Consider the following 288,358-nt stretch of genomic DNA (forward strand, 5'->3'; position numbering starts at 1 on the left):
ATCCAGGGTGTGGCATGGTTGTTAAGAGTGTTTAATGCCCCCAGGTGATAGTGATGGGCAGTTAATGGGGAGACCCAGAGTCTTAGAAGAGTGGCATCAGAAGGCCCTGGGGAGCTTGTGGGTAAAAGGAATATGAGGCCCTACCCTGAGAGATCTGATTTTAAATGACGTTTACAAACAACTGCACTACTAGGTAGGAAATGAAAGGTGAGTCCAGAGCTATAACAAATGCCATCACACAGACATGTTCAACTTGGTACAGGACCTTCTGAGAGTGGGGTCATCTGTCCGTCGCAGTTGTGACCAGAAAAAATAGAAAATGACCAATGCCAAGAGAAGACTCTGTTCTCTTCAGCTGGGATTCACTATCCATCTGCCTTTAAGTCCTATGAATGCCCATAGCATACAGAGGGGGCCCAGAGGGGGTGGAAGAGGTGTGCCCACAGCGAGCTGTGACTTCTTTTCACTGTCCCTAGCTTTTTATCCCGTGGAGCTAATTATCAGTAAGGAAAAGCAATATTGATGAGCACCTGCTATGTGCTTGGAGTGGGGCCTTCCCGTACTTCACATATTCATCTCATTTGTTCCTCCGAAGAGCCCTTTGAGATGGGTATTTTTATCCCATTTACAGGGGAGAAAATGGTGCTCAGACTATGTACTTCCACAGAAGTGAGAAAGTGCAAACCATGGAACGTGAGCCAAGTTGATCTGAATCCCAGTGCTGGGATGAATTCTCTTGGCATAAGCGCAACTGGCTAAACACAGCCAATCACATGAAAACTCCTGAGTCCCCAGGAACTCCGATGCAAGCCTTCCTACACATTCTCCGTGCCCAGACAAGTCTGGGTTTCCTCTCTCCTGATCCAGGCTCCAACAGATCTCCTCAAAACTTAACTTTCTACACTGCCTTCCAAGATTCACACTCCAGGAAAAAATTCCCTAATACTTTCCCTCTCCCTTTGCAGAGGGCTTTCTCTTGTCCAAGGGGACGCTGTTCCCAGGGCAACAGCAATGGCCTCAGTCCTCCATACCCCACATACGTCACAGTTGGGAGGAAAGTTGGGGTCTTTCTCCTGCTGTTCTCTTGCTTCCAGACCACTGCCCTTGCGTGGAACCCACTGCTGTGCATTTCCGCCCATGAGGCCCAACTGGCCCCAGTCTCTACTCTCTGCCCTCACAGACTGCTCCCCCCCCCGCCCCATTCTCCTGTGGCCCTGGAGAGCTTGGCCTCGCCATGTTCCTTTTCTTAGACTGCCTACCATCCTTAGGAGCTCCAGGATCCACAAAGACTGATCCAAAGGCCTGACTTTTAGGTTCCTCTTTTGTTACCAATAATCTTGTCCACTTAACGAAATCCTCCACTCCTGAGATCACACCCTCCCGCCTGTCCTTAGCCTTGTTGCCTACCTCCCTGAGGCGAGATGCGGGCTGCAGTCCCTTTCTCAGTTGCTGCTAATAGGCAGGCCACCTCAACCCCAGTAGTGTTCTCTGTGCCAGGACCTAGTTTCTCTCAACCCACCAGCTTAAAGTGCCTCCACTTTAATCCCTTCCCGACTCTGGGCCACTTCAGCCATCTCCCGGATGTCGGCAGGCCACGTTCTGCATGATCCATGGTTGCACATGCCCGAAAACCCTCAACCCTGAATGAATCCATCTGTTGTGGTCTCCAAGCCTACATTTTGGGAGCTGACAGAAACTACACAGAAAGGCGGCCCTATGACTTTGTACTGAGAGCTAATCTTCAGTAGCGGCCGAGTGCTGACTTTACACGCGACGCACGGATTATTTCATCCTCAGAAGCGCTCCATGCATCAGATGCTATAATATTATCCACCTCTTCAAGGAACAGAAATGGGGTCTTTGAGAAGTGAACACAGGCCTACTGTCGCACAACTGAGCGGATGAGAGACACTAAGCCACACAGTTGGTCTCATCAGCGAACTGGGCCCTCGGGGCCGCCCATAACCATCTGGGCTATAATTTTCCACAGTGCAATTTTAAACTGTCTCACTTCTCCCAGACCACTGACTTCCCTACCTTTCCTCTCACTCTCAACAGATGACTAATTACAGAAAAAATAGAAGCCATCAGACCATTTCTCCTGCTCTCCCGCCCCAAACATACAAACTTACCTGCGTCGCTCTCTTTCATGGCTGCCTTCCTGCCTGTTCCAAATGTGATATTTTCAAAGACAGAAAAAAGGCACAACTATAAGATAACAGACATGTTCTTTCCAAGGGGAGAAAGAAACCATTTTATTTCGGGGAATGTTAAAACAAAGCCATATACAATTTGTAACAAATACAACTGTTTGTTCCCTAGTCCTGAATAATTACAGTATATACAAATTCAATAAGGCACTGGTTCCCCAAAAGAACACAAATGAATCTTCTTTTGAAACAGACAACAAAACCCCTTATATATTGCCAACTTTTCTCCCAAAAATATGGCATTGTGTTTTGTTTTGTTTTACAAGAGGAATCATAATTGCTAAATTAAATCACTTCTGATGCCATGTCTTTCATTCCCACTGCTGTGTGACTGGGTTTTCTAAGGAGCTATAACTACAGAACTATTCAAGTTTAAAAAATTCGGCTTCTTTCAGTGCCTTTCTGCTCACAAAGAAGAACCAGAACAGACCAACAACGTAAACCACCGTAACTTCTAATGAGTATGCATGACTCTTAGGAACATGAAATTCTGTCATTATTCAGTATTTCCTATACCTGACTATACAACAACTGAAATGTGTCAAAGGATTTCCTGTACATAAAATCGTGGCATGTTTTCTAAGAAGCTTTATGTTTAAAGAATAAAAAGAATGATCACGAGTGACTTGAGAGTGGTGCTGTCCGGCAGTCAAAGGCCTGTCTCCTCCTGCGCAATGTTCATAGCACTGTCCCTTGTGACTTAACCAACTACACACTTTCATAAATAAATATTATGTTTCATTTAGTACTTTATCATCCATAATATTTTACTCTCTAATCCACATAATGGAGTTGTGCCAGACTCCAAACTGAGCATAGTATTTATATATACATATATATTTATATAATATATACACACATACATAAACTCTAAACCTGAACATCTTAGCATACCAAACTTATATTAGCTAACAACTAATATTTTAAGATTCCCCTGAAGGGGAGGGAGTGATTAGGAGAAAAATCTTAGTCTTTGAAAGAGTCCTGAAAGGAGGCAATCAACTATATTAATTTCCAGGTTCCCCCTTATTCTATTGAAAGACAAAACAAAAAAATAAAAAATAAAATAAAATTCACTTCTGAGCTACTAAAAATTTAAAAACCAAAAAGGATTATTTGGAAGTGAGTAGGTAGTCTCTTTAAATTTAGTATTCCCTAAGTAAGGTGGATTTTGGTAAGACACAAAGAAAAATCTACTCATAAATAAATTCCTATCTCATTGAAAGACTCTAATAACTAAATGGATCTTTTTAAATATCTCAAGAATACTTTTTAAATGTTCATAGTGAGTAAATCAGGTTGAGAATTAGAAAGTAAGCTCTAGATTTTTCCAAAACAACTAAACGAATAATATAGAAGAAATTTGTATGCTGTTTTAATTTCTTCCCATCCTTCATTGGAACCAATGCCTCTCTAAGAATCTAGTTTACTTTCAAATCATCGCCTCCCCACAAAATATTTTGATTTGAAGTTATCTATGTATAAAAATTTGCCAAAAAGAACACAAATTTTTATCTAAGAGGTAAGCAAACCCAACCTCACTTAAATTGAGGGAAAACCAAGAAACACAAACGTGACCCCACTTAACGGGCATCTGTGTTTACTCATTTGTTTGTAGATTATCAAATTAGAGGCACTGAAGCGTCTCTCCACGGTTCAGATGATTATCACACGTAGTTCTAGGTACGTATTCCTTCCAAGCTATAACAAAGAATACAATTTGACACAAGGGAAAGGAACATTTGTTTACATTGCTGTTCAGGTGATTTTAATATCACTACAAGCAGCATTCTGATTACAATTATATTTGGAAACAACTGTGATTTTTGAAACACAGAAATTTTGTTCCTTTTCAAGGGTTAAGAAGTCTTTCTTTGTTACAAACAAAATGCAGGTATGAAGCACTGGGAAGTGAATGCTTAGAGTGGAGAACACCAATTCTCCTTCTGTTCTCCCAAACTTAGGCAGGGCTCACAACCACTCTGTGCTCTAAGAGGTTTTCAGGATGAACAAGTCACCAGCTGCAAGCCTCCTTCAGAAGTGAGGAGAATATTTTTTCATTTTTCTTGCAGCTGTCAATTTTTCAAAAACCCTCCATCCTTCAGGCACCAAGTGGTGAAAATGTGTTATAAAACAGCGCCCCCTGGAGTATTCTGGAAGGAACGTCGTTTTTAAAAAGACCAAGGAGAAGCACTTCCCAATTCTTTACTGAACACTGCAGAATTTTCGAGGAAACAAAAGAAAACCAAAGAAAAGTAAGGCAATTAAATGAACACGGTTGAGAGGGGTGCGCACAATTCTGAGCTTTATGTTCCTGTTGCTAAGGAATATTGGCCCTGTCAATGATTTGACTCAACGTTCCTCGGAAGTTTAAAACCTCAAAGAATTGAGTAGATGAGGAGATGTTTTGCACAAGTGCCACAGAGAAGAAAAAAATACATAAATAAATTAAAAAGTGAACTGAGCATCGCGAGAATAAAATAAACTGAGTCAGCACTCCTCTAAGATGCAAACTTATCATGTAAGATGTACATGCTCGATCTAGATCTCTTTTAGAATAATAAGTCACAGCAGCTACAATATTTTGTAGTTCTTTCTGGTGTTCCATCTGGAGGTTATATTTCTATTTTAAATTACAATTAGTTAAATTAACCTGACATACTTTTCTCTCCTTCCCTTCACTCAGACACAAAAGAGACAATTACAGAAAGAAACCGTCTTTATCTATACGCAATAAGGTGTGCGTCCTTTTCCCTTGTGCTTCTAGGACGGGCTTGTCTGCATAGGTAAGAAACAGGGCATTTGCACCCCCACCCTCATCCTCTATCCGACTGACACACTTTTCTTACAACGCAGGAGCAAATTATTTTAAAGAGCCTTGTTTTCAACCCAACTGCTGGCAATTTTATTTCATATTGATCTCTTCATTTGAGAGATCAAAACCAGGTGTGGGTCAATTCTCTGCATATAAAAAAAAAAAACCACCTTTGTTTGTGTTTAATGAAAAGGAAAGGATTTTACCATGACAGAAATGCCTTAAAAGAATCAGAAACACAAAGTGGTTCTGAAGAATGACATCGACACTTAACTACTACTAACGGAGTCACAGAAAAACTTCATTTGTTCCATATCGTCTGAAGCTACAAAAGGGCACCCGCAGGAATCCCAAAACTTGGCCCCAGACAGGTGGTATTTATGCCCAGGTGCATTCACATTGCTGCAGCGGCCCCTAAAGGCAGGGCTGGCCAAAGTGGTCTGAGGAGGCAGAAGCGGGAAGACTTTCAGATGAGTTCCATTCTATGTTCTCCAACTCCACAGACTGTCTTTTGGTGTGCAGAGTGCAACAAAATTTCACTAATGGAAAAAGATATTTTAAAATTTACCTTCCAGCAGAATTTCCGGGAAGAACTTCCATTGTTGTTATTTAAACTGTAACAGTATAAACCTTAAAACATCTACATTATTTGTTCTATTTTGGCAAAATTAAAGCATCTTTTGGAAAAAGAAGAAAAGGCAATCCCAAAATACAGGGCTTTCTTAGAAAGCAACATGCATCATACATCTTGAACGAGTTACCCAAGCGGTTTTCCCTCCTACAAACAGACATGATGAGAACATGTTTCTGGGAACTTCTCTTTGTCCAGGCTGCTCCGAGAGGTGAGGCTGAACCCACTGGGAAGCAGGATGATGTTCAAGGCTCGTACTGTGGATGCTTCTGGAACATCTTTTGCTCTGCCCACAAACAGAAGAATATCTACTGGCTTTCTCCAGAGATGCTTATTTCTTCCCCTCACATCAGAGTTTAATGTCCTGGGACTCTGACATTTTGGCTAGTGTTTTCTTAACACGCAGGGCTGTCAGTCTTGACGCAGGATTGTGAGCCCAGCATTCCATCATGAGTTTTCCCATCTGCCTTAGACACTGTAGGGAGGGAAAGGAAAACAGGAGTAACACTAGAGAAATGTATTATCTACAAGGTTGCCATTCGATATGTGGCCTTTAGTGTACGGTTTCTGAAGTTCGGATAATATTTTTCAAAGATACTCCTAAAACCATGTAGACAAAACTCCATAAAAATTCTTTGGTCATGCAAATTCTAAACGACTAAAACATTTTCTTGTCTTCCCCATGACAGCAGCAAGCAGGTGGTTTTGCTGATTGTAGAAGAGTGTCTTTGAAGTCAGTCTTAACCAAATACAAAAATACCCAGGGAGTCTGTATTCCTCTCCACACTCCTACATTGTTTATAATACTTGATAAGCTTAAATCTTTTATCTAATTCCATACTATTCAAACAAACATGGTTATTCCTAAATCACAGCTGTCTGCTACAATAATAGCATTGCACTGTACCATTTAACAAGATTAATAACCTGTGCACAGCCTCGCTAAAACTTTCTCCTGTGTTCTCCTGTGCTACATCAATTATTGGTCTTCCTGTGGAAAAGCACAATTTCACTTCATTAGAACTCCTCAGAGAAGGGATTCTGAGTAATACCAATGCCCATAACCACCCTCAAAATAATGTAACTCCAGCACCTCATAAAGTTTTCTGCATAGCTCATTGGAAAACATAGGCATTATTTAGCATTTCAGTAACGAGACACAAAACCAATGAACCAGAGGTTGTTTTTAAATGCATTTAACATTAAAGAATTAGCTTATCAACAGTGCTCTTTCCATGTGTTTGCATTGGCTTTGGTATATGTTTGATGAGGTGGGTTTTGCGGGGGTTGTGTTTTATCCCGGGGACGCTTCAAACTCATCTCTGAATGTCCCCACCTGCCAGAGGGCTCCGGGAGTTGGTGAGTTTATAAGCTTGGAGGATGGATGGGCAAGATGTGGAGGACGACAGGAGACAGGAAAGGCAAGGCCCACCCAACTCATTTCCCCCTTCTGAACAGCACTTTTTCGGCCCTGTTTAGGTTTCATCACTGTCTCCTGAGAGCCAAGCTGAATATGGATTTCTTCAAAGCGCATCACATCATCCCTACTAACAAAGATCCACGGCGCAGTCAGGCAACTCAACTACAGGCTCGTATCCCTTCTGTGTAAAGAAAACTAGATTCTGGGGGCACCTGGGTGGCTCAGTTGGTTAAGTGACTGCCTTCGGCTCAGGTCATGATCCTGGAGTCCCGGGATCGAGTCCCGCATCGGGCTCCCTGCTCAGCGGGGAGTCTGCTTCTCCCTCTAACCCTCCTCCCTCTCATGCTCTCTGTCTCTCATTCTCTCTCTCTCAAATAAATAAATAAAATCTTTAAAAAAAAAAAAAAGAAAACTAGATTCTGCAGATGCCTATCTTTTCTCTCATCAAGATGAGAGAATGGTGTATGCTCGTCTGTCATGGAGAAAATTCAAGGTGCTTTAAAGACACACACAGAGAAATAACATCCTTTATGCAAATGTCAGGACATCACAAATAAATGGAATAGTGTTACCTATTGTACAGGCTAAGTGGTAACCCACCCAATATACTCTAGAAGTAGCAAACTCAAATTGGCAAAAAGAAACAGATAATTTAACATACGACACTTAGCTCCGTATCAATGACTGCGCAAAGCACCACCACCATCATCATGAAAACAAAGAAGGAGGATTCCTGTAATGAGTATCCTCCAGGATTTGGGCAAAAAAGAGTAAAGTCTGTTTAGAAGTTGGTCATAGCCACATGGTTACTTCAAGCCTTACCTCATCACTACTCCACCGGTTGGGGAATGAGGGACGGAGCTTTTTGATGCAAACAATCTCTCGCATGTCCTCGTAAGAAGGGTCACTGGGCACCAGATCATGATACGGAAGCTGGTATTCTTCCACTATACCTGAAAATATGGGTTGTTTCTAAATTATTATTACTATTAATATCTTATGGGAGGTGGAAATAAAAGTCTAACATACAAACTGTTCTCAAAGCAAAGTTCTGTCAAGTACTCAAGCCAAGTTCAGGCTAAAAAAACTGCAAAATAAGTCTTGAAAAAAAAATGTGCCCAAATGACACCTAATCGAATTAAAAAACATAAATAGAAAACCTAATGAAACATATTATTATAGGGTTTCAAGCCTTTTTTTTCTAATTTCCCAAAGCTAAGTAAAACAAGCCATCTCAAATTTATTTCCAATTTTATAAAGGGTCTTGTATGCCAAATTTTAAAAAGTCTACATTAAATCTCAATGCAAATTTGGCAGACACATCCCAAACTCATACTGCATAATATGGGACTGTTTCTATTACTGCAATATGAGATTATGAATCTCATAACAAATTGGGCAGTGTATCATACTTGAACAAAACGTGAGATTTACATTTTCTTTCTGCTTAATCATAATAGTGCATTTTTCCACATTTACATTTTTAAAAATTATACACACCTAAAAATATTAACCATGATTTTTTTTAGGTGCAAGTACTGTCTGATTTTTATTGTTTTTTTCTTTAAATTTTCTGTATTTCACAAAACTTTCTACAAAAAAATACATTATCAGAAAAAAATTGGTTCTGTTGAAAGAAGGGTTAAGAAATATAAGCCTGTCATCTTCGGAAAATGGCCCTTATCATGACAAATTCCATCTCATATCCTAGTATCTACTTTCTACCTGATTCCCTTTGTCCTTTAGAAAAGTAGGCTACTTCTATCTTCTTTTCAACCCTATCTGATTAACTCCTCACAATAATTATAAGCAGCCTCAGTCCTTAAAGGATGCCACTCTGAGTGAGCAATCTATCCGGAGCACATTGCCTCCCTTTCCTAAAATCATCTATTATAGAAATGTCCTTGCTTTGTATCTGAACAAGATGATACTACCAAGTTGGTTGATTTTATCCAATGCATCATTAAATTTGCTGGGGTTTACTGGGACAAAATCTGGAGTCTGTATTATGCCCTTTCTTGCAAACTCAAACCCATATACAAAGGACCAGAAGGTTCAAAAGTTTCCTCAGACCATTCCCACTCACCATTTATTCTGTCCCTCACCGAGTCCACACAGCATAATTATATGTATCTATGTGAATAGTTCCTTCCATTGTGTTTCAATTCTAGAGGAAATACTAAAAGCCCAGGCCCTAACACAAGGGGTTGCTCACTTCATTTGAGTTCTTCCTCCCTTGCTAATTCTCAAGACAATGGTTCTGGAAACACCGTGAGGGCAAAGACCAAGTCTGTCTGATTCCTCTCATATTTCCCTCTGTGTCTAATGCTGGTGCTATCACCTGGCTGGAATGATGGACCATGGTGGGGTACATACTACAACAGACACAGAGCCAACCACATACAGTTAGGAAGTAATCAAAGTCCATCTTGGAACTATAGGCCTTACCTCTTTCTCCTTCTTATGCAAGTAAGCTATCAAAATGTCCATACTGGCTGCCATTTAATTGTGTCTGAAACCTCAAAAATTCTCTTTTTCTTCCAAAGTTCAGAAGATCTACATCCAGACTCTACTTCACCCAAAAGTATCTAGACTAGAAAGACAAGCCCAAATCTTCCAACATCTTCATAAAGGAAAGTGTTGGAGAATAGAATTTTGTGTGTTTTGCCTTTCTGGAAAGAGAAGACAAACTTGCTTGCTAGGAGCCTACTGTATACCAGGCAAGTATGCTATATACTACGGTACACACTACACCAAGTATACAATACACTAGGGTACACACTACACCAAGTATGGTGTATACTAGGGTACACACTGCACCAAGTATGGTATACACTAGGGTACACACTACACCAAGTATGGTATACACTAGGGTACACACTACACCAAGTATGGTATATACTAGGGTACACACTACACCAAGTATGCTATATACTAGGGTACACACTACACCAAGTATGGTATACTATATACCAGCAAGTATGCTGTATAATTTATCTTGCTAAATTCTTAGAAACACGTTTATGAGAGAGCATTATTATCCATATTATCCAGATGAGAAAACTTGGTTTTGAGCGATTCAGTAACTTGCCCAAGGCCATAGAGTTGATATGGCGCAGAGCCTAGAATCTAACATCTCTGGTAAACACAGACCAATCTCTTAAAGAGATAAGGCAACACCTTAGTACCTCTCAAAAATGCGCAGGCAAAGACAGACCTAGTAAAGCAATTAACATCCTGCTGTTTTTTAAAAGGCTAGCTTGTTTTTAAGCAGATTGTTTCTTCTGTATTCTGACCCAGAGGCTTCTAAATATAGGTTCTTGTGGCCCTACTTGCTTTACATGTTCAGGAAAACATAATTAGAAGGTAATCTTGTACTCTACTACTCCTTCAACTTCTATAAACCAATCCTGAGTGTAAGTATGTTATCCAAAAATAGGCTCATCTACTCTTTATAAAACATGAAGCAAGGCACAGACAATTAGTTAACTTATATTTTGCTTAGCTCTTTCCTTCTTCATAGATGACGGGGGATTTATTCACTATCTGGTTAGGAAACATTTCCCATGTTAACTTTCTTTTTGGAGGTCTCTCACTTGAGAGGAAATGTGTTCTATTTTAAATTAAGCTCAGAAGAGACTCAGAGCTCCCCGAGTGATTAGAAGGCATGGTGGCACTGCATCACGATCTGTCTCCCAAAGTATAAATGCCTGTTGATTAACTGTCTCTCCTCTGTATTTAAGTGTGAATCTAAATATAAGTTAAGCCTCTACTAACCAAAAGGAAAATATTAAATAAGAGCTAAGATATACTGAATGCTACTTATGTACCAGGCAGTTTTACTTCTCTTTAATTCACTTCCTTCTTAAGATGAAAGAACTGGAACAAAGCTGAGTAACTTGTCAGAGGTTCACGGATAATAAATGGCAGGTCCAAGAACGAATCCCAGTATCATTAAGTGTTCACTGGACTTTCAGAACCTTGGGCAAGCTCAAGGTCTCACAAAAGTGAGCTCAAACTGGCCATGATCATCAGCAGCAGCATGGTTTCTAACCGAGCATGGCCATGAGTATAACCATAAACACGATACTGCCACTTCATGAAGCGCCTACGATTCAGCTTCTCACCTAAAAAGTGTTGGAATCTATTTAAAGACAGATGACGCAACAGTGAACTAAATACAACAAGCAATAATAATGCCTCTGAATATTTAAAAATGCCTTCTGACATCATCTTACTAGGGAATCCTTGTTTGCAGAAAAATTATCATGACCAATAGTAACATTCTTATGCTTTAATTTTCTTTTGATAAAAACTTTTGATAAAAAATTTGATATTTTCAAATTGCTTTTTGAAGAACTATATAGAAAGTCAAGTGGGGGGAGGGGTAAAGAATGGGTGTCTCACCCCACATCCCTGTCTCTACCTTAATCTGTGGAGAGGAAACCACAGGGAACGGGGCCTTGGAGCGGGTTGGTGAGAAGAAGCTGGAAGGAGGAGGTCAAACAGAATTCTAAGATGTTAAATATCACTTCCTGGGAGGATTGTGACTGCACCAGCAGAAATAAGGTGGAAAATAAAAGAAAATCTGACTTGGGGGACAATATGATAACTCTGATTTCTGATCAGAAAGCAAGGATCTGTAGTAGATCCAACGTTATCACTGTTACTTACCTCCCGATACACATCTCCTAGCAACCTCCCAGAGGATGAGTCCAAAACTGTACATGTCAGCCATAATGTAAGACTGAAAGTGATTTCTATTTAAGGTCTCATCCAACACTTCGGGAGGCATGTAGCGTTTGGTGCCAACTCGGGTGTTGGGTGGGATGTCAACTTCATTCGTATCACTGAGGAAAAAGTAAAGCAAAGCGCTATGAGCACTGAAAAGGACCAACACGTGACAAATCAAAGTGATTCCTGAACCAGGCTTTCACGCAAAGGTGGGAAGGGATACCTTTTCGAGGAATAACATTTCCCTGAAAAATATTTCTTGTCAAGAGTTTTATTAAATATCCACAGGTAAAAACCCAGTGAAGAGGACAATCAAAGGGAAGCTGTACCATACAAGGCTGCATCGCCCCTAGATCAAATATAAACTCGAAATAATTGCTAAGTATCTATTAAATGTCTACAAAATATCTTCTTCCCCTTCCTATTTTCATAGGTTGGCTCTTAAAATTGGCATGAGTACCTGCCGAGGGGGTTTGTTTGAGACAGTGTTTTTTAAACCAAGTGTTGCAAGGTTTTTCGATGTACAAACAAGGGAAAACAGTGGGGAAGGAAGAGGGTCAACAAAGACCTGAAAATGTTTTACTTTGATAAGGAGGACCCTTAACAAAGCTTTCTTTTTCTTTTTTTTTTTTTAAAGGTTTTATTTATTTGAGAGAGAGAGAGAATGAGAGAGAGAGCATGTGGGGGGGAGGGTCAGAGGGAGAAGCAGACTCCCCGCCGAGCAGGGAGCCCGATGTGGGACTCGATCCCGGGACTCCAGAATCGTGACCTGAGCCGAAGGCAGTCGCTTAACCAACTGAGCCACCCAGGCGCCCTTAACAAAGCTTTCTATGGGGCGCCTGGGTGGCTCAGTTGGTTAAGCGACTGCCTTCGGCTCAGGTCACGATCCTGGAGCCCCGGGATCGAGTCCCACATCGGGCTCCCTGCTCGGCAGGGAGTCCGCTTCTCCCTCTGACCCTCCCCACTCTCATGTGCTCTCTCTCATTCTCTCTCTCTCAAATAAATAAATAAAATCTTTAAAAAAAAAAAAAAAAAAAGCTTTCTATGATCATCATGATTTCATCAACCAGATAACACGTATTTTTTTAATAAAAGGAGGAAAGGAAACAAATGATCCAATCAAGAAATGGGCAGAAGACATGAACAGACATTTTTTCCAAAGAAGACATCCAAATGGCCAACAGACACATGAAAAAGTGCTCAACATTGCTCGGCATCATGGAAATCCAAATCAAAACCTCAATGAGATATCACCTCACACCAGTCAGAATGGCTAAGATTAACAAGTCAGGAAATGACAGATGTTGGCGGGGATGCGGACAAAGGGGAACCCTCCTACACTGTTGGTGGGAATGCAAGCTGGTGCAGCCACTCTGGAAAACAGTATGGAGGTTCCTCAAAAAGTTGAAAATAGAGCTACCGTATGATCTAGCAATTGCGCTACTAGGTATTTACCCCAAAGATACAAATGTAGGGACCCGAAGGGGTATGTGCACCCCGATGTTTATAGCAGCAATGTCCACAATAGCCAACTGTGGAAAGAGCCTAGATGTCCATCGACAGATGAATGGATTAAGAAGATGTGGTACACACACACACACACACACACACACACACACACACAGGAATATTATGCAGCTATCAAAAATGAAATCTTGCCGTTTGCAATGACATGGATGGAACTGGAGTGTATTATGCTGAGCGAAATAAGTCAATCAGAGAAAGACATGTATAATATGTCCTCACTGATATGAGGAACTCTTAATCTCAGGAAACAAACTGAAGGTTGCTGGTGTGGTGGGGGGTGGGAGGGATGGAGTGGCTGGGTGATAGACACTGGGGAGGGTATGTGCTATGGTGAGCACTGTGAATTGTGTAAGACTGTTGAACCACAGACCTGTACCTCTGAAATGAATAATACATTATATGTTAAAAAAAAAAAAGAAGATAGCAGGAGGGGAAGAATGAAGTCGGGGAAATCGGAGGGGGAGACGAACCATGAGAGACTATGGACTCTGAGAAACAAACTGAGGGTTCTAGAGGGGAGGGGGTTGGGGGGATAGGTTAGCCTGGTGACGGGTATTAAAGAGGGCATTTTCTGCATGGAGCACTGGGTGTTATGCACAAACAATGAATCATGGAACACTACATCAAAAACTAATGATGTAATGTATGGTGATTAACATAACATAATAAAAAAAACGGCCATTGTGGAAAAAAAAAAAAAAAGGAGGAAAGGAATAACTGAATATAATACCAGCAGCTCCGTGAAAGTTTCAGAACGTGACCCACTGATTACCATTTCCCATAGCCTGGGAGAACATCTGTGGCATCGGGTGCACCCCAACCTGCAGGATGGCCCTTGCGAACCACTGCTCGGCACAGTGAAGCTGGAGCCAGAGTTCGGCACGAGATGACTGAAGTGGGGAACTACCGTCGCTCAGCTGGATGACGATTAAGCAAGATGAGGCGTGTGAATGTGCAGCCAGCACAGTGTGAAGCTTGTCTCAGAGATATACTGAGACACCCTCAAGAGAAACCAGCAGCACTAAGAAGAGCAAGAAACCCCAGTTTTGATGAAGAAACTATCAAACAGAAAAGGGACAAAAGGTTGGGGTGCCTGGGTGGCTCAGTCGTTAAGCATCAGCCTTCAGCTCAGGTCATGATCCCAGGGTCCTGGGATCGAGCCCCGCATCGGGCTCCCTGCTCAGTGGGGAGCCTGCTTCTCCCTCTCCCTCTGCGATCTCTCTATCTCTCTCTGTCAAATAAATAAATACAATCTTAAAAAAAAAGAAAAGGGACCAAAAAGTCATTATTAACCAAAGTTTGTGGGGAATTGTGGATAAACCTTGCTATCTCCTGATTCCTGAGAAATTTTTTTTTCTTTTCATCACACTCATTGACTCTCATGCATTTACATGTTTTTTCTCCTCAACGAGGAAGTTACATATATCATATATCACATTTAGCAGGCTGTGTCACAGGCAATACCAAACTTTCCTAAACACTAGTGGCTTTTGGAAAGAATCTCTGGGTTTGATCTTTTTGCCTCAATTTCTAGTTTCTGAAGCATAAAATGTGTAGTGTCACTTGGGAAAATTTAAAGGATGGCAGATGTCTCTCTGCAGATCTCCAAACTGTTAACATTTACTAAAACGTAGAAAGCTTTATTCTTAGAACCATCTTAAATTCATTTCCAACTAAAATCCTCAGTCTAAAGCCATTGCAACAGACGGGCCACCAGTCTTCTTATTAGGCCCCTCAGGATCTTCCAGGAGCAACTACTCTGAAGAAGCCCGTTTTTTTTTGTTGGTTGGTTTGTTTTTAAATAAAACTTAAAGTGTAAATTTTTAAAAATGAAAATAAATAAGCCTTAATCTATAAATGTAGGTCCTAATGTTCTGGGCTCTAAGAGGCTCATTTTCTAGAAAAAAAAAGTGAAATCCTAGTATTTACCAGTACAATATAACAGAAAAATGTAATTTGCATACCTAAATAGTAAATGATAAGGGAAGAAAGTGAGCCAAGAAGCAGCTTAATGATAAAATGGAAAATATCAGATTTAAAAGATGCCATAAAAATTCCACCTTTAATTATCCTGCCATCTCTTCTGTAAGCACACAGTAGGCATTTCATTCATGTGTTATAATTTATGACTTTGAATCATTAGAGGAAGACCGCAGTAGGCCTAGGCAGAGAATTCTGGGTTCCATGCCAAGAAACAAACATGGGGTGTCTTGCAGATGGAAAGAAACTGGTAGAGGGCCTAAATTATATTCCAGAACATGGACTGGGAAAGGAAACCATGAATAGTCTTAGCATGGGCCCCACAAGAGTATATTTAGGCCAAAGATATACTCTGACAACACTTGATAAAGATTTTAGGTGATTGCTTCCCATTCTTATTCTTAGCTCCTTTTGCTTTATTTGAATTTGGAAGGTCAGGAAGGGCTAACAGAATGTGTGACATGGAAACATCTATTGGAAACTGAAAGGTAATTGTTACCTGACGATACAATAAGATCTGTGATGGCCAGACTGGATAGAGTTCATCTCTAAACTTTCATGCCCTCAAACATTGAACAAACACACAATCAAGAATTTTGTTGGTCCTTCAGTTTCCCAAAAACCAGTTTCTTATACAGGCCATGAAGCTTGGCACTACTGTCCCTCCTCTTCCTCCCTCTGCCCACCCTTGGTATTGCCCTAGTAGTGTGTGAATAAACACCTGTCTTCCCACCTGCAAGTGTAAACTCCTTGAGTCCTGAATAGCTGCTATAATCATTTGTTACAGCCCTAAATATTATCATCCCAATCCATCTACATTTATAATGCGTTCTGCACATAGTAGGTAAATAATATACTTTAAATGAAAGAAAGAAAAGGCTTGTTTACAGTAAACTTTGCTATGAATACTTGGAAGAGAAATATAAAAATCTCTGTTGTATATAGACCATAAAATGAGACATTACCAATATCTAAAAGGATAAATAGAATTTTGTTAAGCAAATTTTGTAAAAGATTACTATTAACCTAATGGCAAATGCCTTCAGTACTACATTTAAATGACAAACATGCTAATTATAAGTAATTCATATCTGATGTTATTAAGGGTCAGATCCTCCAAGACATACAGCGCCATCCCTTCTTCTCTCAGGAGGGTTTCTATACTGCAAAGTAATTAAACTGCATTTCTCTCTCAGGTTTTCAGTAACATTATCTTACCTGTTCCCAAATTAGGGCGGAGAAAAACTGAGCTTGTTCATCTTCAAGAGCAAAAATAGAAACCAGAGATATCGAACACTGGGGCACCAAGAATAAACAAAGAAAAAGAGGCTGTAAGTAGAGTCTGATGGTGCAGAGCACATAGAAGAGGGTAGAAAGTAACCGAAGGAAAGGGTCAAGGAGGAAGAAGGAAGCAGGAAAGGTCAGGGCGCCTTCAGCTTTTCCTTGTTTCCTTTTCCACGAAGGGGCCAGAGGGGTGAGACACGAGGTTCATAAGAAAAGACGGATATTGCACAAGGAGGGCAGAGTCAGAGAAATGAACTCAAAATGCACCCAATGACCCTTGGTGCTGCAGTGGCTACACATACATGTGGTCAAATCATAAAGTCCCATAGAGCAAAGATGAATATCAACTTCAGGATACTGGCTACTTCTGGGAGGGATAAAGGGGAATAAAATGAGGAGGAGAATGCAAAGGGTTATCTTCAACATTGTATTTCTTCAAAAAAAAAGACCAGATAAAAATAAAGCAAATTGTTAACTTCGTTCCCATTATAATTGTTACACCAGTGCCTTATTATTTGTTATATTTTTATGTAAATATATTTTAATTAAATATACTACAAAGAAGAACTCAGCAGGATCAGGAACAAGAAAAATGTACATTTCAAGGTTAAGGGATAGGTTGGTAGCCTAAACTTTGAAGAACAAAAGGCATCTAAAGAAAGTGGAGAAAAGTACAGAGAAGATGGGGGTTCTACTAAGGAGAAGTGAAAACATTCCATCAAAAATATGGGTGCCATATTCACCACAGAGGAAACATGATCTCTCTCCTCCCGTCCCTTGAAGAAGGATTGGAAATATTTGTGCAAAGGGCTCATGACTGAAAAACTGGGTTTAGAGAACTATGGGGGTAGGTACTTTTGCCTACTTAATACCTCTACTAGATCCCATATGGCTTTTGTCCCTGTTAATGTGAGCAGCAGTGTGATAAAGACTTAAGTAGAATTGGAAAAACATAAAAATATAATTTGAACAAAATAAACTAAATTAAGGGATGTCAGGCAAACTCCTCTCCAGAAAAAAAAAAAAATTATTTTAGAATCTTATATTAATGGGTATTTTTCTTTATGAATTTAGGGACAGTGGGCTGGGAAAGGATTAAATAAAAATACCTATAATTTTCTGAGTAAAAAATAAACAGTAATTTGGAAGAATCAGGGAATAGGGGCAAGTCAACTAGGGAGAAAACGAGTTCTCCCTTCTGGCCTAGGATCATGACAAGACATTAAGCTCCTGTAGGAAACAAAAATCAGGAAAATGTTCTGGTAGCATAAATTTTATGACTAAACATACCCGAGTAATGCTCTCTTCAACCCTGAGTTGATGGTGTTTGTGGAACACAATGTAAGTTTGCAACTACACCACGTGGAAAAGGTACAACACATATCGAAGGTGTCAGGCAGAGAGGAACACAGCCCCTTGGGGTCCCCAGATACGCTGTGAATGACACTGAGTTCCCTCCTGGATTAGGCAGGATTAGGGGTGATAAAGTGTCATTTTATTTGAATCTCAAAATGCAGGGTGCCCTCAGCTAGGATTATCTAAAGAGGCATGAAAACAAACTCCGCATTTCGGACCAGAGTCACTCGGACGACAGTGGCATGATGAAGAAAATGCCAGCATGGTGGCATGAGGGGTCAACAGCCATGAACGAAGGGCCTTCGAGTGTACACAAGGCACACACGTCAGTGGCTCTTCCCCCCGAACAGGGACACAAAGGGAGTGAGAGTTCTCAAGGCAATGGCCGTAGGCAGGGGGAGGGCAGCGAGGAAGACTGGACAGTGTGAGACAAAGAGAGCCAGAGAAGAGGAGAAGGAAATGAAAATTATACAAAGCTAAGACTTTCCTCCTCTGAAGGAGACAAGGAGGGCTTACAAAGTAGGGGATGGCAGAAGCAACGGAACCTGCTAGGAGATGGATGTTATCATGGACAGGGTTTAGAACTTGGGCACACGGTGATCATTTTAGTTTATTGTCTATAGACCGTGCAACTCCCTACCGCCTACACTCAGGTGGGCTTCCTGCAGCGTCCGCCTGGGTCTGGCTGGCCCTGGTGCCCAGAGTGGCCCGTGTGCCTTGCAGGTGTTAAAGTAACCAACAGAGGGCAGCGCAGAGCTCCTATGAATACAGAAAGGGGGAAAGCAGAGCCTCCAGCCAGAAGCCCGAGAGGCCTGGAGCATGAACCTGGGCAAAAGCATGAGACTGGAGCACAAGGCATGCCTCACACTCTCAGCCGTGATGCACCAGATGAAGCGCAGGCAAAAGATGTTTATTTTGGTGGCAGAGTATAATAAAGTGGATTTTTAAAAATACAGTCTTTGTCTTAAATTGGTTTTGAGTTCGATCTTTCATGTCAATTAAACCTCCTACTTATAAATGCATAGCAGGAGTTCTTGCAAGATGTATTATGTAAAGGAAAGAGCCACTGGCTCAGCACAGCGCACTTCCCCACTGTACCATCAGCTTCAGGGAGAGTTTCATGAAAGTCACACGCAGAGCCCACCGTGGCCATGAGCAACCAGCTGGGGATTCAGGGTGTCAGCTCCAACGAGGTGGCTCTACCTCATTGAGCCTTGGGAGCACATGCAGGTAGTCTTGTGCTGGGTGTTGCTGGTTGTCTAAAACAGAAAGAGGAGAAGGGGAGAGAGGGAGAAGGAAGATAAAAAGGTAATAGAGAAAGAAGAAAAACAAACACCATACACCTTTAATACTCTACAAAGCTTTTTCAAAAATAAGAACTGAACTTTAAAGAACAATGAAAGAAGGGCAGGGGACAGAAGACAGGTGAAGGAGGCCACTGGTTTGTGGGAGGCTTGAAACTGATCTCTGAAATTAACTCCCCGTGAAATATACCAGGGACTACTGAACCTTCTCTTAGGCAGACTGGAGTAACCATGAGAGACTGTCATGAGCCTCCAGGAGAAGGGACTGTGTATACCCCTTGGCGTTTCCGGGAGCACCTAGTAAGTGGCTGTGGAGCTGATTTGCTGCACTCGATTCTGCCCAGTCAGATGCTAACCAATGAGGAGGGTTTTCTGCTGCTCTTTCGAAAGGATTCAATGCTTCAATGATTTCTGAGAAATGGAACTCCAGAACTAAAGACCCTTCAAAAGAAGGTGCATATGGCTGCAGAAATCTTGACTGAAAGTGCTGACCCTGCCACTAATTCGCTTAGTTCTCGGACTCTGGGGAGTCCTTTAGGCATGTCACTTTTTAAAAACACCACTAAGTACACAAACGGGAAGCAGGCCTAGTAGCCAGGGCCTGAGAAAGAGAGAAATGCAGTGCCCTCTGTGCTAGGCCTCCCCACCTCCTCTGCATTTGGACAACCCAACAATCATCATCTGGGAGATCTCTGTTGCAGATCAGTCTTTGCTGTAGTTTTTCTATTTAAAATTTAATAATGGAGAAGCCCTAAACCAGGACTTAAGTTCCCCGTAAGAAAATATATGACTCTAACACTGAAGAACCAGAAGGGTTGCTTGATGCTCCAAAGTAAAAAGTGAAAAGATCTCTAAATTCCTTTAAGGGATTTCACGGGTCATTGTTTTCTCCTTCCCAGAGCGATTTGGGGTTATGGTGGTGTCTGCTATAGCATCACCTGGATTAAATCTCTGTTGGGCAGGAAATATATCAGCACTTACATCATTTTCAAGAGAGTGCATGAAAAAATCCATACGGGATTAAAAAAGTTATATAAGCAGGAAATCTCTAAAGTATAGTCCGCTCTCTCTGTGGCTCTCAACTTCTCTGGGAACCTCCCAGAAATTACTTAAAAGCCTAAGAGAACACTTACCATGTAGAGACCATGGTAAAGATTCAATTCTCACAGGAAGTTCACTTACGAAGCCTGAGAACTCCACACTGGGTTAGCTTTGACCCCACTTGTAATAAGATCTCTAACTATCTCTGTGTGTGCAGTGCCCCCAAACAGGAAAATCAGGAAAAAAGCAAAAACCAAAGAAACATAAAAAGCAAGGTTTAAAAGTGAGGCTCAAAATCAAGAAGAGCAAAGTTCCTTTGAAACACAGAAAATAAAATGTGAAAAGGACCTCTGAAATTATCAAAGGCAACCTCCATTTAATGGAAGGAAACTGAGCCCCAGAATAGTAAAGTGGCCCCACAGCTACTCTTTAGCCATATGAGATCTGTGCCTCCAACAGCCACGGTTTCCCATCCGAGACAGTATCCTCAAGCTTTCCTCTCTTGATGAATGAGTCAATATATGCCAAACTGATTCTGAATTATCCTTTAAAAAATTCCCCTCCACTTCCTAGAATCAGGGTTTGCATGAAATTTGAGAGGTCATTTAGTTCATCCTCTTTACATTAAGCAGAGCTGAGTTTCAGAAATATAACACTCACTTCCTTGTTTGTTTTAAGGTCTATAGAGAAGAAAGTTCTCAATTACTTTGATATTGCCAAGATGTATCAATTCGAAACAATGCTGAAATACCTATAATGGATAATTCACTATGTCATGTCAAATGGGAAATACATTAATTAATCTGGCCTGGATCCTGCTCTCAAGATACCCAATGACGAGCAGGCAAGAGGAGGCTTGCACTAAATACTTATAATATCAGGCAGACTAGGGCCAGGAAATTACTACAGGAGTAGAGAAGATGATGTCTTTATTCCTAGCTGGGGGATGGGTAAAGGGACTTAAAGGCAGCTTTGAGACTGGATTAGGGTTCAGGGAGAAGCAAGGGCATTCTAAACTAGAGACTGTTCAATCAAATGAAAGGCAGTAGCATACAAGGGGTACATATGGAGAAAACACAGATACTTCAGTTTTGCAAAAGAAAGCATCTAAGTTGGAGGGTTATAGGATATAAAACTAGGAAGGTGGGTTTAATCCAGACTGCGTAGGACCTCTGGAGCTAGGAAAAGATGCTTTTTTTCCTTCATTCTGTAGTTCACAGGGTATCATTCATCTGTCCATTATACATACTTTTGTAGCAATGCTTAAGTAATGGGCACCAAGGAAAGGCACTAGGGATGTACATTTGAGAAAAAACATGGTACCCACCTTCATGGAGCTTAGTCTTCATTGGGAATAACAGATACGTAGGCAATGATTACTGGACAAGAGTGTGAGAAACATCATGGCAGTATGCACAGGGTCACAGGGGAGGGCAGAATTCTAACCAAAAGTCAGACTCGGAAGGGAACAATAAGAGGTATCCCAAAGGAATAAACTGTGAAGATAAGTAGTAGTTTACCTAAACAGAAGAGGAGATGCTGGGTATTCGGGTAAAGTTAAAAGCATGTTAAACATACTTAAAGGTGTGTTTAGAATATAAACTCTATTTGAACCCCAAGCTATAGGAAACTATGAAATTATTATGCTATCCAAAATAGCAAGACAAATCTGGCAGCAGCATGGAGGGGGAAAAAATGAAAATACGAAAAACAAAGAGCAAGTAACTACAAAATGCTTTACTCCAGAATCTAGAAAAACGACAGAGGACCCAAACTGAACCCAGTTCAAATGGGAATGTCACAGAGACAGAATTCATTCAACTGAGCAAACCAAAAACTTAAGGAACAAACGAAATGTCAGGCACCATTTTAGAATGGATCGACCCAAACTGGGCACTAGAAAGAAAAAAAGCAGACCCAGCAGGAAATCTAGCAGTGAGGAAATATGTAAGAGGTACACAGAGAACAGAACCCACAGAGAAAGAAAGTGAACCTGGAATAAAGGCACATCAAGAAAACAGCAGGAAGAAAGGTTTGTGTGCTGTGGACCCTGGAATGACAAAAAGAAAGCCTTCTGGTGACAAAGACCAACGGTATCCCTCAAAAAAGCAACTCAGGAGAGAAGGGAGCAAAAGACACAAAATCACAAGATTGTGAAAGCTGATTACTCTTCGGAACTCTCAAGAACTTTAACGGAGGACAGAAGAGAGGCTGGTTGTGTGAGAAGCATCATGGGGAATTTTTTTTTTTTTTTTTTTTTTTGGTAGAGGAGACTTGAAAAAGGCTGTAGGTCAGAAAAAAGAATTCAGAAGAGAGAAAGGATTTATTCATCTTACTGGCAGGCGGTTCTTATTTCTAACCCAAATCTATAACCCAGGTCATTTGATTTTAAAGATGAGAACGTCAAATTTACCATCCTCTAAATGGTGGAGACCTTCCTGTGTCTGGGGCCTATTATTAAAGCACATCTCAGTCTTCACTTCTGGGTAAAAATGCCAATCTATTAGTCCTTTATCATGAGTTTTATTTTCCAAACGTTTAATCATCTCCATGGCTTTTCCTCTCCATATTCTATCAAGTCTTCTCTGGTGGGGGGGGGGAAAACCCACAAGAGGATGCAACAATTTAATAAAGGCTAAGCCTAGATTGAGTTTTTAAAAAGGCAGTTATAGGATGATCCCTCTATGCCAGTAGCTTGCAAACTCTTTTTGTTTTGTCTTCAAAGCAAAGGAATCACTTTTTCTAATCAAGTCCTCTGCAAGATAAAACGGGCTTTTCTCATTAGAGGGAGGGTGGGCAAAAGAGAGCCCCACTCACTGGGCGTTCCCGGCGTTCCCCTCCCCACTCTGCAGAAACTACTGCCGTCACTCCAAGCAGCCCCTGGGCTCTGAAACCCCTGTTTTGTGACATACGCTGGTGTATGTGTCCAGGTGTCACACTCGCTGTGTAAGTCACAGTACACTAGTGCTGAACGCTGAGTGTGCTGTTTGTTAGTTTCTAGCATTTCGCATAGAATATCTATGCAAGTTATCTTTCTTATATCATGTAAAAAAACACGGCCTTGGGGCGCCTGGGTGGCTCAGTCGTTAAGCGTCTGCCTTCGGCTCAGGTCGCGATACCAGGGTCCTGGGATCGAGCCCCGCATCGGGCTCCCTGCTCGGCGGGAAGCCTGCTTCTCCCTCTCCCACTCCCCCTGCTTGTGTTCCCTCTCTCGCTGTGTCTCTCTCTTCAAATAAATAAATAAAATCTTAAAAAAAAAAAAAAAACACGGCCTTTATCACTACATAACATGTAGATCGTTACTAAAACCTCTTCCTACTTGACAAATGCTATGCAGAATGCTCACCAAATCATCCGAGACATGAGGTACATCTTTTCTAAAGAGCTGCGTGAGAGCTGCAACCTAATGTAAACTCTGCAAGCCAAGTCACTGATGAGCATAGACACCATAGGACACAAACACATGTTTCTTCAAATAAACATTTTTCTTCTTTTTCCCCTCCCAAGAAATATCATAATTAATAAAATTCCTTCTCTACAACCTTAGTAGCACTGCACTCCAGAACGTACAATCTATAAAAAGTGAGAGAAAAGAATCATACAAAGTATATTTGTTCACTTTGATACTAACCTAATAAATTTAACAGCCAGGCCCAGGTCAGCTATACAACAAGTTCCATTTTTCTTCACCAGGATGTTCTTACTTTTCAGATCTCGGTGGGCAATTGCTGGTTTGCCTTGGGTACTAAAGATTTCTGTATGTAAATGACATAAGCCACTGACAGAAGAATAGGCTAACTTCAGCATCGATTTTGTATCTAGGGTGGTGGACTTCAGGTAATCATAGAGGGAACCATTTTCATGATAGTCTGTGATTAGGTACAACTGGGTCCAGGACCCTGTCCCTTTGATATCTGCAGCAATGAACCCTAAAAGGAAGAAAGACAAAAAGGTTTGAAGCCAAGCGTGTTCTGAACACTATCAAGAATTAATTCATATTCCCAAATATCATTCTTTGTCACAGGCGTCTTTGTTTGGCACTTCATTCAGCTTTATGATTATGCCCATGACAGTATTAGATTATTAAAACCAATCAGAGGCAATCAAAACAGTAGAGGTAGAGAAACACTGAGAGTCTGTACCTGAAAACATGATCCCTTTCTTTGTAGTTGATATTTAAGTTATTTTTAAGGTCCCAGTAAATAGTTCATGGCATCGTGGTTAGACATAACACACTGTTTACGAAACAGGCTCTGGAATCAGGGCATACACTCTTTCCATTTGAATGATTCAGCTACATCATTGCTAACTTGAGAAAATTTTTTTTTTTTTTAAAAAGACTCAACCCTGCAGAGAAAACTTTTAGAACTTTTCACAACATTGAACCATGTGTTCCTTCAAATCCCTAAGAAACCCTAAGAAATGCTGGTGTTACATGTGCATTTCCTGTCCCTGAAGAAAAAAACTGTTCGGAGAGTATTCCACTTCCAGCCCACGATCCATTCACAGAAGTGCCTTAGTCATTCCTCCTGTGAGGTCTCCCATCAGGAGCCAGTGACGTTCTTGGGCTCAGGCCAAGGAGCAAACGTCTATATATTTCATAACAGGTCTAGACAGATGAGTTCATAGGCAGATGTGAACAGAAGCTGGAGGAAAGCTAGGGAACCCTGAACACTGCCGGACCAACTCACCCAGAATGTTCTCATGCCTCATCAACACTGTCTGATATATTTCTGTCTCTCGGAACCAGCTGGCTTCCTCTGTGGTGAAGAACACTTTCACAGCTACCTTTTCGCCACGCCACTTTCCCATCCAAACTTCCCCATAGCGACCTTTTCCAATCTGTTTCACCATCTGAATCTGCTTAGCTATAGTCCTTTGGACCTGTTAAATCCCAAAACACACTGTTAGTGTATTCACAGCACTACAGATTTGTTTAATCTTTCTTTTTTTTCCTCCAGAGAAGACACAATTACTGCATGCAAAATATATTTAGCCAGTAGTTTTCCTTTATATAGACACGTTACTTGTATTTATTTATTCATTTATGCTGTCCCCTTTTAAACGTATTTGAGGCTGTGGGTTCTGAATGTTTGAATTATTGTTTCCACATTAAATATTTCCTTCTACCTATTATCATTTTCGTAGGAGGCGGGGAACAAAACAAAACCCTGAATGGGTTCACAGTAATTGGCAAAACAGAATACTTTTCACTTCCATTTCTGCAGTGGGATACTGGACATTCTGAAGGGACTCATCCACTATACATTTGATTGTGGGTAAACTACAATGAAACAAAATTGTAATGCATTGTTGGATGCACAAAGAAATAAAGGGAATCTCCCAGTTAGGAAGGGGAGGATGGAAGGAGAAGGGTGGGGAGAGGGAGGGAGGGAAGAGCTGAGACCAGAGCAGGGAACAGTAAGCATTAAAAACACACAAAAGCCAGGCTGCTATCTGGGAGAAGAAGAACACCAGCACTGGGATCCAGAATCGAAACCCTGACTTCCTTAAAAGTAGAGAAACTGAACCTGGGCTTAGCATGAAGCTGGGACCACGGAAGGATGCTAAATTTGTCCGAGATTGGTAGCATACCACGGCTCCCAGCAAAAACAAATACAAATCCTCTCCTGGGAAAATCACTGGCAGAATACTTTTCATTCCACCACTGCGGCCAGCTGCTAGATACCTTGAAGCAACTCTTGCCACCACACTAATCATGGTAAAATATAAGAAATAAAAAGCTGTAATGAATTATTGGCCTCACAAAGAAATACAGGAAATTCCCCCAAAGCAGGGAGGGAAGGGGAGGGAAGAACATGGAGGGAAAGAAGGAAGGGAGAGAGGAAAAGAAGATCCCACGGAATAAATTCCTTAAACCAAAAGGAGACAGCCACCATAAGTGAGAGTCAAGAAAAAACAATCCAAGGAGATCGACCCCTGTCAGAATACAGATACTGGGATTCTCAGCTCTAGAATGCCAAGGGACACTATGTGAAATATGTAAAGAAACCGAAGATGAAATGAAAAGAAGGAAGCAGCAAGAAATTCTTGAAAATTAAACTATGAAGTAGAACGGTTACTTGCCACAGTCAAGAAGGTAAACTGGACAGGTCGAGGGAAAAGAGCAGGTTAGATTTGGAGAGGAAGTTAAGCTGAAAGAGCTCTCTGAAGAATTAGAGAGAGAGCAGCAGAACAAAGAGAGAGAAAATAGGAGTGGAAGTGGCCTCCAGGTTAAATGTCTCTTCGTATACGATCTGCAGCCCATCTGCACTCACAGCAAAGTATCTGAAGAACTCCATGACTGAAATGGCTAATACCAATGACAACTGACATAACTTGGGAAGTATATATAAAGAACCTAGCACAGAACTCTTACAAGATCGGTTCAGAAAACTGGAATGTACTCTTTGCAGAGATATGATTTGCATCAAGTAAAGTTGCAGTGTTTCTTTCTGTTTTTACACTTTTAAGGGCCATGTAATTACACTGAGTCCACCCAGATAAACCACAGTAATCTCTTCTTAAGGTGAGCGAGCTGATTGGCAACCGAAAGTCCCTTTTGCCAGGTAAAATAGCAAATTCCGGGGATTAGACCGTTTTAGGGGGCCATTATTATGCCTACCACAGATGTCTACCAGCAATGGTGGGTTCTGTATTTGCATAATGGATGATTTTATTAATTCAAGAGGTAATACTAACCATTGCCAGAGCTATTAACAGCACCAATATCAGACTGAAAGCTTTTTGGGAAAAGATAAAATCTTTTTTTTTTTTTTAATGTTATTTTCTAAAAAGAGGGATTGAAAAATCAAAACATTGCTGACATGCAAATAAGCCACTTAGTCCGAAGGAAGTAAGGAACAATTTAGGAGTCAAACATGCCATACAAGGAAATGTTCAGTATATTTCCATTTCCACATGGGGGAACAGAAGCCTCAACAGCACTAAGCAGTGGAGAGCCAAATCCCCTAGTAGTTAAATCACGGAATGGAGAGGAAACTTCCCACATTTATTACAGAGATATTATATTTAATTTACAGATGTTACAAAGCATTGCTTATGTAAATCTACGGAACATTTCCTAACACAAACAGTTTTGCATTGGCTTCTTTTCTAACAATAATATATCTTCTTGTAATTTAATGAACGTACTAATGGAACTGGCAATGCTTGAAAGAATAGGAACTTAATTAATCCAAAGATAAAAAGTGTCACTAAATTATATTCAGAAATTTAAAGTGTACTTTTTTTTGAGATTTATCGTAACATCTAAGGAGGAAAACACTGGCAAACAAGTAGGTTTCTGTTCCAAGAGCATAATAATAAAAGGGATTTTTCATATTTGTACTTTACTTTTTTAAAAAAATATTACAATACAGGTTTTTAAATATGAGAACTATATCTGCTGCATATTGAATTCTAAGAATTAAAAAACAATCTGATAATAAAAACTTCTATATTTAAAAAAATCTATATCCTGAGTAGTATCAGTTTGCTCATAATGACTTGTTTTCTGTCTGGTCTATCACCTGGCGAGGACATATTAATCAAAGAGAACAATGTTCCAGTTATGCAAGATGAGTAAGTCTTAGAGATCTGCTGCACAGCCCAGTGCCTACAATTAACAGCAGCATATTCTTAAAATTTTGCTGAAAGAGTAGATCTTACATATGTTATGTGTTCTTACACATAAAATAAAAAAATAACAAAAAATAAAATGGGCAGTAGGAAACTCTTGGAGATTATGGATATGCTTATGGCATAAATTGTGGGTATGGTTTCATGGATGTATACTTATCCCCAAACTCTTCAAGTTGTACACATCAAATATACACTTTTATACATTAAATATATATAGGTCTCCTATCTCAAAAAAGTTCTAATTCTTGACTTGAGATTTAAAAAAACAAACAAACAAACACTTTTGGTACTAAAATAAAAGGTCACCAAAACAATCAAGTAAACACGATATCCAAAGTCAGAAGCAGACAATAAAGATTAGGAAACTCAATCTTAAGCGTTTATGAAGGAAAATATTTCTCACTAAAATTGTTATTTTCCATCCCATCAATCTTTTTGCATGGTCTATAAAGGAACCAAATGTTTTTTTCATTAAAACAAGTGCCTTGGATGCGTTACATGTTTTCTTCATGGTTGGCAGCACTGGCCATCAGAAAATTAAACCTCTCATAAATGGAAAAGCCAGGACTTCGCCCTGAAACATAAGCTCTCCAGCTGAAATGCAGTCTTCTTCCCCTGTAGAAATACTCAGATCCCAGTTTGTTGTAATACTTTTGTCTTCAAATGCCAGGCCAAGTTCGGTAACGCTATACTTACTGAAAACAGAGGGAAGATGGTCCCACGTTTACTGTTTTCTAATCTGCTTCTTATCAGAATGTCTAAGGATCTGGATTGTAACCATACACTTACATTAAAAAACAATCACCTTACCCCCAATATGTCAAAATGTTATCAGGAAGCCCTGCATCTGAGATCTGATGTCTAACCCACTGTGTAGAGCTTCTCTTTGTCCGCTAACCTATCTCTTTCAGTAATATGAAACCCTGTAGTTTATTGACATTTCCTCTCAGAAGGCATTTCCTTTAAATTCGAGATATGTTCTTCTCATACCAGCAGAGGGAGGCCTGATCCACTTCCTGAGCTTTGAGACTGCTCAATTAAGTCTCTCAGGGATTCTCCAGGAGGAATATATGTTTCATCCTGTTCTAACCCAATGCTGTACCGAGGTCTGGTTTCTTGTCTTTTATACCTAAAGATGAATAGAAGAAGATAATTCAAGATACTGAGTGGCAACAATAGGGGTAAAACACTGCAGATAAAACAGTGATCACAGCAGATTTCATTTTAGCACAAAAGAAGATAAATTTTTAGTATTTATTATCCTTAGTTATGATTTCTAAAATACAAATCATAAGTATTTTGCTAACCTATTTTTAAGTCAACTACATGTTTTTACTTGGTCTCAACCATCTATAATTCTTCTCCGTTCAATTGCCTATTTCCCAGCAGGGATTCCAATAAGATTTCCATATAACTTCAATATTCATTCCCTAAAATTTTTCCCCTTAAGGTCCCTAATTAAAGATGAAAATGTGGGATTTACAAAAGACATAACAGCTAATTCTCTCATCTCAGGTAATGTATAAAGCTATAATACAGATAAATGAAATAAATTTCAACTTAGGAACATTTTATCAATAATTATGCTTCCAATTAGAAATGAATTCACTTGAATCAACTCTTTCTTGCAGGACAGTATCATAAATGAATGCTACAAAAGGCAAATGATAAAAATTTAAAGGTCCTTGATATCTCACAAAGTAGAAAGTAAGTTCTTAGGTGAACAAAAATAATTTGTAACTGTCACAACTTCAACAGTCAAGCTTATTTTATTTGAATAACTAATCTATAAATTATGTTGAAGATTTTTCCATATTAAGAGGAAACTGTTAGCTTAGGAAATAAGGGATTACTAGAGTGATTCTGGGTTCAACATGGCCATTTTTCCACTCAGAATCAAACCTTAGTAACAACTAGTTCCTGAATTCCCTAATTACCCTAAACTCCCTAAGGGTGAAGTTTACCTGGGTGACTTTGATGTCTGAAGCAGAAATGAGATAGCTATCTATTAACAAGCTTCATTAAGACAAATATTTATCAATAGTCACTGATATTATCAGGGAAATCTAAGATTTGATTAAGTCAAAGAAAGCTGTGATGAAAAACATCAACAGGTAGAATAGTCATATGAGGCAGATATTTTAAACCCAAAATTCTACATCTACACGTTGGAAACTTACCTGAAGTAACAGAATAAAATAATAAGGACCAATAGCAAACTACAGACAGTTACAGATATAAGTAAGGCCTTGTGGTGTATAGGTCCGTCAACAAAATCTGAAATTAAAAAGAAAAGGAGCCATAATATGGAGGATATTTTCACTTAAAAATTAGGAAGCAACTCTTTCCCAAAAGTGTTGGCTAAGCCCCATATGCGAGATGTCCCAGGTCCTTTTAATCTGCCCACAGAGAAGAATATGGCATATTGCACGGTAAATATGTACACATACATTCAAAATTACAGAAGTTCAACTAGTGTGAATCATAATTCTCCTAGGCACTGTTTCAAGAGTGTGCATTTCTTCCCCTCTGTAAGGAACAGGCTTGACAAAGAATAAAAGTACAAAGTATGAACAAATGTAAATGGATCAAGGCCCCCAAAATTTAAGTAGGTGGTTCATCTTATTTCCGACCCAGTTGATGGGTTTACAGGTTTTTCTCATGTGGTTTCTGAAGTGTTCCATATCATGAGTTTGGATAAAAGCCTGATCTATAGTCTTTGTACATAAAACACACAGTCATCTTATGATGGATACAAAGGAACAGGATTCCTCAAATGTTGCCAAATATAGAATATATGGATGGTGCACCATTTCAAACAAAGATGCCTTTCAAAACCACATAGCTAACTTTTCCATAAACTGCATCATGTTTTAAAACAATGGGTATGTTCTACTCAAAGAATTGTTGTATGATCCTTTTTAAAATAAATTATTAAATATTATTCATGTTGTTTTAACTCCACTTCTTGACAAAGCAGATTTATTTACAGCATGACTTCTCAAACTTCATATAAATAAGAGTAACTTGGAGAGCTTTATACAAATGCATATTTGCTGAATTCAGCCTCAGAGATTTTTATTCCAAGTATTTTATTTTTTACAATCATCCCAGGTGATTTATATGCAAAGAGTCTCTGAAACATATTTTGAGAAAACTGACCTAAAACCAGGTGCACTTATGTAGTAACAGAATTAGCAGTGTTCTTTCTTATGGGCATCATAAACCCTCAAGAAAGTGATTACTGTTATTTAATTTTTAAAGGTATTACTGTAATTTATGACTTTGGTTACTATGAACAAGAAGTTTTCCAACTGTGCTGTATACTTTTAACTGCATGGCTACCTAAACATTTTGGCTGGGAACCTTATCCTACTCAGTGTAACATTTTTTTTTCACTCAAAAGTATTATATATCCCATGAATAAAAACTAAAAAGCACCAACTAATGAAATAAATAAAATCGCCACCATCTCGCTACTTAGGAAAATCACTACTAACATTTTAACATATGCCTTTGTAGTATCATTTCAATGAACAGAAAAAAAAAAGTTTATGAGCAAAATATCTCACAAGAAGGCCTTATATACACCCATGTCCATAGCAGCATTATTCACAATTTCACAATAGCTAAAACATGGAGAAAACCCAACTATCCACTGACAGGTGAATGGATAAGCGAAATGTGGTATATGTATATACATACCTGGAATATTATTCAACCTTAAAAAGGAAGAAAATTCTGACATATGCTACAACACGATGAATCTGAGCACATTATATCAGGTGAAATAAGCCAGTAATAAAAAGACAAATATTGTGTATGATTCCACTTCTATGAGATATTTAGAGTAGTCAAAATCAAAAGACAAAAAGTAGAATGGTGGTTGCCAGGAGCCGAGGGAAATTAATGTTTAATGGGTATAGTTACAGACTGCAAGATGAACAGACCTACGGAGATGGAGGAGGGTGATGGTTGTATCACTGGACTTTACACTGAAAAGTGGTTAAGATGGTAAATTTTATGGTATGTGTATTTTACCACAATAAAAAAAAAAAGTTGCTCTATAACTAGATTATTTTCATTGATAATATCGTGAATATTTTCCAAAACAATAAATTTTTTCCCTACAACGTGAGTTTTAAAGACCACATAGTATATACACAGACACGTCCTAATTAGAAAGTGAGTCTTCTGATAATGTATATTTAGAAGATTGTAAGGATTTTTCTGTGATACATCCTTGCCGAAATACATAAAATTCTGTGAACACTCTTAAACGTACATCACTGCACATGTCAGTGATTATTTCCTTAACCTAGATTCTTAGAAGTAGAACTATTAGTTCAAAGAATATATATTTTAAGGCTTTTCATACATTTTGTCAAAATATCCTTTTAAAAAGATTACAACAGGGGCACCCAGGTGGCTCAGTCGTTAAGCGTCTGCCTTCAGCTCAGGTCATGATCCCAGAGTCCTGGGATCGAGCCCCACATTGGGCTCCCCGCTCAGCCAAGAGCCTGCTTCTCCCTCTCCCACTCCCCTTGCTTGTGTTCCCTCTCTCACTGTGTCTCTCTCTGTCAAATAAATAAATAAAATCTTAAAAAAAAAAAAGATCACAACAGTTTCTATTTCACCATCAGTGTGAACATATGTTTTAATTATGTTGAAATAATTTCAGTCTTATAGAAAACCTGTAAGGATAAAGAGCTCTAATGTGCCCTTCCCAGAGATTTCCCATTTTTAAATGTTTACCATATTTGCTTTATAATTCTCTTGCTCTCTCGGTATGGATGTCTTTGTGTCTGTCCATATATATTTGTATTCATATTCATATTTATATTTATTTATATGTATGATTTGTAGATCATTTGAAGTTACAAATATAATGTCCCTACCCATAAACACTTCAGAATGCACTTCCTAAGAACAAGGACATTGTTTTTACAAAATGGTAATAAAACTATCAAAATGAGGAAATTAACATGAACATATAAATGGAAAATAAATCTTACTTTGAAATATTTGCATTTTTGTTATAAATTAAAATCCACAGATCTTCATACTAATTTCTTGTCCAAATCCTGTTATGATTAATGTGATGATTTACTCACATTTATACATTTTACATTAAAACGTATGTTTAACCATTATTTATGATCTACAGTACTTGCAAGATATTAATGGAAGTAATCTGCATCCGAAAAGACTAAATAAGAGACCATTAAAGAAAAGCAGTTTTATATAAACCACCTCAGAAACACTGCGAATGGTCCAGATAAAAAGGAGTTCAGGAACTTGACCCACGACAGGACAGGTCCAAAAAGCCCTCAGGCTTCAGTGCTCACAGAGATCATATAAAGTAGCACATGCGTGTCTGAAAAGTGTTACTTAGGAAATCTGGAAAATAATCTGCAGACTCTTAAAGAGGCCAAGATTTTTACATAATGAATTGTTTCGCAAAATTTCCCTCCATTAGGCTATAGGCAATAAAGCCCAGGTGAGCACAATCCCTCGGCCGGTGAGAGCCCAATTCACTGTGTCTATACACATGCAGGTGCACACATGCCATGGTGCATATACATGCAAACACCGTCCCTGGAAACTTCGCGTAAAACAGCTTTCCAATTTTAAGGATAACAAAGGCAAAAAGCCTGAGTCTGCAAAAAAAAATGCTGGATACTCAATTAAAATTACAAGAGCTAACTACTGAAGCACAACGGATGATCAGTATATGCATACAGAACACTTTTTCATTCAAGTGATTAATTGTATTAAACCTCTCAGGCTCACTGCCTCTTTCCATTAAGTGCAGAATACACTCTGAATTGTTAGAACACTGTATTTATTACCCATCTTATTCGATGTCTGATTTATGAGAGCAACGAGACTAAAAAGGATCTAAGGGATTCTTTCCTCAACCCTCAAGCTCTTTTTTCTTAAGGCTAGCATTACCTCCCATTTTCCTTTTCTTTGCCCCTAATCCCTGCAACCTCATCTACTGCCTCCTTGTCTTCTGTCATGAATAGGCGATCCTTATCAATAAACCCTTTGTTTCTGTTGGTCATGCTGGTCGTGTTTTAATCTGCCATTACCTGTGCTCGGAGCATTAACAATGTAAACATTCAAGTCACTGCCAGAGTCTCAGAAAGCGAACCCTTCCCGATTCCTATCAGGAAAAGAACAGCGCGCACAGTTCTGTCCTAGGGCAGCAGATTTTTACCTGCACTGTCGCTCGAGCTGCTCAAGGAAGTAGAACGGAGAACCCTCCGGGCAAGTCTGGGGCACTCTTAGAAGCAAGTAAGAATCACCGGTGGTTTCTTAACAAAATAGCATTCTGTCACTACTTGTCTCTTCTCTGATCAGTAAGCAGTTTCTAACTGTTTAAAATGGCAGGGCCTGTTTGGTTTTTTTGTTTTGTTTTGTTTTGTTTTTAGTAAGGCCATAAGATGGTTCCTAATTGCAATAAGAAATGGAAGAAAAAAATCGTGTAGCTAGAAAGAATCTTGGAAATAAGATTGCCCAAAGACATCTCTGCATGTGCTCTCAATATTATAATCATGGATAAATTAGAGATATCTTTCAACTAATAGAGCACAAAGCACCTGAAAAGCATATTTTTATCAGAGGATTTTAGTCAGCAAAGAATACTGTAAAAGTAACTTACTTCCATCTTATATTGGGTTCTCTCTTATAGTAACATCTAGAAGTAAATTGACTGTAACAACAAAGACATAATTTTCTAGTTATTTTCCTGCATAAAAATATTTAGGATTATATTTCTTGGTAACACAGTTGGTTAAGACAGATTTCGTTAATGGTAATTTTATTATTTACTTATTTTTATTTTTACATACAGTTGACATATTAGTTTCATTCAACAGTTCTAGACAATAAACTGTGCTCACCAGGAGAAGTGTAGTTACCATCCGCACCATACGATATTATTACAGTATTACTGACTAAATTTCCCATGCTATATTTTTCATAACCATGACTTATTTATTTTATAACTGGAAGTTTGTGCCTCTTAATCCCATTCAGCTATTTTGCACATCCTCCCAATCTCCTCCCCTTTGGCAACCATCAGTTTGTTCTCTGTATTTATGATTCTGAGGACAGAATTTTTATATCCAGATTATTTTGTTCAGTGAGAAGAAAAAGACTAATTATTTCTAAATTACTTTCATCTGTCTCAAATACAAAGTTACCTAGAAATAGTTAGGAGCTAAACATTCCAAGAGATGCTAGAGCTACTCTCTGGCAAGTAATTTAAGCTTAGACTCAGGCATTGGTTCATACTGCCAAGGGCATAATATATGTATCAGAAGGAAAATTCTGAAACTCATCTTCGTATTCTGGACACTATTATATATTCAATCTATCTGTGTTGTGGAGAACAAGGGAGAGGTTTCATTGGTTAAATAACTGTTCCCTACAGATTTTGATTTCTAATTGGTAATATCTAAGCTAAAGAATAACATTTTGAAGCAAATCTGTAAATCCTCTGAATATATTTTTTAACGGAGTAGGAAAATAAGATAAATTTTAACTTTGCAAGTTCTGTACTATAATTTGACTTAAACTACACTGAGATTACCATATTTCAAAACAGAATGTTATTTCTTTTTTTTTTAAATTTTTTTAAAGGATTTTCTTTTTTTTTTAATTTTATTTATTTATTTGAGAGAGAGAGAATGAGAGACAGACAGCATGAGAGGGAGGAGGGTCAGAGGGAGAAGCAGACTCCCTGCCGAGCAGGGAGCCCGATGCGGGACTCGATCCCGGGACTCCAGGATCATGACCTGAGCCGAAGGCAGCCGCCCAACCAACTGAGCCACCCAGGCGCCCCACAGCTTCTCAGTTTTTTTTTTTTTTAAGATTTTATTTATTTACTTATTTGAGAGAGACAGAATGAGAGAGAGAGAGCACATGAGAGGGGGGAGGGTCAGAGGGAGAAGCAGACCCCCTGCCGAGCAGGGAGCCCGATGCGGGACTCGATCCAGGGACTCCAGGATCATGACCTGAGCCGAAGGCAGTCGCTTAACCAACTGAGCCACCCAGGCGCCCCCAGAATGTTATTTCTGATACATTTTCTACGAAGTACACATTTGACATATATGAGGAAATACTATATTTTAACACATAAATATATCTATTTCAAAAAATCATATAAACTTTCTCTGATTTTATAAAAGCCAAATTAGAGGATCCCATTTAATAAAGCAACAGCTTCTGTTCATTTCAACGCCATTCACTTCTTTAAGTGCTCATTTAAAAAATTAAACAAAAATAAGTCATGGCGGGGGAGATCTCATCAATTTCTCCTGCTTACACACAACTTCAAGAGAGCGTTTGACTCACAGTATCTTGGTCAAACCATCTGATGCTGAAGGTCCAGACATACATCATTCCTCCCAGCATTCTGGTGCCCTGAGCACTCTGCAGGCAAGGAGCCAGACGCCAGGGCACCACCACTTCTCCCTATAAGCCTCTCCATCAAAACAGACATCTCGGGCGCCTGGGTGGCTCAGACGGTTAAGCGTCTGCCTTCGGCTCAGGTCATGATCCCGGGGTCCTGGGATCGAGTCCCGCATCGGGCTCCCTGCTCCTTGGGAGCCTGCTTCTCCCTCTGCTGCTCTCTCTCTCTCTCTCTCTGTCTCTCATGAATAAATTAAAAAAAACAAAAACAGACATCTCTTCCGACTCTTAGCACCAGCTGCAATGTTACTGAGGCTTCCCAGATCATATTTTACTGTTTATGTGAAGGTGCTGCATTTGATCCAGTAACTTTCCATATTTCCTCCTTCGAGAGAAAAAATGTTATCCTAGGATGTTCTGCTTTTCTGGTGCTGAAGGGGATAAGCAAAAGCAAAAGGAAGACCAGTATTCATCAAAGAATTTAAATGGTATTCTGGCTGCCCTTCATCTTTTTTTCAAAACAGAAGATGACAAATAAAATTTCAAGGCATAAATAAACGATGATAAATACTTGTTGCATGGGATTGTATATCTCTAATTTCCTGCTAAATGTACCTAAGTTTAAAAAAAAAAGTCAGAAAATTCCGAATTAGTAGAAAAGATTTTCTTGTTTGTTTTTAATAAGGACAAATTATTTGCAGGTTTTTACCCATATACTTAGTACTTCTCTGAGCTCTAGCAATGAAACCTCACCTAAGCTATTATGGAGCATCTAGTAATACAGATGTTTTGCGATATGGTTATTCATTTACCTTTTTTTGGAAGAGCAATTATATAAGGAACAAGAACAACAACAACCAAAATGGTGAGCTGGATATTTCAGCCTGCTAGTCGTCTGAAAACATACTCTCTGCTTTCTAGTCATCTGACATACAGATTTATAATGGATCTGCTATAATAATACATAATCTACTAGGCAATGCGGAGTACAGGGGTTCTCAAAGTGTGGTTTCTGAACCAACAGCATCAGCAACACCTGGGAACACTTGAGAAATGCAAATGACTGGGGCCCGCTCAGATATACTGAATCAAACTCTGGGTGGAGCCAGTAATCTGTGTTTTAACAAGCCCTCCTGGTGAATTCTGTTGCACCTAAAGTTTGAGAACCACTGGCTACTACAGAAGTGGGACGTAGTAAATGTTAATTTAGAAGGAAGGGAGGGGGCAGAGTGAGCCAGCGCGTACCAGCACACAGGAGTGAGGGAGCAACCCTCCAATATCATAAGAGAGAAAATGCTAATTTAATAAATAAAGCAAAGCAAATATAATAAACAGAAGGCTTTAAGGTAATGTTGCTTATCGATTAACTAAGTGCCATGGCTAACCGTTATTTTACTGAGAGTTTCCTAACTCTTACATAAGGAAAACCATTTTTTTTTTTTTTTGGCGGGGGGGATGTCATTCAGAGCTCTCTGTGGAAGATGCCATGAGATGACAATATTGGCCCATTTCTATCTCTACTACTTTAGCTAGGTAACCTTCACACAGTACTTAACCTCACTGTTCCTCAGCCTGCCTGTCTGTGAAATGGAGATAATAACCACAATGCCTTCCTCATCAGGTGATGAGGATTGAGTAAGTTAGTATACGTAAAGTACTTAGAAAAGAGCCACAGTAAGTAAGCACCCCATTCTCATTAGCAAATATCACAATTATGAGGATGATTTCCACGGCCCCCAGGCCAGAAAATCAGCCTGGGCTCTGAGCTTTAGAGGGTTCCCCTCTGGCTCCCTCCAACCATGCCCCTTCCCATTAAGCAGTGGGTCTGCAGCACCCAGGGGATGTGTCCACCCAGAACTTCTCCCATCCCACTCTCCTCTTAAGCCACTGGCCATGGCCGGTGCATATGGTGGAGGTTAAAGGAAAAAAAAAATTTTAAAAAGCAGTTTTGTGGTAGACCTGTGTTAAAAAAATGCCCGCATTCTCAGACTGCAGCCTACAGTGACTTTTACTGGACCCCAAAATGACTGCGCCAGAAGGGTGAGGTGGAATCTGCAGAGAACTCACCTAGGCACCGAAGTTCAAAGCAGTAAACCTTAATGCCACTAAATTCCACCCAAGCCTACTACCTTGTATAATTTTCAGTATTTTGCACCAACCATTCCTACGTCCTCCTTCCCATACTTCTCTAAAACAAGGATTATGCTGCTGTCTTTTTAGTCAAAGCCTTTTCACTCCATTCCCTAGAGACTTATTCTACTATATTTCAAAGTCCCTACATTCTCAACCTCCTCAGAGAACATTCCCTCAGCTGTCTAGTACTAACTAGAATATGGCTCCATCTACAGGACAATATGTGCACTACAGCCCTTTCAGCAATAGGAAGAGTCCGCATTTTCCTAAATCCTATACAACTTCTAGGACACAGCACTTTCACTTGCATGTAAGCAACCTTTTCTCCTTGAGGGAAGAGTTCCTAAAATCTAGCACTTCTACCTTCACGTCCAATCATTTCTCACCCTCCTCCCTCCCCCATCCCCAATACATAAGCCCCTATATCAGTGCTCTTCAAAATAGTGTCTATAAACAGCCAACTTTCTGCAACTGGTTCACAAGGAAATGCTTACAAAACCTGAAAGTAAACATTTAGAAGTTTACAGCAATTTGACATTAGCAGACTTCTCTTTGAACAAAGTGTTATCAGACTCACATGGTGAGGCCCAAGTGTGCTAGCTATACCCACATAAAGGTCATTTTTCTACAGGAAGTATTACCCAAACTGTAATGTGCCTACAAATCACTTGAGGAATACTGTTAAAAAATAAGTTTAGTAGTCTGGGGCGGGGCCAGAGATTCCACACTTATTTAATTTTTAGTTATTTATTATTTATTTGAGAGAGCGCAAGTGAGCTGGGGGGAGCAGGAGAGGGACGGGGAGAATCTTAGGCAGGCTCCACTCCCAGCATGGAGCTCCACGCCGCACTCTATCTCAAACCCTGAGATCGTGACCTGAGCCAAAATCAAGTGTCACCTTAACTGAGCCATTCAGGCGCCCTGAGATTCCACATTTCTAATGAGTTCCAAGTGATACTAATGAGCAGATCTACGGACCTACTTTAAATAATGAGGCTTTTAGACAACTTAATTGAGATTTTCTCCAACCAGCCATGCTGTTTGCTATGCCTGTATGTTGCAAATGCTTCTCAAGTCCTGCAAACCAAATCTCTGCATTTACTACTGCCTCTGTTAAGAGTCACTGCTACCAAGAGGCTGTGCAACTTTGGGAAAATTAGGTAACCTTTCTGTGCCGCAATTTCCTCACCTTTAAACAAGGAATAATTCTAAGTACCTCTTAGGATTGTGGTGGGACTCAAATGAGTTAATTAATGTGATACTGAACATAATACTTGGCTTATGTTACCCATTATAATTTTTAAAAATTTTTATTCCTGTCTTAGCCACTTAGGGAATTCCTGTTCATCCTTCAAGTCTTGTTCAAGTGTCACTTCTATGAAGCTCTTTTGACATCCTCCCACTTCAGGCAGAGTAAACCGCTGACCCATTTATGTCCTTACTACACTTATAATTTAACTCTACTAAGATATTCCTGACCAAATATAATTTAAATATTTACATATTTCTCACATCCCAGTGGGCATGTCTTGAGAGCAGGAATTTTCTTCATCCATTTCTGTATCCCTAATGCCTACCATGCTGACTGAAAATAAAAAAGCTGTCTGTGAATGTTTTATGTGAATTATTATGAATCAATCCTTTAAAGCTTTCTGGGCTTCAGCAGAAACAAGTGTTATAAAATGTTATCATCAAAACCATGAAATGTCATATTTTGTTAGGAAGATTTTCTCAAGAAATAAAATCAATCATGAGAAATCATTTTAAACCACTTACATAAGACTTAAGCTTTAGGACTCTGTGACAATTCCAGTCATTTATCTTATGGTGAGAGCAAGGAAAAGAAAGGAAACATGGGAGCAGTTTTTAACAAAAAGTCTTTCAGGTTGCAGTATTTGTCTTTTTTTCCATGAGCAACACTTAAATGTATAAGTTTTGAAATTAAATTCTCTAGACATCTTTCCCATTCTATCAATACACTGACATATGATTTGACTAAAATGTAGTTGCTCCAACACAGACAAAAAGAAATACATCCGGCAAATAATCCAATTCAGTCCTTTATTTTTTTAATGCATGTTAGCCTAACTGGCAGTTTTTGAGAGAAGTGCAACTTCTGAGTAACACTTAGAGGTAAGCATAAAACACTGTCTCCCTCCTCTATGCTCCTGAAACATACTACAAGCTCCAGGACCTCCAGGTTTTACAGGGAAGTGGGGAGAAGTTTAAGAAAAGATTCTCCAGCATGAAGCCACATATGACTACTTTTCCAAGAACGACTTGAATGATGGCATCTGGCTTCGGTCCCCTGCCCCAGCAGTGGAAAATGATACAGGTACATCATTTAGGAAAGAAAGAGCAATTCTGGTTTTTATTTTCTTTGTGCCCAAAGCTCTTCCAGCCCCAAAGCTTCCCCCTCCTTACCTCTATTTTTCAGTGGAGGCAATGTAGGGTGTAGATCTTTATTACATTCATTCCGTTCTGTGCAGCACTCAATTGATCTTCTTTGATGAGGAATGGGGGTGTCCTAAAGTTGAACCCAAAAGCTATTAGTGGGTTCCCCTAAATTTCAAAGTCACATAATCTAAAACTTTTTAAAGAACACTATTTAGAGAGCTCACTTAAAATTCTGATAATTTTTTCTCAAACATCCTGAAAATGTTATTTTCTTTTTTTTTTAAATATTTTATTAATTTATTTGACAGAGAGAGACACAGCGAGAGAGGGAATACAAGCAGGAGGAGTGGGAGAGGGAGAAGCAGGCTTCCCGCGGAGCAGGGAGCCCGATGCGGGGCTCGATCCCAGGACCCTGGGATCACGACCTGAGCCGAAGGCAGACGCTTAACGACTGAGCCACCCAGGCGCCCCAAAATGTTATTTTCTATTAGAAAATTTCTCTTAAATTCCCATGTATTATCTTACCACAGCTTCTGCATTTCAACAAGACTACTATTACATTTGTAATAACCAGGGCACATAGTTATACACTGAGGAAGAAGGCTTGGATTAATGCAATTAACTAAACTGGAATCTGAGCAAGATGACGCAATGAGTCACTAAGCAAGAAATTAACATTTGATTTTGAAATGAAGGCAGAATTGGCCCAATGAGAGAATCTTCAAATTATTTTCCAACTTACTAAAAAAAGCAGGCTAGTCAAGAAAAGCAATTGTTTTATCTAACTTGAAACCTGTTTGAAAGCTAGCAATGAAAGGTTACAAAGTAGAATCAACTCATCTTCCTTACCCGACACTGAAAATCTGAGCCTTCTAGTCCTAAACATCCAGAAGTGACCACAGGCATCCCAGAATCATCTTCTTCTATCATTGTGAAACAATATCCATCTGTGCTAAAGACCAAACAGGCAAGGTAAGTGTGTGTGTGTGTGTGTGTACGGGGAAAGGAACATGTTTATCATTTGTTTTATTACACATAAGGACAAAGCCGATGATCATTACAGGTTACAATCTGTTAAGAGAATTCCAAAATTTCCTTTTATGAAATTTGATTTAATAACCATAAAACATTTGGTAATATTTTCTCTGTCTAGAAACTTGTGAGAAAGAAGGAGCCAAACTTACCATGTAACATACGCCATTAATAATCACATATACCAATTACTAAACACCTGCTTTGGCCCTCCATAGGCATCACCTCCACAAATCCAGAAAAATGACCCTGTGAGGAAGGCAGTATTGTTCTCACCTTCAAATGAGGCTCAGAGAGCTTGAGCAATTTTTCAAGGGCCTTACAGCAAATAAGAGGCCCAGGAGGAGTTTGCCCCCATGCAGGTGAACATTTATGCTGGTTCTATTTGCTCCAAATGAAATAAACTTATCTCTTACTAAGGCACCAAAAGAAAGACAGGTAGGAGCTGGGATCAGCACAGCATCACCAACCTAATATTCTGCCATTTGGTCCCTCTACTTTGGGGCTGATCTGTCATATGGAAACATCAAGCTTTGTTGTAAGCACCGGGGGGGGGGGGGCGGAGGTGAGGATGAAGAACAGAAAGAAGGGGTCTTAACAAGACCACGGAAAGCAAAGAAACAAAATTCTAAATTTCTGTACGGCTTTCTAGATTTAAACAAAAAAAATTACTTATTCTATCTCATTTAATCCTCTCAACAACAATGGAAAGAAAGTGGTATTATTTCTATTTTACAGATGAGGAAATTAAAGTTAGGGAGTCTAATAAATGTATACAAGGTCACAGAACAAACGGTAACAGAATGAGACCTTGAGTCAATGACCTCTTGCTTCCTTCATCCCCACATTTTGCACTCTCCTCTCCTGGGGCCAAATCTGGAAAACAAGAACTCTGACATACAGAACTATTTATAAACAGACTTTACTGTCTTCACAAGTTAGGGTGATGAATGCCAGCAGACTCCTGATGTTAGTCACCAACCACCACTGCGTGTGCTAAGAAATAAAATACTAAATTATATCTCCATCTTTTTCTCATACATATGCTTGCTCAGCATCCAAGACAGATACGGCAACGTCGCCCTGGAAGGTCAAGGGAGGAAAGCTCTGAGCACGGCCGGCATTAGCCGTGATTTGTGGGCTTGTCTATTCGGTATCAGTGGTAGCAGTATTCTGCCATACATTAGCCCTCCAGTTAGCATCAACACCCTTAGAATTGTTTACTCAGTTTGTAACCCTCAAGTGATCCAGAATGCCTCAGTTTATAAGAACTAGACCGGCAAAGTTCAAATATACTAACGAATGACTAAGAAGGGCCAATGATAAATCTCTTTGTTAGACTAAGGTCAAATGCATGAATATTGTCATGGAAGAAAGACTGCCTCTGAACAGCCCTTGCTCTGAATTCTTTGGGGGCTTTTTAGCCAATTTACTGAAATTGCTATGAAAATCTAAAGCATGTAAACACTGAAGGCAATAAATAAAAGAGCTGTCCCTTAGAAATTTAAACAATAAGGGCAAATAATACCCATGTGATTTTTTTTTATTCCTTTCCTTCCCATTTAGACCATATGTGCAACTTCTATTTCTCATCAAAAATAAAATTCAGGAATTATCAGAAATAAAGTCACCTCAATTTTCTGACATTAGGACTTCACAGCTAGAAAAAGTGATACAATATGTTAAATCTAAAAAGATTAATTTCTCCTTATTTATGAGTTTCCCTTACTGAAAATCTGAATATATGGAAAGACACTCATAAAGATCAAAAAAGAGAATTAAAAAAGTTGGTTAAGGTGTTAGCAAGTTACTCTGACAATGTCCTGGGAAACATAAAGAAATCAGGGAGAGTAAATTCAAGCCTTAAAAATACACTCCCTTGTGGAGCTAAAAATACAAAGAGGGTGTGGAGGAGGAGAGAAGTCCTGGAGAAAAGTCAGTGTCCCCTAAGTCATCAACTGGGACAGACACCAAATATGGAGCTGGAGGATAAGCCGAAAGGTTAGAGAACCATTTCAAGTGCATACTATCTGCAGCAAAGCAAAAATACTATTTTTTAAGACTTTATTTGTTCATGAGAGAGAAAGAGAGTGCAAGAGGGAGTAGTGAGAGGCAGAAGCAGGCTCCCCCGCTGAGCAGGGAACCCAATGGGGGGCTTGATCTCAGGGCCCCGGGATCATGACCTGAGCTGAAGGCAGACGCTTAACCGACTGAGCCACCCAGGTGCAAAACAAAGCAATGCAAAAATAATTTATAAGCTTCTCATTGAAATTACTAGCTAGCAAGGGACACGAACTGCAAAGGAGCAGTGCAATTATAGAAGCTTAAGAATCACTTGAGAACTTTCAATTCTTGAGCAAACACAAATGTAAACCAAGCTGTGCTCCTGAGTCAGAGCTGTTCAACTCCCTCCACTGAGAGACGGCTGCTGACTGTCACAAAACGCAATCAAGTCTTGGCACTGGCTTATTTGAATATTCTGCTGCCTGGCTGCCATGTTTAAGCTTAGTTTTTAAAAGTTTTATATTGATTATTATTACCCCAGTATTCCCACGGTGTTGAAAGTGGTAACAAGAAGAAATGAAGCCTCATGAAGAAAACACAAGTAGAAATCATTTTTAAAAAAACTGAAAGCAGTGAGATGTATATACAGGGATGCCATCTGGTTACAGTAGTGATAATGAATTTTTAAAAAAAAGGAAATTGATGTAACATTTCGAAAATGCTGTCCCTGTATTACAGGTAAAGACAAATCATGAACAAAATAGAACAGCTGCATACCAAGGGGATCAGTCATCATCACTGACTGCCTCTCAACATTATGTTAATTTATGAAAAAGCAAAGCATTTGAGAATTTATAGGTCATGTGAAGTCAAAGCACTGATGATGAACTTTTGTTAAAACCATCGGATGGTGCCACAGGTTTCTGGCTCCTTGAATCTGCCCAAAACTCCAAAAGCAAAGAAGTGTCTAGAACATCTAGAGAGATCATTCGGGAATTAACTTCCTCAAGAGATTTTCAGTAAGAAGCAAGTAAGCGAGTAAGAAATGGATATACGAGGCCCAAAGTTTTGGACGGATGTGCATCCAGAGCCTGCACTCCTCTCATTTGTAGTCGAATTGGGTTTATAAACTGCCTCTTGGACTCCAATTCCTTCATGAGTTCTTGTAGAATAGTCAGAAACCAATTCCATAAATGTCTAAAGTTGCACTGCCAGCATCTTTATCTAAGGTGCTCTCTTTATTGTTTTGTTTTAGTGAATCAAGTGTTTGTAAGGTTTACTCAGGATGTGGTCCCTTTACCTCTATTCTTCCACTAAGATGTTATGTTTCCCTGTTGCAGATGCTAGGGTTTTTCAAATACATGACCACCACGGTTGAGGAGGGACTATTGTAGAAGTTTTTTCTAACTAGTTTAGATCTTGATAAAGATTAATGTAACTATAAAATAATTTTTAGGCATTGGTTAAGAGTTGTTTATCTGTTCTGCTCAATCAGGGTGACAGGAAGTCTTAAAGCATTATTAAAATATTTTTTAAATTATCAAATAAATTAATTACTGAGTAGTTTAAAATTTGCTCTTGACAAAAATTAATTATATATATGGATACCTGCTGAAATGGATCTCTCTGCCCATAAGGATTATAGCTCTCTTGACTGATCAATATTTATTCCAGTTTTATTTCAGTATGCGAGAAATACTAGAATTCCTAAATTTCTTTCAAATTTCTTTTAGGTTTCAGCCAGAATTGATTGGAAAGACTGTTTGATTTTAAGTAGATTTTAAAATCAGTCCTTGAGAACCTTTTGTCTTCTAAAATACCTATTTCACATTCAAGGGAATAAAGAAAGTTTTTGAAGTTTTCTGTCACAGATAAACTCAAAAATCCATACAAACTTTAGAGCCGTTATTTAAATCATGTAAATTTTAACTAACTAAAACAGTAAAAGCTGCTTAGATCTTTGTTAACAGTAGTTCATTTGACAAACATTTATTGAGCACATGATTCCGGCAGAGTTAGATGCCCAGACACAAGCTGAGGAAGATGCAGCCTTAGCTCTGAGTGAGCTCATAGTCTATGAATGCCACAGTCCTAGGAGAAACCAAGTCATTCAACTTCTAGCAGTAAGGATAGAAATCATAAGCTAGTCAAGGTGTTTTCTACAGACTTGGGAAAAAAGCAAAGAATAATATTGAAAGTGGTAGTTATCAAAGTAATAGAATCCTAAAGTGTATATGTTTTTTTCCTTATCATCTTAGATGGGTAGATTCCCATAGTAGTGAGGGAAAGAGGGTAAAACATATATGGCTACTACTGCGCCCCATCTCTGGTTTTTCCTCTGAGACGTCATATCTCTACAGGAAGGTGAAGTTAAATTACTGATAAAGTTCCAACGTGAGAGATGCCTTTTACTTTATCTTCAAGAATGTGTAACTATCTTACGCTCTTCTCTAGCAGCCATTCCAAGTGATTTGGCATTTTGTTCATTTTTTTCTATGAGCTACAAGATCTTTTGACTTTGTCTCCATTTTTATATGAATTGAGCATTTGTATATTCTCATCTCACCACCCTGTGCAGATGCTCTCTGTCTCTCACTTAGATTGCTCCAAGAGCCTTCTAGCAGCCCTCCCTGTCCCCTCTCACTGGACTTGGAATGACTGTGTACAGCACTTCCTGAGAAACCTCACATCTTCCTTCTCTGCTCGAAAATCTTCAATGGTTCTTTAAAAGATCATAAAGCTCAATATTCAGATGGTCTGAGCAACAATGGAATAAAATGGATGCAATGGAAGATGTATAAACAGAGGAGAACAATGTGCATTTTAAACATTCTGAGATCTTAGGTCAGGAGCACCTGTCTGAAAACTCACATCATCACATTCAGCAAGAGGTTTAAAAGTCTTGGGTTAATGCAAACACTATAAAAAGGCTCACGGCCCCTAAGCTTTCCCTTTTTTGCCCCTGTGACTCTTCAAGGTACAGTCGGGAAACTTATCTAATTCTTCATTTAGACAGCCTGGTGTCATATGCACATCCTTCGTGCAAACATCCGATGTGATTTATTACACCTGTAAGCCCGGAAAACTGTCCAGGCAGAATTCTTGGTCAAACCCAGTAAGATAAACGGTAATGTATTTAAAATCATCTCTGAAAAAGAGTAAAAAATAATTTTTAGAAATGGATAGACTTGTGCGAGGGTCTGGGCGAACTTGAGAGAGGTGGTGAGTAGTAACAAAAAATGACTATCACAGGGCAAGTCAAGTAAAACAGGGAAGGATATATAAAGCAGGACCAGATTATACAGAGACAAAAAAATAGACAAACAAGGCTTGAAAATAAGACAAAACACTGGCATGGTGAAAGTCATGTAAAGAGTTATTGCAGGAGACTTTGAAGCATTCAAGGTGTGTAGTGATAGTCTCAGGTCCAAGGAATAAATCTAGAAAAGGAATGGGAAGGATTCACAAATGTAACAGCTGGAAAGATATTTAGAAGATAGATATTATCTTGAGAGAGAGAAAATAATGGCTTCACCCCTTATTTTGAGTTATGAATATTAAAAAAGATTCTAATACTTTCTTCAGCATCCTTGCACTGCATCCTCTAACATGTATGCCATGAGGCAATGGAAACAGCATGGGTTTGGGAAGCAGACACACCTGCCCCGGATAGGAATCAAGGCCAAGAATGAGTCTGGCCCTGGTGTTGGCTGGCTGGTAACGTGAGTGATGCTACTTATGAAGAGTTTAAAAACCCTCTAAACTTTACACATATTTTCTGAATTATCAGGTGGGATTCCAGAATCTCTTTTAAGTAGGATATAGTCCTGATTCAGGCCACTTTTTTAGAGTATTCTGTCCAGGAATATGGGAGTGGTAATGTACCTGAGACCTACCTAGGATACCCAGATTGGCTAAGAACTGCCTACTACAAGGTCTCAGGCCACACAGCTTGAACAAGCCCTCATCTAAGCTTCAACAAAGCATGCCCAGGGCTTTAGAACTGGTTTACCTAGGAGTGCAAGACTGAATGCAATATTACCCCAAGTGTGTTCCCTTGCAGGTCAGCAAACTGCTTGTTACTGGTCTGTGAGGAGTTAATACAGAAATGGAAACTTGCCTAGCAATAAATTTAGCTCTAATGAATCTCAATAATAGAAAAATATAAAAATTTGAACATATAATTTATAAGTTTTTAAAATTTATTTTCTAGTAATTCATTTTTATTGTACTTTATAAAAGTATCAGTGCAACTGATGGGGTGGGGGAGTATCTTTCACCAGAAATAGCATGAGAAGTACTGATTGTTGGAAGTCAAAACAGTAGATCGTGGGCTTACAAGAATGGAGGCCTGAATTTATTCTAAGGTCTTGGGGCCCAGGAACAAAAGCAGCCCCTGTGATTCACACGACTGATCTCAGCTCACAGGAAACTCAAATGGAGTTAACATCTTGTTAGCAAAAACGATGTGCATTTTACCCAAGAGTGAATATTCACTCCTTTGATATCTAGGTTCAGGGGATGGCTGACAGTCAAGAATTCAGGACTTTGGAATACATAGTTCTAAACTGCACTTACCAAGGTCAATAAATCTGACCGCCAGGTTTTGGTTCTTATCCGACTTGACCTCTAACAGCTTCTAACACAGCTGACCTTACTTCCTCCCTCTGTAAACCTGGCTTCAATGATTACCATACTCACTGCTTTTTGTTCATTCTGAATCTTCTGAGAAGAGCCTCTTTGACCCAGGCATTAAATGTATCAAGGCTCAGTCCTACTCTGGTCTACCAGATTGTTCTATTACTGTACTCAATTTTTCATGCCCCGCCCTAGCCATGGCTTCTCTCCAAAGCTGAGCTTGACCATATCACTTGATTTGGTAAGTGGAATGTTAGAGGACATGCCACAAGTACAAGAGGTTGCTCCCTCCCAGTCAAGTGAGAAAGAACATGCCCTGGTTATCTTCTGGTTCAAGAAGGATGAACAAACATGTGGAGCAGGCTGATGCCAAGCCCACCCAATCCAGCAGGACCGAGCACAGCTGCAGCCGATATGTAGACCCAGGAGTGAAAAAATAAATGTCTTTAGTTGTAAGTCATTTGTTTCACAGCAAAAACTGACTCATGTTCTACTCACTCTAGACTCTCCCCGCAAACCCTTCATCTCAGCTCCAGATCCACATCCCATGGCCAACTCTTTGGTATCTCCACTTGCAGGTGTCAAAAACCTTAGGCTCAGCATGTCCAGATTGGAACTTAAATATTCCCCTCTGTCCTCTTTCATTAAAAGCCTACACTGCACATCTAAACGTACCTCCAACAACCTGTGAAGCCCCTCTGGGCCCCTCGCACATCCAGTTCATCAACATAAAACTTTCCTTCTAAATAGCTCCCCAACACATGCACCTCCCTCTTGTGCCAGCAACACCCGAGTCCACGATCATGGCCTTCCGAAATCCACAGTAATACTACTGCTACTCCTGCTTAAACAAAGCCCCCTCCATGGCCTCCTAATGCTTCCAGGAATAAGACGAACATTCTTTTTAAAGATTATTTATTTATTTATTTATTTGAGAGAGAGAGAATGAGAGCAAGCACATGAGAGGGGGGAGGGTCAGAGGGAGAAGCAGACTCCCCGCCGAGCAGGGAGCCCAATGCGGGACTCGATCCAGGGACTCCAGGATCATGACCTGAGCCGAAGGCAGTCGCTCAACCGACTGAGCCACCCAGGCGCCCAAGACGAACATTCTTAATAGAGCCGACCAGGCCATGGGTAACCCTTCCTGGCTCCAGGCTCAACTGCAGCCACACCTCCTCCTGCTCGCTGCATGTTAGGAAAACCAGCCTTCTTTGAACATGCCAACCTTCTCCTTCCCACACAGAGCATCTGCACTGCAGTGAGCCCTGTCTGATCACTTTCCTCTGAGTTAACGTAGGACACTCTAATGGCCTACAGGGAGAAGAGGACAAAATATTTAAAGTTGGGATAATTTCGGAAGGCCTACACATATGACCACCGGAAATAGCTCAAATGACACACCTAGATTTATTCTTAATTACTACACACTCAGGAAAAACAGTAAAATATCTCCCTAATGTTTTCTCCTGATAATTTTTTCTTCAGAAAACTTTGACATTTTCCTGATACTTTTGCCATTTACTACAAACAGGTAGTGTTTCCCAGGAAATACGTCTGAGCTCTGGAATCATTTTACCATGGCCCAAGTCTCAGCGATCCCAACTTTGTTCTATCATATAAAAGCCGAGTTACTAGACTTCTCCGGGCCGTGAATTCCTTACATCTAATGAATGGTAAGAAATAAGCATGCCCTACCATGCTGAGTCGTTTTGCTGATTAAAGGAGATATGTATTTATGAATATACCTAACGTTCTTCCCGGTCATTCAGTTAATATATGTTTCTTGAGCTATCTATCTCAGGATATGCTTTCTCAGGAAGAAAAAAAAAAAAGCATTCACCTCAGCTTCATGCTCCTTCCTGGGTAAAGAGGCTCCAAATGATTGCTCAGATATTCTGCCTGGACTTCAAACCTAGCAGCCCATCTTCCCATTTAGTTCTATTGCCCTTCTTGAGGGAGATTCTGCTTTTCTGCCACTTTAACTCTTGAGATCTGCACTTGTCTGTTTATTCTGCCATGTCTCCCTGGGCACATTGGCCTCATGATGCTATACCTCTTTACCCACTGCTGTCCCCATGGGGGGGGGGTGTAAATGCAGGTTATAGTGCCTAGAAAAATGGATGTAGCTGCATAAGATGTGTAAGAAAGAAAGTGGTAAACAGTCCAGTTTCAAATAAAGTTTTGATACAGATATGATTATCCACTAAGGAGTTTATTCTCTAATACTCTGGCAATGTCTTTCCTAACATCTGGTAGACTCATCACGTGAGCTCTATCACTTTACTGTTTCCCAGAGCCAGTGAATATTCCTAACAACTCAGGTGTTCTTTCCAAAATATTAACCACCATTGACATGATGAATTGTTAAAACAAATAAAAATTATCCTCACACATATGACACCCCCTACTATTGAATTTATTTTGGGGACAAGGTTTTTTGAAATAAAACAATTGATTTTCGCTCCTTGACACTTGTCCCAAGCCTGGGACTTGTGTTCTATGTTTATGTACATGTGTGATATTTGCAGCAAGGAAGAAGAATATCAGAACACCATGTCAGGCCAAAATGCAATTTAATATTTTTCTAAACACAGGCACAGCTCTAAGAGTTAATGGAGTTAAGCACTATTCCCCAAAATGTGTTCTTGGAAAACATCAGCCTACAATTCCGTAGTCAAAAAAGCATGACTTTTTGTTAAAATGAGGTTTAAATAATTTATATGACCAACCTGCAAATATTGTTGACTGAGTCTTCTGGACAATGGTGGTGGCATTTGCAACGCAAGATCTTTGGACGAGGGGTGGGGGCTGTACTCTCACCATCCTCTTTCTTGGTGCCCACATTTACTTTTCCTGAACTTCGCAAAAGCATGTTATCAAGTAAGTTTGCTGAAAAGAACAAACAGTAAGAGTTTAAGTATCTGTGGGATAGCCCAGCCAAAGTCTTCTACCCAAAGAACAATGAGATTAAACAAAATATTAAGTATTCGTGATACTTAAAGACATTATGTAATATATGTCTCATATAAAATACAGAAATTCTCATCACCCTTTCAGGATAGCATCCTATACATTAAATTATAATAGTTGTATGTGATTGAGTACAACGAGCTCAATGAGCACTAATATATAGATCATCCCTACTCTGTATGGTAACGGTATGGGTAAATATCATTCCCATTTGCAGATGAGAAAATTAAGACTCAAAGTTTAAGTGATCTGCACACAGCTAATAAATCATGAAGCCAGCACTTAAACCCAGATTGTTTGGACCCTAAAACTGTCTTCCTATTAGTCTCTTTACTTTAGATGTATCATATATTTTTAAAGAAATTATTAGAAATATTTAATATGCAAAATTGGTGGGAAGATGAAAACTTAGTTATCACTAAGATACATCAAATGATACATCTTCCCCAACAGCATTTACATGAAAAGTGCCTTCCCATTATAGCAGCAATGGTTCTACAACTTGAATGCAAGACATGATACAACAGTAGATGTGATCTCTAGAGACAGATTTTCTGAGTTCATAATTAGATTTTACTATTTACCAGTTGGTTGACCTTGGGTAACTTTATAAATAATCTCACTGTGCTTCACTTATCATTAAAGTAGAGATAATTATAAGCACCTACATCATGCCAACAGCTTAGAATGTGTATGTTACGTAGTAATACTGGATAGATGTCAGCTAATAGTATTGGAAAGATCTAATCTTTTTTTACTTTTTAAACAGTAAGATTTCGGGGTGCCTGGGTGACTCGGTTGAGTGACTGCCTTCTGCTCAGGTTATGATCCTGGAGTCCCAGGATCGAGTCCCGCCTCCGGCTCCCTGCTCAGCAGGGAGTCTGCTTCTCCCTCTGACCCTCCCCCTCTCATGCTCTCTCTCTCTCAAATGAATAAATAAAATCTTTAAAATAAATAAATAAATAGTAAGATTTCATTCGTATAGGGTGACTTATCACTGAGATGGTTTTCATACTTTCCCTCTTTACTACCACCTTTGGAAAGTAATGATGCCCACCAGGGGGACATGCATTATCTGATACCTATTATGTTCCAGGCATTGGGGCAGGAGTTCTCATACATGCTACATCACTGAATAAACTGTCAACCTGAGCAATGTTTGATTTAAGATCTCTCTCACAACACATTGAGCTTGCCTATAATTAAAACAAATCTTAACAAAAAATATGATTGAAAACACGTTGGATTAAAAAATTGAAATTCTAGGCCAGAGATGCAATATACTCAATAGATGTATTATACAATATGCATGTGTTCATTTCTTAAACCACAAATTAATGCCTCTAGCCACTGGTCACATCAGAGAATGAGAAGTTTAAAAAGAAGATATATTTTTTTCTGACTTTCTGTATGGTAAGCTAATTAGGTGAATTCTTAGAGAGTAATAATTGATGGGGAAAGCAAATAAAATGTATTAAATCAATTTACCAGAATTTCCCCAATCATTAATTCTAAATTCATTAGATTTTTCAAATTTATATAAGATGTGTACCTAACTTTCTCAAAGTTTCTTAAATTTTAGTCTAGAGAAGACATGAAGATTGTAAATGTGCATATGCAGAGTTTGTTATATGCAGAATCTCGGGCGACTCAAAGTGATTCTGATTCCATAGGTCTCAGGCGAGCCAAGGAAAGTGAATATTCAAGATCCCATGTGATTGTGAGACTGATCATGTGCAGACTCCACTTTGAGAAACTCAGGACTAGATTAAGCAAATAATATATATTTAATCCAACCATATAATTCATTGCAATAGATGTATATTATCTCTATACAATAGGAGGCTTATCCTTAAATTCCAAAATAAACATATTATATGTTACTCTCTTGTATTTAAAACATTTGTTACAAGTTTGCCTGCATAAACACCTCAGCACCGCTTGCTCTCCAGGTGCAGTGCATGTCGGTAAGCCTATAGATCACCCTGCCATGTTGGCTTCCTTCTTTTTAAATCTGGTTCTCAATCTTACCAACTTTATGACCTGAGTAACATCGAAGTAACTCTAAGTGATGAAAATAAGTTATTTAAAATTTATTACATCCTGCTTCCTTCATACCAGACTGCTTCTCTTTTAAGTTTTAAAGCAAAATAATTAAAATTCATTTATTATGCATATATCTCATTAGCAAATATGTATCAGGTGCCTCTCCTGTTCCAGGCACAGCCTGATTATGTAGGATGAACTGAACATACACAGGATTTCCCATCTGGTGGGAAAAGTGGTTAAATGGAATGTTTACACTGAAAGGTCTCCATTAGAAAAGGAAGCATATCTTCATACTATCGGAAATAAGATGTCATTTAGTAAGAAACATTTTTAGAAAGGATTCATAATTTTCTCACATTTTAAATTTATTTAAAGACTGATATAAATTCTAGCTAGAAGGAGGTTCTTTGCAATACTGCTTCTAACAACCCACATTTACAACAGGGGATAAGTCAGATCTCTAAAAAGAGATTCCTATATAGTCATTAAAATGTTGGTGTGGAAATATATTTATTGGTAAGAAAAATATTAAAATATATTTTTTGTTGGAAAGGGTAGATTACAAAGTATTTTAATTATGAATCCCACTAGAATAACAGGAAAAAAAGGCTTAAAAAAATGAACCTACAATATAAAAGAGAGCAATAAAAAACCTGGTAAGCAGAAGGAAAGCAGTTAACTGATTTAACTAAGCCAAAGATGCTGATTCCTAGGCCAAAGGTAGAGAAAAGTCAAGAAGCAAAACAATTTTACCACTTAACTCCAAAAAGACCCCAAAGTGGTACCACAAGTTGCTTTTAGAAGTAGAGTTCAGCTGCCCTCTCCCATCCCCAAATGCTGGTAACATCACCTGCACCCTCCCCACCCCCACATCCCCACAGAAGACTGGAAGAGTAAATCTGATATGCATATCACTGAGATGCCTTCCTTATGTTCCTGTTTTACCATCAAGGTGAGGGGCTGTAGAAAACTAAGCACAGGGGAGGGTGGGGGGTACAACCTTACTGCAAACATTCAGTGACCATTTACACTGGCTGTTGACTCCTCCTGTCCTCTCCCTCTACATGGCTTCCAGAACTTGATGCAGCCTGACTTATCTCTTCTTTACTCAGGAATTTGACCAGGTCAAGAACAAACAAAATACCTAAAGACAGAGATATTAGAGGTTTCTCAGCGAAACAGCCCTGCAGTATTATCTTATGGTAAAGCCCGCTGATGACAAGATCTACCCAATGAACAGAGCTTCCAATCTGCTTTTACAGTGATCCATTCTCTTATGCACAAACCACTAATTCAGGGTCACTAGATATATGAAGAAAGCCTCAAACATCAAATATTGAGAACAAAACACACACACACACAAAAGAAATCCACTTGGAAGAAACATACAATGGGAAAAAAAACCTTAAAAAACAATTAATACTGTCATTTTTATTAAAAAAAATACATCAATGAAACAGAACGTGTTGCTACAAAAAGGGAGTAACAAATAAGGAACTCTAAAAATATGATTGCATAAATTAAAATCTCAATAGGTGAGTTGAGATAAAGATCAGGAAATCTCCCACAATGTAGGGCAGAACACAGAGATGGAAGAGTTCAGTAAATTAGAACATCAATCTAGGAAATTCAAAACGTGAATAATAATATCATCTCCAAAAAGAAAGACTTGAGAAAATAGAGGGGAGGAAATCATCAAATAAATAGTGTACAATTCCCATAACTGAAAATCATGATTTTCTAGTTTGAAAGGATTCATAGAGTATACGAATAGACCTACAACAAGGTATGTTATAAAATTTTATAACACTACAAACAAAGGGAGATCTTATATAACATATATTTTATATATTTAAAGATAAAAATAAAAGATTAAAAGTAAGTATGGCACTGAATTGGGGCGCCTGGGTGGCTCAGTTGGTTGAGCGACTGCCTTCGGCTCAGGTCATGATCCCGGAGTCCCGGGATCGAGTCCCGCGTCGGGCTCCCTGCTCGGCAGGGAGTCTGCTTCTCCCTCTGACCCTCCTCCCTCTCATGCTCTCTGTCTCTCATTCTCTCTGTCTCAAATAAATAAATAAAATCTTTAAAAAAAAAAAAAAAAAAAGTAAGTATGGCACTGAATTTTCTACAGCAAAAGTGGAAACTAGAATAAAATAGTGTCTTCAAAATTCTGAGGGAAAGTGTTTCAAATCCAGAAATCAATACCTGGGCAAATTACAAATCAAATATAACATGAAAAAAATTTTTGAAAATTTTTAAGGTGTCAAAAATTTATCTCCCCTACACCTTTCTCAGGAAGCTATTGGAGGAGATGTTCTGCCCGAATGAAACAAGAAAACAGAAGAAATGAGTTTCTGCTATGGGAGATCCAACCCAAGAGAAAAGTGAAGCATCCTCTCAAGATAATGGTAAACATGGATAGTAAGATGAAAACTATGACTGGACCGAAAGAACGACCAGACCTGACTGAAGGCAGGTCAAAAAATTCTGGGAGACAGAAGTCCAAAAAGTTAAAATTAATAAAATCACTCAGGTATTTTAAATTTAAACTGATTAAGAGTTAGGAAATTAATTTGTGATGGAAATATAGGAATCTAAGGAAACAGATAAGGTTTTAACTTCTGTACATATAGCACAGCGGATGGAGATATGTATATAGTGGGGGAGAGAGTGGTAAAGCTTCAAAAGTGGAAAGTCAAAGGTAATGCCTAAAATTGAATAATCAAGAGGTAGCCATACAATTACCTGTTTAGAGAAACGGAGAAAAATACAAAAAGAAAGAATGTAAAAAGGAACAGGTATACTTGCTAGTAAACAGGAGAAATTGGAAGGATACTTTAAGAAAAAATAAGCCAGCCTCTTTATGTTAAAAAAAAAAATAGGTTTTGAAATAAGGTATCTCATGATAAATCCTCTGTAGTCTGTGCGTGTGTGATAAAAATGAAAGATTCACATCTATATGGATATTGAGGAAATGTATGAAGATCTTAGTTCTTGTGGAAAATTTAATTACCTCTGTCAAGAACTACTAATTTTGCATCACAAAATTTTTCATAGCTTGCATTCAAATGAACCATGATATGTGTTTTTACATCAGCATGGATCTATGGCGTAGCTATAGATAGTAGTTGGAGCTATTTAAATGCATTTGCAGATTGCTTCTCACTTCAAAACAGGAAGTAATTAGTCTCATATCCTGATGTGGAATAAAGAACATCAGTGAACAAGGAAAACTCAGGCAATCAAAAAAGAAAATCCAGCAAGGAAGAAGAAACTTCCCTAGATAATCTTCATTATGGGATACACCACCAAACCAATGAACGTTGGCTTGGCGGTAACACTAAATCCACTATGGTTTCCCATATTTTATGTGTTTGTATGTGTGTGTGCCTCAGTTTATATGGCAAGTAATCAACAATCTATTTTGAGGTATTCTGTAGAACATTCTAAGTTAACTATTTCAGTTATTAATATGGAAAGATACCTGAGTCTACTAGCTCCAAGCAAGTTTTAGTCAACTCCTGGCTCTCAAACACTGGACAAATCAGTTAAAAACCATACTTTCTATATAAATACTGATGAAATAGTGCTGCATAATCTTTCTAAAATACTTAACATACTAACATGTAGTCACAATGTATGTCATTTTACCAGAAACATTCCTCAAGAACAAAAAAAAGGAGAAAAAAAATATTGCTAGCTCATAATAGAGATACCATTTCTATAAAGTGAGTTAACAGATCAGATCCTGAATAAGCATGTAAGGTTGCATTCATACAATGTAACCTATACACGTAAAAGTGGTGAGATCATAAAATGATTTCTTTAATTAGCATTATTAAAGAAATGAATGGTTAAATGCAAATGAGACAAGGGGACACTTCTTCACTTGCTTTTGCCAAAATAATCAAATCAAGAGAGTAATTTATATAAAAGCATGCAACTGCTACTTAGGAGTCAATTAATCTATATGTGTTTAACTCCCCGTGAAATGAAATTCATTATCACACAATATTTCTCGTCGTGAGATAAAATAATTGAGTGATAATTTGGAGGTTAATAGAAGCATCAGCAGCAAAATGATGAAATGATTAGCAGAATGATCTGATTAGACTCATCTTAAAATCTAAGAACACTGTTAAAAAGAAAAATTATAAGATCTTTTTCTTATTGAGATATAACTGACATTCAACATTATATAAGTTCCAGGTGGACAATATGATGATTCGCTATGTGTGTATATTGCAACAGATCATCACAATAAGCCTAATTAACATCCATCACCATGCATTGTTTTTTTTTTCTTATGATGAGAACTTTTAAGATCTCTCTTAGCGGGCGCCTGGGTGCCTCAGTTGGTTAAGCGACTGCCTTCGGCTCAGGTCATGATCCTGGAGTCCCGGGATCGAGTCCCGCATCATCGGGCTCCCTGCTCAGCAGGGAGTCTGCTTCTCCCTCTGACCCTCCCCCCTCTCATGCTCTCTCTCTATCTCATTCTCTCTCTCAAATAAATAAATAAAATCTAAAAAAAAAAAAAAGATCTCTCTTAGCAATTTTCAAAATGCAAGATAGTATTGTTAACTGTATTACATATTAACTGTATAACGATATCATAGTGTCATGCTGCACATTAAATTCCCATGACTAATTTTATAAGTGGAAGTTTATACCTTTTGACTCTCTTCAGCCATTTCGCCCACTCCCCTCCCCTGCCTCTAGCAACCAACAATCTGTTTTATCAATGAGCCTGACTTCTTTGTTTTGTATTGTTTTGTAAGCCTCCACATATAAGTGAGACCATATGGTATTTGTCTTTCTCTGTCTTATTTCACGTTAACATAATGGCCTCAAGGTCCATCTATGCTGCCACAAATGGCAAGATTTCCTTCTTTTTATGACTAATACTATTTCAGTGTGTATTTATATACCACATTTTTTATCCATTCATCCACTTATGGGACGCTTAAGTTGTTTCCATATCTCGGCTATTATAAATAATGCAGCAATGAAGATGGGGTGCATATATCTTTTCAAGTTAAGTATTTTCATTTTTCTTTGGGTAAATATCCAGAAGTGAAATTGCTGGATAATATGGTAGGGTTTTTTAATGTTGAGGAACCTCCATACTGTTTTCCATAGCAGTTGCACCAATTTAGATTCCCAACAATAGGGCCCAAGGGTTCCCCTTTCCCCACATCCTTGCCAGCATTTATACATTGTTTGTTTCTTTCTTTGATAATAACCATTCTAACGGGTGTGATGTAAAATCTCATTTTGTGTTGTATTTCCCTGATGATTAATAAAGTTGAGCATCTTTCCATGTACCTGTTTGGCATCTCTATGTCTTCTTTGGAAAAGCATCAATTCAGATCCTCTGCCCATTTTCAAATCATTTATTTTTACTATTGATTTGTATGAGTTCTTTATACATTCTGATATATAAAGATATATCCCTTATCAGATGTATGATCTGCAAATATTTTCTCCTACTTAGTAGGTTGTCTTTTTAATTTTATCAATTATTTCCTTTTGGGTGCAGAAGCTTTTCAGTTTGAGATATAGTCCCACTTGTTTATTTTTTTGCTTTAGTTGCCTTTGTTTTGGGGGTCAGATCCAAAAAATCATCACCAAGACTAATATCAAGGAGCCTATGCCTATGTTTTCTCCTAGGAGTTTTACAGTTACCAGTCTTAAGATCAAGGTTTTAATCCATTTTGAGTAAATTTTTGTGTATGGTAGAAGACAGTGGCTGAGTTTTCCCAACACCATTAACTGAAGAAACTGTCCTTTTCCTACTTTATATATTCTTGGCTCCTTTGTCATAAGTTAATTGACCATGTATGCATGAGTTTATTTCTAGGCTCTCTGTTCTATCAATCTATGTGTCTGTTTTTATGCCAATACCATACTGTTATGATTACTATAGTTTTGTAATATATAGTTGAACAATAGTGGTATGAACTGTGCAGATTTTATAGGTAGGTCCTTTTCGATAAATACAGTACAGCACTGTAAATGTATTTTCTCTTCCTTATGATTTTTTTAAATAACATTTTCTTTTTCTAGCTTATTTTATTGTAAGATTACAGTATATAATACATATAACATACAAATATGTGTTAATCAACTGTTTATGTTATCAGTAAGGCTTCCAGTCAACAGTAGGTTATTAGTTTAGGGGGAGTAAAAAGTTATAAGTGAATTGTTGACTTCATGGGGGACAAGCATCCCTAAACCCCACATTGTTAAAGGGTCAACTATAGTTTAAAATCAGGGAGCATGATGCCTCCAGCTTTGTTCTTCTTTCTCAAGACTACTTTGGCTATTTGGTGTCTTTCATGGCTCCATAAAAATTTTAGAATTGTATGCCACCGGAATTTTGATGGGGTTTGCACTAAATCTGTAGATTGCTTTGGGTGGTATGAACATTTTAACAATATTAATTCTTACAATTTGTGACCATGAAATATTTTTCCATTTATTTGTGCCAATTCTTTCATCCAATGTCTTATAGTTTTTAGTGCATAGATCTTTCATCTCCTTGGTTAAATTTATTCCTAGGTATCTTATTCTTTTTGATACACTTGTAAATTAGACTATTTTCTTAATTTTTCTTTTTGATATTTCATTACTAGTATATAGAAATGCAACAGATTTCTATATATTGATTTTATATCCTGCAACTTTACTGGATTTAATTTACCAGTTCTAATGTTTTTTGGTGGAGTCCTTAGCCTCTGTAAACTGTAGTATCTTTACTTCTTTCTTTCCAGTATGGATCTCTTTTATTTCTTTTTCTTATCTAATTGTTCTGGCTAGGATTTCCAATACCATGTTGAATAAAAGTGGTGAGAGTGGGCATCCCTGTCTTATTCTGATCTTAGAAGAAAAGCTACCAGCTTTTCACTACTGAATCTAATGTTAGCTGTGGGCTTCTTGTAGATGGTCTTTATTATTTTGAGGTGAATTTCCTCTATACCTTCTTTGTCAAGAGTTTTTTATTATAAATGGATGTTGATTTTTGTCAAGTGCTTTTTCTGTATCCATTGAGTTGATCATATGATTTTTATCCTTCCTTTTGTTAATATGGTATATCACATTGATTAATTTGTGGATGTTGAACCATCCTTATATCCCTGGAATAAATTCCACTTCATCATGGTGAATGATACTTTTAATGTGTTGTATTCAGTCTGCAAATATTTTGCTGAGGATTTTTGCATCTGTGTTCATCAGGGATATTTATTCATAATTTTCTTTTCTTCTGGTTTCCTTGTCTGGTTTTGGTATCAGGGTACTGCTGGTCTCATAAAATGAGTTTGAATGTGTTCCCTCCTCTTCTGTTTTTTGGAAGAGTTTGAGAAGAATTGGTATTAATTCTTCTTTGATTGTTTGGTAGAATTCACCAGTGAAGTTATCTAGTCCTGGGCTTCTGTTTGTTGGGGGGTTTTTAATTACTGATTAAGATCTTCTTCATAGCCAGTTCCCATTTGAGAAAAAGAGACAGTAAGAAACTGGACTGTTTTATCTACTGTTATCATTATGAAAAGGGATTTATTTTTTAAAAAGTAACTTTCATATAAAGCCATACTAAATTCGTGCAAAATCAAGCCAGCCTCAAAAACAAAAGCCAGGCATTTTGGAACAAAAACAAAACAGAACACATCAACTAAGGCATAAGAAGCACAATTACATGAATACACAAAGAATGATTTTATAAAAACATGAATTTAGCCAGATAATAATGATGCTGAAATAAGAATTAGAAGAAAAGACAAAGATACATATTTATGATAAATGTGAACATCCAGATAAACAACAGAATAGCAATCACGAAGATTTATCCCAAATATTAGATGTCTGATTAAGACAATTATAAAATTGTATTTTTTTATATTTCATTATATTTATTATATTTCTAGTATCCCTCCATTTGAAACAGGAAAAAGGTAGACTTCAAGAGATAATAAAGTTTGATTAGTCAGCTCATTCAAATAATGTAAGATCTTTATTAATTAGATCCTCACTTTGATTTTGTACTAAATTTTATATAAGATAATCATTGAAAGCAATTGAAAGATAACTAACCATTAAAGAAACATCAAGTATAACTTAATACATCGTATTTTCTAAATCAACAGGTTAAATCTGTAAAAAAAAATTTCTACTAAGGAAAGCTAAATAGTTAACAGCTTCTACTTAAGTTGAATAGAATTTCAACAAAAGTGATCATTTCTTACCAATAGCTTTCCAGCCAATTATCGTGTTTGTTTTTTTTATATATTTAGTAACAATTATAAATAAACCTGACAGAAAATGTAAGGGGAAAAATGGAAAAAGTCCGACTTCGAGAAATTTCTTAGAACACTTCACTGAATAAATCACTCTTTAGAAGCTCATTCCATTTTTCACTTTCCTTTCTCCCTCCTACCCTCCCCTTTCCTCTGTCTCTGTCTCTCTAATACCAATCTTGAGCTTAACAGTGTGAATCCAGACACTTCAAATGCTGTCTGCTTGGCATAGCTGGTTCCATTATAGTTAACTCAAGTAGTTAACTATCGAAATTACCATGATAATAAATACTAGGACTGTGGAAGCCAATCTAAAATTTGTTTTCATTTTTTTCAGAAGATCATGAGATTTTTAGGGAGCAAATGAACCACAAGATGACTTCAAAACATATGTTTGCATGTTTGTGTGTTCTTAATGAATCACAACTAAATTATATTTATATTCCTTATGACTTTCAGACCTAAGAGACAGATTTATAGATTTTCAGGCAAATTAATCAAACTTCATGAAATAACCTAATGATCATCATGCAATAGTATGTGACTTCCATTCAATTACAAAGCTTAAATAGGAAGTTATTTTTCTTGAATATCTTGAATATCTTTAACTTGGATATATGTTCTAGTTATATGCATGTTTTCAGCTATTTTGTATATTTGTATATAGTTATATATAAGTTTTCTGTGATATTCTCTCCACTATGACGTATGAAACAGTCTTTTATATTACAAACTTAAAATGTTTTATTTGTGCTATTTTTGAAATGATAAGAACGTTACTGAGAAAAAAATTTTTAAAAAAAGTTTTCTGTGGCATCTCTTCTTGCATAATTTAGGAAATAAGGCAGTGTTACGAAGAGTTTCTTTAAAGTACTTGTTTGGGATCAGCTGGTAACTTGGTATAAACACCTCACAATAACTCATTTTTTTACGTATATGTTTAGTAATTCAATTATTTTTAAAATATTTCTATATTATTTTATATTACTGTATGCTCTTACGATTTTTACAGAAAAACAAAACAAGATTTTTACAAAAAAATCAGAAAACACAGAACAAAAGTAAATGTAAAAAAAAAAAAGAATTTACAATAGTACAACTCTCCAACAGATAAATTTTAACTTCCATATTCATCCATTGTATCCTGAAGTATATTTTAACTACATTTGGTTTAAATTTTTTTCTCAGTAACGTTCTTATCATTTCAAAAATAGCACAAATAAAACATTTTAAGTTTGTAATATAAAAGACTGTTACATACGTCATAGTGAAGAGAATATCAGAATTCACTGTCACATTAAAACACAAAACAATCTTTATGAACAATAGAGATCTAATCAAGGAAACTTAAATTGTAATACACATCACAATGAGAATTGGATTTGACTCTTCAAAACTCCTTGAAAGATGACATATGATTATTTTGTGCCACAGGACCTACTAGTAATCTTTCTCCTTATTTTCTTTTTTATTTTATTTTTTTAGCTCTCTGAATGTCTCAAAAATTAACAAAATTTTAAGTGTCATCCCTGTTCTACTCCATCTTCACCAGAGGACAGGAGGAGCAAGAAGAGACATTGAAATTCCTATCACACAAGTGTGTACTTTCAGTATCTTGGATAAAAAGATTAATGAAGAAACGAAAGTACTGAACTAGTGAGCAGTGCTTTGGGAATGATCTATCCTACTCCTATCCACGTTGTTATGATAATAAATAATGTGACTCAATGCCCATTGCCTTTCTCAAACAAAACTGGTTTAAACACATTGGTTAAAACAAAAGTTTATGATACATAGGAATAAATCTTGAATCAGAGCTTAAAAACAATATTAATCTTTAAAATAACTTCTGGTGATCTCAAATAATGTGTTTAAATAGATAACTAATTTTTATTTTCATCATTTAAACCTTGAATCCTTTAACTCAGTTCAGTGATTTAATTTACTGTCTAGTAAGTTTATTGAGTTCAAAGGCCTGACCTCAATTTTCACTGCCTAACCATCTTTTCTTCTATGAAGCCATTTTCAGATAAATTGTCTAAGTTGCCTGCAAAAAAACTTAGAAAAAATATATATGAACAAAATGAAACCCAGTCATTAATAAAAAGTTGGACTACGTGCCTAAATTCTTAAAAAGTAACAAAATACAAATACAAGTCTGATTCAAAAATGCAAAGCAAAATCACATATATTTTATGGGAAGAGTAAACTTTCTCTTATTAACTGTAATGTTACCTGCACATGAATCTTTCTGCTTCAAGAGTCTCCGAGGTCAGAGGACAGAGGGACAAAGGTAAGATTCTGTGGTAAGTTCCTGGGCATGCTATGGTGGGGGGGTGGGGGCGGGGCGGGGCGGTGTAGGGAATGAAATGTCAGGTGAGAAACCAGTATCAGGTATGGTCACCAAAGCAGTGGGCCCAGACTTGACCAAGACAGAGGATAAAACAGACAAAATAGCTCAAGGCCCAGCTCAGCTGTTCCCTTGCTCTGGGCCCTTTGCCAATCCCTGCACCTTCCCACACAAGATGCAGGGAGCAGCTGCCTCACCAGTTTGCTGTGAGGACTGGATGAGGTGTTCCAAGCAAAGACTTGTCATAGTTCCTTGCAAGCAGAAGGAGTGATATTAGTAAATCGCTGTCATGTGCTGTGCTGCTTAAGCTTACTATTCAATTTTTGTGTGTTCATTCTTCAGATTTTTCTCTCCCTATCTCAAATTTTTTCATTCCTTTCCCCTACTTCTTCATCTCCTATGCTATTTTTCTTTTCCTTCTCGCCCCATCCTCTTTCTCTCACTCTGACTCTCTATCCCTCTTCAATTCCCCTTTCCTTTGCTTCATTTTACTTACTTTTAGTTTCTCTTTCTTTCTAGATTCATCACTGCGAGCAAAAAGTCTATAAAATATAGTTAGGGATTTAAGAAACATTGAAAATTTGTGTAAGGCCAACTAATACACTGTTATTAATTTTTCTTTTTCTTGTTGCACATTAATTTATTTAGCAAATAATCACTAAATCCATTCCATTCACAAAACACAATGGCCCAGAGCACCTGAAGTGCCACCAGTAAAATAACAATCTTGCTGGTGAGACAAATCAACTACACGTGGAACATGGTAAGACAAATCAACCACATATGGAAAACCAAAAAACAGTATATGAAAACAATCAAATAGATGTCATAATGCCACATGTAACTGTCAAATATAAGTCAGTCCTAGGTAGGAGTGCACAGGAGGGAAGATGACTATGGGTGGCAGTAATGAACCAATATCTTTTACAGAAAACGTAAGCACTAAAATCAGGGACACTGAGAGGTTTTCATTTCTGTGGTTTATTGTTGACACTATTGAGTAGGTTAAGAAAACACATTAGTTTATTTTTTTTAAATGTTTTATTTATTTATTCATGAGAGTCAGAGAGAGAGAGAGAGAGGCAGAGGCAGTGGGAGAAGCAGGCTCCCCGCCTAGCAGGGAGCCCGATGCGGGACTCGATCCCAGGAACCCGGGATCATGACCTGAGCCGAAGGCAGACGCTTAACCATCTGAGCCACCCAGGCGCCCAAGAAAACACATTAGTTTAAAAATGTTAGAGATGTGCTGGCTCTCTACAGAAGCTAGGGCTTTTATCATAAAATATTTCTACATGTTTCCAGTTACTGGCAGTTGTTTCTCTTTTCACCACACTCACACATCCACATTACCACATCACTCAGGCTCTGTAGGATAATCATGTTTTCAACATTTTACATCATAAAAGCCCTGCCAAGAGATCCCAAAACATCTGGATTAAAAAGTGAAAGCTTCAATCATTCAAGTATTTTATTTTATGGGATGTTAGATTATGACTTCAGCTAATCATGAAAGGATTAAATATTATATAAATGTGAACAGACCACATATCCATTTATATTTATTTGTTTGGTAGGTAATTAACGCAGAGTTATGAGCCTGAGTAAACACAATAAGTGATTATGATTGAGTTTAGTTCTTTGGACATCACATATATACTCTTTAAGGGTAAAACGGCAGTGGGCCTTTCTCTCAGGTCTTAAGAGGCTTTTGAATTTAGAGAAACTCAAACAACATGTTCAAATAAATTAAAAATCTTTGAATATACTCAAAACTATAACATGGTTAAAGGTATCTTAATAAAAGTATCAATACAAGAAGTGATGAACATGACAAGCAAGTAACCACTATGTTTAAAAATAATTTAACATCAAACAATCTATATCCATAAAATAGCATAATCACAGCTGATAGTATGGTTTAAAAATTAAAAGTATCTGTGTATTTTATCTCTGTTTAGATCCATATTGTTGGCTAAGAAACTGAATCACAGTCCCCGTGGCAACAATGTCAGAGAGTCAACCTGAACTTGGCAGATTTCCACACCAGGAGTTATGGTTTTATTCAGTGACTCCTACAAATGCTCTGCTCCACAGAATTCTGAGGCTAATCAAAGTCGATGTTCGACTTGCCACCACACCAACACTTACTCTGCATAAGCACTCCCAAGACAGCTTGATGTGTAAAACTACTTTGAACAGACTTATATAGGTAAAGAAGAAAAGTCACAATGAAGGCTTTAGAAAGAAACCAAATCACCATGTTCATGCTATTCTTTCTCCCCAAAGAAAAAAAACCTGGAAAGCATTTAGGATCTCTTTGTTTCTAATCCTTTCTGTAACCTCTAATTGAATAATTAGGTGCATATTGACCTAAAAATACAAATACATCGCTATTTCAAATGTTTAAATATTTGAGGCATAAAACATAGAGACTCCACATATTTATATTTTTAAATCTTAACTTAGAATGCACTATTACCAGCTACTATCATCAGCAATAACTATAAAGGTTTACCTCTGGTGGAACAATATGGAATGATGGTGCCAACAACAAAATGTATTAAAACAAAATCTGAATACTAGAAAGCCCTCCTAGTTTTAAGAGTAAAACTGTGAAGAAACAACACGGTTCAAACGCTGCAGTGCTATGTACATAGCTTTGTTTACATTGATGCGTATGCTTCGTAACAATGTCTTCTGAGATAGATAACAAAACTGACACGAATTACTAAAATATCCTTGCCTTTGTTTCTGAATGTCTACCTTGCTACAAGAATTTATAACATTCCTGATCAAAAGTAAGTGACTCAGTAACGACACTTACAAAACATTCATGTGTGCTAATATTTAAATGCATAATTAATACTTTTAACATAGTTTTGGCATTTTTTCAAAAACCCTCTTTGGAAGAAAGCAACCTTGACTTTTATAACCTACGAATTCAGAGTTACATGTCAGAGAGAACAGAAGAATTCCCGGTGTCAAAACTACGAACAATTAAATTACACCACAAGGACTTTCCACAACCCCAACACTTGATTCTAACCATGACAAGTGTTGGAAAACATGTAAGGGTAAACACACACACACCCCACTCCAACACATATACCGCACAAGACACATGTAAAATTTTTCATAGTTAAAAGTAACCTAAATTATACACTCCTGGGAGGGCTAAGCTAAACTGCATTTTCTTGACATGTGATTTTTGTGCAGAAAATTTTTGAACCCCCTGAACTGCTCTATTCTAGACACCCTCTGTGCCAAGAACGATTAAGTTCTGTCATCTTTTCTTGTGCTGGAATAGGCTTCACTGGTCTTGCAAACAATTTTTGGAGGGCAACAACAGGCTCCGAGACATAAAGCTTCTCCCACTACTCACTTCTGATTTCTGTACGCTTGATAGATGGTTGCCAGGTTCCCCGGGATGAGACATGAGGAGGCGGCACAGAATTGCTAGGGGTTTCCACTAAAAAGACCAGCACCGCAGGCAGCACTAATCCTGCACCTGTGATGTGTTATTCAGCAGTTAAGAAATGCAGTCCAGACTGTGGTTGCCTAATACAGCTCAGCTGTTTTTTCAGTCCTCCCTTTGATTATAAGCTGGCAAGAGAGATTATTCCAGTCAGGCATTGAGCTATGCTCAGGATACATGGCATATGACAGTGGAAAGGTAAAAGAGAAAGGAAACCTCAGAATCAAAAAAAAATAAATAAAAAGAAAGAAAAGAAAAAAAGTCACTGACCACAGTGTATTACATATCATTTCCAGATGGTTAAAAGCTGCCTCTGATTATAAGCAAGGCAGAAAAATATAGGACACTTAAATATCTAGAAATCTATTTTTGATATTTCCCTTCTGCCATTCTGAATGGTACTTAAATGTGCAATTCTTAAGTTTATTTTAAAATAAGCACAACTTCACAAACTGATCAGGTACGTAAACATTTTTACATCTTTCTTTAAAGAGGTTTACCAAACCTAGAAGTCAAAGTCCTCTTATAGTTGGGAACCTTCCAAAATGTTGGGAAACCTGAAAACCAAATGATTGCCATGAATTTTTTCTTTTTATTAAATCCACCATATCGTTTGACGTATTAACATTTTTTGATATAAAATCTGTATTTAAGACATAACTATCCTATTCACCATGTATGGTTAAAGCAGCACAAAATATTTATTTTACCCAGCATAAAATTACTAGCAAGTCCAAACTGATTTAAGAGACACATGTCACTCACAAGGCTGTCTACATGGCACTGTGGCTTCACAGAGATGAAGAAAAAATGGCCACGATGCTCAGGAGCCATAAAATCTAGTAGCGGACAGTGGAACAGAAGTTACTTTCTGTTGTTGTTCTTTAGTCATAAAAGGGCTGCTGACCGTTTCCTCACACCAACGCCTGCACTCCATTTCCTTTTACACTCTATATAAGCACAAAACCATCTGGCTCCCAGGCTAGTATCTGTGCCATTTTAAATAAATAATCTAAAACCTTACCCCCAAAAAACAGATACCCTTTTTTAATAGCAGATGGCTAAAAAATAAAAACAGAAAATTCATTTATAGGCACAAGAAGAGATGAAGAAAATATATCCATTTCAAAAAAATTAAAATTTAAATATATACATTAAAGACAATGTTTAATGTTTTATTTTTTTCACTGACTACATACTAATTACCTCCTAAGCCAAGCAGTTTACAAAAAATATTAGAAAAACTCCCTATGATATATGTTAGGAACAACAGAGTAAAAAAAAAAAATTCCTGTGTCCATAAAAACATTCTCTCTAATCAGAATTTGACAAGTCGTATGACTTATATTCAGACTTTGGGGTTAGAGATAATACTGCATTTAGAGTTCCAAGTAACACTCTCAGGCCAGCTGAAGGAGGACCAAAATCTAGGAGGTATGCCACAACATGTTATATTCACCTTCTCCTGACTATTCCCATAATCCAGTTTGTGCATCCGAAATAAAACAAGATGGTAGACTTGGGTCCTGGGTAGGTATATGACTAGCAACATACAGACTTTTGATATTTTAAGATGAAAAAATTTTTTCTTCTGAATTAATTGGCCATTAAAATAAGGCTGAGATTTTGAACCACATCTGCTCTGTTTGATTTATAGGAATAAGGTTGCCAAAGGAAAATCTTGTTGACTTTTGGGCAGAAACACTGAGGAAAGATCTGAACTGAGGCTATGTTATTATAATGATTGTGTTATCTTAAATCTGAGTATGGCACACATTGGAACATTCTGGCCTGATACTGCTCAAGCTGTCCCTCTTTTGATAAACAAATGGCTTCAGTTTTCAAAACATTCTCCAAAAGCAATTTTATTATTTTTAATTTTTAATTGCATAAATTGTATAAAGACTCAGTGGCCCAGACTTTGAAAAGTGCACCTTTAAATTTGCTTCCTTTGTATTTCTTTATCCAATTTGTATCTCCTCATTTATGCTAATAATATACATACCCACACACTATATTCTAAGGCCAAAATGCTTCCTTCCTCCTCCTTCAAATAGTTATCAGTATGGGGTCTCATGACACACAAAAAGCCAAAAAAGAACAAAAAACCTGAATCCAAGGAGGCTACAAGAAAAATAATTACCTCTAAACCCTTTCTTCAGATAATTCTGTCTTTTAAATCACATCGACATAAGGTATCTGTGTGTGTTATATTTTTTGCCTGAAATATTTTGATAAGCTGGGTATATGATTTTAAAGTTCAGAACCAGTATAAGAAGGTAAGAAATCTATACCTGCTTATGTTCTATTTAAATTACCAAAGTGCTCCCCAAGACGATTCACACTGGTATGGGAGCAAAGAACAGTGGCTCTCTTAATAAGTTTAGTTAGAAAGTTGTCCACATTCACATAGAGCATATGAGATCAAACAAAATATTTTACCAAAATGTAAGAGTTGATATTTCAGCTATTAAGAAACCGTTCTCTATGTTTACCTACAGAATGTCCTATTCTCCACCTAAAAACCCAGGAAATAATTCAGTAGAGAAGGCAAGACTTCTTATGATTTAATGAGTTAGAGATTGGTAAAACTTATCAACTCTAACAATTATGGTCATCAGACCTGTTGATCCTCACTAGGAGCAAAGTCTCATACTGGTTCATTGTTTTGTTCTGTCTTTTCCCTAAGGAAAAAGCATGATGATCTTTCAGAATGAATAGGCCCCACTTACAATAAATGATTACTTAACAATTAAAGTTATTTCTTTTCTTTCCATCTTTCTTGGAGGACAAAAAATATTTGCTTTCATCACTAAAACCACAGTAGCTACTTGATAGTAATGTGAAAATTTGCTGGTGACTCCCATTCTCTATCATCAAGTCAAATAGCCTGACCAGAAAAGTATTAAACTTGTGCTAATTATTAATTAGATAGAGGATCTGAAATAAAACACAGCCCTCTAATAGCAACTTCCTAAAATAGTTTCACCCCAGCTTTTGGAATACAGCACTTTGTGCACGCTAAAATTGTGGTAAAGGTAACATTGCTCTTCCAATTTCATACCAATAAGGGGGAAAGAAAGCCTTACCCAGGAGGCGCCATCCCAAACAGTCCACCCAGCCCCAACTGTGCCAGGCTCTTGCCTTTGTGGAATTCAGTGTCTCCTCACTCGCAAGAAAGTCTAAGCAGAGAGATCATTAGTTATGACATGTAGACGCTAGCAGATAATGTTGACTCACTTCAGGAACTATTAAACTATAAACAGTGTGCTGAAAGCCATTTATCTGCATTTTAGGATAAACAGCAGAAGCTACTCAATTAAATAGACTGCAACGAATAAGCTGCTGAGGCCAAATGAAGTGAGGCTTAATTTTGAGAAGAAAAACCTGTGAATTTAATAAAAATCAATCCAGGATCCCATTTTATTTTATACTATAAATATAAAAGATATAACATATTTTAAAAGGCCAACTGATTCAGTTACCCAAGTTATTGCAGTTTCGTTCCAGTTGAAAGTAAATTTACTGATACTCGATAGATATTTTCCCTTAAGTGACAGCATTTATGGTAATACTTATGTTGAACAAATGTATGTTTATTAAGGAGCGCTTTACCTATCACTGTATAAAAGGGAAAGCTGAATTAGGTCAGTTTTCTTTGTCAGCCGTCTCCCCACTCACAAGCAATTTAACTATTTGGAGAGAGAATTTCTGAACGACTCTTCCTGAGGAAAAGAAACACAACCTGAGTGCTATTTTACATTTATTTTCATTTTTATGTAAATAAATATACATATTTCTACCCCCAGCATGTTAAAATGCTTCAAGAAAGACCCTAATCTATCATGGAACCTTGGATTCCACAGTTGACGAGGACAGCAGGTAAATCAAGGCCCTTAACTGCAAGTACCATACGCAGGTAAAATGCTGCATTTAGAACTTATTTTTCCTACTTGTCAGAAAACAAATCGAAACCTGCTCTCTTTCACACTCCCAGATGTCAGAAGCTTTTCAAAACAATTCTGAGGTCAGGGAAGAGAACACACAGGTGTGTGTTATGTCAACTTCTGAAAGCAACTGAAGGTCAGCCTGGCATCTGATCCCTCCACCAACACATTCTTGTGGGCATTACAAACGCTCCCGGAAGGAACACCACACTAATGCTGACTAATTTTAAAAAAACATCCCAAACCTCATTAGATCTACTCCTTAGCAGTATTGTTCGAAAGCATCTCTGCTAGTAACAGCAAACTCTCCACCACCTCTCAGCGAACCTTTAATCTCTTCTCCAACGTCACTTCTTCTGTTCTACTTTCACTGACAATACAACAGGATCGGCAACAATTAAATAGTCAACCTCAACACACAGGTTTCCGTCATATCATGAAAACGATGACAACCCGCAAGAAACTTAAATGTTGGGATATCAGTGACGAATGCTTAAGAGTAACTGGCTCACATGAATGGCCCCTGGGCCTTGGGAGAACCATTCTACATTTTGACCGTTGGATGTAACCAGCCTGAAACAGAAAGATGGCGGTAGCATTTCGGACCTGCAACTACCAGTGCTTATGCTAAAAAGCCTCTATTCAACGCAAACAGCAACCTAAACAGGACACGTTCTTCATTTTAATAAAAGAAGTGATCAGAAGAGTATTCTTGCCATTGAATGACTAGGTTCCAATCGAGGTTGGAAAAGTTCTGCCTGCCAGTAAAATGACCCAATAGTCACAGATTTCTGATTATGTTTATTAATGCTCCAGAATAATCACATCAATTTTGACCTTAATAATTCACTGTCAATCATATTCAAAAGATTTAGTATTTATATAACCCTTCCTCTTCTCTCTCTCTCTCTCTCACACACACACACACACACACATATCCAGAGTGAGGATCCACAAGTAACAAATCATTGCCACAAAACCTGTCTCCTCCTGCCAAAGGTTTCTAGTATTTTCCAAACCTCAAAAATGTCTCACTACTGAATAACTGCCCCTCCAGCTAACAATGAAAAAAACAGAAACATTTAAAACATTTTTTTCCCTTTTTCTTCTTCTCAGTCCATCATCAAGTGCCTCAACAGTCATGGCCTGAACAAGAGCTCATGCTCAGCGGGGTGCACCGTAGCACTCTCAACTTCTGCTGCGGTATTGGTAGCAGCTGGCACATTTACTTATAGATTTCTTATCTACATCCACCAAGTTCCTTAAGCTTTACTTTTCTTCTTAGTAGCAGCAAACACAGAGGCCTTCACCAATGAGATTCCACAATACACAGGGAAAACAGGAGCAGGGCTCGCTCTCTACTCGAGTATATGCGCAGAATATGCTTTTTGATTCGAGATCCTTTTCTGCTTTCCTTTCTCATTTTTTGTCTCCCAATCCCCAATGGCTTCTCAAAAACTTCAATATTCTTAAAGGCCCAGATGTCTCCTTTCTTCTTTCCCACTCCCACTGAGAAGATAGGAAACACCAGGTGTGAAATATCCCTGTTTACCCCCCTCCACCCAACACATCCCCCTCCCTGCTTGTGAGCTTTCATCCTTGCTTGTCATCTCAGGAGAGTTCCTCCCATTTGTCTGTTGGACCTCAATCTCTTCTCCCACACCCAGATGCACCCCCAGGACCACAGTCTCTTTCACAGAGAATGATGTGCCTTCATACTTTCCTTCCCAGGTTATGAGCAAAGAGTAGTTTTCCCAGCCTAGATCAGCCCGGCTGAAGAAAGGTCTTAGGACAAAGAGAAAATGAGTGTACTGGAAAGACAGGGAAAAAAAAAACTGAAAGGAAAATTTGACATGTTTATCTTGTGCCTTTATATCAAAATGTAGTAACTTATATACAAAACATGTAACCAAGCACCAACTCTTACAATAGGCCAAGTTACATGTGTAACAGGATAACTAGGCTCCAAACAGGTGTAAGAATCATGATTTCTAACCTTAGCTATGCTACTAACTCGAAATCTCCAAACTATCCAGAATGGTTTATTTTAAAAAACCAGCACAGCGATGATTTACCAATAAGACTTAAACAGTAAACACAGGTTCTCAGGACATGTTTGTGTAAGGAATACCGATGAATGAATTAGATCACTAGAAAAGACTCAGCCAAACATAGCTGTCTAGATTAGAAATTTAGTGTGAAGCAAATGACCCTGAGTCAACACCATAATATAGCAGTGCCGCACAGTGACTGCTTTTCCCATGACTGCATTCCCTGGATGGGCAACAAAGAGTGATTGCAGGTGTTTCTAGAGAAAAGAATCATGTGCAGCAAGATGCCATGGTTGCTCTGGTAACCAAAATATTGCAAACCCTGTAACATGTTACACCTCTAACTATTTCCAACTCTATTCTTACCTAATAAAAGAATTTGGGAAAAGGACATATCAGGCAAAGGTCCCATTGCCTAAGATCATAACTAGTCATGGACAAGAGGAATAAAAATAAATCCGAGCCTGCCTGACTAACAAACACAGGAAACCATTCACAACTAAGTACATATATTTTTTATATATTGGCTATGGATGTAAATATGGACATTCCTGACTTCACTCACCTAATTTCAGGCAGATTTTAAGGCTGACATTTACCTCTACATATTGAGGGACTATTATATAAATGTTATTTATGCTTGTGAGGCTGCATTACTGAGTTTACTGAGAAAGGGACTGGAGTAGACTGCAAAGAGACCATGCTACATTAGAGAAAGGGGAGCAATGACAGGACAAATGGCCAAAAATGAACAGCAGTTGTGAATTCCCAAAACTAAACTAACAGAGTAGTCCAGAAATAACTTTCATTTCCCTTGAGCTTATTATTTACATAAACTATATTTAAATAAAGTTTGAATTTTATGTTGACACAGTATAGTAACTCAATCGACTAAGCTTGTTTTAATTTTTTTTTTAGATTTTATTTATTTATTTGACAGAGAGAGACACAGGGAGAGAGGGAACACAAGCAGGGGGAGTGGGAGAGGGAGAAGCAGGCTTCCCGCTGAGCAAGGAGCCTGATGCAGGGCTCGATCCCAGGACCCTGGGATCATGACCTGAGCTGAAGGCAGATGCTTAATGACTGAGCCACCCAGGCACCCCTTGTTTTAATTTTTTTTAACGATTTTATTTATTTGAGAGAGAGAGAGAGAGCAGAGCAAGCCAGAGAGAGCATGAGCAGGGGGGAGGGGCAGAGGGAGAGGGAGAAGCAGACTCCCTGCTGAGCAGGGACCTTGAGATCATGACCTGAGCCAAAGTCAGACCCTTAACCAACTGAGCCACCCAGGTGCCCCACTTGTTTTAAATTCTACTTAGTAATAATAAAATGCAAACAAACTAGGAAGAAAGGCAAAAAGGAATAAATAGAGTGATGGTACCAAACCTTAATTCCATCCTCCATAGGGTATCTTTGGGTTATAGGTGAAGAGAGGAAGCCTCAGCACACACTGTATAGTAAGTACTATGCCCTCCTCTCTAGCAATTACCAAAAACATGAGTGTTATCCTGAAATCTTATTAGTCTGCTCTGAGGAGATGGGTTGTCTGACCTTGACTATCATAAGCACTTTCCTGTTCCAAACACCTCCAGTTCCTTCTGCTTTAACACGGTATTAGTCTCCCCTCATTCACCTGTTTTAAATCACTTCAGCTAAATTTCTAACATGTACTAAGTTCCTATGGACCGAATAAAATCTATTGGTAATTTTGTTACCAACAGAAGTCAGGAGTATCTGTCAGTAGTCGTATAAGGCTATGGCTATTTTACCATAACCTTGTGTCTTTCTCATTTGTTTTTGTTTTCATTAGCAACTATGTGAGATAAGTTAAGTATAATTCTTGCCAAAGATACTGCAGTTCTTTTCATCTGGCCAAACAAAGAGGAATAAAGGGAGGCTAAGTAAGAATAAGAACAATTATGTTAAAAATGCTGCCAAGTTCGGGGCGCCTGGGTAGCTCAGTCAGTTAAGTGCCTGCCTTCGGCTCAGGTCATGATCCCAGGGTCCTGGAATTGAGCCTGGAGCCTCATGTCAGGCTCCCTGCTCAGCGGGGTCCTGCTTCTCCCTCTCCCTCTCCCTCTGCAGGTCCCCCTGCTTGTGTACTCTCTCTCTCAAAGAAATAAATAAATAAAAATACTGCCAGGTTCAAAGCAATTTAGGGATCACAATACTATATACTTGTGCACCCTGAATTACTTTATCAGTAAAATAAGATGGTAGCAAGAGGGGGGCCTGGCTGGCTCAGCCAGAGGAACGTGTGACTTTTGATCTTGGGGTTGTGAGTTTAATCCCCACACTGGGTGTAGAGATTACTTAAAAGTAAAATCTTAAAAAAAAAGATGGTAGCAAGATATGTTCTCTAACCTCCCTTCTACTTCAAACACATTATGGTCCTACATAACTTTACTTTGCTGGTATCCATTCTTTTTTTGTATCTATAGCATGAAAAGAGGGTATTAAACATTAAATTATAAAATGCAAGAATTTCTGTTCTGCCATTTATTAGTTGTGACCTTAGGCAAATTCTTAATTTCCTTTAGTCTCAAACACTCCCTAATAATAATATCTACACTTCAAGGAGTTTTTGAGAGGATTAAATGAGATATAATCATTTATCTATACCCTATTATGTATTTATAAATCTCATATAATATACTCCTCAAAATGCTCATTTTATAAATGGGAGACCTAGAGCTGAGAGAGGTGACCCACCTGAAAACAAATGAGTGAGAAGCAGGCCAATGTAAGAGGTAAGCTCTGGTCTCTGTTTAAGAACAAGTACTCCTCCTGATGGCGGTTCTCAGATGTCTTGTTCTCAGGACCCTTTTCATTATTAAAAATTATTGAAGACACCAAATTTTTTGTTTGTGCAATTATAGTTATCAACATTTACCATATTAGAAATCAGAAGTGAATACTTTTTATTTTTTTTATTTATTTATTTTTTTATTTTTTTTAAAGATTTTATTTATTTATTTGAGAGAGAGAGAATGAGAGACAGAGCATGAGAGGGAGGAGGGTCAGAGGGAGAAGCAGACTCCCCGCCGAGCAGGGAGCCCGATGCGGGACTCGATCCCGGGACTCCAGGATCATGACCTGAGCCGAAGGCAGTCGCTTAACCAACTGAGCCACCCAGGCGCCCCGAGAAGTGAATAGTTTTTAAATATGTGTAATTCATTTAAAAATAATAATGAACCCATTTTATTTTACAAGAGTCAAGATATGGAAGCAACCTAAGTGTCCATTAATTGGCGAATGGATAAAAAAGATGTGGGCTGTGTGTGTGTGTATACATGTAATGGAATATTAGTTATAAAAAAGAATGAGAACTTCCTATTTGTGACATGGATGGACCAAGGCAGTATTATGCTAAGTAATGTAAGTCAGACAGAGAAAGACAAATACCATATGCTTTCACTTGTAAGTGGAATCTAAAAACCAAATGAACGAATTTTAAAAAGTAGAAATAGACGCACAAATACAGAGAACAAACTGATGGTTGCGAGAGAGGAGGGGGTGGGGATGGGAAATATGGGTGAAGGGGAGTGGAAGGTACAAATCTCCAGTTATAGAATGAATAAGTCACGGTGATGAAAGGTACAGTATAGGGAATATAGTCAATGGTACTGTAATAGTGTCGTATGGTGGCAGGTGGGCGCTCCACTTACGGAGGCCATGGCACAACCTACAGGGCTGTCGAATCACTCTGTTGTACACTTGGAACTAATGTAACATTCACATCACTACACTTCAATTAAAAAAAATTTTAATAATGAATCCATCTTAACATATTTTTTAAACAGTGAGAAAAGTGGAGCAGTTTTACATTTTCTCAAATCTCTTTAATGTTTAACTTCAAAGAAGAAATTGGATTATCTGCTTCTGCATTAAATCCAGCACAGTGTGTTGTTGGGGCTGACATATATGAAGTATAAGTGGCCAAAAATACATAGCTGGAAAAGGAGGGATATTTTAATAGCCTTCCGTAATAATGGTTATTCTTTGATACTACACAAAAACTGGACAAGTAGGAGTCTCCTAAAAGTTAGATGCAATGTGGAATCTGAAACCCTACTGATGAAATTTTCATATTCTGATAAATTAAAATCTACTGTCGGTTGCATAGTTTGAATGGATTTTTTTACACATACATGAATATGAAACATGGGCAAAGGTTGAAGCAAAAAATATTGATTCACTCAGCTAGGCAGATCAGTTCTGTAGATACAGGCTTTCCAAGAGCCTAATTTGTCTTTGAAAGTTTGAGTTTTATCATTCGGAATAAATACTGTCATTTGTTTTCCTTGAAGTAACAGGCTCACTTCATTCATTTTTGAGAATATGCCTGCAAATCCAAATAACCATGGTTTGTCATTGTTTCTAGTAAAAATTGTGTTTCATGAAGAGTCTTGAAGTAACCACTAATCTTCAGTATGCTGAAGAATTTCATTACATATGCTTCATATTTTGTCACCCAGAATATAAAAAGACATTGACTCTGAGGTTGGAATTTAATAAAATTATTAATTTTTACTACTTCATTCAGGATATTATTAGATGAAGCTAGCTTCCTTTGTTTGGTGTTTGGTTGGTTGGGTGGCTGTTTATTTGGTTGGCTGGTTTGGTGTTTCGTTGGCTGAATGGTTTGGTGGCTTGTTCTTACTGTGAGTACATTGCAGTGAAGAATATAAGAATAGAGCCTGGTGCTCTCTGTTGATTTGTGCAAAGATTCTACCAGCAGTTCTACCCACTATTTCTCTTTTGTATTATCATTGCAAATACATTATTGTTATGTATACACATATTTATTATGCTTGCAAATCGTACTTTGAGAACTGCCACACTGGATGACCAACTACTGGTTATCGGAATTGAGATAGAAAACTAAATATATTTTAAGATAAGTTAGGAGATTTTAAGGATGGTGTAAGAGAAAGGAGTAGAAGATGATTTTTAAAAGAAAAAAATTTAAGAAAACATTGAACCCTTTTGAGATCTAAAGAGAGATTTTCACTTGGAAACACTAGATTGCTCACAAAAGTATTATGTACACCAAATACCTGCGAAAGAAATTATTAATGTAAATGTATGCTTTAATGCCTTTAATTGCTCCCTAAATGGCATAATTAAAGTATAGAACCTTAACTGACCTAGCACCACTTAGATGCTGCCAGTTATGAAATGCTGAAAAACTCTTCAGAAGAAACTCTTCTAAAACAAACAGATACAGAAAGTTCACATTCTCAGAAAAGTTTAATTAAAAAGAAAAAAAAGCGTTTTCCAAATGTGGCACTAATTAGTCTTGGTTGATTTTTGTTTGCTTGCTTTAATTTTTGGTTGTAAGCTATCACAGGCAGTCTTTTCTATTTCTGCTGTGTAGTGTTTTGTTTTCTTTTCTTTTTCATATGTCAACACTGAAAGGCTGACTATAGGGAGACAAGCTTTTTTCTAACTTTCACTACATTTATGTCTTGATTTTAACTCGGTTGAAGTCTTGATTTCCAAACACCAATTAGTTTTTCCTTCATGCTGCAGAAAACAGCCAATTCTGAATTAAGAAAAGTCAGAGATTTTATACCATACAGAGGTCTTGAAGAAGAGATACACTTAGCAGAATTTTTCCCCCTACCTACAAATATTACATGGAGAAACCCGGAAAGTATCTTTCTAATACGAGGTCTTAAATGTGCTCTTATTTCACACTCAGGTGAAATATTTAGAATATTCCATCCAGAATATAAACTGCATAAGAGTAAGAGTTATATCTCATTGGTTAACCACAACATCCTCACCATCTAGTACAGCGTGAAGCTCCTCGCAGGCATGCAATAAATTCTGTTGATTGGGTGTGTAGAACAACTACTTTTGTGGAAGTTTCAAGGCTCATCTGAGCAAATATACAAACACATCTCACATATATTTATGATAATGGTGTTATCTCAGATGTGTACGTGTATGTGTGTGTGTTCTACTGTGACTATCATTTGGTAAAATCTCCCCTTTTTAAAATTGAAAACAGGGGTACCTGGGTGGCTCAGCCGGTTAAGCATCTGCCTTCCGCTCTGGTCATGATCCTGGGGTCCTGGGATTGAACCCCACATCAAGCTCAGCAGGGAGTCTGTTTCTCCCTCCGCCCCTCCTCCAGCTCACACACTCTCTCTTGCTCACTCTCTCTCAAATAAATAAAATCTTTTTAAAAAACAAAATAAAATTGAAAACAAAAATTCAGCTGAATTTTTCTGACACTCCTTTTGCTCCCTAGCCATAAAATCTTCAAACTCAAACACAGACTCTGACAGAGCCAATTCAACTAAATTATATCTTAGGTTAATGAGGAATGTAACACTGGAACATGGACTTGAGAGGAAGGTTCTGAACAATGTCTCTAATTCCAATGTAACCTGGACAGCATTTACAGAAGAGAGGGCATGGCTGGAGACAAAGCCCAGCTCCACTAATGAGCTGTAGGCCTTTGGGCAAATACATTAGTTTCTCTAGACCTCCCTTTCTACGTCTTGAAAAGAGGTGTAACAATGTCTACTTCTCACGTGACTGTTACTAAGATTAAATGAAATACTATATAAAGCACTTAGCACAAAAGGCCCAGTGACTGAGACAGAGTAAATGCTCAATAAATGTTAGTTTGCTTTGTTTTACGGAAATCCAGGCTTCAAACTTGACAGTAAAGACTCTGAGGTTTGTAACACAGAAAAGCATACACCTTTCACTCCAACTACATATGGTATAAAGCCACTACCAGAATCCACCACCAATTTAAAGACACTCTCTAGTTAAGAAATAGACACACACAAATCTATTTGCTAGAGCATGATAAATGAGCTACTGGTATTCATCACTGGTAATAACTACTGATACTAATTCATATTTCCAATTTTTGGTCAATTTTAGTCACTTTCTAATTTGTTTTATAAAATGATTTCACTATTTAGAAGAAAAGACATGTGGAAATTTCATTATCTTGGCTCCTGCTAGTACTGATAAATAAATGTGGTACTGTTCAAGGAAACAACATTACAGAACACTAGGCATCATGTGAAATATGCCAACATTACTTATTCATATTCAGGGCTGTTTAGTATGTCATATCAACTTTGCCTTCAAAGCACTTCCCATAAATGTATCTTCAACATAGCATGCCTTGTATGCCATATTTAGTTCACTTGACATGTTATTGCTAAGTGCTAGGTAATATTAACTACCACTTTCTAATGATATTTTATATCCTCATAACATCTTAAACTTTGCAAGATACTTACATGAACACGTATGTGTGTGTTAGACAGATCCAGAAACTATACACACGTGCACTGTATAACATCCACATAAAGTGTTACTGAAGCTTTAAAACTGGCCTACATGTAATCATTTCCCTCAGCTCTTCTACTGATATATATAATCATGTAAAGCCAATTATATAACTTCACTGGACTCTAATTTTCTGGTTTTTAATAGGAAGAGAGTTAAGTGAATATATATGTAATATGGAAACTCACTTTAAAATGTATGAAGACAATCTAAAAATTGTAGAAAATGGCTTGTCAATTAACCCTTTACTGTCTACAAAGTCTACCACCATGTGCTTCGTATGCTGCATGCAAGTAAATAATGGCAGAAATAATTAACAAATGAAATACTACTATTTACTGAGTACTTACCAAAGGTGAAACACTGTTCCAAGAGCTTTACCTGTTTTCATACAATTCTTACCAGAGCCCAGCAAGGCAGGTACAATTATTCCCATTTTTAAATGACTGAGGCTTGGAATTAAGGTCTTAAGGCCGAGCTGAGACTTTCACTACTCCACATAACTGCTTTAACCAAATCACTCAATAAAAATAGTAATATTAATAATAAATAATAATGATATTAAGGAGAAGGAGGATGACTCATCATCACCATCCAGCAGGTGTGTGTAGCTTTGATTTATTTTCCCCCAAAGCAAGGACAGGTTTTCCTAAGTCTGCCATGTCCCCTTTTAGCAAAATATGAGCTACTGGCTGGAGCCCCTCCTTTCTACCCCCTTAATCCCTGTCCCTAATCGGTACTACTATAGTACTCTCTGATCTCTCCCCCACTTTTATAATCCATTATTTGCACTGCTGCCTTCTAAAAATAACAACACACATTCATGAACTTGCAAAACTGAAAGTAAACAAAAGCTCTAATGGTTCTAAAGTTCTTAGGAAGGCATTCAAGGCTCTTCATGAATTGGCCCAACCTATCTTCCTAGCCTTATCTCCTCTCATGGTCTACTCCCTATCCCCACTTTACTCTTACCATGTTCACCATGTTTTTCAGATTCCCATGCCTTTGCTCATAATATTCTTTCAGCCTCTAACAGTGTCCCTCTCCTTCACCATCTACATCACATTGCCCAATCAGAGATATATGCATCCTTTTCTGATGTTTCCATGGAGATACACCATGTTGTATATTTTACTCTATCTAGAGTAATAGTTGCACATTTATTCCGGCCTATCAACTGTCACCAGTAAGTAGTATAATTTACTTATAAGTCACTCAATTGACTATTAATTTGAATGATTAGTTGTGTGACCTCAGACAATTTACCTCCAAGAATCTCCATTTCCTCATTTGTAAAATGAGGATAATAACAGTATTTGTTCATTCATATATGTAAAATAGCAGAATTTGCCCCATATAAATGTGAACAATTTCGATATTACTATTAGCTGAAATTTGTGACCAAGAATTTCATTATTTGATGCTAACTGGCTCATTTCTTCAACTCTGATTTCAGCTTTCGCAAATCTTCGAAGCAATTAGTTTTTCAGTATAAAATTGTATTTTTAAAAAAACTATAGTACTTACTTTATAACTTTTCAAAGTAATTTATATGAGCAAACATAACCATTATAATATTGGGCTAAAAGACAAGCTAACTATAATAACTTTCTAGAGTATACTGCTAATAAAGTCAGAATGGATTCCTGCAGAGCACGAAATAAGCTCATCCCTCCACCCAGAGCCTCAGTTCATCCTGAAATTTTACTACATATATAATGAAATGAGGGTTATAAATTAAGGTAGGACTCTTGGGAAGAGATAAGCCTATTCACTGGACATTTCCATTTCTGCACACAGTTTAGGAAACCCTTCTGAATGCTTCCAAACATTCTGCTATTCACACAAAAAAATTAAGCCTGTTTTCCAGTTACAGGACATTCATAGTTCAACATCTGTGTCTCCTCTTCTCTCTTTGCATTAGGCAGCTTAACAGCTTTGACCCCTTAGGTCTTGGTGTCTACAACTAGAAAGCAAATGGACATTGGGGTTGTGACAGCGGCTGGATGGGAGAAGCAACCCATGCCCTACACTGAGTTGGGAGACAGAAGCCTCATTATGGCGTACAGCAAGAAACAGACTCATCAGTACTCATACTGAGTGCCTCCTTGGAAAATACAGAAATAATTAGCTGTGCTCTCTAAGCTAAAGAGTTTGCACTCCAAAATAAGGATTGGATGGCTAAGAATAATAAAATTTAACAACATCAAAACTAGAAGTAAATACCCAACTACACAACAGTCATTAAATGGTAAAAGCATTATAATCTAGTATCAGGGTCATGACTAATACTGTATCATGCACGTATAACCAGGGGAAATAAAGCCTCCTTATGATGCATGTAGAAAACTGAAGAATAAATCACAGAAGATTCCCCATCATCTTCTCAAAAATCATAAATATATCAATCACTTCTCCAATAGAAAGTAATTATAAGAAGTGAAGGTTTACTCAGTTACTGTGAAACAGATCTAACACCTTGCATATACTGAGAAGAACAGATGGTGAAAGCAGTAAAAATTCCAGTGGTAACTATGACTAATTATTATTAAATTTATGAGGCTTGACTTAAAGATAAGTTCTGAGTTAAATAACAGCAACTCAGCACTTCACAAAGACAAATTTAATCTTATGACCTATAGTAAGCAAAGTAAGATGGTAAATTACTTAAGAATAAGTGGGATGTTCTTTAGAGGAATATATTTATCAGTAGAATTACCAAGGTTTGGCTTCCAGGTCAGTGCTGACATCTGCAAGTGTTAAGCCTCACAGAAAGAGAAATACGTGGATTGATGCTTTAGGACTCCTCTGCTCATCCCAACACAGACTTTTATTTCATATTTAAAATAATGATGAACAGGCATGTAACTTTCTAGGCCCCTATTTGATTTCATGCCCACATATTTCTTTATTTCCATACTACCAAATAACAATGATTTATATGGAGTAACAGCGAAAATGGTGTAACCACTCTCGCTTCAAAAAGCTTGTTGACTTTAGCAATTTCTCATTCATAAAAGACTGTGCTTTTGAAAGTGAGTAAATATATATGTAGGCATTCTTATGGACCACGAGAATAGCTGCAGTCCAAGGTAGCTGGAAGTGGCCAGACACAGAGCCTTAGGGGTGCTGGGAACAAAGAATGGAGAAAATCTAAAATAAAAAAGAACCTAAAATGCTACCCATCAGAAGCGAGGATTCATTCACCAAATATTCCTTTGCATCACCTCAGCCAGGGGGAAACAAAGACTTTTCCAAAGGCCCTAAAACAAGGGCCAAAGAAGTGTAAATTGAAAGGAAAGATTTCTCAAGGCCAAGAAAACCAGTGTGCCAGGCACGATTTTAAGTGTTTTTCGTGCATTAACAGGTGCTTTGTCTAACAAGCTAATGAGTCATATAGCACCATTTCCCCTGAATTACAAAGCAGAAACTGAGGCACTGAGAACTTGCTGGAGGTTATATAGCTAGAAAGAGCTGAAACTCAAATTTAAACATAAAAAGTCTAACTCCAGAATCTGATCTACCCATGATGTGACATAGAGAAGCAAGGTTTCTGAGTATCTTCAGAAAAACAAGCCAAAAATCACTCACCCAGACAATAGTCAATACAAAATTAAAGTCACCGTGTAAAAATCAAACATGTCTATTATTTTCAAACTACTACCTAGAATTGTCTTTTTAAAAAAATCTGAGTTCATTTGCAGAGTGTTTCTGCCTGACAGTTCACAACAGTGAAAGAGATGGGAGTTTCTCCTTGCTACCACCTTCGGCTTTGGCCTTAAAAGTGTTTTTAACTCTCTTCTTTTAAAGTGAATGTTAATGAGTCCTTAATTGTCAAAGACTTCATAAATATTCATTAAACATCAAGAGAAGTTGTGTTTCCTTTCCCTAAAAGCTAAAAGAGAAAACAGTTAAGACTCCAAAATGGAATAAGCATGCAGAAGGACTAAGTAGATTTATAAACATTCAGTTTTGTCTTAGATGTTAATCTGAATCGTTCACATCATTAGAAAACTTAAAAAACTTCTTAGTGTAGAGATACTTGGATACTTTTCTTTTTGCTTTTATAAGAAGTTCTCCAGGGGCGCCTGGGTGGCTCAGTTGGTTAAGCGACTGCCTTCGGCTCAGGTCATGATCCTGGAGTCCCGGGATCGAGTCACGCATCAGGCTCCCTGCTCGGCGGGGAGTCTGCTTCTCCCTCTGACCCTCCTCCCTCTCATGCTCTCTGTCTCTCATTCTCTCTCTCTCAAATAAATAAAACCTTTAAAAAAAAAAAATAAGAAGTTCTCCAGAGTATCACCTTTGTTGGAGATATTTCCATTTTTATCTTTCATCCTCTTCTGAATGATCCAAAACATTTCACCAACTCTTCACGCTGCCTTCTGCACCACTGAACAGTAAAATGATTATGATGATGGGAGGAAATGACTTTGATCTAAATCAACTGGGCAGGCCCAGCCTGCCCTGAAAGTGCCACAAACCTTCATTAAAAAAAAAGTTTTTCACATTGGATTTGAGTCTTCAAAGAAAGCATTTGCCAAAGTGTTGTATTTTACACCAATCCTACACAGCAGTTAGGTAATATTATCACACAGATAGCTTCCTCTTGATGAAGTCACAACCTCAAATATTTCCTAGGTGCCAAAGTGGGGAGATGACCACCAGCTATCACAGCAAGGCCAGTGTTCCCAAGGTCAGCTCGGGAAATACAAAGGGCCTGGCAAGTCAAATATTAACTCACGGAGAAAAAAAATCTCTCCAAAACCCACCACATCTGATTCACTGAAGCAGGCTAAATAAGTACCTATAAAAGAAGAAATAATATGTTTGCTATTTCCAGATGTACAGCAACAATTTTCCCCCTTTTCTCTTAGTATTTTTAAGTCCTCAACCAAGAGAGATAAATGCATAGCTTTCTATAAAGCTATGTCTATAAAATCTATGAATTATGAAAGTAGCTACCTTGTCATTAATCTTCCAACTATAAATAAGAGACACACCAGTCACATTTGGAGAAAATAAGACATCGATATTGAGAAAATTGGAATGTTTATTTAATGGAGTCCCTAGTTCTATAATTTCCAATATGAGCTAAATTCAGAATTATTAAATCATTTAGGTTTTTCTTAATTTTTTAATTTAAAAACAATTAATCACATTTTTGTTTTGTATTTGACTCTGAAGTGTCGAAATAAGCCAAATACACTTACCAATTCTTGAAATGGTTTCCCCAATTGCCTTGTATTTCTCACTCCCTGAAATTTGGATGGGAATGGCTCCAGATGGGATAAAGACAGTCATTACACACCTGTACGGATCTAATAAGCTACACTCTGTGGCTAAATAATTGTGTTTATATAAGGACGCTCCTGCTTTTTCAAATAAAAAATAAAATCAAAACTTTGTTAACCTACCATGTCCAGTAAACAGAAACATTTTACACTGCCTGAATTCAGAAACACATAGCACAAAATAGCTCACAATTATGATATAAGAATAAAATAATGCAACTCAGGGGCAAAGAAAAGTGCTGAAGAATATTTTTATGATATCTACCAGATGACTTTTTTAACAGATTAAGTTTATATTGGTTCATTACTTTACAATTATACTACCACCTTCATGGTGAATATATGTTGTGATATAAACAAATAAAAAAGGAATAAAAGAGAAAAAGCAAGTATATGTTTTTCTTAATGTCTGTTTAATAATTTAAAATTCAAATACCATCAACTTTTTTCAAAGAAATGGAACAAATAACCCTAAAATTTGTATGGAAACAGAAAAGACCCCAAATAGCCAGAGGAATGTTGAAAAAGAAAAGCAAAGCTGTGGCATCACAATTCCGGGCTTCAAGCTCTATTACAAAGCTGTAATCAAGACAGTATGGGACTGGCACAAAAACAGACACATAGATCAATGGAACAGAATAGAGAGCCCAGAAATGGACCCTCAACTCTATGGTCAACTGATCTTTGACAAAGCAGGAGAGAATGTCCAATGGAAAAAAGACAGTCTCTTCGGGCGCCTGGGTGGCTCAGTTGGTTAAGCGACTGCCTTCAGCTCAGGTCATGATCCTGGAGTCCCTGGATCGAGTCCCGCATCGGACTCCCTGCTCGGCAGGGAGTCTGCTTCTCCCTCTGACCCTCCCAACCCTCCCCCCTCTCATGTGCTCTCTCTCTCAGTCTCTCTCTCAAATAAATAAATAAAATCTTAAAAAAAAAAAAAAAAGACAGTCTCTTCAACAAACGGTGTTGGGAAAATGGGACAGCCACATGCAAAAGAATGAAATTGGACCATTTCCTTACACCACACACAAAAATAGACTCAAAATGGATGAAAGACCTAAATGTGAGACAGGAGTCCATCAAAATCCTAAAGGAGAACACAGGCAGCAACCTCTTTGACCTCAGCCGCAGCAACTTCTTCCTAGAAACAGCGCCAAAGGCAAGGGAAGCAAGAGCAAAAATGAACTATTGGGACTTCATCAAGATAAAAAGCTTTTGCACAGCAAAGGAAACAGTCAACAAAACCAAAAGACAACCAACAGCATGGGAGAAGATATTTGCAAAGGGCATATCAGATAAAGGGCTAGTATCCAAAAATCTATAAAGAACTTATCAAACTCAACACCCAAAGAACAAATGATCCAATCAACAAATGGGCAGAAGACATGAACAGACATTTTTCCAAAGAACACATCCAAATGGCCAACAGACACATGAAAAAGTGCTCAATATCGCTCAGCATCAGGGAAATCCAAATCAAAACCTCAATGAGATACCACCTCACACCAGTCAGAATGGCTAAAATTAACAAGTCAGGAAACAACAGATAGTTGGCAGGGATGCGGAGAAAGGAGAACCCTCCTACACTGTTGGTGGGAATGCAAGCTGGTGCAGCCACTCTGGAAAACAGTATGGAGGTTCCTCAAAAAGTTGAAAACAGAGCTACCCTATGACCCAGCAATTGCACTACTGGGTATTTGCCCCAAACATACAAATGTAGTGATCCAAAGGGGCATGTGCACCCCGATGTTTATAGCAGCAATGTCCACAATAGTCAAACTATGGAAAGAGCCTAGATGTCCATCAACAGATGAATGGATAAAGAAGATGTGATATATATATACAATGGAATATTATGCAGCCATCAAAAAAAAAGAAAGAAATCTTGCCATTTGCAATGACGTGGATGGAACTATAAGGTATTATGCTAAGCGAAATAAGTCAATCAGAGAAAGACAATTATCATATGATCTCACTGATATGAGGAATTTGAGAAAAAAGACAGAGGATCATAGGGGAAGGGAGGGAAAAATGAAACAAGATGAAACCAGAGAGGGAGACAAACCATAAAAGACTCTTAATCTCAGGAACCAAACTGAGGGTTGCTGGAATGGAGGGAGGTGGGAGGGATGGGGTGGCTGGGTGATGGACACTGGGGAGGGTATGTGCTATGGTGAGCACTCTGAATTGTGTAAGACTGTTGAATCACAGACCTGTACCCCTGAAACAAATAATACATTATATGTTAATAAAAAAAATAATAATAATTTAAAATTCAGAATAAGAAACTTAATTTTAGTCCCACATAGCTTGCTTCAATATACATGAAAAATGTCTTAGTGAAGAATGTAAACACTGAAAAAACTTGTGGGTTTTTTTCTTGGTTTTATAATACTTTATTTTGGTCTTATTAAGGGGTTACCTGCCTCCCGTCTTCTATTTTAGATACTGAAAATGTCTTACCTTATGCTGAATCCACAAAGCTATGCTTAAAACGCTTATTGAGTAAATGAATTTGAATAGATTTAAAATAAACTATTGTGATGGTTAATTTTATGTGCCAACTTGACAGGGTCAAGGGGTGCCCAGATATCTGGTCAAACATTATTCCGGTATTTCCATGAGGATGTTTCGGGATGAGCTTAACATTTACATTGATAGACTGCATGAGGCAGATTGCCCTTTCTAATGCGAATGGGCCTCACCCAATCAGTTGAACACCTACATAGGACAAAAGGGCTGACTCTCCCCCAAATAACAGAGAGTTCTTCCTGCCTTCAAGTTGAGATAGGTTTTCTCTGCATGCAAACTCAAAGTGAAACATCAACTCTTTCCAGTCCCCAGCTTTCCCAGCTCTCAGACGGGAACTATATCACTGGCTCCAGCTTGCCAGCCACGCATTTTGGGAGTTGGTTCTGTTTCTATAGAGAATCCCAATACAGTTATTATTTGTTTTCAAAGTTTCCTTAAATACCCAGGCTTCTTTTAAGTAAACATAAAAGGTTCTTTTAATTAAATATGAAGTATCTTAGGTCCTCGAATTGTGGTTCTCCGAATTTCTTCCAGCTAATGAAGAATCGTAATTTCACTGTCAGCAAAACAGCTGAGATCTCATGTATGTATTCAGAATCTATGCTCTACTGATAGCAACTCAGGCAGTGTCGCCCCTAATGTCTCTGTGCCCTGGGGAGTATCCAATGCAAGCTAAGACTATGAGATCATTAACATCTTATTAGTGTAATGCAAAGTGTCAACATGAGATGAAACAGCAAGGATTAAATTCAAATAACAAGATTTCGCCCAAAGCTAAGGTGTACTCACCAACTATGAGATGATCACAGATCAGACGTGATTTTGTTTTCATTTCTGTAAATTTCTTTGGGCAGTATCTTTCCCATCTCTTATCCTCTACTGCCCTAGAGATTTGTATATAGTAATCTTTTCCAACAGTGTTGACCCCTTGGGAAATCAAATTGTTTAATGAACTTCTAGGTTGAAGACCAGTTCAAAACACTCAACTCTCTACTAAATAAGGTAATAAAAATCACCAGAGGTATAAAAGCTATTGGCAAAAATCTAAGCTTCAAAATACATGAAAAATGTTGGTGAAGAGCACACCCTTAAAATTTATATTACTAACCAGACAACATATACCAGAAATCTTACTTGAAACATCTAGACATTTTTTATTACATGCATTCTGGATGTTTTACTAAAGAACTTACTCATTTCCGGTGAGTAAAGGGGGAAAAAAGTACTTCAACATGTTTTCAATAAAAGAAGATGGCTGTGAAAGTAAAATACGGAGTTTGAGGCTGGCCAGGACAAGCTCAAGGTAAATTCTTTGTACTCCAGAGGTACTCAGACACTTCATCCTAAGATAAATGCCTTTTTCATTTTTTCGAAATGTTCCAACAAAAATGAATCGAGATTTTTTTCTTTTTTTCAAGGTTTTTTCTCATTTTTTCTAAAATAGGCAAGGAAAGAAATAGTGACCACAGTTAAGAACTCCTCTATTCGTATAGGAATGCAGAGTAATATATGGGTTTTCCTTGTTTGATTTTTGTGAGAGCACTACCTCAAGGCACAACTCCCTTACTAGCTCTAGTTAATCCCCAAGTACCCTTTTCTGAGCTCCAGTCCTACCCAGTCAACAGACTCCTGGGTCTCTATCATTTCATGCTAAGCAGTCTTGCTGATACACCAAACTCAGTGTATTTAAATATGAAGTTCTCCTTCCTTTCTCCTTCCTCCTTCCTGAAGCCTCTCCGCCCTATCACCTCCTTTTCTATAAGTCTGCTCCACCTTCAGCATCTCTCTGATGACTCTAACCACCATTCTCCCATCTGCCTAAACCAAAACCTGAGACTCTGCCTAGAGGCCTCCCTCTCTCTTATCCATCAACAACACAATCATTTTACTCTTCTAATTTTTCTGTCATTTTTCCTTAATTCTCCACTGATGCCCTTAAAAGAAGACAAACGCAGTCCTCATTTCTTACCTGGTTGCCTGTGATAAGCTCCTAATCTCTGTTCTCTAGCCCTACCTTCCTTCAACCATCTTTACTTTTTCTAATATAAGCATTCATTCACTTGCTTAACACAGTAGTTATTTATTGAACACCTACTGGGTACCAAGGCTCCGTGGTCTGCCCAAAGATGGAACAGTCGAAAGAAACAGACACAACTCCCTGCCCCGACAAAGCTTACAGTTACCAGAGGAAAAGAGAGAGTAAGCAAAATAAACCTGAAAGCATATTAATTACGCTAGGTGCTGTGGGAAGAAATAAAGCAAGGGAGGGCGTAGAATATGCTGGGAGTGGTTGTTATTTTAAAGTGAATGGTCAGAATTTCTTCATTGCGGAAGTAATTTTTGAGAAGGGAAAGGTGAAGAGAGGGAGTTATGAGGTGGAAGAGATCTCCAAAGAGAGGAAAGAGCAAGCAAGAGCCCTGAGGTAGAAGGGCACATGGAGTCCTTGAGGGAACAGCAGGTGCCAATTTACCCCGCACCAGGAACACTACTAGGAAGAGAGGTCAGAGGGGAAGTCGGGGCAGATCCTACAGGGTCTTGCTGGATAGAACTCTTACTCCACTTGGCGTCCCAAGAACAGACTATGGAGGGCAAAAATAAAAGTACCAAGCCAGTTAGAATACTGCTGTGGTAACTGAAACAAGCACTGATTGTGGTTTGATGGCTGGTAGTAGCGAAGGTGATGGGAAGTGGTCTGACTGAAGATATATTTTGAACATACTGCCATGACCTTAGTTTCCCAGAAAGGTAGCGCCTAAGGCAACTGTGTTCTCAGAAGTAATTTATTTGGGAATGTCATCCCGGGAAGCAGGAGTACATGACCCAGGCTATGAAACAGGGAAGGAAAAAAATGGTGATTTGAGAATGAGTTATCTAGTTCACCCCCACTAAAAGTATTATGACATGAGTTTCAGTGTATCCATCCTGGGGAACAAAGAAGTGCTTCTCTCTCAGCTCCTGTCCCCCATCGGTCATGTCTGGCTGCCCATGGTAGCTATCTCCCTATTCCGTGCACGTGCTGCAGAGTGGTTCCGGCCAGAGTCTCACAAGCTACATCAAAAAGGCTGCAGGCAAGAGGCTGAGAGCTAAGACAATATCCAAATCCACCATCAGAGAGCAGGGCAATGCCTTCATGGAACCGGTTGTTGCAACTGTGGCAGCATGAGGGGTAGTTCCAAGAGGATTCTGAAGTGGTACCCGGGGGTGCACAATATAGACGTTACCAAAATAACTGTCAAATGGACTGTATGTTTTATGTGAGAGATAAAGAAAAGCTAAGGATAATACCAAGGGTCTTGTCCTAATCAACCACAAGGATGGCACTGCCATTAACTGAAAGGGAAGACAATGGGAAATATGATTATGTTACTTCCTCCTTCAAAGCCAGTCATGGACCTACGCAATCCACTGGAAAAAGTATGTGCTTCCTGGGCTGGGTCCACACACACACTCATCTTCTGTCCCCTGCTTACAACCTCGAATTAGCCACTCACTACCCCTCACCTCCAACTCAGCAGTTAACACTAAACTCGGCCATCCTCTGGTTACACCTGCCCTCTTCGGTCTCTTTGGGATTTTGGTCATGTTGGTTCCCTCTGGGTGGAATCTGTTTACTTCCTTTCTTTGCCCAGATAACTCCTTATTAACATTTAGTTGCCAACTCAGTTGACACTTCCTTTCAGTCAGATATACATCTATTTGTTCCCAAAGTATTCTTTGTATTTGTCTGCCTCCCCTCAGAATGTGACCAGGGAATATTTTCCTTGAGCTCACAAGGCACATGACAGCCCTGGAAGATACTAGGTGTGCAATAAAAGTATGATAAATGAAGGAACAAATTGCTGGCTTCTCCAAGTCACTATATATTTATTTTAAAGGTACAATATCCATGCCTCAAATCATCTTTCCATATTCACTCTTTCAATATTTTAATATACCACCTCATCCTCTGAGACAATGAAAGTTATGCCCAAAGTCATATCAGTATTTAGTAGGTCAACAATTAAAATTCAATTTTTCTGATTCCTATCAGAAAAGGTTATTGCTAAATAATGCAATATATGTTAAGAAAAAAAAAAAGAAGAAGAAGATAGCAGGAGGGGAAGAATGAAGGCGGGGAAATCGGAGGGGGAGATGAATCATGAGAGACAATGGACTCTGAAAAACAAACTGAGGGTTTTAGAGGGGAGGGGGGTGGGAGGATGGGTTAGCCTGGTGATGGGTATTAAAGAGGGCACGTTCTGCATGGAGCACTGGGTGTTATGCACAAACAATGAATCATGGAACACTACATCAAAAACTAATGATGTAATGTATGGTGATTAACATAACAATAAAAATTAAAAAAAAAAAGAAAAAGAAAAGGTTATTGCTTTTTCCCCCAACTCCTGGACAAGACCTAAGTCTAATATGTTCTAGGATATATTATAGGATTAGGTTGCTAAAGAGCAAAAACGCCTACTGCATTTTAATACCAATTTTGCACTTAAACATAAAAATAAGACCATCTGGAAGTAAAAGAAAATTGTTCTAGAGATCTTAAATCTTAATGACTTCTAAGGAGAGATATAATATAATCTGATTTTATGTAGTCGGCCCCATCTCAGACTTACAGGTAAAAGATCTTTTTCAACATGTCTATTATCTACAGGACTAAATGATATATTTAGTTAATGCTATTCATACAAGGCAGAGACCAGCAAACTTCTCATTGTACCTTCTTGGCTTCATTCCATTTTAATTCTGATGGAAAATGTGAGCACATTAGTTTTAGATTCAATATAGGTTTCTATCGGGTAAACTTCTTGGCCGACTAGATTTTCTAAACCTAGTCCTTCTCACTTGGAACAAATGTGTTATTCCAGAAGATGCCAACACATCATGTGTTACTGATACATAACGAGATTAAGAGGAAAAATGAAAACACTTAAAATGCAAAACATACTTGGGAAAGAATTACACAGCAAAGTGACCCGGAGAATGCCCTCAGCCATTTTCTGAAATTATTTGGATAATATCTTCAGGATTTAAGAGTACACCTAGGTCCTATTAAATCTACAAAATGTTCTAAGTTTAGGGAATAAAATGGCATACAAAAGAAGGTCTCATTCTATAATTTCCAGTGAATAAAAATCACTTGTCTGAAACTTCCAAAGTTCTATTAAGTCATTAAACAACTCTCATATTAAGTTACCAGAAAGTACAGACTAATATACCCTTCTGAAACGTGTGGATTAAATGAGATCATCAAACACTGTGGCATTTTTATACTTTCCTAAACTAAAATTCCTTTACTAGAAAAGTAAGGCAGAAGACCCTACTATCTAACTAAAACACTTACCGTTCCATAACTCTGCTCACAAATCACCCATGAATTTCCACTGCATGTGGGATAAAGTTCAAGTTTACTCAGCAGCAACATAATGTAGTCCAGTGGTTCTCAAACTTTAGCCACACATCTATATAACCTGGAGGGCTTACTGAAACACAGATTTCTGGACCCATCCCCCGAGCTTTTTGATCCAGTAAAGCTGGGGTAGGACCCCAAAATTTACATTTCCAATAGGTTCCCATGGAATGCTGAGACAGGGACCACAATGTGAAAACCACCATCCAGTCACAATCTAGTTTTTGTGCGCTAACTTCCACTCCCCCACACAAACCTCACATCCTTTGATTTTGTTTAAACTATTCCAACTGCTCTTACATTTATGGGCTCTGAAGTTAGAAGAAAGAACTTTTACTTAACCTGTACTCTACAGGGCAACTGTATTGCAACTGTATTTAAATGCTGCCCCAACTATAGTCCAACTTACCCTGAGTCAGCTTTAGCATCACTTATTATTAAGACTCTGATGTACAAACCTCAAGGCCCTGAGTGGGAGAAGCATGAAACAAAATTCTGGGAAAATGTTTTTGTTATGACTATGAGCTCCTCCTATCTGAGAAGGGCTTGTCAGTGTGGGCAATTTCCCAACCACTCTAACCCCATGACAGGAAAGGCATTTCTGCTACATTAACAAGTAGAAAAGGAATGGGCACCTCTGATTCAGGCTTGAGCCCTCCTGGACTATAGGCATGCTCTCTTTCCCCCAAGCCAATCTTGTAATCTGCGTAGGGAAAGTTCATGATAAAGGTTCATAAGCAAACTAATAGATTCCCACAAGGCCCAGACTCAGAATTATGAACAGCAGCTGTCCCAAGAAGATAACTTTTCCCCTTAATTGAGCAAGCAGGGTTGCAGGTGGGCTACTTGGCTACATTTTTCGCAAAGGAAAAATGATCTGAATTTAACAAGAACGAATGGTACCTCTTAATCACAAAGAATTTTTCTCATAAACCAACTAATAAAATGACAAAATGCCTCACTAAAATTCAGATTTCGGAGATAATATATTATTATAATTGATACCAGAAAAAGCAAACAACAGTCCGTATAGAAGCCCTATTACAACATTTCATTTGTAGAGAGTATTTTCTGGAGTTAAGGTCTTTAACAGGGAAAAGGAAAACCCATTATGCTTTCTAGCTAAAAGGGGGTAGAGTGGATTTGTACTTAATTTTGTTTCTAATTATCGCTTTTGTGATATAAAATTCCACAAGTATACAAAAAAAAAGAGACTACTGGGTTCTTAAAACTAATTTTTTATAAAATCTTAACAGGTTTTTTATCACCGTGGAATAAAATATTATAGAAGAAAGCTAAATGAGCCCCTTCTCCCATTTTCCCCTGCTCTCCTAATTTTGCTACTTATCACTCCTATGAATATTTTATGAGCTTTATAGAAATATAATCCACATGCCAAAAATTCACCACTGTAACATGTCCAATTCAATGCTTTTTAGTATATGTACAAAGTTGTACAACAGTATCACAATCTAATTTTAGAACATTTTCATTACCCCCCAAATAAGCACCATACCCATTAGCAGTCACGCCCCATTCTTGTCCCCAGCCCCCATCCCAGGCAATTTATGGCTACTAATCTGCTTTCTATCTGTATTGCATTACCTATTCTCGACTTTTCATAGAAATGGAACAATACAATATATGGTCTTTACTTCTGGCTTCTTTCATTTAGCATAATATTTTCAAAGTTTATTCATATTACAGCATATATCAGTTCTTCATTTCTTTTCATTGCTGACTAATATTCTATTATACAGATAAACAACATTCTATCCATTCTTCAGCTGATGCTGTTAAGAACATCTGCATACAAGTTTTTTGTGGACACTAGGTTCTCATTTTACTTAGGATATATACCCAGGAGTGAAATTTCTGGGTCACAGGGTAACTAAATGTTTAACATTTGGAGGAACTGCCAGACTGTTTTCCAAAGTGGCTGCACCATGTTATATCCTAGAAGTAGTGTATGAGGGTTCCAATTTCTCCACATCCTCAACAACACCTGTTATTATCTTTTTGGTTACAGCCATCTGAGTGGAAGTGGCATCTCATATGGTTTTGATTTGAATTTCACCAATAGCTAATGATATTTAGCTTACTTCATGTGATTATTGATCACTTGTATATATTCTTTGGAGAAAAATCTATCCCGATCCTTGTCCATTTTTAAGTGGGGCAAATAATCTTTTTCCTATTAATTTGTAAGAGTTCTTCATACAATCTGGACTCAAGTTCATTATCAGATACATGATTTGCAAATGTATTCTCCCATTCTGTGGGCTCTTTTTTCATTTTCTTAATCGTGTACTTTGAAGCACAATTTTTAATTGATGAGATCAGTTTTATTATTTTTTTATTGTCGCTTATGTTTTTGGTGTCACATCTTAAACTATTGCTTAATCTTATGAATATTTCTATATAATTACTATCTAGATCAATAAATGATATTTCATTCCTCAATATGATTGAAGCTATGTTCCAAGTATTAATGATAAGGGTTCCCATTTATCTGCATCCTTGCCAAATGTTGATAATCTCAGACTGTCCATTATTTTGCCAGTTGACTGTAACCTGCTAGCTCATATTATTTTTAACTTGCAGACATTCACACATTAAATGATAAGAATGCTGACATTTGTATTCTTGGGTTTGTGAATTATAAAATCACAATGAGGTATGTCAGTGACTATTAGATGATTAGTATTTAAACTAACTATAAGAATGCTGCTTTCTTCTTTACCCCTAAACATTTCTGATGGTTTAGTAGATAATAAGGTAATGATTCATTGAAAACCACAGGAATAAGAAACAAAGACTCTAGACTAATAAGTAAACATTATAGAACTTTTGGAGGGTAATTTTGCTCAAGTATCTTGAAAGTACAAATATGTGATATGACATCCTCAGCAGATCTTTAAAACCCCTTAAGTAGCAAATACAAGAATCAAAACAAAGCCACAGGACAAATGACCAAGTATTTTCATTCCATTTGCAAAAAAAAAACCCAGTCTGGATTCACAATTACTGAAAAAACAGTCCGTGGGGAGGTAGAAAAATTATGATAAACACTACAGAAATTTTACCTGGTAAAGACAGTTCATCAATTATTCTAAAACATTCTACAACAACGGCCCAAAACCATAAAACCAAATGTGTAAATCTAAAGGATCCCAGTACAAATGACATACTACAATGGAAAGAACAATAACCTTGCAATTTTAGCATTAAGAAATAAATCTGTAGAGGTGTCAGCCCTCACTCTTGAGGTGTAAAACTGCAGATCACATTTCTTGTTTGCACTAATAGCTACTCAGGATATTTTACAAGTAATCTCTAGCTTAACATTTGCAGGAAATCTTGGGAAGAGGAAAAAGAAAAGGATGCCCCATTCTTCAATGCAGGATGCAAATTTTTTTTCTAAAAAATAACTCAAATATGTTCCTAACTTTGTCTTCTTTTCACCTCAGATGGTAAGGTACTGCAACTCAGAACTGTGTATAATTTGCATTTCCATAACACTAAATTAGGACAATCTAAGTGTGGTTGAACATAGCGTACTTTTTACATTAGCATGTATTCGAGTAGGAAAACCAAAGTGGAGATTATCAGTTCTGAGTTTTATTCACACACTGAAATATTTATTCATGGTGGCGATTGTGTGTGTTTTTATAATGTTTCTTAAATAAAATGTTCATGTGCCAAAGGCTTTGTTTCTACTTTCTAAACATTCAGCCTGAATAGAAATCCTAAAGTCAAATTTAAACGTCATTCCCAAAAGAACACGAATGACACCTGGAACCCCAAGTTCTGGGTTCTGGCTCTAGAAGTGATAGACTTTAGATAAGTAATCTCACAACTGTGTGCCTCACTGCCCTCACTTGTGAAAATGAGAAAACACAAGGAGAGCATTAAAATTAACTAGGTCTTTTTAAAATGTAGGTGCCTGTATCATATATTTCTGCTGGGTTTACTTTAGGTTGTGCAGATGTTTGTTTATATAATGGCACTTTATTTTCTGTTAAAGGAAACCTTCGGCTCCATCATCCCACACACAAACTACTTCCGTTCTTACTTGAAAGGAAATTCCTTTTCAAGGTTCACAGTACATTAGAGACAGCTGCATTGCTGAGCTTCCTCCAGAAACTTTAAAAAGTTGCAGATGTAGCTCATGCATGACATGGATCATGGAATGAGACAATGTGAAGCATTTAGATTGCCCCTTCTCTTACCCTCTTTCAATGTTATATTCGCTGGGGTGTTGCTCACCTACATTAAGTGGGAATGTGTGTGTGTGTGTGTGTGTTTATTTTAAACCAAGTCCCTGAGAGAAGGCAGGAGCTCTCTAAAGTGACTATCTTGAGTGCTAATTTCCAAAGCAAGATAAGGTAAAAAGTACATTTCCAGTTAATGACATTTTAACAACAGACCGTCACTACCTATTAACTTCCAAAGAGGCAATCCTCACATCAACCACACATTCCCTGGCTGTTTCCATATTGCCCTGGAACTCAAAAGTGTTTGTCTGGAAAACTCAATTCTGAACTAAGAACAAGCAAAAGAAGAATACTAAACTATGGTCATAAGAATTCTGGTATGGGGCTTTTTCAGCAGAAGCAAAGGAGAGAGTTATGATGCAGTTTATGTTCAGAATAGCCCCCCAGATCGCTATATGGCCAGGAAGACAAACTATTTTCATTGGGAATAACATGCTGAATGTAACTGGAGGTGGGTACAGGGCTCAGGAGCAACCGAACAATAAATATGGTGCTTTCTGAGGATAGTTCACAGAGCCAAACTCTAAAAAGATTTCCGGGAACCTACCAGGTGTCCAGTGACTTTTTTGGAGACAGAAATTAATTAATGTGAGAAAGAAAGAGGATATTTGGGATTCTCATTTCTGTTTCACTCTCCCAGAAATCCTTCAGTTCATATTCAGATTGTTCCAAGTAAGTTAAGACTTACTATCCCTTCTTCATCATTAGGAGCAAAATTTTAATAGTGCTAGAACCACTGTTTTATTACACAACAGGTCACAATAATATAATGTTTCCTGAAAGAACATCTAAATTGGATATGCGGTTAAGCCACTTTCGAAACAAATTCTGACAATTCCTTTTAAACACTCATTAATAAAATAGGTTCTTCTTTTGGTCAGAAAAGGGAGTTTAGAGGTTCTGTCTGTAGGTAAAGAATGAACTGAAATTTACTAACTCCAATCCACGTGTACAGAACCCCTTGGGGTAGCTTAATCAATTGCAGCTTTCTGGACTCGGTTCTGAAATATTTGACTCAGTAGCTCTGGGATGGGGTATAGGGAACTGCATCTTAAAAATGATTTCGTGATTCTGATGTAGGCAATACGGTGAACCATGCTGTGAGGAAAACTGCAGACTCCTTGTTTCTTTTTTTTTTCTTTTTTAAGATTTTATTTATTTATTTGAGAGAGAGAGAGAATGAGAGGGAGGAGGGTCAGGGGGAGCAGTAGACTCCCTGCCGAGCAGGGAGCCCAATGTGGGACTCGATCCCGGGACTCCAGGATCATGACCTGAGCCGAAGGCAGTTGCTTAACCAACTGAGCCACCCAGGCGCCCCGACTCCTTGTTTCTTAAATGGATGACTGCACATTGCTCACCAGTTGATCCTCAACAGCCACCGAGCGAGCCTTCAGCCAGTGCTCCTCGAAACACCTGCGGCCAGTCAAGCCAGAAAGAGGCGGAATATCACCTGATCCTGAATTCAGGTCTCTTCTACCACACTGCACCAAGCTGCCACAAAGAAAACACATTGGCCAACTGCTATATTATTGTTGGCAAGCACCAAAACTTGCTCAAAACCTTTACAAATGAAACCCAGCTGCTTAAGCTCAATACCAGATGTCTTCTACAATGTGTGGCTTTGATAGAGTAAATTGAGCATAAGAAAGAGATGAAATATATGAAAATCTAATTTGCAAGATGTTTGTCATTAAGTCTGTGGAACAAAAGAAGACAGAAAATTGTATTTTTCAATGCAAGAGGTTAAGTAGGGGAGATTAATAATATTCATAATAGCTAATAAAATGCATGTTATGGATAAACTGTTAGTATTCGTTCACAAAATCCACGCCAAACCCAATCTCCAGAAATTCCCACTGAGAGAACGTCATGTGTCTGTGAAATCACATGATTGAGCATAAGCGTCCTTTTCCTTTAGACCCACTCCCCAATTTGAACACGTTTTCACTCAGGGCCTAGGAAATTAGGTAGGAAATATTTAGTGATATTCTCTGATTTCAATAAACTGTAATAATCCTGTGAAAACATCCATATAAGAAACATATGTGTGTGGCTATGTATATGGTGGAGATAAAAAGGCAATCTGTTTAGCAGCCTCAATTAAGTGCCACCCCCCCCCCCCCCCCCACCCCCGCTTCTGCTATTACCATGTCCCCCGAATGCTCTGTTGTTGTTTCCAGACCACTGCACAGGTCTCAATAGCTTTGGCAGATTTCAGAGACCACGTTAAACTCAGAAAGCCACTCAAGTATTCCGCCAATGAGCTGCTGCACAGTCCCTCACTCAAATGAGCTGATGGTTCATGGGTAAATACAGCATATTACTTCTATAACATAATAACCTTTTTAAAAAAAAAAAATTGAAACATAAAAAGATGTTGTAATGGAATATGAAAACAATACTCAATTGAGCATCTTAACTCTAACCAAGACAAAAGCTGGGTCAGGATTTAGCCCTGTAAGAAAGTACATCATTAAAATGATATGCAATTATAATTGGCAAGTTACTATTTTTTCCTATTGGAGAAAAATGTTGTTTTGGTTTTCCTTTAGACAGAAATCAAAATAAAGCTAAACGCTTTAGCAAAGACATAGTTTGATCATGAATATTTCTACAAACACAGTAACAGAAGGATAATTTCCCGCAGAGTTTCCAAAACAAACCTGGCCTCAGGTTTCCTGAAGCTCCGCTGCTATTGGCGTTGGCATAGTTTATATCTGAAGGTAAACAAAAAGGCCACACACAAAAAAGTAAGATTTCTTGTTAGGTTCAATTGCTTCACATGCCGTTGGTATCTCCTCAGTGCAGTTCCCACATCACAGAAGTTCCACAGATGATGCACAAGTGATGTAAGTCACTGTCTCCTTATACGTTAACGTTCCCGTTAAAATTGTGAAGATACTAAGATGAATATGGAACATCATGTACTATAGGATACTATGAACCAAAGCCAGTTTTCTGCATGTACTCGTGAAGTTTTTAAAAACCTCATGAATTAGATATGTACATCAATTTTCCTCTAGACTCCAGAAGGGATCAAAAGCATATTTTCAGACACTAAACTCCCAGAGTCCGAACAAATGAAAAACGTATACTGTTCGCCTAAAACTTGTGGCCTGTTTAGGGATCGTAAGGCAAAATTTACAAGAGGTTCTTTGTGAGACATAAGCTTTACAACTACCTTTTTAATAAAGGAGTGAAAATTATATGCAACATTCTGACAGAACCAGTCTTCCAAGTGATGACACTACTTGTTTTATGTATTATTTTTGCCACCGTCTTGATATCTTGAATTTTCTATAGCATCTTTTTATATATAGAGAAAAAAATTCACACCATTTCATTTATTGCAAAAATAATTCTGTAGAAACTACAGAAATATATTACCATTATTTTTGGTAGTAACATTTCCTGGATACCAAAGTTCATATAAAAATATTTAAATGTTTTTTATAATTTTTCTAAACATACAGCTAGTAAATAACTCAGTAGCCAACAGGAATTCATTTATAGACAAGAGTACTAGAGACATTTATGTCACTATTACAAATGACAGTAGCAGCTGTATTAGATGTTTCTGATTGTCAATCTAATCTAAAACTTCTTCCAAAAAAAAACTTCTCCTGCCCACAGTGTCTGTTGTTGGGTGGCCATCTTGGTATTGACTGACTACATACATCCCAGCTGTGTTACATAGGATTACTCTAAGGGTCAGCAGCCAATCAAATTCTCTCTCCACAAAAATTAGAAATAAGAGACAGTGAAACATTTATCAGTTAACTCTATAGAACTAAATAAAAAAGGTCCTGGAACAACAGTGAACGAGACTGATGAGTATGGCTAGAGAGATAGTCTTCTCTATACGCCAAGCATTGTGCTATGCCCTGGGGATACAGCAATAAATAAAATGGGCATAGCTTTTTCCTCTAAGAAGCTGAACTTCCAGCACGAGAGTGACATTCATAATGACAAGTCATGATATATACTATAAAAGAAAAATAAAACTTACAATGAGGGCTTATATGAAGGGGAGCCCATTTACTTTGGATTGTTAAGGAAAACTTAGTGACATTTAAGCAAATGGATAAGCAGAGTAGAGAAGCGAAAAACTGTCCAGGCTCTGGAAACAGAATATATATGTGAAACACCCAAGGAGATAAAAGGTTTGGATGATTTGGGACAGGGAAAGACCGATGGGGCTGATGGTCAATGTTTAGGGAGATGAGCTGGGAGTTAGGGGCCCTTGGATACCAAGGCTAGCTGGCCAGGTAAAGATCTGGTTTTCAACCTAAATGCAAGAGGTCTCCATTAAAGAATTCCAAACAGAGAGAAGGAAGGAGACAGAGTCACATAGAGGAAAGAAGAAGGGAATGTCCATGAGGCCCCTCAGAGACACAGATGAGTAGAAGCTCAGACCTTTGCGGCCTCTGGATCCCATGAGGCCTGTGTTTCCCCTCAGCTTTTCTCTATATCTCTACTCAACTTCTTTCTCTACTTAAGTTTCCATTCTTTATGACCAAACTATCAATAACAATAATGTGATTTTATATGAAAAGTTAACTACTGAAGGAATGTGACAAAGATGATATCAAGCAGAGAGATCAGTTAATCCAAAAGCCACAGTCTCACCAATGTTAAAAGAAAAATGGTGGGGTCCAAAAACAAGATTAAGGTTAGTCTGAGTGCACAGTCACAAAATCGTCTTTAGAGATTTTAATATGAACATTCCCACCAAAAAATCCACTAAAATGGAAAAGGTAACTATTTTACAGATTAAAAAAGTATAATAATCAAGACCCTAAGAGTCCATCTGAACCCAAAATATCGCAAAAGAAAGCTTGATAGGCCATTTAACTGATTAAGATAATTCCCCTATAATTAATTGCCAATATACTTTGTCTTATTTAAGGATTTTCCCCATGTCCTGTATGAATTCTAAAATTAGGTATGTATTTGAAAAATTAGGGAACAAAAAAACATATTCATAATTTGTTCCTGGCAGTTCTAAGTCAATAAAAGATTTGTAAAATGTTATTTCAGAAAGAAAAATGTCATTTCAGATTCAACTGGCTTACAGAGGCCAAAAAAAAAAAAAAAACTTATTTGAGTTACTCTGATCTAATACTATTATTCTTCCAGAAGCCTTCACGTATTTGTAATTTAAAGATTAAAAATTATGTATAGATACACACACACACACAAACACACAGCTTACATATATGGTTGCCACCATTAAAGAATATAACTTCCTGTAACAAAAGTAAAGCCAAATAATTGGAGTCTGTGCTCAACAGTTGTGTGAATGTCTATTATCCAATATACTCTGAAGAATTTAAGTTGAGAACTATAGTTTAGCCACTTTCCTCCCAGGTAAATTACCACAGAGATCAAATTTCTTACATCTGTGATGCTCACCACAACTTGCAGTTACTGCCGATTAATAGCCTGAGATTAATTGTTGGAAGTGCCACATAATAGCTGTAGTAGAAAACATTTTAAACACAGAACCACATTTATGCACTTAACAGCTGTGTTGGTCTAACAGTTCAGATTTTCACTGTATTTTGCCATATGGTAACAAGGATCATTTTTCACTTAAAAATATTACCCAAAATTGATGCCCTATAGCACTATTACCATTCTCATTTTGAAACCACAGATTCTCAGCCCATGTCTGTTATCTTCCTGTCACTATATTCCCTATTTGTCTTAATTTTAGTTAAAACATTTCATAACATAGTTTGTTTTTTTTTTAAATGAGTGCCAACCAGATCAAACACAAGTATTATAATAGGAAATGGAATAGGACCCGGCAATGAAGAGGCAGAATGTAATATCTGGGTTCTATAAAACTGTAGGAGCCAGGAAGACTGGGACTTATTTTTGTTCACTAGGCTTGGGGATTTTGCTGTATTCAAAAACAGCTGATTACTACTTCCTATCTCACCATTTTTCTCTATAACTCATTTTTGATGTAGAATTATTCCTAAGGAAAAAAAGTTGGCTGCCAATTTTGATTTTAATCTGATTGCTGTAATAATCTACGACCATGATTTTATGGAGGGGGAGGGGACTGTAGAAATGTCCACATATATATTTAACAGGAAGCTAAATAAAAATCTCACCCTTTTAAATGCCAGAACATGAGGCCCATCCATGTCAGGAAAGGCACACTGTTGCCATCAATGTGTTAGAACAATAAACAGAAAGAGTCCTTTAGTTTTTAGGTCTGTCAGTTGATCACATTTATAACCTCCCTAAATTCCTTTGGCAGAACTTAAGAAGAATAGTAGTGGCCAAAGTGATACTTTAATACTGTTTACCTATTGCACTACATTCACCATGATTGCCTGTGATTTTCTACTATGTTTTACAAATAAAGGGGCAGCTCAATCCTCAAAAGAAAACATTTCACAAGGAGAAATGAACACTGCAGATTTTCACCACGCCAGGTCCTATTTTCACTTTTAGAAAAATGCAATTCTACATTTCATGATTCTAGCTTTAAAAAAATCCATTTCTGAAGCAATCACAATGTGCCAATATAAAAAAAAAAAACAAAGGTCAAATCTTCTACCAAGATGTACCTTTGTCTCCCTTTTTCTTAAGCCTGTGTGTCCTCAAGTGAAACATTCTAGGACTTAAGCAATGATAAGATTTAGGCTGATGAGTCACCTACCCACAGGCCACCCTAGCTATTCTGTTCCAAGTAAGAAGAATTCTCCTTTCCACTCACTGTGACTCTACTGAGCTTTGTTCCATTTATGGTATAACTGGAGTGTTGTACATATTCCTTCCATATAAAACTTTTAGGTTTCCATATGTTTAACTAACAAAATACTTTTATTAGCCAGATGCTCACATTCTCCAAATGTCTCAAGTTGTCATTTTGAAATACATTTACTTTTAAGAAGGATTTAAGGTCTCAGAACAATATTCTTGGCTTTGCCATTCACTGAAGAATCATGACCACTTCATTTTTCTGTATTTTCTATTTATCGTTAAGTTTTGTGATCATTTTCACTGAAATACATGCAGAATTAATGATAAAATGTTACAAGTTATCAATGAATAATAACTTTGATAGTCAAAGTTGTTTAGTCTTGATTAAACTACTAGTCCTTGTCTATAGCACATTCTGTCTTCATTGGGGCAAAATCATAAAAACCATGGAGCTTATTTTTTGTAAAACTATTATAAAAGGTTACAGGTAGAGAAACTCCTTTTAAAAAAAATTAAAAGTTCATTTGTGACAAAGCTGGGAATATACATCGGGATTTAGCATGTTAATCACACTAAGGTGAGTTATCAGATTCTTTTAAAATCATGTCTTAATTTACATTTCCAGCTTGGTTATCCCCTATTCCTGCATAAACTATTAATAATAATATGAATAGTAACAAAAGCTTAGGAAATACTATGTATTACAGACACTGTTCTAAGTGCTTTCCATGTACTTACCCATTTAGTAATCAAATCAACCCTATAGCAACACACACACACACACACACACGAAAGAGCCCTGGACAGAGAATTTAAAAAGACTATGTTAACTAGAGGAAGGCAAGGAATGTCCCCGGGCTTCAACCTCCTCACCAGGAAAGTAAGACAGTTCTCCAGTATTATTTTAAGGTGTATTCTAAGCCTAGCATTTGTAATTCAAAAATTCCGTGTGTAGCATATGGCTTCTGCTTTTTATTGATATAAACCAATAATGAATTCAGGTATTCATATTTTTCAAGGAAAATGCTAAAAGACTGAAAAATTAGCTTCAGGCAATCAAGAAATAGTAGTAGCATGAATAGAGGAATAAGAATTTCACCTCACACATATAATTCTTTGAGCTTCCTGGAACATTCTTAAGAAACAGTTTCCCTGAGGCTTTACTATTGTCTTCTAGAAGGCACCATATTATTATAACAATTTTTGGAAAATAAATTAGCACATCAGGTAAATGAACTACCTACTGTTCCTTCATAGCAATACAAAAAACTCCTTTGGGTTACATTTACCCATGCCAGAAATTAAAAGCTTTCTTTCATAGAGCCAAGACACAACATATAATATTGTGGTAGTGCCATGGAATATTTGAGATTATGAAAACAGGAATCTTATAAATGCCAATCAAAAGTACATGCCAATCGGTAATACATACTTCCCAAATAAATAGTATTGCCAAACTGGTTCTATAAAGTGCATTCACAAGGACATGAGGTTGAACTGTAAATGCATTTCCATCTCATGCATATTCCTTTTGTCACCTGGCTTAATTTTATATAGTCACTCTCTCTTTATCTCCAACTTCATGACTCCCTCTTTGCAAATCACTATCACAGAGAGTTGTTTCATAATGTTATCTTTCCTCTATTTTGAAAATAGTTTATCTGCTTTTATAATTACTCTTTTATTTAAAAGTTTAAAGTAACTTTTAAAAATTGCCATCCTTTTACAAATTGTCATCAACTTTATACAAGAATCATTCTGGACAAAATGATCATTAAGCAAGCCCCTGTTCTGAAATGTGGACAAACATCTGATATATTCACAATTTATAATTATTGCTATTATAAAACTGGAGATTTACTCAAGGCATCTACATAAAAGTTGTAATGAACTTCAAAGTTAATTAGCTAACCTATAAAAATCTAACAGCATTCAAATTTAAATGATCAAAACAAAGTTTATTAGAATTATTTTTGTAAATTCTTCGCATACAAACTGTCTCAGTATGTTGACAACCGACTTCATATTCAAAGTTCCAAACTGGACTGGATTGAATTCTTAATTACTAGAGAAAACAAACTTTGAATACCTTTAAAAATTATCCTCATACGCTATCTAGTAAGCTTTTGCTCAAATAGAAAAAAAGTAGTAAAATTACAGAGCAGTTGGAGGATGGGGACTGGAAATGTTTAGCCACTGCACTTCTGCCCAGAACTTTCCCTTCTGTGATAAAAGCCACACAACCTGACGTTAACGCAGCCCCCTGTCAGCACTGTACCATGGGGCACTGATCTTCTTACCCCTCGTGTGCATAGACAGAAGAATGAGCAAGGAAATGTGAAGCTGCCAGTTTAGTTCTTCCAGCCAACCCATTGCGCAGGAGAGCAGTAAATGTGACCCGCCTGTTTCAGCCTCCTGTTTCTTGCCTTTCCTTCTTTCACTGAGCCTTCTCTCTTGCCACTCTTGTCAGAGCTTCCGGCAAGCCTGCCAGCAAGCCTGAGACAGGACCGTGAAAGACAAGCCTGTTACAAACTGGTTCTGTCACCACAGAGACTTCAACCGATCACCTCGTGGGGAGGACAACAAAGGGTGGTGAGGACCCTGAGCTGGATTGTTTTCTTAAGAAAGGAGCCTGACCCAGCTGCCCACACAAGGGCCGGTGCATGCGGGGGGATTTGCTCTGCACTGGCCACGCCAAAGCCCCCCAAATCTCCCAGGCAGCTAGGAAGGGACTGCAAAGCCACACGCATCTGTACTTTGCTGTCATGAATTAGCTTACTTCTTTTGTCAAGGTTTTTTTTCTCTTCTCTTGCTGAGAATTGTTCACTGGGAATTGTAGAAAGACAAGGAAAAATAAAATGCTTTCTTTGATGAAATGATAGAAATAGTGCAACACACGAAAGTGTCATGTTAGGACAGTTTTCTCACATCACTATTTAAATAATGGAGCAAATACCTCTGAATCAAGTGCACAGACATGAAAAAGGGTTCCGTGTAAAGAGTATCTTCAATGACTATTTCAAGTTAAAGTATTCCATTAAGCTATCAACTAATTTTAAATGACTAGAGTCTGAAGTTTCCTATGTAGAAAAAGTACTGTGAACCTAACCGATCTTATTATCATAAGTTATTCAATTTTTAAGATTTTTACTGTAATCGTGCCTCAACATAAATTATGAACAGTTTGTAAAATTCCATTTTCAGTGATATCCTGAGTGACCTTTTTTTAATACTAAAGAACTTTTTTGAAGTCTATTTGTTGTCCTTGACTCTGGGAACTGTCAATACTAAAAGAACAGCAAGAAATATAAATGAATCGACAGTATGTGGAGAAACTACAGTGTCACCACAGATACAAACAGAAGTAGTTATTAAATGCCATCAGTTTACATGATAAAGAATTTATGTTAATGAAACCAGAGACATAGTTCAATGATTCTATCTCAGATACCATCGGAATGTGTTTACTTGATATTTTAAAAATTCTTTTCTTGGAAAAAAAAATCTCTGCCATCTTTTCATTCTTAACAGGCACCCACACATCCCAGCACCTCCCAGCACCTCCCAGCACTACCCTACTGGGTACCATTCAAATCTACTCTCTAGTTAGGAACACCAGCCATTGCTTTCTATGAATTTACAAATACTACTATCAATCCAATGCCCTCGATTCACATTTTCATGAAATAAAATGTAACAGAAATATAGTATCTTTAACAATATATGAGATTTGGGAATATCCTAAACTTAAGAAACTATACATTTTGCATTTCACAGAAGCCATGCAACGGACTTGTCAGAAAACTGTAAGTCGGGGGTGGTATCATTTCAGTATCATTTACCCACATCCCTTTTAGCTAAGAAGGGAGACTGAGGCATACTAAAATGAACAAGAGTGACCAGGAGCAGAGGGTAATATGTGGGAAAAGACGACAAAAATCAAGCAACAGAATCTCTCGTTCAAACCTATATTCGGCTCAGAGCCACATCACAACATGGTTCCACTGCCAATTTGGAACCCAGCCTTGAGCTCTGGGAAGACGAGTGAATGGCTGAAATGTGGGACAGCTCCCACTGCTCGCATTTCCCCAATATGAGTATCCATAAATGGTTCAAAGCGTAAAGGGAGAGCCGTTGCTCCCTCCCTAGAATCCTATTTCAGTTCAAAGCAATTCATATCAGCAGTCATTTCTAATTTTGCACTATGTGCTCGCTGAAATAAATGTACTCAAGAAGTTTACAATGCCACGGCAAAAGCAGTATACATAATAGAGAACTGTGAAAAATGTAACATTTTAAGATGAAGTGTCCTCAAATGGAATAAAGATGGAAAATCAGAGTAAGAGATGGATTAGACTGGGCCAAAAACTGAAGGGAGAGCTGGACGCTGAAATAAGAATTGAATTTATACAGCAATAGAGGAGATGGAAAGGAAGAAATTATACGAGCAAGGATTAGAGGTAGGATTAAATATTTCATTTGTGTAATAGCATGAGAAGAAAAATCTTACTGGAGCAGACAGCTCCTATTAGTAAATGGCTGGAGAGAAACCTAGACAGAGTGGAACCAGACTGTGCAGGATTCAGAACGTAGATTACAGAGTTTAGACTATATATTACATAAATAACTAAAGGCGTTTGAACACTGACTGGCTCAATGAATTAAAAAAAAAAAAGGTTTAGAATTTCAGCATATAGGATGAGTCTCTGAACCTGAGCTTCTAACTCTGTGAGGAGAAGTGAAAATCAGAAGCATGAGAGGCTCCTACTTGGTCAAGCTTTTTGGTAATACAGATTTCTTTCTTTCATTTATAATACTAAGAAATTCAAAATGAATTTACCCCTATTAATTCCCTCCATTTTGCCTTTTATTGTTTAATATATGCTGGGTGCCAACCACGAAAGAGACGCTCTATAAAATGCATAATGAGGTTCCAGACAACGAGGCTCAAAAGATATAATAAAGCTCTTATAATGTAGATCAGAAATCTGGCTTAGCAAAACAACCCCGATTTGCATATGACTTAAGCTGTTCACCCTCCAGTACACACCCAAGGAGGCTTCAAAGAAAGCTCTGAGAGAATATTAAGGGAAAGGTGTTCATTTGAAAATATACACATGAGAGAAAGGGCAAGGAAAGAGAAAAGCAGGACTACAGCCAGGGCTGCCTGTATGAGTAGGCTGTGCAAGGCTACCTGTCAACTGTCAAATTCTTCAACAGACCTGCTCATTCTAGATTTATGGAGCCTGTGCTCTGAAGTAGAGAGCCTAGTTCTGCTCTTGGACAAATATATAACCTTGGACAAGTCATGTAAACTTTGTTCTACACATTGGTCATTATCTAACGTAAGATTGTTATATAGATTATACAAGGATATGAGTATTAATTAATGAATACGGTGCCCAGAACATAGGCAGATATCAGAAAATGGTCAATTTCCAAAACACTCTCACTAGTCACTCCCCTGCCTCCTGACAAAAACATCCTTTGTTAACAATAACGTTCCTTAATGTAACATTTGCCAAACTGTTCCCGTCACAAACAATGTGGTCACTAAAGCAAAGATAAAAAAGGTGTCTTATGTTAAATCAGGTTTTAAAAATTCGAATTACACCTACAAAGGGAAATGTTTAATCAGTCTCCTTTTACTTAGGTCACTGAATATTCAGATACTTGAAGCAGAGGCCTATGACACTACTGTTTTAACAATTTCTTTTTATTTTATTTTATTATGTTATGTTAATGACCATACATTACATTAGTTTTTGATGTAGTGTTCCATGATTCATTGTTTGCGTATAACACCCGGTGCTCCATGCAGAACGTGCCCTCCTTAATACCCGTCACCAGGCTAACCCATCCCCCCACAACCCTCCTCTCTAGAACCCTCATTTTGTTTTTCAGAGTCCATCGTCTCTCATGGTTCTTCTCCCCCTTCCGATTCCCCCCCCTTCATTTCTCCCTTCCTACTCCCTTCTTTTTTTTTTTTTTAACATATAACGTATTATTTGTTTCGGAGGTACAGGTCTGTGATTCATCAGTCTTACACAACTCACAGAGCTCACCATAGTACATACCCTCCCCAATGTCCATCATCCAGCCACCCCATCCCTCCCACACCCGCCACTCCAGCAACCCTCAGTTTGTTTCCTGAGATTAAGAATTCCTCATACCAGTGACTACTGTTTTAACAATTTCAATCTGTGACTTATCTTCACACAGAAAACTCCCCAAATCTACTGATTTTATGTATATACGCAGTTTTTAAACTGAACTGGGGGAACTGTATCTAGTAAATGGGATAGGAGAACGTTTCTTAAGAGACAGGACCTGCCCTCAGGGCACAACTGACTGTGTAAGTTGAGGACAAGCATACAATGCAAATGACCGTGCAGTACAGCTACTGCCTGGGGGACAGCAGGAACACAGAAAGTACAGTGGACAAAGATGAATTCGGACTGGGGGTGGGGACTGGACTTGTGGGGGAGAGGCATGCCAACTAGGTCTTCAAAGATAAGTAGGAATTCACTGGGTGAGGGGAGGGCAAAGGAATCCTAAGCAAAGGGAACGAACGGAGAGTACAGACACTCAGGAGTAAGAAAAAGAGCAGTGTTTGTGGAGAACGTGGGAACCTGGATATGCCTGGAGAACAGAGACAGACGTTGGGCTGGAAAAGTAGATGGGAGAAAGTGGGAAGGACCTCATGTCTCATAATGGGATTCTGTGGGAAGCCATGCCTTCATTTCTAGAGGAGGTATTTGCACAGTTTATTTTCCATTATGGGAACTGACTACAACTACTTCTCGCAGCTGATTACATTTCAAAAGAAACCAGTAAACTTTTCAATGCTACGATAACAAGTACATTCCTTTGTATCTAAGAAAATGTAACAATACCCGTGTAATTCTTGACGAGAACAACAAAGTGAGTGTTATTTTCTTGATTATTTGAAAATCCCTACAAATACTGTCCGGAGCAACATTAACTTAATTAAACTTCTGCTCAAACCCAGGCACATAAAAACAACAGTTTTTTCCTTCTTCCTTTTGCAAGCTATAGCATTTTCGGTCCCTACCATTCCGTTGAGTTTTGCCCTAAAATACATTTTTTTTAAACTTTCATAATGGTTGTACCAAAACGAGAAACGTGCACTCAGAATTGCACAGGCTAATTCATCTCCCAACTGTGATTTTCAGCTCATACACTCACACAATGATATAAAAAGTTACTGCATTATGGAGGAACACATGAACAACAGAACTCAAGTGTACAAAAACGTTTCTCCTGACTCTGGGGTCTATAAAGATCGCAACTTCGGCTGCATTCAGGCTGCCTCCCACCTCCCCACCCCGGTCTCATTTGCAGCCTTCCACATCACTGGTCATTAACAAGCCGAAGCTCCCTTCAGCTGCACAGTGAAAGACCAGCACATCATTACAAATAAACAATCCCTTCCTCCCTCCGACAAGTGACACATTATTCTGAGCACGTCTCCTCTCTGCTTTCATTGCTCTGCCAAGGTCCCCCGTGAGTGGGAAGGGGTAAAAAAGAGAGAAAAAATATCCCACAACTTGTCTAAAGCGTGTGGAGGATGATTTGTGTTCTTACTTACGGGATATGACTGTCACTGTTGATCTGCTTTCAGGCCTAGATTACATGTGATAAGGGCTGACCTTCTTTAAGTATTCACACATTATGCACTCATGGAGAGCATGCAGGACACAAAAGTCCTTCAGATGTTCTGGACATCAATCAAGTGCACAGCATGGAGCCTGCCAAACTTTTCTTCCATTTACTTGGGAGAGGAAGGGGAGTCCAAGACAGACTTAATAAAGTTTAAAGCTATGCCACAGTATATTTGGGGAGACCATTGTTATTAAAAGGGTGCTGTTTGAAAAAAATTCTCTATAGTTACCACTAGCAACAAAAAAATTCACACGCAAATATAAAGAGACCACAAGATTTCACTGCAGCTTTAAAATTTCAAAACTTTTACTATAAACCAACCAGGTCTCGATGGCTTGAGCAGATTGCTATTTTTTTTTTTCCTGAAATAATTGTTCATTAAGGATATACTTCAAAAACTAAAAATATAATTTTTTTGTAGCAGCCATACATAAAAGGTACCTTCTTTGAGGCTTTTATAAAAGTAGTAGAGAAAACACATTTGTTATGAAATGCTCTGAACATATCTTCATATAAATTAAGCACTAATCAACAACACAAACCATTTTTTACCTAATACAAATATTATTATTAACAGAGTAGAGCCTCAATATTAGGTGATAGACATGACAGTATCTTCTGATACAGGCTTTCAGTGTTGGTCTTTCACCTTCGCTACTGCCCACAACTCATTAAAGGGATTTGAGATGGCTTTTGAAAAAGAACAAATAAGTCCCAAACTGTATTCTCCTAAAACACTGTAACACTGTATACTCGGAGGGTATAATTTGATCATCAGCACAACCAAACCCATCAAAGCAAAATGCTTCATGGAATTTTATAATAGAATGATATCTTAAATCTATGACAGTATCATTTTCTTACTGATTGCAGAGTTCTTTTTAAAAGCTCATGTTAGACCATGAATATAACAAGGCTATGCACAGCCTGCATATAAAATAAGAAGACCAGACACAAAACGCAATTAACATCAAAGAATAAGAAGAGAACTAAGGGCAACTTGCATGATTAAATTACCAATGAAAATTAACTCAGTGAATTTGCTAAGTTCTACAGTTAAAATAAAAACAAAATAAAACAAACCTCCAGACCACCCCAGGATTCTGAAGTCCCATGTACGCATATAATTCTGTCCAGTTTATTATCTGGTTTCAGTATCATTCAGCTAAAGGCTAATAAGATCAAACCTGTACCCTAGTAATAATGAGCCAGGTGAAACTATAAAATGTGAGATCATCCTTTACATTAATCACTAAAGAGTAAAGCATCACCTGATCAGCACGATTATCTCAGACCAGAAACTAAAATTGAACGGGAGGAAAATGCCTTGGCAGGAGTTGGCAAGCAAGGAACTCAGGGAAGAAAAAGAGAGTTATTTCTAGATAGAATACAGAATGATGATGATGATGATCCATACCACTTGGTGGCTTTTACTATTTGTTAGGCACTATGTGATATAGCTAACATGTTACCTCATTTAATCCTCACTCCCTTCCTGGGTGGTAGGTGATGTCGTTCACATTTACAGATGAAAGTACTGTGTGTGCCTGAGCCAACAAGGTCTGGAACTGGTTAAGGCTCAACAGGATCAGACACTAGTACTTAACTAGTTAGGGACCCATATGTTTTTGCTCTGCAAGAAATGACTAGGGCAGAAATAATCCACTCAGTAGACGGAGGCCTCAGAGATTCTGGGGGCTGGTGAGATTCATTCAGGGAACATGATCGCCAGAAATTCTGAGGGCTGGAGCAGAAGACCAAACCTATCGATTCAGAGGAGGGACACCAGACACTCACATTGTTCACATCGATTCAGAGGAGGGACACCAGACACTCACATTGTTAATTAATAATAATTAACAGGAAGCCACAGCAATGTACTCAGAGGTCAGAGGTTTCAGATCAAATGAGAGATGGACCTCTCCTTTACAGCATGTGCATTATTTGTTAAGAATATGGTAAGCACAAGTAAAACAGATATATTATCATTAATTTAAAGTAGTTCTTGTAGACATTCTTTTTAACTTGCCCAGCAGCCCTTCAATGCATATATTATCAACCATATTTTACAAGCAAAGCAACTAAGGTGAGTGAGGTGCCTTGGAGTTAAGGAAGGAAGTTTTATTTCCCTTGAGTAGGCCTGTGCCTTAGGAGGTATAGGGAGGCCACTCTGCAGCCTCAGAAAGAAAAAGTGGACAAGTGATGTCACCATAACCATGTAATGTGGTCCTCAGATGAGTCTGAGTTTGTTTTCACAAAAGAGGCTGTTTTAACTTCACACTGTGGGAAGACAGTTCCAAAAGACCTACTCTGCCCCACTTGTAAGCAACTACTTGAGAAAGGGGTTTTTGTTGTTCATTTAAATAACAACAGATACACCCTAGTATCATAATTATTATTATTGGGCCCTGGACTCCTCAGAATTAAAGTTACACACTATGAAAATCATGAACCACTGAAGCTACTAACCTGACTTACCCAAAGCTCTATTTCAAAGGTATTTAAAGGATATTTTCTTCTTTATCAAACTAATGCTAAAGCATCCCTGAGCAGAAAATCAAAATCTCTAGTACCTATTTGAATTTCGTGCCAGCCATTATAGAAACCTGAACATAGTTTCATATCAAAATCAATTTCTTGAAGAGGATTACCATAACTCTTACTTCATCCTAAAGTCAATGGTACACTGAATTTATCCAAATCCAACTTCAACTGATATTAAATAACAGGTAAATGGAAAATAAATTTTAAACAGAAATGATAATATCAATAAAATTTTATTTTTTCTCCTATGTTCCCTTGTAACTCCCTTTGAATATACTTTAGAAATAAGGAAGGTGCACATTAGTATACAGGTAAAAGAAATACAAAAGGAGTTAAACTATAGTTCCTATTTAAACGCTTGAATAGCCTATGCTTAAGTGGACACAGCATATGCAGATGGCTCTTAGGAAATCCATTTCCCACTCTTTGGAAAGTACCTAACTATATATAGGAGGAATCAAAAGAGAACACAGGACGCCTGGGTGGCTCAGTCGGTTAAGCGTCTGCCTTCAGCTCAGGTCATAATCCCAGAGTCCTGGGATCGAGTCCCTCATCGGGCTCCCTGCTCCGCGGGGAGCCTGCTTCTCCCTCTGCCTCTGCCTCTCTCTCTATCTCTCATGAATAAATAAATAAAAAAAAAAAAAAGAAAGAAAAAAAAAGGAGAAAAGTTTTTTTAAAGTAAAAGAGAAGACATTCATGTAAAGAAAATTTTGTTTTTATTTCGCATATAACTAGCTTTTCCATAGAAAGCCTCAAGAATATTGCTGCCAGTAGATGATTTCTGAGTAGACTTCGCTCTTAGTAGTTTTTTAAAAATTGATGCTAGAATACAAAAATCACAGAAAGCCAAGTTTTTCTTTAAGTGACATTTAAACTCTGTGTGCTTGTAAAAGTGTTCTTAATAAAAGAAAAAATAATGCCATGATTTTCAGTTCAGATTCATGACATGTTAAAACCTTTTCCTCTCTTCTACCAGCCAGAAGTCAATTGTGTATATTGAAATCCTTTCTTAATGACAGATGGTTCATGCCAAAAGGATGCCTGAAACCTACTGTGTTTATATATATATACATGTGTGTGTATTTTCCTCATCATCTTTCACCTGTCCCCAGATATAAAGCCCAGCTGCTTATGTTTTAATTTTTTTTTATGAGAAGCAACAGTTTTTGATAATCTCACCAAGTCTTTTCTAACAGACTCCATACACGGAGAGTTTTCACAAGACAAAGGATTGGTTTAAGCGTTCACACAACTAGTTTGTAAAAATAAAGAAATACAATGAAACCCCACATATAGACTTTATTTAATCAGAAAATGTCACAGTATAGTGAAATCAGACTTACTGAAACCCTTTCTTTCTGTGCTCTATGTAGAGCATTACATGAGCTAAATCAGAGATACTAAATGTGCCTGGCATGACAGAAGATTCTTAAATTATGGAAGTAAAGGAGATGAGCTTTAGTGATCATATCAGATAAAACCAGTGACGTAAGTAGACACAAAAACAATTCTCTACTAGTCCAATGGGAATATATGAAAGCATAACACTGTTCCTGTCTAATATACAAGCTTTAGTTACTTAGGCATTTTTTTATCTGATCGTCCTGCTCTACATATCTCATTATGGTTAGTCACCCCACTGTGTGGTTATGTCTGTTACTACCAAACACCCACCCGAAAAGTGGAAAATTTAGCAAGCAGTGAGTTATCTTAAGGATTATGCCAAATGAAACATTCAACTTCAACCTTAACCAAAATTACAAAACTTGCATTTATCTACATGATTTAAAGTCTGTTAGGATAACCAATCTGATTTAAATAGTCACCATAATTTCTACCTTGAGGTCTCCCAAAAGTTTACAGTGGAAGCACTTCAAGGTCCTCAATATACCTCATTAACACCTTTATTAAAAGATGTGTAAGAAAAAAGAGAGGAAGTTCAAAAGAAGTAGTTACTCTTTTAGAAACGCTTGTTTAAAAATGATTTTCAATATTTTTATTGAAATGATATGTATATAATCAGAAATGGACAAACAACAAATGTTTACTTCACTCTAGGAATTCAGGCAAAAAAAAAGAACCCTATAAAATTATTCATCATAGTTTACCTTCTGCCCCTTCAATAAAGAATCTCACCTTACTTTACATCGGTTATATGGCATCATCCCTTTGTCTGCATTTCTACATTATCTCTTTCTGAAGTTGTTTAAACAGAAATAGCCTATGCAAAGTAAGCTTGAACTTTTTCTGAATTGTATAAGCTGTAGACTACCTCATACTGGTAATCTACAGAAGCTATCAAAGAGCTATCAATCCTAGAGTAGGTGCTTTATAATGTCCTTACAAATTCTTTATGGTAGTTTACAAGGTCCTGTAAGAACTGGCTTCCAATGATCTCATTGGGTTGTTTTCCTACCACTCTCGCTTCTTCATCCTGTTTGTCAAACACACCGTGCATGTTCCTGCTCAGAGCTTTGTGGCGTCTATTCCTCTGCCTAAACATTCTTCCCTTAGATATCTACTTAGCCTCTTCCATCAACTTCTTTAAGGCTTTCTCAAATCGCAGCTCTAATATACAAGCCTTAGTTACTTAGGCATTTTTTTATCTGATCGTCCTGCTTAGTTTGCAGCTCTATTTACCAGTACAACCACCCAAATACCTAGCTGACCCTACTGGACCTCTATTCCCCACCATTCTAACGAGATTCTTCTTGCAAAGATCAACAAATCCCATCAATTTTCTTACTCTGCTTTACCTTTTTTTTTTTTTTTCCCAGCACTTATCACCTTATAACCACTATATAATTTACTTATTTGCTAGGTTTATTGTTAACTATCTGGTGCCTCTCACACTCCTCCAGGACATAAAGATCCCAAGGGCACTGATCTCTGTCCATTCTGTTCACTTATATACTCTAAGTACTTTAAATAGTTACTATGTAGTAGGTGCTCAATAAATCTTTTTTTGAAAGTAGTTCCTTTGACAAGTCCTATCTTCCTTTTCCTAAAGTAACTGACCCTTGATGCCACCAATTACTGTCATTCCATTCCAATTACATTTTCCTTGTTCATCTCTATCTGCCTTCTGGATTCTACCCTCAGCATCCTAACGAAATTCTTCTTTCAAAGGTCAACAAATTCAAAGATTTTTTCTTAGTCTTCATTCATTTCATCCCTAAACAACAGTGAGCAGCACTGCAACCACTTCCCTTCTTAACAGGCTCATTCAGTTAGAAGTAAACTGAACAAATACAATTTTCTAGGCACTCATTAGAAGCTTTTCCTTTGGTTTTCCTGATAAAGGCCTATCCATCCAAGTTTCTTCTTCTTGTGTTCACACAAATACAGGTGATCACAATTCTTTCCCAATGATCCCTTCTTCAAACACGTTCCCTTCTAATGTCAGGGCTTTAGCTAATATCACCGACTATCAAACTAAATCTTTTTCTGAATCTCCTCCCCATATTCCCACCTGCCACTGCCTGTCTAAATCTTACTATTTCTCCCACAGCAGTGCAATTTTTACCTCTCTCAGCTCTGTGGACATTGCAATATTTTGCAGCCGCCTCACCTTAACCCCTTTTCACTTCCTGTAGGTTGGTATTTTCCACTTGAGGCAGAACTCTACAAAACAGAAGCTAAAAAAAGTCAGATTCTCACTTTTGGCCCGTTCTAGTGGCGACATCCAGATCTAGGGTTGATGGGAACAGTGTAAGTCAGTGTCTATGCTGAAGTGTGGTGACAATGGTGTCCTGATTACAGGATAAATTCTGAGGTGGAATTTTAAGTATTGTTCTAGGCTGTGTCTCTTCCAGTTTTGGTTCCCATATCCTCCCGGAGAGTCTATAAACTAGCAAATATCCTCTTAATAAGTGTGTTTTTGGTGTAAATTAATGATGGTTGGTTTCTGTTGCTTTCAAATGAGAAATCTGGATGACTATATCCAGCAAGACCCACCTGGTCCTCTCCGAAGAATTGTTTTCTCCTCTAAATGTCCACAGCATTTTATCAATATTATTTCTATGACATTTACTCCTTTACCTTGTATTATAATTATTTATGCATGCTGTCTTCCCCACTACATGTTATATTTCATGAGGATGAAGTGCCTGTCATTTATCTTTGTCCATGCTTTTAACACTTGCCCCCTTGTCTGTTTCAGATATCCTTCAAAAACAAAACATTGTATGTGTGTTCTTTCTGGCTGAGGGAGCTACTCTAAGTTCCTCCTTCTGTGCTCTTAATCTGACAAGGCCCCACAATTATTTTCCTGGAAATACCTCCATGACTCACTTATTTAGAAGATTCCCCAAGGCGCACCTGGGTGGCTTAGTCGGCTAAGTGTCTGCCTTCCACTCAGTTTATGATCTCGTGGTCCTGGGATTGAGCCCCGAGTCTGCTTCTCCTTCTCCCTCTGCCCCTTCCCCCTACTTGTGCTCTCTCTCATGACCACTCTCTTTCTCTCTAATAAATTAACAAAATCTTAAAAAAAAAAAGATTCCCCAAGATTCTTGTAGGTTGTTCCCTCATTTCTATGCACAAAAAGCATCCCTTTTTTCTTCGCTCCAGCGGTACGTACAGAGCACCAACAAGGTTGCCAAGACCATTCAATAGAGAAAGGACAGTCTTTTCAACAAATGGTGTTGGGAAAACTGGATATCCACATGAAAAAAAACAAAACAACAACAGAAAAAAACCTTACCTTACAACATATACAATTAACTCAAAATGGATCAAAAACCTAAATGTAAGAGTTAAATCTATAAAAATCTTACAAAAAAAACAAAAAACAAAACAGGGAAAAGTTTCATGTCATTGCATTTAGTAATGGTTTCTTGGATATGACATCAAAAGCACAGGCAATAAAAAAAAGGAGATAAGGGGCGCCTGGGTGGCTCAGTCATTAAGCATCTGCCTTCAGCTCAGGTCATGATCCCGGGGTCCTGGGATCGAGCCCTGCATCAAGCTCCCTGCTCCACGGGAAGCCTGCTTCTCCCTCTCCCACTTCCCCTGCTTGTGTTCCCTCTCTTGCTGTGTCTCTCTCTTTTAAATAAATAAAAATTCTAAAAAAAAAAGGAGATAAATTGGACCACATCAAAAGTTAAAACTTCTGTTCAAAGGATTCAATCAACAACATGAAAAGGCAACCTATGAAATGGCAGAAAATATGCAAATCATATATCTAACAAGGGATTTTCCAGAATATATAAAGAATGGCTTCAACTCAACAACTACAAAAATAAGCAACCCAATTAATAAATAGACAATGGATGTGAACAGACATTTCTTCAAAGGAGATATATATATATATAAAAGGCCAATAAGCACATGAAAAGATGCTCAAAATCATTTATCACTAGGAAAATGCAAATCAAAACAACAATAAGATACCATCTCACACCTAATAGAATGGCTACTATCAAAACAATAATAAGTATTGACAAGGTTGTGGAAAAATTGAAACTTTTATGTACCATTGGTGGGAATGTAAAATGGTACAACTACTATGGAAAACAGTAAGAAGGCTCCTCAAAAAATTAAAAACAGAGTTACCATATAATCCAGCAATTCTACTTCTGGGTATATGTTCAAATGAATTGAAAGCAGGGTTTTGAAAAAATATTTATATACCCATTTGCATAGCAACATTATTCACAATAACCAAAAACTGAAAGCAACTCAAATGTTCTTCAACAGATGAATGGACGAACAAAATGTGGTATATACATCCAATGAAATATTATTCAGCCTTAAAAAGGAAATTCTGATACATACTACAACATGGATGAATCTTAAAGACATTATCCTAAGTGAAATAAGACAGTAACAAAAAGATAAATATTGTTATGATATTATTTTGTTGAAGTCATAACCCCCAATGTGATGGTATTTGGAGGTGAGGCCTTTGGAAGATTATTAGGTTTAGATGAAGTCATGTGGTCATAAAGTGTGGTGTCCATAATGGGATTAGTGTCCTTATAAGAAGAGGAAGAGAGACCTGGGCTAACTCTTATGTTCTCTTTCTCCTGTGCCATGCAAGGACACAACAAGAAGGCTGCTGTCTACCAGTTAGAAGAGGGCCCTCACCAGAAACCAAATCTTCTGGCACCTGGATCTTAGACTTCTGGTCTCCTGAACTCTGAGAAATAGATGGCTATTGTTTAAGCCACTCACTCTACTGTATTGTGACAGCTGCCTGAGCAGACTAAGAGTTTCAACTTCGCAAAGATGAGGAGTTCTCAAGATTGGTTGGCCAACAATGTGAATGTACTTAAAACTACTGAACTATAACACATAAAAATGATTAAAATAGTACATTTTGCTGTGTGTATTTTCTCACAATTAAAATTTCATGTAAGAATTTTGTTTTGCTTTAAAACAAACAAAAAATCTTTGTGCAACCCAGGCTTCACGGATATCATATCCCAGCGTGGGTGAATCAGAGTTGGTTTCTTATTCCTACCCCATTCCCATCCTCTGCATTGCTGTCAGTGAGATTAACTGCTTAAAATCCTGTAACTGCTCCATAATGTCCTCTGTGAATGATCCAAGCCCCTGAGAATGGAAGCATCTTCCCTGAGTAATTTTTTAATTCCATCTCTTGCCACCAATCTCCATGCACTCCACGCTCCAGTCATAACTCTCTATTTTCAACTGCAACCCTCTCTAGTATAACCATCTTTTCTCTCAGCTCTCTTCAGTTCAGTTCAACAAAATCTCATTGAACAAGCACCAGGCACTGAGCACTCTGAGACAGGATACAATAAGAAAATGCTTCTATTCTCAAGAACATTAAAGTCTAGGGGAAGGACACCCACAAAGAGATCATTACAACTATTGTGATATATACTTTAACACTGACTCATAGTTACATGTTGATAAATATGTGTTGGCATACTTCTTGAAGTTTGCTTCTTAAATTTCATATTTTCAAAAGTTTTCAAATCAATGCACAATGCTTGGATATTTTTAACTTCGTATGAATATGTTCGATTTTTTATTAATATTTGGTCTATAAATGGATTTCCTAAAGTAGAGATAATGGATATCTAATATCTTTTTACATAGAAACACAAAATTTTGGAAGTACGGATTTACCACCAAACAGGACATCTTTAAAAAATTTTAAAGCTTAGAGTTTCCTTGAGAGTACAGATAACATTTTTATAGTAGAGGGGAAAAACTGCAGGTACGTTTCTTAATAGTCCATTTAACATTTTAAAACTTAGGTAATTTTGCCTCGTTTATGGTTTCATAATTAAAGTTTCTCCTGCCATTTGGAGTAAACACAATTCCAGCCATGGGAGACAAGAATGACCAGTCAAGTTCAAGGGTTCACTGCACATGAATATCCATAAATGTCCCTTGACAGTCTTGGTAGTATAATGAACCTTGCAATTACTCAGCAGGCCATCACCACAATACATGAACATAATGCTTCCAACGTCAACCGACAAAACATTATACAAATAATACCAACCAACTGTTACAGTTCACATAGGGCTTTTGGAAACTAATTAAATTGCAACAGTTCCTCTTAAATCTTTATAAGTTTGCAGGAAGTTTTGCTTCACTGAGCTATGTTTATGGCAAATAATTAATAGAAAAGGTGTTGGCATTATATACAATTGGGAGATGCCAATTAGCAAAACCCTCCTTCAAAATGACACCAGTTAATTCCAGCATGAGCCCTCAGAGTGAAATAGCCTTTCTCTTGAACAAATGCTAGTGTCTCATTGTCTTTGGGAATGTCTCCAATCATCCTATATATAACCCCCTGGGGTAAATGTTTCTGGCCTTGCCTTCCTGTTGCCTCTATGCTGAAGAAATGATCTTCATTAAGTTAGTTCATTTGAATAACAGTGTGCTTTCCTTTACTCTGGTGGCCCTCCAACTATAGAAAGTTTACCTCTGCAGAACAATCTTTGACACAGTAAAAAGTACCATCAAGTAAAAAGTAATACACAGATAAAAGATCATTAATTATGAGCAACCCTAATAAAAAGTATAGAACATGTCAGACAATGTATGTGTAAATGCACATAAAAGCAGGCATCTCATTACCAATTTAATTATCTGAATGGTCTGGGGATTAAAGTATAAGACAAAGTGAAAATATGTATATTCTACTTATGATAATTATTTTAACTCCTGTTTTCCCCAATATATTATAAGCTGATAACAGCTGATGTGCAACATACACTGGAATATAGATAATAAGTAAGTCCATGATTTTTAACTTGGCAAATAGCTACCCTGTGCTATTTTCATCACAAAGGGTTTATTGTTACTCTGGACATCTTCAGAATAGTCTTGCCATGATGGTTCAGCATTTATCATCCACTTCAAAAGGAAATATGAATAATAAAGCAAGCTGGGTTTTCCCCTCAGAATCACATACTGAGGAAAAAGCAGATAGGATTTGGTTATGAGAATTGGAGAAATTTTTTTTTCTTCTCCTCCATGTTTGTATTTTTTAATTTTTTTTTAAAGATTCATTTATTTGACAGAGACACAGCGAGAGAGGGAACACAAGCAGGGGGAGTGGGAGAGGGAGAAGCAGGCTACCCGGCGAGCGGAGAGCCCAACACGGGGCTCGATCCCAGGACCCTGGGATCAGGACCTGAGCTGAAGGCAGACACTCAACCGACTGAGCCACCCAGGTGCCCCTCCTCCGTGTTTTTAATCAGATAACTTCAAATAAGTGGTTTAGCATTTTGTACTCCAATAAATTAATCCATGAGTCAATTAGTATTTCTACTTCTAACGTATTTTTGATTTTTTAATAAACTGTAAAAAAATAAGTTAACTGGAAAACAGGTTTTTCTAGTCTTAAGAAACAAGTATTTCTTTTTGTCATGTTTTAAAAACAAAACAAGCTAATCTTCTGGCCCTAAAAGAGTACTCCTCTGTCTTTAATTGGCCACAGAGAAAGAAGCAATAACTTGGACTATGGATGACTTTAAAAATTTAGTTAAGAGAAATCTGACTTCCATTAAAAAAAAAAGTACAGACTTTTATATAGAGAACTTTAGCACACTTTACCAGATTTTAGACAAATAAGATTCAGAATAATCCTGATAATTATCATTTTTCTCTAAAATAATATAGACATTATGGGAAAAATTCCTACTGTTATCTAAAAATTATATGAACATTAAAGGAAAATTTTGTCAGGAAAATGAAAAATGCTAATAACGATACTGAGAACATAAGATATGAAATACCTGGAGTAAGAGACAATGAGAAATCCTGCTTAAAGTGGACAGAGTCAGTATAGACAGAAAGTTATCCTGTCACTTTATAAAGGTACAGCTTCACAACTGGGTTCAGAAGTCTATACCTTTCTATAATATTAGGATTGTTCCTAATATTGTAATTTAGGTCTGAATTCCTGATTAAGATTACAGAATCAAATAGATTATATATCCAACAAAAAGGTTATGAATTAAGAGGTTCATATATCAACCTCCATACAATACATAAAGTTATGTTCTATAAAATGAGGCAAGATGTATCGTACATAATGACTATACAAGGCACATAAAAATGCAATCATAAATATATGCTAGTTATAATAAAACCTAAACAAATGTTTAACAATTGTACCTGCTATCTTAAAATAGGTTAGAAAGACTATATCAAGTCTTTCATATCATAGCACAGATTTGAGCAGTTTACTTTCTCTTGATAAACCATGGTGAAGAGAGATATTAAAAACCCATTCCAGTGAGCTGAGACTTTGATTACAGTTCTACAACAGATATGCAAAGAAATTATTCCTAATGAAGATGGTGTTTCTGAACATCACTTTGAAATTTAAAAATCCACTCTGAAATTCATCTGATTCATCTCCTTGCCTCAAGTTAAGTATATTTGAACTCACTGCAGAAGCAACTTCTGGAACTAATTCATGTGCAAAATGCAGAGTGTATCAAGATACTTCACACTTCCACAAAAATGAATGAATGAGTGAATCGATGAACGAAAGGAAGCCAGCCAGTCAGGCAAGTCATTAACCATTTTTACTCTTTACAAAAAAATATTTTCTGTTCACAAATCATTAAGCTTTTCTTAATTCCTTTCTTTCTCTCAGGTCTCACATCCAATTCATTATAACAAGACCTGGTAGTACTATCTCTAAAATGTATCACTAAATGAATCACTCTCACCACAACCGCTGCAAAAACTCTAGACCAAGTTGCTATTACATATCTTGCAGAAACTTGTAGTTTCCTCTTTAATTAACTGATTCTCCTATGTCCTGCTACAAACTGAGTTCTCCAATTGGCAACCCAAAGTGACATCCACTGAGTGGATATTACACATGTGATTATAAATCACGTATTACTTCCCTGCTTAAAACCTCCAATTATAAAGAAAACCATGCTCACCACTGTGGCCTACATAATTTGGTCTCTGCTCTTTGACCTTATTTCCTGGAACTTTCCCCTTTTTCCAAAATGTGCCCTGAATGCTGGTTTTCTGTCTATCCCTCAAACACACCACTAATTTCCTTTCATGGTCCTTATACTTGTTCCTCTTATTCCTATTATTATTTCGATTTCCATTCCATGACCATTCTAAGAAAAGTAACCACCAACTTTTCTAACTCATTTTATTTTCTTCAGATCATTTATCTCTATCTGGTTTGATAATCTTTGTTTGTGTATTGATGTATTTGTTGTCTATCTCCTCTTGAATGTCAGCACTTTGAAAGCAGGTATTTTCTCCTGTTCAACTGCAATGTCCAAAGCATCTATAACTATGCCTAGAACACATGTGGCACATCGACATTTATGGAATGAAATGAAGTGAGTTGGATTATCTGTGCTCATATTTTATTCACAGGTACCATAAACCCTCGTGTTCTGGAATGGCTTGGACCACAGACTGAGTAACCACGCAGGCAACGCTCACAGCAGCAGAAACAGTGGGTTACAGCGGAAGGAAGCAGTCAGGGACACCGCTCTCCCAATACCATTAGGTTTCTTAAGCATTCCCTAACACTGACCTGGGAAGGAGGAGATAGTCAGTAGGACCCTAGAAAGGAGGGGAAACCCCGAAAGGCTGAGACATTCACCTGGCAGACAAAAGTTTCATCTGAAACGTCTGAAATGTCTTCAGTTGCCAAGATCAATCATCTCTCATCATCAGAGAGAATGTTTTCCAAAAGCAAGATCAGATAAATTGTTACTTATTCCTTAATTACACCAAAAATATGCAGTATGCAAATATGGCCTCTAAAAGATTAGCTACTAGAATCATTACTATTCAAGTAGCTAAGAGTATTGGCCTCATGGGCTAAATTACAGACAGATTCAGCAATTCTGAATTCAACAGTACTATTAATAAGCAGTGTCATCTTGCTGGGTTTTCAAATAGAATTTTTAGTATGGTCTGAGGGAAAGTGCCTTGGACTAAGGGTCACAGACCCCAGCTCTATTGTAATTAATCCTACTTAGCCTCAGTTCTTGCTATAAAATAGAAATCCCCCTATGCCTCACAGTATCGTCACACTGAATAAATGACGTATCATATGTGAAAGCTTGTAACCTCGTAAGATACTGCACAAAATTAAAGTCCTTACATTACCTGTTGTAAATATACTTCTCATTCATGTGTATAATCATGCATATATTTAAATACATCTTGTGTGAGAGGTCTGTTTCACTTGTGGCATATGTTTCAAAGCCAGGGAACTCGAAAATGTATTACACAAACGCATATAAACACATTTTAAAAGAAATAAGTGTCGAATGCTTGCCATCATTGCTTCTAGATCTGAAGTAAGTTCAAGGGTCTCTTACATAAGAGTTGGAAAGAACATATAAATTTAAAACATTTACCATACTAGAAATTTTGCTGGCAGGCGTGTGCTGTCTAGGAGAAGGCAGAGATCTCTGAGGAAAGAGAAGAAAGAGTATGGAGGAAAGTTTTGGGTGTGTGTGTGTGCGTGTTTAAACTGGAAACATGTTAGGTTTCCTTTATTTTGAGCCTTATGGGCTTTTCACTGGAAATCTGAAATACTCTCACATTAAGGAGAATAAAGTTAGTGGCAATTTACTATAAAGATATACTGTGCTCATGGAAGCAAAGAAAGATTTGGAGTTTTCCTCAATTATAACCTCAGATTATGACCAGCGTTTCCATCTCAGGGTAGTGAGTTCAAGCCACATGTCAGGCTCCAAACTCAGCCCGGGGTCTGCTTGAGATTCTCTTTCTCCCTCTCCCTGCTCACACACTCTCTCTCTAAACAAATAAAATAAAATCTTAAAAAAAAAAATAAAGAAAAGAAAAGAAACGGGCTATGTAGGTGCATGTGCTTATAAACATCACAGAAATAAACATGTTTTCTTGTGACAGAATAGAACATTAAAACTCTGGACTGGGCACATCATGACTTTTTAAAGAATAAACAGCAAAGTTCACCTGGAACTTCAGAACAATTTTCTTCAATTTCATATTTTGTTTCAAATAGTAAACATCTGCCAAAATTCACAGGAACAAAAAAATTGCTCAATGATGATATATGATTGCTACTATTACTCAGGAAAAAAAAATACACCATAATAAAATCTGAGAAATGCCAATTAAGTTAGTTTTTTAATCAGTGTGGTTAGAAAATACATCTGTTTTGAAACACTTACCTACTACTAACAGTGTACAAAAAGACATTTTCTAACAGCCACTACTAAGACTTGTTTCCAAATGGGGAGTTTTCATATTTTCTTTCCAATAAAACAAAGTGGCCCTTTAACAACCATATGGCCCTGGGCTCTAAGAGAAGTTTCATTCAGCATCTATTTTTAGACATAGGTTTCCTTATAAAATATACTGCAGTCATGGAGCTGAATGAGCATTCATGTTTCTGTGGACAAAGCCTCCTGCCATCAAGAAAGTTCCCTACAGCACTGCGGGTTGAAGTGCTTGTCCCATTTCTTCCCTCCCAGGGAATAAGACAGAACAAAAAAATATATATATTACTGAACTGTGTTTCAAACAAGTTACTTTTCATTTATTTAGAAAGCTATTTTGGGGGAATATATATGTTAACTGAAATCTTTCTCACTTCTCACATATTCAGTATGTATTCATTTTCTGCTGAGCTCTTTCAATATGACATGTTTTGCCAATAATACCTGAGAACAGACCAACTCAAAATGCCAACATGTCTATTTCAGCCACTATTCAAACAGCACTAATGATGTAAATGCTAAATGTCTTAAGTACAGGGGTGGGTTCAGAAACATTGTTATGCTCCATCATTTACATATGCCTTTTATATATTGTATAAAATATTATATAACTTTAAAATTTTTACATAGTATATCTGCCCTATAAAGAGGTCAACAAGAACTGGCAGTAAATTTTAGTAGACCGATGAAGAATAGCAGAACACCAAAAATGGGCATTGGATATCTACTACTCAGCATATACTTAGTTGTATTAATGTCATAAAATAAAAATAATGAACAGATAAAATTTAAACTATTTAATTTGGAATCAAACTATTGTTTTTATAAGAAATAAATGCCTAATTTAAATTTTTCTCCACTGATCATGGGTAACAAAAATCACACAGGAATAAAAGATGAGGAAAAACTTTTCAAATCAGATGAACTGAGGCCTAAATTTAGCTGCTAGGTAAAATCTTGTTGAGAATTTCTAACAAATAGCTATTCCACACCAAGGAAGTCACAGGCTTTATAAGCCCAACAGCATGCAATATGGCACATATCACCTGAGCTGGCCAGACTGCATTCTTCTCAGGCCATGTAAGTACTGCACTTTCTTCTGTTTTGCACACATATTGTGAACACTGAAAGAAAAACCTGAAAATAATTAGTAACCGCTATTTCTCCTAATATTTCAGACTATTTCCCCCATGAGGCCCTTTTGTCCCATTTTACTGACACATAATTGACATAATGTCATATTAGGGTAAGGTGTACAACATAACACTTTGATATACATACATACTGCAAAATGATTACCACATTTTTGTGAAACATTTAGTTTACTAACCATCACCTCTCATAGTGAATCACTTATTATTCCTACAAGACAATTATTTATAATTTGAAAGGGAGAGAAAAAAATAAAATTAGGAATGTGTCACGTATTAGTTAATCCCATATAACCCATTACTTATATACCCACATAGGATTGTTTCTTTAAATGTAGTATTTCTTCAGGAAATTTCCAGTGTCTTCACGATCCAATGATTATAAATAAATCAGTATTTATTATTACTGCATTTCATCAGTAGGAGGCATCATTTAGGTAGGGTAGGTTTCTCAATCCCAGGAATACTAACATTTGGGGCCAGATAATTCTTTTCGTAGGATGTTTACCAGCATCCATCACTGCCTCTCACTAGATGCCAGGAGCACCTCCTTCCAGCAGTAAAGATCCAGCATGTCTCCAGACATTGCCATATGTCCCCTGCCTGTAGGTTGAGAACCACAGATTTAGGTGAGGACCACAGATGTGGATTTTCATTTTAATTGTAAATTTAAATTAAGTCAGGATTCTCTGATTAGGCACAAAAAATATCATAACCAAAACATTATTATTATTATTATTAAACTATAAGTATATAATTAATATCCAAGTTCATAAAAATTTACATTTTTAAATAACATGTTAAATTTTATCAAGGTACCAATAGTGGAAATAACTACTTCTGATTTTCCAAAAATATCACCCAATTAAAATGTTTCCTTACACCGTTTGAGGAAGATTTATTTTGGTTTTGGTCTGGCCCAAAATGGCTAGGAGTGAGTACAGGAAGTTTTATCTGAAAAATGAACATGGACTGAGTCTTATAAATTGGCCCTAGTGCTATTTCCTATCATAGCTCCTGTTTGTTTACATTGGAGTTCGTATAAATTGGGTGTTATTTCCTTTCCACTAAGTTTCAAGGTATTAACAGCCAAGGAGGTGTTTTTTTACTTCCTCCTCTCTCCTTTTCTCCCACTTCCCCCAAATAAATAATGCATTGCTTGGAACACAATTTTAAGACTTGTCCCCAAACTTCAAAACTATTCTGAATTTCTTTTTACCTAAACCCATCTTTACACTTGAAAGCAAAAACAGTCTCCTTAAAATGGAAATGAGCAAAATATGCATTTTCTAATAGGTACGTAGTTTTCAACAGAATCATTTATCTAGTCATTTCACAGCTAAAACTTGCAAATTCTTAAGTAAATCAGTTCCATTTATTTTGACTTCCTGCCTAGGCTCTTCCTTCCAGAGAAAACATTACTCTAATATTTTCATCCATTAAGTACTCTTAACATTAAATGTTCCTATTTAAACAAAATTTCTTACCCTCACTCCGAAAAAAAAAAAAAGGCACAATTAAAGGAAATGGAGATTTCTTTAATTTCTCTGGATAGAGTTATACCTGTCTACTTTTAAAGAAGCACACAGCACCTCCATTAGTGACTTCCATTTGTGTGAATTAACAACTAAGTTGCTAACGAAAACAACTGTGTTTGTATGCAGTAGTGTCTCAAAGGGTCTGAAATGGTTGCAAAAACTGTCCTTGACCAGTGAACTTCCAGTGAAAAAAACTGTTAAAAGTTCATGCACCCCAAATGCACATTCATTAGAATTAAACAAGAAGATTACACAGACATTGCTGACAAGGATTATCAAAATAAAACGGCGCCACCTGCCCTTTGCTCTCCCATTAATTAGTATGGAGTCTGAGGTGCCAATTAACAAGAAGCAGAAAAGAATCAGTAAACACAGCTCAAGCTGAATTTAAAGATTAACTCTTCCAGTTCGGGCCCCATTTCTTAACCATACTATGTTGATTTGTCTATGCAAGCCAAAATTGAATCCTAGGCTGTTTCTTTTTAGCAAAAACACTGTCATAAGGAAGACATTTCGGTTGTATGAAATAATTCCCAGAACAGCTGCCCAAAAAGTTCATCCGATTCCATGAACAAGTGGCCATTCAGTATTTCACAGAGATGCAAAATACTCAATAATCCAGGTAATCCCAGTCACTAAAATACTTACACATTATAAATTACAAATCTGTGGTAGTTAATGTTAACTGTGGGAAACAACTAGAGTACTGTATGGTTAGCAGTAACTAGCACCACCCTCCCCACCCCTGCTACTAAATAGCACTTTACAGGCCTGAGACCACAATTTTTTTAAGTGAGTAAATGCCTTCATTATTGGTTTTATGGAACTATTATTAGTAACTTTTAAATTTGACCATTCACTCTTTTTAAACAATACTTTCCAAAAACAATATAGGTATTTCCCCATGCAATTCCCATCTTGACCCATAACTTTTCTGTAGATGGTATTATTATTCATTTGTGTGAATATTATTTTATTTTATAAAATTATTTTTAAAAAAGCACTGCAAATAAAACGCAAACTATCAACAAAACTCAAATGCAAACATTATTATACTGTTACATGTACATAAAGTAACTAACATGCATTTTTAATAACTACTTTATACTTCATCGTTATATTCCAGTTTAACTTGCATGATAAAATTTATTTTACTTAATGTGAATTCATCTTATTGAAAAGATAGTATTTTCTTCAAAATTTAGAAGGGATTTCTCCTCATAGAAGCCTTCTATATCTGCTTATCCATTTCACAACAGTATTTTTCTTTTCGAAGTAGATATAAGTGTATCTAATCTATAACAATACTATTTGCAAATACTGATGAATAAATCTTCAAAACTTGGCATTAGAGAAGGATATATCCTAAGGCCATTTCAAGGCTCAAATTCCCCAATGGCATTTCAGAATACATTCTGAAACACGGCAATATCAACCTCAAAGAGTTGCTGAGAGAATTAAATTAAATCAAATGCTTAGAATGATTTTTGTAATAGCCACAATGAAATATTGATGCTAAGCAGAAACTCATATGTATGCCCAAAGAACACCTTCAAAACATTACCTGTGGCTGGCAACACTGCTAAGACCTACTCTGTGTCATACTGCTCTCTATTCATTAGGTCTGGGATAGAGTTTAAAAATTTGCATTTTTAAGAAGCACACCTGGAAATTCTAACACAAATAACATATGGCTCATACCAGCATTGCCCTTAGATATGGACAAACAACGTCCCTGTCTTGAGGGCTGCACTTTAAAGGTACCAGCTCCAATCCCTTTTTGGCTGCCTGCCCCACTCACTACAAGGAATCCATGGTGACAACAGGACAACAGGACGGGCCTCTCCGGACCTTACCATCCCTGCTTTCAGATCACACGCTGCATGACTGTCACCCCAGAACTCTTTTCCCAAAGAAACAGACTGTACAGTCCTAGGCCCAAAAGATGGCCAAGAGCAATTAGATAACAGTGTATTAGTTTAATTTATAACTTTTAAAGAGATTACATATGTACTGTAGCTGTCCATCTGTACTCTTGCCCTGCCCCCACGAAAGCTAGGGGTAGATGTGGAAAACACCTTTGCAAATACCTCGTTAAAGCCTTCCATTGGGGCACTTGGGTGGCTCAGTTGGTTAAGCATCCGACTCTTGATCTTGGCTCAGGTCATGATCTCAGGGTCTCGAGATCAAGCCCCATGTTGGGTTCCGTGCTCAGCAGGGAGTGTGCTTAAGTTTCTCTCCCTCCTTCTGCCCCTCCCCGCTAAAATAAATAAATATATTTTTTGAAAAGCCTTCCACCTCTCTCTCTTTCCCATGCCCTTCTTGTCTCTTATCCCTACAATTTGTGTAAAATTGCATATATACAAAATGCTAAAAGACCTTTACCTCTTCCATGATTTTAAACATACTAGGAAGAAAGGGAAGTGAAAAAATGATGTACCTGCTTAAATATTAGCTAATCTCTGTCATAGTAACAAATGGCAAAAACATGAAAACAAATACCAAGCTACATTTCCATATCCGTGAGATTGAAAAGAGGAAAGAGAAAACCAATATTAAACAACTTTACCATAATTAGGGAAATAAAAAGAACCATAGCTCATGGACCTGGCTTTAGAAAAGCTTAAAGATAAGCAAGTGACAGAATCTTTTCTTGAAATAACTCACACAGGTGTGCCCAGGTGGTTCAGTAGGCTACGGCGTGCCTGCCTTCAGCTCAGGTCATGATCTCGGGGTCCTGGGATCCAGCCCGTGTTGGGTTTCCTGCCAATAGGGAGTCTGCTTCTCCCTTTGCTCCTCTTCCCTGCTCGTGCGCACATGCTCTCTAATAAATTTTTTTTTTAATTTTTAAAAAAATAACTCACACGACCTAATAGGACAAAAGGGACACAATTATTTGTTGAATATATCCATAAGTGAAAAAATGAAAAGGCAGCAGTTGTATTGAGTCGCTGCTAATATGTTAAGTGATACCACTCTAGAGTTAGGCAGAGAGGCACCTGTTCTAATCTAGAGTTGAGAGAGTGGCATTAAACATTTTGGTGTCAGGATTCCTTTACATTCTCAAAAAATATTAAGGACCCAAAAGAACATTTGTTTAATTTTGTTTCTGTCTGCTTTGTTTTTTATTTATTTATTTACCTTATTAAAAACTAAAACTGAGGCTTATAAAATATTAATTCATTTTAAAATAACATTAATAAATCCATTATGTTACTATAAACATAAATATAGCTTTCATGAAAAATAATCATGTTTCTTCAAATAAAAGTAAGTTGGTGAGAAGTATCTGGCTTAAAAGATAATAAGATTCTCAACTCTGCCTCTGTATTCAATATGTTGCGATATGTTGTTTTGGTTGCAGTATGTGAAGACATTCCTGTCTCCCACAGATAAATAGAAAAGGGAGAAATACTTTACTAGCTTTTTCAGATAATGTGGATATTAGTCCTCCTTAGTACTACACCAAAACTCAACATGTAAAGTAGTTTCTTAAAGTTTAGTTGCAAAGTAGAATCTGAACCACAACAATAAAATATTTGTATTCTGTTACATTAAAATATTTTCTATTACCTTGTACTTTGAATAGATGTTTTATCCATACACAATTGTATAACATCATCCATTAATCATTTGGAAAACATAAATATCAGCTTTTGGACTCAGACAGGACTTGCAAATGTTAACACATTTCCTTACACGATGACAAAAAAAAAAAAAACACACCTGCTAATATCCACAACAATATCATCAAAAAAGCTTTTAAATATATAGATACTCTCACGCTCATGGTAGCAATTACAAGTTCTCTAAAATGTAAGATTTTATTTGAATTTTTACTTAAAAGCTCATATTTTCTCAGCAGCACAAATACTGTCAATTATTTTCCTTAATGCACTCACTTCATTTTCAAAAAAATGCCCACCAAATTGTCGTAGTTTGTCTAAATTGTCATAGTTTGTTGGTCACTCTTTCAATTAAAGATGATGATCCTTTAAAAAAGGAACTAGTTTATTGGAGAAATGAAGGGGGGGAAATCGGAGGGGGAGACGAACCAGGAGAGACTGTGGACTCTGAGAAACAAACTGAGGGTTCTAGAGGGGAGAGGGGTGGGGGAATGGGTTAGCCTGGTGATGGGTATTGAGGAGGGCACATTCTGCATGGAGCACTGGGTGTTATACGCAAACAATGAATCATGGAACACTACATCAAAAACTAAGGATGTAATGTATGGTGATTAACACAACATAATAAAATTTTAAAGAAAAGGAACTAGTTTAGCATCTATTCCTTGACTAAAACCACTTCAGTGTGCAGCAGAAGGATGAAGAAGACTTCCATTTCCTCACACAGAATATTGCAAAGGCATGTACTCAAGGGTTGAGATTTAATAAATGGATCGTTCTTACTATTTTATCAAGGACATTTTTAAGTCAAATATTCACTTCTCTTCTTCAAGGATGTGACAATGAACAACACAGTGGTGACTAGCATGCCTGTTGCCACTACCTTGGTTGGTGCTAAGGTACCCACATTTTTCCCTATCATTGCTTTTGAACCACTGGAGCTAATGTCAGCACAGCAAAAAAGACAAATAATGTCTTAGCTCAGTATTATTATTAAAACAGTACTGAATGTGAAGATGTCCTAAAAGTTTCTCAGAGACCTCCCAGGGGTCCTTGGACTATACTTTGAGGGCCACTGTTCTGGCTGCCCCTTCTCCTCCCATATCAAGAAGCCCACTGGGACAAATGAAAACCCTCTCACCCCCACCTCACCCCCCACCCCATGCTCTTCTGGATGACATTTCATGTAGTATAGAACCATTTTGTTCTTGGCAGAGTATCTTCTTTAACCAATATTTCGGGGGAAAAAAATCATTGGGAGATACTCACATTTCAAAAAGGCATTAATATGAAATCAAGAGATCTGAGTATTAATTAACCCTGGCAGTAAAAATCTACAATTCTAATCACTTAATTTCCAGGAATCCATTTTATGTATAAAAGATCAAGATTAAAGAGGCACAAAGTCCCTTTTAGAATTTTGATGTCATAATGATAGTACCAGATAATCTGATAAATTGTCCAGTATGATCTTACTCTCCCATGAAACAGAATTCAGTCATTCCCAAACCTTATTCCACAGCCAGGTTAATGAACTCTCACTCTATACAAACTGAAATATAAATTGAAGAGGAATGCCACTCAATTAACTAATTGATTATTAGTTGGAGTTTAGCATAATATTAAACTTTAGACAGATTCATTAAATCATCAAGTTAATATAGGCGAGGGGATTTTTTTTTTCATTGTTCCTTAAATCATGGTAGTTGAACCGCTGTGTTTACTAAGTTAATTATTCTTAACAGGCTTGACTCTACATTTCTTGGGTAGATTCTACAATTACAAGATAGTCCAGCTTCTGAATTTGGATGCCAATATAATATCTGCCACTCTTACTTGCTCTCTCAGCTACTGCAGAATGATTTACTCATTCATTGAACAAATATTTATTTAATATTTACAACCTGACAAGTACCACTCTAAGCTTCAGATATATATAAAACAGAGTCCCTGGCTAATTTATCACTATATTTGTTTTCTACTGACACAGATATAGCCTCATAATCCTCAAAACACTGCACAAAGGAACCACTACTAATCAAACTTGCCACCCAGATCCAGGTAAATATCTTTCTTTTAGGCTTACAGCATCTAACATGATGTTAGATGCTACAGGAGATCCCAAAAGAGTAAAAGATAGTAGTTTCCACAGAAAAACTATCATCTCATCAGGAGAGATAATACATATATACATAAAGCAAATACATAAACAGCACAATAAAATGCTAATTTTTTAAAATAAAATAACAAGTAAAACAAACAACTAGATACCATGTAGGTTGATGACTTCACACAATATTTTTCTTTCTAATTCATCCTTTCTTTACCTTTACTATTTTCTTGTATCCTCATGTATCGATAATACTGTTCCAAAAGTTTATATTTTCTAATTTCCTTTGTCTTTCAGAACACTGTTTGCTCTCATATATAAAGGAAAAAACAAATATGTAAAGCCTGAAGAAAAGCACAGCAGTCTCAATAGTTGTTTTCCCATGCAAGTCAGCCTTTTCCAGAGCACAAACACTAGACCGGGAGGCATCTCTGCATGGGGTGGGCTGTCTCACATGTGAGGCCTATTCATGTGGGTCCTTTAGTACTCACCCGTACCTGTAAGTCAGCCAAAGAAGCAAATATCTGTAGTTTCTCAAAGGAAAATCAGATAAAAATAATTTTATCCAAAATTAAATCAGTTGGAGGAAATACATGAGGAACTAGCCTTGCAGGGCCCAAACTAAAGAATTAACTATAAAAATAAAATACTATGACTTTTATATAATCAAACTGGACAGTTACAGAGTCACTGTTTGGTGGGGAAAAATAACTTTAGAAAGTCATATTTACTAAATCTGTTTCTCTATTTTTTACATCCTCCCAATCCACCTTAAAGACCACACAATGTTCTGTCAGTGAAAGAACTAGTTATTTAATGAAAACATTGCATAAAGAAGACAAAGACACTTAAAAACAACATAACTTTCCCCCTTAAAAAAAACTTATTTCAACATTTTCCATATTATTATAGAGTTTAATCTTCCAGAAGCTCTTTTAAAGATGCTTTCTTAACTTATTTCTGAGAGGCCCCTATTTGTTTTTATGGGGGAGAGACACCATGACTAACCCAAACTGTGTTAATTTTTAAACTCATTTCTCAGAAATTTTGTTCCTTCTTCCAAGTACTATTATATATTGTGTCTTTGTGTAAATACTTATAATTTGGCCTGTGTTATAAAAGTTTGTATTTAAGATACAGTAAATGAAGGACAGTAAATGAAGCACACTGGGTCCACAATGAAGTTGTAAATAGTGCCAGCACAGTAAATTCTGTGATTAAATTTCGTTTGTTTATGCAATAAGGGTATTTACAGCTGGAAAAGTACCCAAAATAACTGTTCCATGCTAATATTAATTCAAAATCAATATTAATTAGAAGCAGCACAGGTACAGTCATATCGAAGTACCTAAAGGTTGTGTCAAGTAGATATGCTTAAGACTAGGAATGAATCAAATAAATCAAGAATCAATTTTTTTGAGTAACACTGTAAATTATTGAAATAATTCACAGTTTATTCACTTGTGACCTTAGACAAATTACTGTCTCAGTCCCTCCTTTTGCCTAAACCATATACCTTTCCTCTGATAGACCTAAGCTTCTGGATATATTTGTACATCCAGACACAGACTTCTTTAGCTGACCTCTTAGTTCCTCAATTGTCTTACATCTTCCTGGGAATAATAATTCAAATTTCTTCATGGAACCATGCATTTTAACTTAATGTGTTGTGAATAACAAAATAGCAGAATTTTTTTCATTTTCAAATGGCTAATAAACTAAAGGTTTCCATCAGGGACATTTCCGAATGGGGCACCTGCAACCTAAAATTTTTGACTAAAGAGCAATGTCCATTTTTCTATTTATTTATGAAATACTTCCATCAAAATTAAGTACAATACATAAGGCAAAGAAGGCTAGTCCTCACCCATTACCCATTCTTCCCTTCTTCCTTGGCAACACAAGCCTGGTTTCTCAGGGAGGCAATATATGCAGCTAAAAGACCATGATGCGGTCATTTGATTAAAAGCTAGCCATGAAATATAACCAGAGATTAGATATATTGAATTGCTGCTTACAAGAAGGACCTGACTAGGAGGTTTGTTCATTTGATGTCTCTCACCTTCACCTTTCTCCTGCCGCCTAGAAATTAGACATGACAGCACGAACAGTAATAGCCACCAAAAACCTTAATGTGTCTTTGAAAATGAAGTCACATGCTAGGTTGGTGGGGCAGAGAATTAGAAAGAGACTAGATCACTGATGTCTATGGAACTGCCATACCCTCCCTGGATTGCCTACCTCTGAACTTCTTTATATGAAAAAGAAATATCTATTTTCTACCATTATTTCTGTTACTTGGATCCGAATGTAATTCCTAAAAGATAGAAAGCATATATCCAGCATATGAGAAATTAAACATATACACTACACCCTGATGCTTGAGGAGGGTGATTCTAGCACTTCTATCACATAATATGTTATAAGCCTAACGTGTCTTTGATCTATGTGGACACCAAAACTCACCTGAAACAAATCTTCATTAGGCATTACTGAATATTTGAGTGGTTTTCTTACTGTAAGACATAAGGTAAAGATACACCATTGATCTGTATTAAAAGGTTATAGAACTCTTGGTTGCTTAATGAAGATTATTCCAATTCCCTATAGATTGGAGCTGGTCTGGAGAAAGGAGCCAAATAGATGTTTATACAGACCAAGTAGTTTCTGTGGAGATGAAACTCCCAAACCTATTCTCTTTGAAATTCAAGTTATTGGATTTTTTATATAAACTGGGATGATTCCGAGAGCAAAGGACACCAAGACACTAAAAAGAAAAGGGAAAATCATCATATTCAGGTCCTAGATGATGGAGTTAGTTGTTAGGGAGAACCGGTTCCAATATAGTAGATACTAAGGATGGAACAGAAAGTGTGCCACTTCAGGGCAACCAAGGACCTCCTCCAGCAGGAGCAGAAAACACACCCATGAACGACCATCCCCTGGAACTGATGTCAACAGCAGTCAGTAGTGACAGACACAGAGTGCCAGCTACAGAATCAGAGTAGTAGGAGAGATGAGGAGTAGAGTTTTCCCAGTCTGACATGACTGTACTTACACATGGAGATGTAAAATAGCCGTCCCTCCTCTCAAGTGGGCCCTCCCTATATTTCCATCTTGATAAACTCTACCAGCATCCATCCAATTGGCCAGGTCAGACAACATGAAAACATCCATCACTATTCCTTCTCTCGGTCTCTCACACCTGTTTGATTTACATTTTTTAAGTCTTAAAGGTCTCCCCTATCTTCCAGCCCTCTGCCTCTGCCTTAAATTCATTAGGTCTCAATCTTGCTGTAAGACGCCTGCGCTGGGACTACGGTTCCCAGCTCCCATTCCCCTGTTCTCCACACTGACAGAGGAACTCCTCCTAAGAGAAAAATCCCATCTTACAAATGAGGAAATTAAAGACCAGAAGGTTAACGAATGTGTTGAAGTTCATACAGTTCCTTGGAGATGAAGACAGGTTCAGAGCTCAGGCTCTCTAATGTCAGAATCGATCTTCTTCAACTTCTAGCGAGCTACTAAGCCTCCCTCAGAAAAATTATCAAAGCAAAGAATGAGATTATCCTGAAAACTGATGTTCAAACCTGTCGCACACTCCATAAATGCTTTTTAAATATATTTTTTTCAATTCCATGAAGGCAACTTTAATCTACTATACACTTTCCTTTGGGAAGAAGAAACTCTACCCCATTAAACATATGTATATTCATTATAAGATAAATAGTAATATGTGAAAGAATATTCAGCTTAGAATGAAAGAAAATGCAGCTGTCAACAACCGTGTCTAAAACTGCAAGTACAACAATGTGTTCTTGTACAAAAGCTGGACTGTTTGGGGGGTATTCAAGTAATTAGGTCACAGGAAAAATCTGACACATAACTAAATACATAATTTTGGTAATACAGCAAGCTGGACAGCTTTCAATCAAATAGTACAGTAGCTGACAAATCAATTTTTAAAAAACCCAACCTAACTTAATGTAGACTAGCAAAATGAGCTTGGTTCCACTGTGGTATGAAGGTTCGTTGCAAATTCAAGTTTTATTGGGTAGGTAGCAATTGTTTCAGCAAGAGTTTGGGAAAAGATCATTTATTCTTTCTTAATTTATATTCATACACATATGTAACATTAATGCATTACACATATTGGAATCTTAAAATGCATATAGATCATTGTAATGCCTATATGTTTATTTAATACAGTAGAATTTCTCCTTCTCCAAAAAGCTAATAATACACTGAAGTTGGCTTCACGGAACCGAGAAAACACAACATTTAAGAAGCCATCTGTGGAGTATACAGCAGCATAATGGAGTATAATGGAAAGGAAAAAAGCATGTGGTCCACATTTTTTTTCTTTTCCCTCCTTTCAGGTTCTTTTTATTACAGTTTAGTTTTTTTTTTTTTTTACAAAATAAGAAAATAAAGTTATTTTTAAAAAATTAAGTGTCCTATCAGTACTTTTTTGAGGAGCATGTTGATTTTTCCATGCTATCCCAAAGTCAAAAATTGTTTGCTCAGGTTTTTTATTATTAAATATTTCAATAATGCCAAAAGGACAGAGAACATATAATGAACACCACATAGATATCATTAAGATTAAGGAAGCAAACATTACAGATACACCTCCCATGCACATTCCAATCCCAATCTCATATGCCCTCCTGCTTTTACAGATAATCACTACCCTGATTGTGCTGTTTATCACTGTCAGACATACTTTAATGTGTGTGTGTGTGTGTGTCCCCATAAACCACTTATATCATTTTGTAGAATTGTTACACATTTTCTTTTTTTTTTTTTTTTAAGATTTTATTTACTTATTTGAGAGAGAGAGCAATCAGGAGGGGGAGAAGGAGATAGAGAATCTCCAGAAGACTCCACATTGAGTACAGAGCTGATGCAGGGCTTGATCTCATGACCCTGAGAATCATGACTTGAGCCAAAATCAAGAGTTGGACACTTAACTGACTGAGCTAACCCAGGCATGCCTACACATTTTCTATAAGTGATATTATAAACTCATGTGTCCATCACTAACTTACTTATTGTGTTCAATGTTTTAAGGATTAATCCCTGCTGGTAAACACAGCTCAAGTTTATTTAACTGCATTCATTTAACTATATAACTATTCAGTTATTTATGTAGATAGTTATTTATCTATTCTACTGTGGATAAACATTAAGGTGATTTCATTTTTTTCTATTACAATGTGACAATAAAGATTCATGTTTCTTCTCATAGAATTTTGAACACTCTCATTCTTCCCTGAATCATTCTACAAAATAACCCACGCTCAAAAAATAAAACTACTTACTATCCAGAAGCATGTACTACTTAGAATTCAGGGGGAGAGGGTATTGAAATATTACACTTAATCACAATATTTCACGAAAGCTTAACACTCTTCTTAATGACAAAGTAATCAAATGTTAACTAAAGGGATTTTACTGGTCAGGGAAATACTATAGCCTCTGAGAACTCCAGTTTAGTAGACAGGATATCCAATTTTTACAGGATGGATTCTCAAGCATATAGTACCACCAAGTTCAACAGAGTATCATCAAATTAAACATTTCCCATTAAAATAAATTACACCGGGGCACCTGGGTGGCTCAGTCGTTAAGTGTCTGCCTTTGGCTCAGGTCATGATGCCAGGGCCCTGGCCCCAACTGAGCCCCATGTCGGGCTCCCTGCTCAGCGGGAAGCCTGCTTCTCCCTCTCCCACTCCCCCTGCTTGTGTTCCCTCTCTCGCTGTGTCTCTCTCTGTCAAATAAATAAAAATTTAAACAAAAAAAATCTTTTAAAAAAATAAAAAATTACACCACAAAGCCATTATTTTCAAATTATTATATTCTTTGAGAAAAATTCATGATTATTTCAGTGATATATTCAGAATAAAAAGCTAAGAGTTTCTGAAATCACATTTTAAAGAAGGTAGTGAAGATAATTTGTGTTAAGAAACACTATCTAACTTGGCGATTAAGAGCACAGGCTTTCAAACTGGGTAGCCCTATTTTGCAGCAGAACTCCACCTTTTACCATCTGCGTGTATTTTGGTTACTTAATCTGAGTCTCCATTTCATCACCCATACAGTAGAGATAAAACCTACCTCATAGATTTTAATGAAATTTAAATGCAATAATGTATACATTGTACTTAGCCTTGCTGTTGCTTTCTGTACTTACTGTCCTTGTTTAATACGATCCAGGCTAGGTTCGGAATTTGGATGCTGATACACGTGGCTACACATGTGTTCGGGCCACCAATTCTCTCCAGCTATATAGTAAACCACAGATTTATCTGGGGCCTGAGGAACCACCTCAGAAATAATGCAAACCCGGTCCACAGTAAGAGTCCTGTTGTATGTAAGCCTGTCTGAATGTCTATGAATCTAGAGTTGTAGGATATCTGCGTATGAGGAAGAGAAGGCGGGTGGGGAAAGGAAGAGACTGAGAATGATAGACTGATTGATCAGTTGATCTCAGGGCTGAAGCTACAGCAGAACTGCAGAATTTCTAAAAGCAAATTGTCAGGACCTTTGAAAGAGAACTTATTGGTAGGGAAAGAATGAGGTGGCGAGTTAGACTTGGCAATAAGACCAAAGATTCAGAGGAGAATAATGCTTCTGGTTATAACTTGACACATGTGAATGCAACCCATAGTAAGCTACCCACCCGAGTGGCCTGTGTGCACCACGGGAATAGAGGTAAACCAGAAAACATGATTCCTTAAGACATGTGACACCTCAGGGCCCAAGCAAATACGCTATAGGTCCTGAAAACAAAAGCAATTAACAACTAAGGTCAGGAAAGCAGCTACTCCTCTTCTCAATTTGCTGACAAGTATAGTATGGGGTCAGGGTGCAAGCATTAAAGAGTACTGGTGGGTCTAGAACAAGCCAACAGGCTGGAGAGGAAGAAATACCTGTGGTCAGGGACAGATCACCTTTATCAACAGTGGTGGCAAAAACATCCAGAGCGCAGTGATCAACAGCAATGATTCGAAGCAGCAACACCTCCCAGCTGAAGAAGCCTGCGTCAGCCAGGAGTGGGAGGGCCCTGAAGATGGCTGTGTGCTGGACAATGGCAGCCTCCCTTGAGAAAAGGTGGCCACAGAGGAGGCCAGAGTGTTGACTCACAGAGGCAGCCTGTTCTGTGTGTAAACAAATGTGGGAGCCTCTGAGGAATTCCAGTAATACTATAGGAAGAAAGAAACCCGAGAGGGGGATTCAAAGTCCTGTCACTGATATCTCTCCTCAGGCAAGGGAGACAAAAGCAAAAATAAACCACGGGGACTATACCGAAATACAAAGCTTTTGCTCAGTGAAGGAAACCATCAACAAAACAAAAAGGCAACCCACTGAATGGGGGAAGATATTAATAATTAATAATTAATAATTAATATCAAAATATACAAAGAACTTGTACAACTCAACACATACATACATACATATATAACATACATACCCCAAACAATCTGATTAAAAATTGGACAGAGGACCTGAATAGACATTTTTCCAAAGAAGACATGCAGATGGCCAAAAGACACATGAAAAGATGCTCAATATCACTACTCATCAGGGAAATATAAATCAAAACCACAATGAGATATTACCTTCGACCTGTCAGAATGGCTAAAATCAGAAAGACAAGAAATAACCAGTGTTGGCAAAGATGTGGAGAAAAGGGAACCCATGTGCACTGTTGGTGGGAATGCAAACTGGTGCAGCCACTGTGAAAAACAGTATGGAGATTCCTCAAAAAAAACTAAAAACCAAACTACCATACAATCCAGTAATTCCACTACTGGATATTTACCCAAAGAAAACGAAAGCACTAATTTGAAAAGATACATGCACTCCTATGCTTATTACAGTATTATTTACAATAACCAAGATGTGAAAGCAATCCAAGTATCTATAGATAGATGAATGAAGAAGATGTGGTGTGTATATATACATATATGTATGTATATATACACACAATGGAATATTACTCAGCCATAAAAGAGAAAGAGAACTTGCCATTCCCAACAATATGGATGGACCTAGAAGGTACTAATATTTTAAGTAAGATAAGTCAGAGAAAGACAAATACCATATGATTTCACTTATACGTGTAAATCTAAAAAAACAAAACAAACAGCAGAAACAGACCCATAAACACAGAGAACTGACAGTTGCCAGACGGAAGGACAGAAGGGGGATGGGCAAATAGGTGAAGGGGAATGAGAGATATGGGGTCCCACTTATAGAATGAATAAGTCACAGGGACAGAAGGTATAGCATATGGAATGAAAAATAATAATACACATAGTTGTTAATAATGCCACTTTTAATATTTTTAATGATCATTCACTTATACATCACCCAGGCTCTCTGGGTTCTTCCCTGAACCCAACTCCTTCCCTCCTACTAGACGAAATCAGTATCCTCAATTTTGTTTTAATCTTTCTCCTTGGTTTTCCTTATAGTTTGATCACATAAATAATGATTCCACAAAAACATATTAGTTTTGCCTCTAATTGAAGTTTGTATGACTGGAATCATGTTCATTGTGTTTTTTTTTGTGACTTGCTTTTTTCATTCAACATTATAATTCAGGGATTCATACAGGTAGCTGAGATGCATTCACTTTCATAATATATGGTAATTCCACTGTATACAAATATTCCCTAAATTATCCATTCTGCACCCTGTTCCTTTGTTTCCAGATTTGTTTTTTATGTTTTTGCTATTATGCTGTTTGTTTTGCTATTATGTACAAGGCTATAATACAAAATCTTGTACCTATTTCCTGAAGCATACAAGCAAGACTTTCTATAGGATATACTTCTAGGGGTAGAACGGCTGAGCTAAAGAATATACTTGGTTTAACTGCAAGTTAAAATTTATTGTACCAATTTACATTCTATTAACAGTCTACGAGAGTTCCTGTTGCTTCATATCCACACCAACATTTGGTATACTTCATACTTTTATATTTTTAACAACACAGTGAATATAAAATAGCATATTGCTCTAGTTTTAATTTACATTTCTCTATCAATGAGGCTCAGCAAGTTTTCATGTTTATTGACTATTTGGATTTTCTTTTTAATTCCTGCTCATGTTTATACTGGCTGATTTTACTTCTCTTTTTAATTCATAGGATCTCTAATATTTTCTATACACTTAACCAATTTTCAGCCTTTCCTGCTTTTAGAGTGTCCTTTGAGTCAGACAACTTCTTTTCATTTTAATGTTGTTGAATTTATTAATCTTCTTTATCACTTACTCTGTTTATACCTAGTTGAAGAAATTTCTCTTACCCTAAAATAATAAATATATTCTTTTCTAAATATTTTAAAGTATTGTTTTTCATAGTTGAGTCTTTCTTCCACACAGAATTTGTTACTGTTTATAGAATGAGGGGAGTAGGGATAGTTTTTAATTTTTCATATGGATAGCTTATCACAAATTATGTTGGCAGCGTGGATTCAAGGCCCACTGGGACTCAAAAGGAGAAAAGATCCATAGGCTGGTGGTGTCTGCCAAGGATAGATGCATTAAGAAGCTGATGCCTAGAGTGTACAACTACATGAGAGATGGGAGAGAGAAGAAATAAAAGAAAGAGAGTGCTGGGAAAAGAAAACCAATTTGATAAATTCACTCCATTCACATTTTTATGACTTTTTCATAGTTTACATAACTCTCCATAGTCATGCTGTCATCACTTTACCCCATACAGTGTGAGACAACATTCAGTAGTTTATTTAAACTGATCTGTGTTCCTTATAAACTCTTTATTGACATACCAACACAGCTTATGAAAACCTGTAGGGAAGTTTTACTATTACACTATATACTGATTAAGATTTTTTTGTGTGTGATAATTCAGTGGTTCTCACTAGACTCCCACATAATTCCACAAGCTCACTACAGGTGTTCTGCCACTAAAATCATATTAAATTCTTTTCTCAATCTCAGAAACAACTAAATTAAATTCATAACATTTTCTCGATATTAACACTCATAATTTTTTTTTCTTAAATGACTTGCACCTGCTATTCATTATTTCTGCTAGTGTCTGGGATGGGTTATCACATAACTATGTATTTGTTTCTTTATGTTGTCATATACTATAAACTAAAGAAATTTAATAACTACTTTGTTAAGTTTAAAATATTTGGCTTTTCAGTTTGGGATCTTCACCCCACCCTAACTTATATTCTCTCCACTCATAAAATGCATATACTTGCTTCAAAGCATTTGGGGGAGCAAAAGATCAAAAGAAATACTGGGTGTGGAAATGTTGTTAAAATGTAAAACATTTTACAAACAGGAGTTAAAATTTATAATAACCTTAAATTATATCTTACAAATATGGGGCTAGGACACAGTCATGGAAAAAAAAAAAAATCAACAGATAATTCCTGAGGTCAATTTTATCCAGTTTTCACTTCTTCCACATCTTCTTTAAAAAAACAAGATACTTAACTAGACTAAAAATAAAATTTATTTGTTTAAATGTCATTTCCTGCCTCACACAGTTTCTAATAAAGTTCCTGAAAGGCAGAACAAGACAAAGGTAACAAGTTAATCTACAAGTAACTCATCTCCAAACAATATGAAAAAAAATCTGTTTTTGTAAGAACGTAATCTGAAACTTCATGCCATCCCAGTGTGATTTATAACTAATGACAAAGTCTATTAGAGTCTAACTGAAATCAAAGAGTGTATAGACTGCAGATGAAGATTTAAGCTGCCGCAAACACATTTTAGAGCATCACATGGACTTATTTAGAAGAACATACTTTCCTACGTATTTGTTTTGTTATGTCTTTGCATTAAAAAACTTTGATCGAGTTACAAAAGTAAGAAAAATGCGAATGAAATGAGAATAATACACTAAGATTAAGATTTACTCTTGGTTTGTAAATATCAACAGAGCCATGTCTTCTTCATGGGAAATGGAGCTGCGGGGCTCTGTCTGGACTGTTGTCACACTGGGGACAGCTTTCACTACTGTGCTACTTCTCAAACTTTTAGAAATTTGTAGGAGTAGAAAACTGAAATTATCTATATCAAAAGAAAGTCATACACTATCCTGTAAAGGTTTCAGGCTCAGAAAGAGCTGGGTTCCAATCACACATCTACCTTCCAAGCTGTGTGATCTTAGGCATGATTGTTTAATCCCCTGAATTTGCATTTCCTCCTCTTTAAAATATGAATAATGAAAACCATCTCGGGTGCCTGGGTGGCTCAGTTGGTTAAGCGACTGCCTTCAGCTCAGGTCATGATCCTGGAGTCCCGGGATGGAGTCCCGCATCGGGCTCCCTGCTCAGCGGGGAGTCTGCTTCTCCCTCTGACCCTCCCCCCTCTCATGCTCTCTCTATCTCATTCTCTCTCTCAAATAAATAAATAAAATCTTTAAAAAAAAAAAAAGAAAAAGAAAACCATCTCACAGAGTTACTATAAAGGTTAAATGAGATTGTCATACAATCTCATTAGATATACAAATATCTAACACACAATGTTGACCAAGTTACCATTAAGTATGAGAGAATAAATGACCTGACAGAAATTTTGGAATATACTAACTGCACTTTAACATTTTATGATACAAGTTTCTCTTACTTCCCAGCAATTAAAATTTCTCTTAAAACTGGAAAGGTTTTCTTCAAGTTGCACAAAGGAGTTTCCTGATATAATTGAGTGATAGATGGAAGACCACATATAAAGAAAATGTTGAAATTAAAAACAAATCAGTAACAACTTGGTATGATATATAACTGGCTGAGATGCAACAGACATTTGTGAACAAGATAAAAAAATAACCGGGAAACGCAGGAAGGGGAGGCGGAAGAAGAGAGAACAGAAAGATGGTAATAAGTGTTGTGGTGGAGGGACAAGAAGGGAAACAGAGACGGGACTGATAGCCTGCTTGACTCCTGGCTGGATGGTGATTCTGTGCTGGCTGCCAGGTCCTCCCAGGTCAGCCTATTTTTTGAACTGCCTACATGTAGCAATGAGCAACCTTACAGTAAGTATGGGATAAAAGCACAAAAGTCAATTGGCCATCTGTGTGTTCTGCATGCCTTACGAGGTTTGTAAACCAATGTTTGATCTGAAATATGCTCTATGTCTCTAAAAGCAATAATTAATACCACTGATGATACATAGTTAATAAACAGAAACATATATATCACAGAAAATATCTCATTAAAATCTAACCAAAATTTTAAAAATTGATTCTCAACCTCTGGGCAAATCATACGCACTTTGGACTTTCAAGAAATTGAAATCATGTTAGTATAAATATCACATTTCTTTTCTACTGGGGGACCACACAGTTAAAAGAACAGCTTCAAAATGACAAAACCAGCTCCCTTATTTAAGAACATATAGTTTCAGCAGATTTTAAGCTCACATTGTGCTTTGGGAGCTGTACCAGTCTGCTTTAGACTATAACAATACAAGAAAAAAAATCATTCTAAAATAATTGTCTATTTCTACCAATAATAATTTTTAAAGATTACATGTGGAGCATTAATGAGTAACTCAAGACTATATGCATTGTATGTTGGCTAATTTTAAACAAATAAACAAACAAAAATTGACACATTCAAAGAGCTGTAGATCACGTCAGTAGAACAGAACGTCCTAGGTCACCATGCTTTCCTTCTCTATTATTGTCGAGTTCGATTTGCCAACAAGCCTCTGACAATAAACACAGAAATAAGTTTCATCGTTAGTAAGCTAAACTACCACTGTGAATAATGATATACTAATTTACCAATGAAGTTGAAATTGGTATAGAAAGAAATGAAAAAGAGTGACTCTTAGTGAAGTCAATTTTCCATATAAAAAGAGTACATATTTTCCTGGGGAATTAATGTATGAAATTATATATGGAATTATGTTCCAGCTATACCATGTGTAGTTCTGATCATCTTTATAGTAAAGCAGAAAACTAAAAAAAAAAAAAAAGACTGAAAAAAGGAGGAATAATATGAATGACCTATTTAGAATTTTTAAGACTATTCATTAATACAGATACTAACTCATGCATAATTTTCCAAGCAATAATGCAACAACAATCTGCTTATTAACTAAAAGGTTAATTTATTTTCAAGTGTTCCCAGGCAGGGCTATAAAACAAAACCCCAGTAGACTTTAGTGTAAATCTTACCGTCACAGTCATACCAATGTATCAACAAAGGGCAGAGTGACCCAAGGCAAGAAAAAAATCCTATATTATCTTTAGGCAAAATTGTTTGCCTTGACTTAAAGAGGAAAGCAAAACAAGTTACTTCATGGCGGCCAAATGTATAACAAACAATTCAGATTGTAAATAAATGATGTCTTGGTATAAATTTTTATATTTGGATTGACACACACATACATATTCAAACACAAACTGTATTTATGAGGCATGTCCATCCATAGCAAATTAAGCTATCCTCTTTTACGTCATTTCAGGTAACCATTTAGGGTACAAGTACTAAGTTCTAATGATGTCAAAATATCTAGAATTTCTTTTCCTGTTTTAAATACAAAAGTTTTATACCACAGCAACATCTGTGGGTCTCCTAACCGAGTAACTTAAAATAGAGATGATAGCAAAAGATACCAGTTCAGTAGGCTCATTTCACCCCTGAATGAAACTTACAGTTTAAGAAACAAGAACCCAGATAGAACAGTCACTTCCTGCTGAACTGGCAGGTCCTTGTCAGTTTTCCTGCTAAGGTCATGAGCAGGTATGTGAGGGAGGGAATGGTGCTGTGTCTTATGCATAGGAGGGAGAGCTGAAGTATAAATTGGCTTGCAATGGGAGAAAATGATAACAACAATAGAAGCACTAAAATTTGAAGACGTTAAAAGACTTTTTTAGCTGTTTCTGAACTGATTTAAAAATATAGGATTCATGTCTTCTGCCCATTTCTTGATTGGATCATTTGTTCTTTGGGTGTTGAGTTTAAGAAGTTCTTTATAGATTTTGGATACTAGCCCTTTATCTGATATGTCTTTTGCAAATATCTTCTCCCATTCTGTCGGTTGTCTTTTGGTTTTGTTGACTCTTTCTTTTGCTGTGCAAAAGCTTTTCATCTTGATGATGTGTTATACGCAAACAATGAATCATGGAAAACTACATCAAAAACTAATGATGTGGGGCGCCTGGGTGGCTCAGTCGTTAAGTGTCTGCCTTCGGCTCAGGTCATGGTCCCAGGGTCCTGGTATCGAGCCCCGCACAGGGCTCCCTGCTCTGGGCAGGAAGCCTGCTTCTCCCTCTCCCGCTCGCCCTGCTTGTGTTCCCTCTCTTGCTGTGTCTCTCTTGGTCAAATAAATAAAATCTTAAAAAAAAAAAAAAACTAATGATGTAATGTATGGTGATTAACATAATAATAAAAAATAATAAAAATTAAAAAATAATAAAAAATAAAAATATAGGATTATTTTTATCCACCCTACGATTTTGGTATCTTCAATGCTAATCCCAAATAATAAAAGGCTCCTCATATCACTGATTTTATTGACTTGTCTCTATATTTTGAAAATCATTGTTCTGGAGCTCATTTTTCCACAAGTGGATGCAAGTTGGGAAGGTTCCTAGTATCTGACCCTTACAGACTCACATCTATTACCACTTAAGGCAAAAAGCATAATTTCTCTAATTGACAGTGCTTTCTTAAAAGATGGACTTTGGCCAGAGCTAATTTTAAATCATGACCCTATCACTTATTAGCTAGGTGAGGTTAATCAAGCTACTTTACATTTTGGGGTCTCAGTTTCTTTATCCTAAAAAGGGAAATCAGAATAAGTCATTCACAGGTATGTTAAAAGGATTAAATGAAATTATATTAGTTAAATTTCTTGGTAGAATGCCAGAAATATAACTAGAAACCCTTGATAAAAAGTGGTAACTATTTTTAATGCATAATTTCTCACACAGAATCATATTCTTATTAGGTCTGCTTTAATATAAGTAATATACTCAAAGCCTCTTGTCTACAATAATTTCAGGAGGTGTGCAACTTAAATCCAACAACATTCTAACATGTTCCAGTGCTTAAATCACATTTAACAAAAGGAATCCTCATGCAACGTTGGTGGGGATGTAAACTGGTGCAGGCACTATGGAAAACAGTATGGAGGTTCCTCAGAAAATTAAAAATAAAAATACCATATGCCCCAATAATTCTAATACTAGATATTTACTGAAAGAAAACAGAAAGACTAATTTGCGAAGATATATGCTTCTGTATGTTTACTGCAGCATTATTTAAAGTAGTCAAAATATAAAGGGTTAGTATTTAAAATATATAAAGAACTTAACACCAAAAAACCACATATAATCCAATTAAAAATGGGCAGAAGACATGAAGAGATATTTCTCCAAAGAAGACATACAGATGACCAACAGAAACACATGAAGAGATGCTCAATAGCACTCATCATCAGGGAAATGCATATCAAAACCACAATGAGACATTACCTTCCACCTGTCAGAATAGCTAAAATAAAAAAGACAAGAAATAACCATTGTGGGCAAGGATGTGGAGAAAAAGGAACCCACAGGAATGCAAACTGGTACAGCCACCATGGAAAACTGTATGGAGGTGCCTCAGAAATTAAAAACAATATGATCAGTAATTTCATTATTGAGTATTTATCCAAAGAAGACAAAAACACTACTTTAAAAAGATATATGCATCCCTATGTTTATTGCAGTATTATTTACAATAGCTAATTTTTTAAAGCAGCCCAATGTTCATTGATAAATGAATGGATAAAGAGGAGGTAGTGTGTGTGTGTGTGTGTGTGTACGTATGTATGTATACATACACACACATACACATTACACAAATACATACAACGGAATATTACTCAGCCATAAAAAAGAATGAAATCTTACCATTTGCAACAAAACGGATGGATCTATAGAGTATAACACTAAGCAAAATAAGCCAGAGAAATATAAATACCATATGATTTCACTCATATATTGAATTTAAGAAACAAAACAGAAGAACAAAAGAAAAAGAGAGACAAACCAAAAAAAACCAGACACTTAACTATAGAGAACAAACTGATGATTACCAGAGAAGAGGTTGATTGGGAGATGGGTGAAATAGGTGAAGGGGATTAAGAGTACACCTATCTTGGGGCTCCTGGGTGGCTCAATCGGTTAAGCATCTGACTCTTGATTTCAGCTCAGGTCATGATCTCAGGGTCATGAGATTGAGCCCTCCATTGGGCTTCACACTGGACATCGAGCCTGCTTAAGATTCTCTCTCTCTCCCTCTGCCCCCCACTACCCCCGCTTGTGCTCTATTTCTCTCAAAAAAAGAGAGACAGAGAGTAAAAAGAGTACACTTATCTTGATAAGCAATTAGCAATGTATAGAATTGTTGAATCACTATATTTTACACCTGAAACTAAGATAACACTGTATGTTAACTATACTGAAATAAAAATAAAAATTTAAAATAAATAAAATAGCCAAGATATGGAAGCAACCTAAGTGTTCACTGATAGACAAATGTTAAAGGAAGATGTGGTATGTATGTACACACACACACACACGGTTATAATGCAGCCATAAAAAAAGATGAGATCTTGCCATTTACAAGATGCTGTGGATAGACCTAGAGGGCATTTATTATGCTAAGTGAATAATTAGCATACTTTCTCACACTGAGAAAGGCAAAACCATATGATTTCACTCATATGTGGAATATAAAAAACAAATGAATAAGCAAACAAAAAGAATCAGACCTATAAAATATAGAGAACAAACCAGTGGCTGCCAGAGGGAATGGGGGTTGAGGGATGGGCAAAATGGGTGAAGGGGAGTGAAGGATACAGGCTTCCTGTTACGGAATGAATAAGTCACGGAATGAATACGTCACAGGAATAAAAGATAAAAGGCACAGCGTAAGGAACATAGTCAATGATATTGTAATAGCGTTGTATGGTGACAGATGGTAGCTACACTTCTGGTGAGTATAACATAAAGCACAGAGAAGCTGAATCACTATATATACTGGAAACTCATGTAACATTGTGCATCAACTATACTCAAATAAAAAATTTTTTTAAAACATGAATTTTTGTTCCATAGAGATAAAATTTCAAATGTAATATAAATTAAGAGGTAATACAAAGATTTAAACTTGTACACAAAAGTATAAGATAAAGATGACTTCACAAAAAGTGGGAAAGGGGAATAATGATTCAACAAAAAAAACTGAAGTACTTGTTTAATAAAGTCCTTGCGTATCATAGCATTAATAGTTAAAAATATTAAACCATAAAATCTAGAAAAATATTTTTCCTATTTCTGGATAGAAAAGAGTTTTCTAAGTTTCAAAGGAGATGGAGAAAATATTGACTAGATTTAATAAAGAGATTTCAATACATGCTTATGTTTCAAAACATATAAAAGAAAATCAAAAAGTAACAAAAGCTTATGAGAACAGAACAGAACTAATAGAACTTTAAAGGATAAAGATCTTTTGATTCTTTTATCAAAAAAAAGAACTCTTCTAAACCAGTAAGAGAAATATAGCCTCTGAAAAAAAGAATAAGTGTACAAATAGAGCAATGATAAAGAATAAAATGTTAATAATGCATAATTCCTTCAGATTCAAGTTCACTAGTAATTAAAAACAAAATTAAAATATTACTTTTTCATTTTAGAAAAGATTTTAAAATTATAAATCTCTTAGCAGGCAAGAGTTTGAAAAGATACATAATATATATTTGAAGTACAAAGTATCAATCCATGGGAAAATGTTCACTAAGAGTTAATCAGACTTTTTTCAGATTGGGAAGGTGGGTAAAGATGGTAACTTTCATTTTGCTATGAAGGAGATGAAAAGAGAAATCATAGGCTGAGGATTGGAACAACCTTCAACCATTTGTTCAAGAACTCTTTCTTCCTTAAGTACATAAGTGATTTTTTCCAGAGACCTTAATATTAATAAGAATGGAAGGGCCCAAAGACCCCAATTTCTTTGGAAGTGCAGGGGACAGGAATAGAGAAGCAAAGTCTTACTGGAAGATGAGGTGAACAAAACAGCTTGTTTGCCCTACCCTGCCCCTTTAATTGTTTCTATTTTTAAAAATGTAATGTGGGAAATCATGTCTGGTTCTTTTGGGGTTCGTTTGTTGGTTTTGTTTGTGTTTGTTGGGGGGCGGGGCAAAGGGAGAGGGAGAGAGAGAATCTTAAGCAGGGCTGGGTCTCCTGACCCTGAGATCAGGAACTGAGCCTAAATCAAGAGTCCAACACTTGGGCGCCTGGGTGGCTCAGTTGGTTGGGCGACTGCTTTCGGCTCAGGTCGTGATCCTGGAGTCCCTGGATCGAGTCCCGCATCGGGCTCCCTGCTCGGCAGGGAGCCTGCTTCTCCCTCTGACCCTCCCCCCTCTCATGTGCTCTCTCTCTCTCATTCTCTCTGTCTCAAATAAATAAATAAAATCTTAAAAAAAAAAAAAAAGAGTCCAACACTTAACTGATTGAGCCACTCAGGCACCCCTGGTTCTTTTGTTTTAATCAAGATTATTCCAACTGTAATTTAGAACAAATAACTTAAAAACAAATTATAAAACAAAATTTCTAATATTTCCTATTAGAATCATTTAGATATAGTCAAAGTATAAAAATTTGTTTTTGCAATTTCTGTCTTTTGCTTCAGGATTATCTGCCATGTTGTACTGAAAAGGAGAATAGTTATGGGGCTTAAATCTAGTAGTACAACCAAAGACAATGGGGGAAATCAGGAAAGCTAGAAAAGATATGTCATTTAAAATACAGGGCGCCTGGGTGGCTCAGTCAGTTACGCACCTGCCTTCGGCTCAGGTCATGATCCCAGGGTCCTGGGGTAGAGTCCTGCGTCAGGCTCCCTGCTCAGCGGGTAGTCTGCTCCTCCTTCCCCCTCTGCCCCTCCACCCCGCTCATGCTCTATCTCTCTCTCAAATAAATAAAGATCTTTAAAATAATAATAATAAAATACACAAACACACACACACATACACACATATATATAAGCTATGGTTATGAGTGGGAAAGTACTATATCCCACCAAAAATTATTAGCTTTAATTTTCAGGAGTTAGGCAATAATGCAAAGGAGTCTAATACAGGGCGCCTGGGTGGCTCAGTTGGTTAAGCGACTGCCTTCGGCTCAGGTCATGATCCTGGAGTCCCGGGATCGAGTCCCACATCAGGCTCCCTGCTCGGCAAGGAGCCTGCTTCTCTCTCTGACCCTCCCCCCTCTCATGTACTCTCTCTCATTCTCGCTCTCTCAAATAAATAAATAAAATCTTTAAAAAAAAAAAAAGGAGTCTAATACAATACAAAACACAGAGATATGACAACTTAGGCTTTAGATGAAATACACAGAATAAAAAAAAGCAATTACAAGCAGACTGGAAGAGCCACAGTGATAAAATACTGGCCTTATAATTGCACATTTCTTTTTTCTCTTTTTAATCAAAATCTTAACTAGCCACTTTAAAAGCTGATGTTTGACAAGTTACAAATGTGGTTACTCATTGTACCACATTCACCCATATCTATAAAATGAAATAGGTAAAGTAGAAGAGCTTTAAGGTTCAACTTCCATGATTAATTTATTCTTCTGCTCTCCTGTTCTGTGAATTCTATGCCATGCATAGCTAAAGAAAAACTGACTGGAAAGGTAAGCTGCTAATAATAATAAAATAAGACTTTAGTATACTGGCAAAATCCTTTATGCCTCACTCCAACCACAAACTTGTTCTATCTCTTTGATGGGGTGGGGTATTTTTTGCTTCTATTGGCTTGTTTTGCCATAATCTTTTTTTTTTTAAGATTTTATTTATTTATATGAGAGAGAGAATGAGAGAGAGAGAGCATGAGAGAGGGGAGGGTCAGAGGGAGAAGCAGACTCCCTGCTGAGCAGGGAGCCCAATGCGGGACTCGATCCTGGGACTCCAGGATCATGACCTGAGCCGAAGGCAGTCGCTTAACCAACTGAGCCACCCAGGTGCCCTGCCATAATCTTTTAATATTGAGGCAAGCTTGGGTTTCTCTCATCACTGGCTAATGGGAACTAAGTACATTTCTGTGTCCACAACCAGAAAAACAACACACACACACACACACACACACACACACACACACACACACTCTTTCAGTTTTATAATATTAAGATTATTTGATATACCAGTGAGATATATAATTCATAATCATAACCCCTGAGACACCTTCTCCCATAACTATTTAACTACAGGATAGGTATGTGGGCAAAATATATCTGAAGAGAAATTCCAGATTGAATTATGGTCCATTTCAAACAATTAAAAGTCTTCCAAATGTTCTTATGAAAATATCAATCTTATTTTCATTCCTAAGACAGATACAATTCAAGCTTAAACAAACAAAAGAGTCATATTCGATGTGTGAAAGAGGCTTATAAGATTTCCACAGTAGTGGAAACTGCTAGTTGCATATACTAAGAAGTAAAAATCAAAATAAGAAAAGTTGTGAATTACTCTAAGTTGTGCATAAAGCTTTATACTTGTTTCTGATATACAAAATATTTCATATACAAAGTAAGCATTCCATGTATGGTGGGGAAATAAAACACAAAGACAAAATAAATTTTATTTTTGTTAAGTACGAAAAGTAAAAGAAACAACGACTATTTCGCAACTACTTTTTTAAACACTGACATCCTCTTCTTTCAACATTTCTGTTTTGAGGAGCAAATTCTTCTGACTGAAATGGAATATCACCCTTCAGGTTTGAAAATTTTTAAGCCATGATTTTCTATTATTTCCTTAAATCACTAACTATCTCTATAACAAAAGATAACATTGGAAGTATAACTTCATCAGGCACATTGGGAGCCATTCCACCCTGTAATTTTCTAGGATACAGGAAGATGGACCCAGTCTCTCCAAATATTCTCTCTGGGCCTTTTGAAAGTTGTAACACTGTCTTCAGTTTGCTAGGGCATCATTTAATTTGTCATAGGAGTCCATGTGAGAGCAGCAACTAGCTGATTTTGTTGATAGATTTCATCAAACAACATTTTTGAGCTATATATCCTGAATTTGTACATGCTAACCAATATAATTTTGAACTTTATTATTCAAATATAACTTTAGGGGTTCAATAGATATCTACTTGCATGGATAAACACCCATACACACTACCGTGATTGGTGGTAGTAAGAGAAACAAAATAACTTTTTAAAACATTGCTAGTCTTTCAAACACCTTTACCATTTACTTGAGGGGCTTTCCTTCAATGCAATTAATCAAAGTTGTGGAATATATTAAAATAAAAAGTCTATAAAGAAAAGTGAGTTTCAAATAAATATAATAAAGTTTTTCTCTAGTTCAAGTTCTTGAGTCTCTATTGACTGCTAGGTCTTGGAGGAACATCAAAGAATAAATTTAAAACCTGGCAACAAGTAGCTTACAACTTCATGTGGATAAAGAAGCACAAAACATTATATAAGACTTTGCAAAGTGCCCGGACAGAGGTCTATACTGGAGGCCAAACCAAAGAAGCTGACAGTGGACCAGCAGGGTGCCTGAAAGGGATGCCTTCACTGAGGCTGAAAGGCAAAGATCAAAAAGAAGATTTTCAAGATAGAAACAACATAAACAACTCCAGAAAGGACTAAAACAGTACAGATTGTTTTGAGAAATACAAGATGTTCAATATTGCTGGAGCAAGAAACAGAGTGAGGGGAAATACTCTCATGGGTAAGCAAGAGTGGTATGGAAAACAACCCAGAAGGATAGCAGAAGACCAATACAGAACCAAAGTAGCAGCTCAGTCAAGAAGAAACTCACTGTGCCAAGAAGACTGACCTTTATCTATGAGCAACAGAGAGCCAGGAATGAGAGAGCTTTAGCAGGAAAGCAAAGTGTTCAGTGGGGTGGGAGACTGATCCTTCTAAGGGTCATGTAGCAAAGGGACTGATAGTATTCAAGGTTAATATTAGTATTTCAAGCTAAATTCATTCATCTTACTTCAATAGACAGTTAATACATGATACAAAAGGTCTTATATTCTTTCTTTATAATATGCCTATATATAAAACACATATATAAAAGCTGTTTATAAATATGATAAATAACCACCATCAGGATTGATATTAAAGCCAAAAATAATGTTGAGAAGGTATCTCAAGTCTTAAAATGCTCAACCAGCCTTCAACCAAAATACATTCCATTTTAGACATTGTCAACCAATGTCACAATTTTCTCTTTGCTTTCTTGTTTAAAGAGACAACTTTCTTTAGTTTCTTTTTATTGTGCTAACTTTATTTGGCCTGCTTTCTGCCCAAAGTTTCCACAGGGTATTTCAGAAACAAGATACCAAAAGGAATAAAAATAAAATCAGTAAAAAAAAAGTGTAAGAAAGTAATTATCATGTACATATGCAACATATAAAGTGAAAAATAAAAGACACTGAGTAAAGAACTGAAATTGTAATCTTGATTATAATTACCCGAAGGCAGTAGCAAAGAAAAATTTAATTGAGAAATGCCCATTCTAGATCAATCACAGTTGCATTTTCAAAATAAACATATTGTTGTCCAAAATCTAAATCAAACCCATTAAGAAACTGGTAAGCAGAACTTAAAAAGGACAAAGAAAAAGCTTGATTCAGAGGCTAAAACAAGCATTAAATGAATGTTAAAATACAGTTTAAATTTAGATGTGAGATTGCCTTTAAAGCATTCCTGAATTTATAGAACTGATTTTGAAACACTTTGCATTATTTGGGAAATTATATGAGATTCAATAAAAAGTGATATTCTATAATGATTGGCCTCATCTTAAGATATTTACTTTACATTTAGAACTATTCCACCTGCTGTTTTGGATGTGGTTTATTCTATTTTAGATGAGATGGTTCCTGAATACTACCCCTAACACAAAATCTGTGCCAGAGTATTAGCTTTTCCTTGTATCTCTTTTGTCCTACTCTTTAAGCTCTGCAAGAAAATTTAGTATTATCATTGTTTTTAACCTAAACATGTAACACAGAAAACCCTTTGGAACTATAATCAGCATCTGTAACCCAACCTAAAAATGTTAAATATCATGCTAATGCTTATAGTGCTACAATTTAAAAACTAACAACAGGGGAAGCTTTCACTGTGTCAGGAGGTAAGTGTCACCTAGTTAATGCCATACTTCCAGCAAAGCAACGTTATTTACTTTCCATGCCATGTGTAGTAGACATAAACCATAGTAGTTTATAAATTGTGTGGGTGTTCTAAATCAGAAAAAAATGGAAAACAATCACTTTCTGTCCTCTTCAGCACCACTGCTTTTGATGTTAACCTGGGATATACAAAACAATGACAAATTAACATCTCACAGCATGGTGAACATGCAGAGAAATGTATCAACGTGCTAAATGTGATGAAAGGAAAACAAACTACCAGCGTGCAGCAAGACATGTTCATTTAATGACTTTAGTAGGGAATCGCTTTCTGTAAAGAACCAACTAGCATGTCGCTTGGACAGATCAACTCTCCCCGACACTTGATTTGCATCTTGGACTCCGAAGACTGTTCTCACTTCTCACCACTCCCTGTTCTCTCTGTTCCCAAAGCTAGTCCTTGATTCACTTTCATGCACTGTCAAAGGGACGTGGGCTTGCTTTTATTTTTTTATTTTTTTTATTTTTTTTAAGATTTTTTATCGAGAGAGAGAACAAGCGTATGGGAGAGGCAGAGCGAGACGGAGAAGCAGGATCCCCGCTGAGCAGGGAGCCCGATGCGGGGCTCGATCCCAGGACCCTGGGATTATGACCTGAGCCAAAGGCAGACGCTTAACGACTGAGCCAAAGGCAGACGCTTAACGACTGAGCCACCCAGGCGGGCTTGCTTTTAAAAAGAACCCGCGTCGCTCACATTCACAGCATCTACACTGACAAGCCTACTACGTCTTCACACGTTCATCTGAACTTTTCTCCTATTCCAATTCTGGATCACTCATGACTGTAAACTCAGTAATATGGTCCTGCTTTAATCCTGATATGAAAGCAAACAGGAATTTACCCATCGGAAGACTTCAAGTTTGACGGAATGAAGAAACAGAAACTTGCTGATGGGACACAACATGAAGTCAGTGGTAGAGCACCTTTCCCACCCCCCACCCCCCTAACCCTGTATTTCAGTGTATCCTGAATGGACACAGCATTCTCGAGAGCAGTACACAGCACTACATGGCCACCAAGAACATTCTTAAACATCAAGCAGCCCCTCCTTGCTAGCTTTAACATGCCACACAGAACTTTGCTCACTGATGCAAAGCAGCCAACAGGGACAGGGAGTTTACGAGGAAAAGCGAGACTGAACTGGCTCATTCCTTACCTTCTCACTTATGGCAGGCTGGCTCGTTTAACTTTTTGTTTCCTCTCTTGTCATAGCTCAGCGGTGAATGATGATGATTCAGCAGAAGTTTGAACCTGACAGTGAAAAAGAATTTTTTAAGCAAAAATATTGAAAACCACTGTTCTCCCCACTATAGTCTGTCTTTCCTTGCCCTCTGTGTGCGTGTTTCTCTCCCGTTTTCTCTCTCTCTGCAAGGCAGCTACATAGTGGTCTATAAATATTGGCCCTGACACTTGCTCAGTGCTTTAGCTGCTCATGGCACAGGTCTGTGTTACTGAACACCGTGGTAAGACTCCGGCAAAGTTCTCAGCTGCTCAGACAAAGCTGTGGATTGGCTCACTACCGAGCAACCCTGTGCCTGCCTGGAAATACCATTTTGCTGCCAGCTTTACAGATGCTATGGGCTTTTCCTGAGGCCCAAGTCAGGCACAGAAGGGCAATTATGAGGTTTGTCTGAAGAAATAGCTTTTCTCAAGCAGGTGAAGAAAAGGGGGTGGGGGGGGGCTGGGTGAAGTGAAAGACAAGAAAGGAAATACTTGCCTTTGTTTCAGCCAAACAACATCACCTCAAGCCCTTTATAAAGGTTAGACCTAAATGTCATTCAATCAAGCTTTGTAAAACTGAATTACTATGTATTATGAATGGCCAAAACACAGAGGCAAGCATTTTTATAATTGCTTTTTAATTTTGCTTCTCTTTGAGTAAGGCTGCAGTAACTGAGTAATTGGTCGCAAAGAAACGTTGCAACACAGGTAAGTTCATCTCCAGAATGACAGAAATGCACTGAAAAGTATAATATTAATCCGATCAAATCATATATTTGTTGAAAGAGGCTAAAATACAATCTGAAAATTATATGACTCAACATATATTAAGTAATTCTAAATTTTCAATCATGACAATTTGAATTATTTTAGTTTATTTTTTTAGTTTAAGGATAATATCTAAGCCATGATGCTATATAGTTTGCAGGTGATATGTACAAGATCAGCATTATCTATATATACCACACATAATGTCCATAGTACGAATGATTAGAAAATAAATCAAGTCCGTATTTTCTATTCTTCTTCCCTAGAATAATTATATGTTTGCTTTACTGAAAGTTTGTCTCTTGAAAGTAAATCAAGAGTAAAGAAAACCTTAGAAATAATGTGGTCACTTATCATTTTACAGATAAGAAAACCGCCCCCCCCCCCAGGCTGGTTAACTTATCCATGGTTACATGGCAAGTTTGCAGCAGAGCCAAACCTAGAGTCTGCCTTACTGCTCACAATCTGTGCTCCTTCTATTACAAGAGTGATCATTAAACTCATTTTTATGTTCAAAATCCTATCTTCATGTGAAATTTTATTGAAAACCTTACCAGAGTAAGAGCAAATATTACAGCCAGAAAATTAACTAGCATAAAGCAAAAACAGCCTTTTACAATTTGACTTCCCAAAAAAAGTTATGCACAAGAATTAACTTTCTAACAATTGAAATCCATCTTTATTGCATTCAATAATTAATATATACCCAATAAATTAACTTATTCCCAGGAGAGGTATATAGCTAACTGCTGAGGAGGCAAAGATAAACCATAGTTTCTACTCTTAGAAATCTTACAGTCCAATATCAGAGAAAAACAAGCTAATGACAAAACCATGTCTGCGGGATGAAGACTAGCAGAGAGTGGTAAGGAGTACTGGAGCGCAGGCATCGAGTCGACTACAGTATGAAGGGGGGGGTGGGGTCCACAGGGAATTCCTCAATCAAGGCTTCTGTACATCATAGCAAGGGTGGGAGGCAGTGAGGCAAAGATGGGAAAGAATGATACAGTAAAAGGCAGGAAAAAACATGGTATAGAACTTCAAGTAGTTTTTCTTGCTGGAGCACACAATGTGGAGCAGGAAATGGTTAATTTTTTTAAAGGACCAGAAGGATAAAAGTGATGAAAGGTTTTATATACCAGGTTTAAAAACATGGGTTTTATACCTCATGCTAGCGGTCTTCAACTATTTTTGCTTACAGACCGTTAAAAGCCTTAAATTACGGGAACTACTCACACATTAGCAAGTTAACATTGACAATTTTTCATCTGTGGTAAAATAAGTACTTGCAGAGAATTTAATTTCTACCCTATTGAAGTACTGACATTTTAAAGTAAAACTTATAAGAATACTCAATGGACTATAAATCCATAATAATTTAATAAAACTATTATCTATTTAAGTAATAAACTTTTTTAAACTTTTTTTTGGAGAGAGAGTGAGAGCATGAGCAGGGGGTAGGGGGGGAGGCGCAGAGGGAGAGAGAATGTCAAGCAGCCTCCCACTGAGTGCAGAGCCCAAGATGGGGCTCAGTCTCACAATGAGATCATGACCTGAGCTGAAATCAAGAGTCAGACGCTTAACCAGCTGAGTCACCCAGGTGCCCCAATAAACTCTTCTTCTAACAGCTGAAAATTCTACATTACTATTTTATTTTCTTGACCTTTATTGCAATCTCACTCCCTCATAGAATTTTTACACAAAATATTTTATAATTAAGTCTTTCATTGTTTACACTATCATACTTCTCTCCAACAAAAATCTAAGGCATTAATTGAAATTTTTAAATTGTTAAATTTTCTATGACTGTGGGGCAATGTACCATGGTAGGATTTGGGATGGATGAAAGTATGCCTTTCTTTTGTAAAGTAAGAGAAAGATTGTTATGAATAAAGCACTGCTCTTAGCCAGATCAATATTAATAAAGAGTTTACGTGGAAGTTGAAAATCTGGACAATGATTCCATTAAAACTATCCATTCAAATGCTAAGTGAAAGAAACCAGTCTGAAAAGTCTATATACTGTGTGATTCCAACTATACGACATTCTGGGCAAGGCAAAAACTGTAGAGACAATTAAAAGATCAGTGGTCACCAGAAGTTTGGGGTGGGGTGGAGGATGAATAGATTGAAGCACAGGAGATTTCAAGGCAGTGAAACTATTCTGTATGATATGTAACAGTAGATGCATGGCATTATGCATTTGGCAAAACCCATAAAACTGTACAGCACAAAGACAAAGCCCTAATAAAAATTATGGACCAGCTAAATCCCTTCCCTTGTCTTCCTGAAAGCATGTGTTCTAGAGGAAGTAGTAGTATTATTTATTGAGCAATTGCCATCTAATACGGGCCTTAGAAATATTAACTTTAACACTAGAAACAACCCTAATAGATGAGTATGCTTTCACCTTTTTTTTAAGATAAATAAAATGAGGCTTCCAGTTATTAGGTGGATTGTCTGAAGTCATCTAACTAATACATAGATCTGGAACTCAGCTCAAACCTGTCTGACTGGACCACAATAGCACATACTGCCTTCCTATCAGTCACTTAAATAAGACTGGGTATAGGCTGCCCAGGGCAGGCAAGGAAGTAGCTACGCAGTGCCTTCAGAAAGTCAGGAAGGAATGAAAGAATCACATGCTGCACTTCTATCAAGGAACTGCTAGAATACTGAGTACTAAAGGATAGCAAAAAGAAGAGATTAACAGAGCAATCAGTGAAAATCAGTGGACAAAATTAAAATAATTGTTATGTGCTATTAAGAAGAACTGAAAAGGTTTTATCTTTAATTTGACTGAAAGGTAAGGAACACATGAAGAAACAAAGGTATGAAGACTCAATGTTGACAAAGTGTCAGTTCTTCCCAACTTTATCTAAGGATTCAGTGCAATCCCAATCAGGACATTATTTTGTGGATATGGACAATCTGATACTAACATTTATATGGAGAGGCAAAAACCCAGAATAATCAACACCGACACTGAAGGAGAACAAAGTTGGAGGACTGACACTACCCGATATCAAGACTTATTATAAAGCTATAGTAATCAAGACAATGTGATGTTGGAGAAAGAATAAACAAACAGATCAATGGAGGAAAATAGCAAACCCAGAAATAGACTCACATACATATAGTCAACTGATCTTTGATGGAGGGACAAACTCTGTATAATATAGCAAAGATAATCTTTTCAACAAACGGTGCTAGAACAATTGGACATCCATATGCAAAAAAAATAAATAAGAAGAATCAAAACAAAGACCTCACACCATCACAAAAATTAACTCAGACCTAAATGTAAATAAACGCAAAATTATAAAACTCATGGAAGGTAAAATAAGAGAAAACCTAGATTACCTGGGGTATAGTAGTGAATTTTAGATATAACACCGAAGGCACAATGCATGAAAAAAAATAACTGATAAGCTGAATTTCATTAAAAGTAAAAACTCTGCAGAAGACAATGTCAAGAGAATGAGAAGATAAGCCATAGGCTAGGAGAAAATATTTGCAAAAGACACATCTCATAAAGGACTGTTAACCAAAATTTACAAGAACTCTTACAATTCAGCAATAAGTAAATAAACCTATTTTAAAAATGGGCCAAAGACCTTAACAGACACCCCACTGAAGAAGACACACAGAGTGCAAATAAGCACATAATGGACTCTCAGAAACAAACTGAGGGTTCTAGAGGGGTGGGGGTGGGGGGATGGGTTAGCCTGGTGATGGGAATTAAAGAGGGCACGTACTGAATGGAGCACTGGGTGTTATACGCAAACAATGAATCATGGAACACTACATCAAAAACTAATGATGTAATGTATGGTGATTAACATAATAAAAAAAAAGGTGCTCTACACCGTGTGTCATCAGGAAAATTCAAATTAAAACAATATTGAGATACCACTATACATCTATTAGAATGCCCAAAATCTGAAACGCTGACAACACAAATGTTAATAAGGATGCAGAACAAAATAAACTTTCATTCATTGCTGGTGAGAATGCAAAATGGTACGGCTACTTTGAAAGACAGTTTGGTGGTTTCTTTCAAAACGAAATATACTCTTACCACAAGACCCAGGAATCCCACTTCTTGGTATTTACCCTCAGGAGTTGAAAAACATATGTCCACACAAAAATCTTCACAGGATATTTCTGGAGCTTTATTCATAATTGCCAAAACTTGGAAAAAAATCAAGATGAGTAGATAAACTGTGGTACATCAAGATAAGGGAACATGATTGATTCAGCGCTAAAAGGAAATGAGTTATCAACCTTAAATGCATATTACTAAGTGAAAGAAGTCAATCTGAAAAGGCTACATACTATATATTTCTACTTATATGACGTTCTGGAAAAGGCCAAACTATGGAGATAGTAAAAAGATCAGCATTTGGGTGGGGGAAGGGGTGGAGGAGGTCTGAAAAGGTGGAGCACAAAAGATTTTTAGGGCAGAAAAAAATACTCTGTATGACTTTACAGCGGTGGATACATGTCATTATACATGTGTTCAAGCCAACAAAATATCCAACACCAAGAATGAACTGTGAACTATGGACTTTGGTAATTATGATGTGTCAATGTAGGTTCATCAATTGTACAAAAGACCACTCTGGTGGGGAATGTTGATAATGGGCAAGGTTATTCATGCATGGAGGTAGAGAATATATGGAAAATCTCTGTTCTTTCCATTTTGCTGTGAACCTTATACTGCTGCTCTAAAAATGTCAAGCCTTGAAAAAGTCAAAGGTGGCTCCTCCCTTGGGTAGCTGGGTCTTTACCAAGATAGAGGTTACAGAAAGAAAGAACAATAGGGAGATGAAATAGGGAGATGGGAAGTGAGGAGGCATTTAATCTTTGAACATGATGAACTGTGTTACAGCCAAGCGAACATGGTCAGTAAGCACTTAGATATACTGATCTATAACATAGGAAAGATGAAGATTGTATCAATTCAGTAACCTCCTATTCATGTTTTCCTGCTTGAAACTTTTCAGCATTAGCCTATTCTCAACATAGAAGTCAAAGCAGTCATTAAAAAATATCAGATAATAGGGGTGCCTGGGTGGCTCAGTTGGTTGAGTGTCCGACTCGATCTCAGCTCTGGTCTTGATCTCAGGGTCAAGTTCAAGACCCATATTGGGCTCTACACTGTCTGTGGAGCCTACTTAATATATACATACATACATATATATATATACATATATATATATAAAATATTTGTCTTCTACTCAAAAGAGAGTAAAAGCCCAAGTTCTTTTTAAAAAAAATTTTGTAAAGATTTTATTTATTTGAGAGAGAAAAAGCACGCATGTGCGTAATGAGCCGGGAAAGGATCAGAGGGAGAGGGAAAAGCAGACTCCCTGAGCAGGAAGCTCAACATGGGGTTCGATCCCAGGACCCCAGGATCATGACCTGAGCCAAAGGCAGATGCTTAACTGACTGAGCCACCCAGGCATCCCTGAAGCCCAATTCTTATAATGATCCATAAAGCCTTACCTGATCTGCCCCTCATTCTGTCTCTGACAACATCGGCTACAGTCCCCTTCATTTTCACAGCTCCAACCCACTAGTTCTCTGATTACTCTTTAAATGTGCCTGGCAAGTTTGCCCTTAGTGTCCCCCTATTTGTTGTTCCCACCCTGGTGTGTTCTTCTTGCAGACAGCTTCATGGCTAACTGGTTCACCTCTTTCAAGCCTCTGGCCAAATGTCACCTTCTCAGTGAAGCCTACCACCACCATACTATTTAAAACTGCAAACTTTCTTCTTTCTTATTTGTTACTGCTTGTCTCTTCCAAGAGAATTGAAGTTCAATGACAACACAGATTTCATGTGTCTAAAATGAGTCTCACACATAATAAATGCACAATAATTGTGTAGTATAAATAACTGAAACAGAGATCTGTGAGCCATGCACCAAAATATGTGGTTCCTGAAATCAATAATAAATAACCCCAAACCAGCTTTTAAAAGATGGATCAAGGAAGAGAGGCCCACAAAGTCTGTGAAACAATGATGAATGTAAGCAGAACAATGTGAAAATGAGAAAAAGGGTGAATGAGGATGGAGTAGAAAGGGAGTTGTTGACAATGTCGAACGCCATGGGAAGATCAAATATGAAAGGGATTGAAAAAAGCCCATGACACACAACATTCAGAAAGTGCTTGGATACTAAAGATCTCTGAACAGTACATTTTAAAAGGGTGAATTTTATGGTATATGAATTATATTTCGGCAAAGCAGGCATTGAAAAGAAAACAGAGAACACTAGCAGCTGAGCTGTTTCCACTGGAGTTGGGAGGTCAGCAAGTGAAGGGAGACATGGAATAGAAGCTCTCTTTCAAAACTCTGGCCATAAAGGAAAGGTAAAGAAAGAGGAGGGTGATGACTGAACACCACAAACAAACGACAACTCATTACAGCATAAAAGTTAAGCAAGTGTTTTGAAGTCAAGCTGACTTGAGTTTTTGTCTTTCTCAAGTTACACTGTAAGTTATACAACCTGAGTTTCCTCATCAATTAAATGCGTTTAAAATTAGTACCGATGGGGCTTCGTGCTCAGTGTGGAGCCTACATAAAAAATGAAATAATAAAATAACAAAATAAAATCAGTACCTGTGTTACTAGATATTACTATTTCATTTTCTTTTTATGGTTGAATAATATTTCATTGTATAGACAACCACATTTTATTTATCCATTCATCATCTGGTGAACATTTGTACTATTTCCACTTATGAGTTATTATGAATAGGCTGTGAACTTTCATGCATATGCTTTTGCATGAACCTATGTTTTCATTACTCTTGGATAAATACCTAGGCGTGAAATTGCTAGGTAATATGGTAATTTCACATCTAACATTTTAAAGAACTGTTGAACTGTTTTCCAAAGTGGCTGCACCATTTTATATCCCCACCGGCAATGTATGAGGTTCCAATTATTCTGCATCCTTATGAACACCTGTAATTATCTGTCTTTTTTATTACAGTAATACTTGCAAATATCAAGTGATTCTTGTTGTGGTTTTAATTTGTATTTCCCTAAAGACTACTAATGCTGAGCATCTTTTCATGTGCTTATTGGCCTTTTGGCCATTTACTCTTCACTTCCAGTAAATACAATTTCAGAAAACACTAGGACCAAATAAACCTTAAAACATATTTTCAAGAGCCCAGCAAAGTTGTACCTTGCATAGGCAATAACAACTCACTCGTTAAAGAAGTAAATGAATAAGCTAATAAACAAATGAAAGATTAGGAATTAGAAAGACTTGATTGGTATAACTTTCCAGTTTTCACACTAACTTAATTTGAATTCCTATACCGTACAGCAGAGGTTTTAGTAAAGAAAAGAAACTTCTAAAAAAATGCAATTACAAAGAAAATGTGTTAATCCTCTGGTATAATGACAAATACCTACATTAATATCTTTAGTTTGGTAATAATAAAGTACTCCATCAGATCAATGTTAGGAAACTGGGCTTATAATCCAATTATATTAATGCTTTAATTTAATGCTTCTTTGAAGATAGAGGTGAAAAAGGCAAAAAAAGTAGCCAATGACTTAAAAGTTTGTGTTGACAAACTCAATCAGATATGAATACTACAAATTATCCAACACTATAAAGAATGAGACATTACTCAGGGGCAAATGGCTGCAAGGAAAATATTAGTAATCCAAACTCGCAGTCATTTTTCAAAAAGACCTGAGGGAATAGTGACTTTCAACGTAAATGACTCAGGAGAAAGGCAATTGACTCTACAATGTGCCTCGTTAGTAGCTAACGACGGACTGTTTCCTCCTTTACAGGCCTACTATGAGTCCTATCACACACGGAGTCACTTACCTTGAACTCTAAGGTTCTTTGTTCCCAAGTAATAAATACTTTAGGCCCCCGGGACCCCACAGGAAAGTCATACACAAGTCTATCAAGCTTTACTGCTGCCCGTTTATTTTAAGTACTTTATCCATTATTAGTTTTGAGAAGTATTGACTGCACAATTAATAAATAGGCCATTTGTTCTTTTCAACCAGAACAATGTTGTATATAAATTGAAAAGAAGAATACTAAACAAGAAAACCATAGCAAAGAATGCATGTCCTTTTTAACTTTCATCTGATATCAACACCAACTAATGCCAAACTAAAACATTTTATCATTTATAAATAAAATTGTTTTGAAATGCATAGCGCATAGAACACATATAACCAGAATAATAAAGCTCAATTATATTTAATAAAATAAGGTAATAATAGAGTTGAAAAGTATCAGGGATATCAACTTATTTTTATACTATCATTGTTGCTAACTAGACTTATATTAAAACTATACTAACGCTTCTTCATACTTAATAATAATAGCTGAGTTCATAGCTATGTATCAATATTTGTTTTTCTCTTAAAATCACAAATAATACTAAGGACAATCTCAAAAGTGTTTTTAACATAATATTTATATTATAATTTCAATCATTTTCTACTTTTAAAAAGTGTAGTTCTTAAAATCATATCTTTAATATCTATTTCTTAAATTTAAAGAATTAATCCATACTAATTCAAATTTTTCTACTATCACTCCAAAATGGAAACTAAATTAAGCCTATATGTCAATAAGAATTTTCATGATGAGGATAATTTTTAATTGCATTAATCTCTGAATTGTTCTAATATCCAGATGACCAATGATGATCCCACGTTTGAAACAACTGTTTTCTTTCATCATAAAGATATAATCTCTCGATATTCATGGTTTCTTCGAGAACAACTTAGTTGAGGACCTTTTCATTCATACAGATACCCATAATCATCAATGTGATATTAATGTAATGGAACACTCATTTCTGGGGACAAAAAGTAGTGTATTTTGTTGGACAGTAGAAATGAACCCAAGAAAGCACTGAGTGTCCTCTCCCAGGAAGGAAGAGTCATAAAGATGGTCCTGAAATCACCCACACAGAGGGATTTCAGTCAGCTGCAAGGAGAGCAGGAAATATGGGGTGTCCCCTAAAACAAGCTAATGCCAAGCATCCCATGGGATGGAAAGGGAAAAATCCCAGCCAGGAAGGATTCAGAAAACGCCAGTTCAATGGTAGAGGGAATGACTTGTCTACTACAATTAAGCTGACCCTTTTTTACTATTCATTAATCGTATGGCAGTAGCCCATAAAGATATCACTGAATGATTAAATTTAACAGGCAGTGAAAATAGGCATGCACATTAAGTCTGATCATCCATAAAAGAAAAGAAAAGAAAAACAACACTGGTTTATTTTATTGCTCTACAATGAATCTGCTTTCATATGCAGGATATAAATTGTGAAACGAAGGAATAGAACTATTCATTTTGAGGCCACACTTCTTTCTAACCAAAATATGTTTCAAAAAAAAAAGAGAGAGAGAGAAAATAGAAAGAAAGCAATAAAGCAAACTAATTTTAAACAAGAAATGAATGAGATATCCACTACTCTAGTTTGAGTCACATATAAAATGTGGTTATTTCTATTGGCTGTCCTGCTTTGACAGGACCTGAAATTTCCTTGAAATGTGGTATCAAAAATAATTAAGGAGTAAAGCAGGAAAAAAAAAAAGACTAAAAATGAAAAAAATCTTACTTTTAACTTTTGAATTTTGGTTGATCCGAATATTGTCATATACAATCTTCTAAGAGAGAATTAAATCATACTTTGAGGTGGACTGAAGCAATCTTTCTAGTTTTGTCAGCTTTAATTTCGTTAGACTACTTTGGAGTCAGTGAAAACTGCTCAGGAATGCACTTTGAGGTGATTTTTCCCCTTCCTCTAATTTGCTTCATTCTGGGTAACTGGCCTATGCTGACCAAGAACAGAGCTGGAACCATGCTGAGGATAGGTGGATGGTAAAAGTAGAAAAGGTAAGAATAAAGAATATCCTTATACTTTTTTTCATCATAATAAAGAGATGAAATAACATTAACTAACAGGACATCAACTTAGTCATCAACCTGCTTACATTTTTTGTTTTGTTTTGCATAAATATTTGTGCTTAGAAGAGCATATACAAACTACTACTCATTTGATGCTTTAAGTAACACAGTAGAGAACATGAAGGAAAGTACGGGAACGTCAAAAGCATGTCCTCAGGACCAAGGGATCCCTGCTGACGAAGTAAAACCTCTCTTATTGTCCAACTCTTATTGGTATGTACAAATCTAACAATTCATATTTATACAGCACTTCAGATTTTTAACAAGTGTTTTCATAGGTCATCTCACTCGTTCAATAGGACGAACCAATAAGAAAGTACCCCTATATTACATATGAGGAAGCTAAGTGCAAAGAAAGAGTCCAACATGTCCAAGTTTGAAAGAAGTGTAGACCGAAACTGAATTCACGTCTTTTCACATTAAATCCTTGGCCCTTACTACTATACTTTTCAATAATACCAGAGGAGCCATATCTTAGTAGAAATTACTTTTCTGTGGAAAAAATATTAATTGTTAGAGGAAAGACCGAAGCCTTCCAGTTTGGGGCATATATATTTTTGTTGATAACTGTAAACACACACACACACACACACACACACAACCAGTACTTGGGTAATGATGGTACCATTACGTAGTCACCCAAACTAAAAGCTTCAGTGTTCCACTTCTGCTCTCCCCTACTTCCAATTGAGTCAGTAAAACTCAAGAACCTGTCTTTGAAATCTCTCTCATTTGTCCCTTCTTTTCCCTTCCCTCTGTTCCTACCAAAATTCAGATTTAGCTTTTATATAACCTTAAATAACTGAAAGCTAGTCTCCTGTCACCACTCTCCTTTCTTCTCCACCAACCTTCTGCGCTGCTACTAAAAAGAAAAAGTCAACACCCCCTCTTGCCAACAACAGAGGGTCTGAACTTCTCCGCAAGGAATGCAGTCCTCTCTGCCATCTTGACCTGACCTTACCCTTTCAGTTTCATTTCTCTTTTGCCCACCACACAAATCCTAACTCTCCCAACACACCACACCATATGCTCCCTGGGAATGCTATGGGTGCACCTCCAAACCTCCTGAGTCTTTTCATGTTCTCTAAATCTTTATCTATATGGAATAACACTTAGGCTGGTACAGAACTGGATCTGACTATGGGGGAATGCAGATTCGAATTAAAAGGAAAACTTCCTTGCATGCTGTGACTCTAGTCTTAGGATTCCCTGCTCTCTTTGCCCATTGTCTCCTCTGTAGAAATAGGACAAATTGCTTGGTTTCAACTTGGTAGTGCTAAGCACATAGGGAAAAGCACATACCGGTTCCCAGGCTGCCAGCAGGAAAGCAGTAATCTGCTGTGCATTTCAGGATGATTGGGGGGGACCCGATCAGCATTTCTGTCCTGAGTATTCACTCCTCTTCCCCTGTTTTACCACATTTGTGACAGAAAATGAGGCAATAAACAATTCCGCAACATTAACGAAAATACGTTCTTTTCAACTGCATGATTGTCCTTTTGAAAGACCTGCTGATCTAGCTTTCAAGTGAAACGATAAATAGTAGTGCTGTAGAGATCTGAAGCAGGATACTACCTGAAAGAGCAATCCTAAGGAGTATTTAAGTGCTTAAATGATGACAGTAGTACCCATGGAACTACCGGGGCCTCTACAGAGAGAATTTTAAATATTTATATGCTCCAAGATTGCTGCATTTTCTTTTGGGCAGAACAACAAAGTTCAAAGTACACTGATGAAAGTTATCACTGGGTTTAGTGGCAATCAATAACAATTAAAAGCTACATTTTAAAATGCATATCAGGTGTTACTGGAAAATGCATCCATCTGAATAGCAGCTATTGAAAAGAAGTTTATCACAAAGGGTAAATAATGTATAAAAAGTCCCGAGTGAGAGATGAAAACCTTGTTCAGATGACAAGCCACATATCAGTTAGAAGCCAGTGCTCAGACTTACTGGCACCAACAATGTTTTCTTAATTTCCTAAGAGTGCATAACATCACACCCCCCACCCCAGTTGGCCTAGAATACCCTTACTTATTGCTTTATTCTATTAAAGACTACTTCAACTTACTTATTCCTGAAAAACCCATTTTATAATTTTAATTAGCAGTTCTAATGGTTCTTGTGCAATATTTCATATTTATTTATCCTTTCATTCAACAGAACAGTTGCTGAGTACCTGTTACGGGTCTGGCACCACAGACACAATCCCTATTCCCAGGGAGGCGAGAGGCTGGTGAGGGAGACAGAAGACTGTCAATGAATGGCAATGACCATGATCCAAACAAGCTGAGCACAGAACACCTAACTCTTCCTGGAGACTGAGCTCAGGGAAGGCCTTTGGAGGAAAAAGTGATATCTGAGTTCTTAAAATAAGTTACCCAGAACATATAGGAAGATTTCAAATATATGGCACTTTGGGATGATGGTAGGACCCAAGGTCTGGCCATGGAGTGAGGGCCTGAAGTGGTGTTAACTATTCCTGCCTTTAATACCACCACTTTTAAGCCCTCAGGACTGAGGGCTGCCACACTGCTAGGTTTACTTCTCCGCCTATTGACATTTTCAACTCATTCCATCCTGTGGCTTTATTCTAGTTTTTTGTTTTAATTTTTTTTTTTAAGATTTTACTTATTTATATGAGAGAGAGAGAGCACAAAGGGAGAGTGAGAGGGAGAAGCAGACTCCCCACTGAGCAAGGAGCCCAATGCAGGACTCGATCCCAGAACCCTGGGATCATGACCTGAGCCAAAGGAAGACGCTTAACCAACTGAGCCACCCAGGTGCCCCTATTCTAGTTTTTTAAATGTGATTAAATGTTTTGAGGGGTTTTTTAAGAGAGAAAAAAAAGATATTATTTTGTATATTCCCACAATAATCTATCAACATTTTTAGTCACTTACTCAAACAATATTTATTGAGCAACTGCTGTAAGACAGGCTTAGTTTTAAGTGCTAGGAATAGGATGGTGAAGCAAGCATGCCAGACACGCCCCCCACAGCTTTAAACTGGGGGGGGGGGGTACCTAAGAAAAGAATAGGATATCATCTCATGGCAAAAAAAAAAAGCAATAATAAAAGTAAAACAGAATAATGTGATAATACTGGGAAAAGAATGCTTTAGGCAAGAGGATTAAGAAAAGCCTTGCCTGAAGCGGAATCCTTTGAGCTGAGGCCTGAATGATGAGGAGACAGCCCTGTAAAGATCTGAAGGAAGAGTATTCCAGGCAGAAGGAATTGCTAATGAAAAGATCCTTGAGTAAAAAGAATCCTTGGTATTCAACTGACCAAAAAGAAAAAAAAAAAAAAAAAAAGGAAAGGAGATACACATAAAAATCAAATAATCAGACAGTGACTGAATGATGTGGTGTTTCAGACCAGTGGTTCTTAAACTTTTGCTGCACACTGGAATTACCTGGGATGCTTCTAAAAATCCAGATACGCTGCCACATCCCAGACCAGTTACACCGGAATCCCTGGAATGGGAGCCAGACATGGGTATTCTTTACAACCCTCCACGTGATTCTGATATGCAGCCCAGGTTAAGAAGCACTAATTTAGGCCATGAGGAACTTAAATTTTAGTCCAATTACATAAACAGCCACTGGAATACTAAAATTTCATCTGACATTTCTGTCACATACCTAAGTTGTTTAATATCAATCTGGACATTTGCTTAAAAGGAGCAATACACCTTAGATATATGTTAATTTCTAAAGCAAATTCTTCTTAAGAACAACAGAAATAGGGGTGCCTGGGTGGCTCAGTCCATTAAGCATCTGCCTTTGGCTCAGGTCCTGATCCCGGGGTCCTGGGATCGAGCCCCACGTTGGATACCCTGCTCAGTGGGGAGTCTGCTTCTCCCTCTCTCTCTCCCCCTCTTTCTTACTCTCTCAAATAAGTAAATGAAAAATCTTTTAAAAAATGAAAAAACAACAAAAATAAAAGCAATTATTGAAACACTTCCTTTTAAAAATTAAATTTAGGTGAAAATTAGTTATTTAGGAAATGCCTAATGTATTCATTGCTTTTATGTACCTTCCTTGTAAATTCTAGAATACATTTGCTTATATTTCGTGAAGAACTTTTTATCTCTTGAAAGGAAAACAAATACACAAACATTTGAGACAGTATCTGAATTTTGCTTACATCCTTCTTTCTGATTATCTGTAACACTAACCATGGGATTCCTCTAGTGTGGGTCGCATGAGTACTTGATCCAGTCTGCTGTAAATGGTGCATCATTTTGTGGCACGCAATTCTGTAAGAGTTCACCCACTAGAGCTGCACTAGGAAATAATCTTTGAGGAGAAATGGGGTTCATTTACTAGCAGTGCTGCAACTGAAAATCTCGTCACAGATTAAAATATTTAGATACATTTATCAGGTACAGATGGCATTTTATTGTTCAAATAAACACACCAGAATATCTTCTGTTGGACTATACTTAGTAGAAAATAAAACCCCTAATGGTAGTAAAATGCTTTATTTCCCAACTCTTAGTGTCAATTTAAGTTCTTATTTTTTAACAGCTAATAGCTGTGCATAAACTAAAGAACCTAAATTAAACTGTAAGAAAAGCAAAAGCAATCACGTCCTCGTCACATTCCAGGAAAGCAAACCAATCAGCTAAAAACTGATTTAACTATCATGTGGTGCTATAGTCCTAAGACTTCAACAGATTCAGCATTTCCTCTAGCTTCAATTAACATATTAATATAGGCTAACTACCTGAAGGAGTTACTTAAAAATTCAACCACTTCATATAAGATAAATCTAGGATATTCTTTGACTTACTAATCCAAAACAAAATTTTATTAAAATTGCTTATGTAAAAAAAATTGCATATGCAAATATTATATTACCCCCAATTTTTCTCTAAAGAAATTTCAGGGCAGTAGACAAATTTTCTGCACAGTCTTTTTGTCATGGAATTCACAGCACATAAAACAACTTCTACTCAAACTTTTCTTCGGAAAGCTCTATCTATCTGATAAAGCAGCCAAGGTAATCTATCTCAAAACAGCCTTTGCATTCTTTCTGTACCTTTATGAAAACCCCCAGCAATCCCAACTTGTATCACCATTCACGTTTCCTTTTTCCAGTAGACAATGCCTTAATAGGAATCTGGAGCTGTATTTTATGCATTTTTGCATATGCACAAAACCTTTTTTGTGGTATTAAACAAACATCTAATTAACGAATTAATAATGAAGACTTATCAACCCCCCAAGGTTGAAGATAAGACATTAAAGCAGCTCGGCACTGGTATGACCTTCCACAGATATGCATTACCACTTCCAAGCCCTGACTACCGTTCTCTCCCTCCCCGGTAAAATCAAGAGAAGTGAAAAATAAATGAAAACGTGAAATGAGAGGTGCCATTATGTTCCAAACAAGAACGGTGGATCAATGAGAAAGAGGATTCGATGATTAAAGACTGCAGACTCAAAACGACATATAAAATAGGACCATAAATCCATTCAGTGACTTGTGCCTTCAGTAAACAATTTTGAGTATCTACAATACGCCAGGCATCTGTAACATACAAAAGTGAAGAAGACACAACTCCTGCCTCCAAGTAACACACAGGCAAAAGCTATAATGCATGGTAGTACAAGCAATGCAAGAGCTATGCGTAAGCGATACAGAGATGGAAGCACCTCAGTCATTGGGAGGAAAGGCAGTAGTGGAATTATGTCTTAACAGGTAGTCTAGGATAAGAGGTAAAAGGATCCATTCCAGAAAGGGGCAAAACAAAGGCATAAAAAAATAAATAGGACACTTTAATTCCTACATAAAGTGAATGACAAGTTCACTTTTCATGAATAAACACACTAAATAAACGGTTAATACCTTTCATAGTACAACTAAGATGCTAAATGTAGTAAACTGGAATAATCTGCAATATTTTTATCAAAGTCTGACATTCCAATTATCTACTCACCTCATGCTACTTTTGTTTACGGTTTTGAAATTATTTTGTCATTTGTTACTTTTATAGGTTTACCCACTTGCCTAGTGATATAACTTCCTTCATTTCAAAGACAATTCAATAGTCTTAAAAATCAGGTTGTAATTAAATGAACAAACCTACCGCCCATTCCACTAGGCTGCTTGCTGGAAATCATGCTGTATCACAGAGAAATTTCCCTGAGGGTCAACTGTGGAGGCACAATTATGACTAGGACATGGAATATGTTGGAACTTATTATAGTATGGCCACACTTTGCAGATATTTTAAAAGATCATTCAAACTGTAGTCAATAATTCACTAACGAACACCGCCTTCAACGTTGTGATGACTGAATTTTCATCAGCAGTGGGCCAGGCTGATTACTACAAAAATGATGTGCTCTCCTAAGTACAATTATTGCAGTGAACTGTGATGATTCATTCGGGTATTTTCCCATTCATTTTATATCACCTTTGACCCTTTTAAGAGGTCTGAATGGAGCCTGGTCCTGGACAGCCCCAAGAAGATAGGGTCGTGTTTCCCACAGGAATCAGCGTTCTGGTCCCTGGCTTCCACAGGCTGCCTGCCTGGCTCTCCCACAAAAACTAGCCGGAGAGCAGAGGAGAAACCCAAGTAATAAGATGCAGCGCACGCAGTCCTGCCTATGCCGACGGCATCCCCGAAAGAGTCCAAATGTTTCCAAAGCACCCAGGGCTCACTTATGTAGTGACAGAGGACAAGCCAAGCTGCTGTGGCCAAGAAGATGGGAGATACTGGCAGATGTGCAGGCGTTGCTTTAATGAAGGCTTCGCTCCCCCCAGTCAAGAAGTTCAACCATATGGTTCTTGATATTTTAAAAGATTAACTTTAAGAATCACTGGGAAAATGTTAGTACTCATGCCGAGCTAGATTTTGGGAAGAGATGGGATTTCTCTTCATTTTTGTAGAACATTTTCCCCCTTTCCTTACAAAAACACGAGGTTTCAGTAGCTGGCCAGCTAAAACTATTACCATTCATAAATTCGGCATGTCTGAGAACTTGATATAACTTAAAACATGTACCACCCACAACCATAATTTTGGCTGAGCCAAGAGAAAAGCATCAAATTTAGAATCCCATTAAATGCTATAATTAGAAATTCACCGAATGTTTAAATAGTAAAATTGGAAGATGAAAGCAAGGATGTTATAAGTTCAAGTGATCTTTTTTTTAAAACATAAAAGGTCCTATCTACATCCCTAACAACACGTATATCTATATTTATGACTTTGGAATTAATCCGTAAAGACTGAATATAAAGACATGTGGTAGATTTTTTTTCCCCCCCAAATGGCTACAGCCATATCTCCCAGTACAAATGCTCTTTTTACATCCCTTTGAGAGGTGAGGTCGAGATTCTTTTTCCTTAAATCTGGATAAGCTTAAGACTCTGGTGAAAGTGACAGTATGTGCTTCAAGGCCAGGTGATAAAACGTGATTCAACTCCCACCTTACTCAGAAGAAGCTGTGTTCTTGAAGTCTTTACTTGCTACCTGAGCACTCTGACCGTGGGGAGGACATGATGCTGTAAGAAAGACCACACTTACCCAATGTGGTGAAATCGGAGAGGCCTCGAGACGACGTGAACAGAGATATGCCTGGACAGCTCCTAGCTGCTTCAGCCTCCCACAGTTGCAGCGGCACACACCGTCTGACCAAAACCGCATGAGAGTCCCTGAGCCAGAACCACCTCGGTGAGCTCTGCCCCAAATCCTGACCCACAGATACCAGCTAAGACAGGTAACAGCATTACTCTTGCTGTTTTAAGTCACCAAGTTATACAGGTATTTGTTAAAAAGCAATGGGTAACTAGAACACACTTTGATATCAGAAGTGAAGTGCAATAAGAAAAAATTAAATAAACCCAAACATATGGTATTGGTCTTTGGACCAGACCGTAGATGGGAGCCTGAAGGAGACTGTTAGTGGAAAGCTGATGGGCCTCAAAGAGTTGGACTGTGACAGCTCAGAGAAATAAGGGTTTTGCAAGACGGAGAAAAGGAGACTCTTGTTACATAGCTACAGAACTTTTAGCATACTATTGCCCACAGTGATGTGCAAAATGGAAAAAGTATCTAATGATCTCCAGAGATCTAGCTAAGGAGATTTCCAAGCAGAATACTGAAAGGAGCACCTGCTTTCCTTTTGCTACTTATGATGAAATGTACTCAGAGAAAGGAGAGTTAAAAAAGAAATTGTTCAGTTTTCAGCAAAATTTGGAGGGACTATAAAGAGAGGATTTGCAGGGTTTGAAAATAAAACTATTTTTCATTCCTGATTGCCTCAGAGAGCAAAAGAGCCAAAATAAGAGCGAGTCTCAGGGAAAGACAAAATGCAGGTGTAGTCAGAAAGATCTGGTCCACAAAAAAAGGTAAGCGTGTGACTAAAAATACTCTTCATTAACGCCTTAGGAATAGTAAGGTCAGGTCTTATAGATCCTTTAAGACAGATAACAAGCCTTCTAAGGATCTTCCAGACATATGTAGCCAACTTTCTCTGATGAACAATAGGACACAAAGAATCATAAGGGTATTTATCCTACAGCATTCCATAGAGAACCCCTAATAAAGGAGGGATTATCTCCAAAATTTTGTGGGTGTGGCCTTCACCTATTATAATTTGATACATAAGAAGACCTAAAGATTTTTAAGAATTATATCATCTAGAGCTAAAAGGAAACAAAGACAATTCAAAATAAAAGGTGGCCTTTGGGCCCCCAAACTTCCATACACAGGAAGAAGGTTGAGAAAACCTGTCAGCTATAAATATAGGACATGTTTTTTGTTTTGTTTTGTTTTTTTAAAAGAATGATGATTCAAAAGGTGGAAATAAGAATACAGTGGCAGGAGCCAAGGGTCACAGAGAACAATTCCCAGGGAACAGACTGAGCACTAATTAAGCAAATGGCAGCAGGACCATGAAGGTTTCAGATTTGCTTTGTAATCTAATAGCCTCTCATTTCTCCCTCTCTGAACAGGAAGGATCTACAGAATTTTCCTGTGCTTGTCACACCATTGAATGGTGGGTGTGTGAAGGACAGGTAACTTAACTCTTTAGTTCAAAGCTTTTCAGAAGGACTTCTAATTCACGTCTTTTCAGTATTCAAGAAGTCTTACCCAAGGAGGCTCATCTGTACCTGGACTTGATTGAGAAGACAAGAACCTGGACTTCAAGCTAATACAGTAAGGGAAAGAGACTCAAGGGCTTTAAGGGCAAGAATAAGCCTATTTTACATGTTTGAGAGCTGTAACTGGTTGTGCTCTAGAATGGAGAGTGGCAGATTATATTCTCCAAAGATGAGCACAAGAACATCTCCCATCCGACCATGTTCTACTTATAACTCTGACACTCTGACCAGCAAGCACGGGACTCAACATGCTTTCACCTTGAATTTCTGACTAGAGCAAACGGGAAATAGGGCACCTGGGTGGCTCAGTCGGTTAAGCGACTGCCTTCGGCTCAGGTCATGATCCTGGAGTCCCGGGATTGAGTCCCGCATTGGGCTCCCTGCTCAGCAGGGGGTCTGCTTCTCCCTCTGCCCTCTTCACTCTCGTGCTCTCTGTCTCTCATTCTCTCTCTCTCAAATAAATAAATAAAATCTTTAAAAAAAAAAAAAAAAAAAAAAAACCAGGAAGCTACATGACTTAGAGACTGGGACATAAAAGGCAATGCAGCTCTCACACTGCTCACTCTGAAACTCACTCTTTTTTCAATATTTATTTTTATACTGAAGTATAATTGACACACAGTGTCACATTGGTTTCAGGTACACAACATAATGATTCTATAAGTTTATACATTATGCTACGTTCACCGCAAGGTAACTACCATCTACCACCATACAACGCTGTGACCATACCATTGGCTATATTTCCTATGCCGCGCCTTTCATCCCCATGACTTGTTCATTCCATAATTGGAAGCCTGTACCTCCCACTCCCCTTCACCCAGTTTGCCCACCCCCCTCGCTTCCCTTCGCTTCCTTCCAGCAACCATCAGTTTGTCCCGTTGGCTCTTGAAGCATTCAGCTACCATTACAGTGAAGTAACTGCCTTTGAAGCTACCATGATGTGAAGAAGCCTGAATTAGCCCATGTGGACAGACCTCCTGGACAGGCCCTAAGATTACATGGAAAGAAAAAGATGCTGGACTAGCCTCCCATTGCTTCAGCTGCCCACTATCCCAACTCCAGTCATTGTCTGACTGCAAATGCATAAGAGAATCTGAGCCAGCAGTGAAGAACCACACCCTATACAAATCCTGACCCACAGAAACTATGAGAGATAATAGTTGTAGTTTTAAGCCACAATGCGATGGAAACGGTTATACAGCTAGAGGTACTAATAATGAAAAGCGCAAATTATTACATCTCAACTTGGTTTTATATGGGCAATATCATTAAAATTACTAAAAATAGGAATAGATATTCTGATCAAACTTCACAAAGAAAAACAAAAAATTTTTAAAGACATTGTCAGTCTTTAGGTGAAATCATTAAACAAAACCAAAAAGAGGTCAGATTATAATTACAACCTCAGGGTATTAAATAAAGGCAGATTAAAAGATACTCAGATTCAGTCACCAAACTACCCAAGTCTCCAACAAGGACCTGAGTCTTGGAGAACCCTGGAGGATATTTCTTGGACAGAGTCAGCTCTTGCACTTTTTCACAACAAACCAATATTCTGGGACCTATTTCCAATGCTGGTCAGGGACACATTTGACTTCTAACTCACCTGGATGTCTGCCAAAGCCCATATCCTGAGGTGAACTTGGAGTTTACCGTTGCCCCAACACCCTCTAGGACACCTTAAATAACTATCCGGAAGCTTTCTCCCTGTGCAGTTTACTGGCTTTTCAGAGTTAGTGAAGTGGTCTAGCTCTTTTTTGATGCTATATGCAGTCTTTTTGAATCAGAGCACAACTAAGAAAACAGAATGCATCAAACTTAAAACATCTGTTCCAAAGCTTTTGTAGTTCATTTCTCTTAGCTGCTCTGTCAATAGGTAAAAATAAATGTGTGTTTGGGGAAGCAAGAGGTGGAGGAAGGAGGCAATTGTCTGCAGTTATAAATTAACAAGTGCTCACTAAGTGCTTAGTGTGTTCCCTGCCTATGCTAGGAGATTTGGGGACATACAAAAGTATAAACCATGAATCCTATTCCGAAGCAAGTTTTAATGCAGGTGGGGAGACTGATCTAATTGGCAAAAAAAAAATATATATATATATATAAAATAATATACCCAAGCACTAAACTGTGGTATAATACTAGATAGAACCTTGCTTAGGCTTCACAGAAGATATGCACAGCAATAACAAGAACAACAACAAAACCTAAGACACAGCAAGGATATCATGATAGGAACATAAATGAAATCTGCATAGGCAGATAATGCGTAGGTTTATACGATTTCATCAGGGATTTGGGGACAGAGTTGGAAGACCAGAAGACCAGAAAATGGGAAGCCCTGAAAAATAATCTTTAAAAGGCTAGATAAAGTCGGTAAAGGCTGTTGAAAAAAGATTCAAAATGGAAAAAAAAAAATATTTGAAATGACCCTTCTATAGAAATTGCATGGTAAAATTTCCTAGTAAATAAAACGAAGAATAAGTATTAGGCTAAAAATAGTATGTTTTTAGAAATATAATGAAGTTTTAATAGCCCTAATATATTTTAGAACACATACAACTTGTTAAGAAAAATAGTAACAGGCAAAATCATGTAGACAGAACTCCTAGAAAAGAACCATACCATGAAAATAATTTAATTTCACTAGTGAAAAAACAAAAGTTTAAAACAACAGTGAGAGTTTCCAGCTAAGTAAATCAGTACCAGTTTTGATAAAATTCAATACTGGCAAGTGTGTGAAGAGAAAAGCATACCTCCGTACTGATGATTGTAAACATAAATTAATATAAACATTCTGGAAAGCAGTTTGGATGTATGACTGCAATTTAAAATGTCAATCTTAAATGCTTTTTGGTTAGGAAGTTTTAGAGGTCTATCTTAGGTAAGAGTTGTAAATTCAAAGATTGAATTTTGAATCCAGTAAGTGAATTCTGAATAATCTTCAAAGAGTAGTGATTATCAGCTATTATTATGGCACCGATATTTATTTAGCAGCTACCTATGACCTGGGTTCTGTGAAAATGCTTTTACTATACTACTTCTAATATTTAAATACTTCAAGGTCAGCATGATCTCCATCTTCTAAATGGTAAAACTAAATAATGTAAAGTTACAAATCCAAAAACAGTTATAACTAGAATTGAAATCTGCATATGCCTGACCCCAAGGTTTGGCTCTTTCAACTATGTCTTTATACTCAAAGATAATTATGTTTATTTATTATATCAAAGAAATGGAAGAAATCTAAGTGACCAATGATGGAATATCATGCATTATTAAAAGTATATTTTCAAATAAAATTCAGTAACTTGAGATACGCTCAAGATATATTAGACTATTACAGGGCGCCTGGGTGGCTCAGTTGGTTAAGCGACTGCCTTCGGCTCAGGTCATGATCCTGGAGCCCCGGGATCGAGTCTTGTGTCGGGCTCCCTGCTCAGTGGGGAGTCTGCTTCTCCCTCTCCCGCTCTTGTGCTCTCTCTCTCTCTCTCATTCTCTCTCTCAAATAAATAAATAAAATCTTTAAAATATATATATATATTAGACTATTAGCAAAAAAATAAGTTAATAAAAACATTTATGCAATATACTTATTATGAATATGCATGTATGTGTAAACCTAGAATAAGTAATGGAAATATAACCGATTTGTTATTTGAAGCCAGCTGAGGTGATGGATAATGAATAGATCCATTTTCTTCTTTTTATTGTCTATATTTCCCAAGTGTTTTACAATGAGCAGGTAGTATTTTTCTATTCAAAAAATCATAATAAAGTTACCTTTTTAAAGAAAGAACAAAGAAACATCTAAAGTTACAGCAAGAGGAGAAAAGGCATTGAATAGAAATTATATGTTTTAAGCAGACCTAATTCTTTCCAAAATACCTTGGAAAGATGACTCATAAAATTTCTTCAGAGAAGACTTCACTTTATCCATAACTTGAATGATGGCTTTCTTTTACTTTATTACTTATTGCAGGAGGAAAAAAGCAGAATTTTAAAGAGTTAATAGAATGTTGTACATACTATATTACATTTTGCAGTGATACTGTGAGTTTGAATATTTCCTCTAATTTCTTAAATAATTCTGAGGACAAATTTATAATTAATGATCACCAAACCATCAATACAAATATAATGACAAAGAAAATCAAATGATCTTAAAATCTTATTTTAAAATTATTTTTAAATAAGATCCTATTCTACTTCTTTCATAGAATTTTTGTCTAGCACATGAACTATCTTAAGTACAAAACCTACCTATATTAGTTTAAAATTATAGGGTTTTAGAAAAGATTGTGTCCTGGCTTACAATTTTATGGTAGCAAGTGCTTTTTTTTTTTTTTTTTTTTTTTTTTTTTTTTTTTTTTTTTTTTTTTAAAACTCAGGCAGAGTTTCTTATTTTTATTTTTTTTTTTTAAGATTTTTTATTTTATTTTATTGAGAGAGACAGAGAGAGAGCATGAGAGAGAGGAGGGTCAGAGAGAGAAGCAGACCCCCTGCTGAGCAGGGAGCCCGATGCGGGACTCGATCCTGGGACTCCAGGATCATGACCTGAGCTGAAGGCAGTCGCTTAACCAACTGAGCCACCCAGGCGCCCCAGCAAGTGCTTTTAATTAGATATTTTATTGCTAATAAAATTTATGTTGGTCTCATTATTAGAATTTACATAAAAAACTATTAGATGCTTTTAAAACTTGAATTTTGTTGGATTAAACAATCCAAAATATTCTGCTAACATTAAATATTTAAAGTAATAAGTCTATTGATAAATAAGCAATAAGAGACCAGAAAACAAAATAGATATAAAGCTGCTGCCTACTGTTGAGGCATCTCTGAATTAAATTATAATAATACCTGCTTATCCATCATGTTTTAATTGTCATGTGAAACTTAACACTGCAGTTAACTGACTTGGGTGATAAAGAGGAGGACTAAATTGTTTTTCCCTAAATTGACAAGTAGAATAATAAACCACCTTGGTAAGATTTAGATTTTAGTAGTGACTAATTCAGTTACATGTTGAGTTAAAACACCAATGTGATCACTCTGGTCTGACCAACTAGACACTCAAATATTTCTTTTCTTACTTAAATCAAATAACCCTTCTAAATAAAACACACCCATTCCTGGAAGGAAACGGTTCTTTTTACTTACCGTATTCCATGGCCCAGTTCCCTCACTTCACAAGTACTCTAACTAAGGCCCAGAGAGGTTTGACGACTTTCCACAATGTTAATCAGTGGATCAGAGACACCAAATAGTTTCTCCAAAACCTGACAACTTGACATATTTCCTCTGACAACTTTTTTAAGTCCCTTGCCTCCCTACCTATGAGATATATCTAGATTCACACACTTACTTAACATACGATTCTAATATGCTATCAAAAACATGACTAGGCCTCCAGAGGGCACCTCTGTTTTATTTAAAGATGAGAAACGTACCATACAGAGCAGGTCACACCTTAGGAAACACCTGGGTTGATGTTCAAATCTGTCTATACTCTCAACATCAGGGCCCCACAATTCAGAGGCTCTTAGAGAACCAACTTGTTCAGCAACCTGACTTGCTGAGTTCTAAAACTCTGAATCTCTGCAATTGAATTGGTTCCAATTGTTGAATTGCAAATGGACAGATTTCTGTGACATGTAATGTCAGAAGTACCACCTTGAAATCACTGTTGGGTAATTAAATCACGCCCTCTAGTTCAATATTGAGTAATAGCAAAACCCCTCCAAAATGTTATTTTGTTGGAGTAACTGGGATGTATGAAGCATATGAAGGAAGACGAAGAAGTATTTTTATGAAGGTTTTTCAGCTTTGTGGTTCAAATGGGAAAAAATTACTCTAGCAATTAAACTTCAATGATTCTCAAAAACTATCCAAAACTTCGAAACCTAACTACAGTATTTCATCAAATATAAAACATCATTTACATGATGTGCAACACCATCATGCTATGTAGCATTGAGAAAAAAAAAATGCTGTGATTGTCATACAATGACTCTAGGACATACCCCAAATTTGCAATTGTAAAATGTGTTAAGATGGGGTGTCTTTGGATCACTTAATAAGGTATGGTTGATTTCAGTGGGTTTACAAGCTCAAAAACAACAGCAACAACAAAAAGACAACAACAACAACAACAAACCCACCTGAATTTAAAGAACTATAAAAAATAAAACCACATATATAACAAAAACATAATCCTGGCTTGCAAGCAACTAAAAAGTTAATCTGTAATTATAATTCTTTTTTTCAATTATGATTCTTAAGTAAATTTTGAAACATTTAAAAGTATAGTAAGTATTTAAAAACTCATGAAGGTATCACACTCTTTTTATATATAAGGAACCACAAAGCAATTAGAACACAGTGACCATGAACTCCTTGGCAGACTTCTAAACTTAAAGACATAATTATTTGACGAAGTCAGAATTTCACTCTATGAATATTTATTGAGCCTATATTGGGTGCCAAGCACTGTTATAAGACCTGAAGATACAGAGAGGACAAAGCAGACAAAATTCTCTGCCCAAATGGTGCTTACATTCTGGTGGGCGAAAACAAATAATAAACAAGATTCAAAAGTGAAATATATCAGGGCATCCAGTGGCTCAGTGGGTTAAGCATCTGCCTTCAGCTCAGGTCATGATCTCAGGGTCCTGGGATCCAGCGCCGAGTCAGGCTCCCTGTTCAGCAGATAGTCTGCTTCTCTCTCTGCCCCTCCCCCCACTGATGCGCTTATGCACTCTTTCCCTCTCTCTCAAATAAATAAATAAAATCTTTAAAAATAAGTGAAATATACATTAGTAGTAAGTGCTGAGGAGAAAACTAAAACAGAAAAGGAAGATTTCTGCTCTGTTGATCCTGTTATTCCAGCAATAACATAGGCTACCAAATGTAAATAGGATGTTTTTAAAAATAATCAGGACTTTGTCAGGCCAAAATAGAAAAAAAAAAAATAGGTTTTATGATGGGCTGTAAGTTTTCTGAGAATATCACCCAATGTTAAAACAAAGGCCTTCAGGCTTTGAACAGAATGAACAGTAGCCTGGGAACTGTAGGCTTCTAAACAAGCTTCTCAGCATCAGAGCATAATCAGTCCCAGGAACCACTGGAAGGTCACCAGTGAAGGAGACCTGGGATGTACAGATGAACCATGATTGCCCAGAACAACTGCTGGAAAATCCACGAAGCTAGTAACACAGCGAAGCTGGGGGAAATGTGGATCATCAGGGAAATCTGGCCGCAGAAACTAAGGTACAGGGCAGAGACGGATCCCAAAGAATTCAGCAAACACCTACTTCCTTGGGAACATAGAACAAAGGGACAAGAACAGAATGTGCCAGAGGTAAAACTCACTAATCAGGAAAGATGCTCAACTCCCACTGACTTCACACAGGATGGATCCTGCAGCTACCTCAGACACCAGAGGCCCATAGGCTAGGCTGCTTGCCTGCCACCTGCCCAACAACAGGAGCCACCTTCAAGTGTTAGCACAAAACTTTAGCATTAAAGCTAAAACTAGAAGAATATGAAGTTATGTTGAGGCTGCCGCTCCTCAAATACTCCCCCATGCTAGCATTTCAGTGTCTAAACAGGCAGTGCAAATTTGCTCGGTAACGTTCTTCTATCCGATAAAGTGGGATATCTAGTTTCTAAATAAATGTATTTTGCCCCAAACTCAATATAGCATTTCCGCCTTTTCATTTTCAAGTGCAACTCATAAAAAAAAAAAAAAGCTTTCTAAAACCTGCTCTTATTCTTTTAAAAAATTAATGACTATGTCCCAGAACTTAGATTATAATGTTCCTCCCTCACTGGAGGTGCAGAGATCTTGTCAAGAGAAGTGAGGGAGACGGGAGACAGACGGAGTCACCATTACTAGCAAGGTGTAATCACTTTGGTCTCTAGCTACCTCTGCCCTTCTAAACAAATAAAGCATAATAAACCACACAAATATTACTAAGTAGTGATGTCTGGAGAAATGCCAGGAAAGTCCAAAGATGACAAAAAAAGGAAAAGAAGCAAGATCTCCTTGAATATAAAGTTACAAGCATAGTTTCTACTTGCCTAACTAATGGGAAAATTAATTAAACTACTAAAATTTTATTATCACTACCTTGATGGAGACACTCTTCCCGAAGATAAAGAATATGGTCATTCTACTTGCAGTATGTGTGATGGCTCACGTTCTGTAATGAATTTCTGGATCGCAATTATTTTGAGCTCTTACAGTACTACAAGGAGAATTTTGAATGTTCTTACTATTTTAGTAGTTAAAAGAAAATCTCTTTGACATAGATAAAAAAAACTTACAAATGAAAGTTATCTATCTGTTCTATAACTGAAGTTAATAAGAAAATGGAATGCAGTCACAGAAAGTTACTTTCCAGTAAATGTGATTGATATACATAATCTGTAACAATAAGGTTGCATTTATAACAGCCCCTACTTTCTGAATGGCTCTAGCCCTAGGCAGCCTTTTCAGTTTAAATACCATTAATCACTAATCACTGTGCCTAAGAAAGATGTTAAAGGTGTTTATATGTCTACTTAACAGAGTTGAAGAGTGGAGGAAAGGTCTAAGAAGGTTTGGTCTTAGTCAAAAATATCAGAGGAAACTATCCCTTAATTCTGTGGTTGTATTTTTCAAGCAACTTACAAAGCTTGAATACATATCAACTTTGGAGCTATTTTGTCACAGATTCCGATCTCCTTCCTACTTATCAATATTATATTATCTTACATACTTGGTTTTTCTGCCTCTCTATGTCACCTCCCAAGATAAAATAACTTTTTATCTAACTAACATTTCTCCAAGGGCCTTCATTCCCTTCACGGAACTTCCAGAATCTGCTCCTTCACTTCCTCACACCTTCTCTTAGGATACAGCTGGTTGTGTTCGTGAAAACTTTCCAATATAAAACCTACCATATAAAATACTTTTCAATGACTGTATATAATATGTATTTAGGCAACAAACTTGAAGTTTTCGACTTTTATGTGTACTTTAAATTAAAGCTAATAAAATGCAAAAAAATTCTAGGGCATGACAATTAAGGCAAACTCTCCTGAGAACATTTATGCCTTATTTACAGAGCCAAGTAAAGGTTCTGGAATTACCCAGTTACTGGAAGATTTTCCATATAGCTCAGTAAAAAGAGTTCATGACTTAAAGAATATCCACTGTATAATGGATTGCTCACTGAAAAAAAATAAAATTGTGACCAATTCAAAACTTTACATTTTTTCTTCACAGCATATTCTTTGTCCATTGAATAGCAGACACATGCCTGTTTTTCTTGTAGCAAAACTCTTACACTATGCTTCTTTCATGAGCACTTACATGTTCTATTTTCCTCTAAAACTGAACTATCATTCATTGTAATTACTCCTGATGCTATTTTTGTTTCTATGCTTGCATTTTTTTATTTTTTTTAATAATTTCTCTGAGAGGTCATTAAATCTATATAGTTAAACACCATTTTAAAATCTAAATATTTATTAGTTGGTTGGGGCGCCTGGGTGGCTCAGTCGTTAAGCGTCTGCCTTTGACTCAGGTCATGATCCCAGAGTCCTGGGATCGAGCCCCGCATCGGGCTCCCTGCTCGGCAGGAAGCCTGCTTCTCCCTCTCCCACTCCCCCTGCTTGTGTTCCCTCTCTCGCTGTATCTCTCTCTGTCAAATAAATAAATAAAATCTTTAAAAAATAAGTAAATAAATAAATAAATATTTATTTATTAGTTGGTTGTATGAGAAGAATTCACTTTTACTTAGGTAGGTTGGAAGCTAATTTTGGCTTCAACATGTGTTCCCATGCAATGTATTCCTAGAACAAGAAAAATTACCATGGCTGTAAATGAGAAACAACACTGTACTAGCTATCCAACGAGGTTGTGTTATTGCCACTTAACATGTGGTGAGAAAGATATTCCAACATGGCAGATATCAACTTTCATCCCATTTCAAATGTCAATATTTAAACTGAGTGAGTCCAAAGCCAAAACTTTGTGTTGAGAGATTCAAAATCTTTTTTCTACAACTGTGTGGCCGTATGTCCATTCTAAGTATTTGGCTGGCTAATGCTTTCCCTGTGTGCCAGTGAACTTGCTTTCCAATGTTTCTTTGTCTTTTCCAATTCCACAAATGTTCCTTTGTTAGATCACCAGGTTGTTGCTCTAAATACTGTTCAGAGCTGCTCAGTGCCTAAAGATGTGTTTATCATATCAAAACTTCTCTGCAGATATGTAAACGTGAGAACACAAACCCACAATTAAAACTCTTTCAGTCTAAATCAAACTATATTTTCTTTGAAACAAATTCACCAAGAAGAACATTTCTTCAGTGTACCACCAAATAAATTCAGAAGGAAAAAAATCAGTCCCCCAAAATTTGGACAGGTTTAATCAAAGTCACTAATTCTCCCTATTGCCTCCAATTTCTTGCAGCATTTTTAAACTAGGAGAAAATTAGCCTGAAGAAAAAAAAACAAAAACAAAAAAATTGTTACCTCAATTTGAAGTGTCTTACATAACCCAGGCCAGAAAATAAATGGATTTGCATGGACTCTCCTGAACACCCAGAGTTTTTCTTTGGCCACACAGAGCTCATCTCAGATTTCTCCAGTGATAAGAAACACCATAAACAGTTAACCTTGGTGGAGAGCCTACTATGTGACAGGCTTTGGACATATGTTAACTCAACCAGTCTTCACAACAACCCTGAGAAAGTAGGCATCACTCCATTTAAAAATAGGAATCTGAAGTCAGGTAGGCTTTAATGTGACTAAAGGTATGCAAAACTCTGATTCAAAATCAGATCTGTTTGCAAAAGCAGGTCTATTCTTCTGTTTTGCTCTGTTATCTAATAAGAAACGGACAGAGAGGACTTTAATGGATTCTCCCCCTTGTGTAAGTAAATACAATTTCATTTGAATTACAGTCTCACCAAATAAATGTAAAGCACATTTTCCTCTATTTCTCCTAACTTGAATAACTAAACAGGTGTTTCATTTTCCAATGATCAGTCAATCAACAAGTAGATAGTAAGTGATAGGAGGGACACAGAAATATAGCATAAAGTCTTTGCAAGTAAGCAGATAAAGCTAATTGAAGTGACTGATCAACAGAAACACTCTATGCAGTGTTTCAATGAAATGTACAGAATGTCAGAAGGTAAGTAGCTTACATATAGAAAGAATGTGCCTTATTTTGAAAACATTAGCTTGTTTAAGGTAAGCAAAATGGATGTCTGGCCAGTCAACTTGCTAAAACATGCTCCTGCTTGGAAACTCTGTCCTGGGAAAATTCTGTATGTTAGTTCCAGTTCCTATGCTGTGGACAGGGACTGTGGAAGGTACAATGAGCAAAGGAGGAGCTGAAGAAAACTTCTGAGAGGAGCTGGAAGTTAGCGTGGTCTTCAGCGAAATCTAGCATTCGGGAAGTCAGAGGCAAGGGTACCCTAATTAGCAAACACGTATCTAAGTGAGAACCAAGGGCTAGAATAAGCCTGAAATTTTCAAATATACTGATATAGCAGGAAGAACAGTAGGACAAAAACCTCTCATTTCAAAGAAAACCAAGTCCCAGAGTAGTTCCACATGGTTTGCCAGTCCCACAGCTACAGCCAGGGCCTGATGAAAAACACTGCTCACCCACCATGACCGCCATGCTATTTCCACTCAGACGGTGGTTTCCCACCCATTGTCTAGCGGTGAGGAGACGCCCAGGGATTCTAGGAAGTTACTTCAGGAGCCCAGTGGGGAGCGAAAGGAAGGGTATTCAAACATGGCAGTTCTGCTTTTAGCTCTTTTATATACTGGACTTCTGATAAGATTTATTTGAAGAAAAGAGGCTTTCTGTGTTAAAAAAAATCACTCTTCAAGGCTTCGTTAGCGATTAGTTGTTGAGTTCTGTGCTACATGACACAGACACAAACATAAAAGGAAAAAAAGGCCTTTGCCCTCAACACATTAATTTACTCATTCAACAATCATGCACTGAGTGTATGTTGTGTGCCAGGTACTCAGCTATACATGGAGAAATTCTATGGGAAGCAAAACGCTGCAAGGCTGGCCTGGGCTCAGGTGGTGGTGAACTAGGACATTAATCAAATAACACAAATGACTACAGAACACAACTATGATAACTGGCATGAGAGAAAGTTGTAAGATGCAAGGAGAATGTATGACCAGGAAACCTCAGTCTAGGGACTCACTGTCTAGTAGAGGCGACGGTGTGAACCAAGAACTACTGCAAATATAAGTGGTCAATAATAAGTATGCACAAGGCTGGTAGCGCCTGGGTGGCTCAGTCAGGTAAGCGTCTGCCTTTGGCTCTAGTCGTGATCCCAGGGTCCCGGGATCGAGCCCCTGGTCAGGCCCCCTGCTCAGCAGGGAGCCTGCTTCTCCCTCCCCTGCTCCCCCTGCTTGTGTGTGTGCGCACTCTCTTCTGTCAAATAAATAAATAAAATCTTAAAGAAAAATAAGTATGCACAAGGCTCAAGGGTACCATAGCAGAGGCAGTGATGAACTCAGCGGGAGAGGGCAGGGACACCTCACAATGAAGGTGCCGTTCATGCTTCATCTAGGAAGCGTGAATAAGGACACAGTATGGCCGGAAAAGGGGAGGAAAGAAGAACACTTCAGACAGAGACACTGTTTGTGCAAAAGGAACCAAAACTGGGAAGAAATTCAAAAATGGCAAGCTCTCAAAGATAACATAAAAGGTGGCTGTCTCAAAGAAGAAAAGGAGTTACACGTATATGCAGGCGCCAAAGCAGATGAGGCCCTGGTTCCCCGGCTACAAACTGATATTTAACCTGCACAGCCTGCCACAGAGGTGATGTGGAGTCAAGGGACGTTGTGATCAGGAGTGTGACGTGATCAGAACTGCATTCTAGAAAACTCACCCAGAAAGCAGTGGGGAAGAAATACCAGAATAGTGAGGACTAGTGGCAAAAAGACCAGTCAGAAGGCTGTTATTTTACAAGCGAAAGACAGCTAGAACTGTGGATTTGTCTTCGGTTTCCTGGCACATGTTGGCATCTAAAAAGTTATGTGAAGTGAATTAATAAATAAATAGGAAGTAACGGCATGCTAGTGTAGGGCAAGGATATAAAGAATTATAAAAGACCCACAAAAATATTATGAGCTGATGTTATAGGAAATAGGAAGTCACTTCAAGTTTTTGATCGGAGGAGTGATATAATGGGAACTATGTTTAAGAAAGCTTAATTACCACGCTACAGTGTATCTGATAGAATGGTTAGGTGATAACCTTACAAATGATTTAAGGAAGCTTGCAATAAGACAGCTAAAGTAGTTCAGGTACGAGGTGAAAATGTATAGCCCAGTAAAGGACCCACAAGGATACAGTAAAAAAGAGAAAAGAAAAGAGACACTCCCCAAGGAAAACAAATGCAGCCAACTGATTAACAGACTAGATAAGAGATCGGCAGTTTTTTTTCTATAAAGGGTTGGATCATGACTATTTTAGGTTTTGTGGTCCACATGGTGGCTAAGAGGGCTCCTCAGCTCTGTCACTGAGGCGGGAGAACAGCCACGGCCCATCATAAACGCTATGTAAGTAAATGGGTGTGTCTGTGTTCCAAAAAAACTTTACTTACGTGACAGGTAGTGGGCTCAATTTGGCCTACAGACCATAGTTTACTGACTCGGGGAGACAGCTGGGGAGAGTGTATCAGTCATGAGCATGTTCAGCCAGGAGTGACGGAAAACCTAAAATAACAGTAGCTTAAACAAGACAGAAGTTTATTTCTCAGGGCGCCTGGGTGGCTCAGTTGGTTAAGCATCTGCCTTCCGCTCAGGTCTTGATCCCAGAGTCCTGGGATCGAGCCCTCCATCGGGCTCCCTGCTCCGCGAGGAATCTGCTTCTCCCTCTGCTGCTCCCCCTGCTTGTGCTCTCTCTCTCTGTGTCTCTCTCTCTGACAAATAAATAAATAAAATCTTTAAAAAAAAAAATTGTTAAAAAAGAAGAAGTTTATTTCTCTCACGTACGCAAGATCTCCAGTAACAGGTTTGGTATGGCAACTTCACAATTGTAAAAGACCCAGTCACCTTCTATACCTTTTTTTTTTTTCACCAACCTCCACATGTGACTGCTAGCTCTTGATTTAAGATACCTGCTAGAGTTCCAGCCACCAAATGACCATTCTAGCAAGCAGGGAAGAGGAGTAAAGGAGGGCATGCCCCTTCACTTTCAAGACAATTCTGTAATTCACAAACCTTTCCTACTTGGCTAGCTCTGCACAATCATAAAAAAGCCAGAAGAGATCATACTTGTTTCAAAGTGAATGGCTAAGTATCTTAAGTCCTTTTCATTCATTCTCCCCAAACCAGAAAATATTTTTTGTTCACCTCTTGATTGTTGGCCTATATAAAATTTCTTACTGGCTGAAAGTTACTCAATAAACTCTTTTCCTTCTGTCTGAAGTCATAAAACCATACAACACTATAAACATTTTCCATGTTTAACTCCAAGATATTTGGTTTTCTGGATAGAAACAGTAGAGCTTTGTTTTTAAAATTAAAGCAGACCCTTAGACCTAATTTGCCTTAGAATGCCAAATAGTTTTCTCTTGTTATGTTCTAACATTAGAACCTACTCACCTATTCCAAAACACATGCATCTATAAGAGTCTGACCCCACTTAACTCTGGTTGTCCCTGAAAATAGTTCATTGACATAAAGAGTAGGAAAAACAATGTTGAAAGATAAAGATCTCTTAAAGAGTCTAATAGACAGGAGATTTATGCTATAGAAATTATGTTTAAGGTAAGCAAGAGTCTTAATAATACACCTATAACAAGGAGTTATTTCACTTAGAACTGGTAATATAGATATAATATTTCCTTTTATTTAGATATAACTTAACTTTCCTTAAAAGATGATTTATGACTCAAACTGCCATCATAGAACAAAAAAATTCATTAAGTGTCTAGCCCTTCATATTAGCAAAAAGAGATAAAAATTCAGCATCCCAGACAATTCTAAGAAGTTCAGAGGGGTTGGTCCTTAGGATCACGCAGTAAATCAACATGACACTCAATTTAAACAATAATTCAAAAGCTGCTAAACTTCTACTTCAACACTGAAAACATGCAGAAAATTCAGTTAACACTTAAGTATTTGAAAATTAATTTTTACATTATCTATTATATTGACCTTTTTATTTTTTACTTTTTTTTTTTTTTTACAGAGAGAGAGAATGCGCATGCACACAGGGGCGAACAGAAGGAGGGGCAGAGGAAGGGAGAGAATCTCAAGCAGTCTCCACACGTGGAGGGCAGAGCCTGATGTGGGGCTCCATCTTGTGACCCCCATAATCATGACCTGAGCCGAAATCAAGAGATGGATGCTTAGCTGACTGAGCCACCCAGGCGCCCCTATTTTTTACTCTTAAGGGGATTTCAAAAACAATAAATAATGTACAAAACTTCCCAAGTTGCAAATAAAGTCATACTCTCTACCCTAAATTTTATTTCAGATATATCTCAACTCACATAATATTTTTACTACCTGACATTTTAATCAAAGATCAAAAACTTCACTAGCCAAAGCATTTCCAAAGCTCTGTGAAGTAAATTAACTTTATGAAATGGAACCCAACTACGTATTTTGTAATGAAATGTTATATTACATTTCAAGAAAGAATGCTATCCTTATAAAGATAGCCAGTGTGGCTCAGACAATAATAATGGTAAAAATATTTAAAAGCAATGTGAGAAGTAAGAAATATTTTAATAATCCAAAGCAATATTCAACTTTCGGGAGTTTCTGTAAAATGCTTATTGACTCTCTCAGGAATTACCATGAGTCCACCATGATTGTCCTGAGGAGGGTCCTACTATGTCACAATGTTCTCACAGGGACTGGGGGTGGGGGAGCACTTGAACACATTGTTTCAGGATGCTCCCCATGCCTTATGAGAAGGCTAACTGCCTAACCACTATCATGGACTGCTAACAAGATCATTTCAAATGCTTTGTAAAGGTATTTATTTTAAGTACATGTGAATATGTGAATATATGTTTACTTTTCACATTAAAAACATACAGAAATTTGCACAGTAAAAAAAATGTTTATGACCATCCTAGGTTTTTTTCATGTCACCTCCAGTTCAATAATATTTAGTATGAGTTAAAAAAAAATCACAGTCTGGTTTTCAAGCAACTCTAAAATCTGCTCTCTCCTTATCTTATCGGCACTTAACCTCTCATGACTTCCAAATGTGAAGCTCTTTTCCTGCCAAATCAGCTTTCTCACATTTTTCCAACCATACCATGCTCATTCCAAACTCAATATTTGAAACATTATTTATAACATCTGACCCTTTGCTGAAAATCATACTACCATCCTCACCGTCTAGTTAAAACTCTAATGTTCTCATGTGACCTATCCTAACCATGAGAACCTGAGCCAAGTCCTCTTACTTCACTACACTAACACTGCTCATTTGGACACCAGACACCACCTGAGAATCCTTACATAAGCAATAAACATTTCTGAGTAACAATTAACCTGTGGACCTGCTGTTACGGTGTGAATTGCATTCCCCCACAAACGAATAGGTCAAAGCCCTAAGTACCTCAGAATGTAACTACATTTGGAGACAGGGTCTTCAATGAGGTAACTAAGTTCAAAGAAGGCTCTCAGGGTGGTCCCTAATCCAATGACTACTGTTCTTACACGGAGAGGTTAGCACACAGACAGAGACTTCAAGGATGCCTGCCCACAAAGGGATGACCACGTGAAGAAGGAGCAGAGGGTGGCCGTCTGTGAGGCCTCACATAAACACCTCCCAGCCAGCACCTTGATCTTGGATTTTGGGCTCTAAAACGGTGAGAAAATCAATTCCTGTTTTTAAGCCATACCGTGTTATGTTGTTACGGCGGCCCTAGCAAACTAATATATCTGCCATATGCCCAGACAGGGTGCAAAGTATCTTCCTTTTATTAATAATTTAATCATCAGCACAGCTTTAAAAAATGAAGTAATTTGCTCAAAGTCTCAAAGTAGAACCTAGCACAAACTTGAGCCCAGGCCTACTTTCCTCTAAGGCTCGTGATATTAAACACCATGTTTTACTGACCATGTGTGAATGATCCAAAGATAACATTATTACTACCGGTACTACTTTTTCAGTAGAATGCTGATGGATAACGAACTGATGGACTGAGAAGTCAAAAGCTTCTTTTTTTTTCTTGTCTTTTTCCTTTACTTTCATACATATTTTAAGAACACATGTAGTAGTCAGGTTCCATAGTTAATCATGGCCTATTTAAAAGGGTTGTTTTCAGAAATGCTCAAAGAATGGATTCTGGCACACATGTTTATCTTGGCTCCATCCGCAATATACTTCTTACTTCATATTAAATGTGAGTGATAACCCACAGTAGCCAGGACCCAATATTCAATGAAGCAAAAACCTGCCTTTTTTTTCTTTACATTTTAACATACTTGAAAAAACCGCATCTTACAATAGTAACACTTTAACATCACTACAGGTATGTTTTCACACTTGTATCTCTGAAATTAGAACACATCTTTTATCTTAGAGTTGATGACATTAATTCACCAATTGAAGTTATATCGTATCTCCTAGACTTAAGTAAAAAATGATCACAAGATCATCACCATGAAGCATCTCTGGGATGAGCTAAAAATATAGGAAAAGTAGGCCAAAGAGAAACATTTCTCATATCAAGTTTCAGTGCAGACAATGGGGGGTGGGGAGAGCAAATGAAATAGCAAGCTTAGCAGGGCAGGTACTAGAGCTCATTTCAAACATCCTACAGTCTTGTAAGAAAAAAGACAAAAAGGAAGAGCCAGAAGAATTCCTAAATGCATTCTCCCACACACACACTGCAAAAGGGAAAGAAAAAAAAAAAAAACACCCAATGGAGGCAGACTCCATGTGCACAGTGTGTCCATAAAGTGGAAACCAGTCTCACACTTTATAATCACACCTCATATACCGCCATAGAAGGCAGGCCTCCTAGGTGAGGCATCGAGTTTCACAGCCATGCTCAAACACAGGATTGTTAACACTAATCCACAGCAAGATCTGTGAACGAGAAGAAAGAAAGATAGGTAAATACCCACATGAAATATGACCCCAATTAGAAGACTCAACAACACTTGCCCTACTGATTGTTTATCTGTTATTTTGGCAAATGAATAAACCAATAGTAATCACGGAATGCTGTCTGCATCAACACAGTAATCCACAATTTGTAAGACTTTTTGTCACAATCAAGTCTGTTCATCTTTAGCTACCTCTTAAATAATTTCTATTTCTATTAGACACCAAATGATTTTCTGTGATGTCACAAGGAATACGGCCTATATCCCTTAGAAAAAGTAGGTACAAACAAATCAAATTGAAAGAGAGTCCCTTTGATGAGTGAAAAAAATGGTAGATTAATATTTTTCCTTTTAAACACAATTTTTTTTCCTTTAAACAACACACACACAAAAAAAAATTAAAGTCTATTTCCATCAAAGCGTTGCCAAAAAACAACTGATGAGATTTGCCAATGATCTACCACTTATGTTATAAAGTTTGACAAGACCACAGTAAGTCTATCAAAGTTGCTAAAACACAAATTCTAATCTGTTACTGGCATCCAAGTAGCTAGAAATTAAATCCAGAACTCTACCTCCATAAATATTTTGCAAACTCAATACTCTGCTCTTTTTCTCACTGGAGATGATGATCTTCACCAGTTGTTTTTAATCAGACAAATAAGAAACCATTAAAATCTGATGTCCCAAACTAAATTACAGAAGTAGCTATAAAACTATAAAATAAGCCACCCCACATTCCAAAACATAAAAGCCTTTTATCTGTTTGTGTTGTTGTTGATAATTATGTCTGTATGGGGAGGGGCTACATAAAAGTGACTTTTATTTAAAAAGAAAGATTATAAGGCAAGATTAAAGAAAATATGATGGAACGTAATTGCAAAATATTGGATCTCAAGGAATGTAAAGGCTTTCATTTATTGTGAAATAATGTAAAAAAGTTATAATCATGATCACAATTAAACAAAATCTATTGGCAACATCAAATTCCTTACTTTTAACATGGGGATAATAGTATTTCCTGCCTTACAGACTTACTGTAAGAATTAAATGTGTTAACACACGTAAAGCGGTAAGAGCAATACCCAGCAAGCGGGCTGTGTTAGTGCTTGCTCTTGGGATTAATGTTAGTATTAGCTCTTAGTATTAACATAAGTATTAATATTACAAGCATTATCTGGGGGCCCAGTCCAGCTTTATGTACTCACAGACAACTCTGGGGACACTGCACCCCATGGAAAGCCTCTTCTCCCTAACCTAGCTCTTACAGACAGGGCTCTCTTCTCAACTCCTGCTGCCTTCTGTTAGTCTGACCTTCCATCCTAGAATTTAATTACATTTTCAACCATTTACTGTTGTGTATGTTAATCTTCTATAATCAAAGACGAGACCATGAGTACACCAATTCTGCTGTCTGGTTCTCAAGCCTCAAGCTCTGAGGAGAGCAACTAACTTCCCAGAAGAGGACAGACAGTGGAAGATCTTCACTGACACCAGTCACAGGCAAGGAAGAAAAACTGAGAACACCTGAAAGGTACAGGTCAGGGTCTTGGTCCTCAGGTATCTTCCGCTTAGACTAGAAAGAGAAATATGCACACTATAAAGTAGCATAAGTTCCAAGCTAAATCACATACCTAATATAATTCCTTCTGTATGAAATTCTAAAGAAGGAAAAGTAAGGATAAAGGAGGTTAGGAGAGGCCTAATGGAGAAAGGCCACAAGTGTGAAGAATAAGCCTTGCATGATGATTGAAAACTACCAAAGAACATCAACATCATAGTAAATAACTTTTAGACAAAAAGAAAAATTGTTAACATATGCTGGGTGTTCAGTATATGCTGGGAACTATTCTAAGTGCTTTATAAATATTGACATGTTTGATCTTCAAAATATCCCTAGGAGGCCAACACTGTTGTTTCTATTTTAAAGATAAGGAAAGTGAAGCTTGGTAAAATTTAAGTGATTTGCTCAAGATCATACAGCTAAGAAGTGGAAGGGCTGAGTTATAATTCCAGGAACTTGGGCTCTCTTTATCACTGTTAAACTACGCTATGAGATCATATAATTCTCATAACAATCCTGCAAAGGAAGACATACACACATTCCACATATTGTAACCTATGTGAACAGGGTTCCTGGAGTTGTGCAGTGCGCAGTCTGAGCAGTCATACTTGGCAGCCATATAAGCTGCATTATATAGGTAGAAAGTTTAGTAACTGAGCCCAAACTACACAGTCTGTATAGTCAAAATATGAAATACAGTCTCTTTTCACTTAGACATGGAATCAGCAAAGGCAAGATATGTAATAAGCAAGATTTGTTCTGAAATCCAAGGAGTAAACCAGTTTGATTTGATAAGAGAAAGGATGAAGACACTTAGTTCATCTTAGTTCATTTCCCAACTAATTTCCATGCTCTGGAGGGGGAGAAAAAGCCATTGGATGTTCCTGACAAGCAGAGCATATAAAACTCTATTTCAAAGAGCTGAGCCTACCAACAGTATATTACAAGGAAAAAGGAACCTCTTCTCCAGGAAAGAAAAATTAAAGAAGTAGCAAAGAGAACACAGAAGGCTCAACATCAGAGAGGTGGCAGGAATGGATGGGGTCTAAACCACATGCAGAAGTGCCTAAAATAGAATTGTCAAGGAACGAAATTCATTAATGGATATAAAAATATTCTACAAATGAAAATCTCTTACAAATGCAAAAGTGAAACCACATTGTTTAAAATGGATTCCAAGTGACCTAGAAAACTATACTGCATTCTTATCCCACCCTTTATTCAACATTCTTTGCTTCCCCACAATTATAGGCTGTAACATTTTGCATTTGTAATATTGTAAATTCCCTGAATAACATTTAGAAAAATATGAAAACAATGAATTACAAAGTAAAATGCAATTGACTGTATTAATCACTGTTATATTTGTGCTATTTAAATCCCTCCTAAATGACTAGGAAAAAAAGAATCAAGTTGTCCTTCAGTAGGTAGATAGATAAACTGTGATACATCCAGACAATGGAATATTACTCACTGCTAAAAAAGGAAAAGAACTCTTAAGCCATGAAAAGACATGGAGCAAACTTAAGTGCCTATTAAGTGAAAGAAACTAATTTGAAAAGGCTTAAGACTACATGATTTCAAGTCTGTGATATACTAGAAAAGACAAAACTATGGAGACAGTAAAAAAGATTAGTGATTTTCAGATGCTGGGGAGCGATGACAGTGGAGAGGAAGGGATAAATAGGCAGAGCACAGAGGATTTTTAGGGCCGTGAAAATACTCAGTATGATACCATAATGATGGGTACATGTCATTATGCATTTGTCCCAAACCCATAGAAGTACAACACCTAGAGTAAACTGTAATGTGAACTATGGACTTTGATGATTATAATGTGTCAATGTAGATTCATCAGTTGTAACAAATGTACCACTCTGTTGGTGGTGTTGATAATGGGGGTGCTATGCATGTGTGGGAGCAGGTATATAAGGGAAATCTCTGTACTTTTCCTTCAATTTCACTGTGAACCTAAAACTGCTCTTAAAAAATAAAGTTGTGGGGTGCCTGGGTGGCTCAGTCGCTAAGCGTCTGCCTTCGGCTCAGGGTCATGACCCCAAGGTCCTGGGATCGAGCCCCGCATCGGGCTCCCTGCTCCGTGGGAAGCCTGCTTCTCCCTCTCCCACTCCCCCTGCTGTTCCCTCTCTTGCTGTGTCTCTCTCTGTCAAATAAATAAATAAACTCTTTTAAAAATAAAATAAAATAAAGTTATAATAAAAATAAATAAAACCTACAAGAACTTTTTGGCTTCGCTAAATATGCACGTGTGATATATTTGCTCACTCATGCTCCTCTATATAGGCTGGAAAGCTTGGGGGAAAAGTAACATTTATTAAGAATCAATATTAAGTCAGGGCGCCTGGGTGGCTCAGTTGGTTAAGCGACTGCCTTCAGCTCAGGTCATGATCCTGGAGTCCCGGGATCGAGTCCCGCATTGGGCTCCCTGCTCGGCGGGGGGTCTGCTTCTCCCTCTGACCCTCTTCCCTCTCTTGCTATCTGTCTCTCATTCTCTCTCTCTCAAATAAATAAATAAAATCTTAAAAAAAAAAAAGAATCAATATTAAGTCTGACACTTATTTGTCAGAAGTCACATTCTCCTCTGTAACTCCATCAGATAGGAATTAAAACATCCATCTTGTAGATGAAAAAATTGTGTCTTGGTTAAGAATTTTACTTAAGGAAACTGTTAAGGTTAAGGTCTGGTAATTTGTAAGGCTCTTGGAGACATGATTACAAATCCAAAAATGGCTTTTCTTTCCACTAAACCATCCTGTCTCAAACCTGTAGGTATCCATCAATTCAGTAAAAATTTCATAAATCTGAGTAGGTTTACCCTTGTGATCTCTCGTTCTTATGAAAGGCAATTAACTGAAAATCTACAGCAGACACTCTTTTCTATCACCTGCTAGTAAAAGCCAAACTAGCTTCAGATGCCTCTACCTTACTGTAAAAATATGTTCCATAATGGGAATCCCAACTAATATTTTAGCAATGAGAAAAGGAATGTAATGGCAAATACTAAAACCACAGTCTAAATGAGACTTGTTTGTTGCCCATAATAAGATTTCTGGAAAAGAAATGCAACCTGTTCCAAATATTCACACACAGCAGGAATTGGGAGACCAGACCAAAAAACTGCAAAAGTGATATTAAGCAGTCTGCGGCACATTCTTCTGCACTTGATAATGAAACCAAATGTTTCGCTCTCTTTTTTTTTTTTTTAAGATTTTACTTATCCGAGAGAAGAGAGAGAGCACGAGTCGGGAGTGTGGAGGAGCAGAGGGAGAGGCAGAAACAGACTCCCCACCAAACAGGGAGCCCAATGCAGAGCCTGACCCCAGGACCCCAAGATCCTGACCTGAGCAGAAGGCAGACACCCAACCAACTGAGCGACGCATGCACCCCCCCCAAATATTTCTCTTTTAAAATGTTAATATAATTTTGATTTTGAGAAGAATTACAGTTCTTTTTAAACGCCAGTATATGAGGAATGTATAAATGAGAGACAGAGGTAATTAACACATACTTCTTTTCTATCAATTAAAAGGTCCTAAGGTAGCTAGCCTTCTTTGCCTGATTCAAAATAACCTACTTCGATTATTCTACACAGAGGCAGCACCTCAGTAAAATTAAATTATTTTCTCTGAGGAAGTAATATAATTTGTGTCTGGCACACAATTCATATTCCTGAACGAATGAATCTTCATTTGCAGACAAATGAGAAATATAAATCCATCCTTGAAAAGAAAGGCTAGTCTCTTAGCTGACTTCAGCTTTCATTCTTTTCAGAATACAATTTATTTACAAATACATTTAGATTATTCAGGGAAAAAAGACAGGTTTAATTACCTGTTTGATGGCATACCTTTTGCCTACGTTCATTCACTGTTGTCAGAGAACACTAACAAACTGCTTGAAAACTTTCACTGCATCCCTACAGGCTACAAAGCAATGCCTGTATCCTTAGCAAGGTCTGCTGCATGACCTCCCCACCGATCTCATCTACCTATCTCTACACAAGCCTAGACAGGGGCTGTGAGTTAGCCAAGTTAAGCTGAAAACTAGACACACGTAGAAAGAAGAAAAGAAGGGGGTGGGGGTATCCAGGAGATTCTGTTGTGCAGCTTGGATTCTGTAAATCTCCAATTTACAAATGATATAATTTAAGCTCAGAAAGTTCGAGAAGTTGCCCAATGCCACAGAGTTAGCTAAGAATGAACTCAGGCTATATGGACCATTGAACTCTTAAAATAAAGGATGGGAGCTCCTCAAGGAAAGGAACTGCAAAGCCACATCTCTTCTTTACACTCCTTGTTCTTTTCCTTTTTGTTTTTAGCTTCTAAGTGAGAAGGACATGATACCTCAAAAGCCCTACTTCCTCATTTAGTTTCAGGCAGGAAAACTGGTTTTGTTCGTAAACACACTATTTGACTTGGAAATCTGAGAACTGGTCAGAGACTGAGGGAATGGTGAATGGCCTCCTTTTGCTTTCTCTCTAGCATTGCTCTGGCCTTTCTTCCATATTCCTCATTTCAGGTGTCCTTCATGCTTCTCAACATGCAAGTTCTCTAGGACCTCTCAGAGTGATTCTGGTGCTGTTACTGTGGAAGTTACCACCTTGTGTGCACAAAGGCACTTTAGAAGGGTTTGAACTGTAGGCACACAGCTACAGTGAAAGAAGTGCAAGTACCTGGTTTGGTGGGGGAAACAAGCTATGACCAAGAAGAGGCTAAGAGCAGAAGTCTGGAGTCAGAAAGCCTTGGGTGAACATCCTGGCTCTACCCTGTCTGGTGTGCACCACTGGACTTGTTACTTGTTCCCACATGTAAAATGCTTATCTCATAAGATTGTGAGACTTGAAGAATCTGCACATGTAAAGGACTTAATACATAATGGCAGCTGATAAACTGCAGCTAGTGGTAGTAATAAGCAGTCGTAATAGTTGCAGTAGTATAATCTGAATTTTAAGTACTAGAAGAATAAAGTGAAGCCTGTGAAGGGCAAGTATGTTTCAGGAGGCCTATTCAGGAGAAGGCCATGAATAGCCAGAGGGGCAAGGTTGGAGGAGGCCTCTTTTCCAAGAAAAGATGAAATTACAAGAAGGACTGATGCTGGGGTGCCTGGGTGTCTCAGTCAGTTGAGCGACTGACTCTTGATTTCAACTCAGGTCATGATCTCAGGACCCTAGGATCGAGCCCCACGGCAGGCTCCGTGCTCAGCAGGGAGTCTGCTTGAGGATTCTCTCTCCCACTCCTGCCCCTCCCCAACCCATGCTCATTCTCGTGCTCTCTCTCTCAAATAAATAAATAAATCTTAGAAGGAGGAGGAGGAGGATGACGACTTTGTTCTAAAGGAGCCAATACAGGCCAGAAAATTAAGTCTTATCACCACCCTTGGCTACCTGTCCACTTGGTCCTATCACACAAAGGTATGTAACCTGACTCCATAACCTTGACTGGCTAGCAAGGGCATTCCTTCAGTTAACACATTTGTATTAAACACACCTACTCTGCTCCCAATCACAGAGGGCTACAAGTAAAGAAATGCTCTAGTCTCAAGGACCTTACAATCTAACAGGAAAAACATTAATACACATGAATGATAGTCACTAATCAGATCAAAGAAGCAGGCATCTGGGAAGAACTGTGACTATTTTTTAAGGTGGGCTTATTCCATATCAGTACTTCTAAGCAACCTTACACTGGCAAATCATTTTCTTACCCAATTTGTTAAAGCTACCTTCGGTACAAGGTAAGTATGTACACAGTGTTAAGTCAATCTAGTAGTTACAGCTAAAATTTTCTTAACTAAAGTTTATCAATTGTTAAGGGAATTCACAAAATGGCTGTGTTTGGAATTTCTTTCCAGACTTATTCAATATACATACCATTAAATCTCTCATCTCTGAGTGACAGTAATCAATATAATTGTAAGAATGATGACCCCACATCTTTTCTACCACAAAGTCAGGTATTTCCCCTAAATTTGCCTTTTTGAATATCATGACATAAACTATGAGTTCTAATTTCGAAATACAGCCCTTGAAACGGAAAAGCATATTTATGTAATGTTGGCTTTTTTGCTTGGGCTGGGTAAGGCAATTTAGTGAATGAACCTAAAACTGTAAATTTATAAATCTCTATAATTCATAATTTTAGGCTATTAATACATACCATAAGTTCAATTCTTGCCACTGAAAAATCAATAACATGTAGCTCATTTCAAATTTGCTCTGGTGCCCTCTGTAACAAGCTATATTATAAGAGCTTGTTACACAGCCATTTTTTCCCTCTGTGTATGAGATGCTCCTCACTTCAAACTAAGTGATATGTGAAAACAATGGCAAAGTTGATAGAAAACTGGTTTTGTGCTTAAATACTAGAATTACTATTCCCTGACAAATTCCAGATCTGATATTTTTAAAAGCCACAATTTTCCCTTTGTTTTCACTAGGAATCTAAAAAGGAAAAATAAACATTTTATATTCTTACACTGCTAAACAAGAAGCAACTAATCCCCACTCAAAAAAAAAAAAAAAGTAGTGATGACAATAGTATGAGAAATTAGTTTGTTGCTCTAATTTAGGCAAAACCTAAATATACTCACTAATATTCCATGGCAGTACTATGTTTAGCAAGGACTGTACGTGAATATTTGTGAGGTACTGTTATTCTGAGTCTAGATTTATAATGAAACGGAATTATAAAACATATTCTCCTAAAAATGTTCCCATCTCTGGAATTTTTATCTCTCTTGTTTAAAATACCCAGCAGAATTTTCAATATCCCAGGAAAATACATTATTTCAAAGTTATTAGTATTTTTTACTACAGAAAACAGACACATGGAAGGCATATAGTTTGTCACTACAAATCACAATAATAAATTATTTAAGAAGAAAAAGTCTGACAAGGCATAGTATGTAAAGAATTTTTCAGGTAGGCTTTAAGTAAACTTCTCTGCTAAAATCATTTATTTTTGCTTTAATATTATGCAGATTAGAAATAGATGTATCTATTTTCCTACACATAAACAATCCATAAATGTTTAATCAAGAGATTTTTTCCCCTCATATTACATTAGATTCTTACCATTATGGTAAAAATAAGCATTTTTATTTTGGATCTTCAAGGACCAAGAATTCTTATTTTTCTCTGTAAAGGCTGGAAGATGGAATACTCATTTGATGGAATATCTGATAAAGTTTCAAAATAAAACTGAACTGAGTATATGCTACCTCTACTGACCCAAACTGCAATTCCATATAGATTCTGTGAAGTTATACTGAACAAGAGGTAAAGAAAAACCTTTTAGCCAATGTGCTAAATGACGGTCACCCTGGTTTTCCCCTGTTGTGTTATGAAATGTTCCATACATGGGGCCCATGTCATTACTAGATCTGTTAACAGTTTCACAGCTCAGAGTTCGGCTTCATTTGTTAAGCATCGAGCTGCACTATCACTTGTATAGAGCTGAAAAGGTTGTTATGGTTCATAATATAAAACTCACAAAAGTGCACAGCTGCTGTTCATATTCTCAAAGAAGTCTGTTATAATAATGATGTCACGGAAAATAGCTGGAATCTATTACATGTTCAGACAGCCAAGCCATTCAATCTCTCCAGTCAATGCAGGTATACACATTGCACCATAAACATTATGGTAGCAGTACAATAAGGCAAAAAGTTCATTAAGACAAAATAACCATTGAGGGTAGGGAATTAGGGGCTCTTTCTAGTTCTGCTTTCAGGAAGCATCACTTGCCACTGTAACTACCCAAAAAGTACAGACATCACCATCTCACTGTCTAATACTCCACTGTGAACCACAAAGCTTTGCAGAAGTTACAATATAAATCATCAGGCCCTTGAAGGAAACTATATGAGGCCTTCCAAACAACACAATATCTCTTCAGTTATCATACATATCTGCATAAAAAGCATGATGGATTCAATCTTGGTCTCCAGAAAAATGCAAAGCAATAATGCATTACTAACTTTCCGAGCTTATCTGTATATTAAGAAACTGCTATCACTTGTTAGGGCACAGAACGTGAGGGTGTTTCACATGTGGGCAGATATGCAAGAGGAGTCTGGTTTCCTTGTTCTGGTATTCTTGTATAACAAAACATACCAACCATTTCCCAAGCGAGAGTTTTTAAAGGGGTTTTAGAAATATATGAATATTAGGGCACCAGGGGGGCTCAGTCGTTTAAGCGTCTGACTCTTGATTTCAGCCCAGGTCATGATCTCAGGGTCCTGGGATTGAGCCCCGATTCCGGCTCCCCACTCAGTGTGGAATCTGCTTGTCCTTCTCCCTCTGCTAACTCTCTCTCTCTCTCAAATAAATAAAATCTTTAAGAAAAAAAGAAATATGTGAATATTAAATAGTTTCTAAGCCATACATTTGCAGCATTTTAACTATCTCAGTGAAATTCCAAATGAAAGAAATTGTGAACATCAGATATGTAAATTACAACTATTAAAATTATCTGAATACTCATTTTTTTAAAGATTTATTTGAGAGAGAGAGAGCATGAGGGAGGGGAGGGAGTGCACAGAGGGAGAGGGAGGAGCAGACCCCCCACTGGGCAGGGACCTGAGCGGAAGGCAGATGCTTAACCAATGGAGCCACCCAGGCGCCCCTATTTGAATACTCTGCAGAAGAAAGCAGAGCAGATGCAGAACCCTGAAAAAGACCTAAATTTTAGTCCCAAATCTGCCACTCAGCAGTTGTTTCATCTTGAACCGGTCACTGAACAGTGCTAACTTTCAGTTTCCTTAACTTTAAAAATAGGGCCAGCAGAAAAGACGACAAGGAAGCTCCACTTTCCCACCACAGCATTTCTCAACCTGCAGTCATCTGATAATGGGAGAACTAAGGTCCAAGGACGACAGCTAAGCCATCCTTGCTCAGTGCAGGGCCCTGTCCTAAGTGCTGTCAACATACTCATTCATCTAACCTTTAACCAAACCCGTGCAGTAGGTACTCTTATTATCCTCACTTAGAGGTGAAGACATGGACAAACGGATGAGTAGTTTAGCCAATGTCACACAGGAAGTGAATGAAGAACAAGAATTCCCATCCATTCACATCTCACCACCACACCGGACTGCATCTATGGGGCTACTCAGGATGGAGAGGTCTGGTTGTTTAAATTTTCTTGTAAAAGAGAAATGTCAGAATTTAGGAGTGGAAGGTCTGATGACTGAGGACACTGCAGGGCCTCTATGATATAGTACCATGTTGATGCAAACAAAGTATCGGATATTTCTGCAGCTTGTGATCTGCTTTATCTTGCCCACAGAATGCAAATACGTTCTCAACATTACAAAGAAGACCATTTTATCTGCATGGATATAGTCTATCCTATGCCTGCAACTTTAAGGCAACATTTCGTAACACCTGCCTGTATCTGAAGTTGTGCTCTAAAGCTAGAATTCAGTCCAGTCATGGTACGCCACACAGGGACAGCGGCAGTTAAATCTGATATCAGCTATGACGTTTAAACAGTATCAGTTACATATAACTAGAATTTGAAAATGAGATATTTCAAACACGACTATTTATAGCTGAAAGCAAACCCTACTTATCAGCATGGGAAATGGCTTTGTTTAATTTACTGCCTATTGAGACCTATTTATATGGTTGATTAATAATAAGTAAACAAAAAATAGTTTAATCTCAGTAGCATGAAGCACATAAATATGCAGAAGTTCTATGTTTGTTTAATATCTTAATTATTTAATTAATATCTTAATTAATTAATATCTAAGTTTGTTTAATATCGTAATACAACTGTGGTATACTCATGAAATGTCCTACATGTTCCCAGGCATTTATGATCACTAACCAGATAATTTTACAGCTGGAAAAGACCTTACATATTTTTTACTTCTTCAATGAAAAGGCAAAATCTAGAGATTTCTACCTCCCTTTAATAAGGCCACATAGCTCTAAAATTTCTGAGAAGTCAAGCTCTTTCATTGTATCTTCACACAGCTGCGAAAATAAAAATATTCTGACGCCATTTAAATTTTCTTGCCACAATGTAAAAATGCATGTCAAAATATACAAGACTAAAAGAAAAATCCATTTATCAGCATCAGGGCTACACACAAAACAATATGCCAGGCCTCCCACTTGTTGCTTCTTCTGAAGCAATGACCACGTGCAGGTAGACCTCTAGTTAGACTCGCCTTTCCGTCTTCTGGTCTTCTGCTTGAGCCTGGAACTGTGTAATCAGAGAACCCCTTTTACACTAAATAGCCACACCACAAGGTAAGTGTGGAAATAGACTCTAAATCATTTGAAACGTTCTGGGCGCAGCTGGCAGAACACCTGTTGGAAATGGATGAGTGATGTTTAAACACACACCAAGAGAAGCAAGGGGCTGTTCACATAACTTGGCACTAAACACACTTTTCCACATCAACAATGTGAAGTTTACTGATAGACTTTGGTGAAAAGGCAACAGACTAGAAACTAGATTAGCATTTTATTTTGCTTCTTGAAAATGCAGAGCAATCCACGGAATATGCCCCCCCAAAATGAATTGTTACCAATTCAACAATCTCATAGATAACGTGAAAAGTCCTACGAAATGCTAATTTTTTTCCTTTTGTTTATGTTGCCCACAACACTTGCTAACTTTTACAATTTTATCTTTCTAAATATCTAAATATATTGTGTAATTAAAATCGGAAAATATCTATAAAGAAAACAATAATTTTGGCTTCATTATTTTGAACTACCAAGTATTACTCACTTAAGGTAAGTAACCAGGCCCTTTTTCTTTCTTTTATCACTTGTAGGAAAACCACAGTGCAAGTTTTACAACTAAAATGTAGAAAGTGCATGAAGAAGGGACCTAGTTAAATTTCCTAAGATTTTCCACCAAAAAAAAAAAAGTAGGATTTCATCATTAAAAGTCCCAAATTCAAATGCAGTATCTGACTTTCTACCTCTGAGCATTCATTTTCAACCGATCAATAAACATTTACTACATCCTTATACTGTACCTACTAGCGTGTACCTCAAAATTCAGAGCAAATTTCCTGCAGGGGGTTGAAAAATAACTGAAGCAGAGAAATCAGTTCAGAGTCTATACCAAAATCTAGTCACTGAAGGATGAAAGCCTTGAAAAGGGCTGTAAAAGTGAGAATGAACTTTAGGGGTGAACTGTGGCAACAACAGAGGATGAAGTAAGTCACAGTGTTTGCTATCATCGTCAGTTCAGCATAAAAGAGAGGGACAAATTCAGTCCAGTGACAGTGGCCTTAGTGCACAGCTGACAATATGATAAAGAAAGGCTGAATGGGGGCGCCTGAGTGACTCAGTCGTTAAGCATCTGCCTTCGGCTCAGGTCATGGTCCCAGGGTCCTGGGATCGAGCCCCGCATCGGGCTCCCTGCTCCACGGGAAGCCTGCTTCTCCCTCTCCCACTCCCCCTGCTTATGTTCCCTCTCTTGCTGTGTCTCTCTGTCAAAAAAATAAAATCTTAAAAAAAAAAAAAGGCTGAACGAAGTGAGTAATCATCTAAATTAACTAGCCATCCAGCCGCCCCATATTAAGACAGACTGTGTGTATTGTACTACTCAGTAAATACTATTTCTTCACATGTTCAACAATCATGATAAAAACAATAAACTCTTTAAGAAGTTAAAGCTCTAGTAAGACTACAGCATTTTTTTTTTATCCCCAGAGACTAGGACAAGTTAAAAATCCCACAGGCAATATTGTAAAAGTCTGAACTTACAAAAATCAGATTGGAAAAATTAACCAGACCCAGTGTCTTATTGTATCTTGAACAATTCTTGCTCTGTTATTTCATAAATGTTTGATTTTTACATCATCATCATAATAACACCCAAATGTATTAGTATTATTGGCCTAGTTCCTAGACCCAAAAAGGGGGGGGGGAGGGTAATATTAGATTAATTTGTAATAGTATCTGATTCAAAACAAATAATCCAAGTTAAAGCATTGACCACATTGACTGACTTGAATACTGTTGAAATTCGCCAGGTACCTTCATGATTGTTGGCTTCCTTCAACTAAGGCAAAGATATCCTAAAATGGCTTTGGCTTTAAAATGTGTCAAACCAAAATAAGACATTTTGCTAGGTAATATTTGGAAAAAGTTACATCAAACTATGAAAATCAGAAAATATAACCACTGGCCTAAAAACTCTAAAATAACAAATGAGATTTTCTGCTACATATTACCAAATTGTGTTAGTGATATGCCACTTCTACGTAATGCTTTCTATCAAGGGATTAAGAGAAAATAAGAGAACTATAACTAGATATCAAATTTTAGTTACCGGTTTGCTTTGGGCCATACTTGAAGTAACAAGGTTTATGAATTTTACAAACTTGACAAAATCAAGCACAAACTCATACTGCATTCGTCTAGGAAAATTTCCAAATATGCAAGTACAATGGGCACTCAAGCCCACTTTCAAATTGTAGTTTTTAGTTTTCATGACAACCTAATGACATCACAGACCACTGTAAGGTCAAGAACTATTAGATTTGGGGCGCCTGGGTGGCTCAGTTGGTTAAGCGACTGCCTTCGGCTCAGGTCATGATCCTGGAGTCACAGGATCGAGTCCCGCATCGGGCTCCCTGCTCGGCAGGGAGTCTGCTTCTCCCTCCGACCTTCCTCCCTCTCATGCTCTCTGTCTCTCATTCTCCCTCTCAAATAAATACATAAAATCTTTAAAAAAAAAAAAAAGAACTATTAGATTTATGTTGAAGAGTTTAGTTATTACCCTGGTGTTAACTCATAGTGTTGGGTTACTCCATAATTACAGAAGCTGTAAAATTAATTCTAGAGTAAAAAAAGCAATGTGGGAAAAATTTAAATTTCTAGTTGTAGTTCTTTTTGGCCACATACAGAATTCCCATAAGAATCTATCACTTCAAACATTCAGTTCCATCACCAATTTCCTTAATCCTTTACTGAAAGTTCGTGATTCCCAACGTGTAGTGTCAAAGCCCTAAAAAACATTGTATTTGTCAAGCAGCAGAAGGGACACAGTCATTGAAAGTTCGGATTATGGAATGAGATTGTCTGATATCTTGGGCAAAGCTCACAAGCCTCTCTTTGCCCTAGTTTCCCTTCTATAGAGGGTTGTCACAGAAATTGGGTATCACTGAAATTATAATATGCTTTTAGAGAGGGTTTGGTATTTGAAAAATGTAGTGATTATTACCATTATTTTCTTTGGTATCTCAGAATCCACAGCATCTTCAAGTTACTATCTCCCTGAATTTGAAAAGCTATCAACTCCCCATGCTCTAATCCTAAAATCCAAGGACCTGAGAGGGACTTTTAAAAATCTAAGTGATTGTGGACCAAGATGGAGCATAAGTACTTCACTTCTTCCTATGTGTCCGGCTAGTACGGGTAAAAACTCTGGACATCATCTATAGAACACACATAAGATGACTATGGAAACTGCAGAGAAGCAGACCAGCAAGGGATCTCAAGACCTGAGGGGAGTGACATGACTTTGAGTTCCCTACGTTCTCTTTCTGCCTCACCTATCCTAGAAGGAGTCAGCACTATCTTCAGTGCACTCAGGGAACTGATATGCAAGGGAGAAATGTAGAGCTGCCTATTTTTGCTATCGATCCAGCCTTTGTAGACTTACTAGTCACATGCTTCTGCATATTCCCACTGGCTTTCTCTTCTACCAAACGGTCCTGTCCACTGAAATTTAAACCTGTTGCTCTGGAAACTAGTGAATCTGGGTTTGTTTGGTTTTGTTTTTATTTCTGGTTTTCTTTTCATTTCTCTCATGAGGGTGAACAGTGTATTAGCCATAACATCTCTGATCCCAGTAAATACTGTTTACAACTACTGTTTCAAGCCCAGCCAAAGAGAGGTCTTCCCTTACTCTCACAGTAAGATTCTTCTAACCATCAATCATCCCACTTTATTTCCGGGCGTCGGTACTTAAGATTTAATTATTCAGTCCAGATTTCACTGTATATGGATTTATCTCTTTCCAATACATACCCAGTATCCACCTCAGCTTTCATTCCTTGTTCTCATTTCTTCTATTTGATATTTGGCACTTTACAAACAAAAATGATCATTTGCCTTTATACTAAATCTATACAAATTAAGACTTCTTAAAATTAAATGAGGCAAAACATGCACAGGACTCACCAATCCAATAGCCACAATGTTGCTCATGCCTCAGACCATGATGTCATTTCCAACCTCAGCTCGCTCACTGCCCCATGAAACTCTTATCTAGTCCAAGAAGCCTATCCCATAACTTAAACTCCATCCTTGCCCTTCGCCCACTCACAATATGTATATGTGTATGTGTGTATACGTGTGTATATATATATATACACACACACGTATATATATTAAACTTTCAAAAGCTTTCTCTTGTGTTCCCTAATTATGTAATGTATTTATTAAGTCTTTGTTTACCAAATAAAGTAACAATGACCTTACTGAGCACAGGAACTAAATCATATTTTTTAATTGTTTTCTACTATAAATAGTATAGTGCTAAAACACTGAGCAGGTATCAACTTACTTATTCATTCACCGCATGACAATTGAATCCCTACCAGTGAATATGATGAAGGCTGGGGATAAAGGAAAACAGAAGACATTATCTGTGTATGATAGGTTTACAGAGCATTATGAGAGAGCCATAAAAATATTTTAAGGTGTAAACTGAGAATTAAATCAGAGACGTAGTCAAGGTTTTATAGAAAGGACAGAAAGGAAGTACCTAACTCTCCCAGGGTAAGTAGCACAGAAAAAGAAATATTTCCTTTAAATAGAATCACAAAGCTAGATAAAAATTTGCCTATTAAACAAGAGAAGAGGTAGGAATGGCATTCAAGAAAGAGGGAACCATGAGAGACAATGGACTCTGAGAAACAAATTGAGGGTTCTAGAGGGGAGGGGGTGGGAGGATGGGTTAGCCTGGTGATGGGTATTAAAGAGGGCACGTTCTGCATGGAGCGCTGGGTGTTATGCACAAACAATGAATCATGGAACACTACATCTAAAACTAATGATGTAATGTATGGTGATTAACATAACAATAAAAAAATTTTTTAAAAAGAAGGAACAGCAAATACAAAGGAACAGAATCATGAATGAATGAGCAATCAGATGAACTGAGGAGATATAGGAAACTCATAGGCTCTAAGTGTAGGTAGAGAAAGGGTAGTGACTAGTGACAAAGCTAGAATGGCCCAGTACGCTACAGACATAATCCTGGAGGTACTGGGGGCCACTGAAGAGAGAATGGTAGTAGGATCAGATATCCCTTCTGCTAATGAAATGGTGGACAGTCTGGAAAGGAGAAACAATTCACAGATGTTAGGAAGCTATTTTAGAGCATAACTGGGAAATGATGAGGATTTGAGCTAAGGGATGTAGGGAATGGGATCATGACAACTGAAAGCATAGGTATAGATGAAAACAAAGGGAATGAGAGGAGACGACGACCATGGATAGGACTCTGAGCAACATCAATACTTAACATGACTCTACTGAAAGTCAAATCCATTCTTAGTTCAGGAATAAATTAAATATTTCCTCTATCTTTAAAACAGCAGTTCTCAATGTGTAAACAAGAAGAAACAGGTCAAGATTAATATTTTAAAGCCTAAACTGGAAACCATGTTTATCTACCTTCTGATCTTGGAATGTCTTTCAAACACTATGTGTTCAGAGATAACAGAATTCCATCTGCCCTGCCACCCCCAACCTGTCAAAGTGAAGGGGCTGCAAACATACCTGTTCGTCAGGTTTTCCTTTGAAAATGGGTACAAATAAAATTCACTTTAAGGAATTAAATAAAGTCTGCATTCACTTCTTTCTCTTTGGCCTCTATGCAATTTGACTCCATGCCTTCACTAGTACCGTCCCCTCCATCCCCTCCAGACATTCAAATTAACCTTTATGTGACCTGGTTAGACATATGGTGAATTGCCTCAATGTAACTTGACACACAAAATCATTTTACGGTCTTCCCCTTAATATCAATGATTTAATTTCTATGAGGTATACTATCACGGCAAATCTGACTTGCTTTAGAATACCAACCAGATAAATACGCTGCTGATACTTGTAGCATACAATGCCCCTGATGATTTATACAAGGTACCTCCATTCCAGATACATTCACTCACTTGACCACTTTGATATTTACAAAATGAAAGAAATAATAAATAACTGCAAGAAAAAAATTCAACGTGGGGCTCACATTACATTTCAAAAACAGAAAAAAAGTATATAAAACCTAAATCTTTCACTCCACTCCTGGACGCAACATAGCTTTAGAAGGGTAAAGCATTTTCCTCCTAAATCATATGCCAATATCTATTTATTCTCTTCATCCTGGTAATATCCTCTGAGGATCTTCTGTGCCCACACATTTTGCCGATACTGAGAAGACTAAGAAATCTTGCATATTCATTCAGGGAAATGACTGCCAATAACTGAATGAGAAGAGCATCTACCCAGAGGCTACCATCTCACCATTTAGTGCTCAGCTGGAAGACAGCCTCCCTGAAAGCCAGTCCCTAAATACTCTGGCTAATATAGCATCTCATACACCTTCCACACTCACTCCCTAGCCTCTTACCTTGTTCCCCTATGTGCATAACATGGAGCCTTGCCTTGAGTTGTATTATTACCTTTTGTGTTTACTTTGTGGGGTGACTTCCGCTACTGGATGAGAAGCCTCCGTGGATCCAGGAGCCATGAGTCCCATTGACCACGTCTTCAGTAGTGCCCAGAAGACTGCCTGCCATGTGCTCAACTGACATTTGGTGGTCTAGTGAATGCTTCCAAATCCACAAACTACCAAAATATGAAAACTCTGTTCTAAATAAAATCCTAACAGGATACCTCTGTGAGCTCCCAAGATCCAGGGAGATGCATAACCCATGAACTGACAAGCAAATATGAGCAGATTCAATTCAACTTCTATCCACTGCCATAAATTCACTAACAGTCAAATGTTAACTGCTCTTGAAATATATTTCAACTGTCTTTAAAATGAAGGAGAAGTGAGAAAAGGAATATAAGAAGAAATAAAACTAATCTTACTGAAAGGAGAATGACTACCATAGTCAGGAATTCATAATACAAACACCCTTTAAAATGTCATTCAAGCTTCAAGCTCATATTTTTTTCTAAAAGTCACTGTGGTTGTTATGAGAACATACTACATTAGAATAGATAATACAGAAACTATGGTCTTCTATACATAATTGGGCTCCTCTGCAGGTCAGTGGCATATTTGGATCAAATAACTGTGAGGGTTGTGTTTAGTACTACTATAAAATGTAAAAGAAGAAAACTGAAACCAAAAGGCATACAGAATCTTGCAGTATCCTACTTGCAAAACATGTGATAAAGTTCCATTTTCAAAATCTATTTTCTAAAATAATGCTGTACTAATTGCATGTTGACATATAAAGCAACAAAACTTGCATTTTCTCTACTTTGGATCCCAGACTCTTGGTTCCATAAGTATAGCCCATTGTACATAATTCCCAGGTCAGGGGTGCAGGAGACAAATTAATTAGTCTATTAAGTCTCCGTCGTATCCTGGCACTAATGTTTAGGTTAGCACCTTCAGCAACAAGTTTCTAATGCCTAACTATGCGGCCATTTGTTCCTGAGAGAAATTAGGAATGAAAGGGAAAAAGAAAACATGCTGGGAAAAGTTCCTACTGACCTAAAGGCAGAAACATGCACGTGAGTCAGGAGTAGATTGGTGTATTCATAAAAAGGAGAAAAACTCCAGTTGATTAGTTCTTGCTATTTTAAGTGATTAGGAGAAAAATAAATGGCTTCATATCTAGGGAAACTTAAATAGCGTTTAACACTCTACAAAATCAACCTACAAAGATGATAATTTGCTATGACTTAGCACTAAAGAGAAACCAATGATTTCATATGACGAGTCTCTGAAGCATTTCATGGGAAGATTAAACACGACTAAACACGTGTGGATGCTACAAATGATTGAAATGAACCAAATTCCATATTTGAAAACACAAACATGGGAGTATGTGTGTTCATGTGCATACATAGAGGCGGGGGAAGGAAAGGGCGAGAGGAGAAGAACTATCTTTTTTTTTCACCTTGTAACCATTAGCTACTGCAAGGTGTATCTAAAAGGGCTACATACCATACATAGTTTTAAATTCTGTAAAAGCAAAATCAGTTGATCATACAGAACAATAGAATCCCTATGCGCTGTGTAGGAATTCTTTTCTCTGAAATTTTTCCTTTTCTTTTGTTCAGTAGGATCAGGGCACAGTGGAATGTTTTTACAGCATCAATGACCCAGAAGTGTGTAGGATTTGAGGCTCTAAAAGCTGTTTAATGCATAAGTATTGGGTATTGAGATTCTCAGATATCTCTGAGAACAGTAATGAGAAATGAATAACTTGGTTTACAACGACATTATCTGTCGTAACAAACATCTGCTACACATTGGCAACTGCACCAGGTTAGAACCTTGAACCTTGATATACCTACACTGAAGTGATGTTAAACTCTAGGCCATTTAAAATCCATCCAGGATGCTGGATTACTGAAAAGGCAATCACAGTGTTGTCTTACAGGTTCTCCTGAATATCCTATTGTTGGGCTCTATAAAAGTTTAAGTTCATCAAATTTTCCCCAAATATAGTGCCACCAAATTGAGGATTTTTTTATTTTTTTAAAGATTTTATTTATTTGAGAGAGAGGGGGAGAGAGAGCATGAGCAGGGGGAGGGGGAGAGAGAGAGGGAGAAGCAGTCTGCCCGCTGAGCATGGAGCCCAATGTGGGGCTCCATCCCAGGACACTAGGATCATGACCTGAGCTGAAGGCAGATGCTTAACCGACTGAGCCACCCAGGTGCCCCTAAATTGAGGATTATTAAAATACAATTATATTTCTTGGACTTTTTCTTCAGGAAATAATCAGATATATTGAAACAAAAGAAGTAAAAAGATAATGATTTAATATTATTTATAATATTATTTATAATAGCCCCAAAAAAGAAAACAATAAAGATGTCCAATAAGGAGACAGTTAAATAAATTATGATATAATGGAATATTAAGTCATTAAATGTCATGCTTTCAAGGCATATATAACAGGATAGAAAATCCCTAGATTACGTCAGACACACAATGAAGAATTGTTAAATGGATGAAATAAAAATGCAGTTACAAAACCATTTGTATAGTTTGATTCCAATTTATATATATATGTGCATTATATAAAAATGTATCATATAGGCATCTTTTATATATAATATCCACACTCATACAAAAAAAATAAAAAGATACACCAAAATGTCCAAAGAGCTTATCTTTGGGTCGTAGAACTAAACACAATTCTAATTGTGAACACATACTGCTTTCATAACTAGAAATGAAGCTATTGTAGCTACTATAATAGTTTGAGCCAAGTGAGGTTTTCACTATCGGAGATAATGCTCCTTGTATAATCATCAGCAGAAGAAAGGATGAGTCAGACCCTTATGAGCGATGTTCCCATCAACCACTTGCTAAGACCCCCAACCCTAAACAAGCCCAGCAAATCATGATAACCTCCAAAACTTTTTTTGCCCCAGTTCTGATTAATCTCTGCTCTGTTTCCTCCTAATACGGGTATTAATAAAATGTCTACTTATCTGTAAAATGTGTTGTAAAAATGCACAATATTTCTTTATTGATGGCCCTGGAATTTCTCCTCTGAGGCCCAAAACAGGGTGTGTATGTATATATTTGACAAACTCACCTATTTATGATAAACTGCCCTAACCATCACATATGGCAATGGATATTTTTACAAACTCTGCTGAAAAGAATCCCATCCTTCAAATTGACAGTTATAGTTTCCCCAAAAAATGTCATTTTGAAAGTTTTTAAATAGCATTTTGAATCAACACTGCCAACTTTTTAAGTGTTTAAAAAGATGCAGTTACTCCCTAGATTCTGCTTCTTTATGACACAGATTGTTTTATGGGCAAAGTCCATTCCAGCCCATCTCTTACAGACATGTTTTTGTACCATTGTCTCTGCCACCTATAAGCACCTCCATGAGTAGTTTTCCTTCTACCACCACAAAATTAAAGCAAATAGCACTCCTTTGTGCTCTATTTGTGTGGTTACTATGGTAGTGACCTGGATTTCACACCTAGGATAACCCTCTTTGGGGCAGGGGAGAGAAATAAGGGACCAAAAGAATGAAAGAGTAAGTTAGGTCAATGGTCAACACCTTTAAACATTTACTTTTCTCTTGGAACAGACGTTGGCCAAAATCTATAAAACTCTGACCTGATCCTCCAGTTTCCTGGCATGAAAGTACTTAGCATTATGATGTGAACACCATGACACTGGCAAGATCAGCAACCCTTTCCCTGCTCTTAAGAAGCATTGCAATTCTGTTTCCCACCATCCCCCAAATTTCCACCTCACACTCCCCCCAAACCGAGTCAGGCCCTGGTTCACGGGTTCTTATGACCACACAATGGAAATACCATGTGGTGACTGAAAGTCTTTGACGGAAAACAGATGAGACAGAACACTCTGCTTGTCTAGCTCTTTTAAATGTACAGCCTTCCCCCCATGTCTTTGAGCAGGTAACACATGGAAAGAGTCGTTAGTAAAGAAATGCCATACATTTTCTATTTTCTTGGGTTTTCTCAATTGTCAACAAGGTGACTTCCTTGAACATGTGCCTCAAGTGAACCAAGAATGTTCAAGTATTTTAGAAATATTTTCTCCCATGGGGTGCCTGGGTGGCTCAGTCAAGCATCTGCCTTCGGCTCATGTCATGATCCCAGGGTCCTGGAATCAAGCCCCACATCAGGCTCCCTGCTCGGAGGGAAGCTCGCTTCTCCCTCTCCCACTCCCCCTGCTTGTGTTCCTGCTCTCACTATCTCTCTGTCAAATAAATAAATAAAATCTTAAAATAAAAAAAAAGAAATATTTTCTCCCTTAGGTAATATCCTTTTAAAAATACTCCAACAGGTAACAGATCAAAGCAGATGATGTGACAGGAGTGTGGAAGATGCAAGAAAGGGCTGCAGAGCTTTCCCAACAGCCTCCCCAGCTACTCCTCAGCTTCTCCACACAGCTCTTTAGACAACCTTCAGAATTCTAGAACCCCAAGAAACATGATTCGAACACAAATTAAATAGAACCTGTCCTTGTGGGGCGCCTGGGTGGCTCAGTCATTAAGCGTCTGCCTTCGGCTCAGGTCATGATCCCAGGGTCCTGGGATCAAGCCCTGCATCGGGCTCCCTGCTCGGCGGGAAGCCTGCTTCTCCCTCTCCCACTCCCCCTGCTTGTGTTCCCTCTCTCGCTGTGTCTCTCTTTGTCAAATAAATAAATAAAATCTTTAAAAAAAAGAACCTGTCCTTGCAATCACAGTTAATATTCACAGTGTTGACTCCTCCAAGCAATATAAAAGTCTCTGACATGCAGTCATTTATAACTTTAAAAGTCAGAAGGGGTCACTGATTTTTTTTTCAACAACATTTTGCTCCATTATTATGAGGCAAATTATGTCACAGTGGCTTTTTAAAATCTGAGTGTTCATAAAAGTAATAGACCCGAGTTCTTAAAAATGTACTAAGTCCTCTTAAATTGTTTTAGAGAAAAAAACATTACATTCCTTATAATTAGTGAATTAATTATAAAGCATAAAGCCAGAGGCCAGAATCATGTGCAATCTTATTAGATAATATAAACTCTGTAGTAATTTCAGAAAGGGAAAAAATATGCAATGATCCTCATACCTCCTAGCTAGCCAAATGGATGTCCAGAAATTTAATACATCCTGCCTCACTTTTGTTGAGTCCTCATAAAACTGACAAAACAAAAGACAGGGTAAAGTTTTAAAGAGTCAATAAAAATGTTTTTTAAAGTACTCTGAGTGCCTCAAGTGTTACAGTAAGACTTCATTTCAAAGAAACACAATTAAATGCCATGAAAATTTCTCTGTAATTCTATTACATATCCTCAAGAGACAGTCCCTTGAGATATTACCATTTAACCACTTCCTACTTGAAAACATGAATTTTAATAGCTCATACCACACTATAGTATTATTGTTTGTTGATGGCTTTTTAAAATTATTGGTACTTGTAAATCTTCTCACTGTATAGTGACCCACTTGAGAGTAGAATGGAGGTTTTATTGATCTTAGTTTGGTTACTCATTAATTAATTCAACATTCCCACTGTATGCTAGCTATATGCTAAATACTTACAAGTAAGCTTATAAGTAAAAGTACATACGGAAAAATGTCATAGCTCCTTATCCATAAATACTAAAAGTAAAATAACAAAGAACGAGAAAACAAATTATTGCAATGCATTGCCTTAGAGTTCAACACAGTGAGCCACAGGAGCACAAAGAAGTGACAGAGCTCACCTAGAAGAGCAGGGAAAAGGGTAGAGCTGTGCTTTATGGAAGCTTCAGCTAGGTTTTAAAGACCATTGGGCGTTAGTCACAAAACATGTAATGAAATAGAAGATCTGAGGATTTAAGCAGTACCATGTATTGAAAAGTCTCATATACCATACTAAGGATTTTGCACTTTATTCTGAGGAACCATTTAAAAAAATTGAATTTTGGAAAAGTCACTTTGATTGACCATAAACAGAGCCTAGAATGGAAGGAGCAAAACTGGTTGCAGGGAGACCAGTTAAGAGATCATATGGTGATTCAGGTCCTAAACTAAGGCTATAGTAATCAAAATAAAGAATGGGGAACATCCTTGGGGATCCTGGGAGGCTCAGGTGGTTAAGAGCCTGACCCTGATTTCTGCTCAGGTAATGATCTCAGGGTCCTGGGATGGAACCCCGCCCCCACCACCGTCCGGCTCTGCACTGAGCACAGTCTTCTTGGGATTCTCTCCCTCTCTCTCTGCTCCTCTCCCACTCCACCATGTGCACAACCACGCTCTCCCTCTCTCTCTCTCTCTAAAATAAATAAAATCTTAAAAAAAAAAAAAGACTGGTGAACATACTTGAGAAGTATCAAGGAGAAAGCACTGGCAGGATTTAAAAACTGAGTTGAGGGGCGCCTGGGTGGCTCAGTCGTTAAGCTTCTGCCCTCGGCTCAGGTCATGATCCCAGGGTCCTGGGATCAAGCCCCACATCGGGCTCCCTGCTCAGCGGGAAGCCTGCTTCTCCCTCTCCCACTCCCCCCTGCTTATGTTCCCTCTCTCACTGTGTCTCTCTCAAATAAATAAATAAAATCTTAAAAAAAAAAAAAAAACTGAGTTGAGAAAACAGACAGCAGTCGAGATAAATCATGGACAATTCCTCGGCTTCTAGTTTTGGCAACAGGGAGAATAATGGTGAAGTTTACTAATATAGAGAACACAGAAAGAGAAGCCAATCTGGTAGGGGAAGAGAAGATGTGTTTGGTTTAGGACCTGGGGCACGTCAAACTCAGAGCTCCTGTTTACATTCCAAGTGGAGATGTGTAGAAATCCCACAAGAGGGTCTGGTATGGTGAGGAGAGACTGGTTCGGGGGATACTAGCTACGAGAACAATCAGCATTTCAGGACTGCTCAATGAAGTCATGAAACTGGATGCAATGAATCAGAAGAGAGCCAGAGAAGAACGCCCCGGACTAACCTCCTGAGTGCATCCACAGGAGAGACCGAGGAAGTACAGAAACCTGCAAAAGAAACTGAGGAGAAACAGCACAGCGGGCAAGCAGTGGGTTAGGAGAGTGCAGAGAACAGTTCTGAAAAGGGAACAGCACCATGTCAAATGACCCTGAGACACAGCAAAAGTACTAAAAAGAGGTCAACAGATCTGTGGAAAAGAGCTGGTTCATGACCTTCGCAAAGACAGTTTCAGCAGTGAGATAACAATGTGATACAGAGGTTACTGAGGAGCAAACATGATGTGAGAACAGAGAAAAGAGTTCTAGCATAGCTCCTGGCATGTATTCAACATTCCAACTGCTTCTAATTTGCTTTTCTCTACTGCATGGCACCCTGTCCAAGTTTTTAAAATATGCCACAGTACCACCAAAGCAATACTAAATAAATGTTTAATGATGGCTTTGACTACAACTGAAACCTCCATGGGAAGTAAGGTAAGTACTCTGGGACACTCACTCTAGTAAAGTATTTCGGAATCTGTTAAACCATTATCTTAGCCAAGTTTCATGTTCCTCGGTCTAAGGAAGCTGAAATTATTAAGCAGCACTGGCTTTGGTTGGTTTTAAGTGTATGTGTTATAAAAACTATTCAATGAGTTATGTCGTAAGTCATTTTGTTTTTTAATGAATCTAAAGGGAATAAATAGAATTTTTATCCCTATCTAAATACTTGGAAAATACGTCAAGTATAAACCTTATAAAATACAAATACAATACCAAACCAGATTATGCCATAGATTTTGTGTGACTTAGTAAAGATACATCAATTCATTGTTCAATTGATTATTATTAAATACTAACTGCAGTACAGGGAAAATTTATTATGAGTTCTACCGTCTCCTTGTATCACCCATTAGATATTCTAATGAATTCTAGGGGCTTATAAAAATCAAAGAATTGCATGTTATCATTTTCAAAGAACACTGGTACATAAAAATGCTTAAAAAGACATAATTATTATTTAATTAATTGCCAATTAATTCATCAGTGACCCACAAGAAATGAACAAACTGGTCTGTCCACTAGAACTCCTACCATCCTTTTTTTGTGCATGAAGCCTGTGACTTGGGTTGATTGGGTGCAGATCATCCAAGTTTACCAGTTATTGTCAGTGAAACTTAAAGAACTTTAAATGAATGTATTACATGCAAATAACTCTCAAGCAAAGAAAGTAAATATTAGGTCAACTTTGAGACAGGAAATTTCTTTTTAAAAATACTCCTATTATTCTACCACAGGGAAAATTGCCTTTTTAAGTTTGAAAATAAAATGAAATGCTTTAAATTAAACATGTTTTTTAAAAGCCAACACATAAGTTAATTTGAGGTCATCTGTTTTCTGAATTTTATCTACTAGATTTTCACCTTATGAACACCATTCAGAGGTACTATTTTAAACTATTTTTTAACTGCAAAAAGCAAATGTAGCCACAACACACACACATATACACACACAAACTATAAATCAATATAACACTGTAAGATTCAATGAAAATAGTGACAGCTTTAAAAAAAATGCAACCCAATGTATAGCCAAATAACTCATGAAACTCAGCATGCATTGCTGACTTTGGACATGATCACCAAATTTAACAAGGTGTTCTTGAGAGAAACAAAATAAGACAGGTCCCCGGAGCATCCATTCAAAATGGCAGATGCATCTGAACTCCAGGGCCAACTCCTCTAGGCTAATATTATGGTTGGCCTTAAATAAAAATTATAAAATTTAAATATCTTGAATTTAAGTAATACTTCAGAATGCAGGAAAATTTGTTGCTCAAGTCTCACTCGCAAGAATAACATAAAAATTAGGGCAATATAAATAAGACCTAAACATAACATGTAATTTTGCTTTACAGAGAAGACCAGAGTTTGATAGAAAATTTGCAAAATCTGTAAAACATCTGTTCAGAAAAAAAAAGCATTAAATTTCCCACAGTGCAATTTGAGGGAGCACACTTATTTTTTATAAATAGTATTTCACGAAGTCATTCATCATTGAGTCACACATATCAAAGTTGTCATTTTAAAAAAAAGAAAAAGAAAGAAACAAACAAACAAAGAAACAAAGAAACGAAGAAAAAGAAGTTTGTGCCTTGCAGGTAATCTTTGCTGCATGAAATTGGATTGCTGCAAATTACCATTCACTGAATTCGTATAAAGCCCTGATTGCTGCATGTCACCGTTTGGCACGATCCAATAAAATTTATTTACCACCACCACCATACCCCCAACCAACCACCATCAGCACCCATTCAGCTTGAAAAATCCACGTGGTTCTTTAGCTTATCTTTTTGAATCGATGGTTAAAGTCCTTATGAATATCCAAACTCCCATTAAAAATCCCCCACTATCATGCCCATGTTTTGAAACACTTCTGTGTTTATCCTTAACATGTGAACTTGACATGGACTTAGCATACCTTTAAGGAATCTGCTCCGAGTTGTTTTTCTAACACTAGGTCAAAGATTTGAACTGATCTGTGAAACTATTTTCAAATAATTATTTTAACTACTGACAACTAAGGTTAGGAAGCCAGCATGTTATTTTAAAAAGAACAACAAAATTAGCTGGTTTATACTGAGACAGACTACTTATCTTTGGCATCATTAATTATCAGTTCCCTATAGTCATGTGTTATTTCTTAATTAACGGTTTTAATGGAAAAATTCGTAGGAAAATAATCACTCTTCATCAGTCTTATGTCCCTCTCTTTCTCAAAAACTTGCATCTCTAAAAAAAAATGTTTCTGGGGTGAAAAAGGAGAGAGGTAATCAGACTTTGAAACTGACTAAAAGTATGCCATTTATGCTGTTGTGTGTATGGTATTAGAAGATCCACATTCCTGACGTCTGGATGGTAGTGGAATAAGTCTTGCTAAATAGGAAGAGGGAGGTCAACAAATTTCTGATATAACAGACATGAGTTACACTTCTTGGAAACAGAGAGAAAAGGTTATCCAACGGATATTTTGTATTGTCCAATATAACTCTTCACTTAATAGGTTAAGAATCTAAGGTCTAAGCAGGCAGGAGATTTTAGTTCTAAGAAAGTAAACTAAATTAGGAAGGTCCAGGTAAAAGTACCAAAGGCTTTGCTATATCAGGCAAAACTCATGCACTGGTGATGATCTATTCAAACTAACCTACACATAAAGGAGACTTGCTCCCATAACTGAGAAGTTAAGAAGTAGTATAGTCTTCAAGTCAGGCTTGATCCAATGGTTCCATAAAATAACCAAACACCCATTTCTCCATGCTACCATTTTAGCTCATTATTCCAAAACAGGGGGCAACAATTACTGAGGTTAAATACTCCCATTGCTCAAGATCACCAAGAAAGAAAGCACTGTTGTTCAAAAATGCTCAACCACAGCTCTGTGATTCACTTCAATTACATTGGCTTAGGTCACATGCCCAACCTAAACACATCACTAGAACCAGAAGGATGAAATGCACAGATTGTCTTGACTGTAACTACATACAGGAAGTGGAGTCAGCTTCCCTGGAAACTCACAGATACTCAGAAGGAAACCACGGGCTGTCGGGAGCAGTGGCAAATGAATACCAAGGAGGCAGCCAAATAGTCCACTCCACCAACCAAGACTGAGACGCATTGTGATTCTGTATCTCAGACTTTTGCCTCTGCCCTGTTTTACAGGCCCTGTTCTGAGAGATTACGGTGTGGAAAACAAGAACATGTTTATCATGAAAAGAAGCAAAATGTCACAAAGTACACCTATTCCAAATTAAGGCAGTGGAGGCATAGGTCCCCCAACAGGCTCTTATACTGCCCCCACCTCCTCCAAATTTCATAATGTTGAGAAGCAAAATGTAAAGCAAAAAAAAAAAATTATTATTTTTCTCCAATTTATGAGTACAGGAAGTTTTGCCTAGAATTATAAGAACAAGAAGTCATTATACATTATCAGCTGACATGGTTCAAATGATAGGGTGATTTCAGCAATTTTAAAATCCAACTTTCTGGGGCACCTGGGTGGCTCAGCTGTTAAGCATCTGCCTTCGGCTCGGGTAATAATCCTAAGGTCCTGGTATGGAGCCCCACTTCGGGCTCCCTGGTCAGCGGGGAGCCTGCTTCTCCCTCTCCCACTCCCCCTGCTTGTGTTCCCTCTCTCAGTGTCTCTCTGTGTCAAATAAATAAAATCTTTAAAAAATAAAATAAAATAAATGGAATAAAATAAAATCCAACTTTCCTGCCTCGTCCCAGAAGGAACAAGTAACGACCATTCCAAACAGGAGTAACGCAGATGTGCCAAGTAAGTGTTCTAAAAGCCTAAGGGCAGGGTAGAAAAGGAAAATCATTCTCAGAAGAGGAATTTCTTCCAAAAATGGAAGAGTCCCCCAAATGACATACACTAGAAAAGATATAACATCCTTAAAACAGATCCTACAATAATTGGAAACAACTGAGTGCTGATGGCAACCCCCTCAGGAGTAGTTTATTCCTCACGTTTTTTAGCTTCAGTCCAAGTGTGGACCCGTCCAAGTGTGGACCAGACTTTTCAGAAGATCATGGTCAAAGAGATTTAGAACCCGAGGCGCCTGGGTGGCTCAAGTAGGTTAAGCGTCTGATTTCGGTTCAAGTCATGATCTCAGGGCCCTGGGATAAAGCCCTGGCATCTGCATCCACATCCACATCAGCAGGGAGTCTGCTTGTCCCTCTCCCTCTCCTCCCCGCATCCCCACACGTGCACGCACGAGGTCTCTCTCGCTTGCTAAAATCATTTAAAAAAAAGAGAGATTTAGAACCCAAATTATCTTTGAGCTGAAAGATCATCTAATCTAGTGCATTGCAAACTGCCCAGGGGCAGGGGCAAACAGAGCCAAGGAAGTTTTTGTGTATTTTTTTTTTTTTTAAGTAGGCTCCACGCCCGGTGTGGAGCCCAACGCAGGGCTTGAACTCACCACCCTGAGATCAGGACCTGAGCTGAGACCAAGAATCTGAGACTCAACCAACCGAGGCACCCAGATGCCCCCAGAGCCAAGTAAGTCTTATAGCCACTCCCTCCTCCCACTGTTACATCTCTAAGAAGAATATGTCTGATGTTATCTATTCTATAAAAAGAGCTTCTGGAAAAAGACCTTATTTGAACAAACAGCTTTGTGTCTGAAAGAGTAGTTAACCTAAATGTGTTATTCTTCTTTTGTTCATATTCTTTTTCTTTTTTAATGTAAGTTATTGTGGTAAAAACACTTAATGTGAGACCTGCCCTCTTATATTTTAAGTGTATACTACAGTATTGCTGACTACAGGAACAATGTTATACAGGAGATCTCCAGGGCTTATTCACCTTGCTTACCTGAAACTTTATGCCTGCTGATTGGTAACTCCCCATTTCCCTTTACTCAAGCTCTGGCAGCCACCATTCCAGTCTTTGATTCTATGAATTTAACTATTTCAGATATCCCCTGCAAGTGGAATAATGCAGTATTCGTCTTTCTGTGAGTCGCTTATTTCACTTAGTATAAGGTCCTCAAGGTTCATCCATGGTGTCACATACTACAGAACTGCCTTTCTTTTTAGGGCTGAAAAGTATTCTGGTATATGTATAAACCACATTTTCTTTATCTTTTCATCTGTTGATGGATATTCAGGTTGTTCCCACATCTTGGTAATTATGAGTAGTGCTGCAATGAACATGAGAGTGCTCATATCTCTTTGAGAACCTCCTTTCAGTTGAGAGGTCAGATGGCTGGATCATATGGTAGTTCTATTTTTAATTTTTGAGAAGCTTCCATACGGTTTTCCACAGCAGCTGCACCATTTTACATTCCCACCAACAGTACACAAGGCTTCCAATTTCTCCGCATCCTTGATTTGCATTTCCCTGATGACTAATGACATTGAGCATTTTTTCATATACCTGTTGGGCCATTTATATGTGTTCTTTAGAGATATGTCTCTTCAAGTCTTTAGCTCATTTTTTGATTGGGTTATTGGGTTTTTTGATATTGAGCTGTAGAAGTTTTTATATACTTTGGAGATTAACTCTTATCAGTTACATAGTTTGCACATATTTTCTCTCATTCTGTAGGTTACCTTTTATCTCTGATGTTTCCTTTGCTGTGCAGAAACCTTTGTGTTTGATGTAGTCTCACTTGTTTATTTTTGTTTTTGGCTGCCTGTGCATTTTGTGTCATATCCATGAAATCAGTCAGGATTAATGTCATGAAGATTTTCCCTGATGTTTTCTTCTAGGAGTTTTAAAGTTTCAGGGTTATAAGTCTTTAATCCATTGTGTATGGTGTAAGATAAGGGTCCAATTTCATTCTTCCACACATGTGGATATCCAGTTTTTCCAACACCTAAATTCATTCCTTTTCTTTTTTAAAGATTTGTTTATTTGAGAGAGCGTGTGTGAGCGGGGGTTGGAGCAGAGGGAGGAAGAGAGAATCTCGAGCAGACTCCCCGCTGAGCATGGATCCCGACACAGGGCTAGATCTCACGACCCCAAGATCACAACCTGAGCTGAAATCAAGAGTTGGACACCCAACCAAATGAGCCACCCAGGCACCCCAAAATTCATTGTTTTTATATCAGAAAAACTTAAGTCCAAGAAGTTTCAATCATTTACCAGTATCCAGTGGAAATGCCAGAACTTGAATTGAGGGCTTTTGAATCCATTCAACAATTACTGTATTATTGTGCATGTACTATTAGTAGTTACCTAGAGTAGTATCTGCAAAGCAGATACCAATTACCAAAAGGTGAATTGGAATATCTAAACAATCCCTTCTATTTCTTTTTTTTTTATTATGTTATGTTAATCACCATACATTACATCATTAGTTTTTGATGTAGTGTTCCATGATTGTTTGCGTATAACACCCAGTGCTCCATGCAGAACGTGCCCTCTTTAATACCCATCACCAGGCTAACCCATCCTCCCACCCCCCCTCCCCTCTAGAACCCTCAGTTTGTTTTTCAGAGCCCATCATCTCTCATGGTTCATCTCCCCCTCCGATTTCCCCCCCTTCATTCTTCCCCTCCTGCTATCTTTTTTTTTTTAACATATAATCTGTACCTCTGAAACAAATCCCTTCTATTTCAATACTTCCCTTCATAAACATAAAATTTCAGAGTACATAAACCTATTGCATCCATATCCCAACTCTGCTTACTTGCTATGTAACTACAGAATAGTTCCTTTAATATAATTTTATTTTTCAATACTAGCCAACTATTTATTGAAGTATAATTAACATACAGTGTTATATTAGTTTCAGGTATGCAATATAAAGATTTAATAATTCTATACATCACTCCGTAATCATCAAGATAAGTATAATCTTAATTCCCTTTATCTACTTCACCCATCCCTCTACCCACCTCCCCTTTGACAACCACCAGTTCTCTGTATTTAAAAGTTTATGTATGTCTTTTTTGTTTTGTTTCTTAAATTCCACATATGAGTGAAATAATATGGTATCTCTCTTTCTCAAGTAGACTTATTTCACTTAGCATTATACCTTCCAGGTCCATCCATGTTTTGCAAATGGCAGGATCTCACTCTTTTTGATGGCTGAGTAATAGTCCATTGTATATAAGTACCAGATCTTCTTTACTCATTCATCTGTGGATGAACACGTGGGTTGCTTCCACATCTTGGTTATGTAAATAATGCTGTAGTAAACAGGGGAGAATATATCTTTTCAAATTAGTGTTTTCATTTTCTTTGGGTAAATACCCAGTAGCAGAATTACTGGATCTTATAGTATTTCTATTTTTAATATTCTAAGGAACCTCCATAGTTTTCTCCCCAGTGGCTGCACCAATTTGCAGGTGGGTTCCTTTTTCATGGATGAGGATTCCTTTTTCTCCACATCCTCACCAACACTTGTTATTTCTTGTCTTTTTTATTTTAGCCATTTTCACAAGTAGAAGGTGATATCTTACTGTGGTTTTGATTTGCATTTCCCTGATGATGAGTAATGTTGAGCATTCGTTCATGTGTCTGTTGGTCATCTGTAGGTCTTCTTTGGAAAAATGTCGATTCAGGTCCTATGCCCATTTTTTAATCAGATATTTTTGGTGTTGAGTTGTATAGGTTCTTTATATATTTTGGATATTGTCAGATATATCATTTTAAAATACCTTCTCCCATCTAGTAGGTTGCCTTTTTGATTTGTTGGTGGTTTCTTTTGTTGTGCAAAAGTTTTTTTTTTTTTCCTCTTGGTGTAGTCCCACCAGGTTTTTGTTTTTTTTGTTTTTTGTTTTTTTAGTGAAAGTCAATTACTTATTTATCTGGCCCCAAGGAGAATTTCTTGGAGAAAACATAGGAAAATAATTGTGTGACCTTAGGATAGAAAAAAATTTCTTAGGTGACCAAGAGTTCCAAGCATGAAATTTTAAAAATGATTAAATTGGATCTCATCAAGATAAGTAACTTCTTTTTCTGAAAGACACAGTTAAGAAAATAAAAGGCAAGACACAGACTGGGAGAATATATTTGCAAAATAAATGTGACTAAGGACAGAATATCAAGAACAACTAGTCCCAACAGTTTAATTTTGCTTGTTTCCCTTGCCTGAGGAAGAAAAATGTTTCTATGCCTAATGGCAAAAAAATTACTGCCTATGTTTTCTTCTAGGAATTTTATGATTTCAAATCTCAGATTTAGGTCCTTAATCCATTTTGGGTTTATTTTTGTATATGGTATAAGAAAGTGGTCCAGTTTCATTCTTTTTCATGTAGCTCTCCAGTTTTCCCACAACAATTTGTTGAAGAGACTCTTTATCCATTGTATATTCTTACCTCTTTTGTCATAGATCTATTGACCATATATGAAGAAGTTTATTTCTGGGCTCTCTATTCTGTTCCACTGATCTATGGGACTATTTTTGTACCAGTGCCATAATGTTTTGATTATTACAGTTTTGGGGTATATCCTGAAATCTGGGATTGTGACACTTCCAGTTTTGTTCTTCTATCTCAAGACTGCTTTAGCTATTCAGGGTCTTTTGTGGTTCCACACAAATTTTAGGATTATTTGCTCTAGTTCTGTGAAAAATGTTGTTGGTATTTTGATAGGGATTGCATTAAGTCTATAGATTGTCTTAGAAAGTATGGTCATGTTTAACAATATTGGTTCTTCCAATCCATTAGCATGGAATATCGTTCCAGTTGTTTGTGTCATCTCCAATTTCTTTCATCAGTGGTTTATAGTTTCAGAGTACAGGTCTTTCACCTCCATGGTTAGTTTATTACTAGGTATTTTATTTTTAGTGTAACTGTAAATGGCATTATTTTCTTAATTTCTCTTTCTGCTACTTATTAGCGTATAGAATTGCACAAATTTCTGTATATTGACTTTGTATCCTGTGACTTTACTGAATTCATTTATAAGTTCTAATAGTTTTTTAGTGGAGTCTTTAGGGTTTTCTATATAGAGAATGATGTTACCTGCACAGTGAAAGTTTTACTTCTTCCTTGACAATCAGGTTGCCTTTTATTTCTTTTTCTTGTGTGATTGTTGTGGTGAGGACCTCAGTTTTTCACCACTATGTTGTTAGCTGTGGGTTTTTCATATACAGCCTTTATTTTGTTGAGGTATGCTCCCCTCTAAGCCTACTTTGTTGAGAGGTGTTTTTTTTTTTTAAGATTTTATTTTTTTTATTTATTTGACAGAAAGAGAGAGAGGGAGCAGCAGAAGGAGAGGAAAAGCAGGCTCTCCACTGAGCAGGAAGCCCAATGTGGGGCTCAATCCCCAGACCCTGGGATCATGACCTAAGCCAGAGGCAGACGCTTAACTGACTGAGCCACCGAGGCACCCCTGTTGAGAGTTTTTATCATGAATGGATGTTGTACTTTGTCAAATGCTTTTTCTGCATCTATTGAGATGATCATATGTTTTCTATCCTTTTTATTGTTAATGTGATGTATAATACCATTTGATTTGCAAATATTGAACCACTCTTGCACCCCTAGAAAAAAATCCCACTCGGTTGTGGTGAATGATCTTTTAATGTATTGTTGGATTCGGTTTGCTGATATTTTGTTGAGGATTTTTGCATCTATATTCAACAGAGATATTGGTTCATAGTTATCTTTTTTCCTAGTGTCTTTATCTGGGTTTAGTATGGGTAATGCTGGCCTTATAGAATGAATTTGGAATCTTTCCTTCCTCTTCTCTTTTTTGGAATAGTTTGAAAAGAATATGTATTAACTCTTCTTTACTGTTTGGTAGAATTCACCTGTGAAGCCATCTGTCCTGGGCTTTTGTTTGTTGGAAGTTTTTTTGTTTATTAATTCAATTTCATTGCTAATACAATGGGATAGTTTTTTTATTATTATGTTATGTTAATCACCATACATTACATCATTAGTTTTTGATGTAGTGTTCCATGATTCATACAATGGGATAGTTTCTTAATTCCCCTAAGACTTAATATTCTCATCTGCCAATAGGAATAACAACGCAAATGCTAAAGGATTCAGATAAAAAAATACGACGTGCATTTGGAACTGAGAAAATATTAAAAATATGCTAAATACTAATATTAATTAAAAATAACTCAGAACACTATTACGTATTCTAATACTGAGTTGGCATATTTTTTTTTGTTTTTTCATTTTAAAATTTTACCACCACATACATAATAAATGCAGAGAAGGATATTTGATAGAATAATTATAACTAAAGTGTCTGATGAAGAAAAGCTGTGTAAAATGGATTTATACACAAGGCTATCTTGCATGGTTATAAGCAGTTGAGATGCACATTAGAAAAGGAGTCAAAGAGCACTTCTGATGTGAGTTCCATTGGAATGTAAGAATCCAATGGCAGCACAGAAGCAGTGACAAGTACTCTATGCAACTGGCCCTTCAGAATGCAAAATAAAGGGAAACTTTTAGCACAACCTAGAGAAAAAATGTGGGCAATGACTAAAAGATTACATAATTTGGTGTCTAATTAACAAATGACAATTTTGAGCTTATGAGAAGAAGTTGTAGGGGCAGCTTAACATTTATAGTAGTAAGGTTGGTTTTATAGATCATTAATATTAAGTTGATTCTTTTTTTTTTAAAGATTTTATTTATTTATTTGACAGAGAGAGAGAGACACAGCGAGAGAGGGAACACAAGCAGGAGGAGTGGGGGAGGGAGAAGCAGGCTTCCCGCGGAGTAGGGAGCCCGATGCGGGGCTCGATCCCAGGACCTGGAATCATGACCCCAGCCGAAGGCAGACGCTTAACGACTGAGCCACCCAGGCGCCCCAATATTAAGTTGATTCTTATTCAAAATAAAAACATACCAAGGAGCCATCCAGAGATAAAATCTGGTTTTAAGGAATAATTTTTCACAAAGTAATGGTGGGCTGACTAAAATTATTTTACATAGAAAGGTAATCAGGTATTAAAGTTGAGATAAAAATGTCTTGGAGTCACAGTGATGAGGAAATTACCATTAAGGGTTCCTCTCTGCTTCAGATGTTCAATCTTACCACCAACTTTGAAAAAACAAAAATAACAGCTGTATAAAAAAGGACTATTAACAGACTACTGAAATTACTTTTTGTAGTTTGCAGAAATGAACTAATTTTGCTCTTAATATACATCATGTTTCCCTTGTGGTTTGCTGAATATATTACACACTGCTCCTATATGAAGACAGAATAGGATGTAAGTATTACATACACACACACTCCACACACAGAAGAAATACCTATGTTAGAGGTACATAGAAGAAACATGTTTATCAAAGGAAAATTATAAATGTTTTTCATAAAGAATTTCTAATCTAAGATTATTTATTTGAAATATAGGAATCTTTTTTTTTAAGATGAGTATATTTTGGTTACTAAAAAGGAGCTCTATTTTTCTCCTTCACCAACTTCCAAAAGATATTTCAAAGTTCACAAAAATCTCAATATATCATTTAGTTTTAACACTATCAATCTGCAAGGAGACTGGTAATATTTATCTTCCTACAGAATACTGTATTTCTACTCTAGGCCTATTGAAGTGTGGCTCTAATAATTCTGTTCACATGTCAACATTAAACAAGCTAACAGCACTCTCTGAGGTCATACTGCACTTCAAAAATATCTTGTTTCAGCCTCTAGAGGAAAGACAGGTTCAGAATGCCAAGCAGATTGCTTGAGACTGAGAAAAAACAATGTCAGGGCCTGGTGAAGAAGTAAGAATTTCAATTCTGCCACTACAATTCTTTAAAATTTAGAAGTTACTTTTTTTTAGTGTAGATAATGCAAATTAATGGTTAACAGGGGTAAAACACAATTCCTTAACCCTTTTAGGGGAAAAAAGATAATGAAGCACACAACTCTAAACACATTATTCCAAAACTAAATGTTCACAGATAACCATGATGAGTTATCTCCCCTCAAAGAACACATAAAAATAATTAGTTGTATTTTTTTTTACCACTTGGAAAACAATAATTTACCAGTGTCAAACTGAAATGGGCACTTGAATTAATTATGGAGCTATTTGTGATTTGTTTTTCTCCCAAAAATGTAATGAAGTGAGTATTCTTTGAAATAGGGGTCACTGTTTAAAATCAGTCAGCATTTGGCATGTTTTGTGTTCTGCTTATGCTCCTTGGCAACAACAGTACAGCTAACCAGAATTTTTTTTAGTGCTCTTTCTGGGTATGTTTGACAACTCCTTACTCCCACAGTCCTTTAACATGGGGCTTCCCCAGTTAGGGATGCAAATCTCACACTGAGCCCATAAAATAATTAGTGGGAGGCCTTGGCATTGCATCCAAAACTTTTATAAAAAGCCAGTGCAGCCAGCTCTGTGAAATTTGACATATGGGGAGCCCCCATAAAACCCTTTAATGGAAACTAGGGGCTTCTTCTGGAAACGGTTGAGAAGCTAGGCCCTAGCCATATAATTAATGTAGTTATGTAACAAGAGACAAGAAGGATTTCAATAAAAATAATCAAAAAGCAATAAAAAATTTTAAAACTCTGGGTCATATTTTACATTTATAAAAGAAGTTGAAACAACTGCTCTTTAGAAAGAGGAGTTCATTGTCACATTTAGAAGAATTTGTCAGAATGCTTTTTAACTAACATAGAAAATACAATTAACATCTTTTTTTCCTCCTTTTTCACTGTATCTACCACATCTGGTTTTGTTTTGTTTTATGATTCCGTTTTTTAATGGAGATATAATTGACATACAATGTAGTAGTTTTAGATATACAACATAATGATCTAATATATGTATATATTGCAAAATGACTATCACAATTTAGTTAACATGGACCACCAGATAGTTACAAATTTTTTTCTTGTCATGAGAACTTTTAAGATCTACTCTCTTACCAACTTTCAAATATATAATATTGTTAACTATAGTCACTCTGCTATACATTACATCCCAGACATAAAATCCAAACTCATAGATGCAGAAAATATATTGGTGATTGCCAGAGGCAGGGAATTGGGAGTGGGCAAAGGAAGTCAAAAGGTACAAACTTTCAGTTATAAGATACATAAGTCTACCATATCTGTTTTTAAACCTCATATAAAATTGTATTTGAAGAATCTTCTGGAAATTCTGAACCCAATGACATGAAAATTTGCAAGAACCTACTTTTTCCCCTAGTGGCACAATAATCCAATACAGAGTTTAAAGAATCATTAATATTTATAAACAATTGAAAGATAATTAGTTTCAAAGAATAAAGAATATGACAGCAAAATAACAGTACCGTACCCACATTTATTCACCACCTTTTTCCATAGCAGAAAAAAAAAAATGACTCAAAGTACCTCCTAGAATAATAATATGATCTTAATCATGGTCTAGGGGTCACATTAAAGTAACCTATTTGTATTAATAATCTCCATTCCCATATGAAGGGCAGGATGACAGGATCATAGATTTTAATCGAAATACAGAAATGGCTCAGCCTATGATACAAAAGAAGTCCCCAACATACAGAAGGAAGGAGGCTGCCCCTTTTGGCCACAGGAGAGTATGGGAAGGAAAGACAGATGGAGAGTAAGAAGATCATATTTAAGTGACCCCCACAAAATCAGACTGTCTGGCCTAAGCCTCTGGGTGGGGACACTGGTGGTGGGTAAGTAAAGAAGTGTCTGTTAAAACATCCAGTTAGTTATAAGGCAATCTTCCCTGGAGACTCACATCTCATGTACCTGGGTAAGACTGCAGGCCTCTCAAATGTTTATTAAACATCAGATGAAGACCTATTAGTAGGTCACGAATCCATTAACCATGTCACAAGTAGCATTTTTAAAAATTTATTAGAATAATATAGAAAAGAGTAAGTTGTGTCTCAAGTAGAAAGGGTAAGTACTGGTTTGTGAAACTTTTGCTATCATGCTGGACTAGTTTTGTTTTGTTTTTGTTTTTTTAAAGATCTTATTTATTTATTTATTTATTTATTTATTTATTTATTTATTTATTTATTTAACAGAGAGAGAGAGCGAACACAAGCAGGGGGAGTGGCAGGCAGGGAGAGAGGGAGAAGCAGACTCCCTGCCAAGCAGGGAGCCCAATGCGGGGCTCAATCCCAGGACCCTGAGATCATGACCTGAGCCGAAGGCAGACGTTTAACCGACTGAGCCACCCAGACATCCCAATGCTGGACTAGTTTTCAATTCATTTCTCATTACACTTAGTAGCACAGCAGCGTGAAAGGAATTGCCCTAGAAGACCAACTGTCATGTCAACTCCAAATCCTACATGACATGGGAATATTTATGCAGCTTGGAAGAGGGTAGTGACAGTTACATAAGCCTGAGACAGTGCTTCTGGGTATCCATGGTTTGGGCATGGCTTATAGGGATTCAGAACTTCCCAAAGATCCTACTGAGAGGTACACCATCCAGCTGAGAGGGCTGGTGGGCTGGCAGAGGCCTAGGATCAGGATAAAGGGTTGCTTTAAATGAGGTCTTCAAAACCAAAAGTCAATAGCAAAGAAAAAATTAAGAATTTAGTTCCTGAGTTGCTTCAGGGGTACATACCTACATGTCAACCCAGAAGCCCAGAAAGAACCAGTCACCCCTCAACAGACCCATGTCTAGACTCAAATCAAATCAGGCTCCCAATAGCAAAGAACTCACAACGACGGAGAGAATACTGAATGGAATCATTGTCACAGGAGAAGCAAGTTCCCTGTGACAGGTACAGATGCCAATTTACTCAGTAACATGGGAAGGGTTAAGAGAAAAAAAAATATTGAGTATTTTACACCAAACAGAATCAGTCAACCAGAAGTGGCCTAATCCAGTAGAGGCTAAAATACTACTAACTGGCAAGGACATATTTTTAGTAGCCTGGTACCTGGCAGAGTAAGCTCATGAAGAAGTTTAAATACATTAAAGATACAAGTTGCATTTCTTTGTGAATAATACTGAATAAAACTACCCTCTTGCTACAACCACCATTTAAGATGAGGCTACACATAAGAATAAAGAACATACTTTCTTACTAATGCACTGTGATACATACATATTTGTATAATTTTAATAGAATTGTCTCAACACAGATCTGAGCAAAATTAAAGAATAGTATCTTTCATTCTAGAATAATTTTAATTGAAAAAAACCCCTTTTTGTTATTATTTGTGGAGTTGATAAGATGATAAAGTGTAACTGTGCCTATACACAAACAAGTGGCAACTATGAAATAACAGAAATAATCAAATAAAATCATAACTGAAAGTTGGTATTTTCCTTTATACTATCATTTACATCATTTCTTTCTACTAATACGTTTATTATGTTAATTAAATGTGCCTTGATTTCAAAAATATTTATTTAGAGTCAAGAGAAGATGTAACTTTTGTCAAACTAGACAATTGTACTCAAATTATTTTAAAAATAACCTTAGAGTTATATTTTACAACTTAGCCCAAGCTAGAAAGGTCAACTTCAGTGTACTTTTTTCAAGTATGGGAGAAGGGGTAAGAATTGGTTCAGAGAGTGATTCAAAATGGTTTTGATAACTATCAATTTCCCTGAAGGTACTAAAACTTCAGTGGTTTTTTTCAAAGCAGGATTCAAATAACTCACGTTCTTCCCAGGTTGTGGTTTTAATTAATTATAAAATGGAAGGAAAAAAGTAAAGGGCAGCTAAAAACAGTCAATGCCAATGGAAAGACGGATGATCAAATACTCAGTTTTAAAGATTTCAAAGCATGGACAGGTGACTTAATTTACAATAATACCTTCAAAGCTACAGATGTAAAATTCAAGGCATTTCATTATTGGTACCTGCCAAGGTTAAGGAGGTCACATAAATTTTTTAAATAATGGAGTAAATTATCTCTAATCATTCTGAAGTTACCTTCAACAGTAAACCTTCCAATTGAAATGATCAAAACCTCCCTAAGAGATATTATGTGATCATTAGCTCTATTATGTACCATAACAAATGAGTTTCATATAGTGTATGTATTACCACTTAAATATATGCACATTATGAAATACATGTTAACACCTTACAATTCTAATAAGAGTTTTAGACAGCTTTTTTAGTCAAAATGGTATTAAATATATTTTCACTTTAAATAATCTGTATGGTCTCTTTTTCCCTTAATCCTCATGACTACCACCTCTTGGTTTGGTCATCCATTTCCATTGGCAGATCTTGAATATTATCAACATCCCCAAATGTCTTATCTCAAGAATCACTTATTCAAACATCTTAAAGAAACCATCAGCTTCTTTCCTCTAAGCCTACTATTCAACGGTATCCAGGAAGACCATTCTTAGACTTCATTGGAACCTCAAGTTCATTAACTCTTCAGTTCTCTCAGAATCCATCATCCATCCTTCTTCCTTACATGCTTACCTACCATTAAGCTCATAGCTTCAATTACCAAATGTATACATCCAGCCCAAACCTCTATTCTGTGTTTCAGGCCTATATATTCAACCCAATATTACACAACTAAGATCATTTGCTTCACCCACAAACCTGGTCCTTTTTCGGCATTCTCTCTCTTAGTGAATAAGTTCCGTACCTTCCATCGTATAAGCAAGAAATCTAGAAACCATTTTGAAACCACATACCTTCACCCCATTTTTCCAACCACCAGATCCTGTCCATTTTATACCCTACTCATCCTTCAAATTGGTCCACTTCTCTCCATCTCTATAACCCAAACTTAAGCCTTTAATGACCTGCCTGTATAAGTCAACTAAACCTCCACAGCTCTGAAAGCATCATACGTGTCTACTTCACAACACTTATTAGTATTGCAATTTTACATTTTATGGTGTGATTATTTGAATAATATATACCTTCCCCTAAATTTGCACTGTGCGATAAGATAGCCAGTAACCAGCACATGTAGCTATTTAAACTTAGATTAATTATAATTAAGTAAAATTAAGAATTCAGTTCCTCAGTTACACTAGCTGCATTTCAAATACTCAGTAGCCACATGTGCCTAGTGAACAGTATAGATACACACTTCCAAAATCACAGAAAATCCTATTGAAGGTGCTACACTAAAACATAAACTCCATAAGAGCACTTTGTACCCACGATCCACCCCCGTCACAGACCCTGAAACATAGTTAGCTATAAACACACACACACACACACACACGGAGTGAACTAATTAGTGAGAATGAATGTAAGACAACAGAACTTCCTAAGAAAGCAAAGTTTACATACTGAAATCAAATGGTTCTAAGAGGACTGGAAGCTTGTGGTTCACACCTGTCGTACTATGAATCTCATTTACTGCTTTAGTCCCAGTCCTCATAAGCTTTCTAAGAAAAGGAAGTGACTTTTTCAAAATAAAAAATTATCAGCAGTGACAGAAATTCTGCATCTCATTCCAAGAGTTTTTTGTTATTGCTGTTATTAATCTTAAGAGTCATCACTGCCTCTTAGATAAGTAAGCTTATAATTTAATAATGTAAAGCATCTGTTGTTGAAATGGACAGAAAGCACACTCAAACTCTGCTTATGAGCTAAATAATACGTGTATACTGTCCACTTGGAAATTATAACCTAATGGAATCTTTACTAACTGTAACTAAAATTATGTTCAAATAAAAAAATTGAATCAAATCCTCATGAATCCAAGGATTTGCACCTCTCCCAAAAGCCATATATACTTTTGAATGTATTTAAAAGTATTTTTTTCCAAGACTTGTAAAACTTCTGAACAACTTTAAGGAAAATTGACTTTGAAAACTGGCTGGAAAATAAAATAAATAAATAAGCATGCACATAATGAAAAATCCAAAGAAAAAGAATAATCAAAATCAGAATGACGTGCATGAAATACTAAATCAAAATTTAACATTCAACTCTAATACTTAACCTCCCTGAATTTCACGATCCTTATCTGCATAGGAAAATGTTTGCTTGGCTGGTACTGGAATAAGGTGAGAAGAGAAAGATGCCTTTATAGGACTTACCAGAATCATCTGCAGGCTTTCTCAAGCTATATATTCTTCCCAAACCCTCTTACACCCCTTAGAAATTTTAATACATCCTGGCTGCAGAGACCATTGGTTATCTACGAAAGATTTGTGGTTATCTTCAATAACACTGAGTTGTTGAGAAGCAGTGGTCCAGCAGGTGACCACATTCCCCATCCTCCTGTGCATGCAGGTGGGGCCCTATGGTTAATTCTCACCAAGGGAACATGAACAGAGTGTCACTTATGTGACATGTATATCACTTCAGGGCTTAGGTAGATAAAAATCTGATAGAGTTTCTCCATATTCTCACTTCTCCCACATGGCACTTGGCTGGAGAACCCAACATCAATTTGCAAGTCACATGCTGAAAAGATTCAAGGCATCTGTCAGCCTAGATCCCTGAGCAACTATACTGAGCCAAGCCCACTCCCTCCCACCTAACCTCCCAACCAATACCTTGTTACCAGTCAAAAACTCTCACTCTGTACTTAGGCAAGAAATAAATACCTAGAGTGTTAATCCATTTGTCTTTGGAGATCTTGTTATAAGAACCAGGACAACTTTGGCAAATACATCCCTCCATGGGGGCATACCCTCCTACCACTGCCCAAGATCAAGAGTTACTGACATGGTAAGCCACCATTATTAATGGGAATGCGGTAGTATGTAGATATACTGGAGGACTGAAGGGAAGATGAAAATGCTATGACTATAGTATTACCTAATACCTTTCAAATCTCTTAATATTGGGATATCAGTTATCAGGGCTTAATCTACAGTCACTTATGCAAGTATTAAATAATTCAATATTACGTTATCTCTACAAATGCTTTGGTAAATATCATGAGATCAATAAAATTTTCTGAATTTCTACAAAGTACATCAAAGACTACAGCTACTAGAAACTGAACCATGCACTGTAAACTCTAGCAAAACCAAATTGCCTATAGTTCTTAAACACACCATGAGATTTTACGATGAATGGCACTTTCTTTGTGCATATCAGCCAACAAGCTTCATGTTTCAAAACACAGCTCAGGTGTAACCTCCTCTTAGCAAACTTCTCCCCACCCTCATTCCTAGATAGAGTTAATCATTGTCATCTCTTGCCCTTTTCACACTATATTGTAATTTAATGGTTTACACATCAATTCTCTCTTCTAGATTCACTAAGCAAAAGTTCAAGTCTCAGAGGCTGGCACCAAGTCAGTGAAATTCACACTCTAAATAAACATTGATGAATGAATGAACACTTTTCTCAGCTCATCCCACTGTACAAAGAAACTAGTCTGTTTTGAATAAATTAGTATGTATCAAATATCCAAAAACAAGTCAATGAGGTAAAAAAAAAAGGGAACAGCCTATGTGATTGCCAAAGTACTCGATGAGTCAGTTTAATAAGTTGTCTTCACCAACAAACTTTTTAACTGAATTATCTGAAATTTTAAATACTCTTAATTTCAACAGAAATTAGCACTTACATCTAAACAACAAAAATTTATAAATTATACTGAATACCCAAGCTTACATATATAAATTACTTGGCTTGATTAGGTCTCTTTTTTTGCCACTGGTCTCTAACGGCAGAAAAGAATTCAAAGGACTCTAATTTCCTTCAGTGAATGTATCTGCAGTTCCAATGTAATCTCGGAGCACTGAGACCACCTGACATACCTGGTATGTTTAATTTTAAGAGAAAAAAATACTGCAGAGAGTAATATGAAATGAAGCATGCTTTGAAGTGAAATCACTTCTACTGAGGCCAGAAGGTTCTCAAGAGGAAAGATGAGAGTACCTTCCCTTATCTCAGAGTCCCTACTTAGTTGCCATAAATCGATCTCAGCCTTGTAAGGCATGCAGGCTAAAGTAACCCCAGAATCTTTAGTGTAACTATGTCACCAAAGCTCCAGTGCTAGACCTGGGAGCAGATTTTAAACTAGCTTTGTGAACCTAGAATGCCTTTTATAGGCTCTTAAAACTGACGAGAAAGCCTCAAGTACAGTTGCCTATGAGGGTGTTAGTGAACAAGAATGCCACTTTGGGACCCAGCTCAGAAATGCTTTGTTCCAGCTACAGAAGTAACTTAAAGGAAAATATGAAAATTCATTAACATTCCAGGGATCCCACGCAACCACAGGCATCTGGAGGCACAATGGGCCCCATAATCTCTAGCCATTCAGCCGTGCAGGGGCTTCTGACTGGGGTGATCCACATCTGACCCTGAAGGTGTGCAAAGGCTCTCCTCTATTGTATCCCTCTGGCAACACCTCGCAAGTGACTACGGTGAGAAGGAGCAACAACTAAATAAGAGGTAAGATCAGGAAGAGGGTGAAGGAGGAATGAAGCTGTAAGAAAGTTTTCTGGGAAGCACCTTCACAGGCCAATTATACAAGAAAACTTGAGAGTAGTTAGGGCTCAGACATGCTAGACATTATTCTAGGCACCTTACATACACGGAGTACTTTAACCTCTACAACAGTTTCATGAGGTGAGCACTAGTATCTCATTTTATACATGAGGAAGTTGAGGCACAAAGCAAAGCCACACACACGTAAGAAGCATTGTCTAGATTTTTCCCTCTAGCTCTATGTCACAGCTGTCTCTCGTGTTGGATATTTGGTATGGGTAAGCCTGTAGTGAGTGGGTTAGTGTCCAAATTTTTTTTCCCCAAAACTTCATGTCCACTCAGGACATTAGAAATAGGGTCTTTTGCAGAAATAATTAAGATGAGGTCATAGTGGATTACAGTGGGCCTGAATTCAATGGTGTGTATCCTTTTAAGAAGAAGAGAGAACACACAGGGAGTCACAGAGAAAAAGACCACATGTAGATGGAGGCAGAGACTGGAGTGCTGCAGCTATAATCCAAAAAAATGCCACAGATTATGAGGAGCCAGCAGGAGCTAGGAAAAGGCACTGAAGGATTTTTTCCTAGACCTTCAAAGGGAGCAATGGCCCTACCAACATCTTGATTTCAGACTTCCAGCATCCAGAACTATATTAAAAAAAAAAAAATGTTTGTTGTTGTTTAAGCCACCAACTTAGTGGTAATTTCTTATAAGCAGTCCTAGAAAACATACACAGAATAACATTATGAGAAGATAAGAACTATAAACACAGAAAAATTGATAAAGCAAGTATGGGTTTTTCCTAATTCTTTTAGAGAAGATAGCTGACATGAATGCATTAATAAGGCACTACTGAATATGATGAAAAGTCCTATCTTCATCTGCAATAGCCATCAGTCTACCCTTTACTCATGACTGAACCACTGAAATGAATTACCACCTACAATAAGAAGATTAAAGCTGAGGATAAAATTTGGGGATCATTGACATACAGATGATAGAGAGAGGGCCTTGAAGAAGGGTGAGATCATTACAGATAATGGTGTAGGGAAAAAAAAAAGGTTTTTGATCTGAACAAATCTTATGGCGTTTCAGGATGAGAAGCAAGCAAGAGAGCCTGAACAGCTGAGAACAGAAAGATGACCACAAGAGAGGAACATTAGAGGACACAAGATAATAATTTTTTTAAAGATTTTATTTATTTATTTGACAGAGACACAGAAAGAGAAGGAACACAAGCAGGGGGAGTGGGAGAGGGAGAAGCAGGCTTCCCGCTGAGCAGGGAGCCCAATGTGGGACCCGATCCCAGGACCCTGGGATCATGACCCAAGCCGAAGGCAGACGCTTAACGACTGAGCCACCCAGGCACCCCAGAGAATAATTTTTTTTTAAGATTTTACTTATTTGAGAGAGAGAGCGAGCACGAGAGTGGGGTGAAGGGCAGAGGGAGAAGCAGCCTCCCGCTGAGCAGGGGAACCCGATGTGGGACTCGATCCCGGGACTGCGGGATCATGACCTGAGCAGGAGGCAGATGCTCAACCGACTGAGCCACCCACGCACCCCCAAGATAATAATGTTTTAAGAAGATTGAAATGATGCTGTTGCATGAATTAACAAGTGACCAAAAAGCCAAATTCAAATACAGTGTTTAAAATTCAAGACACGCTACAGAGTATGATAGATTTACCCTTACAAAATGTGGAAATTCCAAATACTGTCAATAAAAATGCAATTTTTACTAAAAATATCTTATCTCTGGTTCATGGTTGACAGGTGAAATTTCCCTGGAGTACTGCCAGAGGCACACATTCAGCATTTTGAGTACAGTCACATGGCCTAGTCAAAGTCTCCTCACCACGGAGTACATCACAATACACTGAGAGGTTTTCCAAGTTGTGCATGCCCAGCTACCACTTTCAACATTCTAAAGCAAAACATCTAGGGTAGGACACAGGCATGTGCATTCCGAAAAACCTCCCCAATGTGATTGATTCTATCACACATCCCAGAGATACTGATTGGAAACGAAGGGCTATGATGTGAACATTATGTCACAGGTGACAGCAGGTGAAACACTGAGATACCTACTTGCTTATGGCTGGGATAATCCTGGCAGAGATTTTAATTCAAAAGCCATTCTGTAAAACCCATAAAAAGTGACTAAATTATAACACAAAAGACCCTGTCTGTATTAAGAAGCAAACTGTGAAGTATTCTCTAAAAACTGAAAATAAAAGACATAGGATTGTCCTCAAGTGTTTAATTCAGCATGAATGGATCCAGGCCAGAGAGATGTAAAATGAAAGGATGTGTCTTTCTTGGATGAACAGTCAGAAATACTAATAGTGAGTCATGAAATGTTTTTGCTTTTGGCTGTTGCCCCTCAAGTGTATTTTATGTGATTTTTGCCCATATAAAACACAAATGTCTGGTCTGAAATGCACTGGCATTTGAACTGGGCTTTTTGACATAAGAAAAATAACAAATACCAAACAAAACAAAACAAAACAAAAAAAGTCTCAATTTTAATTTGGTCCCCAGAGGCATTTTCAAGGCATTTACCCACGTGGGTTCCCAAATCAACTAGACTTGACTCAAAACTGATTGATTTATCAAAATATCTACAGAAAGAAAATATCAATCTGAAGGGTTACTCAGCTTTAGCAGCCAGGAAAAAGTATGGTCACTGGAGATAAAGTGAATTACATCCAAATACTATTCAGAACAGAAAAATCTTGGCCGAGCAGAAACTAAGTATCCTTGTCAAAAACAAATCTTAACTGTGAAACCCTTCTCTGAAACCACCAAAATTACTTTGTTAATTTTACTATCCATCAAGTATTCCTTTGTAGCTTAACACTTTCCCAAAGGGAAATAAATTTATCAGTGAAAAAACAGGGATGGATAGGGGAAAAAAAAGAATTAAATGAACCCTACTACTTAAATTGTAAAATGTATCATCATTCTCTTAGTAAATATAAAAGTTCCAAATTTTCCATCGTGACAGGAAAGTAAACGCAAAGAAAATCAGAGAGACATTACTGCCCTGCCCTCCTGCCCTGTGCCCATGCTAGGCTGTGATAAATTTGGCCCTTAGGTAATAAGCTGTAGCAGCCAGAGGTGGGTAGGCATTCGTGCAGGTAGCCCTTGGCATCACAGCTGCTGGGAATGCAAAGGAATGCAGAACGTGCAACACCATCACACCAACTACCTTCTGGGTACATATATAATGGAGGTAATTAAAGGGGGAATACTGAAGGAAGGCTATGTAAATATAAGATCTGATTAGTTACAAGAGACCTGCTTTACATAAAGTCCAAGTCAAGAGAAAATATACTTCATTTTCACTGATTAATCTGTATAAACAACATTTGTAGTTATTGAGAGTTGTTTTTAAACTATAAACTATAGTTTACAGTCTGTTTTAAAATAATTTATCCAAAATAATTCTTATGGTGTCTGCTGAAAATAGGGATTAAAATTCCAAGACTTCTAAAGCCCAGAGTTATTAAAAATAAGAATGCCCAAAACTGAGTGTAGACTATTTTATACAAGTTACTCCCTTTTATTTTCTTGTAGCATTTGAAATAGATACAGAATTTTGAGGGATGATGAAGAAAAACAAATAAGAGAGGAATGCAATAATCTGAGCTGTTTTTTCTTGGGATTTGCCATGTTGCAAAATAAAAGCAAACCAATGCTAAAAAAGTGAGTAGGTTCAAAACCAATCTTTTTCATACTGAAGTTTCATGATCTATCTTAAAACGTCATAGAACTGACCTCCCTGCTTGCTACCAGAGAAAATAATGACTACACTATTAATTATCACATCTTCCATTTTAGAAGCAAAAGATGCTCACCACTGATCAAAATTTTATAATCGTTGATGTCTCTTACTAGCAATTCACAAATCACCTGGGGTGGTTAAACTGAAACCAGCATGACTACTTACTACAGAGTCAGTGCAGTAAATACTATTTACCAGTTAACTGAAGCAAGGAATGAGAAATCTGAGCTAATTTCATATTCTGAATTCCTGTTTGCTACCATATTAATATACATTGTCTACCACTTCCTAGAATATGAGAATAAATTTAACATGAAATCTGAGGAAGTAAAGTGCCTGTGAAAAGTACTAGTCATTCAAAGTCACCATTATAGACACTAATTATAATAGAAGAATATATCACTCAGTCCTATGGCCACATATATACTGAAATATTGTCATGCACTGGAACGTATTTTAAGGAAAGTCACTAATGTCAGATTACTATCTAATGAGATAATGTATGACACTGTATTTAAAGTATAAAGAACTATGTAAACAAAGTATTAGTGTACAGAATACACATATGACATTCTTTAACTTCCTTACTATAAGATTCCATATTTCCATAAGACATATAAGGCAGGTTATTATGTATTAAAATTTAGGTTTACAAAATAAAAGATAAATGTGCATATATTTGTGTACTTTACCAAGTACAATTAGTTTTCAAGTTTTCTGCCATAACAAATACTACAGACTGGGTGGCTTCCACAACAGAAATTTATTCTCTCACAATTAGATGCCAAGGGTCCAAGATCAAGGTGTTGGCAAAGTTGATTTCTTCTGAGGCCGCTCTCCTTGGCTTGCAGGTGCCTGTCCTCTCCCTGTGTCTTCATATTGTGGTATTCCTTCTGTACTGCATGTTAATTTCTTCTTAGAAGGATAGCCATAATGGATTAAGGCTCACCCTTATGACTTTATTTTAACTTAAACACCCCTTTAAAGACCTTATCTCCAAATAGAGCCACCTTCTGAGATACGAGGAGTGAGTGCTTGAAAATATGAATTTTGGGAGGATACAACTCATCCCATAACACTAAATAACCATTTGCTTCATAAAATTCACAACTGAATTCTGTTAAAAACATTGGATCCCAGGTACATTTTAAATAACTACATTTAAAAAAAAAAAAAAAGAGTGACCAATCTACCACTTTACAAGAATATCATTTTCTATGGAAATAAAATGTCACCCGAATTTTTTCAAAAAAACTTTGAGGCAGTTTACATTGTGAAGACTATACGAAAGATGGTAATAGAACAGCAAGCACCAAAAAAGCAAACACAGAAAGTGGAAATCATAAGAGACTTTAGAGAAACAGGTACAAATAAACATCCTACTGTGTCCAGACGGATACTAAGTTTAACTCAGAATTAATCAGAAAGGCATAACAAAGGTATCTAAAAGGGGTAAAAGATATAATAAGGGAGTAAGAGTGGGAGTAATTGGGTTCTCATCTTTCACAGAAGGATAGCTGACAAGTTGGCCCTGAGAAAGAAACTGCCAAGTTCTAGGAAGCAAGTAAAGAATAAATTAGCATAGAAGCATCTCATAATGTCTTTTATAGTAAATTCACTTGGCACATAATATGCACTAGTCATGTTACATGCATAAACTAACAGGCTGTGAAAAGCATTCCCAGCTGGAGATTCACTATTTATCCTTTTATTCATTCGTGCACCAAATATTACTGAAACCTACTGTGCGCCAGACATTAATTACTCCAGATGCTCAAGAGCCAGATAGTAAAATCCCAGCCCTCACAGAGCTTCTGTTCTAGTGAACATACAACGAGAAAGCAAAGGTTGAATTAAACAGTTTGCAGAGAACGCATTAATAGTAAGCAAGAACAAAAAATCAAAGCATTTCAGGGTACTCTTAACCATTTCTTCACTGCAATGGAGCCTGGGATAGCAAAGATCACCGAATGAGACCACGGAGATATAAACAGTTTACATTTTCCTCAATATGTTAAATTACAAGTGAATGTATTCAAAGAGGTACAGAATTCCAACAAATTAATCTACAACTCAAAGATTAAAGGATTCTACTTTTTCTAGATAAGACATTTTAAGTTAATATTTCAAAGAGAACATCTGAGAAAATATATAACACCCATTTGCTTACTAGCCACATTTACCAAATATTAACATTTTCCACTTTTTGCTTCAGAATCTTTTTTTTTTTTCAAGAAATAGAATGTTACAGATAATAGCTAAAACACCCCTACATACCAGCATCATCCCTTCTCTCTCTCTCCAAAAATAATCAGTCTTCAGAGTATTATTTCCATTTAGGTTTTTTTATTTTAGTATGTACGGATGCCTGGATAGAATAGATACTACTGTATTTTATGGCTCAAACTTTTACATAAATAGCATTAAACTATATAAATTCTTTGCAGTTTGTTTTTTTCCCTATCTTCCCTCTGGGTTTTCTTTTCTTTTCTTTTCTTTTTTTTGCTGGGGGGGGGATGGTGTGTGTATCCCATTGGTACAGGAAGATCTAACTCAAACACTCCAACTGCTATAGAGTGTATACCACATAAATAAATCTCAGTTTGTTATTTGTTCCTCAACAGGGGAGTGGTCAGGTTGTTTTCTTTACACACAACACATGCATGCACATCCAGTTTGCAGAGAATGGATTGAGAATAAGAAAAAAATAGCAAAGAATTTCAGGTTACCCTCTTAACCATCCCATTGTTAAAATGAAACAGAATAAAGCAGAGATCATATATATATATATTATATTCATATATATGTACATAGCTAGATCTAGATCAAAGTCTGCTGGTATCGGTCCGTCCGTCCGTCCGTCCGTCCATCCATCCATCCATCCACCCGAATGGTACAATGAATGTGCTGGCACAAGTGTGCTTATGCACAGGCAGGAAAGTTCCTTCCTCCAGGGTAGACACAGAGTCATGCAAGTGCTGGGTCAAAGGATACACACATCTTCAACTTGACCAAGATTTGTCACCTTGCTTTCCAAAGTAATAGAAAATAATTCCCTTGCCATACTCAGGCCAATGTTAGAAATATCAGATACTATTTTTTGTCCATTTGATGGTATAAGGTGGTATTCCATTCCTGTTCTAAATTCTACTTCTTAGATTATGGACAACTTTTTGAGCTGACGGAGCCCACGATTTCAGGAGAGTGAAACTGGTCAAAAATATAAGGAAAAATCTCCTAGTCATGTTAAATACAGGGTACCACTTCTGATGATTCTGTATCTGCCCCCACCCCATTTATCCATGAGCAGCAATAAGTGCCATCCAGTCTCCACCCCTCCCAGTATCTGAACACAAAATCTGGTGGTATATTACTCACTCCAACCCCACCAATGAGTGAGATCTAAGAACAGTGTATTAGAAGCTCTATGTATTAGGTTACAGAATATAAACACAAAATCCACAAAACAATGCTTATCCTTACAGGTGAAGCACTGATATTTTCTATCTTAACTGGTTACTTGAGACCCATTAAATTGATGTCATAACCATGTTAATAGGCCACAGCCCTCAATTTAAAAAACATCAGATCTTTTCTATGCCCAATGTACCTAGGAAGAAGAGAATACTCTTGTGAGTTTCAAGTTATAATGAGCTTAACCACTCCACACAGACACTGATAGCAAAGTATACCTAACTGGCCTTCAGCCCAAGGATTTCCAGGTGCTCAGCCCCTTGGTGTTGTATGATCCCATGCTTCTTTTCATGTGGGTGTGCACAGGATAGGATCATGGGTGGGGGGGGGTGGTGACAGCCTTAGAACCTATCTTTAAGGGCTACTTTAACTATTCTGGGCTTTTTTTGTTTGTTTCTTTGTAAATTATCTTTCAGATTCCAGAGATGTGGACCAGGAGCATGTTTTAAATTGCCTAGAAGCATTCTCTACTTTTTTAAACTGAATCCCAAGATTTACCATAACAATAAAACAAAATTGTTTCTATCCCTTAGGAAAGAATCAAATAACTTAATAGTTAATACTTTTACTATTCAAATAATACAAATAGCTTCTTTGCTATCCTAACTACTGCCTCAATAATATAGACATTTGCATTTTTGAACAAAATAATCAGGTTGAGAATGTTGGGCTTATTTTAAATTGCTTTTTGTGTTGTTAAATTTCTTTTTCTCAGAACTCTGCCCTTATTTTTTTAACACATGTTCATTATATTTAGCTGATACTAAGCACTGAAAATATCTAAATATCTGTATATACATATGAAAACTTAAATTGTGCTTTTATGATTCAATATTATAAATATAGGACCCAACATTCTGGTTAACATGTAAAATGTTCTTAAAACTTACTACTGCTATGCTGACTATATTTTGCTGGCTATTTTACCTTTTCTTTCCATTTTACTGGATGCAATATAAAAATACACCATCTAGCCAATTGACGTCTAAAGTTTAGGTTACACACAAAGCCAGTACTGAAGCAGATTTGGGGACCTAGTGCATTACAGTGTGGTGGCTTTCTAAAAGTGTACATGTACTCAGCATGGAATGTTATGATTGGATATGTTACAGGTTTCCAAATTAAAAAAAAAAAAAAAAACAGTGTTTTCATTCCAATCTTGTTTATGCAAAGGTTCTAAAGATTAGGACTGGCAGGTTATTTCTAAGCCTTGCCTTTTCTCCCACTTTCCCTGAGCTTCTCTCTCACACTGGGAGTCTACAAGTGACAACCTGCTCTTTTCTGGCACTGCACAGTAGCAATTTGAATAGCAAGTTCTGTGCCTGCTGCAGATCATCAGAAATATATAGCTGAAACTTTTAACTGTGCCACGTATAAACAGAAAAACTTAGTTGACATCAAAGGTACTGATAAGAAAAAAAAAATACCCAATTTAATTCCAATACAAATATTCCCATTTCAAAAGGAAAAGTTTTAATATCTTTATTAACTTTGACAGTGACCATAATAAATTTTCTCAATTTTTTATAAATTTGAATTAGGAAATTCCCACATTTCAAATAAAAAGTTTGCTGAATACTAGTCATAAAATATCAACCCTTATTTTATTCAATAAATATAAATATACCACTTTGCTAGTAGGTCACATAATACTACTGAGAGATAACACTACTAGAGCTCTTCACATCATTACATTCATAATCACACTTCATATCCAACTATATTATTTCCCAGCAGTATCAGCTGTTTTGCTCTAAACAATATATAAGATTTAAAGAAAAGCCTAAGTAATTATTCAAAATACCTTACCTATCTTAGCAACAAATTACCCTAGGGGCTTAATCGGTGCCCTCCCCGCCCCCCCCCCCCAGCCCCACTGGAGGTATCAGGTCCTATTACCCAGAACCTGTGATTGTTACCTTACATGGTAAGATCTTTGCAGATGTGATTAAGGATCTTGTGATAGGGAGATTATCCCAGATTATCCAGGCAGACCCTAAATACCATCACAAGTATCATTATAAGACAGAGGGAGAGGGAGACTTCACACACACAGAAGAGGAGGAGGTAATATGACCATGGAGGCAGAGATCAGAGTGATGCAGCTACAAGTCCAGGAACGCCGGCAGATACTGGAAGCTGGAAGAGCAAAGAAAAGATTCTCTTCTGGAACATCTGGAGAAATGCAGCCCTGCTGCTACCTTGATTTCAACTTAGGGAGACTGATTTTGGATTTCTGGTCTCCAGACCTGGGAGAAAACAACTTTCTGTTGTTTGAAGGCCCCAAGATGTGGTAATTTACTACAGCAGCCTCAGGAAACTATACAACTATTTTTGCTATTATCTCAGAGTAATATATTGAATTTTCAATTTAAATTAATAAAACAGGGATGAGGGGTCCCCCACCACTTGGAGAAAATGAGAGACCCTCTTCAAGTGTCCTGGGGGGAATCTAGGAAAGGGTTTTGAAAGAACTAAGCCTAGAAAAAGGAAGAGTGTTACAAGTGTGAAAAGCCAAGAGGAAGCCTAGACCAGGGGGCAAATTTAATCTATATTTAAAGTCTTCCAAAAAATAACTTCTCAGTAATTATGAAGAGCATTAAAGTACTCTTACCCCTAGATTCAGGAACTCCACTACTAAGAGTGAGAATTAAGAACACATGCCAAAATCAGATCAAATTTTATAGATTAAGATGTTCCTTATAGCACTTATCTATAATGTAAAAAACTAGAAGCAACTAAATATCCAAATAAAGAAGAAGAGTTATGTAAACCACAGTGTATCACCTTGGCTGAATATCTTATACATCCATCCAAAATAATGATCTGAAAGAATCTGGAAAAAAATGTATAGTAATACATGTAAAAAGCAACATACAAAATAGTATATACACTACTGCTTTTCTTACCTAAAATGCATAGAAAAAAGACCAGACAAAATAGACAGGATTGTAGCAGACTTTTTCCTTTTTTTTTTTTCCTTTTTCAATTTAAAATTGAAAGAACAATTTTGTTAAACAGTTTTACTAAAATACATAAGACACTCTGAAGGCAGGGGCTGCTGAAAAAGGGGTAGTTGGCAGGCACAAAAATGTTCGTTTTCTGGATGTTGAGAAGACATAAGAATAATACCTTACCAGCCAAAACTCCCAAATGCCTTCAAATGTATCACATCATCTACAATGACTTTGAATCTCTGTGAGTCATGCTGGAAAAGATATTACTATCACTTGTTTACACTGGAAGCACAAGTTTTTGAATCCACTCAAGGTCATCCTACATAAGCAGGAAGAGCTGGGACAAAAGCCACATCATACCCTTTTAGACTGGGCTGAGTTGCCCCCTTCCCCCCCACTCCACGATGGTGCAGCAGCAGAGCCAGGCTTCGCCATGGGGAGTGCACAGCCCTCCTTATCTGAAAGCTTTAAAAACAAGGCAGAGGCCTCAAAACCTGTTCTGACTGGCTGATAGTTAAGTACGGAAATCCTATCAGACAAAACATCTCAGGTTTCCCTTAACCTTTTCAGATTCATGAGTAAGCCAAGGTATAAATAAATCACACTTTTATAAATATTGCCAACTATGCATAACCAAAAATACGCAAGAGATACCTGATCTTTCAAATCAGTGCCATCTCTTCATTTCACTTATTTTTGATTCTGTATATAGTTGATATCCATTTACTGGCCCAAGCATCTTCATAAAATAATGTCTTAGTTTTGGTGTTAAACTATTTCATAATATACTCTAATATTCTAAAAGCCAACACTTTTTGCCAAGTATTTGTTTATAGCTATAATTTCACTTATTAGGACAAATGAAAAAATAACCCTGGCAAAACTCTGAAGACAACATAACCTAAAGTATGCCAGAAAGTGTATTATAGTTACATACTTATGGGGGTTTTTTTTCAATATGTTTACACTCTCATTTAGATTGCAGAATCAATTCATAGGCATTTTATATTTGTAAATACACTCTACATAGCTTTTTTTTTTATAGCAGTTTTGAGCTTGATAAATTCCTAACAGTAGAATATAATCAAAGAAATGATAATCACAATTAATTGGTAAAAAAAAAAAAAGATCATGCTCAAATTAGAGCTAATTCTGAACTTTCAGATTTAGATACAGCAAACCCAGAGCATCAAAAGATCAATTACATAAAACCAACTATCAGATGTCAATTAAAAAAACACCATTCCCCAACTTTTCTCTTTCTGTACTAGAACAGATGTTTTGTTTATCAAGTCTAGATTTAACTGTCAGGAATACTGCACTGATTGGCTATATATACATGCACAGATATATGTCACTAATTTGAAAAGTTATATCAACTTCAACATAACAAGAGGATAAACATTTTTTTCAAACCTCTGAAGAGGAGTATTATTCATTTTCATCTTTTAATATTAGTGAAAATATATTTTTTATAAATCCCCAAAGAGCTTTTAACCAGGACATCATTAAATAAAAAGTCTAGTCTAGAAGTAGAAAGTCTTTACTGCTATCCTTAAAAGACTGCTAGTTACATCTAAAAAGTCATACTAGTGAGAGTGGTCACAAAAACACAAGCTGAAAAATACATTTAGGTTACCAACAGAATTCAACTCAAATGCCAACCAGAAGCACTCTTGAGAAACCCTACAGATTACCACAGACAGGTTAATTTCCTTTCCTTTTATGATTGGTATGTCTGTATCACATTTTAGCATTAAACAAAGCATATAATGCAATCACTTTTACCTATTTTAGAATGTTCATATGATGATTTCCAGTAACTGAACACAAAAGAAACATAAAAGTTTAGGAAAAATTCTGACTGCTTTCTTTAAAACTTAAATGCTATATACAGGATATTTTTGATACCCTTCAAAAAGACAAAAGTCATATACCTCATAAATATCAGGCTATTTTTTCATGATTACTTTGAAGTGCCCTATGTTCAAATTTAACCAATGGATTATATATACGTATATACCTGCAAACTGCCTATAAGATACCAAAATCAAGATAATTTCCCTTGCTTGATCCAGCTGCCTAATGGAGCACCTCTTGAAAGAACATGAATATATAATTTAACATCAAAGCTGAACTAGAGCAGGCTAAACCTTCACGAATTGATTTTTTAAATTAACAGTGTTTGTCTAAAACCTATTTTTGTTAAAAAGAAGAAAAATAGAGACAAACATTTCAGTTTTCTCATAGATTATAAATCAAAGAAAAATTGAAGGCAGCTACATAAACAGTCCACTGGCTACATCTGTTGTATACGACACAATGATCTCTAATGTGGAGCATTTAGCCTACTCACCTCTTTGCTGCCATCTTTGAATAAACACGTCTTGAAGCACCATTAATCTAAGCTATGAGGGATATTTTTCTTTCAAGAACAAACACATTTTCAACTTTGGACTATACAATTGTAAAACCAAGAGAAAAAAAGAATTTTGCGATGCTTATTTACATTCAAAGTTGAACATGATGCTGCCAAATCTCTCCAATGAGAAGTTACATTAAAGGACATAAGATATCAATACTATTTTTAACTATTATTCTTCTGTATCATGGCACTTACAAAATAACCGTTCTGCCTAATCCTTAGAGAGCCAAGAGTTGGAAATCAGTAGTTTCATCATGGATTTAACATAATTTTTAAAGACCAGTAATGATCAAAAGACTCACTTTTTTATACAGCCATTTTAAGAAGTATGCTAAAACGTCTAAGTACAAAAAAGAACAAGACCAGCAGCCTCTCTCAGTATTCAGTGCCTAAGATTACCCAGTTTGAAGAAATAGGACAAGTTTACTTTCTTCAAATAATTTCCAAATAACCAAAAGTCAAACAACAATGCCTCCCTATTAGAAAAAATGATAAAAAGATATGTCAAGGAAAATACACGTCCTGTTTTATAAATATCTTTTAGACTGTTCTATTGGGGGCAATAAGCAATATAAACTATTCCCAAGAGGAAATCTTTAAAGAGCCAACCCTTTAAAATAAAAAAAGGGACAAATGTGAACCAAAATCAGGTATCACAACATTGCCCTGTGACTATATGTAGAAATTTCTACGTAAGTGGTAAAGTTTCTCTCCCTCTCTTTCTCTCTCTCCTCCTCTCTCTTTTATAAAGGCCATAATGGCTATATTTGGTGAGGGGAAAATAGGTAGGAAAAGAGGTATAAATGCTTGCTGTTTAAGAAAAGCTGGTCTGTGCCAATACATTGGAGAAACTATTCAAAAACAGTTGATCCATGTGAAAACGTGATCCCTGAAGTGTTGCCAAGGTCACAAAGACCCAGGGTGATCTCTGACGCACAGGAACACCATTTGCACATTTGTAAAGAGAACTGGGTAGTAGGCTATTTTTATATTATGCATCTCACTGCAAGCAAGTTGGGAAAAGAAAACGCAGGTCGGTTGTGCTTTTACAGTATTTCATTTCACTATCCTTCTTGTGGGGTTAGTAAAATATTAGCAGTGCCCTGCTTATGAGATATATGTGAGCCCTTTCATGGTGGGAGTTAGCAGCACTGTTTTAAAGTGAAATATGAGAGTAACATTACAATTTCCAAATTCAATTTCAATAACTACATTAACATGACAAGGTTCTCAAGAACTGCCAAAGACAACAAAAATGGACTGTTTACCTTGAGTAGCACATTTCACTGTCAAATGTTGTACCTCAGCCCACTTTCTGCTGTTATCCATTCCTGACTATGCCACACAGCAGTAGGTTCTCTCCCCCATTCTCGCCTTTCTTCAGATTAATACCTTCCATTTACATTTTGCCTTCTACTGGTGGTTCTCAGATGGCCATTTTATAGGAATGAAAGGGCACCAAGAAATTTTGCCTGAAGTCGTGTGAGACTCCAGCTAGAGAACAGCAAGTGAACCCAGTTCCTGAGCACTGAATAAAGAACATCTCTTTCTTACCAATTAGAGAAACCCAATTTCAATTTCTGTTTATGTGAGAAAGTCTCAGCTGCTCTTTATTAGCTTGGTACTTAAATGTGTTTCCCAAATTTGTGAAATAAAAAAAAGAAGAAAAGAAGTCATATTTTCTCTAAGAATATAGGCATGTATTTCTTCTTGGGAAGCCCACACAAAACACGGTGAAGAGTCCACTTCACACAAATTTACTATTCAAATACTGAAAAAGCATCAGGGTAAAGCTTCATTAAGGACTGAAATGGTCCAATACTATAGACAGAGAGGGCCTATGTTGGGATTGATTATAAACACCCAAGTACAGAGTCTAAAGCCAAAGAATGTGAAGTTTGTAAGTGTCCTTTTTGAGAAGGTGAAAATTTTTTTCAGTTTTTTGACATTATGACTCTTATATTTCTTAATCTTTTAATCTTTTCATGTTTTAGATGATAAAGGAAGATTATTATTTCTTATAGAGGAATATTTTTATTTTAAACATATCACATTGCTGTATTTTCCTTTTGCCAACATAAATAAGCAACATACATCAAGAAAAAAATAAACTGTTCTTGTCATCATTAATACAATCTATTGGACCCCATAGTGCTAACTTCTTTATGTCTGTAACCTTCATCAAAACCTTGCAGAACTACGACGTGGATGGAACTGGAGGGTAGTTGAGTGAAATAAGTCAAACAGAGAAAGACATGTATCATATGACCTCACTGATATGAGGAATTCTTAATCTCAGGAAACAAACTGAGGGTTGCTGGAGTGGGGGGTGGGGTGGGAAGGATGGGGTGACTGGGTGATGGACACTGGGGAGGGTATGTGCTCTGGTAAGCGCTGTGAATTGTGCAAGACTGTTGAATCTCAGATCTGTACCTCTGAAACAAATAATGCAATATATGTTAAGAAAAAAAAAAAAAAAGAAGAAGAAGAAGGTAGCGGGAGGGGAAGAATGAAGCGGGGGAAATCGGAGGGGTAGACGAACCATGAGAGACGATGGACTCTGAAAAACAAACAGGGTTCTAGAGGGGAGGGGGGTGGGAGGATGGGTTAGCCTGGTGGTGGGTATTGAGGAGCGCACATTCTGCATGGAGCACTGGGTGTTATGCACAAACAATGAATCATGGAACACTTCATCTAAAACTAATGATGTAATGTATGGGAATTAACATAAGAATAAAAAAATAATAAAATAAAATAAAAAAATAAAATAAATGAATAAATAAATAAAAACCTTGCAGAACTGATATTCCCACTTGGCAGATGGAAAAGCTGAGACTCAGAATGTAAAATTACTCACACTGAACTCCAACGCTCATTATATCATATCTTCTTAAGAAAGAGTACACTCATCACATTGACAAAATACACCAAAATATACAAATCTTAACTTATAAGTTTACCTAATAATTTTTAAAAGACTTTCAACAACCTATCTCTACTAATTCACCTATTCAAAGTCAACAGATAAATGAAATCTGAGAGAAGAATCTACCTCTCCTCTTGGACTAATTCTTGCGTATCTTTTAAGTTCCAGTTCGGATATCATGTCTTTTTCTTTTTTTTTTAAATTTACTTACTTACTTATTTATTTATTTGACAGAGAGAGAGAAAGAGAGAGAATGAGTGTGGGGAGCAACAGAGGGAGAAGCAGACTTCCTGTGGAGCAGGGATCCTGAAGTGGGACTTGATCCCAGGACTCTGGGATCATAACCTGAGCCGAAGGTGGACACTTAACCGACTGAGCCACCTAGGCACCCCAGACATCATGTCTTATCTAAAGTTTCCTTGATCTCCATACTGATATAACTACTTCTTTAATAGGTCATATAATTTATTTAACTATTAAATGCAGTTAAAAATTACTTTTTTTTTTGTCCTCAGCTCCCAGTGCAGTACCTGGTACATGTTCAATAAATCCTTATGTTCAATAAATGATTGTTCAAAGAATGCACAAATAAAAGTGCTCAGCTTTGAGACCAGATAAAATCTCACATAATTATGACTATGAGTCAAACCTTGCATTAAAGATTCCCAAACTTCAAGAGGTACATGAGTCATGTGGACAGCTTATTAAAATGTAAGTTAAGATTCAGCAGGTGTGGAGTGGAGCCTGAGATCCCGTGTTTCTAGGAATCTCTCTCAGGTAATGACATGGCTGCCCTTTCTCAGACCACCCCATGGACAGCAAGTACCAAAACTACTGGGACAACACACACCAGACTTAGTGAATGGTTCAGAAAGCCATATATTCCTCTTGAACGTTAACCTCTATTTAGACCTGGCTCCAAACCTCAAGTTATTAAACTTAATAACTAAAAGCAATTATGTGTTTATGTGTATTTCCCTAGATGAGACACCAGCTTTTTTGAAAAGGACCATTCTTAATGATGTGTGTTTTTTCAGTCCCAAGAGGCAGGACAGTACTGTATATGTAGGAGGGACTCAGTTTCATATTAGTTAAGTAAATACAAAATTAAGTACTCGAGAGTAAAAGCTATCAGTGATTTGTCTATCCTCTGTCACAGTGCTTGGCATGGTGCCTCAAACACAGGAGAACCTCAGTAAATCAATGTTGAATGAATGAATGAACAAGCAAACAAACCATTCCCTCTCTGTAAATCATCAGGCTTTTATCACCCTGATCAATGCCAACTTCTGGCACTGGATAAAAATTCAAACTGATCTGGTAAGCCCTAGATATTAATGAATTTGCAGTGTTACAGGGATCATACAAATGATCTCTTTGCTGTTCTATTTTTGAATGTTACCTTTTTCCCCCAACATTTCCTTTTTGCTGAGCCAGGACTGAAATTTGTGGCCACTACTGTTTTGTTTTAAACTCAGGATTACTGCCACTTCAAAAACCACTAGGACCTAAAAGATTAGTGTTAGCCATGTGCTGGAAGCCTTTCCAATCATTCTCTCTCCTTTTACTTTTTAAGTATCAGGGTCTTAGCTTTACATGTGCACACAAATTACTATATTCTAGGAAGATATGAATAAAACTTTACATTTATCTTCTAAATGTACCTTGTTAACTAGTTTCTGTTATCAAAAGGGAAGAGAGTTATCTGCAGAAAAATGTTTCTCGTAACATTCAAGAGGATGTGATGGTTGGATTGAACCAGCTTTCATTGGTTTCTCTTTGTATATTTCAGTAAATTAAGATGTAGATGTTATGTGCTATGGGAAAATGCTAAAATTATTTAACTGTTTAATGTGCCAAACAAGTATGAAGCACCTACTATACATAATGCATATATTAGGGTGCTGTGAGGAATATAAGTATCTCAATGGAATATAAATATCTCAATAAAAAAAATTCATATAACAAAACTTCATGAAAATAGAAAAGGATAAAAATATGTAATTTGTACTTCTACATTATTCAAATATTACTTTTAAACTAAATATAAAAATAAGTAAAGTTTTAAAGACCTACACTGGGCTTAAAAAGATACAATTATTTGTCTTTTCCTTTAAATATGTCTGCTATGGATGGAAATGTGCCCCCTCCCCAAAATTTATATTGGACCCCTAACCCTCAATGTGATAGTATTTGGAGATGGAGCTTTGGGGAGGTAATTATGTTTAGATGAGGTCATAAGTGGGGGCCCCCTATGATGGGATTAATACTCTTATAAGAAGGGGTACCAGAAGAATTCTCCCAACTCCCTTTCCTTCAATCTTCCCTGCTTGCTGCCCACCTCAACCACCAAAATTAGGATACAGTAAAAAATCAGCCATTTGCAAGCCAGAAAGAAAGCCCTCATGAGACTAATCATGCTGACACCCTGATCTCAGGCTTCCTCCAGTCTCCAGAACTATGAGAAAAATAAATTTCTGTTATTTGAGCCACCAACTCTACGGTATCTTGTTATGGTGGACTGAGCTGATACAACTTCTCTGGTTGTTTTTATACCTTTATACCTTTTTATAAGAATTATTTTATACCTTTACATAAGAATTATTCTAGGTCATAATTAGGTAATCAAAACTGCCACAGATGTGTTTTTTATGATATACTAAGAGTTTCAGAAGTGGAGTTGGGTTTAATAAATATTCATTCTTCAACTGCTAATTGTTCAGACAGAAAGAGAGAGCGAGAGAGAGAGGGAGAGAGAACTCTGCATTTATTTTAACAAGTAACTCAGAAATATGCTTTGGGTGAGGGGTTACCTCATTAGCAATAAGCGCAGACATGCAGACATTCCCCTACACAAAACCTCTTTCAGCAGCATCAGAAAGAGAATGCTTTTTGCATGTGTCACTCCTCAGGTCCAAGCCTCTAGCACGCTTCTTGTTATATGCAATTAGCTCCATGCCAAGATTTAGTACATTTCATAATAAATCCCTTGACCACATTAACTGCAGGCTTGGCAAAGATGGAAAGGCTCTATTCACGAAGGCAGAAAACAAGCCACAGGACTTAACCCACAGCAAAACTCACTTGCTAGATGCCAACACACTACAAATTTCGACAGCCTGCCATGGCTTCCCCTTCATTCCTCCCCCTCTGTCTGGGGTGGAGGAGGGGGCAGAGAAATACAACCTGCCATAGGACTATGGTTAAAGGGTATATAGGAGTGAAAAATGCTACACTCAAATTTGGTTTGTTCACTTCTTCGTCCTCCTCCTCCTAAATCTTGTTACCAGCTTGTTCCCTTGACTAACCCTCCAAACCCACCCACCCCACAAAAACCTAAAGTCACTCCACAGATGAGATCCAGAGTTTACCCTCATTTAAACAGTAACCATCTGTTGCTTACAGGAAGACTGTGGCTCCCACTCGGGCTTCCCGTTTTGGAACAAGAAAGCTGTGGTACATTACGGTTATTCTGTATGGGAAAGCTCTCTGCAGGACAGCGGCATCAATGAAAAAAGTGGGGGAGGCTCACGACTATCCTCTGTTCCTTTTGGGACAAAGAGTAAAAACCTTTTGTTTTTCAATAACCACTTCTTGCACTGAAAGAACCAGAACTTTCTCACTGCAGAGCAGAACATGTATGATGGGCTTTGGAGCTGCACAAACCTGAATTTCAGTCATAACTTGGTTTCACTTCACTAATTTGAGTCTCAGTTTCTTCATCTGGGAAATGGAGATAATGAAGAGTTGTCACAAGGCTTAGACATGTTTGGATCACAAAATATCTATCATGTATACGATACTCGATAAATTCTTGGGGTGCCTGGGGGGATCAGTTGGTTAAGCATTAGTCTCTTGATTTTGGCTCAGGTCATGATCTCAGGATTGTGAGATCGAGCCCCATGTCAGGCTCAGCTTGGAGTCTGTTTGAGATTCTGTCTCTCTCCCCCGACTCTCTCAAATAAGTAAATGAATAAAATCTTTCTAAAAAATACTTGATAAATTCTAGATATATAATGATATATTATTTTAAAAATTTTAACCAGTCAAATTAAGATAAAAATATGAGAAGGCAAGGGATAAAATACCTTTATTAAAGCTCTATTAAGTTCCCTTTTGGATAACACATTTGGAACATCAGCATTGTACTATTTACAATAAAAATTCATTAGGAGGGAGGTCTCTCTTGGATCCCTCACAAGTACTTCTGGTCCTGACATAATAAAAGGACTTCATTATAAATTTCTTTCTCATTCACTGAGGCTCCAGTATACACTTGAAATAACAAAAAAAAAAAAGGCTCCTGAAGCCTATATTTTATGTTTTTAAAACTAATCCTATTTCAATATTGTATTGTGTATGATATTTAATACTGGTAAGATGTTGGGTTTTCAGTGTAATAAACATTGGAGTAAGTGGTTTCCTTAAACATCTATCATTAATAGCTTTTCTAATAATAAAATCCAATAAAAACAATTCAATCCCATGTAAATAAACTTACAACAAAATATCTGAAATTGGGACTAGACTAGAAATGCTAGGTCACTGTCACTTTACTTAGGGACACAAACTTATAGTCAGTCCTCCTCAGTCTTGATCACAGCTTTATCTCTTAAAGTTTTGGACCAACTCACCACTAATCTATCTATGTTTTAGTTTCTTTATCTGTAACATGATTAAAAATGGCACCTACCGCATGCAATGTGTAAAGTTAAATGTTTACAAGGTTCCTAGAACAGTGCCTGGTCCATAAAAAGCACTTAGTATCATTACTGGTATTTACACTGTTATGATGACGAACAATCATATAGTCACAACTACTTGCATCAGCCAAACACAGCCTATGTTTTCCTGCTCCTGAACTTTACCTGCCATCATCTTCTTCCCCATTTTTGCCTGTCAAAAATCCTCTCCTGTCCTCTGAGGCCCAGCTCAGAAGCCACATCTCCAAGAAGGCCTTCCTTAATCCTCCCACCCATAATTTACCATCACTTTGGGCACGACCATCACATTTTGTAAAAGAAAAGTAGGTACATAAACTATTTTTAATTATACACATGTACAGGGTGCAAATCAAAGAGGAGAGGGTGAGAAAGGAGCTAAGGAGGGCTGGGGAGATGGGAAGAAGAGAAAGAACAGGAAGAATATACACCAAAGTACGACAAGGGCTCATCTGGGTGACAGAATTAATGGAAATATTTATTTTCTTCTTTTTTATCTCATACTTTCAAAGTGGTCTAAAATAAACAAGTCTAACTCATGTAATTAAAAGAAGTGGAAGTTACTATTGATAAACAAAAACAAGGCTTAATTGACCACCTCACTGCTAGCCCAAAATGAATATAAGAAGGGATCCCAATGCAGGAAGCATCTAGAAAAGATCTGTTCAGGTGAAGGTCTTCACCCAACTCTATGAGGTTAGGTTCCAATCTGTTCTTTATTTAAAGGATTGTTGTAAAGTATAAATAATAAAATAATAAAGAAGTACTTATAAACTATAAAAACAGGACCAATGAAAATTGTTAGTTGGGTTTTAACTGTGCTGAATGCCTACTATGTAATCTATAAAACAGGATTTGCATCATCCAAGCCATAAGATATAGAAGAAAAACAGCACAGGGTCTGGAGGGCTTTGTCCTACTACGAAGCCCCAGCTCCTTCACAAGCAAAAAAAAAATGGTAAAAATATTAATTTAAATGGCAAGCATTTTCTTCATCAATTCTGCCACTGTAATAATGTCATAATTACCCACCTCCACTGGGAGTTTCTCCAAGGCAAGGAGGAGTTTCACTTCCAAACACCCACCGTTTGGCACATAGTAGGAAAAATAGAAATTCAGTTGAATTTAGCATTAGGACTGGTAAATTAAAATTTTTATTCCTTCTAATGTGATATGATACTTTTCTTTTTTAACCCAACTACACTCTCTCCTCAACAGCCCTGAAGATTCTGCCCCCATCATTCTACAAACTTTGTGCATACACACTTGGCCTTCTCTCTGTAAACTGAACATTTCTATTTCCTTCAAAGCTCCTAATGTGTTTTTGGTTTTGTTAGCAAATTCTAGTTTTAATGCATAGTGAGCAGGAAATGATATTTGCCATATTTCTATTTTATGAAAGCAACTCATGTTTTCTTTCTGACTGGTAGGTGATCAATTTTTATGAATGTGTGACAGGCCCTTGAGAAGAATGTGTCATCTCTATTGTCAGGGTATATAGTATATAAAGATATATCTCCATGAGTCCCACCCTGGTTATGCTGTTTAGATCTTCTATCTCCTACTAATGAATCTTTTTTTTTTTTTAAGATTTTATTTATTTATTTGACAGAGAGAGACACGAGAGAGGGGACACAAGCAGGGGGAGTGGGAGAGGGAGAAGCAGGCTTCCCGTGGAGCAGGGAGCCCAATGCGGGGCTCCATCCCAGGACCCTGGGATCATGACCTGAGCCGGAGGCAGCCGCTTAACAACTGAGCCACCCAGGTGCCCCACTAATGAATCTTTTGTCTACTTGATCTGTCTTATGCTGAGTGGAGTACGTAGAAGTCATCTATTAGCAATGGATTCTATCTGTTTTCCTGCATCTTTTGTAGGTTTTGTTTCATAAAGGCTATTGCTGGGTTATTTGGAAAATACTTTGTTGAGGATTGTGGCTGTTAGCACTGAAAAGTGTCCTTTGTGAGACCTAATGTGGTGGGTCTTGAATTCTGTTTTATCTGTTATCAAGAGGCCTGCTCTCTTCCTGTGTCCCTATGCTTGATGTACTTTCGTCCATTCTTTATTTTTGGCCTTTTAAATCACCTTGTTTTAGGTGTGTCTCTAATAAAATAGTATATTGTTGGGTTTTGTTTTAGATGTCAAAATAAAAATCTTTTTCTTTTACTAGGTGAGTTAACCCCCCACTCACATCTATCATTGTGGCTGATATATTTGGTCTCAAATGTATCATAATCTTGGGTAGTTATGTGTATTTTATTATATGTGCTGTTTGCTCTTTTATTTTAAAAGATTGTAGTATTTATGAAGCACTCTATTTTTGATATACTGGTTACCTTTGTACTTACACAATTTCAATGTCCTTAAGTCTTGTTTTTTTTTGTTTGTTTGTTTAACCTTTACGATCTGTGGGGTCTTCTCACTCTCCTTTAATACCACGTATAACCCAAATGAAAAAGAACTTTTACTAGCATCCTCTTTTCCTTTCCTCTAATTTTTTTTTTAACTGTGCAATCTCACCTCTACCTTTAGTCTTACATGTATACTTACTTATTTTAAAATAATCACTATCAGTCCTTTTGCTCAAGCTTTCCTAGTCATTTGGATGGACACAGTTCATTCTCCAGCAGATTCCTCAGGAAAGCTGATGGGTACAAAATTCCCCACTGCTTTTCTAAAGCCTTGCTATTTGAAGGATAGTTTGGCTCTAAAATTCTTGGTTCATACTTTCAGTTAGTTTAGTATCACAATAAAAACTGCTCCATGGCTGCCTTGCTTTCTTCATATGCTGGTTTTGAAAAATCTGATGCCAGTCTAATTACTTTGCCTTTGTAGATTACTTGTTCTTTTTGCCTACTGGCCTCAAGAATTGTATCATTATCTCTGAAACTGGCTAAACCTCAGAGCAGATTTTTTGGGGTTAATTTTCCCATGCAAGCTTTTTAATGTGCAAGTCATTTTCTATTTCTGGAAGGTTTTCTTGGATTATGGTTTTAAATAGTGGTTCTGTACATTATTTTGTTTTTCTTCTTCAGCAGACAATGCAAATATTTTTCCTTCATTGCCGGTCTTCCACTTCCACTACTTCCTCTCTGATCCACTTTGCTGCTTTGTGTCATTTGTATTCTCTTGGCATTTTCCCCTGTATTGCTCTGTTGCCTCTTATTAACTTTCACTTGAGTCCACTTTCCCTTGGGTGCCTTGCAATTTATCTTTATTTTTGACATAACTGTGTCCTTTCCTTCCATTTATTTCCTAAATTCGATACATACGCTATTTTTCTTTTTTTTCATTTCTGCTTTTAGTTCCTAAATTTCTGATTAAAGGTGGGCTTTCATATACTTAAATACTTGCTAAATACATTTAATTTTGTTTGGAGGGTAGACATAGGGTTTTTTTCTGCTTCCTGGTTGTTCTTCAGAACAGGGATGGTATTCCACCTGATTTTATTAGTCATGTATATGAAAATTCATTTCCTGATTTTCTTCAATAGATCCGTAACGATTTTATTTTCCTTTTGTTCACTTTTTGATACTGGAATATTTTTGGTTCTCTTTTCTGTCAGTCTGGCAAAGTTCAGGTTCTTTCGCTGTTTTGCTTGGTCATTTGTTTATTTGATTTGGTGATGGGGGAAAGTGCTGAATTCTCCAAGACTCTGTTTATCTTTTGCTTTCTAGAGCCCCAAATTTATCCCCTTCCTTTCTTTTCTCCTTCACCATCTAATTACCAAAGATTCTTTTTTTTTTTTTTCTTTAGAGAGGGAGTAGGGAGGGGCAGTGGGAGAGGGTGAGAGAGAATCTTAAGCAGGCTCCACACCCAGCACGCAGCCCAACGCGGCACTCAATCTCATGACCCTGAGATCATGACCTAAACCAAAATCAAGAGTCAGACGCTTAACCAACTGAGCCAACCAGGTGCCCCCCACAAAGAATTCTTCTTTTCTTTTTACTTTTTCCTCCCTGCAAAGCTATGCATTTAGAAGCTTGTCCCAACAAATTGTTGGTCTGGTCCTTTATAATATTCTTTAAAATCCTTTTCCTTCAGTCTTGCTCTGCTCTGCCCCATTTCTTTTTTAGTGTTCTTGGATTTGGGCTATGTTTAATCTCTCTGGCAATAGTCTCTCTAACTCTTCCTCATGGACCAAACCAACACCCCGTTTCTGCTCCCTGCCGCTTTACTCAGTCTGCATTTGTACTCTGCAAACCTGCAGCAAGAGCATGACAGGGGAGGAATGGCACCTTGCAGGGCTGCCAGGAGCAGGGTTACTTCACAATCTCAGCATTCTCTGCCCTCAAGGAATATTGAGGGTATACTTCTGCATAGAGACTTAATTGTGAATTTAAATCATTTGGAGAGGAAATTTGGGGAGGTTATTTACCACACTACCCTCCCTTGTGCTCAGCTACCTGGAAGGTCTACAGTCATTTTCAAAATGTCTTCCATGACTTTGGAAAGAATATGGATTCACAACTTTGTTGTGTTATATATAGTATAGAGTCATTATAAATTTTTTCTTAAGTAAGCTCCATGCCCAGCATGGAGCCCAATGTGGGGCTTGAGCTCACAACCTTGAGATCAAGACCTGAGCTGAGATCAAGAGCACGATGCTTAACCGACTGAGCCACCCAAGCGCCTCAAGAGCCATTCTATTCAAATGTAGTATTTGTGTGGCTCCACTCTCTTAGATGCCCACTGATTTGGGACCTGCTTTGGTCAATGGATAACAAAGAGCATTACATTCAAATCTCTCTCTGAACAGTTGCATTTATCAACTTCTACCTGCTGCTCAGTTAATTTATCTTTAAAAAAATTAAGCCATGCATTTAGATACACACAAGTTAGGAATTATTGTATCTTTCAGGATATTTGACTCTCTTACAGAAATGCAGTGACCTTGTTTTATCTGTAGTAATGCTGTTTCATCTTCAAGTATTATTTCTTCTTCCAGAGTCCGGTCACCAGGGCTGTCAGATACAGAGCTCTGTTATTTTTCTGGATTCATGTTTTCTTATTTTTGGCCTCTGAAGATTTCCTTTTGTATCTCGCCAGCTCAGCAACACATTTAAAAATCATATTTAACATTAGTTTGTGCTTTCTACATATTTAAGAATCCTGATTTTTCAAAATATTTATTCTGCCCGAAAAGGAAGTGTTCCTTTTTTATATAAATTTAACATTTCCTTCAAAAACTATAGAACACACATTTTTGCAAATTTCTCTATACAAGTTTCTTCTCTGGTAATAGATTTGTTAGCTCCAATAGCTCCAGTTTAAAAAACAAAGATACTCTGTATTCCCTTCTTGTGGTTTAAAAAAAAAAGCAGAATAGAAAAATGTTCAAACTCCACCATTTTACACAAATTCTTAAGAACAGGTAGATGCATTTGTCAGATTCTTCTAAACATCAGTAAAAAAAGATGCAATGTTTTCAATTTGTTTCTTTTTACCGAGTCTTTTCAGTGACTGGATAGAAAAGGCACTCATATCTCTGTATCTGTGTATAGTTATCACTACAAAAATAAACTACCCTAAAACTCAGGGACTCCAAACATTAATTATTGCTCATGAGTCTATAGGTCAGCTGGGAGGCTCTTCAGGTCTCTACTGGACTCACTCAAGCACGTGTCGTTAGGGACAGGTTGGGTAGGTGGCTCTGCTTGGCTCCTATCAGGGCTCTCTTACACGCTTCAGGGTCAGCTGGCTGGTGGCTAGTCTAGAATGACTGGCCTCATATTTAACAATCTGGCTGTGTTCCACATGGCTGCTCATCTTCCACCAGCCCAGGTCCTGCTTTCACGGCAGTGGCAGAGTTCCAAAAGAGAACAAAAGCAAGCAAGGGCTCTTGAGGCTTAGTCTGGGAACTGGCACACCCATATTTCTGCCACAATCTATTAGCTAAGGCAAATCACAAGGCCAGCCCAGGTTCAAGAGGTGGGGAAAGACTCTACCTTCTTAACAAGAAGAACTGTAAGTCACATTGCAGAGGACACATATACAAGGATAAGGGAAGAATCAGAACCATTTTTGCCATCCATGAGTCCCAATCTGTACATATAAAACTTAAGTTTGTGGTTGATATTTCATGAGATATTATTAGTGTCTAAAAATTCTGTTACACCTGAATAAGGTTATGAAAAATTTCTGACGCCCCCTTGGAGTGGCCACAACTCTTACCTGTTTTGAGGGGATCCTCTATTTAGCTGGCTTGAGGTCAGTTTTTTATATGAGGCTAGAATAGTAAGCAGCTAGTTAAGACTCTACTCAAGGGCACTGGAAATCTATTAAAGGCTTTTAACTGGGGGAGTTAGATCACTAGTTTTGAATCCTTGACGGATCACTCTGGCTTCATTGTGGGCAGTAGATGGACATGGCCAAGACTAGAATCAGAAAAAAATCTGTTAGGTTCTAAATTATTGCGCTGGTGTAGGAAAGATAATGCCCTAGATCTGGGTATTAATGGTGGAGATACACAACAGTGCACAGACGTGAGGAATAATTACAGGGTGGAACTGATTATACTGGTAAATGTGTTTTCAACACACCTGCTATGTGTCAAATATCCTGATAGATTCTGGGGATTCAAAAGTCCATCTACTCATGGCACTCTCAGTTCAATGAAGAACAGAGATATGGATCAAAAAGCACATGCTTCTCAAAGTATGACTGAAAAATCACTTGCTTTCTCCTGCCATAGTTTAAATGCAAATGTATCCAATTTATTGACACACATTTAATCCTACAAAGACAGGAGCACAGGGGTCGCATATACCTGTCCTTGCCCATATTTGTTTATCGGTGTTTTTCCTACAACATGAATGTAAATACTTTAGCAGTGCAATTACTCTCGATTTTGTCATAATTCCTCCTAGTCCTTACTGTCTTACCCCCAACCCACTCAACTCCCATCAACTGTCAAGATATTCAAGTTTTTAACCTCTGGATTAGAAAAATAGTAACAAATTAAAACTTGGCACAATCATGACAATGAAGCAAAAACAATTTATAAATAAAATAAATACAGTGTGAACAGGCATTCTATATTCTGTACCTTAAATTTTCTGTATTTTATATATACTGACTAGAATGAAGAATCCTACATCTGGAAACCATTTTTAAGCATATTGAATGAAATGCTTATGAAGTGAATTAAGGAATATATTATGTATATTACATTAGGAAATGTATTCCCCTTGGATAAAAAATCAAATTAAGTTATTAATATGTGGATGTTTTACATGAACAATCCCAAATACCTTGTGAAAATAGAGGAAGGGTGTCAACAAATAAATGAGCATGTGTATCAGTATGAATAAGAAACCCTTAGGGAATGAGCTGTCACAGTATTATTTGATTAGTAGCAGAGATAGAAAGTATGAGATAAGGCTACCTAGAATGTCAACGTGATGGAATGCAAATACTTTGTTCTGTCTTGTTTTTGAACACAGACTCCTTGGAGACTCTGAAGAAGTTATGGATCAGAAAACATACATATAAATTTGGCATATGGTTTCAGAATTCATAGACACTGTCTCCTACAAAGCTACCTCAAATTCACAATTACCTTATGAAAGAAAGAGCTCTGGACTGGAACACAGCTGACACAGTTATCTTCTTCTTCAGTGGAAGAAGGGAGGTGAACTAGAACTCACTTTACCAAGTCCCCTTTCCAAGTTTTTCAAAGTCTCTATGGGACACTTCTAGGAAGGGCAGATCAGTAGACAGAATCCTGCACTGAGAACTGGGTGCTGCCTAAAAATCCAAGGAAACCAGAAGAAGGGGAAAGAGAAAGGAGAGAACAGGAAGGCTAAGAGAAGGAGAAAGGAGGAAGAAGAGGAGGGAGGAGGGAGAAGAGAAAGAAGGGAAAAGGAAAGGAGAAACAGAGGGAGAAAAGACAGATGAGAAGGAGGCCAAAGAGGTCAAAGAAAAAGAGGAAAGAGCCCACTGTGGCTCATAATTTTGCCTGGTGCCAGTTCTGATTCCACCTGTAAAGCAAATCTGAAGGTGAGGAGCTATCCATTCAATCTGCATTGCGAACCAAATCAGAGCAAAAATGGTAACATTTTAAATTTATGAATTCCTATATTTATTATGATTTCCGATAAGTGCTCTTTACAAAAACCAGTTCATTTTACTTCTAACCCATGATGCTTGAGGTCTGAAAAACCCTATTTGAAAACCATAGACATGGGGCATCTGGGTGGCTCAGTCGTTAAGTGTCTGCTTTCGGCTCAGGTCATGATCCCAAGGTCCTGGGATCGAGCCCTGCATAGGCTCCCTGCTCAGCGGAAAGCCTGCTTCTCCCTCTCCCACTCCCCCTGCTTGTGTTCCTTCTCTCTCTGTCTCTCTCTGTCAAATAAATAAAAAATAAAATCTTTAAAAAAAAAAAAAAAAAACACAGACACGGTATCTTTTAAGAGTACTCTGAGTCAAAATGACCTAAATTCAAATCTCCACTCTGATTCTAGCAAAGTGATCCTGGGCCAGGTAAATAGTCTCTGATTCTGATATTCCCCATCTGTAAAAATAATATATTAAAATATCTCCCCTTCTTTAAAGAGTTATTGACAAGATGAAATGAAACAATGTATGCTAAGTGTGCACTACCCTAACATGTAGAAGGCAAACTATGACAAACAACAACAATAAAGGGGAAAGGCAAACGGCAAAGCTCCAGCCAAATTTTTACAAAGCTCCACTCCCATTCTCCACCCTCAAACTAAACTCTGATAAAGACAATAATGTTTCTTATTTCCAAGGTAAGGCAGAGCTATATGTGTGCTCATATGAAAGCATGTATCTGATGGTGGAATAGTTCTTGCTTCCTGGAATAGAAAAGACACAAAAGACTATCACACGTCCCTCAGCATGCTATTAAGAAAATTTCCTTTATGAAAAAAATTTTAAAAGATGAAACACTCCATGGAAGGTATCCTCCTCCTCCTCAATCCTCCAATGGAGAAAGAACAGTGACAGACAGCAACATAGGACCCTTTTTCATGCCAGTAGTTCCAAACCTGACTATCCAATGGCTTCACATGACAACTTTTTAAAAATACACAGTCCTGAGTCTGGAATATCCAGAGTTCTGAACTATGATCTTTTAGAGAAGGGAACAGCATTTTTCAAAGCCTCACAAATTTGGTCAGGTGCACAGCCAAGTCGAGACACTTTCTTCCCCTTCACAGTCTTTCACTGCACTTAAAAGCCACTCCAGGGTGTATCAGTCTATTTTACAAAGATTATTTTTAGAGCTAGAAGGGTTCTCAGCCATTGCTGAGGTGAAATCAATGGCCTTATTTTATTGCTAAAGAGAAGGAGGCGTAGAGAGATGAAAATATTTGCCCAAGCCTAGAACTGGAACCCAACCCCTTTCATTGCCAAATTCTTGTGCTGCATCTTTTTCACCCATAAGCCTCTGAAAAAAAGAAAGGATGGTTTTCTACCTTCAAACCATTTTGATTCATTGTACTTAGGGCAAATTAGCTGTTCTACCTTGAATTTATAGGCATATCTCAGAGATATCGCAGATTCAGTTCCAGACCACTGCAATAAAGCAAGTCAAATGAATTTGGTTTCAAAGTGCATAGAAAAGTTATGTTTACACAACACTGTAGTCTATTAAGTGTGCAATGTAAAAGTGTACATTTCTAAAAAATGTACATACCTTTAAACTACTTTACTGTTAAAAAATGTTAGCCATCATCTGAGCTTTCAGTGAGATGTAATCTTTTTGCTGGTGGAGGGTCTTGCCTCGATGTTGATAGATGCTGACTGATCAGAGTGGTCGTTGCTGAAGGCTGGGGTGGCTGTGGAAGTTTCTTAAGATGACAAGAGGGCGACTGAGTGGCTCAGTCGGTTAAGCATCTGCCTTCGGTTCAGGTCAGGATTTCAGGATCCCGGGATCCAGCCCCACACTGGGATCCCTGCTCAGCGGGGAGTCTGCTTCTCCCTCTGCCCCTCACCCTGGCTCATGCTCTCGCTCTCTCAAATAAATAATAATAATAAAAGATAAGATGACAAAAAAAGTGTGCTGCATAAAATGACCCTTCCTTTCATGAACAATTTCTCTGTAGCATGTGATGCTATTTGATAGCATTTTACCTACAGCAGAACTTCTTTCAAAACTGTAATCAATCCTCTCAAATCATGCTGCTGCTTTATCAACTAAGTTTCTGTAATATATTAAATCCTTTGTTGTCTTTCAACAATCTCCAGGGCATCTTTACCAGGAGTAGGTTCCATCTCAAAAAACTACCTTCTGTGCTCAACTATGAAAAGCAACTCCTCATCTGTTCAAGTCTTAAAATGAGATTGCAGCAATGCAGTCGTTAGCTTTAGGCTCCCCTACTAATCCCTAGTTCTCTTGCTATTTCCACCACATTGGCAGTTACTTCCTTCACTCAAGTACTGAACCCGCTCCCACCCCCACCCCAGAATCATTCATGAGGGTTAGAACAAGCTTCTTCCAAACTCCTCTTAATGTTGATATTTTTACCTCTTCCCATGAATCATGAATGTTCATAATGACTCCTAGAAGAGTGAATCCCTTCCAGATAAAACTGTGGGCTTTGCTCAGATCCATCAAAGGAATCACTATCTATGACAGCTAGAGCCTTATGAAATGTGAAATGTATTTCCTAAGTAGTAAGACTTGAAAGTCAAAATGACTCCTTGATCCACAGGCTGCAGAATGAATGTTGCGTTAACAGGCATGAAAACTACATCCATCTCATTGTACATCTCCATCAGAGCTCTTGAACAACCGGTTACATTATCAATGAGTAGTATTATTTTGAACGGAATCTTTTTTCTGAAGAGTAGATCTCAGTAGCCTTAAAATATTCAGTAAACCATGTTGTAAACAGATGTGCTGTCATCCAGGTTTTGTTGTTCCATTTACAGAGCATAAGTAGAGTAGATTTAATATAATTCTTAAGGGCCCTAAAATCTTCAGAATGTTAAGTGAACACTGGCTTCAACTTGAAGTCACCAGCTGCATTAGCCCCTAACAAGGGCCAGCCTGTTCTTTGAAGCTTTGAAGCCAGGCACTGACTTCTCTCTAGCTATGAAAATTCTAGATGGTATCTTCTTCAAATAGAAGGCTGTTTTGTAGACACTGAAAATCTATTATTTAGTGTAGCCACCTTCATGAATTACTTAGCTAGATCTTCAGGATAACTTGCAGCAGCTTCTACATCAGCACTTGCTGCTTCACCTTGCACTTTGATGTTACAGAGATGGCTTCTTTCCTTAAACTTCATGGACCGACCTCTGCTAGCTTCCAACTTTTCTTCTGCAGCTCCCTACCTCTCCCAGGCTACCGAGAATTGAAGGAAGTTAGGATGTTGCCATGGATCAGGCCTTAGTTTTTAAGGGAATGTTGAGGCTAGTCTGATCTTCTATCCAAACCACTAAAACTTTCTCCATATCAGCGCTTTCTATTTGTGCGTTCACTGGAGTAGCACTTTTAATTCCCTTCAAGCACTTTACCTTTGCATTCACAACTTGACTAACTTTGATGCAAGAGGCTTAGTTTTCAGCCTATCTTGGCTTTCACCATGCCTTCCTCACTAAACTTAATCATTTCTAGCTTTTGATTTAAAGTGTGAAACCTGTGACTCTTCCTTTCACTTGAACACTTAAAAGCCTTTGTAGGGTTATTAATTCGCCTAATTTGTATATTGCTGTGTCTCAGGGAATAGGAAGGTCCAAGGAGAGCGAGAGAGATAGGAAATGGCTGATAGGTAGAACAGAGAGAACACACACAACACTTATAGATTAAGTTCACTATCTTATATGGGTGTAGCTCGTGGCACCCCAATACAATTACAACAATAACAACAAAATCACCAATCACAGATCAGCATGACAAATAGTGAAAAAGTTGGAAATATTGCAAAAATTACCAATCTGTGACCCAGACACAAAGTGAACAAATGCTATTGAAAAAATGCCACTGACTGACTTGCTCCACTCAGGATTGCCACAAACCTTCAATTTCTAAAAATGTAATATCAGAAAATACAGTAAAACAAGGTATGCCTATACAGAAATAACCATGATTTAAAAAGTAGTTTCTGAAATTCTGCCAGTCATTGAATGAGAACCCATCATAGATATGCAGAGTTCATCTGTTTTAAAGGACTTTCCTTCTAGGAAAATTCTACTTTTGAGTAAATGACAAATACACATACTTCAACGACATCTGGCATGTTTTTTAAAAAAAAGTTTTAAAATACTAACAAAGTTAGAGGGGTTTTTTTGCTATTGTCTTGCCATTTTATATAAGAAGAAGTTCAATAAAAAATTATTTTGTTGGTGTGATTATCATTTCTCTTAGATACTGGATGAAAAACACAAATAAATCTGTAATTACTTGGGGCGCCTGGGTGGCTCAGATGGTTAAGCGTCTGCCTTCGGCTCAGGTCATGATCCCAGGGTCCTGGGATGGAGTCCCGCATCGGGCTCTCTGCTCCTTGGGAGCCTGCTTCTCCCTCTGCCTCTCTCTCTCTGTCTCTCATGAATAAATAAATAAAATCTTTAAAAAAAAAAAAATCTGTAATTACTTAAATTCTAATTTAATCTAGGAAATATAAATAATGCATATAGTTGGTATAACTGCAGCATTTTCAACATACAAAGTTTTTTTAAATAGACCAAACTTTATATTAAAAATGAATTTTTCAGGGCGCCTGGGTGGCTCAGTTGGTTAAGCAGCTGCCTTCGGCTCAGGTCATGGTCCTGGAGTCCCGGGATCGAGTCCCGCATCGGGCTCCCTGCTCAGCGAGGAGCCTGCTTCTCCCTCTGACCCTCCCCCCTCTCATGTACTCTCTCTCATTCTCGCTCTCTCAAATAAATAAATAAAATCTTTAAAAAAAATGAATTTTTCATTGTCTAATTAAGTCTTGTCCACACACACACACTGATTTATGACACTGAAATACACATCAAGCTATGGTTAGACAAAATATTTTCCTAAGATACTGTTCTAACTCTGTAATGTAAATTAAAAAAAAAATCTTCTGGATCAACAGAAAATACTTAATATTAGAAAATTTAAAATCAAATTCAAATATTAAATCAAGTGTCTTCCATGATGCTTTCCATTACCATCTTACTCATTTTAGGATGACACTTGTCTGCTCTGTTCCACCAGATGTGCGGGAGTCGTGAAAAACCTGGGAGTCTGTAGTCGAAAGACCAGTTCCAAGGCCAGTTTACCATGTACTTGCTGACTTAACTCAAGAGAGGTAGCGATCTTTCTACACTTTAGTTTCACCATCCACAGATAAAGGTACTAGAAGCAATCACTTCCTACAATTATTATGAGAAGTGAATGACAAAACAGGCCCCACAATAAAGTACATGTTCCATCTATTAACTATTATTACCATCTAAGTACTCAGATTTTGCTTTCTAAATATGGATACTAGAAGAAATAAGGAATAATCCTTTAGACGTAAACATACAATGGGCAACCTCTATATTTTAATAAATCCATTAAAATAGATAACTATAAAAATATTTGATAGCCAAAACATTATTAATCTTAATTTCAAAAGGATCTCATACAAATTAATCAAGCTAAAACTGCAACATATAAAGGTGCAAACATGTGAGGGGACCTAGGTGCCTCAGTTGGTTAAGTGTCCAACTCTTAATATCAGCTCAGGTCATAATTTCAGAGTTGTGAGATCGAGCCCTACATTGGGCTCTGCTCTGGGTACAGATCCTGCTTAAGATTCTCTCTCCCTCCTCTAAATAAATAAATAAATAAATAAATTTGAAAAATTTTTAAATATGCAAACGTGAATAGAAAACCCACAAAAGATGAAATACAAATGTCTAAAAAATATATTGGAAGTAAAAAAAAGTAGAATCTCAGAAGGGATCAACGAATAGTATATTAAAACACTGAAACACAAATTTCCCTTTATCTAATTGGCAAATATTTTCATAATCCTAATACTCTGTGAAACCAGTCCCCTCATACATTCCATTTAAAACAAATATAAATCATATAGCATTCTGGGAAAATATTTTGCAATATGTTTCAAGAGCCCTAAAAAAGATCCCATTTCTTGATGTAGTTATTTTACTGTCACAAAAATTTTCTAGAGATATAATCTGAAACAATACAACAGAAAGATCATACAGCCATTAAAATGGTGTTTTAAAAGACCATTCAAGAATAAAGGCAATATGATTCCAAGGGAAATACAAAAAGAGGCAGGGGGGAAAGAAAGATGCTAATATTGAGGTGGTAGAATTCTTTTTACCTTCTGCTAACTCTACAATAAACATGGATTGTTTTCATTAATAAAATATTGTTTTAATTATCCTATTAAACACTATATTTTTAGAAAATATATGAAATACAATACATCGGATAGTTGCTATCTCTGGAAACATACCTACATTTCAGTTTCTGCTTTCCTTGGTCTGTTTCATGAATGTAGCGAAAACTTTAATTTACAGGCTAAGCCACTCTCACTGTTCTGGCAACTCTTTACAAAGCCAGACACAGTTAGCAACCTTCCATACTGCGGGGTGGGATCTAGATTAATCCTGTATTTTATTTCTAGGGCAAGAAGCCTACAGGCACCCTCTCTGCCAGCAGAATTATGAGGACCTAGTCCCACAGGCTGAGGTTCTGCCTGCTTTTCTAATTTATTCTGGTTCATTGACTAGCAGGAAATTCCAGCCCTGAAGCCGGTCCATCTGACTAGTTCTCTGATCTCATCCCAAGTCCTGGTAAAAGAACCTTCTTCCTTTGGGATTGAAATCTGAATCCATCAACAACTGCAGGCACAAATCAAAAAATGGATGAAACCTTTTCCAAACGCTTCACTCTGAGACTACAGATTTATGATGCCCTGCCCCAGGCCCCTGATACTATCCTTTGGAAAGAGACAGCTACCAGATCTAGACCTGGTTTCTGACTTTCTTCCCCACTATCTCTCTCCATGAGGAAAATCCCATGACTCAGATACCCAAGTCAATGTATGTTGTGAAGTACAGGGGCAATTATGTATAGTTCTAGACTTTACCATGTTGAAAATTTAACCTTAAAACACTTAACCCAGGGGAAAAATTTAAGTTGTATCAATACCCCAAGAAACAAGTGATAATTTGTTAACTTTGATAATTTGATAACTTCTCAACTGCATTATTTCTACATTCTTACTTAAAATTTATCTTTTAAAAGGATCATTTTCAAGCAAGCAATGGAATCATATAAATATAAAATAAGTAACTTTCTGAAAACTTTACTGAGATATTGAGTAATGATTTAGGAATTAAAAATGTTGATAAAGTCAAACACATTAAGAAGTGTAACTTTTATTCCATCAACTCATTTGTTATTAAATATATATATAAGAAAAATACAGTACACCTTTCCATTGTTATCGTGAACCAGTTTATCCTGCAACGTTCACACGGAACAATCAACTCTTTCTGATCTAACTTTTCCTTATTTCCTTCTTATGGAAAATAAACTGGCTCATTGTCACTATGGTACCTGGTGAGAATCCTTATCCTCTTTCCAAGCTGCATTAAGATATCACTTATTCTCTAACTACAAAGAACAAATTAAGCACTTCTCTACATTAACTTGTAAATTTTCTGACATCCTGATCCTTCAGTTGTTAATTCACACTTAACTGTTCTTTTTCTTCATCTAACTCTTTGTCCCACATCTGAGAGGTGTTGCTTCACCTTAGGTGTCTTTGGTGAGAGGTCTAGCTTTTAGAGGCTTCTTTCCTCCCTGGACTGGGTCTATCATTCAGTTAGTGCCACCAGATGGATGATATTATCTTTGGTTAAAGAAAGAGCAGAAAGAAGGGAGCATACCTTTAGTAGAGTATAATTTTATAGAAAACTATAAAAACATAACAAATAAACAATTACTGGCATCCCTGAGCATTTAAATAGAGTATAATATAAAACACCCTTGAAAACGACAAAGCCCTTACATGCAGGTTTTCAGATCTCTTTGGCCTCCTATATTCCCCACTCAGAAGACTGTCTGGATCAACATTTCCTGCCTCTATAACCAGTCATATTTTGAAAATGAACTTTATCACTCCAACAAGTATTTTATTTAATATTATATAATATATATTAAATAATATGTATAATATATATTTATATATTAAATATTAATAATATATTAAATATTTCACTTTCAAAGAAATATGCAGTGATTTCCCCTCATAGAATTTGCCATTAATCTTATAACATTGAGCAAACATTCTAGGAAACATGAAGTAATGATGCAAATATTTTCCAGAACAATATTTTATTTTATTTTTAAAGATTTTATTTATTTATTTATTTGTCGGGGGGAGAGAGCGAGCACAAGCAGGGAGAGCTGCAGGCAGAGGGAAAAGCAGGCTCCCCACTGAGCAAGGAGTCCGATGTGAGACTTCATCCCAGGACTCTGGGATCATGACCTGAGCCCAAGACAGATGCTTAACTGACTGAGCCACCGAGGCATCCCTCCAGAACAATTTTTTAAAAGAAAAAAAAGAAATATGATCATTCATCAAAAGATGAAAATTATATTCTCTTACTGAATATTATCTTTGTCTTTCATTACAACAATTTAAATCTTTACAAACATGAAAAGAACTGTAGACATTAAATTGGAGTAGAGTCATTACGTTGATATTCCCATAGAAATAATTTTTATATATTTGCCTTTGACTGAAAAGGTTTGCCAAGAATTGTGAGATATTTATGAAATACAAAATTTTACATAAAGGCAGGATCTGACCACCAATGTGGATTTGTAGATGGAGCTGTAAGTTGATGTGTGATAACTAAGGGTCTGCTACAGAATATTTGTTCAAATAGTGTCATATGTCTTCAGTATACTGTATCAATAAAGATCATGGGGTCATTATTTAATCCCAGTTCTACCATTTACTAGCCATATAATCTTGGATAGCTTTCTTAACCTTCTGTTGCTCAGTTTTATCATCTATAAAATGGAAATATTAACAAAGTAGTCCTCAAAGAATTATTGTAAAGCATAAACTGAATGTATCTGAAGCATTCGTAACACTGCTTCAACACTGTAGCACACCATATGAAGTAGCTACACACAGGGACAATCTGGTTAGTTTCCAACTGAACAGTCACCAAGGTCTATGGCAATCTACTCAGGGTTGAGCCTCTGAAGTTCACACCACCTGTTTCACATTTATCCTCTCAAATGAGTGAAGCCAACTAGAACTATCAGCCCCAAAGTATAATGGATTGGATTTGCTAGAAAACAGCATAATTTTATAATCTAGTTTGTATTAACCTGAAAAATGTTATCATGATGATATTAGCAATATTTGGAGAAAGGTTATTAGCAAATGTGTACATGTTTGATGAAAAGACTAAGTGTGTAAGCCAACATTTCAAATGAAAGGCACAAGTTACTTTCTCATTATATAACAAATCCACATCCACTTTGTCATGTTATTTACACCAGTTTCCTTATCTTACATGTTTTTACCGATAATTAAAAGAACAATTGTACATTCCATTCATTGTATAAAATATATTATCTTTCTGTTGACTTCAGCATACCACAAAGTCAGAAACTCAAAAGCAAAACTGATCCCTAACAAACATCCCAAACTCTTTAATAATTACTATGACCTTACTCTTATCAACAAAGCATGAAATGACCTTCCCTTCCTTTCACATCTAAGAAAGAGTTAGTTGAAGTCCACCCTGTTAACAAAGGGGGAAAAAACTGAGTTGCTCTTTGTTTTAATCTATTGGCTTGAGAAAAGTGAGAAAAGTGTAAGTGATCTTTTACCAATTCAAATGCAGAGCCAATGATAACACATAACAAAATTGGGGGTGGAGGGGAAGTGTATTTGTACTGTAGCATCTTAAAACTCTAACTTTGGAGTTCTTAGCTTATAAACATGAGAAAATATAGTACTCTAAGAGAATTACAGACAGCATATGAAGTTTGTTCTGACAGAAACAAATATTAACTATAAATAGTCTTGAAGTTTGGGGATATTATTTAAAGCAAAAATTTTACTTTAACAAAAGGATAGCCACAAATTTTTCCAGAGTAAATAATAAACTAGATTTTCACCTTTATTATTTTCCTAACCAAATTTATTTTCTAAAAGAAAGAAGAATAGTCAGATTTTCATAGCTCTTTGTATTTACGTCACCAATATACTATTCTAGTAAAATTTGTATAAACCACAATTAGACCTTAATTAGGTATGAAATATGCTTTTTCAGCTAAAGCACATAAACAAGAGAGACAGAGAACAAGAAAGATGGCTAGAGACAAAATGCCTGCATGGTCAAATAAGGTCAAAAATAACAATATTTTCCACTCTAATGTTATCAGATTAAGTAGGCAAACAAATTAATATATAAATTGACAAAATGATTTGATGGCCAGAATTAGTGTAATAAGATTTCCATAATCCCAAAGCAAAATAAAACCCATTTCATATAGAAATGTCCCATAGAATTTTATTACAATATAATTATATTTAAGCCCAAATCAAGAGACACCTTGATTTGGATTCATAAAACAGAACATTTTAATAGTCTGAAAACAAAATTATATGAGATGGTGATGCCAAATATGAAATTAGTTGATTTTATTAACCCGATGTTTTAAAGTTATTGCAATCTTAAGAGCATTCAAATTACACAAAAAAGTATTAATAAGGGACTCCTGAGTGGCTCAGTTGGTTAAGCATCTGCCTTCGGCTCAGGCCACGATCCTGGAGTCCTGGGATCAAGTCTGGCATCTGGCTCCTTGCTCAGCAGGGAGCCTGCTTCTCCCTCTGCCTGCCGTTCCCCCTGCTTGGGCTCTCTCTCTATCTCTGACAAATAAATACATTTTTTAAAAAATCTGAAGAAAAAAAGCATCAATAAATGGCACAATCAACATAAATTCCCTGACTCTAGAAAGAACATCAAATTGAAACATTTAAATACAGTTGTCAGTCTTGCCTGAAATGTTTACATGATACCAATTCACCTAGAAACATATGCTTAGTACACAGTAAATTTGATAAGTAACTGGTAATTGATGAATTGATACATATGTCTCAAAACCTGGCCTTAGATGAGTTACTGAACTTCCCTCTGTGCTTCAACCCCCTCATCTGTAAAAATTAGGGTGTTTCAAAAATGCCTAATGCTCAATGATAATTACTAGCTTCAGTGTGATTAATAAAGTGGATTAGGTAATTCTCAAGGTCTAATTCACATTAAAAATGTACTTGTTCATTAAACAAATAAATATGAAGTGCCTACTCTCTACCAGGAATTTCGATTTAGAGTAGATCACCCATTATTACAACTTTCAAAAAGCAAAATATTTATTTTTTTCTTTCTTTTGTATCTTCCCATAATAATCTCTTTTCCTAAAGAGTGGGTCCCTCGTGACTGTCAAAGAACACAAATAGTATATCTAATTTGCGAAAGCCTTAAAATCAAGCACAAATATCTAACTCATAAGATGCTTTTTTTTTTTTTTGCCCCCTCTCTCCAAAAAGAGAATCCAGGAAAAAATGAACTTTGACTGTGAGAAATGAATAACCTCCCCTGATATTGAGAGGAGTAAGAGAACAATGGCTTTGATCAGGACCCCCAGTCTCTTCCAGTCATTTTCCTATAAACCTAAACTCATCAAAGCATGAAGGTAAAAGTTTGGTTTGTGACAGTAAATCAAAAGGATAGCAGTGCTGATAAAACAAAACTGTTAGGCTAAGACTGCTTGCTTGATCCCAGGAATCTTTTTAATTTGGGTTATCTGCTGGGGTAACAGCTCTCACCATCAGCACTGTCTTCAGAGAAATTCCACGCCTTGGTCCCAAATGTAATCTGCCTTGACTCTCTAGGGACAGAATGCACATGACCCAGTGACAGACACTAGAACAAAAATCAAGTCTCCAGGGAATTTCTGTAGAAATATCTATGACCACATCATAAGAATATACCTAACAGGAACCAATGTTAATTTCAGGAGTTTGAAATCATTTTACAACACTGATGATCTGGGTTTGACAACTAATGACAAGGAGCACTACAGGTATGCAATCTGAAGGTGAACATCAGCTGTTCATTCATTAACTTACCTATTCATGTTGAAATGATTTAAAATAGGAAACATTCTCCTTGTTAAAGAACTGAATTCATAGACAGCAAAAACCTATAAAATATTCATATTTCCTTTCATTCAGCAAGGTTTTCATAAATGTTGAAAGCACATCTTTTATTAAGGAAGCCCTTAAAAATATGCTATGTTCTTACTTTTAGAATCTAGATCACTAATTTAAAAAAAAAAAAAAATCACCAAAGAAAAGCTTGTGTGAAACTCATTAGGCATCTTAACTCATACCATACCAGAATATGTTTTATTCTCTTCAAGGAATTATTATACTCTTAGAGAAAAATCTTTAAAATTGTATGTATTTTTATTATGACAAGTTTTCTGACTTGCTTGAATAATAGTTTTCTTCACTTGCTTATTTGGTAGTGAAAATTCCTTTTCACTATTCAGCTATATTCCTTTAATTCCAACACAGATAGAATATAGATTGTACAGAATTCGACTATCCCAGAATATCAGCTAGCTGAGTCTCTGGGATAATGAGTACAATTGATCTTTGAACAACACAGGTTTGAACTATGTGGGTCCACTTATATGTGATTTTTTTTATAAATACAGTACAATACTATAAATGTACCTTTTCTTCCCTAGGATTTTCTTAACATTCTCTTTTCTCTAGCTTACTTTATCATAAGAAGACAGTATATAATAAATAAAACACACAAAACATGTGTTAATCAACTGTTTATCAGTAAAACTTCCTGGTCAACAGTAGGCTATAAAGTTAAGGTTTTTTGGGAAAGTTAATAATTATACGGATTTTCAACTATACAGGGGATCAGTGTCCCTAAACATCACATTTTTCAAGAGTCAACTGTACTTGCTTGCCGCTTAACCTAATAATCCAACTCAAACAAATTCAGTGCAAAAGTGGCTTATAGCAATAATTCAACTAGTATTTCCTAAATTAATATTGTGCACCAGATAGTGTAATTAAGTCCAGGAGACACAAACATCAATAAGCTACACATGGGGGCGCCTGGGTGGCTCAGTCGGTTAAGCAACTGCCTTCGGCTCAGGTCATGATCCTGGAGTCCCGGGATCGAGTCTCGCATCGGGCTCCCTGCTCAGCGAGGGGTCTCCTTCTCCCTCTGACCCTCCTCCCTCTCGTGCTCTCTGTCTCTCGTTCTCTCTCACAAATAAATAAATAAAATTAAAAAAAAAAAAAAGCTACACATGGTATTGTTTTTTTAAAAGACAATAACCCAGATAGTCAAAACAATCCTGAAAAAGAAAAAAAAAAAAAAAAAAAGGTCTCACACTTCCTGATTTCAAAAAAAATTACAAAGCTACAGTTAAAAAAAAAAAAAAAAAGTGTTGTATAGGCAAAAAGAGATCTCAACTAATGGAACAGAACAAAGAGCTCAGAAATCAAACGATCTTTGACAAAGGATCCAACACTACTCATTAAGGAAAGGACAGTCTTCAGCAAATAGTGCTGGGGCAACTGGATATCTGCATGTGAAAGAATGGATTAAAGACTTAAATGTAAGACTTAAACTAAAATTGCTCCAAGAAAATACAGGAGTAAAGCTTCATGACACTGGATTTGGCAATAAATTTTTCGATATGACACGAAAGGGACAAAGGGAACCACACCAAACTTAAAAATCTCTTGCACAGCATGTAACACAATCAACAGAGTGTAAAGGCACAATGAAACGGGAGGAATATCTGCAAATTATTTATCTGGTAAGGGTTTAATATCCAGAATATTAAAAAAAAAAAAAACCTCCTCCATATCAACAATGAAAAAATAACCCAATTAAAAGATGGGCAAAGGACTTGAATAGACATTTCTGCCGAGATAATAAAAAAGGCCAACAAGCAGATGAAAAGATGTTCAACATCACTAATCATTAGGGAAATGCAACTTGAAACCACAATGATATATCACCTCACGCCCATTAGAATGGCTGCTATTAAAACAAAGTGGGGGTGTCCCAAGATGGAGGCATAGGAAGATCCTGAAAACTTACCTCCTCCCATGGACACACTGAACCTATAGCTATATATGGAAAAATTCCCTCTGAAAAAGACCTGAAAACTAGCTAAACAGCTCCTTCAACAAACAATAAAAGGGCCACCCTGAGAAAGGTAGGAGAAGCAGAGATGCAGTCTCACCAAAAACCCCAGTGCCAGCACAGCAACCCACAATTGGGAAGGATCTCACATACCCAGAGCTTCTCCCTGAGGAGCAAGGGGTTTGTGCTCCACCTCAGGCACCCCAACTCTTGGGACTGAACTGGGGATATCAGCTCCCAAAACGTCTCTCTTTGAAAATCAATGAGGTTTATGTCCAGAAGGCTGTAGTGAACTGAGATACTGCTCTTAAAAGGCTCACACAAAGACTCACTTGCTCCGGGGCCCCGCACAGAGGCAGCAGTTTGAAAGTAACCTAGACATACCTAAAGAACATTCACTTGCTATTCTTAAAGCATCTGGCAGAGGGCAAGAGGTCTCTTGGGCCTCTCCGTAAAGATGGAGGCACTGGTGGGTGCCATTTTTTCTCTCTCCCTCTACCTTGTTAGTGCTGGGGGGGGGGTGCACACGTGGTCCCTACACTCTTCCATTGCCCTGTTAAGCCAGCAGGTACATTTCAACCTAGTGCTCTTCCTCTGCCTTGCTAAAGCCAGCAGGCACACATAGTCCATACAGGGGCCACTCCTTGATTCCCTGGCTCTAGTGGCCAGGGGAGCTTGTGTTCCTGCGTTCCCTGGGACAGCAACAATCAGAGACAGTTCTTCACAGGCTACCACCCCCAGGGCAGTGCACGGATGGCAGACTGAAACACATCCCCAGTCTATCTGTGAAAAAGGACTATTTACTTGTCCTGGAACTTCAGCCTGATAGGCAGGCCTCACTTTTG

At 37.2% G+C, this 288,358-nt stretch overlaps 1 protein-coding gene across 1 annotated transcript; it reads right to left on the reverse strand.

Moving 5' to 3' along the window:
- Positions 1-5,999: 5,999 nt before the first annotated feature.
- On the reverse strand, positions 6,000-107,624 carry BMPR1B (bone morphogenetic protein receptor type 1B). Its single transcript, XM_021680395.1, has 11 exons — positions 107,552-107,624; positions 51,301-51,460; positions 41,747-41,849; positions 40,925-41,027; positions 30,127-30,223; positions 28,937-29,075; positions 24,994-25,186; positions 23,934-24,231; positions 11,751-11,926; positions 7,899-8,029; positions 6,000-6,131 (listed from the first exon to the last, which is right to left on the reverse strand). Exons 1-11 carry the CDS (start codon positions 107,622-107,624, stop codon positions 6,006-6,008), a joined length of 1,599 nt encoding a protein of 532 aa, XP_021536070.1. The 3' UTR covers positions 6,000-6,005.
- Positions 107,625-288,358: the final 180,734 nt, after the last annotated feature.

The sequence above is a fragment of the Neomonachus schauinslandi genome, chromosome 2, assembly GCF_002201575.2.
Source record: "Neomonachus schauinslandi chromosome 2, ASM220157v2, whole genome shotgun sequence".
Classification (NCBI taxonomy): domain Eukaryota; kingdom Metazoa; phylum Chordata; class Mammalia; order Carnivora; family Phocidae; genus Neomonachus; species Neomonachus schauinslandi.

Coding starts and splice junctions, on each gene's coding strand:
- BMPR1B (XM_021680395.1), bottom strand. CDS start 107,624: ATGGGTTGGCTGGAAGAACTAAACTGGCAGCTTCACATTTCCTTGCTC. Junction 8,030..11,750: donor TAGGAGATGTGTATCGGGAG/GTAAGTAACAGT, acceptor CCATATTTTCAG/GTATAGTGGAAGAATACCAG. Junction 6,132..7,898: donor ACCGGTGGAGTAGTGATGAG/GTAAGGCTTGAA, acceptor CCCTCCCTACAG/TGTCTAAGGCAGATGGGAAA.